At 43.4% G+C, this 288,358-nt stretch overlaps 1 protein-coding gene across 1 annotated transcript; it reads right to left on the reverse strand.

Moving 5' to 3' along the window:
* Positions 1–100,773: 100,773 nt before the first annotated feature.
* TDRP (testis development related protein) lies at positions 100,774–221,080 on the reverse strand. The gene is made up of 5 exons (XM_077487758.1): positions 220,957–221,080; positions 220,555–220,819; positions 169,389–169,448; positions 107,708–107,811; positions 100,774–103,992 (listed from the first exon to the last, which is right to left on the reverse strand). Exons 2-5 carry the CDS (start codon positions 220,630–220,632, stop codon positions 103,647–103,649), a joined length of 588 nt encoding a protein of 195 aa, XP_077343884.1. The 5' UTR covers positions 220,633–220,819; positions 220,957–221,080; the 3' UTR covers positions 100,774–103,646.
* Positions 221,081–288,358: the final 67,278 nt, after the last annotated feature.

Genomic DNA, 288,358 nt, shown 5'->3' on the forward strand with positions numbered 1-288,358 from the left:
GAACAAATGTCTAATGCACAGCACAATTTTCACTATCTACTTTTCTTTTGTTTATTGTTATTAATAATTTAATTACTGAAAATAATGTTGTAATATACAACAGGTTGGTGTTAAAACAAGTATATAGAATAGATGTCAAATACTCCAGGTATGCCATGTTCTTTATTATTTTATTTAAAACTTTGTACAGCTACCTGATCATGTTAATGTTTCATGAGCTGTAGGTGTAATTGTTTTTATCAGGGGTTCCCCAGGAACTTAAAATTATTTCAAGGGTTCCTTTCATCATCAGGGAGAGACCAGCACAGAGGCAGGTGAGTAAACACTGAGTGACAGTAAACTATCAATGTGGGGTAGGTTAGGAGTTAACAGCACTGCCAATAACTACCAGTCCACGAGGTTCACATCAAGCACTGCCATTTACCGTCAAAGCTTATAGGGGATTAAGGGGGTTACAGCATGTTCAGCATGGATTTAGCTGCTTGTAAATGCAGGCAAAACAGGAAAAGTACAAACAACCATCTGTGAAGATTTAAACTAAAATAATCTGGCCTGAGATTTCTACCACATAGAATTGAGTTTAAAGTATCAATGAGCCAAAAATTGACAATTGGGTTATGAGGATGTGAGGCTGGCCCACATAACCTTCTGTTATATTTCTCTTTTGGATAATAACAAAATCCAATCACATGAGTTTTTGGGCCTGCATAATAGGAGTGGATCCCAACCTTTTTGCAGATTCCTTATTAATCTATAATTCATCGTCATTTCGTCTTCTATGGGAGGACTTTGTCGAAAATCCCCCCTGCCGTTGGACAAGGCAAGAGTAAAAAAGTCCTTTACCTTAAGGCCTTTAGGAAAAGAGTTATGGAACCCTTTTCAAATGTTGGGCAATAGGGCCCTGTTTGGGGTTGTCCTTATTTTTGCTTTTATTGGTATTTCTTAGGCTGCACAGATTTTCACCAGTGCGGATAAGCAGCTGACATTTGGTCTTACCATGTACAGTTTTTTGCAGGGACATTCGAGGATTTATAAAATCCCTGCTGTGCTGCAATTAATAAATTGTTTTATCTGGTAAATCTTTTTACCATCTGCATTGGTGAAGTTATCTGTGGGCTCCACAAAGTGACACTAATGGCTGTTGCTCTTTCTATTCATGTCATCCTGGTGGTATCCAGACTACATATTGGTGTGTCCATGACTGCATGAGTCCGCTGCATTTGCATCCCCAAATGAATTACTTTACCTGATGTCGCTCCTCTACTACTGATAATATTTAAGCATTATCTTCACACTGGTTTACATCCTTGGACTTGTAACCCTTTTTGCCCCCCCCCCCCATTTGCCCTATGTCCATGGACATATTCCATTCCCTCTCTATATCTGTATATGCTTCAGGTGTCATTTAATGCTCACACTAGCCCCATCCACTGGTTATTCATGCTAGCCCTTTGGTGTGATTGTATGTATGCTTGAAAGCCCAGAATGGTTTTTACCCTATTCTCGACAACGTTGTCACTAATACTTTAATCATGGTATGGTGAAGGGTTTGATACATGTCATCTATGTGGTTTTTAGTGATTATGCTATTTTTGTATCAATACATTTTGCACCTATGCCGCAGAGTGTTTCCACACGGAGCCCCTTTGATAACTTTTGCTCTCCTGAGCTTACATTACTCTTCTTATATTTAACCACTTGCCGACCGCCGCACGACGATATACGTCGGCAGAATGGCACGGGCAGGCATATGGGCGTATATATAAGTCCCTGCCTGCCCGCGGGTGGGGGGCCCGATCGGGCCCCCCCCCGGTGCCTGCGGCGGTCGGCATTCCGTCGAGAGCGATCCGGGATGAGGGGGCGGCCATTCATTCATGGCCACCCCCTCGCGATCGCTCTCGACGAATGGAAATCCCCGGTGACATCACTTCCTCTCCTGTAATGTAAACACAGGAGAGGAAGTGATGTATTCTCTCCTCCGTGTCGGTATTTTTCGTTCCGACACGGAGGAGAGCGGATCGGTGAGTTGCACCAACACTCTACACACACAGTAGAACATGCCAGGCACACTCACACCCCCCCTTTACCCCCCGATCACCCCCCCAATTACCCCTGCCCCCCAGTCACAGTGACACCAATGTCATTTTTTTTTTTTTTTGCATTGGTGTCATTTGTGACTGTAATAACTGTTAGGGCAGTTAGAGTTAGCCCCCTTTAGTTCTAATGTGCCCCCCTAACCCCCCCCAATAAAGGTTTAACCCCGTGATCACCCCCCGTCGCCAGTGTCACTAAGGCTGGGTTCACATTGCAGCGGTTTATGAGAACGAATGTGATTCGCACCGCACTGCAGTGCAAATCACATCCGATCTCTGTGCGATTCGAGTTCAGCCATTCGCCGCACCCGCCGCACCCGCCGCACCCGCCGCAAATTCGCACGGGACCCTTTTTTTGTCCCGCAGCAGAATCGGATCGCATGGGTGTTCACACCATGCGATCCGAGTTTGCAGATCGCACTGCGATATGCGAACTGATCTGGGGGTGTCAGTAACATTTCACTGACACTCCCAGCAGTTCGCATAGGGCAGTGTGAACTGCCGCCGGGAGGCATGCGATGCGGGAACCCGCCGCGCATTCGTGGCGTTCCCGCATCGCTCCAGTGTGAACCCAGCCTAATAAGCGATCATTTTTCTGATCGCCGTATTAGTGTCACAGGTGACGCTAGTTAGGCAGGTAGGTATTTAGGTTCGCCGCAGCTTTTTATAGCGCCAGGGACCCCCATATACTACCGCATAAAGCCCCCTGATTGCCCCCTAGTTAACCCTTTCACCTGTGATCACCATATAACTGTTACAGGTGACGCTGGTTGGTTAGTTATTTTTTTATAGTTTCAGGGCACCCGCCATTTATTACCTAATAAAGGTTTAACCCCCTGATCACCCGGCGGGTGTCATTTGTGACTAATAACTGTTAGGGCAGTTAGGGTTAGCCCCCTTTAGTTCTAAGGTACCCCCCTAACCCCCCCAATAAAGGTTTAACCCCGTGATCACCCCCCGTCGCCAGTGTCACTAAGGCTGGGTTCACATTGCAGCGGTTTGAGAACGGATGTGATTCGCACCGCACTGCAGTGCAAATCACATCCGATCTCTGTGCGATTCGAGTTCAGCCATTCGCCGCACCCGCCGCACCCGCCGCAAATTCGCACGGGACCCTTTTTTTGGCCCGCAGCAGAATCGGATCGCATGGGTGTTCACACCATGCGATCCGAGTTTGCAGATCGCACTGCGATATGCGAACTGATCTGGGGGTGTCAGTAACATTTCACTGACACTCCCAGCAGTTCGCATAGGGCAGTGTGAACTGCCGCCGGGAGGCATGCGATGCGGGAACCCGCCGCGCATTCGTGGCGTTCCCGCATCGCTCCAGTGTGAACCCAGCCTAATAAGCGATCGTTTTTCTGATCGCTGTATTAGTGTCACAGGTGACGCTAGTTAGGCAGGTAGGTATTTAGGTTCGCCGCAGCTTTTTATAGCGCCAGGGACCCCCATATACTACCGCATAAAGCCCCCTGATTGCCCCCTAGTTAACCCTTTCACCAGTGATCACCATATAACTGTTACAGGTGACGCTGGTTGGTTAGTTATTTTTTTATAGTTTCAGGGCACCCGCCATTTATTACCTAGTCTCACTAGTGTACCCCTAAATTTAGGGGTGTCTACTTTCCAAAATGGGGTCATTTGGGGGGGGTTTGTGCCATCTTGGCATTTTATGGCCTTCAAAACTGTAACGCCCTTAGAAAGCCTGAAGGCGGTGCTTGGTTTTCGGGGCCCCGTACGCGGCTAGGCTCCCAAAAAGTCCCACATATGTGGTATCCCCGTACTCAGGAGAAGCAGCAGAATTTATTTTGGGGTGTCATTTCACATATGCCCATGGCATGCGTGAGCAATATATCATTTAGTGACAACTTTGTGAAAAAAAAAAAAAAAAGTTTGTAATTTTCCCGCAACTTGTGGCAAAATATAAAATATTCCATGGACTCAACATGCCTCTCAGCAAATAGCTTGGGGTGTCTACTTTCTAAAATGGGGTCATTTGTGGGGGTTTTGTGCCATCTTGGCATTTTATGGCCTTCAAAACTGTAATAGGTAGTGAGAAGTGAACTCAAAAATTTACGCCCTTAGAAAGCCTGAAGGCGGTGCTTGGTTTTCGGGGCCCCGTACGCGGCTAGGCTCCCAAAAAGTCCCACATATGTGGTATCCCCGTACTCAGGAGAAGCAGCAGAATTTATTTTGGGGTGTCATTTCACATATGCCCATGGCATGTGTGAGCAATATATCATTTAGTGACAACTTTGTGAAAAAAAAAAAAAAAAAAAAAAGTTTGTAATTTTCCCGCAACTTGTGGCAAAATATAAAATATTCCATGAACTCAACATGCCTCTCAGCAAATAGCTTGGGGTGTCTACTTTCTAAAATGGGGTCATTTGTGGGGGTTTTGTGCCATCTTGGCATTTTATGGCCTTCAAAACTGTGATAGGTAGTGAGAAGTGAACTCAAAAATTTACGCCCTTAGAAAGCCTGAAGGCGGTGCTTGGTTTTCGGGGCCCCGTACGCGGCTAGGCTCCCAAAAAGTCCCACATATGTGGTATCCCCGTACTCAGGAGAAGCAGCAGAATTTATTTTGGGGTGTCATTTCACATATGCCCATGGCATGTGTGAGCAATATATCATTTAGTGACAACTTTGTGAAAAAAAAAAAAAAAAAAAAAAGTTTGTAATTTTCCCGCAACTTGTGGCAAAATATAAAATATTCCATGAACTCAACATGCCTCTCAGCAAATAGCTTGGGGTGTCTACTTTCTAAAATGGGGTCATTTGTGGGGGTTTTGTGCCATCTTGGCATTTTATGGCCTTCAAAACTGTGATAGGTAGTGAGAAGTGAACTCAAAAATTTACGCCCTTAGAAAGCCTGAAGGCGGTGCTTGGTTTTCGGGGCCCCGTACGCGGCTAGGCTCCCAAAAAGTCCCACATATGTGGTATCCCCGTACTCAGGAGAAGCAGCAGAATTTATTTTGGGGTGTCATTTCACATACGCCCATAGCATGTGTGAGCAATATATCATTTAGTGACAACTTTGTGTAAAAAAAAAAATATATATATTTTTTTGTCATTATTCAATCGCTTGAGGCAAAAAAATAAAATATTCAATGGGCTCAACATGCCTCTTATCAATTTCCTTAGGGGGTCTACTTTCCAAAATGGGGTCATTTGGGGGGGTTTTGTACTGCCCTGCCATTTTAGCACCTCAAGAAATGAGATAGGCAGTCGTAAACTAAAAGCTGCGTAAATTCCAGAAAACGTACCTTAGTTTGTAGATGTGACAACTTTTGCGCAAACCAATAAATATACAATTATTGACTTTTTTTTTACCAAAGACATGTGGCTGAATACATTTTGGCCTAAATGTATGACTAAAATTGAGTTTATTGGATTTTTCTAATAACAAAAAGTAGAAAATATCATTTTTTTTCAAAATTTGCGGTCTTTTTACGTTTATATCGCAAAAAATAAAAATCGCAGAGGCAATCAAATACCATCAAAAGAAAGCTCTATTTGTGGGAAGAAAAGGACGCAAATTTTGTTTGGGTACAACATTGCATGACCGCGCAATTACCAGTTAAAGCAGCGCAGTGCCAAAGTGTAAAAAGACCTCTGGTCATTTACCAGCAAAATGGTCCGGTCTGAAAGTGGTTAAGGTTGCTTAGGCACCAGGCCATCATTTTTGGCATGAGGGTGTTGCTGCCATTTTCTGCCATGAAATATTCTCTGGTCTCCTAATATACATTGATACATAAATATCTCAGTCTTTTGCTAGATTTTTACTCAGCTGGGAGAGAAGATGGCTGAAAAGTTGGAGGGGCTTTTAAACTAGGTGATGGAGGGGAGGGTCCAGATGTAGAGATAGTCAGTGTGGAACAAGGTTCAGCAGGTAGTATTGGGGGCATTAGTGGTAGGGTGACTAGAATACCTAAACCCAAGGTAAGCTGACAATCCAAATTGTAGCCTCATAACCACCACTAATAAGGAGATAGTATGTGACCGAACAAAACTAGGAGGCTTGTACAGTAATGCTAGCTTTCTGGCCAACAAGATGGGAAAACTGGAGCTGCTGATGTACGAGGAGGATTTCGATTTTGTGGGAATTTCAGAGACTTGGTTTGACAGCTCTCATGATTGGCTGGCTACCACTCAGGGGTATTAGAAAAAGCTCACATAAAGGCTACTCCAAGTGGTACCCTTGAGCATTAATAATGATAGGGACTATTACAGTACCCAAAATTTGTAACACAGATAAAAAAATTATAAAGCATTTATTTAACACACATATTAGACAGTACAAAATAAACATCAGAACAATACAATAATTGTTAGAAAGATATTGGATATAAAATACTAGGGTTTACAGATTTACAATGAGCCCCGTAGGTATGTGGGGACATTAGACGTATTCCTCAACCGGTTTCGCGGCTTGTGCCGCTTCCTCAAGAGGCGTCACCCATAACATTTATAAAGAGATATAATCTTTAAAAACATTTTCCAAATTTTTGTTTTATCATAACAAAAAAAATGGTAATACAATGACTTGGAGTATTCATATAAAACCTATACGACTCACCAAAACAAAACCCTTTGTGGCAACAGGCGGCAGTAGTTGAGAAACCCTATAATAGGGTGACCCCCTGGGGGTGGACACGGGGGGCAAAAAAGGAAGTTGGATAGAGATAGAACATTACTAGATGGATCAGTTAGCTGGTGGGTATCAGAAATAAACACTGAAGAATTGTCCATGGATGGAAGATATGCTTAAGTGGAGTGAAGGGAGAGAGGGAAAGGGAAGCAGATGAAACAAGGGAAAAGGAAGACAGGGGAATGTGAAAACAAGGGAAAAGAAAAGGAGGGAAGGAAAGGGGGGGGGGAAGGGGGGAGAGAAAAGGGAGCAGAAGAACGGGGGTCAGGAATGGCAAATAGTAAGAGCACCCGGGCAACCAGGAAAAGCACCAACGTGATCCATGGGTCAAGTTAAAAAAAAATATATGAATTATGTACTGACTTAAAGATGTGTTAACATACCCTATATAAGCCTTGGAATTATTTAGCAACCAGGGTAGGCAGCATCCTCTGAGAGTAGGGGCCCACCAAAACCCACTGGCCATAGGCTAACAGGCCATCCGGGGGTATCTACAAATATAGATCTATAACAGAAGAAATAGTATGGATGGAGGCCAATACAGGTATAAAATTAGCTGAAGTACAAGCTCCCATAGAAACACCCTTAACAAGTGTCGATGGTAGGAAAAGTGTAGCCAATCTGGCACCAAAGGATCGAGGAATATGTCTAATCCCACACTGTGTCCCCACATACCTGCGGGGCTCATTGTAAATCTGTAAACCCTAGTATTTTATATCCAAGATCTTTCTAACAATTATTGTATTGTTCTGATGTTTATTTTGTACTGTCTAATATGTGTGTTAAATAAATTCTTTATACATTTTTTATCTGTGTTACTAATTTTGGGTACCGTAATAGTCCCTATCATTATTAATGCCCGAGGGTACCACTTGGAGTAGCCCTTATGTGAGCTTTTTCTAGTTCCCTTTATACAATTATGGGATGATGGTACCTACCCCTATGTATGTTTATGATCCTTTGAGGCAATACTGTCCAAATCACTCAAGGGTATTCCCTAGATCACAGAGATAGGGAGGGTGAAAAAGAGGGAGGGGTATGCCTGTATATCAAGAATTATGTGCAAGTAAATGTGAGGGATGATATGTTATTGTAATGCGTTAAAAAGGGTATTCACGCCGGAAATAAAACAATAATTCTCCCATTCTACAAGACTCTAGTCTGGTCGCATCTTGAGCATGCCATCCAGTTCTGGACACCAATCCTCAGGAGGGATGTGCTGAAACTGTAGAGAGTCCAGAGAAGAGCAACAAAGCTAATAATGGGACTGGAGGACCTCAACTATGGGGAAAGGCTGCAAGCATTGAATTTATTCTCTCTGGAGAGGAGATGCTTGAGTGGGTATATGATATCGATCTATAAATACCATACTGGTGACCCTAGCACAGGGAAAAAACTTTTCAGTGAAAGGGAATTTAAAAGGACACATGACCATTCACTAAAATTAGAAGAGAAGAAGCTTAACCTTAAACTGCTTTGAGGGTTCTTTACTGTCAGAGCGGTAAGGATATGGAATTCTCTTCCCTAAGCAGTGGTATCGGCATGTAGCATCGATAATTTCAAAAAATGGGTACCTTAACAACCACAAAATACAGGGATTTGCAATGTACTATTGACATAAATGCGCGCACACGCACGTTGAACTGGATAGACTTGGGTCTTTTTTCAATCTCACCAACTATGTAACTATGTAACTCATAAATCGGTAGGCAAATAAATTTTCCATACCTGAACACAGGTTTACTATTTTCTATAGATACACCCATATTTAAATAATATTTGCTCCTTATACTTTGGCATGATGAATAAAAGACTGGAAGTCAAAACAAGCAAGGAATATTTACCCATTTTGAAGATAAAGAGCATGACCAAATGTGTTAAAAAACCAACTATAGCAGAAAGAGGGGTTTCTGAAGTTGAAAATATCAATTTACTTATCAAAGATGCATTCCTACTGCAGCCTGATATACGATTTCTCCCTGAAGTCATTCATCCATGATGCTACAATAGAATTTGAAAACAGCCTGGGTTGAAGAGCACCAAACCGTGCACAGAGACTATATTACAAAAGGCACAACACACAACTAAACATCAGAAGTCACTGCGGCATGCAGAATAGAAATTCTTTGAAAAGCTGTAGCACAAATTATGATAAACTACTCTGCATAATAATATACATTAGCAGCGATCAGTCGAAGTATGCAAATTATTGTTACGGAATTCAAAGAAATCTGAGAAGGTATAGTTATGCATTAAGTAGGTATAGAAAGTAATGACCTAGCCCATAAGATTACATGTACAATATAACATGCTATGCTGTACTTTTTAACTGTGGCCTTATGAAGGATTGAAAAACACTACAAGTCTATGATTAGATATGTCATATCCTGTAGCTTCAGCGTTACGCTCCCAATAGCTGAAACAACCTTCTTGTGGATGCAACTGTATATATGTTTTATAAATTCATCCATCAGACCATTAATTTCATTATCAATCATTCAAAAGATTGTACAACCTCCATTTAAAAAAAGTTGGGACACTGTAAAATCTCCGTGAATCAACATAACAGAATGAAATGATTTACAAATCTCATAAACCTATGTTTTTATTCAGAATACATAATAGAAAACCTATCAAGTGTTTAAACTGAGAACATGCACCCTTTTATATTTCAATATTTTTATTGAAGTAACAAAATAATATCATATAAAGCACAATCTTTGTACAATAATTTAAACTGGTATTAAACCATACATAAGCACAGGAATATTGTCCCCTAAAATATTCATAGACCTAAAACTCACTTAAGCCCCATACACACTATCAGATTTTCTGCTGAGTTTTTCCTTCAGATTTACCAAAACCATATAATATGAGGTCAAACCTTAGGAGTTTCAATGTGTATGCAATCAGGCAGGCCCTTCTACTACATGGTTTTGGTAAATCTGAAGGAAAAACTCAGCAGAAAATCTGATAGTGTGTATGGGGCTTAATGTGAAACAGAGAGAACCCAACAATCAACATTCTCAGTTGGGATACCATTAGAGACAACAGAACAGTATATTCAATTTCAAATTAGTACCAATAGGGTCGAGGGATACATGTCCAATCCACTAGGGATTGACTTTGCGATATCCCATCAGACCATTGTGATATGTAAAACTGCTAAGGACTATGTCACAGGGAAAAAAGATAGGGGGCAGGGAAAAAAGAAAAAAAAAAGGGACCAAAAAAAAGGGGAACCCCCTGGCACCTTCCTGTGAGTATTATCAGCATAGAACTATGTGTTCTATCAGAAAATCTTGCAATTCTTGAAGAATTTAAACAAACTCAAAGGAAAAAATATAAGAAAAAAAGAACCAAAAGAGAATAGATCAAAAAAAGGAAAAGAAAAGAGAGAAAAAAAAAGAGAGGGCCAGCCATAAATTCATTAATTTACAGATAAGTATCGTATCCATGGATCCCATGTCGCATCAAATTTCTTAATAGAGTTTTGAAGAATGCAGGTAAGTCTATCATTAACCATGATCCAGTTAAGTTTTTTCTTCACGTATTCAAGGGGAATCATCGACTGCTTCAAATATTTAGCAATAGTTCATTGAATATATCAAATTAACTATTTGAATCCAAAATCTGGGGACTACAGGTCACTGCCACAATTTACCCATCTGGCCACAACGCCGAAAGAAAATGGGGGATGCAGATGGGTGCATCTTCGCAATTCTGGTCGGGACCAAATACCAACGTAGGATTGTTTTATAATTTGCTTCAATTAGTGTTGTGTTAATAGATACTTTAGATAAAGCATAGGCAATATCTTGCCAGTCAGACAATTCAAAAGTGGTAATCAAGTCCCTTTGAGTCATATAATGGAGCTTAGTAGTCGCGTCCGTAAAAGTGGCGTACACCAAAGATACTCGTCACCGTAGAAGGCCTTTCGTTTTGACAAGATAGTTCAAAATTTGTGAGTGTAAGGGGTCCCTCTAGCAAATTAAGTTTAGATCGTACAAAAGAGATAATCTGATTGTACAAAAAGGTTTCACTAGAGGGCATGTGCAACATATCCTTAAAATATTGCAGTGAGTATGATTGATTTCCGATGAGGTAGTCACCTATCCTACCTAAAAAGCCCCTTGTTAAGCCACCATAGGAATGGCATCGGAGTCAGTACAGGGAAAAACTCAGGGTTGTAGAACAATGGGACCAGTGGGGTATGTGGGGATGACAGGGGTTTTACTCCATTCCAAACCGCTAGTGAACAAGACAGAGTAGGACACAAAATTGGGGGGCGAAGATGGCTAGGAAGCCATATTAGAGAACCAATGGCAAGAGGGTGGTACGAGAGGGCTTCAATAGAGACCCAGAGGGGTGTAGATCCCTTGGCCTTTGTGTTTGAAAGTTGAGATATTTGAGCCGCTTGATAGTAGGCCTGCAAATTAGGAAGGCCATGCCCGAAACATATAATGTCAATTTATTCATTCTGGGTGTTTTATTACACCAAATAAAGTGAAGGACTTCTGATTGTAAATGCTGTAGATCTCCCCATGGTACAGCAATTGGTAAAGTTTTAAAATAGTAAAGTATCTTGGGTAGAAATGTCCTTTTAATGGAGTTGATTCTGACAAACCAAGATTAGGGATATACTGCCCATTGACAAAAATCTTCCTGAAGTCGACAAAAGAGTGGGGGGTAATTAGCCCGGTAATGAGTGTCAATCAAAGGTATCAATTGGATGCCTAAATATTGAAATGAGCGTAATGCCCATTGAAAACTATAAGAATTTCATAAGGTCTGTACCGTTGAGGGGGGTAAAGAAATATGAAGGGCCATTGTTTTTTGGGTATTCAAAGAAAGTCCTGGGAAAGCTGGGAAAATTGATGTAACACTGTAAGCAAATTAGGCAGGGTAATTTAAGGATTAGTAATATACATGAGGACATCAGCAGCAAAAAAAGTGCATTTATGCTCCTGCTGCCCACAACATATGCCATGTATACTAGAATGAGATTGAATTTCTATAGCGAAAGGTTTAATCACTAATACAAATAGTAATGGGGAAAGTAGACAGCCTTCTCTTGTTCCGCGTTGGATAGAAAATAACACCGACCTATAACCTTTAATGGAAACCTGGGTCGACGGATTGCTATAAAGCATAAGTGAAATAAAAGTAGAGCCAAATCCAAAGGCCTCCAAAGTGATAAATAAGTAGTCCCAATTCAAGCTATGCAAGGCCTTGTGAAGGTCCAATGAAAGAAGTAATAATTCCTTAGATACAGGGGTATGGAACATACCGCATAGATCAATGCTATAGACCAATGAATGTAATCCAATGTTTGGCGTTCAGTTATAAAGCCAGATTGGCCTTTATGGATATATTGAGCTAAAAATGTACCTAAATGCACGACTAGAAGTTGTTAGAATTTTGAGGTCGCAATTAATCAATGATATAGGATGGTAATTAAGCATGCCAGTGGAATCTTTGTTCGGTTTGGATATGACGCTAATGTTAGCCCTATTTTCATTAAAGTGGAGTTCCACCCCCCAAAAAAATAAAAATTTGTAATGTGCTTAAAAAAAAAAACACATTTGGAGAATTTTTTTTTTACTCACCTTTAAATGTCTGTTGCTAGGGGGTCCCTCGTAGTCTGCCTCCTTCGGCGCCTGGGCTCCTGATGTCACTTCCCTCAGCGCAGGAAGGGAGATTGCCTCTCCCCCTCCCTCTTGTCAGTCATCTGGGACACGTGACAGGTCCCAGATGATTGTGCGGCCAGTCACGGCACTCGGTGCGGCTCCAGCATGCGCAGTGGGTGTCAGGCTGTGAAGCCACAGCCAGGCACCCACAGTTAAAATGGGGGGGACAGGCTGGGCTTCTATCCTCCACATCGCTGGACCCTGGGATAGGTAAGTGTCTGTTTATTAAAAGTCAGCAGCTGCAGCATTTGTAGCTGCTGACTTAAAAAAAATATTTTTAAGAGGAACTTCTCCACCATCACGCAAAGAACTAAAATAGAGAGCCATAGGAGGAGCCAATTGTTCAAAAATGTTTTATAATAACTGTTGGGAAGCCCATCAGGACCAGGCGATTTATGCAAGGACAATGTCTTAATGTTGTTGTGAATTTCTTCACCTGTAAGCCCTTGTACACACGGTCGGACATTCCGATGGACAATGTCCGATAGGACCGTGTTGTCGGATAATCCGACAGTGTGTGGGTTCCATCGGACTGTTTCCGTCGGAGTATCCGACGGACCAAGTTTTCCAGCTATGCTATAAAGTTTTCCGACAACATGATCCGATCGGACTTTGTCTGATCATGTGTAGAGAATTCCGATCGGACAAAGTGCCACGCATGCTCAGATCAAATTCCTAGACCAAAGCTATTGGCTACTAGCCTGAACGTAGTCCCGTCCTAACTAAATAACGTCATCACATTAAGTACAATCGGATTTTCTGACGACTTTGTCCAACTGTGTGTATGCAACAGTTTCGGACAAAATCTGTCGGACAAAACCCGTCGGACAAAATCCGACATATTTGGTTGTCGGAATGTCCGACCGTGTGTACAAGGGCTAATAGGTTGGTCCATAAGTTCCCTAGGGGATTCAGTGAGAGATGGTAGAGATAAAGTATTCACGAAACAACTAATGGAAGAAGAAATAGGGCCCTGAGATGGGTTGTATAGTCTGGCATAGAATTCTAGAAATTCTTGAAGGATCTTTTGGGGATTTTGAGAGAGGGTGCCTCCTGAGAGTCTAATTTTTGGAATGGCTGTGTGCATATGTTTATGGGTGTGTTTATGTGCTAACAACGAACCCAGTCGATCACACCAGGTAAAAAATTTATGATTGGTCCAGCGTAAGCATTTCTCTGCCTTCCTAGTAAGGAAAATATTAAGTTCCGTGCGGGCTTGTTCGCGTTTGTGCAACAAGTCAGGATGTGGGGAACGCTTGTGTTAAGTAGCTAGGGCTTCATATTCAATAGTTTTGGCAGTGATCAAAATGTACCTTTTTTAAATGGAAACATAAGATCATTTTGAAATTGATTGCAGTAAAATGTCTAAAAAAAGAGTTGGGACAGGGCCACATTTAACACAGTGAAGTATCCCCTCATCTTTTAACAGCACTCTGTAAATGTCTGGGAACTGAGGGCATCAGTTGCTCGCCTTTTGGGAAAGGAATGTTGACCCATTCTTGCCGGATAAGGGATTCTAACTGCTCAACAGTCCTAGGTCTTCTTTGTCATATTTTCCGTTTCAAGATGCACCAAATATTTTCAATTGGTGAAAGGTCTGGACTACAGCCAGGCCAGTTAAGCACCCAGAGGAAGCCATATTTTTGTTGTAGATGCAGTATGCAGTTTAGCATTGTCCTGATGAAATATGCAAAGCCTTCTCTGAAAAAGATGTTGTTTGGATGGGAGCATATGCTGCTCCAAAACCTGGATATATTTTCCAACATTGATGGTGTCTTTCCATATGTGCAAGTTCTCCATTCCATTTGCACTAATGCACCCCCATACCATCAGAGATGTAAGCTTTTAAACTGAGCACTGATAACAAGCCAGAAGATCCCTCTTCCCTTTACTCCAGAGGATCCGGCACCTATGGTTGCCAAAAAAAAAACAGTTTTCCACTTTGCAACGGACTATTTTTTTTAATATAAATCTTTTTATTTGATTTCTCGATAGACAACTTAGGGTCAGAGATAGAAATACCGACCCACGGTTCTTATCAGTGAGTGGAAGATTGTGCCAAATTTAAGGTGTCAGTGGGAGGAAAGTTGTGCACCATCATTGGTGGCAGTGAGAGGAAAATTGTGCCCCATTGTTGGTGTCAATGGGTGGAAGGTTATGTATGATCATTGGTGTCAGTGAAAGGTAGGTAAATTCCCTCATTGGTGTCAGTGGACAGACAGTCTTTGCCTTTGATTGGTGTCAGTGGGAGAAAGATTGTGCCATGTTGTTGATGTTAGTGGAAGGAAGGTTGTGTCCCATTGGTTATAGTACCAGGAACACTGTCCTATTGTTGGAGTCATTGGGTGGAAGATTATGCTCCATTGTGGGTGCCAGTTGGAGAAAGAATGCATATTGGTGTTTAGTAGTTACATATCTAATTAATCACATAATTTGCCATGATGTTGCTCTGACAAGCTGAATGATCACTCTTTTGAATAGTGTCAAGTCAGGGCCTTTGCCAGGAGCTAGACCACCTTGCAATCCAGCTCCCAACACCAGTTGCTCTTCTGCTGACTGAGAGGGTGGTGGTCCTGGTCAATTGCACAGTTTGTCTACCCAAAAACAATCTAGGGACAGTTTCTTGAACAGGGGGTTGAAATGAGGTGAAGACAATTTTTAAATTAGCTACCAATCTTTATTAAATGGGTGTGGTTTTATAGTTGAGTACAGTATTTGCCGAGATAAACACCATTACAATAAACAGCAAGAAAGAATGTGCAGTTCTACCTCTGCAAATAACCTGTAAGATTGCATTGCTAATGGAAAAAAAGTATTATAGCATGGTTTACAAGGCTTTTGAATCTTTTTAAGAAATTTTCATGCTGCACAGATGTATTAAAAGCAACATTGTTAGTCATTTTGTACTACTAAAAGTAAAATTTCATATTTAAGGAAGATTGCCAAAGGGTGTCTGAGTGCAAATCTGGAGTTTTGACTTCATTCTTGCTTGTCTGTAAAAATTCTTAGTTTCACAAAGTGATGAAGCCAAGCAACTAGCATTTTCAGAAAACCAGCAATGACAGCCTTTGCATTTCTCTCTTGCAGGTTTACTTACAAGATCAAATGATTCGTATTTTCATTAATTCAATCTTAATCTACTGGCCTAACTTCTTTGAAAACAACAATACGGCTTCAGTTAATTGCTTTAATTTTATATCGGTAGTCTGCGCCACACAAATTTGTTGTATTAATCCACAGTGTCAAATTCCCTTTTAAGTCATCTTTATCTGTGTTCCTTTGATGTAAACAGACAGCCTGTAGCTATCTAGCTATTACATTGCAAGTAGAATTTTGATTAGGTTTGGTTCCACAGTATAAAGACATGCTAGTACATCTAGTACATGTAATTTTCTAGCATTCGCTTGGCCACAGACAATAGATGTATTTAGAGCAGGTCAATTTCAGACAGATTAGACAAGGATCACAAGTCTGTGAGGCACCTGCAAACACCATAAGCTTTATCAGGGAACAGTGATTGCACAGGCTGGAAAAAATTGTCTTATCACTACAGGTTTTCTCTTGACAAATTAGTCCTGGAGGTGTGTACGAATGGTCATCTGATGGGACTCTATTTAACAATGCACTGGCCCACATGGAGTGACTGAGATTGGATTTTTTTCTGTGCATGCAAGTGTCTGTGGTCAACTAAGGCCGGCCATACACAGTTCGAATCTCAGCTGGTTCAGTAGGAACTAAAAGAAAAAAAGGGAAAAAAACGCGCATTATTAGCTGCCTGCACAACGGAAAATCTGTGTAGTAGAAACAATTTAAAATAATAATCAAGTGCGCTGCTGATTATGAAATATATGTTAAGTACTACAATCAGTGACGACTGTATACAATAATAAGATGTCTAATTAAATGTATAGAGTAGTGATCAAAATAATAAAACTCAATCAACAATAATATATATTATACAAAAAATAAGTCCCATGTGTCCACAAAAAATCAAACAAATGTTGTAGAAACTGAAAAGCTAGGTGGTTAATCTGAAGATATCCACCGTATCAACAGCGATAGTGTGTATTATACAAAAAGATGAAGTCCCATAAGTCCGCAAAGAATCCAAAGAGTGCTGTAAATACTGGAAAAAAAGGTGATATTGTCTGAAGATATCCACCACATTATGGAATGAGGCTTACCGGAAGCGGTGGACCCAACTAGGCTTATGCCCACTGAGTCACTAAGGCTTGATGGTGTAATCACACCTGGGGATGTAGTACCTCCGAACTTCCATATACATCAAACGTTTAAATTGGATTCTTCCATATATTGATTGTGAAGGGGCCCAAAATATAGTGGCCAGGTATATACACTATGAATCATTCCAAGGTTACATATACCAAAAAAGGAGGAAATGGAGCCACATAGTGTATTACCGTTATTTAACCACTTGACCACTGGGCACTTAAACACCCTTAATAACCAGACCAATTTTCAGCTTTCGGTGCTCTCACATTTTGAATGACAATTACTCAGTCATGCAACACTGGACCTATATGAAATTTTTGTCCTTTTTTTCCACACAAATGGAGCTTTCTTTTGGTGGTATTTAATCACCGCTGGGTTTTTTATTTGTTGTGCTATAAAAGAAAAAATACAGAAAATTCTGTAAAAAAATGAATTTTTCTTTGTTTCTGTTATAAAATTTAGCAGATTAGTAATTTTTTCTTCATAAATTTTGGCCAAAATTTATACTACTACATATCTTTGGTAAAAATAAGTACAAATTGGTGGATATTATTTGGTCTTTGTGAAAGTTATTGAGTCCACAAGCTATGGTGCCAATATCTGAAAATTGATCACACCTGAAGTACTGACGGCCTATTTGAATTCTTGAGACCCTAACATGCCAGAAAAGTACAAATACCCCCCAAATGACCCCTTTTTGGAAAGAAGACATTCCAAGGTATTTAGTAAGAGGCATGATGAGTTTTTTGAAGTTGTCATTTTTTCCCACAATTCTTTGCAAAATCAAGATTTTTTTTACTTTTTTTTTTTTTTCACAAAATTGTCATAATATCAGTTTATTTCTCACACAGCATATGCATACCACAACTTACACCCCAAAACACATTCTGCTATTACTCCCGAGTACGGTGATACCATATGTGTGAGATTTTTACACAGTGTGGCCACATACAGAGGCCTAACATGCAGGGAGCACCATCAGGCGTTCTGGAGCACCCAGGACAATTCTGACATTTCTCTCCTACATGTAAAAATCATCATTTATTTGCTAGAAAATTACATAGAATCCCAAAACATTATATATGTTTTTTTAGAAAACACCCTGGAGAATACAATGGTGGTCGTTGCAACTTTTTATCTCGCACGGTATTTGCGCAGCAATTTTTGAATGCTTTTTTTTGGAAAAAAAACAGTTTTGTGCTTAAAAAAAAAAAAAACACAGAAAAGTTAGCCCAATTTTTGCATAATGTGAAAGATGAAGTTACACCGAGTAAATCGATAGCTAATATGTCACTCTTCAAAATTGCACAGGCTCGTGGAATGGCTCCAAACGTTGCTACTTAAAAATCCCCATGGGCGACGATTTAATTTTTTTTACTGGTTATATGTTTTGAGTTACAGATGAGGTCTAGGGCTAGAATTATTGCTCTCGTTCTAACGTTCGCAGCGATACCTCACATGTGTGGTTTGAACACCGTTTTCATATGTGGGCGGGACTTACGTATGCGTTCGCTTCTGCATGTGAGCACATGGGGACAGGGGCGCTTTAAAAAAAAAAAACATTTTATTGTTCATTTTACTTTATTTATTTTAGTTTAACATTTTTTTCCCCCAAAAATAAATTTTTTGATCACTTTTATTCCTATTACAAGGAATGTAAACATCCCTTGTAATAGGAATATGGCATGACAGGTCCTCTTTACAGTGAGATATGGGGTCAATAAGACCCCGCATCTCACCTCTAAGCTGGGAAGCCTGAAAAAAATAAAAAATAAAATAAAGATTCTGGATTTGATCGTATTGGCGAGTCGGTAGAAGCACCAGAGGGCGGCGGGAGGGGGGGTGTCTATGGCTGGGTATTGCAGGGTATCACCGACTATGGCTGGGTATGGCTGGGTATCTCAGAGTATGGCTGGGTATCTCAGAGTATGGCTGGGTATCTCAGAGTATGGTGTTGCAGAGTATTGCGTTGCAGAGCATTGCAGGATATTGAAGGGTGTTGCAGAGCATTGCAGAGTGTTGCAGGGTATTGGTGGGTGTTGCAGAGCATTGCAGAGTGTTGCAGAGCATTGCAGAGTGTTGCAGGGTATTGGCGGGTGTTGCAGAGCGTTGCAGGGTATTGCAGAGTGTTGCAGGGTATTGCAGAGTGTTGCAGAGTGTTGCAGGGTATTGCAGGGTATTGCAGAGTATTGCAGGGTATTGCAGGGTATTGCAGAGTATTGCAGGGTATTGCAGGGTATTGCAGAGTAATGCAGAGTATTGCAGTGTAATGCAGAGTAATGCAGAGTAATGCAGAGTAATGCAGACTAATGCAGACTAATGCAGTGTAATGCAGAGTGTTGCAGGGTATTGCAGGGTAATGCAGAGTATTGCAGAGTATTGCAGAGTATTGCAGAGTAATGCAGAGTAATGCAGGGTATTGCAGAGTGTTGCAGGGTATTGCAGAGTAATGGCAGGGTATTGCAGAGTAATGGCAGGGAATTGAGGGGTTAATTTTCGGTGAGCAGCGATGTGGGCACTGCAGATGCAGCCCACATCGCTGCTGACACCGATCTCTTCCCCCTCCGCTGTTCCGATCGGTACAGAGAGGGGGAGGGAGGAACCGGCGTCATAACATGACGCCGGTTTGTTTACAAGTGATCACTCCGTCATTTGACGGAGCGATCACGTGGTAAACGGCCGCTATGAGCAGCCGTTTGCCGTGATCCGTGATACGCCGGGTCCACAGGATGCTCTCGAGTGCGCGCCCCGGGGGCCGCGCGAGAGCGGAATTCTGGGAGGACGTCATATGACGGCCTCCCAGAGTTAAGAAACCGTCCTGTAGCCGTCATTCGGCTATAGGGCGGTTGTTAAGTGGATAAAAAACATTTATTAAATCAAAAATGGGTACTCACATGTGAGAAGACATAAAAGGCATGTACATTAAAAATCTGGCAACGCAGTGGGCAGGGTAAATGTACCAATGTGATCGATCAACTTGGATACAAACAGTGTGCTGTTTTCTCTTGCTATTATAGCTAGTGGCAGCTATAGCTGCCAGCAATAATCACATTCTACTCTTGTTCTTCTTACAATGGCCTGGCAGTGAAGAATGAGACCCCTCAGGGTGAAAGCAGCAGGTGCAGGCTCAGCATGTGGTAAGAATCTGGACAGCCTCACTCCGATACAAACGCCTTTAGTGTTTCATAAGCTATAATTAAGCACTACTGAGAGTGTGAAACGCGTCAACATTATTATCATGTACCCAGCTGCTGTAAGAACTTGTTATTTTACAAAATAAAGGCATTTGTATTGGAGTGTGGCTGTCCAGATTCTCCTTCTTCATTAACACATGCTGAGACTGCACTTGCTGCTTCCACCCTAGAGCGGTAATCTTTCTTCACAATGGCCTGGCAACCCGTGGTTGCAGGAAAGAAATTCGCTCTGTGTATGGTAGGCCTAAAAGTTTATTTCCACTTTTGTAGCCAAATTGAGATAACACCTACTTTACATGTTCCCATTGCCATAGCATAACTTAGATGTATTTTAAACAATAAGTCTACCTTTAAAACATATTTTTGCATGTAAAAAATGTGCGTATTATAATTTTTCTTACACTGGAGACTGTAAAGAATTGCACCCACGATGTGTGCCTGGCTCTGCTATGGGCCTAAAACTGTAGATACAGTACTTATATCTAATATAAAGTGTTTATCAGAAAAAAAAGTGCATTGTGATTTATATGCATATTTTTCTACCTGATCAAGTTTAATAATCTTGACAGTCAGTCAGTCACTTTATTATCAAAAACGATTACAAATCACGAATCAACTGGTAAAAGTCAAATTCATTTTCCAGTCATTCCCACCAGCAGCAAAAGATGTTATTTGTGAACAATAACACAAATGTGGGGGGATCTACTAAAACATCTGTGAACAAATCTTTAACACACAAATTACATATCATCATCACAATGACAGGCTATTTCCAAGAGAATCCTTTGATTTTCAAATAACAAATGTGAATTGAAATTTTGAGCATATATGTCATTTAGTCAAAGGGGACAACATTTCAGCATATCTATGGCCAGCCTTACTAGGTTTCAAACATTTATGAACAGGTATTTAATTACTTGTATAATTTAATGTTGATGAAGTACACTAAATCACGTGTACACAAAAAAAAAAAAACTAAAGAAGCCCAGTAAATATGAAGCTCAGAACTGAAGTCAAGCCTTGCTTTTAATTCTGTGCCATGAACCTTTTTTTCGATAACACAAGTTCCTTGCAGACACATTTATCAGTGTTGGCCACAAGGTGTAATACAGAGCTGCTTCAGCACAGCAGCGTAATAAGTTGAAAGACTCAGAGCAGGAACTGTTGGTGCAAGAATTCATTAATGTAATTCCACTGGTATTCTGAAATTTTTCAAGAGAGTTACTTTGCACTGCATTACAGTGATATGGAAAAAAAATAGCATAGCCGCCAAGTGGCCTAATTTCCCTAATAGACCAACATTTATTTTTCTTTCTTCATGTTTTTCAGAGAATTTTCTGCTAGTTGACTTTAATATTTGCCACCCATTTTTTTTTTGTGATTAAATGTTCATTCAAATGCGCAAGATTGAGTGCAGACAGTTAAAGAAAAAAGTTATGTATTCATGAAACATGGTTTTATTGAGTACTGTGCAAACAGTTTATGCAGGTGTGAATAATTTCTGTAAAGTTAGGATGCTTTCAAAAATATAGATTTTTTTTTTTTTGTTTTTATCAATTTACAAACTGCAAAGTGAGTGAACAGAAGAAAAATCTAAATCAAATCATTATTTGGTGTGATCACCCTTTGTCTTCAAGTCAGCATCGGTTCTTCTAGGTACACTTGCACACAGTTTTTGAAGGAACTTGGCAGGTAGGTTGTTCCAAACATCTTGGAGAACTAGTACACCTGCATAGTTACAATATATTTTAAAAATAAAAAAGACAAGCCATATTACAAAATTGTTATAATGAGAGTCATGCCATATACACTTTGGATCACAATTTTGTAATATGGCTTGTCTTTTTTGTTTTTAAAATTCTTTGCAACTAAGTAAGAAATTACTGTTTTTTTATGCGTAATTTTGAATTAAACCATGTTTTATATATAAAAGTCACTGCTGTGTCTCAAAAATTCCATCTTTAATGCTATATGTATGCAGGTGTACTGTGAAACGTTGGGGGGAGGGGGGCGGGGGGGCACTTGTTATTTTAATCTTAGGTTTTATCTTTGAGAACCAACCACAGATCTTTTTTGGGTGTAGGCTGCCTCATACCCTCCTGTCTCTTCATGTAATCTCAGACAGACTCAATGATGTTGAGATCAGGGCTCTGATTTCAACCATCACTTCCATGACTCCTTGTTCTTCTTGCGCTGAAGATAGAGCTTAACAACATTGTTGTATGTTTTGGGTCATTGTCCCCCTGCAGAATAAATTTGGGGCCAATCACACGCCTCCTTGATGTTATGGTATGATGGATAGCTATGTGCCTATATTTCTAAGCACTGAGGGAACAACTGATCGGGCAACTTTGAGGACCGTAGACACAGTAGTTGGCCAAAGAAACAACCCAACCATCAGGAAGGCATGTGATTAGCCACAAAATTTATTCTGCAGCAAACATACAGCCAATGTCATTAAGAACTATCTTAACATAAAGAAGAACAAGGAGTCCTGGAAGTGATGGTTTGGCCTCCACAGAGCCCTGATTTCAACATCGAGTCTGCCTGGGATTACAAGAGGAGACATAAGGATCTGAGGCAGCCTTCATAAACAGAAGATTTGTGGCTAATTCTCCAAGATGTTTGGAACAACCTACCTGTCAAGTTCCTTTAAAAACTGTGTGCAAGTGTACCTAGAGGAATTTATGCTATTTTGAAGGTAAAGGTGGTCACATCAAATTTTGATTTGGACTTCTCTTCTGCTCATTTACTTTCTATTTCCTCAAATGATAAAAAAATAAAATATTAACACTTCCCTTGTTGAAAGCATTCTTAATTGACAGCATTTTTTCACACCTGCCTAAACTACTGCAAAGTATTGTACATTTGTAAATTGAAATGTACCTATATCTGTCTTCATATCAGCTTCTTTTAATCCCTGCTGTGGTAGAACTCAGACTGGGAGCCAGTTGTCATTTATATGCACATACGGTGAGAAGGAATAGGCTGCCTCTTTATTATTATTCACAAGCTAGGGCATGTCGGTGACATGGAGTCAAACGAGCAGAATGCCACAAATGGCAAATGTGTAGACCTCAGGGTGGTGGAATGTCACCGGAATGAAATCCAAGAACACCAAACGCGACCTCAAGGGGATCTCCAATCAGACAAACATCAAAGACTGGATCCTGGTGATGGATTCAACCGGACAGTGGAGCCACTTGCTTCCAGATGATATGTGGAGAAAAAAATGGCTTCCACATAGTGTAGGGCAAAAAGGTATTTTATTTTATTAGAAATAAAATACATTTTTGACCTACACTTTGGGTTTGAGTCTGAGTCTGTCTAAATTGGATTATTTATTATTGGGTAGCGCTACATAACTTTTAGGTTTATATAAGAAAAAATATTGGCATGTCAAGTTAACCCAGGATGGAGTTTCCTTATCCTGTTGGAAGATGGGGCTGGGGAATGTTTCACAGAGACTTCCAGAGATTAAGCAAGAATGTGAGAGACTCTTATGAAAAACACTGGTAAACAGCAAGAAAGTGGATCAACCAGCTACAATTAACATTATTGACATTGATGATAATGGTAGGACTGATGATCAAAAAGTTATTCAATTTTACATATTAGAAGTCATCAGTAAAAGCTACAAGGCATGCAGATGAGTAAGTTTCCATTGTTTCCAGTAGAGAAAATCTCTGAAGTAAAGAGAGTGCTGGTTGAGGAAGATTTGAAGATTTAACCCTAGATGTAGTATAAAGCATATAGCCACACCAAGAGATGGAAAATGAATCCCTGGTTCTAGGCTCTAGAGATGGAGGACTAGAGAGTTGGAGAAGAATGTGTGAGGCCTCATGAATTTAACTATGAGACCAAAGGGTAAAGGCTGGTTTGTGGCTATAGATAGATGGGGTTTGAGCATCAGACACCCCACTTAGAGAACCAACTAAGTACCACAGGATGTAAATTGAGTGTGCGCTGGCTAACTGTAGCTGCCTGGATGCTTCCAGAGATAACACAGTGGTCTAAGCTCTACAGACTTTTGCACCTGTGGTGTGTCCTTCCAGGCTTGACAATGGATGTCTCACACTGTCAAATGAGTTCTACATGCTTGTCTGGAGTTCAGCTTTAAAAACACTACAGTAATGATATTTAGTGAAATAAACATCATGGGGACTATATGACATACTTTTATTCTAATATGCTTTTTTTCATATAATGGAGTAAATTTAAGGCCAGCAGTATATTGTCATTGTTTATATTTTTAAAATGCTGGCAACCATGCAGTTCCACTTTACAAGAGTTTAGCCTAAGCTAGCCATCCCAAAGCACATTCCAACTAGAAATCAGACATTAAAGTTGTTTATTATTAGGCATGGCATATTGCTTCAGTTGTCAGGAGAGCTCATTAACACACAGATAACCTTATTAACCTGCAATTTCCAAGGTCCTAAGTATAGTCATATTGTTTTTATTATTGTCACAATATATTCACACCTAGGACTGCATTCTATTATAATATGATGTATTTGAAACAAAGTAAACACTTTTACGTTTGACGTCATTTTATTTTCATATATTATACATGGATTCATGATCTTGCAGAAGGAAACAGATCCCTACTTAAAGACGTGCAGTGTACACTGATACCGATATGGCTCACATGTCATGGGTTGCCTCATGCTCCAGGGCTGAAGTGTTAACATGTATCTTCTCAGGATTGTGATTAGCAAGTAACTTTTATCGTAAAGAAAGCTTTTTAGGCAGATATACAGGAAGTTCTGAAGACACCTGGCACCCACACCTTTTCCACAGCATCCTACGTGGTTCAAATCACGGCTAAAGTAATTAAGGTTGCAGATAGTGGCCTTTTTATGGAAACCTGTACTAAGAGGAAAATAGTGTCTATGACTGCAGACATTTTTCTGAAAAGCCTAGTTGCTTGATGTTGCTTTTGCTTTAATACATTTAACTGGAACAAGTACGTTGAGAAGAAAGGTCTGAGTGAGGTCAGAAATCAAGGTCAGCGACTGAGAAGGTACTGAAATTGAATCAACATGACAATCTGAGATTTAGTATTTTCGGAAGAGGTAAGCGATGGTATCCTCAATACCATCTGAGGATAGGTTTCCATTAAAGGACATATAAAGATTAATACACATTTTTATCTAATAAAGGATGTCAGTGTAATGCCAGGTGTGGATAGTGCTGTGGGAGAAACAATAAATCAGTATTTAATGGAGGTCTGTGAAGGTTCCTGGTCATGTTATAGCTGTTTGTAGTTAGTCACTAGGAATGAGCCCGATGTTTGCGTCAAATGTAAGTTCGACTCGAACATCGGGTGTTTGCCCTTTCTCCGAATACCAAATATTATGGGGTGTTTGCAGCAAATTTGAGTGCCGTGGAATTCCCCATAATGCACTGCAAGATCACAGTGCATTAGCGTCCTATGATTGGTAAAAAGACCTGCATGCTTTGGCCAATCACAACGTGCTCTGCTGAGAGAGCCATCATTTTAAATGTCATGGGAGAATAGGGATGAGCTGAACACCTCCCGGTTCGGTTCGCACCAGAACTTTCGAACGGACCACAAATTTGTGTGAACTTTAGAACCCCATTGAAGTCTATGGGACTCGAACGTTCGAAATAAAAAGTGCTAATTTTAATGGCTAATATGCAAGATGTTGTCCTAAAAAGGGTTTGGGGACCGGGCTCCTGCCCCAGGGGACATGGGTCAATGCCTAAAACGTCCGTTTTTTCGGGAGCACTGATTTTAATGACGATTAAAGTGAAAAAAAGTGAAATATTCCTTTAAATATCGTGCCTGGGGGGTGTCTATAGTATGCCTGTGAAGTGCCACGTGTTTCCCGTGTTTAGAACAGTCCCTGCACAAAATGACATCTAACGGAAAAAAAGTCATTTAAAACTGCTTGCGGTTTTAATGTAATATCTGGTTCCAGCAATATGGATGAAAATCATTGAGAAAAATGGCATGGGTAGCCCCCCCCCCCTGCCTATTACTAGCCCCTTTGAGTCTTGTACGGATATTAAGGGGAACCCCGTACCCATATTAAAAAAAGGAAAGATGTAGTGCCCCCAGGCCCTATATACTCAGAACAGCAGTATACAGGCAGTGCAAACAAGACAGGGACTGTGTAGGTTTGTTGTGTTAAGTAGAATCTATTTGTAATTTTGAACTGGTACATTTTTAAAGTGTAGCTTCAGTCAAAAAATATATTTTTAAGCTTTTTGGAAAACATAGGGAAGGATTATCACCCCTGTATAATTTGTTTTGCCGTCCGTCTTTTTTCATCTCACTTCCTGTTTCCTTCCGTTTGCAAGTAGGAGACGTTTGTAAATTGGATGTTTGAAAGTAGGGGCCTGCCCTATATGTTCTGCAGAAATGGCAGAACAAGGTGTTGGTGTTGCCACAATATTGTAAGCCCTAAAAGTGACTCCTGGTGGACGCTGGAGCGCCCTGCTGTGAACGATTATATCAAGAATTGTAATTACATGCCATTGTTGAACAGTGGTAGAAAAATAGGGCCTTTGGTGGTTGTGGTGCTGGTGCCACAACACTATAAGTCCTCACAGTTACTCTCGGTGGGCACAGGAATGGGCCCTGCTGTGAAATATTATATCAAGAATTGTAATTACATGCCCTTGTTAAATAGGGGCTGAAAAATTGGGCCTTAGGCATTGGTGCTGGTGCCACGACACTGCAATCTCTCCCATATACTCTATTTGTAGTGCAGGAATAAGCTCTGCTGTAAAGCATTGCATCAAAAATTGTAATTAAACGCCCCTGTTAAACAGGGGCAGAAAAATTGGACTGGTGGCATCACCCAGAACCAAAAATATTCTTCCAAGATATCAGCGGAGGAGGAAGAGGATAGACAGTCAACATAACAGGACAGTCACTCAGCATCAGCATAGGCAGTCTTGAAGGGATGTGATATTTCCAAAAAAATTATTCGGTTACATCAGCTTCAGGTGCTTGGTAGCTGTGGGTGATCCAAGACTGATTCATCTTTATGAAGGTCAGTCGATCAACCGAGTCGGTGCACAGGCGCACCCTGTGATCGGTAACAAAGCCACCAGCAGCGCTGAAGGTGCGTTCCGAAAGAACGCTGGATGTAGGACAGACCAGTAGCTCAATTGCATACTGTGCAAGCTCTGGCCAGTGATCCATCCTCAAGACCCAGTAAGCCAGAGGATTTTCGGTGGAAAAGGTGTCCAAGTCTGACCTTGCCCCTAGGTATTCCTGCACCATATAAATCAGATGCTGGCGATGGTTGCTGGAACTGATCATACCTTGGGGCTGCGGACTAAAAAATTGTCTGAACGCATTGGTCAGACGGCCACCTTCTCCACCGCTCCTTCTGACTGATTCCTCAGCAACATGTTGTCCAGGACCATGAGTTTGTAACCTCCCAGTCTCTGGGAACGCATTGCATAGACCTTTCTGCAAGGCCTCCCGGAGATGTCTCATTCTCTGCTCCCTCTGCGACAGGTACAAGGTCCGCAACCTTACCCTTGTACCGTGGATCAAGGAGAGTGGCCAGCCAGTAATGGTCCCTCTTCTTGATCCGAAGAATACAAGGATCCTTCCGCAGGCTTTGCAGGATCAGGGAGGCCATGCAGCGTAGGTTAGCTGAGGCATTCGGTCCGGAGTCCTCTGGGTCACTAAGGACAACATGATCTACCTCCTCCCAGCCACGTACATATCCACGGGATTCTTGGGACTGTAAATCCTCCCTACAAGACTGTTGCTGCTGATGCTGAGTGCCAGCCTCCACCTCCATGCTGACACAATCATCCTCCTCCTCCTCCTCGTCCTCTTCCTGTGTGATGGGTGGGACAGCAGGAACACTGTCTGGATAAAGGGGGCCTTTGGAGGCAAGGAAGTCCTCCTCTTCCTGCCTCTGTTCTGCCTCAAGTGCCCTGTCCATTATTCCATGCAGCATATGCTCCAAGAGGTGGACAAGAGGTACAGTGTCACTGATGCATGCACTGCCACTGCTCCCCATCCTTGTGGCCTCCTCAAACGGTGACAGGACAGTGCATGCATCCCTGATCATGCCCCACTGGCGTGGTGAGAAAAAACCGAGCTCCCCTGACCCTGTCCTGGTGCCGTAGTCACACAGGTACTCATTGATGGCCCTCTGCTGCGTGTGCAGCCGCTGCACCATGACCAAAGTTGAGTTCCACCTGGTGGGCATGTCACATATAAGGCGGTTCAACTCCTTTTGGAGCTCAGCCAGCCGAGCACAGGCATTAAATGATCGGCAGAAATGCACACAGACTTTTCTGGCCTGCTTCAGGACATCCTGTAAGCCCGGGTACCTGCCCAAGAACCGCTGCACCGCCAGGTTAAGGACGTGAGCCACATAGGGCACATGGGTCAGATGTCCCTGTCGGAGGGTGGAGAGGAGGTTGGTGCCATTGTCGCAAACCACCAATCCTGGCTTAAGCTGGCGTGGCGTCAACCACCTCTCGGCCTGCCCCTGCAGAGCTGACAAAATATCTGCCCCAGTGTGTCTCCTGTCCTCCAAACAAACCAGCGCAAGCACGGCATGGCATCTTTTTGCCTGCATACTTGCATAGCCCCTTGAACGCCTACGGAGCGCTGGTTCCGAGGACAGAGCACTGGAAGAGACCATGGAGGAAGAAGAAGAGGAGGGGGTGGAGGAGAGAGGTGTGTCACAACCAGTAGTAGCATTTTGGAGGCGTGGTGGCGGAACAACCTCCAACACTACTGCACCTTGTCCTGCATCCTTCCCAGCTGCCAGAAGAGTGACCCAATGGGCCGTGAAAGACAGGTAACATCCCTGTCCGTGCCTGCTGGACCATGAGTCAGTGGTAATATGCACCTTACCACTGACCGCCCTGTCCAGCGAGGCAAGGACATTGCCTTCCACATGCCGGTAGAGAGCCGGAATCGGCTTCCGTGAGAAAAAGTGGCGTTTGGGGACCTACCACTGAGGAACCGCACATTGCACAAACTCATGGAAGGGGGCCGAGTCTACCAACTGAAAAGGCAGCAGTTGGAGTGCTAGCAATTTAGCCAAGCTAGCATTCAACTGCTGGGCATGTGGATGGCTGGGAGTGAACTTCTTTTGATGGTCCAGCAGCTGGGGCAGGGAAATTTGCCTGCTATAATCGGACGTGGGTGTACTGCTAGCAGAGTGCCCGCAAGCACTTGGCTGTGACACACCTAATTCTACACCTTCATTCCTCTCAGCGCAGGTTTCAGAGAGGACTGAAGGTCTAGTGGGGTTGGAGATCCCAGCTGATGAGGAGCAAGGAGAGGTCTGCTTTGTTCTTTGGTGTGGGTTTTTGAGGTACGCTTGCCAACGAGCTGCATGGCAGGTCAACATATGTCTGGTCAAGCATGTGGTGCCCAAGCGGCTGATGCTTTAGCCACGCGAGGTATGCTTGAGACAAATGTTGCAAATAGCAGTGGTGCGATCTGATGCACTCGTCTCAAAAAAGTCCCACACCAAAGAACTTTTAGAATAAAGCGCAGAGGCAGCGCCCTGCACAGGCGGAGCTCTGCGGTGTGATTCATTTGGTGTGCTGCCGCTAAACTGGCCCCCGGAGGGCATCCTGCCTTGTCCTCCTACCAGGCACCCACGTGGAGTGCCCTCATCATCCCCTCCCTCTTCATCGCTGGAGCAAACCTGGCAGTATGCTGCAGCTTGTGGAACATGACTGCCAGATTGCTGTCCTTCTTGAGCATCCCCTCTCTCTACGCTCACACTACTGCCTTCCTCTAGCTGAGTATCATCATCAGAGCCTACAAAACACTGGGCATCCTCCTGGAGCATGTACCCAGCACTGTGCTCAAAAAGTTCAGGGGACTCCTCAGGAGGACGTGGTGGGTCTAGGAAAGGAGTCACTGATGATGACATTGAGACGAGGGAAGACGATGCATTGGCAGTTGCTTTGCTAGTACCCTGAGCCTGGGTGAGAGAGGATGAGGAGGATGAAGAGGGTTTGGTCATCCACTCTACCAAGTCTTTGGCATGATGCAGCTCAACACGTCCAGCTGCTGAAAATAAGGACAAGCGTTTCCCATGGCCATGTGCTGATGACGATGCACCACGTCCACGACCGTCAGTGTTGTCTCTAGACACAGAACCTGCTTGCCCTCTTTTATAGGCTTGTGCCTGTCTGCCTCTCTTGTTGGCCTTCCAGACATGGTAATGGCCTGAAGGGAGATGGGAAAACCAGCAATTGGGTAGTGTATATTGTGCTGGAGGCACACAACACCCACTAACTCCTGCAGATGCCTTTATTATAGAACAACAGGAATTAAAGTGTAGATACCGGTGTATACTGTGCTGTGCTGGAGGCACCCAAGACCAACTAACTCCTGCAGATGGCAGATGGCTCAATTAGAGAAGAACAAAATAGGTAGATACAGGTGTATACTGTGCTCAGGGCACACAGCCAACACCCAGAAACTCCTGCATATGGCTGATAGCTCAATTACAGAAGAGCAATATAGCTATATAGGTGGATAATGGTGTATACTGCGCTCAGGGCACACAGACAACACCCACAAACTCCTGCAGCTGGCTGAAAGCTCAATTACAGAAGAGCAATATAGCTATATAGGTGGATAATGGTGTATACTGCACTCAGGGCACACAGACAACACCCACAAACTCCTGCAGATGGCTGATAGCTCAATTACAGAAGAGCAAGAATGCTAAATAGGTGGATAATGGTGTATACTGCGGTCAGGGCACACAGACAACACCCACAAACTCCTGCAGATGGCTGATAGCTCAATTACAGAAGAGCAAGAATGCTAAATAGGTGGATAATGGTGTATACTGCGGTCAGGGCACACAGACAACACCCACAAACTCCTGCAGATGGCTGAAAGCTCAATTACAGATGAGCAAGAACGCTAAATCGGTGGATAACGGACAGTGTATACTGCGTTGAAGGTACACAGAGAACACCCACTAACTCCTGCGGACGCCAACACACTACACAAGGCCGCCACGCTAGCGGCCTTATATAGTGTGGGGCGTGTACTACACAGCCTGAGGTATGATTGGCCACAGGCATCCTGCCTGTGGCCAATCAGGGCTCTCATCGCTGCCGGCGCTGTAATTGGCCAAGCAGTGCATGCTTGGCCAATCATGAGTCAGCAATGCACTGCGATGTCGCAGTGCATTGTGGGCCATGAGCGCCACACGAATTTGGCGTGAACGGCCCATAACGTTCGGTATTCGCCGAACGTGCGAACAGCCGATGTTCGAGTCGAACATACGTTCGACTCGAACACCAAGCTCATCCCTATGGCAGAGGCTTATTCCCAGCTTGGAGAGAAGTCAAGGTCCTTTCCACAACCAGATCTAGTTCTCCACAAAGACACGGGGACCAATCTTAAAACCAGCACTCGTACCTGCAAGTTCTGAAAGGTGCTGCATTTGTACACTCTTGTTACCTTAAGAACCTTTAGGCTGGGTCAGATTACCTTTAACCCTAATATAATTAAAGACATTTTTAAGGAACATTAGTCTTAACTATTTTAATATTGTGACTAAACGCATTCTGTTTTTTCCCCTTTGTTTTGTTTCTAAGCAAAAGTGAATTAACAAGCAGTTTTGCATGTATTTTCCTGAGCAAGGTTTAACTGAAATAAAAGATAATTATTCTCTTGTGGCTATGGTAGTGAAACTGAGCCAAATTTGAGACTTAGGTGGTCTGCTATTTTTTTTCCACATGATGTTTATTGTAGTAACATAGGAAAACATACGGTGTCAACATATAGAATTACATTCCATAAGATTTGACCACAGCTTTACCTATCTACCAAACATGAAATACTGCTATAAGTTTTTACGTTTTTCTATATTGTACAGTTTAAAAAAAAATTAAAACATTTAGGAAAATAAAAAATTACATAACAATAACTAATTAACTATATCAATAGTCAGAGCACAGAACAATGTTAGGCCGCGTACACACGGGCGGATTGTCTGCCCAACTAAGTTCGGCAGACAATCCGACAGACAGTCCGTTCAAAATTTGCATGAACGGACTTGACCACACACGATGAGCAGACAGTCCGCTGAAAGCGTGCGTGATGACGTGTACAGCACGTACGACGGGACTAGAAAAACGACGTCCTATACACTGCAATGCAACCTTCGGCCGCGTAAATCCTTTCTGAGCATGCGCCATACTTAGTCCGTCCAACTTGCCTACACACAAGCGGACTGTCCGTTGAAACCAAGTTTGGACGGACAAAACCCAGTTTGAACGGACTGTCTTACGGAAATTCCGTAAGACTTTGTTCGTCAGACTGTCCGCTGAAAAAGTCCGCTGAAGCCCACACACAAGCGGATTGTCCGCTGAAACACTGTTCAGCGGACTAAGTTGGACAGACAATCCGCCCGTGTGTACGCGGCCTTAGGATTGGGAACATAGACTTTAGACAAGGAAGCAAGTCAGACAGAAAAATGTAGTATTATATCTATTACATATATTACACAGACAAGGCCAAATATTTCATATAAGCTGGACAACATGGGGACTTATTCAGCATACAGTGTACAGATTCATATTACATACATATTTATACTGTCCTTTAGACTTAAATTGGTAATGGCATTTTACAACTAAAATAATAAACATGTTATACTTTCCTGCTCTGTGCAACATTTGTGCACAGATTGATCCCTTACCTTATCTTCTGGAATCCCCCGCCCCTGTCCACTCCTTCTCTTCACAAGTGCGCCTTCAGCAAGCCATGTGCTAAAGGGGCACTCATGCGACCTTACTCCTGTGATGTGCTGTGTGAGTCCATAGACACACACAGCACGGCTAGGCCATGCCCCCTTGCCCCCTCCTCACAGGATTTCACTGACAGCAGCAGGAGCCAATGGCTCCAACTGCTCTCAGAGCCTCCCTTGAATGCAGGAAAAGGGAGCAATGTTGCTGCAGATGGGCACAGTGCTGAATCAAGGGAGGAAACAAGTACATTTTTGGGGGGGGCTGGGGGAACTGTTATTGGAAGTTTTTTTTATCTTAATGCAGAGAATGCATTAGGATAAAAAGCCTTTTGCCTTTAGAACCACTTTAACAGTGCATTATGTTTTCCGTTTTGAATGCCACTTACCTCTTGACATAATTGACATACCTCTTTAGTTCCAGTCTGTCTGGACAGTATGGTCATCTGCTGACTTGGTACCATCCAAATTTGTGTCACTCAAAAATGGGTGTTACCACCCTAATAGAAATATTAATGTCAGTGAAAAACCGGAACAGTTTCGTCATGAACAGGACGTCGCCCTGTGACGACATCCTGTTGATGACGAAACACATAGGCAGGAGGAGCAACGTACTACTCAAGGCCGGCCCACTCGATTTTTTTGTTTATCTGTTTAAAAGTGTCCATTTGTCTTTTTTACTTGATTAAATGTGGAAGGTTTTACACTATGTGAGCCTTTGTTTTCTATGGGGATCCTCACATGCGGACCATCTTTGAGACTGAGGAGTTCATTGTCTGTCAGAGAGATCCCAGGCTGGGTAATAGCCATCTGCTCAGTGTGGTCCCCTGTAATAAGGGACAACCTTGTTCCGGTAAATGGCAGTGTTTGCTACAGTAGAGTTCTGTTCTAATTGTCACTTTCCCTGGGATATCCTGCAGTTTATCGCCACAGAAGAGTCACTAGTTCATTTGCACGGACTTCTGTTTAAAATGCATGTTGTGATCTATGACGGAGTTTATATGATCACTAATTTCTCATGTGGACTCTTATTTTAGGCTTACCTATAGGTCAAAGTGAAAGAAAAGGGTAAACAATCACTTTAAGCTGGCCATGGATGGTTCCAGTCTTGGCTGGTTCAGCAGAGACCGACCGAGATTCAAACCATGTATGGGCAGGCTGATTGTAACCAAGTTTATCCATCAATTGACTTCGGTACAATCAGCATGTTGGATTCTTAGAAAGCAGTTATTTCAAGTGGTTATAGTGACTAGCAATAATTACTGTGTTCTCCCAGCAGAGAGGACTCCTCTCCCACCACCCCCTGTGGGAGAACACAATAGCTCCACGAGAGGGATTCCCCAAACAACACTGACTGTGTTGATGGCAGAATAGTATCATCCATGGCCTGCCTTAGCCATAGCGAAAGAATCATCCAATGATGTGTAGGCAAGAATGCTGTTTTTTTATTCCCTTGAAAAATGAACAACCTACCGTTTTTTGATAACTTAACCACAGCCCTGTCACTTTAAGAGCATGAATATCAAAAATGATACACACAAAAAAAAATAGATGGATAATTATATATCTGTCTTGCAAAGTGTCATTGCGTTTAAAGTGCTCCAAAATATGACTTCATAAGGTGCTCCAATATAAAGTGCTTCTGTTCTGCTATTCCTGCTTCACAGTGCTGCATGCATTGCTCTGTGCCGTGTCACTCACCAGATTCTGTTGACTTTGTGCTTTTCAGCAACAAAGTCTTCCAGGCTTGTGGATTTTCCCCTACCGGGTCTTTGCAGTCTGATACACAGCACCTCTCCTTCACCACTCCACCAGCAATCTCCTCCCCTTTGCCTCTACTCATCATGCCACATCCCTACAACCTACAGTTTTTGCCTTTAGTAAATCAACCCGATTGCCTCTGTTACAAAGACAGGAATTGTACCCTCTACCAACAGCAACAGTGAAGAAAGGAGAAAAAAAAAAACTCTTATGCCCTGTACACACGATCAGAAATTCTGACGGAAAAGGTCCGATCAGATTATATCGTCAGAAAATTCGATCGTGTGTGGGCTCTATTGCACTTTTTCCGTCTGACTTTTTCCGTCGGAAATCCTCGGTTGCAAATCCTTTGCAGTCAACTACAGCCTGAAGTCTGGAACGTATTGACATCACCAGACGTTGGGTTTCATCCCTGGTGAAGCTCTGCCAGGCCTCTACTGCAACTGTCTTCATTTCCTGCTTCTTCTTGGGGCATTTTCCCTTCAGTTTTGTTTTCAGCAAGTGAAATGCATGCTCAATTGGATTCAGGTCAGGTGATTGACTTGGCCACTGCATAAAATTCCACTTCTTTCCCTTAAAAAAAACTCTTTGGTTGCTTTTGCAGTATGCTTCGAGTCATTGTCCATCTGCACTGTAAAGCGCCATCCAATGAGTTCTGAAGCATTTTGCTGAATATGAGCAGATAATATTGCCCGAAACACTTCTGAATTCATCCTGCTGCTTTTGTCAGCAGTCACATCATCAATAAATACAAGAGAACCAGTTCCATTGGCAGCCATACATGCCCACGCCATGACACTACCACCACCATGCTTCACTAATGAGGTGGTATGCTATGGATCATGAGCAGTTCCTTTCCTTCTCCATACTCTTCTCTTCCCATCACTCTGGTACAAGTTGATCTTGGTCTCATCTGTCTATAGGATGTTGTTCCAGAACTGTGAAGGCTTTTTTAGATGTTGTTTGGCAAGCTCTAATGTGGCCTTCCTGTTTTTGAGGCTCACCAATGGTTTACATCTTGTGGTGAACCCTCTGTGTTCACTCTGGTGAAGTCTTCTCTTGATTGTTGACTTTGACACACATACACCTACCTCCTGGAGAGTGTTCTTGATCTGGGCAACTGTTGTGAAGGGTGTTTTCATCACCAGGGAAAAAATTCTTTGGTCATCCAAAACAGTTGTTTTCCGTGGTCTTCCGGGTCTTTTGGTGTTGCTGAGCTCACTGGTGCGTTCTTTGTTTTTAAGGATGTTCCAAACAGTTGATTTGGCCACACCTAATGTTTTTGCTATCTCTCTGGTGGGTTTGTTTTGTTTTTTCAGCCTAATGATGGCTTGCTTCATCTCATATTGAGAGTTCACAGCAACAGATTCCAATTGCAAATAGCACACTGGAAATGAACTCTGGACCTTTTATCTGCTCCTTGTAAATGGGATAATGAGGGAATAACACACACCTGGTCATGGAACAGCTGAGCAGACAATTGTCCCTTTTGGTTCCTTAAAAAGTGGGAGGCACATATACAAACTGTTGTAATTCCTACACCGTTCACCTGATTTGGATGTAAATACCCTCAAATTAAAGCTGTAAGTCTGCAGTTAAAGCACATCTTGTTTGTTTCATTTCAAATCCATTGTGGTGGTGTATAGAGCTAAAAAGATTAGAATTTTGTTGATGTCCCAATAGTTATGGACCTGACTATATATATATATATATATGTATATGTAAGCAGACTCTTTATTTTATTAGCATTAACCATGCCGTCTTTCTTCTGTATTGAGCAGTGATTTAATTAATCTCTGTGTTTCCGTGAATTTCTGGTACTGTAATCTCCTAAAGTCTCATGAGATTCCAGTATCAGGGGCCATTCTCCACTGTTTGAAGCATTTAGAGATCGCTTCACTCCTCCATAGGAGAAGCGATCTACAAAGCTTCATAAACTGGCACCCAGAACGATCTCCTCTGAGAATGCCGGATAATGAAGCAGTGACATTTTTTCACTGGTTCATAAACGGACACCTCTGGCCCTTATATTGCCTTGTATTCCATTAAGCATTATTTTAACTTGGTCTGAGCTTTATTGTCACTCTTATGTTTCCTTTTTATTAAATTTTTTTTTAATTTTCTGTCAACTGATTATAGACACTTACACTTTTCAGGATGTTTGTTTTCCTTGGGCTCCATTATGTGTCTCTGCCCTGGGTCTGCCCCTCTATCGGCTCCCGGACAGCTTACTCTGAGGACATTATTCAATCTGGCTGTGATCCTTGACATTTTTGCACCATCAATGATATGTTTTAGTGCTTCTGTTTGAATTTTGTTGCTTAAGTATGCTTCTTATATGGATGAACCTTCATTGCCTAGGAGGGCTTCATTTACATATACAGAAATCCATTTTATGGACAGCTGATTGCCTTTACTTATGACATGGTCTTTCCACAGATATACACAAATCAAATTTTGCCTGTTCCCTGATGAAGTTGGTGCTGCTCCATGAAACGCATAGAGACTACAGTCCAAATTTGCATAAACTCAAGTGCTCTTGTAATTTTGTATATACGGAACTCTACAGAAATACATTTACATTGTGACTTTGTATTTTGACATACACAAAATTGAATACACCTTATTTTAACTTCAACATTAAATACATTTTGTATTTTTTTTAATTTACTGTATATTGGTATTCATTTTCATTTGGGACTCACAAGTCCCATGGGCAAAAGGAGACTTGATGCTTCTCATTGTACTTTGAACCCACTGTTGCCCATTTCTCTTGAATATTGTATGGTCATTTTGCTGCAACTGGGTTAAAACTGTGTGCACTGTGTGCAGTGTCTAAGTACCTAAGACCTACTAAATGTAGTTCTTCCCTTGCAATTTTAGGCTCAAGAAGGCAATTGCTTGGTTCCTAGGATTTCTGATTGTCTTTATTGGATAATTTAGGAAGACTTTTACAAGACAAGCTCAATAACCTCAACCTCCCATAAGTTTACCTATGGCTCCCTCTGCGACTATTTAGGGAAGGAATGGGAAGGGAAGGAAAGGAAAGGGAAGGAGATGAAAGGAATGGAATGGGATGTGGGGGGGGGGGGGGGGGAGCTAGTGAAATGTTTTAACTTAATGCAAGGAATGCATTAAAGTGGCATTAAAGCTTCGTTTTTTTTCTTCTTTAAATAACATACATGTTCATACACAGAACCGCGGCTCGACCCACCGCTCTCTTCTCATCGGCTTACTGGCTGTGATTGACAACGCTGCTGTCTTTGCAAATGAGGAGGGAGAGTCCCGGGACAGCTGAGGCTATTGTGAATGATGGGAGAGAGCTCAATTAAGGATTGGGGGGTAAAAAACTTTTAGCCTTTACCACTTTTAAGGGAAAAAAAGGCTTTGACTTTGAAATGACTTTAACTTTGTTTAGGCTTCATCTAGTGGCTAGAGCACACTATTTAAAAGTAGTATATAATCCTGTTTAAGCCATGTTTTTGAGCCTGCACCGCATCCTTCCTCACATGATTCCTCACTCTGGTTAAGACGAAAAAAGTGTACCTTTGAAAGCCCAGCTATTATCCTGAGGACTACATGTTAAAGTGGTTGTAAAGGCAGTAGGTTTATTGTCCCAATGCATTCTATGCATTAAGATAAAAAACTTTCTCTATGCAGCAGCCCCCCTAATACTTACCTGAGCCCATCTGGAACCAGCCATGTTGCACGAGAGACTCTGCTGTCCGGGACTCTCCCTCCGGATTGGCTGAGACAGCAGCAGAGAGCCATTGGCTCCTGCTGCTTTCAATCAAAGCAGTGACCCAATCAGTAGAGAGAGGGGTGGGGTTTAACTGCAGCTCCGTGTCTGAATGGATACAAGGAGCTACAACTTGGCTCAGGTGCCCCCACAGCAAGCTGCTTGCTGTGGGGGCACTTGGCAGAAGGGAGGGGCCAGGAGCGCCAAAGAGGGACCCAAGAAGAGGAGGATCTGGGCTGCTCTGTGCAAAACCATTACACAGAGCAGGTAAGTATGACATGTTTGTTATTTTTATACACAAAAAATAGACTTTACTATCACTTTAAGAACAGCATCCATGTTCCCTCTTTGTGGCAGCATCACTTGTTATACTTATACTGTGTACTTGTTAGTCTCCAGCAGCTCAGAGAGACTGTTTTATTGCAGAATTATATGCATTCTTTGTTTAGGTTTGTTTTGTCTTCCCTTTAATTTCACCCCACAATGTTATTCAATAAACTTTGAAGGCTTCTTCATACAGTCAGGTAGCAGCGAAGGTTTAGCTGAATATCGAGCTGTTCACGGGGTGCAGCGTAACATGTAGTGAGGACAGAACAGAATGGTTTGATGTGTTTCTAAACATGTGGTAGAATGCCAATCGAGGGCATCAGAAAGAATTATTTTCCCAACTAGGACAAATTAGGTTGCACTTTGAATTTGCTTGCCTTCTTCTAGGTCTTGTTGGCTCTGACTATGCAATTATATAACTGCAAATAAGAACTAAGGAAATTTGTTTTATACATTGTAAAAACAATGAACTAAGTCATAAGTATATTCTTAGCTGGATTTTTTTTTTACATTTTCATCATAGTACAGATTGCATCATTCAATGTTAAATGTGAACAATTTAAATAGCATACTGATATATATATATATATATATATATATATATATATATATATAAAAAAAAAAAATTAGATTCTGTATGGTATAATGATTCTTTTTCACCCTAAATTCAGTAAATGGGGAAACTCAGGTTTTCAAAGAAAAATACTTCAGAGGAATTATTTGTGATAGATTCACTGTTTGTTTTAAGGTCCAATTAAAGCATAACTTTACCTACAATACACGAGTCAAATCAGCCTTTAATGTTTTCTTTATTGCAGTAATTGAAGCCTTAAATCCTTTTTAAAGATCACATCAAACGAAACGTCTATAAAATGTATTTTAAATAGGTACAGGTGGATTACCTATGAGGAGCTATGAATCCAGATGTTTCACAAACTTCAATCAAATATAAATGGTTGGAGTCACACAATCTCATTGTCACATATAGACACGTACACCTGTATAACAGGTATTTAGTCATGAATAGGGGTGAGCGAATCTGCCCAGATTTGGTTCAAGTTGGGTTCAGAGAGAGTCTTTTCATGTGGCTTAAAGGGCAGCATTGAAAATAAACAAATCCTTTAAATAACATGTTTGAAAGCTGCATATGGTATTATAAAAAAAGAGTCCTTCAGAAAAAAAATATCAGTGTGGGTAGATTCTTATCCGGGCATGCAGGGTTGGTGGCCAGGAAAGGGAGAGCAGCAGACCACATGCCTTTCAGCACTGAGCGGTACCTAGCCAGGATAGGGGCATGCAAGGCAGTTAGATTCTTCTCCTCTCCCTCTTGCTGGTTTTTAGCTGCTGCAGGGGGGAGACACAAGTGGATCAGTTCCAGTAATTTCCCCTCTGCTGCACCCATTACCCTTCCTGTCCACAATCTGACTTCTCCCCCTTCCTACAGCTCCAGTCCCCTTGTGTGCCTCCTCCCCACAACCACAGCACCGCCAGCTTCTTCCTTTCCCTTATTCTGGGGCTCACCCTACCTGTAGGCACACAGGGGGATCCTTTCAGGATGGAGAGTGGGGAGCAGGGCTGCTGATAAGGCATGCAGCAAGCCCTCCTGTACTTGGCCCAGGCCCCATTAGTTCAAGAGGGGGGCCCATGCACCTGTTGAGATGGAAGGCTGGCTGTAGTGTCTTAGGCTGCTTTCACACTGGGGCGGTATTCAGGCGTTACAGCGCTAAAAATAGCGCCTGTGTAGCGCCTGAAAAAAACCAGCCCCTTTCACTCCAGTGTGAAAGCCGGAGGGCTTTCACACTGGAGCGATGCGCTGGCAGGACGGTGAAAAAAAGTCCTGCTAGCCGCATCTTTGGAGCGGTGAAGGAGCGGTGTATTCACCGCTCCTAAACCGCTCCTACCCATTGAAATCAATGGGACACCACGGCAATACCGCCGGCAAAGCGCCGCTGCAGCGGTGCTTTGCGGGCGGGTTTAACCCTTTTTTGGCCGCTAGCGGGGGTTAAAACCACCCCGCTAGTGCCCGCAGACCGCCGCTAAAACGACGGTAAATCGCCGCTAAAAATAGCGGCACTTTACCGCCGACGCCGCTCCCGCCCCAGTGTGAAAGCAGCCTTATTGCACACACCAATACTCTTCTGCTTCCTCCTGGAGTTCTGCCAGTTTCTCCTCCTCTTTCTGTCTCAGACTTCACTGCAGGGGGGGGGATTAGTCCTAGCCCATGTGCTCCTTCCATATGCTGTCTGGGCCCCCTGTGTGCCCCTTTCCCATGCAGAGTTTCCGGCTTCCCTCCACCGTTGCTGATGGTTATTATGGGCACATATAGGGATGTTACAGAATGGAGAGCAGGAATAGGGGCCAGTAAATATGTAATTTACTGGCCCCTTCCTTTCCTGAATGAACACAGTGAGCAATCGGTACCAATCACTCCTGTGTTCATTCACCATTGAAGCATAGTACACTGTGTTTACTATGCTTCAGTTTGAATGAGCAGGAAGCCTCAGAGCACTTCCTATTCATTAATCTGTGCAGCTGAGGCTGCAGAGAAAGGAACTGATAAATCTATGTCCTTGGTCACTTTTGGGCCTTGTGATTTCTAACAGCAACCCTGGTGGGGGGCAAATAAGTCATGTTTACTGGCCTTTTCCTTTCCTGAATGAGCATAGTGAATGTATTTTTTCACACACAAAAAACTGTGTTTATTATGCTTCAGTTTGTGAAGGAACAGGAAGCCTATGTACAGGATGCTTCCTGTTCAATCATTCTGCAGTAGAGCTAAGGTTACAGAGAAAGACATTGAGGAATCTGTGTCCCCAATCACTTAAAAAAATTGCAAAAAAATGTAAAAATATAATTACAAAACAAAAACAAAACATAATTGGGGGTCATTAGCACAGGTACTCTGGCTGCATGAATGAGTGGAGTGTTCATGCGGCTGGAGCCGCCTGTTACTCTATGGGGATGTAGTGGCTGTACGAACACAGCTGCAGGTCCGGATTTGATGGGTGTGCAGGTATGGGTGAGGGGCTCCAAATGCACACTGTCTGTGTTGGGGGCCTTATACCTGTACACAACACGTCTGTCAAATTAGGACCTATGGCTTTGTCAAACAACTGGTGTGTCCCCATTGCGTAATATAGGCTGCCTGCCACAGCTCGAGGCAGCTCCGGCCACACAAACAAATTGCTGATTCACACTATACAGGCCACAGTTCCAATGTGAATGAGCCTCAAGACCTAATAAACACACAGAACTTAATTTATTAATTCAACACAGTTTTATGTTTTATATTTAGCAGGAAGTTATGTTGCGTTTGTGTCTGGGGAGGGGCCTTGTTAGATAGGCTGCACGGGACCTCCTCCTCATTTCTAACAATGGCCCGGTTGCAAAATGACAGATGCCTTGTCAGGGGCTGCAGTAATGTAAACATACTGTTTTACTATTTTATTTTTCAGAACAGAATATACCCAATGAAATTCAGGAGTCTCCATTTTCACGGTCACACTATAATGCCAGATTTCACTAGTAAGAGCTTCTATAAGCAAGATCTATAACTGCGGCCTTCTATCCTAGGAAGTCCAAAGATATCACGATTACATCATAAAAACAAATAATTCAGGAGAGACAAGCTCAATTTGAATGGGCTGCCAATGAACAAAAATGGAACAAAAATAGACACGCAGTATTTTTTTCTGAGGCAGAACACGACAATGCACATTCATGCATTACCTTAGTGTATCGGGGTCACCAGCGGCACGCACTCACGCCCGATACCGGGAAGTGCAGTATCACGTATGTATACATGATTCTGTGCAGCACAGCCACCATGTAGCAGTAAGTGTGCTATGGGGCAGTTGGCAAGTGGTTAAAGAACTTTCACGTTAGAATATACAGTATGTATAGCCAAAACATATTTTTGGAAAGAGTAGGAAAGGATTAAGACCGCTTCAAGCTATTTCTTTTTTACTGTGTTTACTGTGGGGAAATTTTCTTTCACTTCCCTTCCCAGAGATGCAAGAGGATGTTAGTGGAAATATCCCAAAGTGAACGGAATTTCATTCTTAGACAGTTGTCATCTGGGGACAACTGTAAAATTTTGGATTTCACTCACTTTCACTTTCTATTAAAATGGTCACAAGTAGGGATGGCCGAACGGTTCGCCCGGCGATCAGTTCGCGGTGAATTTCGGCTGTTCGCGGCCCGCCCGATCGGCGGACTATTGCAGCTGTTCGCCCGGCGGACTTACGTGTTTACTGTGTAAAAGAACTTTGACCTATGATGACACATCCATCATGTTGTACAGGACAGCCAATTGAGACATTACAGCACATGGACACTTGGGCATTCCCCCTAACTTATAAATAGACCCGATCTGGTGGCCATTTTACATTCTTTCTACTGTCACTATAGGGAGAGGTTGCTGTGTGGAGCAGGGAGAGACTGCAGTGACCCAAATCGCTAGCTATTAGGTCCACAAAAGTTCTTTTAAGGACTGGTATGGTATAGGTGTAGTTCAGGATATAGGTTTGAGGCACTGCTATTCAAGTCATTGTTGCAGCAGCCTGTCTTTTGTCAGTGCAGAGAGGGACAGGACGCTGTGTGCAGCAGGGACAGTCAGTTTAATCATTAGCTGTTACTATTAGGTCCACAAAAGTCCTTTTCAGGACTGGTATGGTAAAGTAGTACAGGATACATTTTTGAGTGCTATTCAAGTTATTGTTGCAGCAGCCTGTGTTTTGTCAGTTTAAATAGGGACAGACAGGAAGCTGTGTGTGGCAGTGAGGGACAGTCAGTTTAATCAGTAGCTGTTACTATTAGGTCCACAAAGGTTCTTTTCAGGACTGGTATGGTAATAGGGTTGTACACGTATAATATTCTTTCTTCCACATATAGAAAGAATATTATACTTGACTGCTGCCCTTCTGCTGCAGTAGTCCTTTATGAGTATAGGGACTGAGGTGCAGTCTGCTAATCACAACCTACTAGTTCCACAAAGGTCCTTCTAAGGACTGGTAAAGTATAGCGTACTAGAGTATATAGGGTTGAGTGAGGTACAGTCTGCTAATCCTTAAGGACTGGTATAGGTCCACAATATATAGGGTTGAGGTGCACTACTGCTGACTGCTGCCCAATTCTGCAGCAGTCCTTTATGAGTATAGGGACTGAGGTACAGTCTGCCAATCACAACCTACTAGTTCCACAAAGGTCCTTCTAAGGACTGGTAAGGTATAGTGTACTACAGTATATAGGGTTGAGTGAGGTACAGTCTGCTAATCCTTAAGGACTGGTATAGGTCCACAATATATATAGGGTTGAGGTGCACTATTGCTGACTGCTGCCCAATTCTGCAGCAGTCCTTTATCAGTATAGGGACTGAGGTACAGTCTGCTAATCACAACCTACTAGTTCCACAAAGGTCCTTCTAAGGACTGGTAAGGTATAGCGTACTACAGTATATAGGGTTGAGTGAGGTACAGTCTGCTAATCACAACCTACTAGTTGCACAAAGATCCTTATAAGGACTGGTAAGGTATAGCGTACTACAGTATATAGGGTTGAGTGAGGTACAGTCTGCTAATCCTTAATGACTGGTATATCACGGTGCTGGTGTCAGTGCTCTCTATCACGGTGCTGGTGTCAGATCACTCTATCACGATGCAGGTGTCAGTGCTCTATATCACGGTGCTGGTGATGATCATAATCTCCTGCACCCTCTTCTTTGCCTACCCTGACCTTCCCTCGCCTCCATTGTCTCAAGAGTCCTGAATTTTCAGAATTTCACATATAAAAAAAGGATGCTTGTAGTTGTCGATCCCAGATTCACCTCATGCATGTGTTATGTCATTGGCCATGTGGTGGGACTATGTGTGCACAGCTAGTAATTATTTTGTGGCTGCAAATATGACCTGTAGGTTTGTAAAGTTCACCATCCCTGTGCTATGCTGACTTCCTCCTGGGGCTGCTTATTATGAGGGTCTCCCACCATCCTTGTGCTATGCTGATTTCCTCCTGGGGCTGCTTATTATGAGGGGCTCCCACCATCCCTGGGCTATGCTGACTTCCTCCTGGGGCTGCTTATTATGAGTGGCTCCCACCATCCCTGTGCTGTGCTGACTTCCTCCTGGGGCTGCTTACGGTGCAGGTGTCAGTGCTGTATATCACGGTGCTGGTGTCAGTGCTGTATGTCACGCTGCTGAGGTCAGTGCTCTCTATCACGGTCCTGGTGTCAGATCACTCTATCACGGTGCAGGTGTCATTGCTGTATGTCACGCTGCTAGTGTCAGTGCTCTCTAGAGGTCGACCGATATGGGTTTTTCTCTGGCCGATGCCGATATTTAGAAATCGTGGCGGCCGATGGCCGATATATGATGCCAATTTTTTTGGGCCAATATGTTAGGCTGATTTTTTATTTATTTTTTCCTCCCCCCCCTTCATCTCATAAAATCTAAGCTGGACACCTTTCACACTGGGGCGTTTTTCCAGGCGATTTTGGGCTAAAAATAGCACCTGTAAATTGCCTTCAAAACGGCTCCCCTGCTTTCACAATGAGGAGATGCGCTGGCAGGACGTTAAAAAAAAAAAAAAAATCCTGCAAGCAGCATCTTTGGAGTGGTTTAAACCGCTCCTCCACCACTCCTGCCCATTGAAATGAATGGTCACCACTGCTGAAGCACATGCAACGCAATTTTGCAGCAGTGCTTCACTGCCCCGCTAGCAGCCGAATAGCGGGGCTAAAATGACGGTAAATCGCTGCTAAAACTTGCAGCGTTTTACCGTCAACGCCTGCCCGATCCAGTGTGAAAGCAGCCTTAATAAGTGATGCAGAAAATTTTAGACATTTATTAAACAAAACAAACCTCCAATCAGTTCACTTGTATGTATAATTTAGATTTAAAAAAAAACTATTTATTAAATAAACAAAAACAGGTACTCAAAACTTTTGGACGAAAAAAAAAAGGGCTAACTTGCGTTTGAAAGACCTCTGCGCAAATACCGCATCACATAAAATATTGCAACAACCGCTATTTTATTCCCTATGGTCTCTGCTAAAAAAATATATATAATTTTTGGGGCTTCTGAGTGATTTTCTAGCAGAAAATACTGGATTTTTACTTGTAAGCAACAAGTGTCAGAAAAGATTTAGTCTTTAAATGGTTAAACTGAGAACTTCTACACAGGGAGTTCAGCCCATTGAAGAAGAAACATTGTATCACTTTGATCTTTTCTTGGCAGCCTGCCCAGAGAGGAGGAATGTCCTTCACTGATGTCTTCAGGCAACTTACATTGACTTCTATTACAGAAGTCTTTTGCAAGTTGTGCTGAACATGTAATCGGCTTTTTTATCAGCACAATCGCCCGATGCCAATTAAAAAATGCCAAATATCGGCTGATATATCGGTCGACCTCTAGTGCTCTCTATCACGGTGCTGGTGTCCGATCACTCTATCACGGTGCAGGTGTCATTGCTATATGTCACGCTGCTGATGTCAGTGCTCTCTATCATGGTGCTGGTGTCAGATCACTATCACGGTGCAGGTGTCATTACTGTATGTCACGCTGCTGATGTCAGTGCTCTCTATCACGGTGCTGGTGTCAGATCACTATCACGGTGCAGGTATCATTGCTGTATGTCACGCTGCTGATGTCAGTGCTCTCTATCACGGTGCTGGTGTCAGATCACTCTATCACGGTGCAGGTGTCATTGCTGTATGTAACGCTGCTGATGTCAGTGCTCTCTATCACGGTGCAGGTGTCATTGCTGTATGTCACACTGCTGATGTCAGTGCTCTCTATCACAGTGCGGTTGATCATCTCCTGCACCCTCTTCTTTGCCTACCCTGACCTTCCCTCTCCTCCATTGCCTTCATGCGCTCCACAGTCCTGAATTGTCACAATTTCACATATAAAAAAAGAATGCTTGTAGTTGTCGATCCCAGATTCACCTCATACATGTGTTATGTCATTGGCCATGTGGTGGGACTATGTGTGCACAGCTAGTAATTATTTTGTGGCTGAAAATTTGACCTGTAGGTTTGTAAAGTTCACCTCCCATTGAAGTCAATGGGGCCCGCCGCGAACGTTACGGTTCGCGAACTATCGGCCACGTTCGCGGTTCGTGTTCGTGAAACGTCCAGTCGGAAGTTCGTCCATCACTAGTCACCAGTGCAAATACAGAGATACATTTCCCCAATGGGAATATATACAGCAATCAAAGACTAGAGAGAGAGTCTAAACCAGGGATATGCAATTAGTGGACCTCCAGCTGTTGCAGAACTACAAGTCCCATGAGGTACAGAAAGACTGACAGCCACAAGCATGAAACTCAGAGGCAGAGGCATGATGGGACTTGTAGTTTTGCAACAGCTGGAGGTCCACTAATTGCATATCCCTGGTCTAAACCCTCACCACTCTATCCAAAGTTAAAAATTTGAATTTTCCTCCAGATACACTCAAATTTGTAGATACCCTACCTTACTATCTAGCAAGCATGAAAACCTTTGACACTCTACTGGGAAAATGAGTCAGAAAGTCAAACTTTATAAAAATAATAGAAAAAACTGAAACTATGATAACCAATGCGATCCATTCAAACACACCAATTCTGCTCATCACTGAAAGGGCATGTTTTTTCTTCTTTGAGTTTGTGAGTGTTGTCTTGCAAGACGAGCAGGACTCAAGCCTCTGGGGTGTGCAATACCGCATGTGGCCAGAGGTGCAGGGGAGCTGATGATGCTCGGGGACACTGGGAGCCACTTGAGGACACTCAGAAACACTCCGATCCCAAGTGTCTGAGCGTCTCCGGGTGTCCCCAGCACCCCCACCTCTGGCCACATGCGGTACTGCATACACTAGCAGTGACACTGGTACAATTATCTGAGTTTCCATCAATTCCTATGGGGAAACTCGTTTTGATATACAAGTGCTTTGGATTACAAGCATTCTTCTGGAACGGATTATGCTCATAACCCAAGGTACTACTGTATTTACTATAATCTTTAGCTCCATCTACTGGCCATAATGCAGTATTATCGTGATTCATGCTATTCTATAGGAACAAAAAAACATCCAGCCTGGAGAGAAACTAGCCTAACAACATTTGTTTTTGTCCCCATTCCTACAAAACAAATGTACACGCAGTTTCAGAACTCAAATAGCTCTGCAAATGTTTTAATAAATCCATCCCTACCAGCTGATGGTTCCAATATGTTATATCAATTTCTGAGTTCAGCTGCCAGGCTTATTTAATCAGCTTTTCAGTACATAGAGTACATTTCTTTGCCACAGGATACTCAGGCCTAGCATGTTATTATTACTTTCAAATCAGTTATCTGGAAAAAGATTGGATTCCATTCTACACTGTTCGTTTTACATACAAAAGCTAGTCAAGGTAAGCTATAGTATTTTCATTATATACATTACTGCAATAAAGCATGTACTGCATTTGGGATGTAATTGGTATAATCTAAATGCAGGAAAATAGCTTTTGCTGTGCTTTACAAAACATTGCAACATTGATTCCTTAAAAATGAAACTATGTATGTTATCACTTAGAAAGTAGTGGATATGGAAATCAATGTATTGTTAAAAAAAAGTCTTCACATTTCACTATGCCATTAATACTCCTTCAAAAAGCAGGTTTATTTCTATTCAAGAATAGTGGGTAGATACGTGATCATCATTCTTTTTTTGGTCCTTTGCCCAACTGTGCATCAGAAGGCCATGCTGATATTTAAAGTCCTTTACAGTATTTCAGGTAAATAGGTTTGCTTTTTATTTAGCAGCAACTCGCCATAACCTGGCTACTTGTCGAAAATTGAGTTATCACAATTGCTATATGCCATGTAATCTATCATATGCACTGCAGTTTTCACATAGTATTTGTCAAAAGGAATATGTGGCTTTGTAACATTTTCTCTTTTGGCTATTTTTCAATCACGTAAATATAAAATACAGCGCATGAATATTCCATATTTGCAGCTTGCAGCCAGCAGGTAGAACAGTATGCAAATGTGATGCTCCAAGATATCTCTTCCATACAGATGCTGTGCTGAAAATAGACCTAAAGCAGAACAACAATGCATCTGTATGCCACGAACCAAAAATGCTGTTTGATTCATTTTTAGTATTCAAAATAAACCCACCCATCTATCCATGTCTCTATGCTTTATTTTGTTTAGAATTCACCTTGAAAAAAAACCCCTAGCATTTTTGGCCGCAGCCATCTCAGGTAGGTGCAGATGATTCATGTAGCACAGGGGTGTCCAACCACTGGCCTGTAGCACCCTCTGATGTGGCCCACTACCTCCTGCTCTGGGATGGCGGGTCGGCAGGCCATCCCAGAACATCAGTGTGAAGAATGGAGCCAGCAGTAGAGTAAGCATGTGGATGTAGTAGAGAGCACAGCCGATGCTTTTTTTATAGCACCAGCTCCCGTTACAGGTGGAGTGATACCAAATGCACTCCGCCTGGGACAGGAGCAGCCAGCAATGCAGCGGACAGCAGCAGCCAGCCATACCTGTTGGGGGGACAGTAGCAGCCATCAGCCATACCCACCTGGGGGACAGCAGCAGGCAGCCAGCCATACCCACCTGGGGAACAGCAACAGGCAGCCAGGCTTACCCACTTTGGGGACATCAGCAGGCAGCCAGCCATACTAACCTGGGGGACAGCAGCAGGCAGCCAGCCATAGGCACCTGGGGGACAGCAGCAGCCAGCCATAGCTGCCTAGGGGACAGCAGCAGCCAGCCATAGCTGCCTAGGGGACAGCAGCAGCCAACCATACTTACCTGGGGGACAGCAGCAGCCAGCCATACCCACCTAGGGGAAAGCAGCAGCCAACCATACCTGCCTGGGGGACAGCAGCAGCCAGCCAGCCGTATACATTTGTGGACAGCAGCAGCCAACCTTACCTGCCTGGGGTGATAGAAGCAGTCAGCCAGCCATACCCGCCTGGGGAACAACAGCCACCAGCCATACCCGCCTGGGGGCCAAGCTGTTTGCTATGGGGGCAATCGCCAGGAAAATGGGGCCAGGAGTGCTGGTGGGGGACCCAAGAAGAAGATTGGGGCTGCTCTGTGCAAAATCACTGCACAGAGCTGGTGAGTATAACGTGTCTGTTATTTTTTTTAAGCTGCCTTTAATATCACTTTAAAGTAGTTTATTAAAGCGGTTCTCCACCCTAAAGGGGAAGTTCCGCTAATCTGATCCCTCCCCCCCTCCGGTGCCACAATCGGCACCTTTCAGGGGGGAGGGGGTGCAGTTACCTGGATAATCCAGGTATCTGCACCCACTTCCGGGACAGACCGCCGCAGATCCCTGCAGATGCCCCCCCCCCAGTTGTGTTCTGGGAAACACACAGTAGCCAGGACACAGTGGGGACCAGAAGAGATGCGCAGCGCGACTCGCGCATGCGCAGTAGGGAACCGGGCAGTGAAGCCGCAACGCTTCACCTCCCGATTCCCTGACAGAGGATGGCGGCGGGGGCAGCAGAGAGACGAGCGATCGCTCGTAATCTGCCGCCGACATCGCTGGACCCTGGGACAGGTAAGTGTGATTTTATTAAAAGTCAGCAGCTGCAATATTAGTAGCTGCTGGCTTTTAATTTTTTTTTTTTTTTCTTCTTTTTTTTTTTTTTTTTTTTTTAGGTGCAGAAACACTTTAAGTATTAAAGTAGTGCTGGGCTTTCTTTATCAGAAAGCCCAGCATGTTTTCAAGCATATTGTCATGGATGCACCATATAATATATGCAGGGGCGGACTGACCCATCGGTCATTCGGTCGCCGCCCGAGGGCCCGGAGCAATTAGGGGCCCGTGGCCGTCCCAACGAGAGGCCCCTTGAAGCGGCTGTAATAATACTGTTAACAGAGCGCTGCTCCCCGCCGGCTCCTCCTTCCCTCCCGTCCGTCGCCGGTGCTTGCACTGTACACTACATCACCTAGGACGGACGAGAAGGGAGGAGGGGCGGCGGGGAGCAGCGCGCGGTTAGCGGTATTGATTACAGGCATGGCCGGGGTGAGTGAAACTTTTTTTTACTACAGGGCCGCCATTGGAGGGAGGGGGTGACCACTACAAATGTATGGAGCCCGGGCCAGTCTTTAGTGTGCTCTCTCCCCTCTCCACACTAACCCCCTGTATGCTCACCCCCCACAGTGTTGCCCTGTGTGTCCCCCTCCCCAGTGTCCAAATGTGTCCCCCCCAATGTCCCCCAGTGTGTGTCCCCCCAGTGTGTGTCCCCTCCCCAGTGCCCCCCCCCCAGTATTCCCCTGTGTGTGTCCCCCTGTGTCCCCTCCCCAGTATTCCCCTGTGTGTGTCCCCTCCCCAGTATTCCCCTGTGTGTGTCCCCTCCCCAGTATTCCCCTGTGTGTGTCCCCTCCCCAGTATTCCCCTGTGTGTGTCCCCTCCCCAGTATTCCCCTGTGTGTGTGTCCCCTCCCCAGTGTCCCCCTGTGTGTCCCCTCCCCAGTGTCCCCCTGTGTGTCCCCTCCCCAGTGTCCCCTCCCCAGTATTCCCCTGTGTGTCCCCACCTGTGTGTGCTCCCCCCAGTGTCCCCCTGTGTGTGCTCCCCCCAGTGTCCCCCTGTGTGTGCTCCCCCCACAGGGTCCCCTGTGTGCTCCCCCCAGTATTCCCCTGTGTGCTCCCCCCAGTATTCCCCTGTGTGCTCCCCCCAGTATTCCCCTGTGTGCTCCCCCGCAGTGTCCCACTATGTGCCCCCCCCCCAGTGTTCCCTTGTGTGCTCTCCCTCCCAAAGTGTCCCACTGTGCTCCCCCCAGTGTTCCCCTGTGTGCTCCCCCCACAGTGTCTTCCTGTGTGCTCCCCCCCACAGTGTCTTCCTGTGTGCTCCCCCCCCACAGTGTCCTCCTGTGTGCTCCCCCCCCCCACAGTGTCCTCCTGTGTGCTCCCCTCCCCCCACAGTGTCCTCCTGTGTGCTCCCCTCCCCCCACAGTGTCCTCCTGTGTGCTCCCCTCCCCCCCACAGTGTCCTCCTGTGTGCTCCCCTCCCCCCACAGTGTCCTCCTGTGTGCTCCCCTCCCCCCACAGTGTCCTCCTGTGTGCTCCCCTCCCCCCACAGTGTCCTCCTGTGTGCTCCCCTCCCCCCACAGTGTCCTCCTGTGTGCTCCCCTCCCCCCACAGTGTCCTCCTGTGTGCTCCCCTCCCCCCACAGTGTCCTCCTGTGTGCTCCCCACCCCCCACAGTGTCCTCCTGTGTGCTCCCCACCCCCCACAGTGTCCTCCTGTGTGCTCCCCACCCCCCACAGTGTCCTCCTGTGTGCTCCCCACCCCCCACAGTGTCTTCCTGTGTGCTCCCCACCCCCCACAGTGTCTTCCTGTGTGCTCCCCCAGTGTCTCCCGTGTGATTTCCCCCCTCCCCAGGGTCCCCCTGTATGCTCTCCCCCCACAGTGTCCCTCTGTGTGCTCTCCCCAGTGACCCCGTTATCTCCCCAACCCTACAGTGTCCCCCGTGTGCTTTCCCCCTCCCCCAGTGCCCCCCTGTGCCCTCTCCCCTTCCCAGGGTCTCCCTGTGTGCTCCCTCCAGTGTGCCCCTGTGTGGTTCCCCCCTCCCCAGTGTCCCTCTACGTGCTTTCCCCCCCCCACAGTGTCCCCCATGTGCTCTCCAACCCCACAGGGTCCACCGTGTGCTCTCCCCCTGCCAGTGTTCCCCTGTGCACTCTCCCCCTCCCAGGGTCTCCCTGTGTGCTCCCCCCAGTGTCCCCCTGTGTGCTCCCCCCAAATGTCCCCCTGTCCAGGTGTGGCTTGGGACGCAGGGGGCCCCATGATCTTCTATTGCCCGGGGGCCCCATCAGTTGTCAGTCCGCCCCTGAATATATGTTTATATATACATAAAGTTTTTTTTAAAGTGTAAACCAAAAACAATTGACAAAAAACATTAAAGATTATTTTTTAACAACTCTGGATCTATTCTGTTCACCTAACACATCTGGCCATGCAGTGATTAAACAAAGTGGTCTGTTCACAGCTTCATGGTGTTAGTCATTTCAGTATTTAGTCTGGAATTCTGAGGATTAACAGGAAATCATGCTTTTAATTTAATCCTAGTACAGGCTTTGCTTCCAAGTAAATGTGAGGCAGAACACGTTCTTGAATTCTGAATTTCCTCAAACCCTTTGTTTTCTCTCTAATTAGCAGAAATGTCATTTATGCTAATTAAGAAAACAAAGATGTATATAAAGCTATTTGTTTTCATGCAATAGTTACAACACTTTGACAGTTTTAGATTTTTTCCCAGGATTTATAACATAATGGTTGTGGCTAATGACTCTCCTCTCCGTATTACACCAGTTTTTTTTCCCAGCTCTTTGTTGACCTCTTCAATTCTCAAGAGGACAACATTTTTTTAGTCTGGCAATCACATGTATTTTATAGTTTGTTGTGGCAATATTTCTTTTTCACTTGTAATTATGTATATCACATTATGTTTTTTCAGGCGGAACATGTGGTCTGAAGGAGCTATGAAGATAATAGAAGATAGTGGGATGCAATAACGTGCCTGCCTTGTAAGAACTTCCTTTTAATACACATCCACAAGTTATTCTTTTTATGACCAGAGATCAGGGAAGCCTACATGTCCAGGCCAAATTCAGCAGCGTAGGTTAGCTTAACTATTTATGACTAATTTTCTTGCCTCAATATTTTTAACATTTTAATTTTAATGACCTTTAAGACTCTTATTTTGGACATAAATGTGTTGCTATTGTTTTTTTTATCCGTGGGCTGAAAAATGGAAAAAAAAAAAAAAACTAGTGGACTTTAGGTTTTACCACATAGACACACACATCCTAAAAAAACTTCATCCAAATACATTGGATGTGTGTGGCAAGTCCTTCTCCTCTGCTGCAGCTCCCTGGATGCATTGACCTGCAAGCCCCAGCTGCCATTTTGACAGCCAGGACTTGTTATGTATCACAGGGGCAGCTTCTCCTATACAATATAAAATTAGGGCCGGTTCACACAGCGGGCGATGCGAGGCGACACGACTCGCCTCGCCTCGCTCCCGCAAGTCGCCCCCGTTCTGTACAATGGAACCGTTCTGAGAGGAGCGACTCGAGTCGCTCCGACTCAGAAAAAAGGTTCCTGTACTACTTCTGGGCGACTTCGGGGGCGACTTGCATTGACTTCTATACAGAAGTCCTCTGCAAGTCGCCGCTGAGGTCCCGGCAGGTCGCGGCGAGGCAAGTCGGAGACGCCTCGCCGCGCCTGCAGTGTGAACCGGCCCTAACACTCACAGAAAACTGGCTGCAGTGTCAATAAGAATTACAATGTAACCAAGGTGTTATTGCTACATTACTCTGCTTCCAAGAGATGACCTTTGATCTGTAAATGTGTTAAAAAAACAAAACAAAAGAAACATTGCAAGTTAAAATTAAATCAATCAATCATTATATTGTGTTCCTATTTAACCTAGGTAACCTAGCTCTGAGGAAACGCATCAACTATACACCCCTATGATGTAATTGCAGTATGTGTGTCTGCGCTGCATGGCATCTTGTGGTCCATTGTCCTTTACCAGTCATTACTTCGTGGGTATACATTTGTAGCAGTCTTTTATCACTAAATAAATGTTGGTAATGCACTAGGTGCATGCACCTTCTTGTCCATTTGTTTTTGTAGTTTGATTTTGGATTACCCTGTCTGAGGAGGGCTGCATCCGCCTAGCATTTGGAATTGCTGTTGTTTATCTTGCTTCTAACCACAGAGGACCCCATAGTGCTGGAAGTGATTGCTTGTTTGTGTCCGTCTAACCCCCTATTAAAGGGCGGAATAGGTGAAAACCTATGTTAAGTTAGCCATCGATGGTTTGAATACCTGCTGAGCCAGCCCAGATTTGAACCATGTATGGGCAGGCTGAATGTACCGAAGTTGGTCGATCAATCAACTTGGGTACAACCAGCCTGTCAGATTTTACATGTGATTATTGCTGGCAGCCAGGGGTCAAGTCCTGAGGAAAAAAGTGTGGGAACTCTCACCCAAGATCCACTCGCCCACCAAAAAAAAAAAAAAAAAATTATATGCTCCTATGCACGAACGCTTCAAACGTGGTATTTTTCATCCAATTTTCGTATTGTGTGTATGAAGCTTAACTGTTAGTACATAAAAAAAACAATCCTCAATAAACATAAATACGGTAATTCTCTGAATAATCAGCATTCATTCAATTGTGCTTCCATGCAAATGTGAAGATCATGTTCTGATCTTTATTGGGGAATTTTATTTTGTATATAGAATGTTTATGTGGTGAGTTTACACTTTTCATTGAACAGAGTTTGGATAACACAGGGTTAAACGGAAAGGTCATAAATGAACTGCACATTATCTGGACAGAATGCTTGGGGAGATAGTGATGTGTTCCTGCTTAGGAGATGTATGTTAGCTTGGGGCTGCAAACTCTGCAGGGCTCCAACACACACTCGCTGCTAGTCCAACCCTTCACATATTTTCACATAAACTTCCCTCCTGGCATTAAACTTTGCCAGGTATTGTGCTCAGCTTACCACCCCAAACTGATGTTCCTCCCTCAGCTCACCTCTCTCCCTGAATGTCCTGTGAGCAGAATAGCTGATCTACCCATCAGCTAGACTAGATTGACAGGGGGATCGAAGCGGAAGCTGTCATGGGGCCCCCTATTGGCAATGCCTGAATGGTCAGGTGTGCAGCACTTACTATTGCGAGCTGTGTCGGTGCCTGCTGGTGTAGCACCTGCCACACACCTTGCATACTTCAAAGTCTTGCAGGACGTGGCTGCTAATGGGAACTGAGTTCCTGTTGTGGAAAAAGTACAGGAACTCCGTTCCCATGCGTTCCCGCAGGACTTGAGCCCTGCTGGCAGCTATTGTAGCCTCAAGCAATCACTGAGCTCTGCCAGCAGAGACTTCCCCCTTACCCGACTGTCTGTGTTGATGGGGGAAAATCATCTATTTTCTTTCCTGCAACCCGTTGTTGCAGGAAAGATAAACGTTTCGTCTACGGCTGGCTTCAGGTTCTACTGCTATCCGGGGCTCCATTAGAGAGATTTCTCTCACTTCCTGTCCTGGTGAAACTTTTTTTTTTATTTATCAGACAGGAAGTGAGGAAAATTCTGCAACAGGGAAACAGACAGCAAAAAAAATGCTGATAGAGGTTCTAGCATTTCCCTATGTAAAGAAGAGTTCCAGTCTGTATTAAAACAATTAAAAATCATCAGCTACAAATACTATATCTGCTGACTTTTAATATAAGGACACTTACCAGGTCCAGATATCCTGCAACGTCGGCACCCCTAGCCGATTCATCCATTGGCTTTGAGTGCAGACACTAGCATCCTTACTAAAGGAAACAGGAAGTGAAGCCTGTTTCCAACTGCGCATGCACGAGCCATGCTGCACTTTTTGAATGTTCCGCTGTCTTCTAGGACCTGTGTGTCTCCCAGAAGGCAGAGAGGGGGAGGAGGGGCCGTAAATTCCTTAGATTGCCGCAATCGTATGGCGCACTTACCTGGAAGTGGGAGTAAGTACCTGGTTTTGACAGGTATACGCTCCCCCCCAAAAAGCGCCAAAGATGGCAGTGAAGGGGGGAGAGTGCGAACAAGTGGAGCTTTTACTTTTGGGTGGAGCTCCACTTTAACTAAAAACAGAAAACTATTTTACTTCTGTCTGTATTGTACACCAGAACAGGGAGTGGGGAGGGATCTCTCTAATATAATTAAATTTATATAAAATTATAAAACTTGAAAAGGGCGCTAACCTTACTCCCATTCTAGCCAAAACTAAAATAAATGGTTACAGATACACTTTTTAGTTAAACTCTACTCCCAAAGACCTAATTAGCTGGAAGACATATGCCGAGGTGGTACTTGTAGACTACTATGGGAAAACCAGAGTTTTAGAAATTCCAAAATGATACTAAGTTATAAAGATTGCAGTACACATATTGTGGTGCAATTTGTATCCATGATCTGATCAAACTGAACTGTATAATATCTGCTTTATTTTGTACAGAGCTACATGCTGAAAAAGGTGGCAAGAAATGATTTCTGAAATTAAATATTTTAATAATGAGCAAATTTAATTTTACAGGCAATTACTTTTTTTTAAACTGCACTTCAGGCAGACATAAAACACTTTCAAATTTACACATTTCTATCTTCATTAATACCTCATTTTATGCATTGTTTTTTATTGCAAGCAGTGTAAGTACCTGTATGTGACTTGGCATCAGCTACTTGCCATCCTTTTAGGCCTGATTCACACCTATGCAGGTTGCAGTTTGCATGTTCCAGGTGCATTTAGCATTTTTAAATACAAGCTTTTCATCCATTGAAATCTATGGAACCAAAAACTAAGAAAAAAGTCCCTGACCCTTTCAATAAAATGCACAGATGTGAACTACATCCATAGCAAACCATGTTAAATGGACTGTAGTGTGTTTTTGCAAAACTGAAATAGCGCTAAAAAAATGCATGGGTGTGAACTAGGCCTTATAGCAGATCTGAAACTGGGAGAGGGTAAAGGAACACAGGAAACCCTACTGCTGGCTTCTGTTGGACTGGCTGCCATACATATGGGCAAAATGTCAACCATTTTTTATTAAACTGACCAATGTCGCCTGGGTCTTTAGGAACATGCTAAGTGGAAGAGATAGACTAGAACTAGACAAGGGTGCACTTCCCTATGCAAAAGGCAGCTTAACTAAAATGTAATCTTTATTTTAACCACTTCCCTACTGGGCCAATGTCAAATGACATCCGCAAAAACACCCTGGCCTCAGGTTCTCACAGCTATCGGGGCAAACAGGGATCAGGCGTGTCCATCGGGGAAAAAGCCCCTCTCTGACCAGGGTAAAAAGCCAATGAAATGCAAAAGGAAGACACATGCCAATACAAGCTAGAGAGTGCTGCTCACCCCCAAAGTGTAAGGAAGAATTTGAAAATGCTCCCCCAGAAGTGGGATTTTTAGGCAGCAGAATTATGGGTCAAGTTGTAAATTTGTGAATAATACACAATTTATTATTAAAAACATGTAAACATAGTAGTTAAAAAAAAGAGCTCCAGCAGGACAGTAGTACTATAATACATGCGTCCATAGATATACAAAACAGACTGAAATGTCCATACAGACAGATAATAACAGTTGTCCACCATGTAGGAAAATAGCCCTAATGCGTTTCAACCCACACCAATTAGGTCTTCTTCAGAGGGACAGTCTGCTGGGTAAAACACATTGTAAATATATGTATCGGCTACTGAATGCACACAGTATATGTACAAACATGGCACAAATATTTCACATAGTTACCCCAGGATGTATATCCAAAGCGCCACTTGGTAAAAAGAAAATGGTTTCTTTTGTTTGTAGTCCCTCTATTTATAACCTAACCATCTAAAATGGCTGCCGCACATGCTCATTGCTGAGGGGAATCATATCACCATCTTGTGGATGAAAATCAGAACTACAAGGCAATCGCTTATTATTGATTTCTCCTATCCCATATATCATTGTCCTGTACATATATACAATTCCTTTTCAGTAAAAAGGGATATAAAATGAATGCAGATTCTTTCGCTTTTCTAAATACCAATATGATCCAAACAAATATTAATAATAGACAAGGCTATTAGACAATAAATCCAAAGATTTTGTCACGTACAAAAGGTTGAAATGTAAAGCCTTCATTAAGGCCACATGGGAATTCGAGAATTCAGTTGGAAAATCCATCTCGCGTCCAACTTCAAAGATATTTATCCAGTTCACCTTTCATTGGTCCCAATTTAAATTGCCTATGGCCCAAAATTTTAATACCTCAGCTTCACCACCATGTGTTTTAAGGCCAGGCCTAGCAATTGGTCTATCTCTTTTTTGTGCATTAACATTCTCCAATACTCTGCATCAGAATTGACTAATTGTTTTTCCCCACATACAAAAATGGGCATGGGCATCTCATAGCATAAATAATTCCCTCTATACTACAATTGAAAAATTATTGTATTTGAATAATTTCTCAATTTTATGGATTCTCAAAATGTTAACAGTGGGAATATAAGGGCATGCCTTACAGTGTCCACATCTGTGGCTATCTAATGGTTTTTCTGTCAGCGATGTGGGAATTACTTTTTTCAGACAGTTCCTAAATGACTATGCATTAGCATGTCTCTCAGATTTCTACCTCTTCTGTATGTGATCATGGGGCTTTTCGGTAAGGATTTTAGATAAATCTTTGTCATTGCGTAGCACATTTCATTATTTTTTAATGACATTAAAAATGTCACTAGATTGATTTGAATAAAAGGAAGGTCTGGTGTCATCAGTAACACACCTCCATCCCTAATAATACAATAGAAACAAGGATGTCGCCCTTGGCACTTTGAATGAGGTGTGCACAATTGGCCAATAAAATTGACAAATGTAAATACAGTAACACTTTACTGTATTTACATTTGTCAATTTTATGGGCCAATTGTACACACCTCATTCAAGGTCCCAAGGCGACATCGTTGTTTCTACCAGATTGATTTGAGTATGTCACTATAATACGCATGCCCGCATTATCATCAGTCTTAGTTCGTTTTTGTCCAAGTAAAGTATCCCTTGAGACAGTGCTCACCTGAAAGCCATATGACTTTAAGTCATTGAAATTATAACCACGTCTACTGAACCCCTCCACCAATTGAAGACTTACATTTTGAAAGGCTGCATCAGCAGAGCATTTTCTTTTAGCTCTCATAAATTGTCCAGTGGGAATGCTTTTTTAAGGGATGTAGGGTGTTGGCATTCCCAATGTAGCAAATTATTGCTGGGGATAGGTTTCCGGTAGATGGTTAAATTAATAGTACCATCCACATCTTTTACAATATGACTTGTGTCGCAATTGTATACTCTATACAATTTTTTCTTCATTTGCCAGTTTTCTTCCCCACAAAAGTGGGGTTATCCTTTAAGTAGGTTGTACACATATCAATTTCTTTTGTAGGCAAATAGTTTGAAACAGACTTACAAAAAGAAGACTACTTTTTGTACACAGATATAATACAGCATAGTGCTGAAATACACTTAAAAAAAGAACTATTGTTAAAATTATTTTAATATCATTTAACTCCACAGGGGAAGAACTACAGTTTTTATCAGCGTATAACACACATTTTTTTTCCCCTGAAAATCCCTGGTTCATGTTATACGCCGACAGAGTATCTCTGAGAAAAACCAAGATATTTGGGGGGCACACCCTAGAAAAAAAAAAAATGCATAAAGATGGTGTTGCCATAAGACCATACAACAGAACAAAAATATTACAGCACACACATGCAAAACTAACATTTACCTTCAGCAAGAGTTTTTAAAAACACCTAGACATTTTCAAAAAACATTATCAAAAAATATGGGGATTTGGTCACACTATATTGCTATACGGTGCTTAAGCCCACTTACTGCGACAAAGTACCCCATGATTAGTGGGTCCTACACAATCCATAGACTAGGAGATCCTGCTTCTCTGAACCATGGGAGCTATACTCCTCTATATGGGAGAACATGAGGTCTCCACCATGACACAGGTGGTCACTAATGAGAGGTACTTACTAAGGGAGTGGGGTGCTCCACCCAACAGGATTTGGTCAGAATCCATACAATAGACAAACAAGATATTTTGGAGGGCACACCCTAAAAAAAAAAAAATGCATAAAGATGGTTCTGCCATAAGACCATACAACAGAACAAAAATATTACAGCGCACACATGCAAAACTAACATTTACCTCCAGAGTATCTCGGAGGGGAACGAGTGTTGCCGGAAATCACCAAGCCATCATCTCCACTCGGCTCATCGCTCGGCTCGGCGCTCAGGTTAGCACTCGGCTTGGCATTCGGCTTGGCGCTTGCCATTTGGCTTCAGCTTGGCTCGGCACGCACCAAGATGACATCTGTACCCAAGGCAGTGGGAGCTGGCGGCTTCTTGCTGGATTGTGGAGCGGTGGAGTGGCTGAGAGGCAAGTCACACCTAAATGCTTGCAAACACTTGATGAGCATTCATAAGAGATTTCATTGGGGTGAGTTAAGAGCATAATAACATCACCAGCAAATAAATTGATGAATAGGAGAAGTAAATGGAAGGCTGCAGATGAGCACAGATCGGGCTGCACTGAAGCTGCGTGTTATACGTTTGTGCATGTTATATGCCGATAAATACTGTAATTATAGCACTTGGCGCTGTTCAAATTCGTACTTCAGTATCTACGCAGAGTGATCTGACAACCCACCCGCCCCCCCCCCCCGTCCAACAACGCGGCTAAAAAGAAGACGGATTTGTGATTGACAGCTCTGGTCTCTGCCTGCAAGGGCCACTCTATAGACCAGGGCTGCCTTCAGAAAAAAAAAAAGTCCCAGCCTGTGGTGGTATGTGTCTGTTTGCAGCTGAATCTAAACATACACAGCCTGGCCGACAGATCACAGTGCTGCAGCACTGAGTGATCTTTCAGTTTTATGAATGAGAGTGTCACGATCAGGGGTCAGGCTCGAAGACCAATTGCTATAGCAGTTGCAGGACTACCACTAACCAGCAGGATAGGAACACAGGCAGTCACCCTGGCAGATGACACAGGCTCACCTGAGGTGCGGAGTCTAAGTACTAACCGGTTTTCACCAGAGCTCCAGATGGTGGAGATGGATTTAGCTGTGTGTTAGTACCAGGTCGCGGTCCTCAGGATCGCCCCACCAGGAGGTGAGCAAGCCGGGGTTCAGTAGCGGATGAGCCGGTAAGGATCAAACAGAAGCGTGGTCAGTAAGCAAGCCAAAAGGTCGGTAACGAGTTGTTGCAGGTTGGGATCAAGCAGAAGCGTAGTCTTTGAACAAGCCAAGGGTCGATAACAAGCAGTAGCAAATATAAACGGCAGCAGGGAAGACAGGAGCAAGATACAGGCTGGAGATAGCACAATATTCTGGTAAGGAGGAAGTGCAGAGACATGACTTATATCAGGAAGTTCATGGGAGGAGCAAAGAGTTCAAGGTTCAGCTGAAATCAAGGTACAAGGCAGGGTTGTCTAAAGGATCTGGCAAGGCACTGTCCAGCATCTCAGATAGCTCAGAGAGAAGATTCATTGCCAGACACAGCTGTGGTCCCGGGTTCAAGTCCAGGTCCTGACAGTGCGATGAGTGCTGTCAGGCTGTGTTATACATGGCACTGGCTCCACATTGTTGAGTGTTCGTTCATTCAAGTGCAGCACTATGATCTATCAGCCAGGCTGTGTATGTGTTAAAGCAGCTGCTAATAAACAGAAAGCCACAGCTCTGAGCAATTTGTCACTATTATGAATGAAGATCGGTCCTGCTTGTTTATTTATAATAGTTAAAGATCACTCAGAGCTGCGGCTAATGCATCTGTACCTGCTTTACTTTACATTGGGCGGCGATGGTGAATTTATGGCACACGTGCCACAACTGGCACGCAGAACCTTCTCTGTGGGCACGTGAGCTAAGTCACTGGATCACTACCCAAACCTCGGAATTCTTTTATATGCCTTCATATCTCTGCACATCAATGTGTTCCTCCTTATGTATCAGTGCATAATGTCACACGATTTTCCTCTACATAGGCCGGGGGTTATTTTTCCTTTGCTTGGCTGGTTACCTGGTTTTCAAGGAATGTCTTTGCTGTGGCGCTGGATGGACTCTACCGGAAACATGTAGGGCCCATCAGGTGTCGTCCTTGGTGCCGGATAAAGCGTCCCTTCTGGGGGGTTCTGCCCGTAGACTGGTGGAGCCATGCGTCGCTGGACTTGGATTGCGGAGTGGCGCCATGCGCTCCAGGCTTGGTTGGTCCCGGAGCCACCTCCGCGCATACGCGGCAATCCCCTGAGCCGTGTGTGTGCATGCGTCCGGCACCATATTTATGTCCCCAGGCAGGTGGTATCCACAGTGCTTTGCCTTGGAGGACACCATTGGGACATCAGTAGAAACCACTTCTATTTACCAACACGATTAGAGCTGCACGATTAATCGTTAAGAATCGTTATCGCGATTTTTTTCCCCATTGCGATCTTGACAAAGTATTTCCTGATTATTTCTATGCAGAGACAGCCATCAAAAGAAAGGAAAAAAAAAAAAGTCAGTCCGCCAAGAATCACAACATTCTTTAGCAGTGTAACTTAAGTATAAAGATTGTAACGATTTGTCCTTTAGATCAAAGGAATACAATTTGGTGTGTAAATGAGGGAAGTTCAACCACTTAAATACTAAACCTTTTTCTAATGTGTTTTGGTTTCAAGTTAAAATATTTTTTTTGCTAGAAAATTACTTAGAACCCCTTAAAGATTTAGATTATATATATATATATATATATATATATATATATATATATATATATATATATATATATATTTTTTTTTTTTTTTAGTAGAGATCCTAGAGAATAAAATTATATTTTACGTCGCACTGTATTTGCGCAGCAGTCATTCAAATGCATTTTTTTGGGAAAAAAATTACACTTTAATGAATAATAAAAAAAAAATAACCAGTGAAGTTAGCCCAATTTTTTTTGTCTGATGTGAAAGATTTTACGCCTCGGGAATTGAGAGAGAATCTTGATCTTTTTATTCTAAGCAACAAAATTGTGATTCTCATTTTGGCCGGAATCATGCAGCTCTACCAAGAGGTAATTATTATTTCCATCTTGGATGTAGGGCCCCATGGTCCACATATATAGCATACTGATAGTGATAAAACGCACTAATGCTCATGATGAAGAACCCCATTACTGTCAATGGCCCCACCCACACCTGAGCATTCCGTAGTTTGAAAAAGCACAAAGGTTTTTTTTTCCGATCAGAATAGTACTTTCTTGGTCCCTTAGGGCTCATTCGGAGGGGTGATCAGTCCTATCCTCTGTACAGAGCCGCTGGCAGGTTTAATTCAGTGTTGGCATAAATAAGTTGGTTTTGTGTTGCAGTTTGGGCACTCGGACTACAAAAGGTTTGCCATCATTGACATAGGGCATTTGCAGATATTTTACACAGAACCAAAGCTCTGAGTGATCTTTACTGTTATGAATGAACATGAAGTGTTGATTGTTCATTTATAATAGAGACAGATCACTCATCTTAGAGAATGAGGGAGTTCTGTTCTAGCTGTCTCTCCCCCTGTTGGGAGACCACCCTGTTGGGCTTTGGAAGCAACAGAGACAAATACAAAAAGAAAAAAATAGTAAGAAATCCTTTGTTACAATAAAGCCACATTTATATTAACACAGCAGTACTAGAACACAAACACCTACATGTATTCTGAATTATAATAGTAGAATAACACTATACTAAACAGTTTTAAGTAGTGGGGAAAATGTAACCCCTGAAATCGTACGTAATTGAAGCAAAATATATTCTTCAAATCCTATTAGGTTTGTTGCCTCTCGGCTCTGGTAAAGCCTTGGGAGTTGGGAAATGGTCTCTTTAGCCAGTGAAATGGGTCACTGATCTTTTGAATGAGTACGTTTAATGAAAACCCCTTGTAGCTAGAAATTATATGACCTCTATAGGATAAAACACAGAACCTATTAAATATATGCCACAACCTTGCTGTTTCTGCTACAGAATGGATAAGACATATGTCTATGGCAGCAATATTTTGGGGTTTAAATACAAAACAAGAACTTATTTTTACAGATACATTATTTGATTTGTATGTTTGTGTTTTACTGTTATTTTTTTAAACGTATAAAATATTTTTACACTGGCAAGCTCAAAAAGAGAGAAGGTTGCATGGAGCCCAAAAAAAAATAAAAAAAATTAATGGCTGCTTTGAACAATATATATATACAGTTGATTTATTGCTCATAACTAAGGGGCCAATTTAGAGCGGACATCCCAGTGCTGCACCTTCTATTCTTTTGATTCACACCACTGTGCTTTATAAATATACTTTAAAAAGCAGTGGTAAGTCAATACTCCCACTTTATAAATTGGCCTGTAAGTTTTCCTGCCTGTAATGATCAACACTGTGCCATCGCAACTTAAAGGGATTGTAAAGTCAGAAGTTTGTTATCTTAATGCATTCTATGCATCAAGATAAAAAACTTTCTGTGTTCTGCAGCCCCCCTCATACTTACCTGAGCCCATCTCAATCCAGCAATGTTGCACGAGAGACTCAGCTGCCCCGGACTCTCCTTCCTCATTGGCTGATGGCAGCGCAGTACCATTGGCTCCAACTGCTATCAAAGTCAGTGAGCCAATGAGGGGTGGGGCGGGCCAGACCGTGGCTCAGTGTGTGAATGGAGAGCCAGGGGCTCGGGTGCCCCCATAGGAAGCTATTGGCTGTGGGGGCACTCAGCAGGGGGAGGGTCCAGAAGTGCCGACGAGGGACCCTAGAAGAGGAGGATCTGGACTGCTCCATACAAATGTAGTCACTTTAAGGATTAAGTTCACCTTTTTTTTTTCTAAATTTCAGCTTCCCTATTTAGTAATACAGCATTAATGTGCCTCTGTTGCAGAAAAAAAAGCTTCGTCTATCTTATAGATAAAGACATAGATATAGATAATTACTTCAACCTCATCTCCTATAGAAAACTCCTCCATTACTTCCTGCTACCCGCATGTGAAAAATGTTAATGAACTAAGGCAGCAGTTCAGCAGCACGCACCCTGTACCTGTCTTCCCCCTCCAGGAGTTTACTCCTGCCCACCTCTGCAATTTCACGCTTTTTCAACTCATGCAATGTCAGTGAGCACTGTTCTCCCTCTTTGCATTACCAATGTCTTTGTCTACTGATTTATCATTTTGTATGTTACCATCTTTCATAGATTGTTCATTTGCCAGAGTGTGCAGGAGCTGAGTGATCACATAACAGCCTATGTGTAGCAGAGCTGTAGTGTTAAAAACAAAACGTGTGTCCCTGGAAGCTTGTAAAACTCACCATACACTATACAATCTGATAGTATAATCTCCTTTAGAACTACCATCCACTATGTAGTGCAAGGGCCTGCCTGATTGGATACAGAGTGATTGGATAGATAGGTATGCCCTCCTATTATATAGTTTAACCAAGGAGATTGTACAGAGATTTTACAATCAGATTGTATGGTGTATAGCAACCATTATACACCTAAAATGAATTAATTGCACTTTCTGTGCCAGTGGCGAAACTAGATATTCTTTCACCCGGGGCAAGGACTCAGTTTGGCGCCCCCAACCAAGAGAAAAGGCCTACACAATCACTGCTTAGGTGAGGTTTGAGCAATTTCAAGCTTCTCTTTCAAAGCGGATTAGGAAGAAGAGTAATAATGTGGCGCACGTAGCATGCCGCAGTGAATAGTGAGTTCGGCCAAATTGTGTTAACAGTGGGAATGGCTTAAAGAGGCATGGTTAAAAAAAACAAATGCATTCTTGTACCCAAAAAATATGCTTAGCTTAACCACTTTCAGACTGGACCATTTTGCTGGTCAAAGACCAGATCACTTTTTGCGATTCGGCACTGCGTCGCTTTAACTGACAATTGCGCGGTCGTGCGACGTGGCTCCCAAACAAAATTGACGTCCCTTTTTTTCCCACAAATAGAGCTTTCTTTTGGTGGTATTTGATCACCCCTGCGGTTTTTTTTTGTGCTATAAACAAAAATAGAGCGACAATTTTGAAAAAAAACACATTATTTTTAACTTTTTGTTATAATAAATATCCCCCAAAAATATATAAAAAAACATTTTTTTCCCTCAGTTTAGGCCGATACGTATTCTTCTACATATTTTTGGTAAAAAAAAATCGCAATACGCGATTATTGATTGGTTTGCGCAAAAGTTATAGCGTTTACAAAATAGGGATAGTTTTATAGCATTTTTATTAATAATTTATTATTATTTTTTTTTTACTAGTAATGGCGGCGATCAGCGATTTTTATTGTGACTGCGACATTGTGGGGGACCCATCGGACATTTTTGACACATTTTTGGGACCATTGTCATTTATACAGTAATCACTGCTATATAAATGCAGTGATTCCTGTGTAAATGACACTGGCAGTGAAGGGGTTAACCAGTGGGTGGCAGTGTAGGGGTTAAGTGTTCCTAGGGGTGTGTTACTAACTGTGGGGGGGTTGGGCTTTCATTTAGTGAACACTGATCTCTGCTCCAATCACATGGAGCAGAGATCAGCGTCACTAGTTGCTAGGCAGAATGGAGAAATGCTGTTTACACGGCATTTCCTCCATTCAGCCGTCCCGTGAGACGATCGCGGGGATGCCCGCGGCGATCGAGTCCGCAGGTCCCACGACCGGACTCACGGGGGTCCCAACCGGCGCGCTCCCGATGGCAGGGCGGCATTGAAGATTGGACGTACATGTACGCCAATATGCCTGCCCGTGCCATTCTGTCGACGTACATCGTCGTGCGCTGGTCGGGAAGTGGTTAATAAAACAAACATCACAGTAAAAATATGACTTTGGCTTTCCTTAAACGTGGACTGCAGGGCTGGTACAAGGATTATTTTCTACCAAATTAAAAAGTAAATAGTGCAATTTGCTTCCCGCACCCTCTCCCCCTAATTTTTTCTTTACAAAGTATGACCCTGTGTGAATGAGCCCTGAGGCCCTATTAACACTTGAACATTCCCAGAAACGTGCAAAAAAAATTTGAAAAAATGTACATTGTGCTTCTGGTGCCATTACATCTTAATTGCATCCCAAAATGCAGCTAGCAGACATATGTTTTTTTCGAGTTACAAAGGTGTGAGAGCTTCTTTGGTGCATTTTTCACACATAGGGCAGCTTATTCAAGTGAAAGGGCTGCCCTATGTGCTTCATGCAAAAAAAATAAAATAAATGCGGGGTTGGATGGGGTGGGAATGTGTGTTTCCACTATGCCTAAAGCAGTTTGCTCTGAAGTTTTGATTTCTTATTAACCAGGGCAGTTTCCTGTCATTACTGACACACTCAGATCTATGACAGTCATTACTACACAGATATGACAGGTAGACTTAGTCCAGTGTGTGAGGCTCACGGGTTATGGAAGAGCTTTCATTGCAGCTGGAGAAACCGCATGTTTTTACCCTTGTTTGTGCAGATCCCTGGCCACCCCCCTGTTTACTTTCTTAATGGTGGAGTCAGGTGAGCTTCTGATGACTGAGGTCATCATGGAGCAGGACATGGTCACTGTCCTCTACTATAGGCAGGGCCATCTTAATATCATCTTGGGTCCCTGGGCAAAGTAATGCACTGGGGCCCCTACCAGCCTGCCCCAATTTATACACCTACTCTCACAAATTAAAGTATAAATAGCTGATAGAATTTAGCACCTACAGTATTTCCTTGTACTTTCAATAAAATCTATTTTAAACACTAAGAAAAGATGAGGGGTGGGGGGGGGGGGGGAGAGAATCAGGAGGGCACCATACTTGGATCAGAAGGGCACAGTGCAGGTTTTGGGATGCTACCCGGGACACAGCCATGCTGGAATAGCTTAGTAAAAACCTTGACTGTCCCAACAAATCCGTGACAGTTGGCCAATATGATGTAAAACAAGATTATCATGGGGCCCATGCATTAAGATGGCCCTGACTACAGGAGCTGGCAGTGGCTTCACTGACAAAATAGAAGAGCTGAAGAGATCTCGGATGGCCTGGGGGAGTGAGGTGGAGGAGAAAGAAACCACGGCACCCCTCTCAATGCGGTGACCTGGGCAGATGCCCCCCAGCTCCGGCCCTGTTCTGTGCCATAAATTGGTAATAGCACCCAAACGCAGAAGCAAATACACATTTTGTCGAGTGCAATTAGGTTGCCAATAATCAGTGAATGCTTTTTAGTAACTATTATTTATAGTGACATCATTCTCTTACTCCAAGGTTCCAAAGAACAGGTGTGGACAGTGTTGTCATTTATCGCAGGGTAAATTGATCTGTCTAAATTTCAAACTTAAATGTTTGCTTGTATAGTGTACCTTCACTTAACACATGCTAATAAATCAATGCTGCATACACAAACAACTTTGCTTTTGAGGTCATCAGAGTCCTAACATTTTAGTAAACCCGGTTTAAATGAAAATAAGAGAGGCTTACTTGTTCATACTTTAGTGAATTTGGCATACTGTATTTCTACTTTTCAGCTATGTAGGTTTACATTCTTACTACAAGCCATCTCTGTAAGATAGTGAGAAATTAGTTTTGAAACTTTCTGTGCATGCCAAATCCAAGAAGTTACATGAACGCTTAAAAAATGTAAAAAAACGTATTACACTGCATCATTTGACATACTGCCTCTAGGTGGAGCAGTTTGATCTTTTAAAGTATTAATTGCTCCAACTGTACTTGCAATTGTGATGGTTAAGAGCGTTACAACTTGGGGATCTGAGTAATACAAAGACAAATCCACTGACCTTTCATGGGGCCCCAAACTCCAAGTCTTATAAAGGAGCACAATTTACAATACGGATTTTTCTTGTTAAAAGTAATTATTTGTGTTATGTATCGTTCTCTGTAGTACTTCGCTATGTGCGCAAAGCTGGCAACTATAATCCAATTTTAAAATCAGAGGAATTAAAGAAGAGCCTCAGTTGGCTTTAACTTTTGCCCTAAGATACCCCACCCTGGCACCAAGTTCTATGTTACTGTATTGCATGCGCAGATTTGCTGAAGGGCTCTGCTTAGCCTTCGGGTCCAGGCAAAGCCCTGTGGCACATATGTGTACACATGGGGAAGGGGTATGCTGTACATGCATGGATACTGCAAGTTTGAGACTTGTATAAGTGATCCATCTTCATGTATATGTAGGAAACCCACTCGTGTGCAGATGTGCCAAAGGGCTCTTCCCAGACCTGAAGTCCTGCAGCGCATCTGTGTAAGTGCGGAAGCTGGGGGAATGCATAGCTCCCAACTGCCCCTGATTTCGAGGGACTGTCCCTGATTTGAAGCAAAGTCCCTAAAATGCACTTTTTATCTTTCAAAAAGTGTTTCCCAGTGCTAAACCTTTCATCCTATTTCCAAATGGCTGCAGCTGCATAAATAGCTAATATAAAGGAATAGTAGTGGTAAAAAAAAAACAGTTGTGGGTTTAAGTAAAATTATTATTTTTTGTTTAATTCTCCTTTAGGGGGGTGTGGGGGGGGGGGTGTCCTATGCCTACATACGTTTGCTAATAGGTGTCCCTCATTCCCATCTCAAAAAGTTATGCGAATGGAGAAAGGGAGGGAGTCGAAGGTCATTTAATCCTAGGCACAAAAACCCTATAAAATGAAGGGGGAAAAAATCCAAATGTGACAGCCTGAGGGGGAGAAGGCAGAGGAAAGTAAGTTTGTATTTAGGGTGAAGGTCGACTTTAGGTAATCACCAATATTAGGATGGAAGCAACATTTGCCCATTGCTGAAGTGTACCCTCTCATCTTATTCTAACCTCTGGGAAGTCATAAAGTAAGAAAATGTTGTATTACAAACATGTATGTTTGTGAGTCCAAGGACATTCGGTGGGTATCACTGTTTTCATGTGCAAGGGATGTCAGAATATGGACCTATACAATGCATTGGCTATGGTCACCAAACAAAAAACATTTTTCATCTATAATAGAAAGCATAATCTGATTGGCTACCATGGGTTAGTGCAGTTTGTACATCATATGCTCTCTTTGACCACCTTTCACTGATATTTATGGTTATTTGATGAAAGCAATGTAGATAATTGGTGACCAAATAAAGAAAAATAAAAGTAAAGTACATTCACTGTAAGTCTTGATATGACTTCTGAAAACTGCTGGGTTGGCATAATATATGAAACAAAGGCTTGTATCTCATCCTATGGCACTGTCTGAAATAATTCGTGGCAGAAGCACACATATAGAATATGAATGAATGACCGCTGGTACATGATGAGCACAGAGAAAAGTTATGGTCAAACCTTTCAAACTTAATTGTGCTGACACTGTGCTAAAACAACTCCTGCTAACGTTTTTGCTATAATAGAGTCCAAAGCAAGTCCATAGAAACATAAATGAAAAACTAATATTTAACCAGGCTTATGCTGTTGACAGATTTTTCAGCCTGGTATTGTGCTGTCTACTTCTAGGAACTTGCATCTTTCTGTGATTTTGAGGATAAGAGCCCAAAAGGGCTTATTTAATGTCTATAATGCAGTGAAACAAAGCAATCAGCAACTCTATTCTAAAAGCTCAAACTTGATAAAAGGAGAAAGCTCAATGGTTGTGTTAGCTTACTACTCCTTACTGCTCTCTGCTTTGGCCTAGTAAATATTGTATATAGGTATCTCTTAGATTGTAAGCTCTAACTAACAGGGCCCTCTGATTGCTCGTTTCAAATTATATTGTAACTGTAAAGTCTGCCTTAATTTTTTAAAGTGGTGCACAAACTGCTGATGCTTTACAAATTCTTTATAATAATATTAATATATAGGCTCACTGTAATACTAGATTCTAAGCGAATTTGCTGAAGTGCCTTAAGTGAAATAAAGTTCTGCTGACTTCCATAATCCAATCAAGTGCAAGCAACAATGCTGTTTTTTGCACATGATTGGGTATTCTTTGTAAAGTGAAATGTCACATTCATTAAAGCGGTAGTAAACCCATTTTTTTTTAAACTTGTACCTACAGGTAAGCTTATAATAAAGTGTTTAGGAAATATTCACACTGGATGCACTGGCACGTGCGCTCTGAAGAGCTCCACACCGAAGCCAAGGGCTCCTGCATGCATGTGCGGGAGTGAAGTCATTGTAATGTCATACATCCGGAGCCAGCAAACCCGAAAGGAAGACTGGGGGAAGATAGAAGCCCTGTCAGCGGTAGTAGTGCACCACTGGTGGGCCTCATTCTAAGTATTGTCTTGTAGGGGATTTTTTTTTTTTTCTAAATGCTGAAGTTTACTACGACTTTAAGCTTTGGAGCAAATTCTGTTGCAGCTTCCTTAGAAAACTGAACAGCCTATTCGCCTTTAATAAATCAACCCCTTTGTGTTCTAGTGACACCCCATGACATTAAGAAAAGAAACTAGGACCAGAGATCGCTGGAAAAGGAAGGCACAGTCAGCAATGAAAAAACTTACAAAAGTTTTAATCCCTTCCATTTCTACTAGAATTTCTGTTTTTGTTGAGGTTTCTGTCCATAGTGATTTATGACACTCTGACAGAAAGTGAAGGGAAATTCTGACCCTTCTGTATGCTACCTTAGATAAAAAGAAAGGTTTTAGTTGGACTTATGGTACTACACGGTGTGAGACATTTCTGAACAAGTAGATAGAATGCATACTGCCGGTATTACTCCAGAGGAGAAAACAGTCAGATGGCTCATTAGAAGGGTACAGGGGTTCATCCTTATGTCATACTAGCAGGTTAATGGTGAAGGAGGCTAAACCAAAAATTCGGACAGATTCCTCCATCCATCTTAGACAGTACAAATGGACGAATCCCCGTTGGGGCGGCTGTCAGAAACTGCAGCTGTTGTTCAGCTGTCAATTTTCTGCCTGGATGTCAGGTGGGAGGGGTTCGACAGGGCCACCCATAAAACAAATGTCACCCGGTTTATTAGGAACTGGACAAAATTCACACAATGTATGGCCAGCCCAAAAGGACCACTAGGTTGGATCAATTGAACTAAATTTTTACAGATAAAAATTTTCATATAATTTAGTTGCCTATCTCTATATACTGATTGTTTTGCAAATTTAGGTTTAACTGAAGACAATATCCGTTTGTTGTTTTTTATGTTTTGTTTCAATTTCTTAGATTTGTGATTACCTTCAATATATTAATTTCATTATATGTAGTTTGAATGGTCATATGCATGGTGGGTAATGGGAAAAGAGCAATCTTTTTTTTCATACTTTATGTCTAGTATCCTCTAGTGTGCTACTAGTGCGAGAGTAGGCAAAACATAGTCTCATTCATTGCTTGAGTTTAGGCTGGATGACTCATGCAGGCAAGTCTCTGGTGCCTCCCCCTGGGTCTGGAAGTTTGGAGAAACTTCTAGAGGTTAGAGGGTGGAGGCCAGGAGCATTGATCTGCATACTCAGGGGAATATTTGCCAATCTCCAGGCAGTGGGCCTGGCAGGGTGGTTGAGCCAGCCCTTAAGTATAGATGAGTCATCCTGGCAGGGGGAGTCCGGTGGAAGATGGAGATGGAGTGCTGAGGGGACTGTCAGTAGCCCTTGAGAAGAACCCCTGCTGGGGGGGGGCTCTACCTCAGGCTGGCTCAGGAGAATCCTGATAACAGAAGCAGTTTGGAGGGAATCTTTGCTGAGAGGCAGCGGGAGAAAGGAGGACAGTGTGAGTACTACAGAATGGACAGGGACTAACCAGCAGAGAACAGGTCACTCTGGAAGCTAGCAGTATGCTTAAATCTTTCTTAAACTTGTCCTGGGAGATCTCTTGAGCAGTCAGGCAGGCTGGTGGTTGAGACAGGCAGGTAGAATGGTGAAGAAGAAGCAAGGTGGGCTGGTATTTCCTGCAGTAGTAGAACTGGGACCAGTGTCTTCAGGGGAGTTGGAGGTACTCTGGAATGCAGTTCACAATACTTTGTGCTATTTTTTAGGAGCTGAGAGTTTTGCATCTTTCATTTATCAGAGACTGTTGGTACCTGAAAGGAGGACTGTTCTAAAGTGTGTATATATAGAGAGGATGTTTTCCCTGGCTTTATGCATGTCAAGTTGGGCATCCCATAATACCCATCCCCATCCAAGTTATTACACCTAATAAAATAACAAAAAAAACAAGCTCAAAGACTGTTCCTTGTGTCTCGAGGAAGTGTGAAAAAATGCTTGCTGCCTGGCTGTGCAGGAGTGGGAACCCAGTCATCTGCAACCCCTACGGGGTTAGCGGTACATATGTTTTCCATCACAGGGTTCCAGGGTTTCTTTTACACCAAGGACAATCTCTGGATTTGTTTGTTCTTATGGTATTTGATGGAGGTCTCCTCCCATAATCAAGAAGTGTACTCATATGTATCTGGTTATTTTGCTAATAACTAAAATGACCCCATTGTCTATGTGTGGGTGTAGAGGGCTTCTTCAACTGTAAGGTGCTTTTGGGGTTAGAGAAAGATGTGGATGGTTTATTATTACCTGTAGATTTCATAAATGTTAGTGTATATGTGTAGTTACAAAATGTATAAATATATACAGTATATGAAATGCAGAAGCACCTGTATATACGAGAATAAAACATGCAGGCCTCCTTCAGTCAGATCCCCTTGCAGTTACAGTTGACATCTCCTGGCCTCATTAAGCCTCTAGGACCTGACAGCAGCTGCAGCTTTGTCAATAAGGTCAACTCTCAATAATTTAAAACATATAGTTGATCCCTTGGGATGACAGTTCAGTATATGTTCTGTTCTTAGCCTTTGTAACAGACCAGAATTAAGCAACAAAAGAAATTCTTCACAGCTTTAAAATTAGACTTTTTGCTAGAGGGTCATTGCAAACATAGAAAACGAACTTCCTTACGCCTATGGTTACAGGAACAGGATGAACATTTTAATACAATCACCACTCACAGTTTCCTTTGGTACAGGAACACTAGTCATTTTAGGAATGTCAGCTTCAATTATTTTGCCATCTTCACACATTCCACTTGTTTAAGTTTAGAAGTAGTTACATTTCTCTAGTTCAATAATTAATGGGATTAACAAGGGCGTTCAAAAACAGCATGTGATGTTGGTGTCTGCAGTCTGATCTTTCATTCACCTCTGCATAAGAGCTTATTTTAGCATGGAGCATCATCTATCTGTGATTAAAGTTGGTTCAGGTTGCTAGCAAGTTTGGGACTTGCATTCCCCATGAATTTATGTGCAGATTTGCCCAAGATGACTTGTTGCACTGTGGCCAGCAGGCTTACAAGGGCTAATAATGACAGCTAACAATTGTGGTTTTCTTTCAGGGGGTGATATTTTGGGGTTTTCAATAATTTTAGGGGTGTATTGGATTGTAATGTTCCTTTTTTCTTTTTGAATATGTGCTTGTGCTTCATGCATGGTATTTTGGGTTTTTCTTCAAAGTATTTCACTCACATACACCACACTTCCCTACACCAATAGAAAAAAAGATAGGCATACATTGGTTAGTTATCCCTGAATAAAACTCTTCTGCTGCTGACCAATTTTGCACTTCTCTATCCTCTGCAGTAAAATACGCCTGTACTCTTTTCCTCAGTACTTTGCAGGACCACTGTCCTTGTCCTACTGCTGATTGCTTTTACACTACTGTATCATCTGTGGTCTATTCATTTTTATTGAAAGTTTGATAGATATTGGTAAGGGAAAGAACTGGTTTGTATCAGCAAGAACAAGAACAGCCTCAGCAAACTGCTAGCTACCTTCTATCTGCAGGTACGATATGTTACCATTTAACCTCCCTGGCGCTATTCCCGAGTCTGGCTCGGGGTGGAATTTCAGTACCATTAGCAGTAACCCTAATCCACACTCGGGATTGCATCACAGGATACAGAGGAAGTTACTTACCTTGTCCCCTGGATCCTGCGATGTCTCCCCGCTGGGTGTGCGAGCTGTCTCCTTGCTCAATTCACACAGCGATGCACGGGGACGGAGAACGGTGCCAAATTCAAAAAAGTAAAAACACAGTACGTATACAGTACACTGTAATTCTTAGTCTTACAGACTACAGTACTGTATAAAAAAAAATACACATGCCCTTTGTCCCTAGTGGTCTGTCCAGTGCCCTGCATGCACTTTTATATTATAAATACTGTTTTTTCTGCCTGGAATTTGGAGATTGTCCACGGCAACCAAAAAGTGTCCCTTTATGTCAAAAGTGGTTTTAGACCAGCTAGAAAACAGCGATAATAAATTACAATCACTTTCAGAATTGAGCGAAAGCGATTTGTGGGGAAATTCGTCATCAAACACTAAATCTAATGACAGCGACAATTCTGCAACTGAGCAAGTTTCATTGTTTTTTATTCGATTACATTATTGAATATATTTTATTATAATTTTTTATTATATTATAATTTATGATTAATTTTTTAAACTTTATCATACCCGGGATGTCTACTAGACTCTGGTTTGGACAGATTTAAGTGAGTTATTCCTAAGAATTACAGGCCTACAATATAAAACGCCAAATTTCCATGCAAAATAATTGTACCGCTTTCAGCACCAAAAATCTGAAATAATCATACCGCCAGGGAGGTTAAAAAAAAAGCATAGCTATTGCTTTTTTTTTCAAACTGAAATAAATCAGATTGAGGTGCAGCTACTGTATGTAATCAAAGCTAATTGAAGAAGGAAACAAAAACAAAAGAAAAACAATTCCACAGCCAGATATGTGCTTGCCAGTGTATGTAGTCCAATAAATCATACTTCCCCATAGCAACATGCACAGTTTAACGGTATCCCTAAGTATGTTATTCACTGGATTGTGTATTTTCCCTGTTGCCCTTGAAGCCATATTAAAAAGACCCTTTCTACAGTATTTTATTTTACATTGGTAATGGCATCCATTATATGCCCAGGCTCTCATGCCTCTATTGACAGTAGCTTGCCTTCAGTCATTAAAATGTCTAGTATTTAATAACTGGATTCAAACCCCATAGTTAAGCCGGCCATAGATGGTTTGAACCTTGGCCGGTTCAGCGGGACTGGCTGAGATTCAATACATGTATGGGCAGGCTGATTGCACCCAAGTCGATCCATCGATCGACTTGGGCACAACTAGCATGTCGAATTTCTAGCATGCGATTACTGCAATGTGTTCTCCTGGCCAAGACAGCTCCCTGTGCCCCCACTAGTAGAACACAATAACTCCATGGGAGGTATTCCCCACCATCAACACTGACTGTGTTGATGGGGAAATCTAGCAATTTTCATCATCTATAGCCTACCTTAGGTTCCCTGCCAAGTTCATGTTTGCCACATTTCAAACAGGATTTGTTGAACCCTTTGTGAACAAACCCAGATTCGCCCATCCCCACACACCAAGCAAATTTAGATTTAAATAATCCTTTAGCCAAGTTTTATATTGATTTAGTAAATATACTCAGTATATTACTTTACTATATATTATTACTTTACTATATTTCATCTATTTGCTATTATAATAACCTGAAGTATGTTTTTATTGGCTTTCGATAATGCCCTGTAGAAAAAAATGATTGGTTGAAAGTGGGATTGTTTGAGATATAAAACAATCAAGCTCCACACCCTTGCACAACATTAATATTCTAAGGTTCTAAGAAGATGTCTAGGCATGCTTACAAAAAGAGGGTAGGATGGACCTGGTGATAGTCATCACTATCGTTAAATCGGTCCTGCCGCTGAACAATTTTACAGGCATACCCTACTTTTAGTACACAATGGGGTTTATTTTCTAAAGCTGTAAAGTGCAAAATCAGGCTCACTTCTGCATAGAAACCAATGCGCTTCTAACCCCAGCTTGTTCTATTAAGTTTTGGTAATAAAACCTGGAAGCTCATTAGTTTCTATGCAAAAGTGACCCCGATTTCGCACTTTCCAGCTTTAGTAAATAAACCCCATTGTGTACTTAAAAGTGGGGTATGTCTGTAAATAGCTGTATCCTCTACTGTAACTTAAATTAATTCTATGCATTAAGATAAAAATCCTTCTGTGTGCAGCAGCCCCCATCAGCCCCCCTAATACTTACCTGAGTCCCATCTCTGTCCAGCGATTTTCAGGAGTGTCTCGGCCATCCAAGACTCTCCCCCTGATTGGCTGAGACACAGCAGCAGCACCATTGGCTCTCGCTGCTGTAAAAGTCAGACAGCCAATCAGGAAAGAGAGGGGGTGGGGCTGTGTTACGGCTCTGTGTCTGAATGGACACAGGAAGCTGCGACTCGGCTTGGGTGACCCCATAGCAAGCTTGGGGGCATTCGACAGGAGGGAGGGGCCAGGAACACAGAAGAGGGAGCCAAGAAGAGGAGGATCGGGGCTGCTCTGTGAAAATCCCCTACAACAAAAAAAAGAGAAAAAAAACAAGACTGTACAATCACTGCATTCACTATATCTGATCTCCCACAGTACACAGAACATGGAAATGCAATTATTTTAGGAAATATAAACTACTAAATACCTTTTCTCATCAGCAGTTAGAGCAGTCTTGTGACTTCTATCAGTGTGCATCCAAGCACTGGTTAAAGCTTGTAGGAGGAGTTTTCTGACTGTCCTACTAGACTGCAAGACCCCTGATCCTCTGTCCTGGACAGTGTTGATTGGCCCTGTGCTGATCACATGTACTCTCCCAAGGGAAAAAAAAAAAAACTCTCTAGCAATACACACCCAACTGAGCATGTGCAGCCTGACTCCATAGACTCTGTGTTCTAAGGAAATGATTAGTTGACAGTGGAAAGAGGGGAGGATCAGAGAAGCCAGGATCAAACGTCCTTTTTACACAAATCGGAGGACTAACCAATTAGGTTCCACAGTGAGTATAACAAGCATGCTTTATTCCATATACAGACTGAGTTTACTGTTGTAGGTTTAGTAACACTTGAATTCTTGTAGTAAAGCCCCAGTCTGTGCCTTATCTCTTCAACAAATAGGTCTAGCTGTACTATTTAAAGTTACCTTGTTGCTGGCCAAGACTGCTGTGCCATCTGCACTCTCCTAATTCGTGTAGTAGAACTCTTATCTTTGATCTTTGTCTGTAGTAAATTTGAACTCAAAGTTGTAATTAAAAATTATTCTGTTACTGGCCAGTTTTAGGTATAACTGAATGACCTCACCACCACACCCCGTTAAAAAACAAAAGAAATTGAATAGTGTGTGGAATTTTTTAGGTGTTCCTTTTCAAACCTCAGGAAAAAATATAGACAAAGTACATTTTACATTATTTTATTAAATAACATATCGTATTAAAAATAATGTAATCCTAGTATTAAAAGCTATTTGAAGGTGAACCATTTGCATTTAACACCTTATTCATCCTACCCATAATGTTGTATACATATATCCCATAAATGGTTCAAGCAGAAGACAAACATAAATGTAACTGGGTAGAGGATGCTGTATCCCATTGCGTTCCGCAGACTACGCTTCTTCAGGACATTTGAAGGTGCTAATGATAGAAGTCCTGCCCTTGTTTGCTTGAACAAGGCAGAGACAGCATTATGGGGCAAAAATAAAAACAAGATTAAGAATTACCAATAAGAATTATCTTAAAAGTTCATCTGTAAATAATGTAAAAACAATAAAAAATATAGTGGTGATACCTGGAAAATGGCTAGGTCTGGCCCAGGATTGGCTCTCAGCATTATCAAAGTTCATTCCTCTTTCTACTTCCATCTACAAGTGGGATTCCTTGAACCCATCAACTCTGTGAGGCCAATGTCTGAGCTAGCAGCCTTACATTTATTTTTGCATAGGGCCAAGTAGTGAGACACGGGACTCTCTTTTCCTGTAAAGAGTACCCAGTTTGCATTGGTGCCCCTGTCCATGTTTCCTTCATCAGAGCAAAGATGGAATTACAAGGAAAAACAATTAAAAATTGTAAATACAAAAATGTAGATAAAAATGAAAAAGTTTTGTAAATATGTGAATAATAAAACATGTAAAATGTTGTATACAGTATCTCACAAAAGTGAACACACCCCTCACATTTTTGTAAATATTTTATCATATCTTTTCATGTGACAACACTTTTCTACAATGTAAAGTAGTGAGTGTACAGCTTGTATAACAGTGTAAATTTGCTGTCCCCTCAAAATAACTCAACACACAGCCATTAATGTCTAAACCACTGCCAACAAAAGTGAGTACACTCCTAAGTGAAAATGTCTTAACCCTCTTGGGCATAGAGTTTACCAGAGCTTCTCAGCAGTGCCATCTTAAGAGCATTATAGGCCCCCGGGCAATACAGTGCACTGGGGGCCTATCTACACAATCACGCACAAGAATAAAAATGCAAATTATCAATAAGGCTATATTTATTAGTACTTCCAACAAAAACGGTGTTTAAACATTAACACCATGTTTGGACAATATAACACAATATAGCAAGAAATTGAAAAACAAGACATTACTCACTTGCTGGTTTCTGCCTGGCTCACCAGTGCCAACCCATGTTGACCACTAAACTGACCTACCAGACCCCTACACTACTGTTCCCCCCCCCCCCCCCGACACATACACTGATCCCCCTGACACCCACTTCCTTTCACAGTCCCCTCCTTTCTGCTATCATGGTCCCCTTTACAGCCATCTTCTTTCTTTGCAACAAACACAGTTCCCCTTTATGTACGTGCCCTCTCCCTTACCTTACACAGCAGGGAGAAGACAGAAAATGTGGCATGTCCGAGCAGAAGGCGGGAGCTGTTCAACTTTCCATGTAACAGACAGATGATTGGTTGCTAGGACCACCCCTAGCAACAAATCACAGGCTTTTTAACTTGAAAAGTTGGACAGCTCCAGCCTTCTGCTCGGACATTCTGCCTTCTAACTGCTTATTGTAAGGATGTAAGCGGGGGTGGGGGAAGGAGGAGTTAAATGGGAGAGAAGAGGACACCCAGGCAGGATGTTCAACAGGTTCACTGTTGTCACCCTGCACATGCACTCCACCCGCCATGCACCCCCTTCAGCAGTGATACTCTGCACTGGAACCGTGCACATGCAGTAGTTGCAATGGGTCCCGCCACCTTCCTCTCCAGCCAGCAGTCACAGTGTATCCCACCACCTTCCTCCCCAGCCAGCAGTCAGTGTATACAGGCGGTTTTCTATGTACTGGACGAAGGGGCCCCGCATATCGGTATCGGGGTGTGCGGCCGCAGTGAGAGTGGAGCTGTCAAATCTAAGCACTAAAGTCGGGGAAGGGACATCAGTGCTTAGATTTGACAGCTCCCCGCTCACTGCGGGCGCACGACCCGGCTTGCCCACCATTCACTGGGTGTTTACACTCGGGGCTAATAATTCTACATGAGAAATATGAGATCTGGTGCTTTTTGGGGACTCATTCCCTCACATTCCCCAAACATGTGAGGTGAGTTATTCCTAGAGACTCCCATCTAGGTCCCTGTTGAAGTTTAGCCAGTTCCTCATACGATTTATTCATCCAAATCAGGTTGTATATTGGTGTACCCTTTTACTTCCTGCAATTGTTTGGCCTTATTCCATACCTTTTGAAGAAGTGTATAAGTGGGAATTTGTTTATTGGGTCTTTGGAACAGCTGAGCCTCCACGCCCCCTGGAATGGATTCTGCCCTCGTGCCCAGAAGCATGAGCCTAGCTAACGAGCCGGCAGGACTGGAGGAAATTGCTCCAATGAAATGCTGAAGTTGTGAAGCCAGATAGTATAGCCAAGGGTTGGGGATCACTATTGATTCTGGGAGAACAAGTATTCCAGAGCAGCAGTCTAAATAGAGAGTTAACCACTAAGAATATCTTTAGTGGAATAACCACAAGTGTGGTATGGGGCACATACAGAAACTGGGGCATGAGGATCATCTGGATGAGGTTGGTTTTCCTTGCTAGGGACATTTTAAGTTTGCTCCATATGTTTATCGTATCCCTAAAACGGGTTGATAAAGGGTAAATGTTTAGGCTGTAGTAATCAGTAAGCATCGGGGATATTTGAATGCCCAAGTAACTAAAGGAGGTCACTATTGGGATAGGACAGGGAAGCACTGCCCACAGTCCAGGTGCATTATCCAAAAGCATCAGTGAGGATTTGGACCAATTGATGGTGAGGCCCGAATAGTGACAAAGTCTGTGATGTTTGACATAACCCTAGATAATGAGCATATCGTCAGTGTAGAGGATGATTTTCTCATGCAATTCACCATATCTGAATCCCATTACTTGTTACTAATTATGCACCTAGGCAGGGAGAGGCTCAATGGCAAGAGCAAAGAGCAGAGGGGACATCCCTGCCTAGTCCCCCTGCCCAGTGAAAAGACAGGGGGCATCCCATCAGACATTCGTTTGGCAGCTTGTGGAGAGCTATACAGTAAATGTGTTCAATCGATAAACCTGGGACCAAACCCAAATTTAGACAATACAGCCCAGAGATACATCCAGCTAACACTGTCAAATGTCTTATTGGCATCAAGAGACAAGCAGTGCCTTATGTCCAATATTGTCTGCTGGGGTCTGCATGTTCAAAAAAAAAAAAGCAAGCCTTACTAAGGTTAGTTGCAGTAGACTTGCGTGGCATAAAGCCTGCCTGGTCTGGGTGGACAATAGACAGGGCGACTCTGTTCAGTCTCAAGGCCAATATGTTTGCTAACATTTTTACATCACTTTGCAGGAATGAGATGGGTCTGTATAAGCTTGGATCTACTGGATTCTTTCCTGGCTTAAGCAACAGTATAATTTTTGCCCTAGACGTGGTAATAGGCAATGGTCTAATTTTCAAGGAGGCATTAAACACTTTCAGTAGTTTAGGTAGGATGACTTCCCCATATTGGGTATAGACCTCCATGGGAATCCCATCGCCCCTGAAGCCTTACAGGTAGGGAAAGAGTCTGCTGCTGCTTTCAGCTCATCCAATGTAAACAGCGTTCCTAATTCTAAGTGTGCCTGTCGGGTCAATGCCGGTAGGGATATACATTGCAAATAACTCTGCAGTGCCTCATCAGAGTAGTCATCACAGGGACGGTTTATTTTTACTGTTTAATCTGGCCAGTAACACATGTCCTGTCTTAGAGTGTGCACTGGAGGAGAAATGGAAAAGCCTTTGGACAGCAGCACTGTCAGCCCGGGGGGGGGGAATACTTTAAAATAAAGTGGTTGCCATTTGCCCTCGAGGAGTAGGAAAGGGTGCATTACCAGGGCTGTTAAAATAAAGTGGTTGCTCTGCATCCTTTAGGAGGAGAAGAACGTAATAGCCGTACTTTCAGGAAAGTAGCTGCTTTGCATCTGGGAGGAGTAAGAAGAAAAAGACGTGTTTCAGCCACTTTGTTACCTCCTGTGTGATTCACCACTGGAAAAAGAGGTAAAAAACAAACAAAAAACACAGCTTCCTAAAAGTCTCCACACTGCATATCTGATAGGTTTGCCATGGAAGTTTTGAGCATATAACTGTAGAAATCTGCTGCCCTCTGTCAGAAAGTTGGCAATGGGAATAAAGTTTACCTTCCAACATGACAATGACTTAAAGCACACAGCAAAAATGACCACACAGTGCTTGAAGGAGAAAAAGGTAAGTGTCCTCGCATGGCCTAATCAGAGCCCAGACTTAAACCCCATTGAATATCTGTGGAATGACTTGAAGACTGCAGTGCACAAATGGTCACCGTCAAAATTAACTGAACTTGAGCAGTTCTGCAAAGAAGAGTGGACAATTTGTAAATAGTAATATTATAAGTGAAGCGCACTACTCCCTTAGGAGCTGCTAGTAGTTCATACAGTACGGCTAGTTTAACCCCCGCGTCTTCCACCCCCGCTGTAGTAAAGCACAGACACATGTAGAACAGTTCAAAACGAACTTTATTTCAGGTTCCAGCAGGTACTTTCACATCAGTGATGCACAGATATACATTGCCTCTGGATTAAGATGTACAAACTTCAGCTTTATTCCAGATTCCGGCAGGTACTATCACCTCAGTGACACACAGAATAGGAGTTGCCTCTGGATTGAGATGTGTGAGTGATAGTCCCTCTCCTTTAGTGAGCTGACACGCATGCCCTCTGAAAAGCATGTGGTACTTTGAAACGCTAGCAGTCCCAGGCCTCAAGTGCCTTCTCCTCCTGACCTTTTCTTCCCAGTCCAGCTCAGGAAAGGTCCAGGCCAACCCTGGTTCACTCGGGTCGGTTTTCAGCTACTTCTTGCTTCTGAACATGTGAACATGGTGGAAACCTTCCACCTCTGGAGTCTCTGAACCTCCATCGCCTTCCGGCAAAGATCTGTGGCTTTCCAGCACTGGAATGTCTGAATTTCCAGACCTTCCAGCCCTTGGCCTTAACGTCACATTTTCCTGCCTATGTGGATTAGTTATCTTCCCATCTCCAACTCCCCAGGGAACATGTGACCCCAGAGTATATTTATGAGCCCCGCCCCTGACCAAGCAAATTAACAATTGGACAAGGGCCCATACACTCTGCCTGTTCCTCAGAGCCTGACCCGTCTCCTTTCCAGAAGATTCCTCTGGAGAGCAAGGGAGGGTTTTCCAGGGTGAGGAACAGGTGGTCACACCCCCCTCTAACCTATAACTCCTCCCTAACCCAAACAAACCTCCAGGCCTGCACAAAATACAGTAAGGCACTGGAAATTTAACCTAATGTCAAAACGAATAGCACCCACCTAAAGTGGTGGGTGCTACATAAGTCTAGTAGTAGAGACATATCCCAACAGACTAAAGGCTGTAATTAAAACAAAACAGTGGTTCAACAAAATACTGACACAAGGGGGGTGATCCTTTTTCCAACCCAGTGATTCTTTTTTTGAGTTTTTATTTTTTTTATGTTGGTAGTATATCCATCTTTCACTTGGATGTTACAAGTTGCACTGAGTAAATACAGCTGGACAGTATATAACAGGCTGCAAAGCAACAAAATGTGATTATTTTAAAGGGGGTGATTCTTTTCTACACCCACTGTATGTCAGAGGTGTGTCGCTTATCAGTCTATCATGTAACTTTTTATCATGCTTATTTGACAATAGGACTCAGATAGTCATTTGTACTGTGTACTGCTTAAACAGTATTTATACAAATTTCGGTCTGTAGAATACAAACAGCACAAACTCTGATTGATGCCACTTGGTTTGATATGCTGAAATCAGCAGGACAGCTTGTTTTTCCCCTGGAAATAAGACTAATGGCTAGGGGGTGAGAAACCTCTCCAGGCAATTTTCTGCATCAGCTGGGATGACAACGGGATTTCTTCCATTGGAACCTGCACAACTGCCATGACTAGGAAAGCTTTAATCTTCCTCCTTTCCCTTTTTCACAGTCCACTATGTGGAAACTCTCACTTGCTGAATAATTGTCCAACTAGTCCCCCTCAACTTGTGTATCAGACTAAACATTTCTCCATCAAAGTTTGTGAAACATATAGGCAACGCAGTATATTCTAATTACTTTGCTAATGATATAAAATGACTGGATCTTAGCTCAGGAATACAAAGACAGGAGAATTCACATTTACTTCAATTTGCATTTAGAGTGTTTTCTCCTTTAGACTAACCCAGTCCGTGCTGTTATTCATGATGAATGTGTAGTTTATAAATTACATTCTTGATACACTTGTGGATGAAATGTAATGTTCCAGTTCCAGTCAGATTATTTGGTGAATTTAAATAATGAAATGTGTATAGACGTTTGCTTTATTAATTAGTAATACAGTCTGAAGACCTGCTAATAGCTGCTTTTCAAAATCCTAGCAAAGCATAGAGCTAGCATAAAACACTGGGCACTTTTTCAGTACTGTCATTATGACAGAGGAAAATCTATGTATAAATAGCTAGACTGAGTTCAATAGCCACTCAAGGCAAAGAGCAAAACCTTGACTGCCTCACTGTTGTTTCCAAAGTTTGTGACGTGCTTTTAACTAGAGTAAAAATAAAGATACAAACAAATCTTAATAAAATATTAGACTCGTTCCATGCTTATAGATACAGTGCCTTGAAAAAGTATTCAAACCCCTTGAAATTGTCTATATTTTGCCAAGTTACAACCAAAAACGTAAATGTATTTTATTGGGATTTTATGTGATAGACCATTAAAAAGTGACACAAAATTGTGAAGTGGAAGGAAAATGATAAATGGCTTTCAAATTTTTTATATTTCAATATTTTTATTGAGATTTCTCAAAAAGAAATATGAGCAATACTTATGAGACAACAATGAAACTGTCTGCAATACAATCATATTGTAGTTAGGAAATTGCTGAAAAATGTAATATAGTAAGGCGTAAATAACCGAGAGTTGAATCACAAGTGCAGAGTTTGTAGTAATAATCTTACCATCTGAATTTTGTCCCCATCACCCACACACCCCAACAGAGCATACTGTGTCGAGTGGAGGGAGGCATCGCATCCAAAGATTAAGATGCTAACAATAAAAAAGAATATTGAGCAATATATGGTACATAAACAAACCCCGTATTATGAGACATAATATGAGTAACGGTGTGCAAAAAAAAAATAAGAGGGCGTTTGTTATCATTTAACATAACCTCTATGTGTTGGCCTTAAAATCCAAGGTCCAAATTATGCCTGAACTACGCTTGTTGTAGCGTCTTTAATAGAGATGGACGAACTTCTGTCGGGACGTTTCGCGAACCGCGAATACAGACGAAAGTTTGCGAACCGCAAAGTTCGTGGCGGGCCCCATTGACTTCAATGGCAGGCGAACTTTAAAAACCTATAGGTCATATTTCCAGCCACAAAATTATTGCTAGCTGTGCACATATAGTCCTACCACATGGCCACTGACATAACACGTATGAAGTGAATCTGGGATCGACAGCACCGTGATATATAGAGCACCGACACCAGCACCGTGATATATAGAGCACTGACACCAGCACCGTGATATAGAGCACTGACACCACACCAGCACTGTGATAGAGAGCACTGACACCAGCCCCATGATAGAGCACTGAGACCAGCACTGAGAGAGTGCACTGACACCAGCACTGTGATATAGAGCACTGACACCAGCACTGTGATATAGAGCACTGACACCAGCACCGTGATATAGAGCACTGACAGTAATCTACAGCAGTGCACCACAACCCTATATATTGTACACCTATACCAGTCCTTACAAGGACCTTTGTGGACCAAGTAGCAAGTGATTTGCAGACTGTACCTCAGTCCCTACACTGATAAAGGACTGCTGCAGAATAGGGCCGTAATCTGCAGCAGTGCACCACAACCCTCCAAATAGTACACCTATACCAGTCCTTACAAGGACCTTTGTGGACCAAGTAGCAAGTGATTTGCAGACTGTACCTCAGTCCCTACACTGATAAAGGACTGCTGCAGAATAGGGCAACAATCTGCAGCAGTGCACCACAACCCTTCAAATAGTACACCTATACCAGTCCTTACAAGGACCTTTGTGGACCAAGTAGCAAGTGATTTGCAGACTGTACCTCAGTCCCTACACTGATAAAGGACTGCTGCAGAATAGGGCCGTAATCTGCAGCAGTGCACCACAACCCTCCAAATAGTACACCTATACCAGTCCTTACAAGGACCTTTGTGGACCAAGTAGCAAGTGATTTGCAGACTGTACCTCAGTCCCTACACTGATAAAGGACTGCTTCAGAATAGGGCAGCAATCTGCAGCAGTGCATCACAACCCTCCAAATAGTACACCTATACCAGTCCTTACAAGGACCTTTGTGGACCAAGTAGCTAGTGATTTGCAGACTGTACCTCAGTCCCTACACTGATAAAGGACTGCTGCAGAATAGGGCAGCAATCTGCAGCAGTGCACCACAACCCTCCAAATAGTACACCTATACCAGTCCTTACAAGGACCTTTGTGGACCAAGTAGCTAGTGATTTGCAGACTGTACCTCAGTCCCTACACTGATAAAGGACTGCTGCAGAATAGGGCAGCAGCCAAGTATAATATTCTTTCTATATTTGGAAGAAAGTATATTATACGTGTACAACCCTATATACTGTACACCTATACCAGTCCTTAAAAGGACCTTTGTGGACCTTATAGTAATAGCTAGTTATTAAACTGACTGTCCCTGCTGCACACAGCGTCCTGTCCCTCCCTGCACTAACAAAAGACAGGCTGCTGCAATCACCAGCACAGCAGTGCACTCAACCCTATATACTCTACTACACCTATATCATAACAGTCCTTAAAAGGACTTTTGTGGACCTAATAGCTAGCGATTTGTGTCACTACAGTCTCTCCCTGCTCCACACAGCGTCCTGTCCCTACACTGAAATAAGACAGAATGTAAAATGGCCGCCAGATCAGGTCTATTTATAAGGTAGGGGGAATGTCCAATTGTCCATGTGCTGAAATGTCTCAATTGGCTGTCCTGTACCCCATGATGGATGTGTCATCATGGGTCAAAGTTCTTTCACACTGTAAACACATATGTCCGCCTGGCGAACAGCGGCAATAGTCTGCCGATCGGGAGAATCGCGAACACGCAAAATTCGCTGCGAAACGACCGCCGGGCGAACAGTTCAGCCATCCCTATTCTTTAACACACGGTCCCCTGGTATTTATATACCAGACCATGTAAGTAGAGTACCAGGGTACACGAAATAGAGTAGAAAAAGAGAAGGGAGAAAGGAAAGAGTGACTATGAGAAGATATGAAGGCATCAGAGCTACATAGATTTAGATTTGTTGTAATTGGCTACAAGGGCTGTGGGGGTTGTTGTATATAGGCCTTCCACGGTACCCAAACCATGTTGTATTTATCTGCAGTGGACTGGAGGATACTGACCGTCTTTTCTTGAACCATTACCCAGGATATTTTCCGTTTAGCAGCAGCAGCAAAGGAAACTGTAGGCTTTTTCCAGGCTTGGGCTATCTGATTTTAGTGCCCAGCAATATGAAATGAATGAGAATCCGGAGAGACTTGGAACATTCTACTGGGCATCCATTCAGTAAGGCAATCTCAGGTGTTTTTGGCACAGACATACAGGTCAGTTTGCGCAGCAAAGAGAAGATCCTGTTCCAGAACCCCTAAATAAGAGGACACTCCCACCATATGTGGAATAAAGTTCATCCCACAACCTCCAAGACATAGTGGAGATGTGCCTGGGAAAATCTGTGACAGGCGTAAAAGCACACTATACCATTGTGTAAGTAATACAGTATCTCAGAAAAGTTGAAAATATATATTTTATTATATCTTTTCATGTGACAACACTGAAGAAATTACACTTTGCTACAATGTAAAGTAGTGAATGTACAGCTTTTATAACAGTGTAAATTCCCTGTCCCCTCAAAATAACATAACATAAATAACATAAGTCATTAATGTCTAAAACGCAGGCAACAAAAGTGAGTACACCCCTAAGTAAAAATGCCCAAAATGGGCCCAAAGTGTCAATATTTTGTGTGGCTGCCATTATTTTCCAGCACCGCCTTAACCCTCTTGGGCATGGAGTTCACCAGAGCTTCACAGGTTGCCACTGGTGTCCTCTTCCATTCCTCCATGATGGCATCACGGAGCTGGTAGATGTTAGAGACCTTGTGCTCCTCCATCTTCCGTTTGAGGATGCCCTACAGATGCTCAATAGGGTTTAGGTCTGTAGACATGCTTGACCAGTCCATCACCTTTACCCTCAGCTTCTTTAGTAAGGCAGTGGTCGTCTTGGAGGTGTGTTTGGGGTCATTATGATGGAATACTGCCCTGCGGCCCAGCCTCCAAAATTGAGGGGATTATGCTCTGCTTCTGTATGTCAGTCAAAGTACATGTTAGCATTCATGGTCCCCTCAATGAACTGTAGCTCCCCAGTGCAGCAAGCACTCATGCAGCCCCAGACCATGACACTCCCACCACCATGCTTGACTGTAAGCAACACACGTTTGTCTTTGTACTCCTCACCTGGTAGCCACCACACACGTTTGACACCCTCTGAACCAAATAAGTTTATCTTGGTTTCATCAGACCACAGGACATGGTTCCAGTATTCCATGTCTTTAGTCTGCTTGTCTTCAGAAAACTGTTTACAGGCTTTCTTGTACATCATCTTTAGAAGAGGCTTCCTTCTGGGATGACAGCCATGCAGATACATTTGATGCAGTGTATGGTCTGAGCACCGACAGGCTGACCCCCCAATCCCATCAACCTCTGCAGCAATGCTGGCAGCACTCATGTCTATTTCCCAAAGACAACCTCTGGATCTGACGTGGAGCACATGCATTCAACTTCTTTGGTCGACCATGGGGAGGCCTATTCAGAGTGGAACCTGTCCTGTTAAACCGCTGTATGGTCTTGGCCACCGTGCAGCAGCTAAGTATCAAGGTCTTGGCAATCTTCTTATAGCCTAGGCCATCTTTATGTAGAGCAACAATTCTTTTTTTCAAATCCTCAGAGAGTTCTTTGCCATGAGGTGCCATGTTGAACTTTCAGTGGCCAGTATGAGAGAGTGAGAGCGATAACACCAAAATGTAACACACCTGCTCCCCATTCACACCTGAGACCTTGTAACACTAACGGGTCACATGACACCGAGATGGGAAAATGGCTAATTAGGCTCAATTTGGACATTTTCACTTAATGGTGTACTCCTTTGCCAGCGGTTTAGACATTAATAGCTGTGTGTTGAGTTATTTTAAGGGGACAGCAAATTTACACTGTTTTAGAAGCTGTACACTCACTACTTTACATTGTAGCAAAGTGTAATTTCTTCTGTGTTGTCACATGAAAAGATATAATAAAATATTTACAAAAATGTGAGAGGTGTACTCACTTTTGCAACATACAATGGGCAGAAAGTGTGTCAGCATGTCATAAATTCTACAGAACGCTATGGAATCACACACCAGGCACTTCCATAACTCAAAAACATTCAAGTGGGTTCCCATTGTCACCATCATGCTTGGATGTTTTTTTCTATCAGTACATCTGTGATTTGCAACCTCCTTTAACATACCAAGCCGTTTACAAAAAACAGTAAGAGGGTTGAGACAAACAATTTACCACTGACAGGGGTGCTTGCAATGATCAGCTTTTGCTCATTTTGCACAAAAGTTTGTACTGTCTTATAAAGTGTTAGCTGGAGTTAAGCTTTACACCATTAGTTACGTCCATGTAAATCTGCTACTGCATCTAACACTACCCTCACCGCAGATTGACAATACTGCTGTCCAAGGGTGGCTCTGTTTCCCCACTATCCAGAGTGGAGACATCCTCAGACAGAGAAAAAAAAAAAAGAAAACAAATGCAGTCACCACATTTAAGGATTGGCAAGTTGAAATATATTACGCTATTGTTTTTGGTTTAATACTGCTATACATAAATGAATTCTGCCATTCTCCTAACCGCCACACCCTTGGGACTAAGTGTTCTGTAGTACAAGGGAGGGAGGAAGGGTTGACCCCTTGTGATAACACGCAAAATGTGCATAGGACAATTCTGAACTTCTGACACAACCAATAGGTATTTTATGGCACCTAATGAACAGACACACTATATTGTCAAAAGTAATGGGGGGCCTGCCTTTACACGGAGTGTGTCTATGGGAATATTTGACCATTCTTCCAGAAGCGCATTTGTGAGGTCAGGCACAAATGTTGAAAGAGAAGGCTTGGCTCGCAGACTCCACTCAAATTCACTCTATCCGGTTGAGGACAGGACTCAAGTTCCTCCACCCCAAACTCACCCATTGATGTCTTTATGGATCTTGCTTTGTGCACTGGTGCGCAGTCCTGTTGGAATAGGAAAGGGCCATTCCCAAACTTGGGAGCATGAAATTATCCAAAATGCCTTAATATGCTGATGCCTTAAGAGTTCTCTTCACTGGAACCAAGGGGCCAAGCCCAACCCCTGAAAAACAACCCCACACCATAATCACCGCTACACCAAATGATCTGGACCCGTGCACGCCAACCAGAAGACCAGGTGAAGATGGAAGCCCTGTCAGCTCGCTGCTGGAGGGCTTAGTTTTAAGAGAAGTTTCACATAATGGTTTCCTCCCACACTCCAAAGACATGCTGGTAGGCTAATTGGATCCTGCCTAAATTGTCCCTAGTATGTTTGAATGTGAGTTAGGGACCTTAGATTGTAAGCTTCTTGAGGGTAGGGACTGATGTGAATCTACAATGTATATGTAAAGCGCTGCGTAAATTGATGGCGCTATATAAGTAACAAATAAATAAAAATAAAATAATGTGCTAGTATGTGAATCATACTAGCACATTATAACTTTGCCTGGCAGGGTTTTTTGTAAAAAGCCAGCGGTTTACTACCGTTTTAGGTATGTATAAAAGAGTACAGGCATGGCAGGTAAGTTGAGTAAGAAAATAAAACAAAAACTATACTTTAAAGGACACACCCAGTCACATGGGTTAGGAATAATTAATGCAAAAATAACAGATTTTTTATTTTTTCACAATTTTCTCTTTATACAAGCATTTGAAAATAAGTAATGGAAAAACTGCAATCTTCAAAAGTACACAAAAAAATAAAAAGGGCTAGCCAATCTCTAAGAATAATTTCTACAAAAATTAAGATATTTCCTTTTAAATTAAACTGCAATCCAAACCTGTCAAGCAGGATCCAGGAGGTACAGATAAAAGAAAAAGGCAATACTAGAAGTAAATACTAACCATATAGAGAAGTACTTCTGCTGCTCTAAGACCTGGCACAGATGTGGAATGCACCAAGTCTCAGCCAACGCTTTTGTTCTCATTTACAGCTGTCATACATCAGTTTATGACACCTGCAGTGCAATGGGAATGCTGCCACTGCCCATCTCACTTGGAACAGCTAAGTCTAACATTCTTGTCTGGACATTGGCAGAACATTACACCACCATAAATTTGGGTTTGTTATTGTAAACAGGGATGAAGTAGAATAAGATTTCAAAACAGTGTGGAGATTTGCAGGTTGTTCAACTTTCAAACGCAAAAGGCAGAGTTTTGTTATTGAATTTCAGGCATTTTAATCCTGTTCTTCTTGAAAGGGCACTATATTATATTATATATATATATATATATATATATATATATATATATATATATATATATATATATATATATATATATTTTTTTTTTTTTTTAACACAAATATGTTCCTAATCCTTGCAAACCTATATAGAAATGTGTACACAGGTTAAGTGGTGTGAAAACTGAATCAAAGCCATTATTACTTCTATCAAGGCACTTTGTCTCACAAGAACAATGTTATGCAATTATCCACAGCGTAACTTAGCTTTCTGAAAATCAGTAGGTTCAAATCTAATGCCGCGTACACATGACCGGACTTTGACGGACTTGGTCCGGCGGACAATTCGACGGACTTTGCAGTTGACGTCCGCCAGGACTTTTAAAACGAACGGACTTGGCCATACACGATAACTCCAAAAGTCGGATGGACTTGAACGTGATGACGTAGAATAAGGAAGTTCATAACCAGTAGCCAATAGCTGCTCTAGCGTCTGTTTTAGTCTGTCGGACTAGCACACAGACGACCAGATTTTTTGACCAGACGCGAGTCTGTCGGAAAGATTTGAAGCAAGTTTTATTTATAGGTCTGCCAGACTTTTGGCAAGAAAAAGTCCGCTGGAGCCCACACACGATCAAATTGTCTGACGGATTCCAGTCCGCCAGACCAAGTCCATTGCAAAGTCCAGTCGTGTGTACGCAGCAAAAGATGCTTTTTGGTTGGCTGATAAGAAATACCACAGCAGGGTACAAGCACCATCAGCTCAGTGTAGTACAAGCAACTGTTATGCTGTGACATCACCTATTACTCAAGTTTTGAACCTCTGCACACTTGGGGCCGGTTCACACCAGAGATGTTATGGTGTGATATATGGCGGATCCCATGCAACCACAATGAAAAAAAGGGGAGAAGAGGTAGGCTTTGTGATGGAATCTGCAGGACATGGTGTGAATGGGACTAAATTATGGATGAGCGTTGGGGAGAAAACAGTAGGACCACAAGGGGAACTAGGAAGCCAACAGGAGCAGATCACAGACTGAAGGAGGAAAAGCCAACTGGGAGTAAATCAGGTTTGGAACCTGGGAAAGCAGACATTGTAAGCAGTTCATAGATATGAGGGAGGAGGCAGCAGAACATGGTATATCTACAATGTTGGAGAAGGGACTGTGGAGAATGGACATAGGAGGGAGCAGCAATAGTGAGATAGGGGGAGAAGAGTTGATGGATGGTTTGAAGAACAAGAGCAGATCAGAAAAATAAATTCTATTTAAGGTGGTTAAGTGAAAAAACATAGGCAGAGCAGCAGACAAAACAGAAAAGAGCTCAGGGAGAAAGGGCTAAGAGGTGGGGTGTGCAATACAGAACAGCCCCATAGGAAGCCAGGAAATGTGGCCTGGGGCACTGAGGTGATAAGAGAGGAAGGTGATGCATGTTCCCTGAAGGTGTAAAGCTAAATATAGATAAAACTAATAAGACTTACAAAGAAAAGGAGCAAGTGCCCCCTCTCTATGTTATACAGGAAGACTGTGATTATTGCACATTTGTATACAACTTTTAAGATCTATGCCATAGTCAGGATTTATGTTACAATAAAGCTTCCTGAGTTTTACATAAAAAAGCACAGCATTGTCTAGAAAAAATGGCTAGGACAATAGGTCTGGCTTTACAGTAGCTTTAAATAAAAAAATGAAAGTAGTAGTGGCGGCCCAAAAATCAGACTAGAATGGACTGTGCTTGGCTTTTCCTTTTGTGTAACATAGGTGTAAGTGTAATCCACTAAAGACCTTTACAGCACTTTAAGGACATGCCAAAACTCACCTGTTCATTGAAAGAAATTCAGATGGATGCCAAGTACTTTCCAGACATAATGCAGGAAGAAAAACTGTGCTTAGCACAATAATGAATTAAAAATACAAGCATAGCATATCACATATTAGTGCAAAACAATCAAACAGCAGCAACCACTGACATCTGAATACAGCAATAACTCAAAAGTCAGTGGGAAATGTTGCGCAGTCCCTTGCAATGCCAAGTGTTGTGATGCTAAAATCTTAGAGCAAATAAACAATGAGAACAAATAATAATGATGAACATATTAAACATCTATGGCAAACTTGTTTGAAATTATGAGAAATACAGAAAAAGTGTTTATCAGCAGGTAAGTGTGAAAGATAATTGTAGCATCATCAACGCTGTGTTAATCTTCAATCCCAACCTTCACTGCTCCACCACCAAAGAACACACGATGGGGGAGATTTACTAAAACAGGTGCACTCAGAATCTGGTGCAGTTTTGCATAGTAACCAGCTTCTAGGTTTGTGGCTCTGTTTACATTGCCGTGAATTGGGCTCCGACTTGTGAGAGCAAGTCTCATGACATGTGAAATCCCATGTCAGTTAATGAGAGCCTTCTTAGCACTAATAAAGTCACTACAACTGTAGAAAAGGTGCCTGTACTACTCTAATGCGACTTTTTTTTATACAACTTGTGCCTACAGACTTTAATGGAAGTCACCTCTAAGTCAGATCCTCATCTATGAAAGTGAAAAAAACTCTGTGCCACGCTATATAATTAAACTCATTAAATACTGCTCCCCTCAAAGAGTGATGTGCTCCTATAATATGAAATTTAGACATAGGGGGCGGTGTGATAAATATCATTAACTAATGGTTCATCTCAAGATATATAAAAATCTAAAATAGCCATATTATATATGCCCCTTTGACAAAGTCGTAGTGACGAAACGGGTCAGGGATTGACTTAACGGTGACTGGAAGTGATGTTCTTGCACGCTGAGACCAGGATAAACACAACGATGGAATAGAAGCCCTACTACGAGCTTAAATATCAACCCAGGTATTTGCTTGATTAATGCAACAGACTATTCAAACGGAGTAGGGCTGGCGGTCATTATTGTATGCCATCTGGCTGAGAGATCTGCTATGGGATCAGCTGTGCTTGTCAACTTGAATTGTGAAACGGTATATTGGCTATGTTAAGTGCCTACTGCATCTGCCAAATAAGAAACTGTTTTTAATGTGAATAAACTGAAACAACATAAAAATATCTATCTCGATGTGGAGCTTATCTTTTTCTATGTGCTGCTGCTATTGCTGACCTATGGAGGTATAAATATGAAGTGAAAGCGTGCGTTTAACACACACAACTATAGTCTGTATATCACTGGAGGACAGAATCATATAATCAGAAGTGATTGTGCTGATATTTGGAGTAAGGCTCATTATAGATGAGTTTCTGGTCAGTTTAACCCCCTGTGGGAGTGTGGAGGAGTTTGTGTGAAGTGCACTTATTTTCCATCTATACTCACTGGAGTCACCCACTACGGCCCTTTTATGGACTAGTTTACCTTCTTAGTCTTTGCTATGTTACTGGAATTGCTTGATTAATTCTCTAGTAACAGCGATTGATCAATTTTGTTTATTCCTATCCATGTGAAAATATATATGAATCTACTATGTTAATATGTAGAACTGATGGGAGCGCTGCTTAGATTATTTTTGAATGAATTAATTTACTTGAGTAGATTGATAATCACTTTTAATCTATATATCTATACACACATACATACACACATACATACATAATAATATATATATATATCAAAAAATGTAATATATAAAGAGTCCCAACAAAATGACAAGTATATATCTAGTCCCAATGAAGTGACAAGTATATATATAAAAAAAAAACACAAATAAAATTGGTGAGAAAAGTTCTTCATAAAGAATATATAAAAGGTAACATCCGTCTTCCAACCAATGTCTCCTAACAAAAGAGGTGTGATCCTTCACCAAATTTAGGTAACCGTGAACACCCAAAGTGGAATGAATAAATTATCTGCTTACCAGATCAGTTTGACTTCCTTCCTAAGAAAGACAGTCAAACTGCGCTTTGCAAGATGGTGCCTGCTCACAGAGATGAGATATGGAAATTCTAAAGCTCTTCCTCCTCAGTGGTGCAGGCAGGATATACAAAGAAAGCAAACAGTATCCATAGCATAATACTGTTTTATTAAAATTTGAATAAAAAATAGGCCAAGTGGCTCCTTACATTAAAAAGTGCCTATCCTGGCACTGGGGCTGCTGGTATATCGAATGAATGGACTGCTGTGTGGAATCTGTATGCTGTATGGAGTCGCCTCTGTTTGCCTTTGTTCCCCCCTCCGTATAATGGTGTGCATTCCACCGATTCACACCGACAACCAGCCAGATCGGAAATTGCGTAGGCAAGTAAAAAACATGACCAGATACCGCCTCTATTAATTCTTTATGAAGAACTTTTTCACCGATTTATTTCTGTGGTTACTTGATATACTTGTCACTTCGTTGGGAATATATATATATATATATATATATATATATATATATATATATATATATATATATATATAAATAAACTATTTTAGATTTTTATATATCTTGAGGATCCTCATCTATATTAATTTGGAGATGAAATTACAGGAAGATTACCCAGGCATTCCCGAAAGTCACATCAAAGTAGTACTCAAGTTGCCAGCATATAGACAGGAAGTCTACTGGCAAAGTCACACCATAGGTCATGGCAGTGTGAACCAAGCCTTATTGTCAAAGCTTAATTAAACTAGCTGGAGTTAGAAGTTGATTGGTTACTATGCACAGCTGCACCAGTTTCTGTATGCATCAATTTTAGTAAATCTCCCACAAGAGCTGCTTACCAAAAATTAAGACCTCAGGGCATACAAGGTCTTAGAACACTTATTAGCTCAAAAGCACTCCACCAGTAACTAGAACTGTGTCTCAGCCACTCACAGCTCCAAACTCAAACCAGATGGCATTCACCATAGGGAATGGAACAGCAGAACTCCATAGTGTAGTATGATAAAAAAAAATTATTTAAGGCACTAACATATAGGAACAGTGAAAATGGCACATCAGCACCACAGAACGCTGCCGCTTGGCTCACCGGCATTCCTCTGTTCTTTTCTTTGGTTAATGCCATCTGACTTGAGTACATGCTGGTAGGATTCCATATAGACAAATGGAGTTCTACAGATAACGTTATTGTTTGACTATATATATGAAAAGTATAACAAAAAAAAAAAAAAAAGGGCAGACTATGGACTACTCTGTCTTTTTATGCCATCATTTTTCTGTGTTTTCCTGCAAAAAATTGCAGGCAATCCCCAAAAGAAAGCATGCTACCTGGAAAAGGTAAATGCAATATATAATAAATATCATACTACCAATATAACATCTAAACGGTGATTAGAAAATATATTGTATAGCTTTTCCCATGGAGAAGTATCCTATTATATAATGAGAAATAAAAACAAAAGGTGAAGGATAAAGATCTCGGGATTTGGATCTTGGCCCAAAAGGCCAGAAGGGTAGTTTCACTATCAAAAAGAAAGGTTTGATAATGTCAAGAAAGCAACTCATCTAATATTAATGCAGTTGGTGCTATGCCCAGAGTGTTGAGCCAATCACTCTATGCCCTTGTACAAACGGTCGGAGATTCCATCGGAATGTGTCCGATCGGATCGGTTTGTCGGATATTCCGACTGTGTGTGGTATGCATCGGACTGTTTCCGTCGGACCAAATTTTCCAACTTGCTGGAAATATTTTCAGACAAACTGCTCCGATCGGACATACTCCGATCATGTGCAGAGAATTCCAATCGGACAAAGTGCCCCGCATGCTCAGATCAAATTCCTACATCAAAGCTATTGGCTACTTGCCTGAACGTAGTCCCATCGTAACAAAATTACATCATCACGTTCTGAGAGATCGGATTTTCCGACAACTTTGTCCGACCGTGTGTATGCAACAGTTTCAGACAAGATCAGACGGACAAAATCCGACGGATTTGGTTGTCGGAATCTCCGACCGTGTGTACAAGGGCTATGATTGATCAAACATAGCTGCTCAGCCATGTCTTGAGTATGTCACTTTTTCGCTTATCAAAATATCAACTATTCTAATCAGGTTGAACAGTTAGGGGGTAATGTGGCAATCCAACTCTGAAGTATGTTTAGGAACCAGAGACATCTTTTTATTGGTACCTGTAATGTTAAAGGAACCACTTCCTCACCCAGTGGGCAGTGTTTAGGTTCTCATTGGAAAGAGGTATGAAAAGGAGCATTTATTGTATACAAGACTGCAGACCAGCGTCAGTGTCTATCCATTTGTATTGGAGGGATTTTTGACAGAAAATAAAGGGCTATAGATAGCTATATAAACCTGATAAGTGGTTCTTACTGTTCTCTGGTCTATTTTGCCACAAGTGAAACTTTTAATTTTATTTGCTATTCAACTGTCCATGTTGCACTTCATCAAGAGCCTTTCTGCAATATGCCACTCTCCTACTTGTGTTATTAGCATAAATGGCAACATTATTGGCTGCATTATCCATCAAACCATTAAAAGATTGCAAAATAAACTCTTGCTAATTTAAATCTTTGTGCAACACCATTGCTAGTTTTTTTTTTTTTTTTTATATTATAATTACACATTGCTTTCCACCGTCTAACATCAAATGTTTTTCAAATTCTAAATCTATCCGCTCAATAGCATTTGTCCATATTTCAACGTATCACCTCATGCAAAGTGATCATATTTATACAGATAGCCTGCGTTTTTTAAACATCTGAAACATGTGTTATTCTAGTTTTCTTAACTATTTATCTGTGCTTATCATCCCTTATCAATAGGCTCCAGAAAGGGGATGTTATTTGCCATAACAACCATTTTTTGCCATGTGACTTTTTTTTTTCTTTTTTTTAACTCCCATTGGCTCTTGATTTTTAAAAATTTTGTTTCATGAGGTTTTTCTAAATATTAGTTGATATGGGATAGGAATTATAATGTAATGACTTGAATCTAGCATTATAAAAAGTCAGACTTATAGGTCTAGCATCCTTGGTGTAAAAAATGTCAAAATGTCTCTAACCTCTATCTACCAGATTCATATTCACCTTAGATTTGTAAAAGTGATTTGTGATGCAGGAATCAGAGGGGAAATTAGACAAGAGAGATTTTAGTAGACAAACTCATACTGGGCTTGTGAGGTGGTCTATGTGTTGTGGCTTCATTGAATTACATAAAAATCAGCTTTAGCCCCCGTTCAACATCAGGCCAATTTGGCATGCCAAATCACCGCCTATTGCAAGCAGTAGCACCATCCGAATCAGTGTAAAGCCGACCTTGCGGCACCACATCGATTCCTAAAAGTAGTTCCGGCACCACTTTTGGTGACTTTGAGGGGCGATTTTAATAGACATCTGTGCATGAACTTGCAGAGAGGTCTTCCAAATCGTCCCCAAACTCGCACTGAAATTATTTCAAACCCACCCTCAGAGTGAACGAGGGCTAAAGCTGATGCTACTCCTATATATAGTGAAACCTTGGATTGCGAGCATAATTCATTCGGGAAACATGCTTGTAATCCAAAACACTTGTATATAAAAGTGAATTTCCCCATTAAAAAAAAAAAAGGAAACTCAGATGATTCATTCAACAACCATTTATTCATAAGTCCTTCGGTTTATAGCCCATATAATAAGATTATAGCAATGTGATAGGTTGTGTAACCCTAAAATGTCCATCCACAAATGGAAGCCTCCATAAGGGGATCAGAAGTAAAATCCAGCAGGAGCTACAGAGTATAAAAGAGAAAAGAGGTGCCTTTAAGTGTAGCAATATGGTTGCATTTAATGAAGGTACAACATTTAGAAACTCACATGGTTGATGATTAAAAAAGGCACATCTAAGTATGCAAGCACCTGGGGTAAAGCTGTCCACATAGGCCGTCCTCCGCACTCCCAGCTCTCACCACTGTCAGTCTGCAATCAAATTTGATTTGATTTGAAAGTGAGGCCTGAAGTGCTCATGGAAGGGATGAGGTCAGTGGCGGTGTGGAGGATGGTCTATGTCAGAGGTGCCCAAACAGTGGCCCGGGGGCCACATGTGGCAAGCGACCTCCTGCTCTGGGATGGCGGGTTGGCAAGCCCAGATTGTGGGTTGCCAACCCACCATTCCAGAGCATCAGTGTTGTGAATAAATCCACTTTTAGAGCTTCTGTTAAATAAAATAAAAAAAAGCCACTGGTAGAGGAATCAAGCAGCTGCAGAGCCGCATAAGCCGATACTTCCTGTATAGCACCAACTCCTATCACAGGTGGAGTGACACCAAATGCGATCTGCCTGGGACAACAGCCAGCGATACCTGTATTTAAAACGGTTATTAAAGGTAAGTTTATTACTTAAATCACAGTGTATATATGGGCATATCTGTTCTGCGGTGGTTACTGGGCTGCTTTCAAACTGATCCGCAGGTGCAGCGCAGACCACTTGCGAGTTATCTACACTGAGGCATAGACTTGTGTTATTACCTGTAAGTTTAATGCACTTTCTGTAAGTTCACCACACCCGCAGGATATAATAGAAGTCTGTGGCAAGCCACAGGTGAACTTGTCTGCACCCTCTGTGTGGGTAAACCACAGTGCATCAGTGTGAAAACAGCCTTAGGCCCCATTGACACCATCGGTCTGACCCTCCGTTCACCTCTATCGAGCCGCAGTGTACAGGGTATCGGCACAAAATCCATTTCTTTTGCTAGAAGTCTGAAATCAAACTATAGAACATCCACCGTCATAGGAGTTTCATTTTAGGCAAAATAATTCCAGTATGGCTAGGCATTGTAACAGATTTCCGCCAACTGCACCAACCTTTGAAATTTAAAGGTATTAATACAAAAAACAATACATTTTCTAAAATAACAATTAACATTGAAGAAGGCAATGGTCTACGTATATTTCTGTTTAAAAAAGGTACTCGATATCTAAACCAGTATTCACCGCCCATATTACAAGCAATGTTACACACAAAAAATGTAACTGTTCTTGGTGCAACTGGATTCTTTATTTAAGATGAAAGGAAAAAAAAATACAAAGAACATTTCTTTCAGTTACTTAAACAATGACTAACAAAACTGTTCATTAAACATACAGAATGAATGCTACAATGCATGGACTTACTGACTGAACATGTCAGCCGAATTGATTTCACCTTGGTAAAGTCTCAGTCACTTACCATGCGTATCAACAACTAGCAATCTTGACAAGCATGAATAATAGTACTCTTTCTTCATTTTAATAAAAAGATGCTTTATCATTCTATATATACAAAAAAATCATCTAAAGAAAAGGAGTCTCACATGAAGGAAAAATAAAACTTCATTCTCTTACATAATATGAGACAAAAACACAATAAAAATCCTCCGACATTTTTTGGTCTACAGCAGAGGTAGACATTTATTGGCTCCCTGGTATTTCTAGAACTATCACATTCTGGTATTTTGAATGCACATTGCAGGAAAGGCCATTTCTTCAATGTGCCATGGTGACAATCTTCTTAGAATCACTTTAAAACTTATAAGCTTATTCAGTGAGGCAGCACAGACAACTGTAACAATTTCCAATTTTTAATAACCTACAGCAACCATGTAAGTGTACTGTAGTCTGATCAATGAGACAAGATTTTCAATTGGTCACTACAGAGACTGAACTTATGTAAATGAATACCATCTGCCATACTGAGGGAGCCTGCGAGTGCATACGTCATGGTGGTGACAGCACCAATGATCTTATTGCTCCTGTATACACTTTGTAACAGATGCAGAACCAGCACATCTATATACATTAATCACATGAATACAGGAGTTTTAGTTGATCACAGACTTAAAGTGTAGCTGTGTCCACACTATAGACATTAAAGTATTTATGTGTTAACAAAATGTAAAAGAGCTTTAAAACAAGCTCTCATCGACCTCTCCAGCTGCTTCTAAAGCCAGCCATAGACTATTTAAATCTCGGCCGCTTCAGTAGGGTCCGGCTGTGATTCAAACCATGTATGGGTACAACCAGCCAGTCGTATTTTACATGCGTTTAATGCTAGCAGCTATAATCGCTGTGTTCTCCCAGCGGTGACGGCACCCCTGGAAAACACAACGGCTCAGCGGGAGGGATTCCCCCATCAACACTGTGTTGGTAGGGGAATTAATTTTCTTTCCCTCTGGTATTAGGGGGGCTGTGGAGGGAGCAGCATACAGAAAGTTTTTTTTTTACCATCATGCATTACAAGCACTTTAAAGTTAAATAAATCCTCCTCAAAGATCAAAAAAAAAAATACTAAAGCCTGATTTCAGTTTCTAATTAGCTTAAAGACAGTCACCATGTTTTTACATTAGAGGGCTGGCAGGCTGCCAAAATTCTACACCCCATAGGAAATAATTAAAGCATTTGTTACCCCAACATGTCATATTCCTGATATACCATTTACTTGTATGAAAAAGTCTCCTGTTCTCTTTGTATTGCTTCCTTTATGTGAAATCCCTGGTGTTCCTGCCAGCCCCCTTGCTTTCCTATTCAAAACTGACCACACTAAGCAGTAAAGCACACCATGGTAAGTTCTCGAGCTAGGCTGAGAAATCAGTGTACTCTAGACTTGTGCCCCCACTGCACAGCCATTCACTGGCAAGCTCAGTGTCCTGCTGTTGCCCCCCCAGCTCTTATGCAGCTGAGAACAGAGGGAATGCGATCACGTATAAAAAAGGTATTTCTATATATTTTTTTATATCTATACAAAAATGTTTTGCCTTTCATTTCTATTTTAAACTGAATGTTTTACAGGGTGATCATTTACAAACTTTAAAATGTATTTTGCCTATAGCCACAGAGATGAATTATGTCTTGTTTTAAAATGCTTGTTTAAACTGCTTTTTTTTTTTTTTAACATATGTAAGTACTTGCTAAATTCTTGTTTAACATATGTAAATACTTTAATGTGAATATTTCTGGCTCAGGTTCACTTTAAGACAGTCTTCCCGCTCTGGGGGCATTAAGAAGTATAATGCTTTTGACCACCAGATGGCAAAGAATGGTAAGGCAGTTTGTCTACGGCTACCAGATACATGCATGCATTTTTTTCACAAATGGTATTTGTTAGAACTGTAGCATTAGAATGATTGCAATAGACAACACATTTTCTATTACATTTTTTTTTTTTTTTTTATAAAATAGCCCAACTGAGCCTTATTGTTTCAAGACACCTGGAAGCAAAGGTTGTCAAAACCTGAATTACAGGGTCAGTTTAATACAATTATGCAAGTAGGCATAACACAATAGTCTAATGTGAAGTACACTGTGTACTGTACTGGCTGGAGAAATTAGGTTCAGACAGCTTGAAATAAAATTCTACACAAAACACATACTTTAAAAGTTCATTCTTCGAAAAGGCTAGCTTTTAAAAACAATATTTTCATAAAAGCAACAGAAACAGGTAAAATTAACTTATCAATAAATTAAGCTGTGCATCACAAATACATTATCAAGGTGAAATACAGGCACTTGACAGGTTAATGTGCAAGGCAAATTTTACCCTTTACTGGTAACAGTATAAGGCAGTCTATGTTATAGCCAGTGTATACATTCACTAAGGAATTACTGTTTCTGGTGAAACCAATTATAGCCAGGTTTCTGACTGTCATGTAGGCACAAGTAATGCCACCGTAACTTTTCTCAGAGAGAAATATTTTTGACTTCTAATTTAAAAATAAAGAACACGAGTGCAAATTTAGTGTAGGACTCCAATAAATCTAAAAGTACATAGCTATTCAATACTTGAGTGTTTTGGTAAAAAAATGACAGCATAGAACTTCTGAAACCTGCTACCCTCGTTGAAGATATTGCATATTGTGAAACTGCAAATGCTGTCATTCTAGCTCTTCCCAGGTTTCGGTCAGGTTACCTTTGCTCCGCCTTCTAATACTAACTAGTTTGCCAGCTGACTTAATGCTCCACCTAGACGTAGTCCCTGGACTATTCAGATTTGTGTACTTAGATGAACCTTTTGTTTCATCTTCCCAACCTGGCCAGGAGTGGTTATCATCTAGAGGGTCTTCTGTAAATGTTGGGTCCTCTTCCACCATGATCTGGGGGGGCTCCCAGCCCTCAATCTCATCTGCTTTCTTTGGTTGAACATTCTGTTTTATTGCCAAACTATCCCAAAACCCGGATTTTTTCTCTGTCTTTGCTTCCTCTTTTGTCTTCAAGGAAACTCTGTAAATAATGAGGATAAACACTGGTTACAAAAGTTACAGAGAGGCCATAACAATATATAACCTAATTGTATTCCTATTGACAAGAGTAAACTTGTTACTGTAGAGTAGGCAGTCGGGTGCAGAGTAACAACGGGAAACATTTGCCCCTTGGGAAAACCCTTGGACAGTTTACATTACAACAACATGCATTTTTAGACTTGGATTGTAGTTTACAATCAGAAAGCTACATATAAATAAAGTGGTTGTAAACCTTGGACATGAAAAATTAACACATTGTGTCCTTCCATAGTGTGTTCAACAAAATACTGACACAAGGGGGCGCTCCTTTTTCCAAATCAGCGATTCTGTTTTTGATTTTTTTTTTCCTGACATGTTGGTGTTCTATCTTTCATATGGATGTTAAAAGTTGCACTACTAAATGCAGCTAGATAAAACAAAAACTGTGTGTCTTCATATCAGGCTGCAAAACCACAAAATGTGATTTTAGAAAGTGGGCGATTCTTCCCACCCGGCCTCGTACCAATACAGGCAGGAGATTGTTCTACTAGTGTCATGCACCTGGGGCGTGCAGTGGCATGATCTCTGACCGCTGTGTCAACCAGACACAGTGGAACTGATTGATTGGCCCAAGTGCCATGTGATCGCTGTGACCAATCACAGCGATCACATGCTAAGTAAATAATAAATCCTGATCACCTTCCCAGAGTAGTATTGCACTACTCTAGTGATATGTAACAAAAAAAAACTAAAACTTATTTATTTTTTTTACACATTGTCACTAGGTTAGTATCCCTAATCACTGCCACCCAATCAGTGTCCCTAATCACCGCCGAACCAGTTAGGCCTCTTGGTTGGTGTGGCCACTGGATTTTTGCGGCAAGAATCTACAAATGTGGTCACCAGTGCCTGCTCAGCCCTTTTAGGTTGGGTTCACACCAGTCCGGTGCAAATTCCAGCTCCATTTTCTATGTGAAGAGTAAAAGCAGCTGTTCAGCAGTGGCTCCTCCATTCTATCTGCGGATCAGCTGAGCAGGGAGAGGGGTGAGGTGCAGCGAAGAGAAGGAGAGAATGCCTGTTCACAATGGAATGCATCAGCGAATCAGATGTGTTCTCATAGAAGAATATGTGCCTTCAATTCGCACGCACACTTTTTTTGGGCAATGCGGAGTTCGAATGCAACACACGTGAACCAGATGCATTCAAACGAATAGATTTTAAAATGTTATGCGAATTGGATGCAGTGTAAGCTGCATCCAATTCGCATAGGTGTAAACCGGGCCTTAATCTAATGGCAGGCCAACAGCTGCTGCTGTTCACATTTAGCTGCACACAGAATGGAGGCTACACCAACCCATTATTATGGCTGCTCTGTGTCCCGTGATGTACGATAAAGAAATTTATTTACGTGTTTTATGAACTTTTTGGGTGTAATAAAAGTATAATAGAAGAATTTAAAAAATCCAACGAAAAAGTAATATTTTATTTGTTTTATTTCCAACTGTTCCTGTCACACACTTTTGGGTATTCCCATTTACACTTAATTGTTCCAGTGTCTTCTGATGCATTTCAATTATGGCTAAGAAATAAAAAAAATTACATGGAAGGTCCTTCTAATGGCCACAGAAGGTAAGCAGACCCAGGAACTGAGGGATCTCACCAACAAAGTGTCCAAAAGGAGTGTCAGAAGGTTTAAATCTGCAGCATTGACTAAAACCTAAGGTATCAATTTTGGGTGGGCCAATATTTGGAAATAACAGGCAAAGAGCAGTAAACCCAAGAAGAAACCAATCAGATTTCAGTAATCTTTAGTTAAAGCAGTTAATAGATTTCATGATTGGTCAGGGGTCACAATATGGGGGTGCGGACCACACCCGAGTGACACCCACCAGAGGGGTGGCACCATGGCTGGATCTAGAGGAGGGTGCTGATTTTAGCTGTGCTCCCGCCAGGCTGCTGTACTGCTACTTCTAGGAAGCGACCTATAGCGTTAAATCCAAAAAGAGTACATATGGGAAACATGAATAACAAAGAACTTGTGTCCTTCCTGCACTCCATGATTCCACCAACCCTGGATACAGGACCATACATATCTTCATACCGCAACTTTCCCCACCGGGCTTCCACCAGTCCCAACACGGCCTAGGGTACCCCCTCTCCGTGTTTTACCAGCAAGCCTTTTGGATTCTGTTAACCCTTCTCCATCCAGAAGTCACTAGTGGTACTGTTTGCTTTTTTAAAATTTTTCATTTTTATCCTTGTCATATACTTTGACCATTGCAGTCTTTTTAAAGCGGTAGTAAACCCGCTGACATGTTTTTGTTTTTTCTGACCTGCAAGGGAAAAGTCATAATGAGCTAGTATGCACCGCATACTAACTCATTATGAAATACTTACCTTAGAACGAGGCCCCGATATCTCCGACGATCCACACAGAGGGAGCTGACATGTTCCCTCTGCGTGTCTTCCGGATATTTCTTCCGGTAGATTTCTTTCCGGCAGGGTCCGGCGTCTGCCGGACTTTCAGCCGAGAATCCCCTGTGCGCATGCGACGCTGCAGTCAATGGCGCATTGCGAGGGGAATATCTCCTAAACCATGCGGGTTTATGAGATTTTTTTTTACATACAGGTAAGCCTTATTATAGGCTTACCTGTAGGTTAAACATATAAAAAAAAAAAAAAAAAAGACTATACAACCACTTTAAGTTCAAGCCTCATTGTAGTCCTTGTTTGATTGGCCTACAGTGCAATAAACAAGTTGTTTATTATTCATGTTTCCAATATGTACTCTTTGGATTTAAATCATAGAGCACCTCCTAGAAGTAGTCTATTTTTGCATACTCATTTTTCCAGTGGTTGGCGGCTGCACTGGGTTCTAGTCCATCAAACCTTGTTGGGTTATGACATTTCCACATGACTTACAGCTTTAGCGCTTAAGGAATTTATTGTTGTTCCCTCTATCCCTGCACTCACAGCTGGGACTAGGGGAGAGCAGCCTGGAGCAATGTCCACAAAAGAGAAATGAGAGAGGAGAGAGCTGGGAAATGTGGGCTGTACACTCCACCTCCTGTCAACAGAGTGATCCTCCTTAAAGCATATGACACAGGATCGCTCTTACATCTGCATTTTCATTCCCTGCTGCCGGGAGATCAAACTGTGTACAGTCCAATCCTGTGTCATCTACTGTACGGAGGATCGCAGCTGACACATGTGAGAGAACACAGAACAACCTGAACCTCTACCTGGTTTCCCAGGGGGAGAAGGGGAATTGTGCTAGGAGAAGGAATGGGGGTATATGTGCTAGGGAGGGAGGTGGTAGTGGTGGTGGGGGTAGGGGAATTGGTGCTAAAAGGATGGATTTGGGTGGGGGAGGGGATTGTGGTATGAGAGGGGATGGGGGATTTGTGCTATGAGAGGGGATTGGCTGGGTTTGTGTGAGGAGGGGGTATTTGTGCTATGAAAGGGGATTGGGGGGGGGTTTGTGCAAGGAGGGGGGGATTTGTGCTAGGAGAGGTGATAGGGAGGGTTTGTGCTTGTGCTAGGAGGGGGAATCTGCAGCAGGAGCAGTGGGGGGGGGTTACGCCATGTTTTACCACACCAGGTGACACCACCCTCAGTGATGGCACTGTGATTGGTCGCAGCGAATTACCAGACCTATTTGTATTGCTCTATTTAGTGAATAAAACCAGCATGCATCTGTTACTGTTTGTTCTTACGCTTTAGATTTAGGAGATTTGGATCCTTTTAACAGCTGCTGTTCATCATCTTTGTTGAATATGGAAGTCACATCTTTCCAGCCCCGAAAACTGGCACCTTGAACCTGGAAAAAATGAAAAAGGACTTTATTTATATAATGTGGACTTGTACACATAAAGGAGTTATGTGATTTGGTGCCACTCAAGAGTAAGGGACAAAGTTATTTAATTTATACTTTAAGTATGTGGGATACAGCCTATTTCCAGAATCAACACTCAGTCAAACAGTACGTGCTTTATTCTGCAGCCTGGAAAATGACCATCCTCAAAAGTTGGAACCTTTATAGCATCTTGGAAAAAAATAAGCATTTTGAAAAGACAACAATAACAGCCTTGCTGAATTAGAAAAAATGTCTAAAGTGTGGTACAGTTGGTTGAGCAATGTAGACACCGTAGACTGAAAACTATACCTCTTCTACAGACAGCAAAGGAATAAAGGTTCATTTGTTCTGCTCTCCTCTCACATGTACTTCCAGTTACACTGGGAAGATAAACCCATGGAGAGGAGGCACCTCTTTGAAGCGCAAGACAAAAAGTGCAGATCTGGGCAAAAAACAAAAACTTCAGTAAATCTCTGCTTTACACTTACATTTCAACAGGCCTCTTCAAAAACAGAGGATGTAAAGAAAAGTTGAGAAAATGGCTGTTGATCTAATAGAAATCAAGTAATCGTCTAGTTTCCTGTGATGGGAATACGGCCATTGCTGCACTAAAATCCCAAGTAGTTATCAGGCCTGTCTGACTTCTCCTCCCATTGGACTACAGAACACCTCCCCCAAAAGTTGTGGAAATCAGCAACACCTTTTTTTAGACTAAATCAGGAGACCAGCTTGGGGGTAACAATACTGCTACTCAATAGACAAAGCACAATGAGCAAGTATCTAGCTAGGCCAAAAGTGTGTCACTGGGAGCAGGGCTGCTGTTAGAAATCATCGGGCCCCATACTACCTACCTGACAGGGCCCAGCTGCCCCCACCCCTAGAAAATAACAAATTTTATTTTTGCTAAAAACACAATAAAATCATTATTGCATGAGATATTTAAATGCTCCCCTCACTCTCCATACTTAAACAACCCTTTGTGTGCCCGCAGCAGCTGCCAGAGCAAGAGCAGAGGAGGGAAGCCGGCAATGCAGCAGGTAAAAAGTGCACGGGGGGGGGGGGGGGGGCTGGAAAGCAGGAGGAATGGAGGAGTAGATGCTAGAAGTGATCCCCCTGCAGCACAACTGGAGGGAGGGAGGGAGGGAGGGAGTGGAGAAGCTGGCAGCGCAGCAGGGGGACAAAAGGGTGAACCTTCCAGGTGGTGTACTGAAGAAAACGCCCTCCTCAAAGTGGAAGCCATGTGCAGGCTCAGCAGGAGCAATATTGAAGAAATGGATTCTGGACAGCCGCACTCTGATTAAAGCCTTTGTTGTAATCAATAGTTAACGTTCATGTGAGAACAGAAGCAGGACAAACCACTGTCTTCAACAGTGCTGCAGGGGGAGGCAGAAGAGGATCGGTGTCTGTCAGCAGCAAGGCAGTACAGGTGGCTAGCCTGCTCAGCAGGTGCCTGGGCCTCCCTTTTGAACTGATGGGGCCTGGGCCCAGTCCAGAAGCGCTGGCTGTACTGCCTTATTAGTGGCCCTGACTGGGCGGTTCACGAGAGGAAAATAAAAAAAAAGCAAGCCTAAATAAAAGGTGGTTAATTCAGCCACCATAATCAAAAAACAAATGTTCTTAGGTTTAGGTACAGCTAAAGGATTCAGTTTTTATTTAAAATGTGCTTTCTTTTATGATAAAACATTTTCCCTATAGCACAAAATACAATACATTTTTGCCATGGTAAGTATTCATCCCGAAGAATAATATTCTACTGTGATAATAATGTAAGTTATTATTTCTCATTTTCTATAGCCGATAAGGTTATGGGAAGGAGACACTAAATGGAAATTCGTTTACTAGCTAATTAGTTGTTAGTACCAATAGAACCCATTGTTCTTCTTCGGGTTAGTAAATGTCGGCTATGTGAGTTAGCTTTCAGAATGGATGGCTCATCAACAAACCAAAGTTTTTATTTTATTCTTTTGTTTATAGGTCTTTACATACATTTACATCAGTCCTCTTGCATTTGCTCATGTGTTAACTGATATAACTTGTTGCAATGTCTTTACTGCTAAAATAAGTATGAATTTGCGAACAATGTGACAGTTTCGTGCATTAACATTACTTATTTTAGTACACTGTGCATTAACGCACCTAAGCCCTTGTACACACGGTCGGACATTCTGACAACCAAATCCTTTGGATTTTGTCCGAAACTGTTGCATACACACGGTTGGACAAAGTTGTCGGAAAATCCGATTGTACATAACGCGATGACGATAGGAATTTGATCTGAGCATGCATGGCAATTTGTCCGTAGGAGTAGGCTACACATGATCGGAGTATGTCCGATCGCAGCAGTTTGTCGGAAAATTTTACGGACAAGTTGGAAAACTTAGTCGGTCGGATACTCCGACGGAAACAGTCCGATGGAGACCACACACAGTCGGATTATCCGACAAAACGGTCCGATAGGATACATTCCGTCGGAATCTCTGACCGTGTGTACAAGGGCTTAGAGCTGTTGGTATGAATGAAGCCCAAAGCAGTTCTCCTGTGTATTGATATGTTCAATCTGTTGACAAGAACAAACTCACGTACTAGATATAATGAGATTCTAAAGTCAAAAGGTTTTTTTTTTTTTTTTTGTTAAACTTAACCACTTGACCTTTAGAAGATTTACCCCCTTCATGACCAGGCCATTATTTGTGATATGACATTGTGTTACTTTGACTGACAACTGCGCAGTCGTGCAACACTGTACCCAAATAAAATGTATGTAATTTTTTTCCCCCACAAACAGCTTTCTGTTGGTGGTATTTGTTCACCACTGTGTCTTTTTGTTGTGCTATAAACAAAAAAAAAAACAATTTTTTTTTCGGGGGGGTTGGACAAAACTTTTTTTTTTACTTTCTGCTATAAAACATCCAATAAAAAAAAATTTCTTCATCAGTTTAGACCAATATGTATTCTGCGACATATATTTTTGGTAAAAAAAATTTAAAATCTCAATAAGCAAATATTCATTGGTTTACGTAAAAGTTATAGTGTCTACAATCTATGATATAGTATATATGCTGGATTTTTTTTTATACTAGTAAATGGTGGTGATTAACGACTTCTAGCGAGACTGCGATATTGCAGCGAACAGTCAAACACTAACTGACACTTTGTGGAAACCAATTACACTAATACAGTGATCAGTGCTAAAAATATGCACCGACCTTGGGTGGGAGGGGGTTAAACATCTAGGGTGATCAAAGGGGTAAATGTGTACCTAGCCAGTGTTTTTGGGTACTATGTGCTGCTTTTACTCAGGGAAGTGATGGATTTTATTCATTTTTTTTCAAACGCTTCTAAATGCAAACGCGGCATGTAAACACAGCAAAACATACGTTTTAAATGTGGGCTACTATCTGTCAAGTTAAATAGTTCAGGAGAGGTTGTAAAAACGTCCCGTGTACATTAAGCCTAATGCTGCAGCTGTGAGCCTCTCACTTTCACAACCCACAGAATGTAATTCATGCAATATGCTCTATCATGGCTTTACGGTATTTACCGTAACCAAAATAGTTCTCATTAATGATTGTCATCTCTATTTCAATTTTGTATTTAGCGGTTTGCCTAGAGTTGTACCTCATTTACAGCTGCATACCACCTTCTCCCTACACTGGTAATGAAAGACATTTTGCATGACATTTTGTATAGCACAAAGAAGCATTTGTTTTCCTCCTACCTGCTGTCTGAGACTCCAGTAGGCTTACTGGAAAAGAACAAACTACACATAATTTGATTAAACGAACAAGTAATATCTTATAAAGGCATAAATATTTTGTACCGGGGGGCCTTAGGCTTTTTACTTCCAGCACTGCACATCTTATTCTGTAGTTGCCTCTAGCAATGCCCATCACAAAGGCATTTTTAGCACAGGTGCTAGGATGTAAAGCAAGCTGCAATACTCTGTATGAAATGCAAAGACCCTTCCAATAAAAAGAAACTAAATACATAAGGTCAGATTACAGTCAGCAGCACAGTGATATGAAAGCTAATCTATAACACTACAGTACATTTCTGCACCTCTTACAGAATACATCTGAATTAGAACCTATTGTGGGTTGTGGCGTGGCTGACATAGCGGAGCTGCTCCCTTTGCTATATGTACACTCAGGATGCTTCCTTCCTTTACTTCCTGCAAGCAGCGGAAAATTGACAATACTTCAACTATACAGAATAACCCTCTCCTGAGCTCATTCATGCTGTGAAGATGCTGGTCTCTACATCTTCTGCCAAGTGTCCGATTATTGCATGCTGTGAAAAACAGCACCCACAATGGCCTGGAAGGAAGAAAGGACAAGGAGGGATGAAAACCTCCAGATCTCTTTCCAGGAATTCGCTGACAGCCATCACGTTTTGATGTGTATTATGGGATGTGACAGATCATTAAAGCATAACTCCAGGCAAACGAAGAAAAAAAAAATCTACTTCGAAATAGTGCTAGCAAAGCTTCCCGATATATCTCATGACAAACCCCCGCAAGCAGAGATCACATTGAGATGGAAAGATTATGCAACATGAACTGATCAGGTATTATTGGATTGCCTAGTTCTACCATGTAGCATTTTCAAGTGAATGGATATGGCAATAGTAAACTTAAGAGAGATGAGAGCCTTGTAACAATGGGCAGGTAGGTGACAAAGCAGTGGCAGCAGCAGCATGTAGTGAGGTCATTCTGGTTATGAAGGGTAACAACTGTGTGTATATCACAGGTGTGGCTGAGCAGAATCGCAACTATACAGGCAGTTCACCTATATCAGGGGTCTCCAAACTTTAGAAAGGGCCAATTTAATGCTCTTCAAACTTTAGGGGGGGCCGGACTGTGACCAGTGGGAGTTAATAAAGCCATAGACTTGGTGGTCAGTGGGAGTTAAAAAAAAAAAATGACATCATTGGTGTCAGTGGGAGGAATAGTGGCCCATCATTAGTGCCAGTGGGTTAATTTGTTCCCCATCTATGGTGTCAGTGAGAGGAACAGTTCTCTGTCTTTTTTTTGTGCCAGTGGAAGGAATAGTACCTTGTATCAGTGGAATAAAATAGTTAGGGCTAGATAAAGGCAAGCAAAGGGCCAAATCCAGCCCTCGGGCCGCAGTTTGGAGACCTCTGACCTATAAATAACACCTGTCTGGTTGGAGTTCAGCTTTAAATACTTGACAATATGTTAAAGCTATGCAAATTTGCTGAAAACAACTCATATAAAAAGTGTCATGCCTACATAATTTTCCTGTCAATGTATTTGGGAAAGTCACCTTGTAAAGCAATTCTTGGCAGCACTCAAATCATATAGATACATTTTTTAATTCTTACATTTTTGACCATCAAAAACGCAACTTTGGACACAGATTCTTTGTTTTGGATAGAGTAAGGACGTGAAAGTCTGTCAGGATGTTACTGTCTTCACAGGAGAAGGAGAACAGTGGAAATCCCACTAAGGATTCATGTACACTAGCAGCTTCTAAACTTGAGTTTAGGAGCTTTTCCCATTTTTTTCCAATGCTCCTAAATTCAACTTCATAAACACCTGTGTTCATGTACACATAGGCTTTTAGCAGAGTTTAGGAGCTTCCGCTATCAGGTGAGCTTCAATCATCCACTCCTGAATCCGGAAGAATCGCATTCAGGATAGGGACGTTTTGACAGCCGGACACAGAAAAACCAGTCCCCATCCCTCTGGTGGATCGAATGGCAGTAAGGTATAAATGGTCAGGTGGTCCCTTTACATCCGACCACCCATAGAGGAGAGCGAGCTGTGTCTGCCCTGCATAAGTGGAGCGGACACGGACCAACCATTCGCCTGCTCAGCAGGGATCAGTGGATAGATTCCCTGCTGAGCAAGTAGACTCCAATGGAGCACGCCCTGTGCGGAAGGGGTCTAATTTGAATTGCTCTTCTGAAACTTTTTTTTTTTTTAAGTCGTGACTGGCATGGACCCAATCAGGGCTGGCCAGACACAGACTCATACGGCAGAGAGCTTACATTATTAGCCACTTCCGGACTACCGCACGCTGATATACGTCCTTACTTTGACAGGGGGATATCGTCGTCATAACAGCAGCTAGCTGCCCTAACCCCGGTATCCTCTTGTTGGGCTGGCAGTCCGGTTTCTGATAAGAGTGGTCTCTGCGGTGGATTCGCTGCAAGATCACTTTTAATCGGCAGCAGGAGAGGGCCCCCCCTTCTCGCCGTGCCCCGGTGCCCTATGTCACTTACCGGATCCATCGGCAGCGGCTGAGGCGATCATATCTTCACCCTGGCTGGGCATGGAGGTAAGTGTGGGGAAGATGCCCCCCAACCGTCTCCATAACAATGCAGGGCGTCACTTCCGCCCACAGCTCTTAAAGGGCCTTCTTTTTTTATATCAGCGTAACATTATCTTTTACAATATAAAAAAAAAAAAAAAAAAAAAATGGGATAATTTTGTCTTATTTAATTAAAAAAAAGTGTGCTTGTAAGACCGCTGTGCAAATACAGTGTGGCAGAAAGTATTGCAACACCTGCCATTTTATTCTCTAGGGTGTTAGAAAAAAAATGTATAACGTTTGAGGGTTCTAAGTAATTTTCTAGCAAAAAAAACACTGTTTTTAACCTGTAAACACATCTCAAAAAGAGGCTTGGTCCTTAAGTGGTTAGAGTAATAGAAGCCCCTTCCAAGGATCGTTCCCTGCAGATGCCAAAGAACCGGGAAAGATCATGTGATCACACAACAGCACTGCAGGAATAAGGTACCCACTTTAATAGAAAACAAAATCCAGTGGCATGATATACATGATTTATGTGAATGAATTATGGCAATTAACACTTCTCTTTTTAGGATCACATTAAGGTAAAGAAAGGCAAGGTGCAGCACATTAATTCCGTGAAGTCTATAGTTTTACAGAATAGCTATATAAATATAAAGAATGAGGTACCATTTTGGGTTCTGACTGGATTGGGAAGAATAGCCAACATAGTCACTGTGCCAACCAAGCAGGATATCACTCAGAAGGTAGAATCATCTTGTTCAGATGTCTCTAAATGCATGAGTGCTTGCATACAGTCTGCATTTCTGTAGCAAGGGTGTAAAACCCAAGCCATTAAACTATAGGCTTCTGTTGTCAATCCTTGTGGGAAACCCAGATCCAGCTTGCTGTTACACTGGAAGGTAATCAGATCTACAAAGACAACAGCAGTAAGTCTGTTATATCATGTATTCTCCAGAACACACACCAAAGACTGCAGCCAAGATGCAGGGTGTCATGTCAATGCAATGTAGGTGCACTCAGTAAATCAATGCTTAAGTTGCTATATCAGGTATGTTTTATTACATTTTAAATTCAGATGTTTAACAGTGGTAAAGCAGCATACTTTTCATTCCCCAAGGCAGACAAATCTTTCATATAACATATGATGTGAAAAAGTCTTAGTTTAGAAGTTTAAAGCTTGGCTTTCCAACACCATATATAGTTTACATAAGGAAAAACATCAAAGCCACATTTTGTCATGAGAACACACATTTTTCGTACTTTGAAATACGACTGATATTTGATGAAGGATCATTCCCTGAGAAGAGTTAATTTATATCAAGTTCCCAGCAAAAGGGACCGCCCTGGGCAGCAAATTTACAAGCTAGCTATAATATATACAACAAAATGACACACCTCGACATATCGCACGCTAGTATCCTTTATGTTGCACTTTAAAGTGGAGCTCCAGGCAGATATTAAAAATGTAATTTATGCAGGTATGTGTTCATTAAAAATGAATCGCCTTGTTAACTGCAAATAGTGTACATACTCATACTTTACTTTCATCAGCCTCCTGTATTTCCCTGTACAGCCAAGCTCACTCTTATAGAGGGGCAGCAAAGGGAGCCCATCATGTGTGCTTCAGTTCTCATAAGCTTACATGGACCCAAAGGGCCTGGTATGGAGTGTGTGTGTGTGTGTGTGTGTGTGTGTGTGTGTGTGTGTGTGTGTGTGTGTGTGTGTGTGTGTGTAGGGGGGGGGGGGTGTCGGGGGACCCCATGCAGTAATTTTCTCATTTTGTTATTGTTTTGTTCACATTCAGCTGTCATCTGCTGTTAAGGACGCGGCAGCTGACTTGCTCCTTAAGGTGGCGCTCCACTAGTTTTTGGGTTTATTAAAAGTCAGCAGCTACACTTAATAAAACACAAACTTACCTGTCACACGGTCCATTGATGCGGCTGCCTGAACCCTCTCTCCTCTCCTTTGCCGCTCTGCAGTGCTGACATCACTACAGTGGGCACCTGGCTGTGACCGCTTGATTGGCTGGAAAACCTTCTGGGATTTGTGATGTGTCCCAGAAGATTGCTAGGAGGGAGGGGTAGAGGAGAGGTCAACTAGACAGCCCGGAGCAGAAGTGGGAACTGGGTACCTGTGAAAACTAGGTACCTGATCCCCCCCCCCCAAAAAATAAAAAACAAAAAAAGACATGCCAGTCTGTCAGGACTCAAAGCAGAAGTTCCAATTTTGGGTGGAACTCCACTTTAACAACCAGCTATTCAATGGTTGTCAAGGACACCAGCGGCCTCCACTTAGAAATAAGTGGGTTTTTTCTTCCACAATACTCTCCTAAAAGCCTATGTGTGCATAGGATAACATGCTAAGGAGTTTAGAGGCAGTTAAATATATAAATATATTTTTTTCTACTTCATGGATAATGAATTACCCCTTTCAGTTATTTGAACACGAAACTGAGGCCACAATTTGTCCACACTATATAGTAATAGGAAGGCAATGCTATTCCTAGCCTTATCTTCTGGGCCATCAGATCCATTTCTGTTAACGCACACACACAGACACGTTTCTTTGCCAGTGGAAAGCCTAACAAGGTAGGAAAAAAAAACAAAAAAAAAACGGAGTACTTATTATAAAACACCAACACCCAAAGTGTTTACATTGGCTTCAACATTAATGGCTACTTAAAATTTGGAAGAGCTGCAAAACCCAAATACAATACACACAACTTCATCTAAACAGGCAGGGTAACTACGGATACAGACAATAACTATGCATAATAGACTCTTCCAAAATGTGCTCAATAAAAATATTCCATGAGATACTCATCTAATGTAGATATTTACTGCTATATGTCATTTAGTTTGCTAAAGCACTGTATATTAACAGCTTTCATTTTTTATGGTTCATTAAATATATTTTCTTATTTTTTCATCCTCTATTAAATTAGTGCTTCCAATATCCTGAAGGCTGTTTGCAGCCACTTCCTATCTACATCCATGTACGTTAGCATGGCATTTCTCAAAGCAGGCTTCATGATGGTGACAACAATAGGTCATGCCTGTATAATATGTATTGGAGACAACTGTTGCACTCAAGAGAGCTGGCCACAGATGGGTCAGTTTAGACTTTACCTGCCGGCTGAATACATGGGTCAGCGCTGGCACATATAGCTAGCTATAAACAGCAACACTGATTGGGTCACATTTATTCCACATCCTAGTTGTACAGATGGACCCAGGATATTACATTCTGTTGAAGCCCAAAGCAGACAAATCGTTTTTGAGACAGGGGGTCAAAAAAGGAAGTGTCATTTTCTTCAGTTAAATATGTACATTTCCTGCATTAATTTCAAATCTTGGCTCAGTTAAAGAGGAAGGCTCACAGAAGCTTTATAGTGCTAAAGTTCACAGATCCGCCAATGAGGGATACAGGATCAGGGTAAGAATACACTATCCTTATAACTTTAATGCTTTTATGTTCTCCTGGCAGCAAAGTTTGTCCTGTCACCTATCCTGCTTTTCTTTTCTCTCTCCCCAATGTGTTCCTCCACACAGTCTGTTATTTATGTTGCTTTTTCTTCCCCCTTCAGCTACAATAAATCTTAAACCAGGCAGCTGATCAGCCTCTATTGGGTCTGATTTTAGACACAGTGCAGAGAAAAGGAACAACTGAGCATGTGCAGAGCAGAGCGAGACAGTGCATTACTGGATTTTAAACAGTATAGGCACTTATTTTTAATGTTTTACCTGCAAACTGGATCAGCTTGAAGTGATCTAGCAGGACTTAATTTTCTTTATTTTTAAGCAGTTTATATCAGCACACATCTAAAAAAGACTATATAGAGTATATTTCTTTATAAAACAAAGCTAGCTCTCAAATTCATCACCTCATGTGTCTTACATTCCTTTAACTCCCCTAGCGGTAATCCCGAGCCAGACTCGGGATCGCTTCGCTGGATGCAGGGAGGACACAGTGAGACTTCCTTACCTTGTCCCCTGGATCCAGCGATGTCCTCCGCGCTGTGTGATCGAGCTGTCCTCCGCTCGATTCACAGTGCCGAATGCCGCCGAGCTCCGTTCACTGCGACGTTACGGCGCACGGGAGCGGAGAATGGCAGCAAATTCAAAAAAGTAAAAAGACACAAAACACACACAGCACTATAATCTTACAGATTACAGTACTGTATTAAAAAATACACACCCCCTTTGTCCCTAGTGGTCTGTGCAATGCCCTGCATGCACTTTTATATTATAAATACTGTTTTTTTCTGCCTGAAATTTGGAGATTGTCCATAGCAACCAAAACGTGTACCTTTTTCAGTGTTTTAGGATTTTATTACATTATTGAATAATTTTGATTATTTATTATAAACTTTATCATACCCGGGATGTCTGCTAGATTTTGGTTTGAAGAGATGTAAGAGCGTTATTCCTAAGAATTACAGGACTACAAAATAAAACGCCAGATTTCCATGCAAAATAATTGTACCGCTTTCAGCACCTAATTCCAGACTGAATCATACCGCCAGGGAGGTTAATGTTTAATGAGACTGGATGATTTATTACAAAATGCATTAATTCCATAATTCAGTTCATTTGATTGCATAATTGATTCCTTCCATGTGTCCTAATGGTATCAGACATACAGTGCCTTGCAAAAAGTATTCACCCCCTTGACTTTTTACCTATTTTGTTAAATTATAGCCTTTAGTTCAATGTTTTTTAATATGAATTATATGTGATGGATCAGAACACAATAGTCTAAGTTGAAGTAAAATTAGATAAATATATACATAAAACTATTTTTCAGAAATAAAAAACTGATAACTGGCATGTGTGTATGTATTCACCCCCTTTGTTATGAAGCCCATAAAAAGCTCTGGTGCAACCAATTACCTTCAGAGGTCACATAATTAGTGAAATTATGTCCACCTGTGTGCAATCTAAGGGTCACATGATTTGTCATTACATATACACACCTTTTTGAAAGGCCCCAGAGGCTGCAACACCTAAGCAAGAGGCACCACTATCCAAACACTGCAATGAAGACCAAGGAACTCTCCAAACAAGTAAGGGACAATGTTGTTGAGAAGTACAAGTCAGGGTTAGGTTAGAAAAAAAAAAAATATCCACATTTTTTGATGATCCCTCGGAGCGCCATCATAACCATCATATCAAACCAAATAACCATCATATCATAACCAAATGGAAAGAACATGCCACAACAGCAAACCTGGCAAGAGACAGCCGAACGCCAAAACTCACGGACCGGGCAATGGGTACTTTTGGAAAAAAACAAATTGGCACATTTTGAGTTTGCGAGAAGGCATGTGTGAGACTCCCAAAATCTATGGAGGAAGGTGTTCTGGTCTGAGGAGACTAAAATTGAACTTTCTGGCCAAAGAAAATGCTATGTCTGGCGCAAACCCATCACATCACCCAAAGAACGCCATCCCCACAGTGAAAAATTGTGGTGGCAGCAACATACTGTGGGGATGTTTTTCAGCAGTTGAGACTGGGAAACTGGTCAGGGTTGGGGGAAAGATGGATGGTGCTAAATACAGGGACATTCTTGAGCAAAACCTGTACCACTCTGTGTGAAATTTGAGGCTAGGACGGAGGATCACCTTCCAGTAGGACAATGACCCCAAACACACTGATAAAGCAACATTTGAGTGGTTTAAAAGGGAAACATGTAAATGTGTTGGAATGGCCTAGTCAAAGCCCAGACCTCAATCCAATAGAAAATCTGTGGTCAGACTTAAAGATTGCTGTTCACAAGCACAAACCATCCGACTTGAAGGAGCTGGAGCAGTTTTGCAAGGAGGAACGGGTAAAAAAAAAATCCCAGTGGTAAGATGTGGCAAGCTCATATAGACTTATCCAAAGTATTGACTTTGGGGGTGAATAGTTATGCTCATTGACATTTTCTGTTATTTTGTCATATTTGTTGTTTGTTTCACAATAAAAAAAAAAAATTCAAAGTTGTGGGTATGTTCAGTAATTAAGTGCTGCAAATCCTCAAACAATCCATGTTAATTCCAGGTTCCACATTTTCATTCGTTTACTAGAGAAGATCATTGTCGTGCCATGTCAGACAACTGCTGAGGTGCCAAATTGGCTTACAAGGTACAGACTCAAGAGTTATGTAACAAATGGAAATTGGAGACATGGAGGCACAGGAGCCAGAGGTAGGTAGCGGGGTGACAACTAGAAGAAGGTGTAGAGGAAAGAGCGCTAGGGAGGCTAGCCCTGAGTTCATACATCCCAACAAAAATGCCAGGTTTCATGATGCTGGGGATATACAGTAGCTCACAAAAGTGAGTACACCTCTCACATTTTTTGTAAATTTTTTTTATATCTTTTCATGTGACAACACTGAAGAAATGACACTTTGCTACAATGTAAAGTAGTGAATGTACAGCTTGTATAATAGTCAAAATAACTCAACACAGCCATTATTGTCTAAACCGCTAGCTACAAAAGTGAGTATACCCCTAAGGGAAAATGTCCAAATTGGGCCCAAAGTGTCAATATTTTGTGTGCCCACCATTATTTTCCAGCACTGCCTTAACTCTCTTGGGCATGGAGTTCACCAGAGCTTCACAGGTTGCCACTGGAGTCATCTTCCACTCCTCCATGATGACATCACGAAGCTGGTGGATGTTAGAGACCTTGCGCTCCTCCACCTTCTGTTTGAGGATGCCCCAGAGATGCTAAATAGGGTTTAGGTCTGGAGACATGCTTGGCCAGTCCATTACCTTTACCCTCAGCTTCTTTAACGAGGCAGTGGTCGGTCGTCTTGGAGGTGTTTGGGGTTGTTATGTTGGAATAGTGCCCTTCGGGCAGTCTCTGAAGGGAGGGGATCATGCTCTGCTCCAGTATGTTTTGGCATTCACGGTTCCCTCAATGGACCTGTAGCTCCCCAGTGCCGGCAGCACTAATGCAGCCCCATATCATGACACCCCACCACCATGCTCGACTGTAGGCAAGACACACTTGTTTTTGTACTCTTCAGCTGGTTTCCACCAAACATGCTCGACACCATCTGAACCAAATAAGTTTATCTCGGTCTCATCAGACAACAGGACATTCCAGTAATCCATGTCCTTAGTCTACTTGTCTTCAGCAAACTGTTTGTGGGCTTTCTTGTGCATCATCTTTAGAAGAGGCTTCCTTCTTGGACGACAGCAATGCAGACCAATTTTATGCAGTGTGCGGCGTATGGTTCGAGCACCAACAAGCTGACCTTCAACCTTTGCAGCAATGCTGGCAGCACGCATATGTATACTTCCCAAAGTCAACCTCTGGATATGACCCTGAGCATGTGCACTGAACTTCTTTGGTCGACCATGGCGAGGCCTGTTCCGAGTGGAAACTGTCCTGTTAAACCGCTGGACGGTCTTGGCCAACGTGCTGCAGCTCAGGATTTTATCAATCTTCTTATAGCCTAGGCCTTCTTTATGTAGCGCAATCATTCTTTTTTTTTTCAGATCCTCAGAGTTCTTTACCATGACATGCCTTGTTGAACTTCCAGTGACCAGTATGACAGAGTGAGAGCAATAACACCAAATGTAACACACCTGCTCCCCATTCACACCTGAGACCTTGTAACACTAACGAGTCACAAGACATCAAGGAGGGGAAATGGCTAATTGGGCCAAATTTGGACATTTTCACTTAGGGGTTTACTCCCTTTTGTCGCCAGTGGTGTAGATATTAATGGCTGTGTGTTGAGTTATTTTGAGGGAACAGAAAATTTACACTTATGGAAGCTATACACTCACTACTGTACATTGTAGCCAAGTGTAATTTCTTCAGTGTTGTCACATGAAAAGATATAATAAAATATTTACAAAAGTGTGAGGGGTGTACACACTTGTGAGATACTGTAAGCTCAGCACTGCCACTGGAGTAGGAGCCCTCCCCTAGCTGCCAGGGAAGTGATGGCTCCGGTGGGGGGGGGGGGGGGGGTAGGGGCTAGGGAAGGTTAGAAAGGCACTAGTAGTAGGGGACTCTATTAGGAGGACAGAGAGGGCAATCTGCCATAAAGACCATGGTCAAACAGTGCGTTATTTACCGGGCGCTCGGGTTTAGCACATCATGGAGCGTGTGGACAGATTATTGGGTGGGGCTGGGGAAAACCCAGCTGTCATGGTACACATTGGCACCAATGACAAAGTGAGAGGAAGTTGGAGAGTCCTAAAAAATTATTTCATTGATCAGACTTAGGAAAGGGACCTCCAAGGTGGTTTTCTCTGAATTACGACCTGTGCCTCGAGGCACACCAGAGAGGCAGGAGCTTAGAGAACTGAACAAGTGGCTGAGGAACTGGTGTAGGAGAGAGGGGTTCAGGTTCCTGCAGAACTGGGCTGGATTCTCAGTTTGTTACCGGCTCTTTAGCAAGGACGGACTGCACCTTAATGGGGACAATACAGCTCTATAGGGAAGAAAGATGGCTGCAAAGTTGGAGGATGTTTTATACTAGGGGTTGGGGGGGGGGGGGGGGGTTTAGAGGTAGTGATAACTGACAGCAAGCATAGGACAGAGGGGATTAGTGGAGACACTAGTGATATCATATCCATAAATATCAAATCCCGGGTGGAAGTCAGCGGGAAATTACTAAGGGGGGGTTACGTTACAGGCCCCCTAACCTGAGGGAAGAGGTGGAGTTGGATCTCCTTTCAGTTAGAAATAGCAGCCAGACAGGGAAATGTCAACATAATAGGGGACTTCAACTATCCCGACATTGGCTGGGCGGAAGGGACAGCCCACTCATTAAAGGCCCGTCATTTCTTAAATGTTATAAAGGACAGTCAAGTCCCAATTGGTGGAATCCCCTGACTAGCAGTAGCGCATTGCTAGATCTAGCAATTACAAATGCTACAGATCTGATTACAGATGTGGAAAAAATGGGACAATTTGGGAACTAGCAACCACAGAATTATTATTTCACATAAATCATAGGAAAGGGAGGCACGAGGGGAGTACAAGAACACTAAATTTTAAAAGAGCCATCCTTTCTAAACTGCCCTCAATGCTGCAGGATATTAAGTGGGACCAAATCCTTGAAACACTGAACATGGGGGAAAAATGGGAATGCTTTAGGAATATATTAAATAAAAGTTGTTACCAAGTGCATTCCAAGGGGTAATAAATATACAAGAACAAAGGTTTAACCTCGGTCGCTGAACCAAAATGTAAAATGTCATATTAAGGACAAAAAAATGGCCTTTAAAAAAAAGGCACAAATCGGTGGTGTCATTGTCAGCATTCCAACAATACAGCGTATGCAATGTGAGGTGTAAGAACGCAATCAGGGTGGCTAAAAATAGGACTATGAAAGACATAGCGGAGGAGAGTAAAAATAATCCCAAGAAGTTTTTAAAATATATTAAACAGTAAAAAAGCGAGGTCCAAACACATAGGCCCCATAAAGGACAAGGATGGGAAGATGGTTACAGACGACAAGGAGAAGGCAGTTGTACTAAATGGTTTCTTCTCCTCGGTCTTCACACAGAAAAAGAAGGGGTACAACGACTACGACTATTATTAGTCACAGGATCTACCCTGGTGGCTTACAGAGGCCAGAAAGGATTAAAGAAACTAAACAAATAAATTGCCACGACCAAATGGCTTACACTCGAGAGTCCTTAACCACTTCAATACAGGGCACTTTCACCCCCTTCTTGCCCAGGCAAATTTTCAGCTTTCAGCACTGTCACACTTTGAATGACAATTGCGCGATCATGCAAAACCGTACACAAATTTTTAGCATTTTCTTCACAAATATCAAGCTTTCTTTTACTGACATTTAATCACTGCTCAGTTTTCTCTTTTTTCTTGTAAAAAAAAAAAAAGACTGAAAATTTTGAAAAAAACACCCAAAAGTTTGTTTCTGTCAGTAAAATTTGTAAATAAGTAATTTTTCTCCTTCACTGATGAGCGCTGATGAGGTGGCACTTATGGGCACTGAGGAGACATTAATATGGTGTACTGGTAGGTGGAACGGACAGGCACCACTGATGGGCACTGAGAGGTGGAACGGATAGGCACCACTGATGGGAATTGATGGGCAGCCCTGATGGACACTGAAAGGCAACAATGACTAGCATCACTAATGGGCACAGATTGGTTTCATTGATGGGCACTGATTGGTGGCATTGGGGCCTTACTATAATCCGGGCACTGATGATCAGTGCCCCGATTACATTTGTATGTTTCCTGCGAGGAGATGCTGCTGATCTGCTCTCCTCGCCGCACACACTGGCAATGTGAGGTGATGAGAGACGATCATTCTGTGTTTACATGTGACCAGCTACGATTGGATACAGCCGATCACATGGTTAAAGAGCCTCATGATTGGCTCTTTACAGAGATCAGGGTTGCGCCATGTCCCATCAACACGTCACAGCTGTGATTGGCGCACTGTGTGCCGTCAAATGATGTCCACCCACGAGAGCCGCACGGTCCCTCTGTCATTTGAAGATGGGCGGGCAGCAAGCGGTTAAAGAACTCAGTCAGGTTATAGCCAGACCGCTATGCCTAATCTTCATGGACAGCATACTGACAGAATTTGTACCAGCTGTATGGTAAAAAGCCCACATGGTGCCAATATTCAAAAAAAGGGCAGAGAACTATAGACCTGTCAGTCTAACGTCGGTAGTAAACAATTTGAGGGGGATGATAAAGGATTACATCCAAGAATTTGTTGACGAAAACAATATCATTAACAGTAATCAGCACGTGTTTACGAAAGGTCGCTTTTGCCAAACAACCTATTAACATTCTACCAGGAAGTGAGCTGCCATCTGGACAAAGGTATGCCGATGGATGTGGTGTATCTAGATTTTGTAAAAGCATTGGACACAGTCTCCCCAGAAATGCTTCAGCTACAAGCGGAGGCCTGATGTCATGGACCATAAAGTTTGTTCTTGGATTGATAACTGGCTGTGGAGTGGTGTCCAAAGGGTTGTAATAAATAAACGTGTACTAACATGGTCTAGAGTAGTTAGTGGGGTACCCCAAGGCTCTGTCCTGGGGCCGACTCTGTTTAATTTATTTACAAATGAGATAGCGAGATAAGTAGCTTGATCTCAGTTTTTGCTGATGACACAAAAAATATGCAGGGCAATGACACAGCAGGATATAGAAACCTTACAGGACAACCTGAATAAATTAATGGAGTGGGCTACTGCATAACAAATGAAGTTTAACATTGAAAAATGTAAGGTAATGCACTTGGGGGGTAAAAATATAAATGCAATTTACTTATAAGGGGAAAAACTCCTAGGGGCTTCCAGGATGGGGAAGGACCTAGGGGTCCTAGTAGAAGACAGACTGAGCAATAGCATGCAGTGTCAAGTTGCGGCTACCAAAGCCAGCAGAATATTAGCATGCAATAAAAAGGTAATTTACTCCAGGAGATAAAAATGATTCTGCTGCTTTATAAAACTCTTGTTCGGCCACATCTGGAGTATTCTGTCCAGGGAAGTGCTGGAGCGAGTCCAGAGAAGGGCAACTAAATTAATATGGGGGCTGGAGGACCTCAATTATGCGGAATGTCTACAAGTGCTAAATGTATTCTCCCTGGAGATGAGATGCTTGAGAGGAGATATGATAGGGATATACAAATCTCTCAACAGTGTTCCCAATGTAAGCAAGAACCTTTTCAGTCCCAGGGAATGTAAGAGGACATGGGGCCACACGAGGAGACTGGAAGAGAAGCAGTTTAACAGTAAGCTGCGTAGGGGGTTTTTCACGGTCAGTGCGGTAAGGATGTGAAACTCCCTTTCACAATCGGTGGCGTTGGCAGGAAGTATGGATAGTTTTAAAAGACTCTTGGATGGGCATCTTAGCGAAACCAATATACGGGGATATGGGAAGTGATTTTTCCACACACTTTCTACTGGATGAACTGTTGTCTTTATTCAACTTTACCAACTATACAATTATGAATGGTGCTTACAGAAAAATAAAAATAAAAAAAAGCTTTGGATGAATATCAATGAAAAAATTGTATTTTGCGCTTAGCCTGGGTACCTACTGTACATATGGTGTTGGTTGGCAGTTTGCTCAGTGGACCAGCTTAAAACTGCAGAAGAAAGATACAATACACATGCAGGCAGTTGTCTAGAGGCATGTTTTTAGGTGATCATTTAACACTTCTGACACCCTTCTTGAGTTGCTCATAAATAAGGGCCCTTACTCAAAACGTCCCAAAACTGAATAATGGGAGATTATTGCTAGCGATTAACAGGCGAGTGTTAGATGAACTAGCAGCCCACACTTCAGTTGCACAAGCAGTTACAGTTTTTTCCTTTTGGGATAAATGTTTTACATGAATAAAAAAAAAAGCTAATTATTGTAAGCACACCTGTCAGTGATAAATATTTTGTCTCATCCCTCCAAACCATTACATTTGCATGAGAGCTTATTCTGTTGAAAAACAGACTTACTGGCTGGATGATCAGATGAAAATAAAGGACAAAAAGCTTAAAAAGAGCCTTCAGCCAACACATCTAAGGATTGGTAAGCTGCAATAAAATAAATGGTTGCCTTGAGTTTAAAGTGTTACTAAACCCACAACAGAAAAATCAGTCTGTATATGCAGTAAAGCATGCTTGTTATACTCACCGTGAAACCTAAATCCTGCACATTATGTAAAAAGACTGTTTGAGCCTGTCTTTTCTGATCCTCGCCTTCTTTCACAGTCCCCAATCCATCGCCTGATGGTACAGAGGCACTCTGCACATGCTCAGTTTGGTGTGCATTTCTAGAGAGGTTTTTTTTTTTTTTCTTGGGAAGGTGCATGCGATCAGCACAGGGCCAATTGGCACTGTCAAGACAGAGGGTCAAGAGTCCTGCAGCCTCATAGGACAGTCAGAAGAGAAGCAAATCTCCTCCTACAAGCTGTAACCAGTGCTCAGCCAGATAAAAGTCACAAGACTACTATGTACTGCTGATGAGGAAAGGTATTTAGTAGTTTAGATTTACTAAAATAATTGCATCTCTATGTTCTGTGTACTGTGGGAGACCAGATATAGTGAATGTAGGGTCCTGGGTTTAGTGACACTAATACTGCTTTAAAATAAAGCAGGTATCACAAGTAGATCAGAGTTCCTTCATATTAGTGTCAATCTTAAAGAGCCCCGTTTTATCAGCTACCCCACCAGACAAAAAAAATAATTTTTTAGCTGGCTCCTAAATTCAAAGCAACTTTGTCAAGCCCGATTTTATGTTCGTTTTTAAACGTATAAATAAGATTACAACACTATAGTATCTTTCTGGTATGCCTGATGGTGTGACTGTTCCCATGGCAATGACTGGAGGAAAGTTTGGGATCCTAGAGCAGTGATTCTCAACCAGGGTTCCTCCAGAGGTTGCTAGGGGTTCCTTCCACATTGGGCAATTTCTGCCTCTCAGATAAGTTCCCACTGACACCATTAATCATTTTAGCTATCTGTAAGGAGGTAATTCTTCCCAATGACCACAAGTGTAAAGACCATTCCTCTCACTGACCATCACACTAATGTATCATGAGTTGTAGAGTTCTCATTTTTAGCAGGGGTTCCTCGAGACTGGAGAACTATTTCAAGGGTTCCTCTGTATTGAAAAGGTTGAGAAAGGCTGTCCTAGAGGCATCACTGAAGATTGAAACGACCAGCTTGGATGATGCCCCTGGTTTATTATACAGCGCTTGTTGACCTTTATTAACTTAGAGGCCAATTGGTTAGTGGTGAGTGCACATTTATTACTGTGGTGGTGATGACCGGCCTTGCACTATTTGCAGACCCACAGAGCACAGGAGATGTATTCCACATGGCGCGGGGACCATTTTACATGATTACGGACATTTAGAATATTTGGACTTATTTTATTGTTTTGATTGTCGTAGCAACTTTGTTCTAGGCTTAATTTAGGTTTCGTGTTCCTATGATTGGAACAAATCATAAAGCCTGGTTAAACTTCCTTTGCTCTTCCACAAAACTGAACTTCTGACCAGGTCCGTAGCCCTTTCAATTACAAAATTGAGTAATCATGCGTCACAATAAAGCCCTTTGAAGTGTGTACGTGACATTACCTTGTGCTTCCAATTCACTGTTCCAGCGTCATGCCAGCTCTGGATGTATTCCCCAAGCAACGCTCATACTTTTCCAAGGTGGAGAGTTTTAACCAACAACTTTTCTCCTGTTTATTGCCAAGTTTATATTTTTATATTTCCACTTATGTAAAATGTCCAACTGTGAAGGTAATTATGCAGTACACAAGATGCTGCTTTCATTTTGGATACAATTATCCTAGGTAGCTTTCAGACTCTAAGGTTACTGTAATGTGTTTTCAATATTGTCAGTCCTGAAAGTGGAGTAACTTAGCAACATCCATTTGTGTTTATATTCTTTATCACATCCAACTAAAGCTTCCCCAGCTATTTGCTCCTGCTGTGTTATGGATCAGCCTTTTGAAAGCACCCATGGCATCTGTTGAGCTGTGTATATCCAGGCTGTCATTGTAATGAGACTGTATCATTATCTGATGAGAAGCTACTGAAAGGCATGAGAGGAGTGGTTAGAGAATGTCACTAACTAGAACGTAACAATATAGGGGCAATTTAACTTTGTACCGTAGATGGTCGACGATGCAAATCAATTATAGGATTTAGAAAACATGTTGGTAAGGCCAGTCACACACTTTTACTGTACATTTCTTTCCTTCATTCATTCGCCCTGCATTCTGAACAAGAGAAAATCTAATCATTTCAATTTAATTTCTCCCATCAATAATAAACAGGGTGAATCTACACTGACAGCTATTACATTTAGACAGCCATAGCACCCATGTCTAAATATACCCAAACACACCCAGTCTGGCTTTATGTAGTCACTGCCTGGCCAACAATTTTCCATCGGATTTTAAAATCAACTTTTGTCAAGAATGCCAACAAGGTCACCCACGGTACAAACTTCAGCAGATAATTGGATACATTTCAAGCCATGTATGCAGTGGTGGCTGGCAAACCCCCCTATTAGCCCGTTGTCTGTCGGTTGGCCCACCGGCACGTACCCATGTAGCAAAGATGAGGTGGGTATAAATCTTGCCACCTATTGGTGATAGATATGTCCATCCATATATACCCCATGGTTGCATGTAATGAAAGTGGTTGTAGGGGGGAGCCTGGTGGCCCTCTGCCTGAATCACATAAGTAGCTATACAGTTGTAGCGCTGGCTCCTGACGAGCATGCACTATATGTGTTTTTGAAAATCAATATTCCTGAAACCACAGTTGGGTTTTTAGGGCTGATTTTACTAAAATTATGATTTCTGTACCAGTCCAGCTGGTTTGCACTGGGTTCTCCTTGGCCGCAGGTGTCGCTGTCACTGCTGGCAATTGGTAGAACGCAGTTTAGCTGGGTGTATAGAGTATCATGTTTTCTTGGAACCAGCCGAGTGGGAGTGTTCTCCTGCTGTGCATTCTGGGAGGTGGTATTTAAGGTGCTGAGATCACGTGTTACAGGGTTCTGTGCCAGAGGATTTTCTGTCTATTTGGTTCTGGTCCTCCTGGCCTAGGGTGCGGTTCCATGCATTTCCAAGTCTCGAGGCTGGATAGCCCGAGGTGAAGCAACTGCAGGGACAGGCCTGAATGGATGTCGAGGCCTGGTGATTAAAGGGTGGTCCGGTGCCATCTCATCTAAGGAGAGGCCCAGCAACTGGAGAAGCATCCAGGGGAGGACCCTTCAGGAGAAGGCTATGCACAAGGCTGGCTTCTCTGAAGGAGCCTGTAGGCTCAGTTGAAAGGACACTTCATGGATCCACACTAATACAGTACCACCAGACCGGCTGAGAGATACTGTATGATAGCTCTATAAATTTGTCTATGTCCCTCAGTTACGCTCAAGTCTGTGGCAGAGACTTTACTTTACCCTCTATGGGCTGCTAGGCCTAGTGAGAGGAGGTCTATGCAGGGGCTGTGAAAATCCAGCTGTGAAACAGTTATTCTATGGATTCCTTCTATAAAGATTTTCCATTTTTGACAGTCCAAAGTACCTGAACTTCCTCCTAACCCTCTACCTTAAACTGAGAGATCTTGTTTCGATTTCAAATTAATAACCCAAAATAAGATACAGTGTCAGTTTCTGCATTTCTTTGGTCCATCTACCACGGGAAACCCTAGACAGAGACGAAGTCAAGAAGGTAACGGTAATAAATAAAACCAGCAGCGCTTTCGGGGGTCAGTGCTATACAGTAATAAAGTGATACATAAATTATTATACATGGCAGTGTTTGTATGCTGGAATATTCTAGTAAAGTGGACCATCAAGGTGGTTTTCTTTGGTAATATCGCCTTCAAAACTTGCTGTTTTCCCAATATAGCACACGTGCAAAATTATCTACGCACTACTCATTTCTACTAGGTGTATAACTTAATAAAGGGTCCAAGTTATAAAGCAGGGATATGGTCTTTATAAAGCCTGTTAACAGCATTGTTCAGAACTCTGAAGCAAGTAAAAGTATTTTTAGTAAAGGAGAAAAAAGTGCCAGGAGAGAGAGAGCATGGCCATATGAGCTGTCAAGACTGAGCTCCGCTCCAGCTATTAGGACCCATTCACACCATCATGTTAAAAAATGCACATAATGTATTTTAGCATGCTTTGATTGTGTTGTGTTAAAATGTAATGCAACACAATGTATTTTACATGCATTTTTCTTCATGCAGGCAGAAGGAAAATATGGACAGGTCACTTTAAAAACACACATACACACAAAACACACATTGCACTTTTAAAGTATTTTCTGCACGCTGCCATTGACTATACTCAAATGCACCTTTTTAACAAACACAATAGAAGCAGCAGCCATCTATTTGGAGACCCAATAGTCAACAAACTGCAGACTAGGGGCCTAATTCTGCCTGCTTTTATCTGGCCCTTGGGACATTATTCCTACCACCGACACCAATGATGGGGCACCATTACTTCCACTGACACCAATGATGGGGCACCATTCCTGCCACAAACACCAATGATAGGATGCTATACCTCCCATTGATACCAATGATGGGGCACAATTATTCCTCCCAATACCAATGATGGGGCATTTTTTGCTCCCACTGATGCCAGGAATTTTTCTTCTCCAGCTGGCCACAGCCTGCCTCCCCTAAAAGGACAGTAAACTGGCCCATTGTTTAAAAAGTTTGGAGACCCCTGCTCTAACAAAACACACTAAATGTGAAGAGCTTTATAAATTTGAATCGTAACTCATTTTCATATGCTTTAAGCCAGGGGTGGTCAAAGAGTGGCCCGCGTAGCCCTCTAATGTGGCCCGTGACCTCCTGCTCTGGAATGGCAGGTTAGCAAGACCAGATCACAGGTTGCCGACCAGTCATACCACAGCATCAGTGTTGTGAATGAAGCTGGTGGTAGAGGAAGAAAGTGGCTGCAGAGCAGAGTCCCATAAGCCGATGCTTACTTTACAGCACCGGCTTTTGCCACAGGCAGAGTCTATGGCAAAGTTCAGTTAACCCACAGAATAGACACAGGTGGACTACGCTGCACCCACGGTGTAGGTGAACCACAGCACATCAGTGTGAAAGCAGTTTAGGCCCTTTTCACACGATCAGCCCTACCCAATCGGACCCTCGATTCACCGCTACAGAGCGGCAGATGTAAACGGGCTTTTGTCAGTTTACTCCCGCCTGTCTCCAATCCGGTCCTAAAAATCTGATAAAAAAAAAAAAAAAATAGAAGGGAATTCGTCTCCTTTCATCAGGGTGGATCGGCCTATAGAGTAGCCATGACCTGTCATCCACCCGCTCTGCTCATTGTGGCCCACGACTGATTACCAAGTTGCTTAAATGGCCCTCGCTCTTAAAAAGGTTGAGCACCCCTGCTTTAAGCGCACTGCGATGCCGTATTGTAGCACACATAAATCAGAAGCGTGTGAACAGTCTGTGGTGTTATGTGGAGAACACTTTGATGGACACTGAGTGCACCTGATGTCCTGTGGAGAAATCCTAGTCATATCCATGCTCCATCATTTATAGAGCCCTAAGTTTTTCTCACAGAAGTCAACCTCATTTTTGCCTCATTTTTTTGAATCACTCCTAACAGGCATTACTGTATGTAAGGGTGACCTAGGCCAAAAAAAAAAGGCCAGTTTCTGAGCCTGCCTAGGACTTGAAAGGATTAAAATGTTTCAGTTTGTGCACACCAGATTAATGAGATCTGATACAAAGCAAAAATGTTGCATACCTATACTTACGTAAAGAAAAAGATTAATAAATAAGCTATGGGGATTTATTTATAAAACTGTCTCAGTAGACTCTAACAAATTAATAAGACTCCAACTGTTATTTGTCATGCTGTTTCTTCCAGGGCAGGATGGAAACTGTTTGGTTGCTATGGGTTGCAGCTTTCCCTCAGATGGTATTATAAGCAAGGCCCAAGGTGTCATTTACTATAAATGACCAGGTAACAAGACTGCAAACCATTTTATTATTGGGCTCGTTTTGTGCTGTCAAATAGTCTACTGTTTATTGTAATGGGGTAACAGAGAAAGTCTATAAAGATTAGATCAAGTAAAAGTGAGCAGCTTGCCCCTGAAATTCCTAATCCAAAGTATTACACATGCAGAGCAGTAGAGCTGCTTTATATTAAAACTGAACAAAGATTACTACAATATAAACAGACAAAATGGAATGTGAGATTATTGGGAGATATTCTTGGAAGTATTTAAACATTGTATAGCTTCCATAGAGTTTCTTCAGAACTGTATATAAAGCAGATGCCAGAATTGTGAACCATCACAGAACTTATCTGGTAGCATGAAACAGAGCTGTGGGCTGCTTACTAGTTGCTTAGCTATGTCAAGCAATGGAATAGCATGAGGCCATAAGCATGGGATAATAATGAGCATAAAAAAACTGAACAGTAACAGACCTTCAGTGGTGAATCTTAAAGAGACCCTGTCATGACAGAAATATGGATCTGCCATTCCTATCCATGCTTTCTTACTCAGCAAGTCACAATGGTAGGGTTGCCCCTGTATTCCATCCGCCTGACACAAAGTTACATGGACGGCACTGTGCAAGCCAAAAGCAGTGATATTGTCGTGTTGAGGCATACTGGAAAACAATATAAAGATAAATTCAGGTATTTATGCTAGCTGCATGTTAAAAATAGGATTTTTAGAACAGCTTACCTGTAAAATCTTTTTCATGGAGTACATCATGGGACACAGTGCCTAAGTTAAGAACTTAATGGGTATATAGGCACCGTCAATAGTAAGTTCACGCCCTATATAACCATTCCTCCTTCCAGGAGCAAATCAGTTTTTGTAGCAAAGCAATATACTTAACCTCTGTGTCCCATAATGTACTCCAAGAAAAGGATTTTACAGGTAAGCATTTATAAAAATCCTATTTTATTTATCGTACATCATGGGACACAGAGTCTAAAATAATAACTTAATGGGACGTCCCATAGCAATGCTATTTAAGGGGAGGGAGACACAACCTGCAGGGTACCCCCCAGACATGAGGACTTATACTGCTGCCTGCAGCACACTGCACCCAAAGGTGATATCCTCATACCTTCTTATAGCCACTTGATAAAACTTGGTCAATGTATGCACTGAAGACCAAGTTGCGGCCTTATAGATATGAGCCATGGAGGCCTGGTGACGCACTGCCAAAGAAGCACTAACCACCTGCCATTTGACTTGAAAAGGGGGAATCTTACCCCTTAAAATTATAACTTGTGGAATCCAATTAGCAACAGTGGATTTTGATGCTGCCTGTCCTTTCTTAGGACCCTCTGAACCTAATTTGAGCAGTTGTCTTTAAATAGATTTTCACTGTTCTCACCACATCAAGCCAATGTAGCGACTTCTCTTCCCTGGAACATGGTTTTGGAAAAAACAATGGCAGGAAAATATCTTGGTTCAGGTGAAAACCTGAAACCACTTTTGCCAAAAAGTCTGGACGAGGGCATAACACCACTCTGTCCTCATGAATAATCAAGTATGGCTCTTTACATGAAAGAGCAGCAAATTCTGAAACCCTCCTTGCTGAAGATATAGCAACCAAGAACATCAGCTTCCTTGTCAGAAGGACTAAAGGAATATTCTGTATTGGTTCAAATGGCTGTTTTTGTAACGCTGACAAAAATAAATTTAAGTCCGAAGGGTTCAAAAGAAGGTTTGACTGGCAGATAAAGCTGCATCACCCCTTGCATAAAACCCTGGAATAAAGAATGTGTAGCAAGCGGTCTTTGAAATAAGACTGATAAAACTGAGACTTGGCCCTTAATAGTTCTCAAGGCCAACTTCATCTCTACCCCTAATTGTGGAAAGGCAAGAATTCTACCTATGATGTATCTCAGAGGGTGTCAACCCTTGGATTCACACCAGGAAACATAAGCCTTCCAGACTCTATAATATATAGTTATGGAAGCTGGCTTCCTTGCATTAATCAGGGTAGAGATAACTGACTCGGAAAGCCTATCTTTCTTCAGAATGTGGGTTTCAATAGCCAAGCCATAAAATTTAGAGACCGTAAGGTTGGATGGAATATTGGGCCCTGTGAGAGTAGGTCTGGCTGTAGTGGGAGGGACCAGGGACCCTCCACTGCCATCTTTACAATTTCTGCATACCATGACCTTCTGGGCCATACTGGTGCTACCAGAATTACTGGCTTTCTTTCCAGCTTGATCCTGCAAAGAAGTCGAGGCAGAAATTGAATAGGGGGAAATGCATAGATCAGCGAGAACTGATCCCATGGGGTCACCAACACATCTGTTCCGCATGCGAGTAGATCCCTTGTCCTGGACACAAAGTTAACGAACTTCATGTTGAATCTGGATGCTAGAAGATCTACGTCCGGAGTCCCCCATCTTTGGCAAACAGCCCGAAAAATGGTCGGGGTGAAGAGACCATTCCCCTGTGAATAACTGCTGGCGACTCAAGTAGTCCACCTGCCAATTCTCTACTCCAAGAATGAAGACTTTCAATAAGCACAGAACATTCCTTTCTGTTTTTTGCGCTATAAACAAAAAAAAAAAAAAAGCAAGAATTTTGAAAAAAAAATAACGCATTCTTTTTTACTTTTTACTATAATATCCCCAAAAAAATATATAAAAACAAACCTTTTTTTCCTCAGTTTAGGCCAATACGTATTATTCTACATATTTTTGGTTAAAAAAAAAAAAAATTGCAATAAGCGTTTATTGACACATTTGACACATTTTTGGGACCATTGGCATTAATACAGCGATTAGTGCGATTAAAATTGCATTGATTACTGTAAAAATGTCACTGGCAGTGAAGGGGTTAACACTAGGGGGCAATGAAGGTGTTAATGTGTCTCCTAGGAAGTGTTCTCTAACTGAAGGGGGATGGGGACTGTGTAGAGAAACTAACAGATCGCTGTTCATACGATCTGTCAGTTCACTCCTCAGAGAACCGGAAACTATGTGTTTACACACACACAGCTCCCGGTTCTCTGTGTGACCCGATCGATCGTGGGAGCCCGGCGGTGATTGAGACCACCGGGCACTCGCATCAGCTTGGGGAGCCGGCGGGCAGTGCCCCCTAGTGGGCGTTTGTGTTACCGACGTAACATAGCGGCGATTCGCACAGCCGAGCCACGTTGCTGCAGTACAACTGCGGCAGCTGGTTGGCTAGTGGTCCTTTTTTTCCTTCTCTCTACTGATATATTACTTTGTATATTACCTTGTAGTATGTCAATATTACAGTGTCTGAGGTGTAAAAAGGATGAACCCCAACAGCCTCTGAAGGAGTGCGGTAAACAAACCGACATACAAAACAAAGAACCACAATGGACTAAAACTGGCCATAGATGGATCAAATCTCGACCAGTTCAGCAAGGAATGGCTGAAATTCAGTCCATCTATGGATAGGCTGATTGAACTGAACTCAAGCCATCAATTGACTTCAATACAACCAGCCTTTCAGATTTTTTTTCATGTGACCACTGCTGGCAGCTATAAATGTTAGAAGTGATCATTGTGTTCTGCCAGCAGGGAACGCTCACCACCAGCAGGACACAATAGCGCTGCGGGAGAGATTCCTTCCATCAACACTGACTGCATTGATGGGGAAATTGAGCAATTTCCTTTCCTTCCACTGATGGTGGAAGGAAAGAAAATTGTATAATCATTGGCTTTCCTTTGTGTTTGGACAGAAACTACTAAAAATATGCTAAGAGGTCCTAGTAGGCCAAAAATAAAGTATCAGAGTACTTGGCCTTCACACCTTACTACTGCACTAAAGGACACAGTGAACGTGTGATGGTATCAAACAGGACATGGACTTCTGGATACTACAGTAGATACTCTCCAAGTTGATACCATGTGTTGCTCATAAAATCAGTAGTTGGAGATAGGGGCCATTACTTTACAGAATACTTCACTTCATTTTCAGTAATCAGCAAAGTATTTAAGGTCCTGCACACATAATCACGACAATTCCATGACCAAAGAAGTTAATGAAAAGCATGAATAACTTTCATCTAACTAAATGGACACATGGTCTACAATAAAAAGGAAAATGGCATGCAGAACATGAAGCATGAAAAGATCTTAACACGGTGAATTCTTGAAAACAATGCCCCATATACTGACTGTTTAATTCTTCATAACGTTTCTTTCTTTTAACAAGAATGTTTTCCAGACACCATGTTCAACACTTTTACCTTTATACTTTGTGTCAAAACAGTGGGCTAAACTCAGCAGTGAAGCAAAAATTGTTTACATCATTTTGCTTGAATGTGTGCTGGTATTTCATAAAGATAAAATTCCTTTCTAGTTTGTTCATTGGGTCAGAGGAAAACCATGGAGCTAGAATGTGCTTTTCACTTTTTATCTTTAAGCTTCACTTCAGGCACATATTAAAACTATAACATAAAAAAAAATAAAAAAAAAATCATTAAATGTTTAAAAGGTAGCATAAATACCAGGTTTAGACTATTTTAGCCTCCAGTTCAGACCTGTACAATGTAATGTAGACTGGGAGAGGGAGGGGCAGCGCACTGAGCCAATTAGATGTCCTGAGCGCACATGTGCTGACAAGGAACTTGCTGAGAGGAGAGAGCTGCTTCACTGTTATCCAAACACAGTCTGGAGACAGGAAGGTGACCTAGTTGTGTCATCTAAAGCAATAATAAACCCAAAACTGAAACATTTAATCTACTGCAGCTTATGATTAATAAAATAATATAATTAGAAAAATAAAAAATGAAAACAGATGGAAGACGGCCTAAAAACTGATATAAATACCAATACAGCCATCACATCTAAGAATTGGTAAGCTGTAAAAATAATAAAATGTTTGCTTTTGGGTTTAATGCCACTTTAACTGCAGCGGGAGAAGTAAGGCCACCTGGCTGGCTGTGTAAATCCCAGGAATGAATGGGCACAGATAATTTGGGAGGAAAAACAAATCCCATATGTGTATTTCAACTGTCTATTTAGCAATTTGCCTGGAGTTCAGGTTCTGAAGTAATTCATTTTATGGAATTTAATGCTATCCATCTTTCATTGACTCAGTTGGTCCAGCCTGATCTATTATTTTAAGGCCTCCTTCACACACTAATTAGGTATACGCACTGAATATCAGCAGATTGACATTGGGATGACAGATAAAATGTGAACAATGGTTGCCGCTCAGCCTGTACAAAGTAATGACAGGCCGAGAGGAGCGGTCACTGTTCGCATTTATCTGCATATGCTGTAGTTACCTGCTGTTAGGGAGAGATGTCCAAGCCTGGATACATCTTTCTGCGCCCTGCAACATTCATCTGTCCCGTACTACAGGTAAATGGCTGCCTCCATCAGCTTGTCAATCATTCACATGGGCAGAACAGCTGCAGCTAAATGTAAATACAGATGATTTTGCAGACTGGCCCTAACCATCTGTGTGAATGAGGCCTAAATCTGTTTGTGACCATGGTCATTACTCATTTATACCATGTGTGTTCAGACTTTTGGATCTCTGACTTGCTTGAAATTACATTTCTTCTGAACAATGAATACAAAAAGATCAAAAAAAGTGGTATGCTTCATTTAAATTCTCTTATGAGTCACTTCCAATGCTCGGTACTGTCAGGGGCTCTCTGCCCTTCCCCCCTCATGCTGGGCTGGGAGCTGAGGGGCTCTCTGCCCTCCCCCCCTCATGCTGGGCTGGGAGCTGGCGGCTCATGCTCTCAGTGGCTCGCCGAGAGGCTAAGCTGGGTGCAGGTCCAGGGATCTGGGCATATCCCAACTCGATGGTCATGATGACGCCTGAGCCTGGAATGACTCTGAAGTCAGCAGAGAGCAGACTTCAGCATGCAAACAGTTTGAATAAGTATTTGTCCAGCCTACAAAGCTGCTGGAACTCCGTAATAAAACAAAGCAAAGGGTAAAGAACTAGTCATTAATTGCCAATGAGCTCTCTGCACCTGATTTTTTTTACCCCCATACCAATTTCACATTCCTTGTTGGGCATTGTCAATGTGGAGGAAGCCATTGTGGTTGAGGAACAGTGTCCTTCTCATATTGGGGCTGCCCCTTGAGTAGCAATATGATTACTGGTGGGTGAATATTAAAGAAGCAACAAAAGAAACACAGGAAGCAAAAAATGAATTAGGCATAAGCATGGAGATCAAGGAGAACAGTGAAGAGCACTGCAGCGACAGGCCTTATGCACACTGGACATTTTTAAGCTGCGTTTTTTGGCTTCAGGCAGTTTTTTTTCTGCAGCTAGTAAACCCCCCAGCATGTTATTTTATGTGTCCATGCATTAGCGTTTTTTGGCAGGGGTGTTTTCTAGCTGGAAAAAAAAAAAAAAAAAGAACAGAACTAGTGGGTTTGAAGAGGAGTTTTTCAGCTGTAAAAATGTTGCTGTTCGGCCAAACGAAAGGGACCTGAGGGACTCAGAAGACATGGATGGCCAGCCGTCTGCTACCAAAAAGTGTAAGGCCTGATACTGACCAGAGTCAAGCAAAGTTTGAAAAGTCCTATCCTGGAGACCTGGTGAAAATTGCGAATTTGCCAGAACTGGGAAAAGTGTAGAGTCTTGGGAGGAAAGAGAGGCTTTGGTAAATAGTTGTGATCATGGGATCTGGCAACATCTTGTAACACCACGATGCTCTAGAAAGATGGATAGCACTTTGGGCTTGTTCGAATTGAGGCCAGCGCTTGATGTTATGGGGAGGACACCAATAAGTCTACCCAAATGGGTCACTTGATAGTATTTATGTACATTGGGGACAGCCAAACTACAATATTGTTTGGGGAATGAGAGTTGACATCGGTGAAATCTAGGGCGCTTATGGGCCCAGATGAAGTCAAATAAAGAATCAAAAGTTGTATTTTGTCTTATAGTGCATTGATTCACATATAGCTATTGTTAAAGGCTGCAGTAATCTCATTGACTCATCCCCCTCAAAGCAGGCAAGTTCTTGAATGTTTCCAGTGAGCATTCTTTTTTTTAAAGCAATCAAATAATTAAGGTTCAATGTGTTTTTAGTTTGAAGAGTTCATCTTAATCCATATCCTAGCTCTTATATAAAGTTGGTAATGTCATGGTCCCCTCCTATCCAAGCCAATCTTCTAGGGACCAACAACAGTAAGCTCCTATTAGAAAATTCTGGTTGTGCCTTAACTGCTAAATTACTGAAGTGGAGAAGGATGAGTGCTAGAGCTTCGGGACTAGGTCATATTGCTCTGTGTGCACATGCGCCCCCCCCTGCAGTGCTTTAATTAAATCAAGCCCTCAGTAAACCACATCTATTTTCATACTCCATACATATAAATAGTATTGTGGCCTGGTGAATTATGGCCCAGAAAAGCAATACTTTAAAACCCCAAATAATAAGAATTTAAAAAGCTGCACATTTCCTCTGAGAATATAATCATGCTTTGAAAATTAGTCTGCAGAACAAGTAAAGCTGCAATTGTTCTATGAATTAGATTATTTATATGGAAGCCATCTACTCATCGAAAGCAGTCAATTAACTTCTGGTACTAATGTCCTGCTGTTTACACCACCAAAAAAAAGTGTAATATAAGATTTTGAGACATCTGCTTAAGTCAGGTAAGGTTAATCATCTTATCACATAATCTGATCTCCTCAAGCAAATTGATCTGACTGGATCATTTGGTCCAGGTACAGATCTTTGAAAGAAAATCTGAAGTTGGATATGGGATAAACCGATCTGTGAAGACACTTGAGTTAATCCTTAAAGGAGGCAGAGCAGTGAACCTTAAACTAAATGGGACATTTATAAAAGTCCAACACATCGTTTTGTGTGCATTTGCTGTTTGTTCACTAGTTTCTTATCCTTTATTAGCAGCACATTTATATTCACAAAGCCAACCACAATACAGTGCTCTGCTCCCATGTTCTAGGATACCAGTACCCATGCAGAGTTCAAGTCCTGGTTTTAACCACTTGCTTACTGGGCACTTAAACCCCCCTCAGTCCCAGACCAATTTTCAGCTTTCAGCGCTGATGCACTTTGAATGACAATTGCGCAGGCATACAACACTGTACCCAAATGAAATTTTTATCATTTTTTTTCCCGCAAATAGAGCTTTCTTTTGGTGGTATTTGTTTAGCAAAAAATAAAACTCCGAGCTGTAACTAAACAAAAAAATAATGCAAAAAAAAAAAATCATGTTTTAATAGTTTGTTATAAAATTTTGCAAACGAGTCATTTTTCTCCTTCATTGAAGTGCGCCGATTAGGCGGCACTGATAAGCTGCATTGGTGGGCACTCATGGGCTGCATTGGTGGGCACTCATGGGCTGCATTGGTGGGCACTCATGGGCTGCATTGGTGGGCACTCATGGGCTGCACTGGTGGGCACTGATAGGCATAGTTAAGGCAGCACTAATAGGCACAGATAAGGCGGCACCGATGGGCACAGATAAGGCGGCACTGATGGGCAAAGATGGGCGCAGATAAGATGGCACGGATGGGCACTGATGGGTACCACTGATAGATGGGACTGATGGGCACTGATGGGTGGCACTGCTGGGCACTGCTGGGCGGCACTGCTGGGCACTGCTGGGCGGCACTGCTGGGCACTGCGGTGCAGCACCTTTGAGGCAGATTGTGGGCACTGTGGGTGGCACTGCTGGGTGACACTGTGGGCACTGCTGGGTGGCACTGTGGGCACTGCTGGGTGGCACTGACGGGGGGCACTTTTTATTAGGGTGGCACTGCAGGGGGCAGGTGGGCACTGGCAGGGGGCAGGTGGGCGCTTGCATTGCTGGCCGTGATCGGGACTGATGTCCCGATCATGGCCGCCGGTGATCGGCTTTTTTTTTCTCCTCGCGCTGTCAGCGCGAGGAGGAATACTAGCCGATTACCGGCTCCGTTACATCACCTGATCAGCTGTCATTGGCTGACAGCTGATCACGTGATAAGGGGTCGGGATCGACCCCTTGCACGGATCGGTGATCAGGCGAGTCTCATGGACTCGCCGATCACAGGGGGCGTGCAGGCCGCTCGTACAGGGGACTACGTCAATAGACGTAGTCCCGGAGAAAGGAGATCCGCGCTGTAGCCGTCATTTGGCTATAGCGCGGATCTCAAGTGGTTAAAGTGAAATCATTTATATGGGCAGTTTAAAATGTGAAAATGCATATGGAATGGTCCTTAAATTTATACTAAACACACTGTTTAATTTACATCGTCTCATCTATTTCTGTATGTGGATGATCGCACTGTAATTAATTTAATAAAAAAAGTTTAAAAAAAATCCAAGTACCTTTTTCCTAATCGATATACAGCTGTCACATGACCAAGATCTTTCCCAGCCTGTCTGCAGGGAAACATAATCAGGAGGAGCTTCTAGTCCTCTGCTGCTGCTCACACGTTCAAAATAAACAAAAACAGCCTTTGGAATACAGCGTTAAAATAAATAATACCAATAAATGGTTCTAAAATGTCATACAAATATATATTTGAAATATATTTGAAATAAAGTCATAATTATTTTGTGGCAACATGGTGTGGGCGGTACTCTGACAGTCACAGGCTGTGTGAATAAGAGGGAGGTAAATACTCAATCTACATGTAATATCCCACCCCTGTTGTGTTAAGCTGGTTAGTGGGCACGCAGGAAGAGGGAGTTGGCTGTAATTTTCCACTGTGTATACACCCACCTGTTTGACTCTATATTTACATGGGTTGCTCAGATGTGATAGGGAGGCAATTCTCAGCATAGAAACTCTCTGAAAACTGAGCATGTGCAGAGTCACCACCACAGCTGCAAAATCCCTGTCTGAATTGGGGACTCTGACAGAAGGGGAAGATAGGGAGCAGCAGGATCACCTAGGTTTTTTGCAGAATACTGAAAACAAATCTCATGGTGACCGAGTAGGAACAACATGTAATACAGCATTTATTGAACGTTTTTTTATGATGTGGGTTTAATGAGACTTTAAAGGATTGACATTGGCAAAATATAGGTTGGAATGTCAGTCATTCACTGATGGGAAAAGTTAGAAAAACAAAACAGTTTTCTGGCTAAACTGACTGTCAAATTATACGTGACCCATGAATACCTAACCCCCACCTACCCATCCTTTTACTAGTACATTTGTGCTCAGTCTTTACTAAAAATCAATGTGTTTTCTGATAGAGATGATCATTGCAGTTCCAGTGACCAGAGGCAGTAGCAAAATACCTGCTCAAGTCAGTGGAAAGATCTCAATTATTTTCACATATTTAATGAAATGCCTTCACACTATAACTACCATTGGACATTACCGACATGAAGATGTCCCATACTATTGATGTGATTCTTATGTTATGGCTATGAGAGAATTATTTTTGAAACATCCAGTGTGTTATGACTGAGCTCAGCAGACAAAGACTTGGTAAACAGTGCTCCTGCAGTACACAGGCCTAGAACTACACATGAACATTTCTGGACATGTCCCAAGTTGCAGCAATGCGGCTTTCTAGGTACAAAAATGATCACGGACAGATAAAATGGAAGAGGAGTCAAAACTGTATAGCTGGAATAGGCTAACAAGGGCAACCCTTCTCTCCTTTTCGTTAACAAGAATGCTCATGCAACCACAATGTTCCGGTTAAAAAAGTAACTGAAAAAACATGAAACAGACAGATTGTACATGCATCAATCCACTCACAGATAGTCATTTTTAGAGTACAGGGTATCAGCCTACGAAACATCTCCTACTGTTCAGTCAGAATGGTCGGAAACAATGCCAAGATTATGCGAAGACCATAAATGTGGCATAAAAATCACAGAATAAGTTGCTATCACATGCAATAACACTCAACTTTAAAGGGTATTTCCACTTCTGCAGTCAGATTTGAGATAACCCATGTTTGTTATGTGGTCCCATTCACATGGCATGCCTAAAAAATTTTTAATATCTCTTACCTTTTAGATATTTCTCAGGAGATGTCACAGCAAGGGCTGTCTTAATGAGAGGGCACACCTGGGCACCACCCAGGGGACCCAGCTGCATGGGGGGCCCCTGCACTTTCCCCAAAGAAGCTGCTCCCAGAGCCCACACTGACTGGAAATTGGGGAGCCTGTGATGGCACTGAGAGTTATGGATACAGAGGGGAGACAGGCTGGCAGCGATGTGCCATGCAGAACAATACCCATTTTACAGCCACCAGGGAGTGGAGGGGTGGGGCTGGAGCACCAGTGATGCTCTGACCCCGCCCAAATTGCTGCTTGAATGCTTGGGACTCGGAGGCCACAGGGTAGGCACTAGAGTGGGAGCTGCCAAGTCGGCATCACAGATAGCCCGCCTGCGGAAGTGCCATTGTGGATGGCGTCATGGTGAGCCCAGCACTGTTTGCACCGAAGGGCTTGGAATGCCTGGAGGGATGCTCCCTCCTCCTGCCTCCATGACGTGACTAGTATAGGTGAGTCCTTGTCCTAGTGCTGGAGGTGGCCAAAAGTTCACATGCACTGTATCTCCACTGGAAAAAGGGGTACTACATGGATGGAATAATGGTGCTAGGGGATATCAAGGGTGCATGGGGGAAAACTATGCTGAGGGGGGAGCAATGGTTGGGGTATCTTGGGTGGCTATAGTGCTAGAGGTATCAGGGATGTAGAGAGGCCACAGTGTAAGGGGGATCGGGGATGTAGTGGCGTCACAATACAAGGGGTATCTTATGGTATATGGCAACAGTGCTGGGGGAATATCTAGGGTGTAGAGGGGTCAGAGTGCTGGGGGATATGTGGGGTGCAGAGAGGGATCAGGGTGCTGGGGGGATATCTGGGGTACAGAGAGGGATGAGTGCTGGGGCGATATCTGAGGTACAAAGAGGGATGAGTGCTGGGGGGATATCTGGGGTGTAGAGGGGTCAGAATGCTGGGGGGATATCTGGGGTGTAGAGGGATCAGAGTGCTGGGGGAAGATCTAGGATGTAGATGTAGAGGGGTCATAGTGCTGGGGGGGGATGTATCTGGGATGTAGAGGGGGTCACAGTGCTGGGGGGATATATGGGGTGTAGAGGGATCAGAGTCCTGGGGGAATATCTAGGGTGTAGAGGGGTCAGAGTGCTGGGGGGATATCTAGGGTGTAGAGGGGTCAGAGTGCTGGGGGGATATCTAGGGTGTAGAGGGGTCAGAGTGCTGGGGGGATATCTAGGGTGTAGAGGGGTCAGAGTGCTGGGGGGATATCTAGGGTGTAGAGGGGTCAGAGTGCTAGGGGAGGGGGGGATATCTGGTGTGTAGAGGGATCAGAGGGGTGTGCTGGGGAGTTATTAATTTGGGGTTGAGAATCCAGGGGTTGTGGAGGTGGTAATGGGATAACAATGGTAGGGGGAAATCTGGTGTGTGTGAGCTTCGTTTGTCTGCCTCCTTCCTACTTGATGTCTGTTTACCTGCACTGTCTCCATTGTAGGGGCCCCAGTGCATTACTTTGCCCAGGGGCCCATGATGCTATTTAGATGGCCCTAGTCACAGCTGAATGCAAGTTTTTTTTTTATCATCATAAGGCAGGGTACACATGGGCTGAATATCAACAGAAATCAGCCAGTACAGTAGAAACCGGTCAACTTTTAGCCTGTATGTACAGCTCACGACCGGCTTCTGTTGAACAAGCATGCTGGAAAGCCAACATCCAACCAGCATCTGATCAGTGCTCGCAGCCAATAGCTGCATACGCTGACCACTGTGTTCTGGCAGGGGGAAGGAGGACCCCCTGTAAGAACACAAAAGCACAGCTGCAGAGATCGCTGCACTAACATCGCTTGTGTTAGTAAAGCGATCTGTCGTTTTTTCATTCAGCCCGCTGGGTTAAACAAAAGAAAAATGTAGAGTGTACCAGGCTTTAAAGTGAGCTTGACCCAAGTCTGTCCTCATTAATGCACGAAGCCCAGCCTCTAAACCTTTAAACCTTTGGTAGAGCAGACAGTGCTCAAATCTAGTTACAACTAATAATTAAAAGGTGCACGTAGCCCAGCACAATACAGACAGGGTTAACAATGGCAAAAAAAGCTGCCCAGCCCCCTTTCCCTTGCTAGATGGTCCAGAATTCCAATTTGCCTGCAAAAGTCGAAATATACTTTAGGCAAATATAAAATAGACACAAATGAAAGTGTATAGAACCCCGAGACATGTTTTACTGCGATCCAGGGCTGCATTGGAGAAATTTCTCCTTGCTTTCTGTTCTAGGGAAAAATTTTCACCACACAGGAAGTGGGGGCCCTTTCAGACTTGTGATACCCTCTGAAGAATGATTCACTTACTTCTATCTTTGTGTGGGTTCAGCAGCGAGCACTACAGGTACAGGGGTTGGACAAAATTATGGAAACAAGCATGGTAAAAGAACAAAATATGGTGTTGGACCACTTTTGCCATTCAAGACGGCCTGAACTCTCATGGGAATTGACAAATAGAAGACTTGGATGGTACCTGCAAGGTAAAGGCATAATGTGCATCGCATATTAGCACATTATGAAATACACACATTAGAACAAAGCTCTCCAGCAGCATGGTCACCGCTGAGAGGGTTTCAATATTCATCCGGTCTGCTTTCTGGGTTCAAGTGCTCAGGCTGTTTGACTGGCCGAGCCGTGATGTCACTCCTGTGCATGCGAGTCACTGACAATGGGTATGCCGTTCCTTCACGGCGCATGTGCCAGTGACATCACTGGTTGCATGCAGTGTGAATATAGGCTTACCTGTAGGTACATCTCAAAAATAAGAGTTTACTTCCACTTTAAGACAAGTCATCCATGACCTCTCTAGCTGCATATAATGTGAAGTAATTCACTTTCAAAGCACCTCAGAATTCACAATAGAAGCATCCATTAAGCTATCAACTTTAGAAACACCTGCTGTTTGACATTAGCACAGCGATCTCCCTCCACTGAGTTAGTGTTCTGACATGCCCTCCCCCACCAGAACACTCCGGTCAGCGCTCTTTGCCATTGGCTGAGAGCACTGATCGGGAGTCGGTTGGCTGCTGGTTTTCCAGCATGCTCATCTGACAGAAAACGGCCAAACAGCCAGCTTCTGCCAGACCAGCTGACACACACAAGCCAAATGTCAGACAGTTTTTATTGAACCAACCGGTGTCTCCTGACATTCGGCCCGTGTGTACTAGGCACTAGTTGTTTACTCAGAGATTACTGCACCACCACATTTCATTATTTACTTATGTCAGCATGTAAAAAAATAAATAAAAAATAAAAATAAAATAAATAAATTCTCTTTGAACAGATCCAATAAATCACAGATATGTATCCCATTCACTTTAAAATAAATATTGCATTCATTTGGACACGATAGTTGTGTAAAAAAAATGAACAGATGATTAATCTTTTTCCTTGACGCCTCTTCCGCTGCCTATAGACCTATGATGGCAGCTGGATGTGAATGTACAATCTAATCTTCTGTTTGGCAGAACATTCTTGTTTTTGTAGATAGAGAAGGTAGGGAGAAGAAAAGGCCCAGTGCTGGCAGAAGATACTACATATCTGCAGAAGGTAGAATTAGAATAGCAACGGCACAAAAATTTCTAACTAGCCCAATTAAAGTGGTTGTAATGGTATTATTTATTATTTTTTTATTATTTTATTATTATATATTTTTTTTTTTTTTTTTTAAACATGTCACATTTACTTGCTCTGTGCAGTGGTTTTGCACACAGCAGCCCTCCTCTTTCTGGGGTCCCCTGCCAGCTCTCCAGGCTTCCCCCCCCCCCCGCCAAGTGTCCCCACAGCAAGTCACCTGGTATGGGGGCACTCATGCGGGCTTGATCCCGAGCTCTGCATGTGTTTACATGGAAACAAGCAGAGTGGTTCGGCCCTGCCCCTTGCTCACTGGCTGCGATTGACAGCACCAGGAGGCAATGGCCCCTGCTGCTGCCTCCATGTCCAGAGAGTGGAGAGAGAGAGCTGTTGCTCTAAGGTACAGCACTGGATCCAGATTGGGCTCAGGTAAGTATACCGGGGAATGAGGCTGTGCACACAGATGGTTTTTATTTTAATGCAGAGCATGCATTAGGGTAAAAAAAACCCTACCTTTACAACTAAAGTGTCATTAAACCTACTTCATGAAAAACTATCAATAAATTCTGTATTACATGCTGTTCATACTCACTCACTGAGACCAACCTGGTTGATCCCGCTGCCTGTGGAAGGTAATTCCACATTTTTGCCGCTTTTACAGTAAAGAACCCTCTCTGTAGTTTAAGGTTAAACCTCTTTTCTTCCAATTTTAGTGAGTGGCCACGTGCCTTGTTAAACTCCCTTCCGCAAAAAAGATTTATTCCTACTGTGGGGTCACCAGTACGGCATTTATAAATTGAAATCATATCCCCTCTCAAGCGTCTCCAGAGAGAATAAGTTCAGTGCTCACAACCTTTCCGCATAACTAATATCCTCCAGACCCTTTATTAGCTTTGTTGCCCTTCTTTGTACTCGCTCCATTTCCAGCACATCCTTCCTGAGGACTGGTGCCCAGAACTGGACAGCATACTCCAGGTGCAGCCGGACCAGAGTCTTGTAGAGTGGGAAAATTATCGTTTTACCTCTGGAGCTGGTCCCCTTTTTAATGCATGCCAATATTCTGTTTGCTTTGTTAGCAGCAGCTTGGCCCCAGAGGTTTTCCCCCCAGTGTATAGATTGCCTTCATATTTTTGCCACCCAAATGCTTTATTTTACATTTTTCTACATTAAACCTCATTTGCCATGTAGTTGCAAGGTTTCCACATCCTGTGGACAAATTATTGCCCTGCTTAGCTTAGTATCATCCACAATTACAGAGATTGAACTGCTTACCCCATCCTCCAGGTCTTTATGAACAAAATAAATAGGATTGGTCCCAGCACATAACTATAGTCACACATATGGGTGTATACACAGTGGTAAATGACAGCCCACTCCCTCCCTCCTCCTTCATGCCCACTAACCAGCCAAATACAATGGGGGCAGTAAATTACATGCAGATTGATGTATGCTACACCTCCCGGTTATTCTAAGACACAGGTGTTATTGCCAAAAAAATAAAAAAATTAATGATTTGAACATATACATAATATATATATACACACATATACACACACACACACACACACACACACACACACACAGTATATATAGATATATAACAATTAAAAAAAAAAAAAAAGTGTTTATTGATGTTATTTTTACTCTGTATTCCAAAGGCTTACTATTTCGAACATGTGACCAGCAGAAGAGGACTAGAAGCTCCTCCTGCCAGTGTTTTCCCTGCAGACAGGCTGGGAAAGCGCTGGGTCATGTGACAGCTGTAAACCGATTAGGAAAAACTTACTTGGGTGTTTGTTTTTTTATTAGAGAATGAGATAATGTAAATTAACCACTTGGGATCCGCGCTATTGCAAAATGACGGCAACAGCGCGGACCCACATTTCCGGGACTACGTCTATTGACGTGGTCCCGGTTACGAGCGGCCTGCGCGCCCCCTGAGGGGCGCGCGCGGCGCGCTCTGTGATCGGCGAGTCCGTGAGACTCGCCTGATCACCGATCCGTGTAAGGGGTCGATCCCGACCCCTTATCACGTGATCAGCTGTCAGCCAATGACAGCTGATCATGTGATAAAACGGAGCCGGTAACCGGCTAGTATTCCTCCTCGCGCTGACAGCGCGAGGAGAAAAAAAAAAAGCCGATCGCCGGCGGCCGTGTTCGGGACATCAGTCCCGATCACGGCCAGCAATTTAAACGGACACCTGCCCCCTGCCAGTGCCCACCTGCCACCCGCAGTGCCATCCTGAAATAAAGTAAGTGCCCCCCTGTCAGTGCCACCCAGCAGTGCCCATAGTGCCCACAGTGCCACCCAGCAGTGCCCACAGTGCCACCCAGCAGTGCCCACAGTGCCACCCAGCAGTGCCACCCACAGTGCCACCCAAAATCTGCCTCAAAGGTGCTGCACCCCAGTGCCGCCCATCAGTGCCCAGCAGTGCCGCCCATCAGTGCCCAGCAGTGCCGCCCATCAGTGCCACCTATCAGAGCCACCTATCAGTGCCACCTATCAGTGCCACCTATCTGTGGTACCTATCAGTGCCCATCCGTGCCACCCATCCGTGCCACTTATCCGTGCCACCCATCCGTGCCATCTTATCTGTGCCCATCTTTGCCCATCAGTGCCGCCTTATCTGTGCCTATTAGTGCCGCCTTAACTATGCCTATCAGTGCCCACCAGTGCAGCCTATCAGTGCCCACCAATGCAGCCCATCAGTGCCCACCAATGCAGCCCATCAGTGCCCACCAATGCAGCCCATCAGTGCCCACCAATGCAGCCTATCAGTGCCGCCTAATCAGCGCACTTCAATGAAGGAGAAAAATGACCCGTTTGCAAAATTTTATAACAAACTATTAAAACATGATTTTTTTTTTTTTTGCATCTTTTTTTGTTTGTTTAGCAAAAAATAAAACTCCGAGCTGTAACTAAATACCACCAAAAGAAAGCTCTATTTGTGGGAAAAAAATGATAAAAATTTCATTTGGGTACAGTGTTGTATGACCGCGTAATTGTCACTCAAAGTGCATCAGCGCTGAAAGCTGAAAATTGGTCTGGGACTGAGGGGGGTTTAAGTGCCCAGTAAGCAAGTGGTTAAACAGTGCATGTTTAGTATCACTTTAAAGTTTCCTTGAATAGTTGACAGTAGGGATGGGCTCGGGCGTGTTCGCACACTCCATGTGCAGAGCCCGCCAGGAAGTCAGCACGGCGCTGCACTAATCACAGGCAGTGAGACATTTCCCGATCTCTGCAGCCGCACATCGGGAAAATGTCTCACTGCCTGTGATTAGCGCAGTGCTGACTTCCTGGTGGGCTCTGCACATAGAGTGTGCGAACACGCCTGAGCCCATCCCTAGTAGACAGCTAGACAAGGTTGAGGGCTCCTTATTAGATCACAAAAAAATAGCCAAATCAGGAACCTTTAATTTTTTTGTCTATGGATACCTTTTCAAAGCTTACAATGTAAAATAATGCTTAGCAATGGTGTGAATCTGGGTCACATTTCAAGCAAACCTTCTAAGACATTCTAGGTACAGTGGCCAGCTGATAAAAGTCATGTGTTAAAGTGGAACTAAACCCTCCTATACTTTACAGCCAAGAAAGCTGCCATCTTTGTCTCTGATCTGCAGTTGAATTGGAGCTGCCCATGTGATCTGTTATAATACCAGCCATTTTACATTTGGCTAGACAGTTTGGTTGAAGCACAAGCCAACGTTGCAGTTATCATTCATGGCCTTAAAGGAGAACTAAAACCTTTTTATCCATTCCCAAAAGAGCAACATTTAATGCGTGAATAACAACTCTCAGTTGCTTGTGCTCCTAGCTAAACTGTCAAGCCATCAAATGGCTGGTGCCATAACTGATCACATGTGCAGCACCATGGCAACTTTAATGGGCATCCCATCCCATAGGCCGCCAATCCATAATTTTATCCAGTCAAACATTTCATAAATGTTCCACAAACCTAGGTATGGTTAACATTCCACCCTTGGATATTTTTACTTCATTAAAAAGGGCCGGAAAATTATGACGTATTTCATTGTTGGCCAAGGATTGCTGGGCATACACTGAAATACGGTAACTGGGCAGTCACAAGGCAACTGCAACAGCAAGACAGGTAAAAAGAGAATGTGTGTTTTTTGTTTGTTTTTTAATATAACCTGCCAGTATTTATTTTGCAGAGAAGCTTGAAATATTAATATATCCTACTTTCAACATAAAACACTGGTTGGACTAATTTGTGCACGATGAAACACACAACAAAGGATACATTTCATAATGTAATCTTTTCAACAGTCAAATCAATCATTTTAAAAATGTTTTAGTATGCTAAGTGGTAGTACAGTTCTTATAAAAGTGCCCTCCCCCTACTAACTATCCTGCATTTAAAAACATATGAAACCTATCTTCTTAATCCGGTCTTGTCATGCGATTCCCTGACTTCGGCTCCCCTGGGTAAGGGAGCGCTCAACAACTGCGGCGAATTCCGGAAGCTGTGACTTTACCAATAGCCCAGCCATTGTTGCTGTTCCCTATTCTCCCCTGCAGCAGGGTCTCACTGATACAGGGAAGCTGCAGCTGCAGGAACAGGTAAACAGACCAGAGTGGATTAAAACTAGCTAAATAAACATTTTTCTTTTTTTAATACGGGCTAGAATTAGGCATTTCTTCCACTTAAAATTTGAAAAATATTTTGAACACAGCACTGTCCATAGGCAATTCTGCTGCTTAAGACAGGATTCTAAAATATGCATCCCCGAAGCACCATGCATATACCCCCTTAAAGGCGAATTAACCAAAACATTTTTTTTTATTAAATCCACAAGGGCTTTTTATACCACTAATATTCCTTTATATTGGCTTTTAAAATATACAAATACAGCAATCTAGAAATTGGATGAAAGGTTTAGCACTGGGAAACACTTTTTGAAAGATAAATAGTGCATTTTTTCATACAACTATATAGATCAGACCAAAATGAGATACAAATGAGGAGGAATGAGGGACAGAGGGACTTTGCTTCAAATTAGGGACAGTCCCTCGAAACTAGGAACAGTTGGGAGGTATTCTACTCTGGTATACACTCACCGGCCACTTTATTAGGTACACCTGTTCAATTTCTTGGTAACACAAATTGCTAATCAGCCAATCACATGGCAGCAACTCAATGCATTTATGTATGCATCTATATATGGTGAAGATGACTTGCTAAAGTTCAAACTGAGCATCAGAATGGGGAAGAAAGGGGATTTAAGTGACGTGAATATGGCATGGTTGTTGGTGCCAGATGGGTAGGTCTGAGTAGTTCAAAAACGGATCTACTGGAATTTGAATGCACAACCATCTAGGTTTACAAAGAATGGTCCGAAAAAGAGAAAATATCCAGTGAGCGTCAGTGTGGACTAAAATGCCTTCTTGAGGTCAGAGCAGAATGGGCAGACTGGTTCAAAGATGACAGAAAGGCAACAATAACTCAAATAACCACTTACAGCCAAGGTATGCAGAATACCATCTCTGAATGCACAACACATCCAACCTTGAAGCAGATGGACTACAGCAGAAGTCCACACCGGGTGTCACACCTGTCAGAAAACAGGACAAGAAACTGAAACTACAATTCGCACACACTCGCCAAAATTGGAAAAATGTTGCCTGGTCTGATTAGTCTTGTTTTCAGCTGTGACATTCAGATAATAGGGTCAGAATTTGGCGTAAACATGAAAGCATGGATCCATCCTGCCTTGTATCAATGGTTCATGCTGGTGATATAATGGTGTGGGGGATATTTTCTTGGCAAACGTCGGGCCCCTTAATACCAGTTGAGCATCGTTAAAATGCCCCAGCCTACCCGAGTATTGTTGCTAACCATGTCCATCCCTTTATCACTACAGACTACAGTATCTTCTGATGGCTCCTTCAAGCAGAATAATGCACCATGTCACAAAGCTCAAATCATCTCATCACTGGTTTCTATAACGTGACAAGGAGTTCACTGTACACCAATGGCCTCCACAGTTACCAGATCGCAATCCAAGAGAGAACTTTTGGAATGTGGTGGAACAGGAGATTTGAATCATGGATGTGCAGCAACAGCGTGATGCCATCATGTCAATATGGACCAAAATCTCAGAGGAATGTTTCCAACACCTTGTTGAATCTATCCCACAAAGAATTGAGGCAGTTCTGAAGGCAAAAGGGGGGGGGGGGGGCAACCTGGTACTAGCAAGGTGTACCTAATAAAGTGGCTGGTGAGGGTATGTTGCCATAGTTGGTAAAAGCAGGAAAAAAAAAAAGATGCAAAAGGTTTGTTAGCTGACAACACTACTGGAGTATATCCACTGCACCAGAGGGTCACAAGGGTTATGAGATGTGTACATCATCTCAGCAAGTGCAGTGATAGTGTCACTTTACCAGAGAGTGCTATGAGAATTATACAACACTTAAAAGAGTGCCAACACTGGCATATTCTAAAAGAAATCTATGAGAAAAGAATCCTACCAGAAACAGTAATAGTATGAGGTTGGAAGATTACCCAAGAGACTATTATGAAAGCTACATGATACCTAAAAGTACCATGGGAACTGCACATGAGTGCCATCAGAGCTGTTCACTACTAACGAAACGTTGTATAAGAGTCTCATTTTCCCAAAAGAGATCCATGCAATCCTTAACAGCTTTATGTTACCAAAGAAACTGTCAGGGAGCAGATTTATGAAGCTCTCGCCACCTAATGGCTGATTGATATCCAGTCTGGAAGTGACCTCATGTATCACAAGACAGTGTATATGCAGCCTGTGTACAGCCTATGAATAATATTATTATTATTATAATACAGGATTTAAATAGAGCCAACAGTTTGCACAGCGCTTTACAACATGAGGGCAGACAGTACAGTTATAATACAATTCAATACAGGAGGAATCCGATGGCCCTGCTAGTTAGAGTTTACGATCTAGAAGGGAGGGTCAAGTGAAACAAAAAAGGTAATAACTGGGGGATTAACTGATGGAGAAAATGAAATGAAAGTACAGGTGTTAGGTGTGGGTAGGATAGGCTTCTCTGAAGAGGAGAGAGTTTTCAGGGACCGTTTAAAATCGAATAGAGTAGGAGATTATCAGACAGATAGGGATAAGGAGTTCCATAGGATTGGAGAGGCTCTGGAAAAGTCCTGGAGGCAAGCAAAGGAGGAGGTGACAAGGGAGCTAGAGAGCACAGTTCTTGAGAGGAACGAAGAGAACGATTAGATTGGTATTTTGAGACTAGGCTTGTGATGTAGCTGGGGGCTAAAGTGTGGATGGCGTTGCAAGTTCTTGTTAGTATTTTGAATTTAATTAGTTGGGTGAGCAGAAGCCAGTGGAGGGATTGACAGAGAGGAGTAGCAGGCACAGAGCGATTGGTAAGGTGGAGGAGTCTGGCACCAGCATTCATGATGGATTGAAGAGGTGATAGACTATGTAGAGGTAAGCCAAGGAGTAGGGAGTTGCAGTAATCAAGACGAGAGATGACCAGGGAGTAAATTAAGAGCTTTGTTGTGTCATTTGTTAGATGTTGTGAAGGTTGAGGTGGCAAGATTTGCACAGTGATTGGACATGGGGCTTAAAGGAAAGTTTAGAGTCTAGGACTACACCTTAGCATGTGGGGGTGAGCGGATAGTTGTGCCATCAATTTTGACAAAGATCAGGGGAAGGTTTTGGATAGATTGAATTTGTGTGACATCCAGAGTACAGAATAGTGTCCATTAGTTTTGGCTGTTAGTAGATCGTTTGTCAGTTTTAGGAGAGCAGTTTCTGTGGAGTGTTGAGGACAAAATTCCGACTGAAGGGGATCAAGGCGGCTATTCTCGGCAAGGTGGTTGCCCAGTTGGTTGTAGACCAGACGTTCAAGGAGTTTGGATAAAAAGGGCAGCAAGAAGATGGGGCATAGGTTGTTAAAACTGGTTGGGTCCAGTGAATCGGTTTCCTATGCAGAGCTACAGAACTATGACTAGTGAGCAGTGGTAATGTAATTTCTCCATGCCACCAACTAGACCCCTTGCACACACCCTCCCAACATTTAAGGGGATAGAGATTATCCCTCTCAGGCACACAAACACCAGGAGAGACTAACTTCTATTGGGGGGGCTTTGTGTAAGGGATCTAATGCCTAGTACACAAGATGAGAAAAATCGGACTAAATATCTCCCTCTCGCAGCATTATTGAAATCTATACAGGGAGATCGGTGCTTGCAATGGCCCCCACCACCGCACTGATTGCCCCTGACTGTCCCGTGCCCTCCTCCTCTGTGCTCCTAAAGTCCCCCGCCATGTCCTCCTCTGCTCGCCCTCCATGTCCCCCATGCCCCAGATCTGTCAGGATGTAGAGCGGAAGAAAGAGCTGGTAAATCTCATTGTGAACACTGGATCAGTCTATTCATAACTGAGCATCTTAAACTATGTTTAAGATGCTCAGTTTATGAATGAACATGAGCCTCTGTCTCTTGTCCATTCATCTTTAGTGCAGCTGAGGCTGCTGAGAAAGGGACCGGGGAATCTGTGTCCTCAGTCCCTTTCTCTGCATCAAAGGGGAGATGTCAGGGGTCTATATCTACACCTGATATCTCACCAAAGCCCACCCCAACAGGGCTGATAAAAAAAAAATTAAAAAAAAAATTAAGAGTAACATTCTAAAAATTATATATATAAAAAAAAAAAAAAAAAAAAAAAAAAAAAAAGAACACCGACAACCCCCCCCCCCCCCCAAAACTAAAAACTAAAATAAAAATAAAACAATGATATAAAAATTGTAATAAAAAAAAATCATTGTAAAAACAAAAGCAAAAAAAAGAAAAAAAACAAACAAACACACGACTGACGCACCACATCAGTGCCCCGCCTATCACTGCCTGTGAATGCTGCATATTAGTGCTACTGTCACGTGACATAAAAAATAAAGTAGTAATCGGTAATCACTATCGGCGAGTACTTGAAAAAAAAAAAAAAAAAAAAAAAGTATCTGTGCTTGTACTCAATCGTAAAAAAGTGGTATCGATGCAACCCTACCCCACACCTTTCATCATTTTTGCTAGCAGTCTTTGGACTCATCCTATTTTATCAATATCTTTGTGTAAGCAAGGTCTCCAGAACTGGACACAGTATTTAAATGAGGTCTCACTAAAGATCTATACAATCCTTTGCTACAAATTTGTATAAAGACGGCTGCTCTTCATAACACCCCAATGTTCTAAAGCTGACCTTCTCTGGACCTGAATATTCTTGACTAATTAAAACTAATGTTGAATACTTATCTGGCACTTCCACTAATAACAGAAATCCATTAAGGAGGAAAATTCACTAAATAGCTTGGAGCCATGTTCATAGTTAAGACCTAGTACACACAGGCCGAATGTCAGGCGGCATCGGCCAGTTCAATAGAAACAGACATTCGGCCCGTGTGCACGACAGCCAGTCTGACAGAAGCTGGCTGTTTTGTCAAAGGGTCATGACCGAAAAAGGTCTGCTGACCAGCCATCAGAGCATTTGGGGGGGATCCCCCTATCAGAGCACAATAGCAAAGCAGAGAATATTGCTGTACTACTATCGGATTGTTAGTACAGTGGCTCCGAACTGAGCTGTCAGCTTTTTTTCACCCAGCGGGGTGGACGAAAAAAAAAAAAAAAAAACACGACTGTAGTAGTGTGTACAAGGCTTAACATATCTACTAGCTTTCAGGTATACTGATGGGTTTAAGACCATCTGCAGTTTTTCAGCATCAATCTTATACACTTTGGGGGGAATTTATTCAACTGGGACAGAATCTGGAGCAGCTGTGCAAAGCAATCGATCGGCTTCTAGCTACCTTCGAGCTTGTTCAGTTAAGATTTGAAAATAAAATATAGAAGTTGATTGGCTATCATGCACTGCTGCTTCATTTTTGATCAATTCTCCTATATGTATATTCTAAAATGATATATCCATTTTAACATGCAGTCAATGTGCATATATAAAATAAAAAGTATGAAAAAATAAAAAAATAAAAAAGAAAGAAGGAGAAAAACCCAGCTGCCAGTTTTCTGTAAGAAAATGCAGGCTGATATGCAACTAGTTGCTACTGACAACAACTTTACCTTTTTATTTACAGCTTTAACGCAGCCATATACCAAAATTCAATTATACAAGATGGATGTGAAATGCAAAGGAATACTGAGCAGCTAGGGGTAAATAGTCTGATTTTGTGCCAACAAACAAAAGATCGGACCGACCGATTTATATGTGTGTCACACAGCTAAGGCAGGACATAACTAGCAAACCGCAACAAGTGCATTTACAAGAGTCAGCCCTATAGTCTTTTTGTAAAAACAAAAAATAATCAAAGTGGACTTGAAGGTAAAAATTGTTATTACATTGATCTCTAAATTACAGCTGCACAGGCAAGAGGGAGGAATTCAAGTCAGACACTTTTTTATTATTGTAAATAAGGTAATGAAAGCAAAGACAGCTCAATTACTTGAAGGTAATGAATACTCTGAAGACGCGATTCTTCCTCCTGTCACATGAGCTTCTGTTGCCCCATAATGCTATGCAAGTTCACCATGCATCTGCAGTGCTGGACGATGGTAAAAGGATTTTAACTTTTTTTTTTGTTTTTTATCGGTTCTGAAGGTTAACTGGCGTTTTGTGAGAGTGAAGTTAAAATAAAACTATGGCCAAACTATAGAATCACATATGTAATACAGACTGCCCGTACCAGCAAGGTGTCTGGGCCAGTACCATGTAAGATTTGGTGTTCCTATGTGAGCAGCCCAGGTGCTGTATACAGCCTGCCATAGATGTGAATGGTTGTGCCCATGTATATTTGGAGTATTGTAAAAATAGGAGTATAGCATACAGGCAAATGCAAAAAGTATGCTGTACTAAAGTGGGAGGGGGGGGTGGATGCCAGAATTCACATATATAGACACATATGTGCAAGAGGCCTAAAGGAAAGCCTATCAGGCAAATGATCAGCTGCTTTTTTTGCATGCTAGTCTCATATTGAAATTGAAGAAGAGGTTACTAAAGTTATAAAAATTCTCATACGACACAATACAACTTTGGAAGTGATGTAATGTATTCTTTTTCCAAGCATGCATGGTCTTGGTCTTCCATTTTTTGTTTTTCAAACAAATATTGTACTGATTAAATTAAATCACTCGTTCTGGCGTCATACAAGAAGATTATTCGGGTCTGTCCCTTCAGATATTTTTGCATGAATGGTCGTGATCAGCGCTGAAAAGCTGTGCACCAATGATCAGGTTATCCGAAAGCGTCATTTTTCATCTTATTTTTTGATGGTGTGCACTAGGCATAAGACTGGACTTTCTGCTTTTCAAGGTACCCTCTAGAACATTTTGTGAATACCTGCATTGGAAACCTTGCACAAGCACTTCCTTTGATGCGGTAACAACACTCTCCATTTAAGTAACATGACCGCAGGGACTTTATTCACTGCTGCTGTGCTGGTTAGACACTGGCACTATTCGATCCTGGTAAGGCAAGAATACATGCCTAGGGAGTGGCTTATGTGGAGACACCCTTTACCATGTATGAGTAAAATGACAAACTTTTTAAGATAAAAAAAATCATAAATGCACATTTTTTTTTCCTATTTTTTCTTTTTGGAGCCTGGAAAGCATTGCATCAGTGATCAGCAGATCACTGATGCCATGCAGGTCTCCTGTAGACTATGTGAGCTATCTAGCCGTACATCGTATAAGCAGTTTCACACGGGCAGGAAGAATCAATAAATTACCAGAGTGCTCAACAGCACCATGGTAGTTCATTGAGAACTACAAGCAGACAGCCACAAAGGCTGATGGGACTTGTAGTTTCTCCATTCACAGAATACTGTGGATGAATGACAGGGCCAGGCAGGTGTTTTTTCACATTGTGACAGATAGCAGGGGAAGAAGATCCCCCGCTAGCTGTCAAAATCGGGTATAAGGGGGATACCGTAGACAATACAGTCTTTGTATCCAGAAATATAAAGCATCATGGGCTCAAAATGGATAGAAATAAATTGGTAGTTCTGCCCTGGCAAATTCCCGCTTCCATTTTACAGTTAAAAAAAAAAAAGTTTTCTTGGTCAAAAACACATATGCTTTGCTTTTTCTCCTGTATGCAAGTTCCTTGTTAACAGTGCTCCAAGGACCAATTCAGGTGCACTCGTGTCAGACAGCAACCAATCAGAAGTGGTGCATTAGAAACTAAAATGGAATGTGACCGTCACAGACAAAAATTCCACATTGAGTAGCCTCTATTTCTGCAGAAAACTCCACAAGAATATTATGTGGCAGACCTTTTCCCATCATATTCTTCTTGCTTTGCCAACATTTGTTTGTCTTGCTCTTTTCAATGGACAGAGAAGGACAAAAACAAAAAAACAAAAACCATGTTCACTACAGTGGATGTGTTCTTTAAGGTCAATGGACTAATGGGATAATCAAGTAATTAGCAGGAAAGGAAACAAAATAAAATTAACGTCTTAAGTAAACATAATAAATCAGGATAAAACAAGCACTTGGCTAGTAAAAGAATACAAAGCATTAAAGCTTCCATGATGAATACATCTTAGAACAGGGCGTTTACGCATAAAGTTTCCTCTACAGTTGATTTCCCCTATCAGGAAACACTTGTCTTATTTCTGGTGCAGAATAAACTAACAAGTTAGGAAAGAGGCGGATTGCTTAGTCATCTCTATTCAGATCTAAATTAAATTCACACAATAGAACACATATACACACAGTACTAAAAATACTAAAAGGATACCGAACCCAACTGACCCATATGCCACCCCTGGAAGCAGGTTTAGATTTACAAAACAAAAAAACAGGATTAGGAAATGTGGTAGCCAATAGAATAATGCACATTTAGAAGTTAAAGCAGGGAGTATGCTCCGCTTGTTTGCTTCCTCCTCCCCTCTGCTGCCACATTTGGCACCTTTCAGACAGGTACCCGCTCCCACTTTGCCGCGGCGAAGTCTCTCGGGAGTTGGGCCCCCCTCCTCCTTCCCCCACTGCTTGGCCATTCACAAAAGCGTGGCTTCACTGCCGGTTGCCCTTACAAGTGATGGTGGCAGCAGCATCCAAGAGCCGATTGAAAAAATTGGTTGGGGTGGCGACATCACTGAATCCCTGGACAGGTAAGTGTAGCTGCTGTCTTTAATTAGGACAGTAGCTGTGTGATGGCTGGACTTTTGTAGTGACAAAAGACAATATGGCCTTTTTAGAATGTGGATTTGGTGAAGAGCGTTCACATAAAGATTTTTTATAAATTAAGTGAATAAAGCATCGATCTTTACATTTTTGTTCAATTTACTGTGTACAGGCCATGGAGGCCCCATTGTGGTGGTTGCTTTAGTTCCAGGTGGATATGCCTTGATTTTGTGTTGTTTTGAACAGGTTTATGACCACCAGGGCACAACTTATTTTTATCAAGTTGGCATACAGTATTGTGTTAAATCCCTTTACGGTGTCTATTTTTGTGGTTTGGTTTACAAAACCACTGGGACAAAGAATGTCTATTTTAGTACCATTGTCACCCAAAGGGTTTAAACATTCACTGACAAATGAAGCAGCATTTCAGAGTCAACCAGGTAAATGTAGAACAGTGAAAAACCAAAAATGGTTATGACAGAAATAGAGAAGGGGGTTGGGCTGCCCCTGCAAACCTCTTGAATGCCCCCATTTTTGGGGTCTCTAGCTTAAGTACTTTCTTAGTCACTAACCTGTAAAAAGTATGCAGCATGCAAAATCAGAACCCCTAATCAGCATTAATTTAAAGGGAAACTACAATGGGTTTTCAATTTATTTTTCTCTGTTACTAGCAAAAGTGTGTCCTCCTCAGAACAGGGTGAGGGGAATATCAGGCACAATGTTAAACAAGTGCTTTATCAGGAAGCACGTACAGAAGAGGAAGGGTGCCATAGGTTGGGACACTGGACAAGATGTGTAGGAGAGGAGTATGAAGGTTAGGATACTGGGCAGTATGTGTGAGGCACTAGAGTCGGATATTATGACACTAGGCAGTATGTGAAGGAAGAGGTGTGTGGAAGTTATGACACTGGGCAGTATACGAAGGAAAAAAGGTGTGTGGAAGGTTATGCCACTGGGCAGTATGTGTGAGAGTTGTGTTGGAAGTTAGGATACTGGTTATTATGTGTAGTACAGGAGCGTGTAGGGTAAAGCACTGGGCAGTATGTACATGAGAGTAGTACTGGAGGTTATGACGCTGAACAGTATGTGTAGAAGAGGAGTGAGGAGGGTATGACAGTGGGCAATATGTGCATGAGAGTAGTGCTAGAGGTTATGACACTGGGCAGTATGTGAAGGAAGAGTTGTGTGGAGGGTATGGCACTGGGCAGTATGTACCTGAGCAGTATGTGTAGGAGAGGAGGGTACGACAGTGGGCAGTATGTACATGAGAGTAGTGCTAGAAGTTATGACACTGGGCAGGGGAGAAGTGTGGAGGGTATGATAGCAGGCAGTATATGCAGAAGAGGCCTACCAGAGGTTATAGTAGGCAGTATGAGCAGGAGAGGAGGCCTCATGCGCAGGGGCAGAGTAAGGAGGCTATTACACTGGACAGTATGTGTAGGAGAGGAGGAGGAGTAAGGAGGCTATTACACTGGACAGTATGTGTAGGAGAGGAGTATGGTGAATACGACATGGCAGTATGTGAAGGAGAGGAGTGTGGTAAATACGACATGGCAGTATGTGTAGAAGAGGAGTGTGGTGAATACGACACGGGGCAGTATCTGCAGAAAAGGACTGCTAAAATCAGTTTAATGGAGACAGAATTACAGAGCAAATTCAAAATAGTGTATTTTTCACGGGCAGAGTTAACCTTTATTTCAGTAAAGTAGAAGAAAAATTAACTAACTTTTTACAAGGCAATCATCAGTCTGGTAGAAAATGTCAGCACATAGCAGTACAGAGAGCTCAATCTGTCCATGTAAGAGTTAATTTACACTTGCTACTGCTTCAGCACATTAACAGATAGTTTACACTTGCTTCAAAACATGGCTTCGGACACACTTTGTTAGCGCTCTCAACGCTAGTCAAAGCTCCTGTCACTAAATAAAATGGTTAGCTTACAGGCCCATTTACACCTTGCTTTGGCATGGCTTCTGGTATTAGTTTTAGAAGGAGACTCCATGCCTTTTTTTTTTTACATTTTGGCGTGAGGGTGTAGGGGAGACCCTCACGCCAAAATGTAGAGAGAGAAAAAAAAAAGTGTGGGGTCAAAGAATTTACCAGACCAAAGCTGATATGCAGGGGCCATATCAGCTTTGGTCTGGTATGGTCTTTGGGGGAAGACCCCGCGCCGTTTTTTTCCGTGAATTTTTATAGGGAGCAATTTTATTTTTCATTCAGCTGTCAGCGGGGGAAGCGCGTTGATAGCTGATGACTCATCGGTTGCTAATAACGCAGAGGCTGGCATCCCGACCTGCTCCTTAGCAACCAGCTATATACAGTGAAAAAAAAAAAACCTACACAGATCACAAAATCGCGGCAAAAATCTATGTAAAATCGGGGGAAAAAAACACAGATGCAGAAAGCACAGCAAAAAGCACTGCATAAATGCTCAAAAGCAACAGGCATAGATGTGAATCGAGCCTAAAAGCGACAGACTTATCAATAAATGTGCATTTTAAAACCCTACTTTGTGTATATTTTATATGAATATAATATTGGTATATGCAAACACCCATATTTTCTTATTATATATGGAGTGTATAGCCCTCAGTGTCTATACTTCAGCACTCCTCTTAGTCCCCATTCACACCTGAGAATTTTATTGTGCAATTCAAACAACACAACAATGCTCATGATGAAAAATCTCATTCTAAAAATGGGCTTGTTAACACCCGAGTATGGTTTCAGTTGTTGCATAAAGCTCCAAAAAAGTACACAAGTTTCTTTGGGGTAGGAACGCATTTCTAGTCCCATAGACTTTAATGGAAGTGCTTAAAAAACATGTTACACATTCTTTAGGTGCTCACACTTCAGTCTATGTGGCCAATAATGTGCAATTCTGCACCTGTACTACACGTCTTATGGAAAACGGGATTAAAAAAAGGTATTAAAAAATAAAAATAAGTCGCCAAGTGTAAATAGGGTCTAAGGCATCATTGAAATGGGCAGCTGAGGGGTCCAAAAGGGTGTACCAAGTTAAACAGCTCAAAACACGCTTCTGCATTTGTCACGAATTACTTTGCACCTACCTGAACACTGTTTGAATCTTTTAGGTGTGGTCCACACTAGCTCGACTCCAAAGTCACGCAACTTTCAGTACAACTTTTATGTGATTTTTCACACATTGTAGCATTGAAATCATATGAAAGTCAGACCAAAGTAGTGCAGGAACCTTTTCTAAAGTCAGACAGACTTGTGTACAGGCAGTCCCCGGGTCACAAACAAGATAGGGTCTAAAGGTTTGTTCTTAAAGCCGAGTTCCACCCAAAAGTGGGACTTCCGCTTGTTGTACTCCCCCCCCCCCCCCCTCTCCCATCTCACAATTGGCACCTTTCAGGGGGAGGGGGACAGGATACCTGCCTTTCACAGGTAAGCTGTCCCCACTTCCGGGAGCCTCAGCCGCCAATATTTAGGTCATCGCTGGGGCTCCTCCTTCCCCAGCCGCCGGGCCAGTGGGAGAGGTGAGCTCAGCCTCGTGCATGCGCAGTAGGGTTCCTGGCGTGAAGCCAAAAGACTACACTGCCGGGTTTCCTTACTTGCAATGGAGGCTTCATGCACCCAAAAGATGATGGAAACATCAGCTGCGGTGCCGACATCGCTGGACTCCAGGACAGGTAAGTTTCCAATTATTAAAAGTCAGCAGCTGCAGTATGTGCAGCTGCTGGTTTTAATGTTTGCAGCGATGGGCGGACGGTCGCTTTAAGTTGAGTAACGTTTGTAAGAACAGGTACATTTTTTTAAGCTTTTTGGATAGTATAGGGAAGGGTTAACACCCCTGTAACGTTTGTTTTGCTGTCTGTGCTCCTGTTCAGAAGATTTCACCTCACGTTCTGTCCCAATGACAATTGTATTTTGAAAACTTTGGGTTGTTGCGAAAACAAAAAATTGGTGAAAAAACATCGTAAAAATCAATGTGAATGAGAGCCGTCTTAATGCACACTACTTAAGTCGCTCCGACTTCACATTAGGTTCTTGTACTACTTCAATCCGACTTCTAGACGACTTGTACCCATTGATTTCAATAGAAGTCCCCTCCAAGTCGGATCTCCATCTTTATTGAAGCGACAATGTCGCCTCTCTCACAGAAAAATCATCTCTCGAGGGGGAACTCCACGCCAAATTTTAAATAAAAAACGGTATGGGTTCCCCCTCCGGGAGCATACCAGGCCCTTATGTCTGGTATGGATTTTAAGGGGAACCCCCCCTACACCAAAAAAAACGGCATGGGTGTCCCCCCCAAAATCCATATCAGACCCTTATCCGAGCATGCAACTTGGCCGGTCAGGAAAGGGGGTGGGGGAAGAGCGAGCGCCCCACCCCCCCCGAACCGTACCACGCCGCATGCCCTTAACATGGGGGGGGTGCTTTGGGGAAGGGGGGCACCTTGCCCCCATGTTGATGAGGACAAGGGCCTCTTCCCGACAACCCTGATCGTTGGTTTTCGGGGGGCTGCGGGCGGGGGGCTTATCAGAATCTGGGAGCCCCCTTTAATAAGGGGGCCCCCAGATCCTGGCCTCCTACCCTATGTGAATGATTAAGGGGTACATCGTACCCCTACCCATTCACCTGGGGGGAAAAAAAAAAAAAAAAAAGTATAAACACACACACACACACACACACACACACACACACACACACACACAAGTTTTTAAAGTAATTAATCTTCGGATGTTGACACAACGCTCTCTCCTGCTGAAATGTGGTGTGCAACGTGCGCGGAGATTTATATAGGTATGGGGCGTGGTCACCGGGGATGTCACACGGTGACCCCGCCCCTTATGACGTCAAGTCCCAGGGCATGCTGGGACTGTGACGTCATAAGGGCGACATCCCCCGGTGACCACGCCCCATGCCTATATAAGTCGCCGCGCACGTCGCACAAGCCATTACAGCAGAAGAGAGCGTTGTGTCAACATCGGGAGAAGAGAGAAGAGGGCATTAGGACGGAGGAGACCGGGCTCCTCTGCTAGTAAAAGAGCTGCAAGAAGATAGCGGAGGAGCCCGGGAGAAGACGCTGGAGATCGGGAGACAACACTAGAGTGCTGGAGAAGAGGCGGGAGAAGAGGCCGGACACCGAAAGAAGAGGGCGAACAGAGTGGAGAAGTCGGAAGAAGACCCCCGAAGTTGGAAGAACCCCGGAGCCGATTAATAAATTACTTTAAAAACCTGTTTTTTATTGACACTTTTTCGACAGGTGAACTGGTAGGAGTACTTACTCATTCACATAGGGTGGGGGGGCCGGGATCTGGGGGACCCCTTATTAAAGGGGGCTCCCGGATTCTGATAAGCCCCCTGCCCGCAAACCCCGACAACATACGGTCAGGGTTGTCGGGAAGAGGTGCTTTGGGGTGGGGGGCGCAGGGTGCCCCCCTTCCCCAAAGCACCCACCCCCCCCCCCCCCCCCCCCCATGTTGAGGGCATGCAGCCTGGTACGGTTCAGGAGGGGGGGCGCTCACTCGCCCCACCCCCTTTCCTGACCAGCCAGGTCTGGTATGGATTTTGGGGGGACCCCACACAGTTTTTTTTTTTTAAATCCATACCAGACCTAAGGGTCTGGTATGCTCCCGGAGGGGGAACCCATGCCTGTTTTTATTTAAAATTTGGCGTGGAGTTCCCCCTCGAGAGCGGATTATTCTCGGATTGGACATGGCCAAAGTCGCCTGGCCTGGGTGGACTTAAAGTCGTGTTGCAAGTCGCCCCAAGTCGTGTCCAAGTTGCCTCTAAAAGTCACACTGGAAGTCGCGTTGCCCCTGTGTGAATGGACTCTTAGTGAAGATACCTTTTTCCCTATAATAACTCTTACAAGTGTGAATTTCCTTTCCTAAGGGTAGGTTTCCTCTCACTTTCTGTTTCCCTCCATTTGTAAGTGGTTTGCAAGTCAGATGTTTGTAAATAGGGTAATGTCAGCTAAGACAGCTGCTATAGGAAAACATTGAATTTCACATCTCATCCAACTTGGTGTCTCACAAATTGGATCACATGTTACACCAGTGTGAACTGAACCTCAGGCCACACTAGCCATTTACTTCAGTATTTTCAACCTGTCAATCCTTCTACTAGGAAGGCCATTGCAGTGCGGGCCAAAGCAACATGCTCTTTTGCATCAAGCCCTTAGTGAACTTAGCCTAGCCGATTTCTTAGAAATAGATCTGCCCTAACTAAAAATAATAAAACTATTTATAACACTAAATGTGGCAACAGGAGCAGGCTTGGGAATTAAATTCTCTTATATACAGATGTCCGTTTAGGGCAACATTTACAAACCTGTATATGAAAGGCAATCATTAATATAGGGAAGCTTAAGCAAGTAAAACAACAAAACACCACACACACACACACACACACACACACACACACACACACACACACACACACACACAACATAGTTTACCTTTAGGCCTCATGCACTCAGGATGTCTTGGAAACCCTTCTAAAAGCAGCAATTTACCAGAAAAGAACACCCAACGCTTGTATAAATGTGTGTAATGTGTTAAGGCGCATTTTCAGGCATCAAAAGCTTAGGCGTTAATTTCATTGGCAAGAATATTAATTTATTCTGGCCACTGAAATGAATTAACGCTCAAGCTCTAAACGCACCTAGCATTAGCAAGTGTTTAGATGTGTTAACATGCATTTACAAACATCAAGCATTTTTTCTGCCAAAACTCTGCTGCTCCTCGACGCACTGGCATAGATAGTTCCAGAAGAATTCTGGAACACGTTGTTTTGGATAGATGAGCCACAGATAAAGCATTACTAAACTGATAAAAGAAGCAAAGAAATAACTAGAGAAGGCAATACACGGATCACAATTTAGCTGGTTAAGCAGGGACCAGCCAAATTCTGATCCATGTATAGAAAGGCTGGTTGTACACAAGTCAATCTACTGATCAGCTTGCGTACAACCAGCCTGTTGGCATATTTTCTTTCAATCATCGCCACTGGCTATAGCATTTTGAGGATTGGAAAGTCTTCATGCTGTCAGAAAGAATACAAAGGCTCAGCAGTCGGAATCAAGTCATTTGCTTATTTGAAGAACACAGTGGTGGCGATGGGACCATGATCATTTTTAGGATGTCAATGAGCACAGGGTGTTTTCACAACTTTCACACTGCCAGTAATGCCAGTGGCAATCAACATATAATTTGATATATTATGACACCAGGGGAGATGCTGATGTTATTTAAACATGGCCCAGACCCAGTGGCATCTGAAACAATCCTCTCCTGGGTAGACATGTACCTAGAGCATTTGGCACCAAGAGCAGATCCTATATCTGGCACCCCCTCCTCCCCCCCGGGGGCAGGTAGCGCACCACATGTCAACCTCAAGTGATGTTACGGTAGTATATAGAGCCAGGTCAGGATGATTTATAGAGACCGGATAGGTCTGCATGTAGTGACAATGTGCACTGCTCAGTCACTTACAGCATGTCAGAAGATTCCCGAGCTGCTGTGGTCTCTTCTTCTATTCCTTCTTTAGCTGCGGGTGAGGGTCAGCAGGAGGCAGCCACACCCTGACCCTACCCACCACCTCCAGCTGCCTGGGGAGATAATGAATATCCCCGAGACAGCCTAACTTGATGAGATGACAGGGGGGGAATGACAGACAGCTTCCCCCACACCACTGGGCTTTCTGCTGATCGGATCAACTATTTACAAAACTGTAATGACAGATGTAGAAGCGAACTTAAACCAATTTTTTTTACATTGTGTTTACATTGGGAGTGTAGTGATGTTACAGCATTTCTTGTCAATGCAGAGACTCCAGCAGATTTGTTCTGATCAGCCGTTGCCTACAGCAGTAGATCACTGCTATAATGATCTATTGCTGGCTGATTACAGTTAGCAATAAATCACAATTTAAAGAGATTGCTGTCATGCTAATTTGGGCCCTCATCAATATGCCCTAACCTTATCCAAGCGTTACGCTAACAATGAACACAACTGTTTTTTTTTCCCCCCTCATAGGTGCAAGTGGCATAGAAAGGGGAATAACGCTCTCTCCTAAAGTAAATCACATTATTTGAGCTTTACCATTCCGCTATGTCACATAAATTTAATCATTGGACTTTGATGATTATATTTTGCTGTACGATAGGTTCTCTTTAGGGAGACTTCAGAGGTTTATTAGACCCATAATGTCTCCAAGAGACTCCAATCAAGCTAATCATGCACAGATCATGCTATATCAGTTTTTTCCCCAGCTACATCAGCCTGGGAATGGCAGCTCTGAAAATGGATGAAAAGCTTGCAACTCCTTGCTTCATTCAGTTAAGAGATGATCAACAAACAGCTGTTTTCTGACAGCCACCATGGTCTTTCTGGTCGCCCATAATGGGCAGCATGGTCCAGGGTACATGGCCAAGGATGCGAAATTGCCCCATCATAGAAGTGATTAGAATTACTTCCCCAAGAAAGTTGAAAAGCTGAAAAATGTCACACACACTGCCCATGCTACAGCAGCCAGGAGCGTGTGTAAAAGCTTTATATTGGTGCCTAAGCATTTTTGCTCTGCAGTCCAGCTACTATAAATCTTCGGAAAGATATCATCAAAGGCTCTGAGTGCTACTCACAAGACCTGGAGAGATATGTGTCATTGTTACCATTGTGCTGTTACCTGTTCTTCCTAGTGGGAAGTTGTACCACATCCAATGATTTGCCTGCTTCTGCTATATTCATTCTGTGGATCTGTGATTTTTGTTTCTAAATCATAACCTACCAGTCATCAAATCACCAGTCATCCGGGGGAAAGCTCTGAGATAAGTAAGCAAAGTCTTGCCTATACCAGGATGCCTGCCCACACACAGACATGAAATGGACCATGGCAGGTATTGCTGGAGATGCAAATTTACAGGGAATTTTGAGTAATCGGATTCAACAAAGAAAAAAAAAAAAAAAAAAAGAGAGGAATTGCAACCAACCTTAAAGAGAAAAGCAATTGCATCATCACTCACACAAAGCAAACAAACAATGGAAAAAATAGGTAGAGTGGAGCCTTTAAAAAAGGAACACAATGTTAAGTAGAATTAATCCAGCGAGACATACCTTTGTAGCAAGCTGTGACACAGGAGACTGCAGGTCAGCTTGGAGCAGCTGGTCTTTACTCTAAAAAGAGAAAAGTGATTTAGCACTTATCCAATTTGGAAAGCATTTTTTCAAACACTGTGCTTTAGGTCATGCTGTTAAACCTTTTCTGGCCAACAGCTTTAGTGATTAACGTTACCAGCTTATACACATGGAAAACACTGCAGTAGTGCAAGCAAGGAAAACTTAGTAATGCTCCGGAGTTTAAAGTGTACCTGACACTTGTCATTAAAAGGGAAACGTATCTTAAAGCAAATTTGTGAAGAGAGAAAAAAAAAAAATGGAAGCTGCCATTGCTGACTTTTTAAAAATATCCAGGCTCCTAGGCTCTAATGCAGATTTCAGCTTCACTACCTAGTAAAAATGTTGACCTGGAATAAACAGGCAGCTGGGAAAGGTATGAGCTCTTGTTCTGTATGCTTGTGCCAAATTATGCCAAGATCTAGAGCAATGGTTCTCAACCCAGTCCTCAAGTACCCCCAACAGGCCATGTTTTAGGAATTTCTCTTGGATAAAAGAGCTGTCCAAAATGCCAAGCCATTGACTGATTTAAAGCACCTGTGCAAGATAAAGGAAAACCTGCAAACGTGGCCTGTTGTGGGTACTTGAGGACAGGGTTGAGAACCACTGATCTAGAGGACTACCCTGTACATTAAAGATTCCCACCTTTATTTCTATCCTTACATGTCCCTTTAAATTTAACCACTTGCCGACGGCTGGACGTCCTGGGCTTTGTGGTGGTATATCTGAATGATGCTTAAAACTACAGGCATCATTCAGATATCAGCGTTTTTTAGCCAAAGATTTCATACACCATAAGAATTATCATAGCTAGATCGTTCTTTCGGGCAGCCCCCCCCCCCCCCCCCCCTCTGGTGCTCCTACTGATTCACCTGTGTGATTGGTGAGACTGTGAATGGATCCGCCGGCCCCGGATGTCCACCATAGAGATTTCCAGCGGACCAGATGGTCGCTGGAGTCTCTATGATCGTCGGAGGCCGGGTGAGATGTTATGACGTCACGCCCGGCGCCTCTGCGCTAAAAAAAAAAAATGGCGCTGCCTCGGCTGGGAAGCCATGATAGGTTTTTATTTTTTTTATTTTACGCTTCCCAGCCTAGAGGTGACATGTGGGGTCTTAATGACCCCATATTTCACTGTAAATTGGAATATGACATGACAGGACCTACTACAAGGGATGTTTACATACCTTGTAATAGGAATAAAAGTGATCAAAACTTTTTTTATTTTTTTTAAGTGTCTAGAAAATTAAGTAACATTAACAATATTTTTTTTAAAGTGCCCATGTCCCTGTGTGCTCGCAAGCAGAAGCGAACGCATACGCAAGTCCCGCCCACATAAGAAACCGGTGTTGAAACCACACATGTGAGGTGTCATCTTGAACGTTAGAGCGAGCGCAATAATTCTAGCCCTAGACCTCTATAACTCAAAACATGTAACCAGTAAAAAAAATTTAAGCGTCGCCTATGGGGATTTTTAAGTACCGAAGTTTGGTGCCATTCCACAAGTGTGTGCAATTTTGAAGCATGACATGTTAGGTATCTATTTACTTGGTGTAACTTCATCTTTCAGATTAAGCAAAAAATTTGGGCTAACTTTACCATTTATTTTATGTAACCACTTGCCGACCGCCGCACGACGATGTACGTCGACAGAATGGCACGGGCAGGCATATGGACGCCTGCGGCGGTCAGTATTCGTTCGGGAGCGATCCGGGATGAGGGGGCGGCCATTCATTCATGGCCAACCCCTCGCGATCGCTCCCGACGAATGGAAATCCTTCGTGACATCACTTCCTCTCCTGTAATGTAAACACAGGAGAGGAAGTGATGTAATCTCTCCTCCGTGTCGGTATTTTTCGTTCCGGCACCGAGGAGAGAGGATCGGCGAGTTGCACCAACACGACACTTCACAGTAGAACATGCCAGGCACACTCACACCCCCCCTTTACCCCCCGATCACCCCCCCAATTACCCCTGCCCCCCCCAGTCACAGTGACACCAATGCATTTATTTTTTTTTTTTTTGCATTGGTGTCATTTGTGACTGTAATAACTGTTAGGGCAGTTAGGGTTAGACCCCTTTAGTTCTAATGTACCCCCCTAACCCCCCCAATAAAAGGTTTAACCCCGTGATCACCCCCCGTCGCCAGTGTCACTAAGGCTGGGTTCACATTGCAGCGGTTTATGAGAACGGATGTGATTCGCACCGAACTGCAGTGCAAATCACATCCGATCTCTGCGATTCGAGTTCAGCCATTCGCCGCACCCGCCGCAAATTCGCACGGGACCCTTTTTTTGGTCTGCAGCAGAATCGGATCGCATGGGTGTTCACACCATGCGATCCGAGTTTGCAGATCGCACTGCGATATGCGAACTGATCTGGGGGTGTCATTAACAATTCACTGACACTCCCAGCAGTTCGCATAGGGTAGTGTGAACTGCCGCCGGGAGGCATGCGATGCGGGAACCCGCCGCGGATTCGTGGCGTTCCCGCATCGCTCCAGTGTGAACCCAGCCTAATAAGCGATCGTTTTTCTGATCGCTGTATTAGTGTCACAGTTGACGCTACTTAGGCAGGTAGGTATTTAGGTTCGCCGCAGCTTTTTATAGCACCAGGGACCCCCATATACTACCGCATAAAGCCCCCTGATTGCCCCCTAGTTAACCCTTTCACCAGTGATCACCATATAACTGTTACAGGTGACGCTGGTTGGTTAGTTATTTTTTTATAGTTTCAGGGCACCCGCCATTTATTACCTAGTCTCACTAGTGTACCCCTAAATTTAGGGGTGTCTACTTTCCAAAATGGGGTCATTTGGGGGGGGGGGTTTGTGCCATCTTGGCATTTTATGGCCTACAAAACTGTAACGCCCTTAGAAAGCCTGAAGGCGGTGCTTGGTTTTCGGGGCCCCGTACGCGGCTAGGCTCCCAAAAAGTCCCACATATGTGGTATCCTCGTACTCAGGAGAAGCAGCAGAATTTATTTTGGGGTGTCATTTCACATATGCCCATGGCATGCGTGAGCAATATATCATTTAGTGACAACTTTGTGAAAAAATAAATAAAATAAAAAAGTTTGTAATTTTCCCGCAACTTGTGGCAAAATATAAAATATTCCATGGACTCAACATGCCTCTCAGCAAATAGCTTGGGGTGTCTACTTTCTAAAATGGGGTCATTTGTGGGGGTTTTGTGCCATCTTGGCATTTTATGGCCTTCAAAACTGTAATAGGTAGTGAGGAGTGAAGTCAAATATTTACGCCCTTAGAAAACCTGAAGGCGGTGCTTGGTTTTCGGGGCCCCGTACGCGGCTAGGCTCCCAAAAAGTCCCACATATGTGGTATCCCCGTACTCAGGAGAAGCAGCAGAATTTATTTTGGGGTGTCATTTCACATATGCCCATAGCATGTGTGAGCAATATATCATTTAGTGACAACTTTGTGTAAAAAAAAAAAAAAAAAATGTTTTTTTTGTCATTATTCAATCGCTTGAGGCAAAAAAATAAAATATTCAATGGGCTCAACATGCCACTTATCAATTTCCTTAGGGGGTCTACTTTCCAAAATGGGGTCATTTGGGGGGGTTTTGTACTGCTCTGCCATTTTAGCACCTGAAGAAATGAGATAGGCAGTCGTAAACTAAAAGCTGCGTAAATTCCAGAAAACGTACCTTAGTTTGTAGATGTGACAACTTTTGCGCAAACCAATAAATATACAGTTATTGACTTTTTTTTTACCAAAGACATGTGGCTGAATACATTTTGGCCTAAATGTATGACTAAAATTGAGTTTATTGGATTTTTCTAATAACAAAAAGTAGAAAATTTTTTTTTTCAAAATTTGCGGTCTTTTTACGTTTATATCGCAAAAAATAAAAATCGCAGAGTCAGTCAAATACCTTTAAAAGAAAGCTCTATTTGTGGGAAGAAAAGGACGCAAATTTCGTTTGCGCGGTCATGCAATGTTGTACCCAATTACCAGTTAAAGCAGCGCAGTGCCAAAGTGTAAAAAGACCTCTGGTCATTTACCAGCAAAATGGTCCGGTCTGAAAGTGGTTAAAGCATTGAAAAATTGCTGCACAAGTACCATGTGAGGTAAAAAGTTGCAATGACCGCCATTGTATTCTCTAGGGTCTCTGCTCAAAAAAAACATATATAATGTTTGGGGGTTCTATGCAATTTCCTAGCAAAAAAAAAAAAAAAAAGATGATTTTTAAATGTAGGAGAGAAATATCAGAATTGGACTGGTGGGCAAGTGGTTAAAATGTTAGATAAAATTGTAGCAATGTCAGAGTAAGCAAGTTTTTCACAAGGCCTCTACACATGTAAAGTTTTTTTTATTTTCATTCAACCCAGCGGGCTGAACAAAAGAAAAACCTGAGAGATTGCCATACCAACAAATGCAAGGTTAGGGCACTTTCACACTGGGAAGGGGGGGGATGGGGGGGGGGCATTATCGGTAAAGCGCCACAAATTTTTGCTCCGATTTACCACTGTAAAAAGCACCTGAAACATGCCCCAGTGTGAAGGGGGTCTTAGTGCAGTGATCTTCCCCACACACTGTGCCTTTAAATTCTCACATGGGGACTGCCCCTCCACCAGAACACAATGATCAGCACTCACAGCCATGGTCTGTAAGTGCAGATAAGATGCTGGTTTTCCAGCATGTCGCTTCGGCGAAAGCTGGCCCTTACACCGGTTTATGTCAGAAAGACAGCTGTATGCACAGACCGAAGGTTGGCTGGTTTCTGTTAAACCGGACGATATCCGACCCATTTGTACCCAGCCTTATGCCTCGTACACACGTTCCGATTATCGGACCACAAAAGTCGCTTTCGGACAGATCGTGCGATAATCTGATCGTTAGTACGCAGCTTTCGACAGCCGATCGCGACAGTCCGTCCAACCAAATCCGAAGGGACAAACAGGAAAACTTTGCTCGGATGACAGCCCATCGTACGACAATCGTATAGCCAGTACAGTATGCGTCCGATAAATGTAATTCGACAAACACCACGCATGATCGGAAGCACGAAAATAAACCAGAAGGACACACAGGTCACACGTATTTGACATCATTTAAAATACGTAGCTACGCACGACGGAAGATTGTTCCAGAATCGTACGACAAAAATCTTACACACATTTTGCACTGTTGTATTCGATCTTAGTTGTATGCAACAAAATGTGAACGATCAGTCTTACGATAATCGGAACGTGTGTACGAGGCATAAGGCAGCACTTTGGTCTCTATGCAATTATTATTAACTCTGTACAACTGAACTTTCCTCCCTCAGAACTTATTTTATTGCTAGTCTTGCTTCCTTCTGCCTGCAGCAGGAGAATGACATCTGTTTAATAAAATTCCCTGCCTGGAGTACAAGGACTGCCTTTTAGTGACAAAAAGATACTTTTTTTTATGGAAGATTATACTGCTGGTGATGTGTATTGTGACATTTAGGCCCCTTTTACACTGGGGCGGTTTTCAGGCACTACAGCGCTAAAAATAGCTCCTGAAAAAAAAACGGCCCCTTTCACTCCAGTGTGAAAGCCCTCGGGCTTTCACACTGGATCGGTGCGCTAGCAGGATGGTGAAAAAAGTCCTGCTAGTCACATCTTTGGAGCGGTGATCGGTTGAAATCAATGGGACAGTGCGGCTATACCACAGGCAAAGCGCCGATGCAGCAGCGCTTTGCAGGCGGTTTTAACCCTTTTTCAGCCGCTAGCGGGGGTTAACACCACCCCGCTAGTGGCCGCAGACCACCGCTAAAATGACGGTAAAGTGCCACTAAAAAAAGCGGCGCTTTACCGCCGATGGCCGCACCGCCCCAGTGTGAAAGGGGCCTTAAGGAATTTATTTATAAATGCAGACTTGTAAAGTTACCAAAAGGTCCACTTTAAAGCATATTCAAAAGAAATGTACTATTCCTGATCTTCGTGGTTTTATGTCATTTCACATGATCATTGATTTTCTCCATATCATTCTGCATAGAGTTTAACAAATGACCACTAAGCCTTCTTTACTGTAGAGATGAGCTACCTCCCCCTAAGCTCCTTGTGCTAATCATGTGCAATGGAAAAAGAAACCATGATGAACAAGTCATAATTATCTATTATGTGCCCAAGGAAGAGAGACACAACCTCACACAAGTTAGATTTCATTCTGAGCTCCTAAGCCAGTAGTTAGAGACAGGAGGGGGGAAATACAATCTGGAGAAGCCACAAAATTATTTCTGCTGCACAAAGTGTTATTCCCTGTCCGATCGTGTGTGGGCTCTATCGGACTTTTTCCGTCGGAAATGCAGATGGAAAAAATTTGAGAGCAGGATCTAAAATTTTCAGACAAAAAAATCTGATCTGACTTTTTCAAATCATTTGTAGAGAATTCCGACGGACAAAGTGCCACACATGCTCAGATCAAAATTACGAGACCAAAGCTATTGGTTACTAGCCTCTACATAGTCCCGTTGTATGCAACGAACGTCACCACGTTCCGAACGATCGGATTTTGCAACAACTTTGTCTGACCGTGCGTTTGCAACACCAGTTTCGGAAAAAATCTGATGGATTTTGTGGTCGGAATGTCCAGCCGTGTGTACAAGGCATAAATGTAACATGTCTGCTAACATTTAAAAGTTATAGAAAAAAGGCATATAAAACCCAGAACACCCTTTTTGTGCAACTGATTAGTCTCAGCCAATCAGAAATAGTCTTGTTTTCACTGAAAAAAACAACTTAAGCAGGACCCAGTAGATGACAGCCATCAATGTATGTAGCATGGGATACATTGGTTTTCAGCACCCCCAACAGCCCCCCAGATGGAAGATATGGATACTTCCATTGTACAAAGCTGAACCAATGTAAGATAGCAATAAAGATACTTCCTGGAGTTTTACTTGAATCATCTGTGATGTATATATGAATTAAACATGCAATCAAGGACTTCTGACTCATACAAACATGTTCAAGATTTGTGACTCAAGCTCTATTGAACCCAATTGGTGCATATACTAGCCAGATAACTAGCATCTTCAGAACAGTCACAATTTTGAACTCCACAAATTTGGAGGTATCAGATTTAAAATTGCTCACCATTTCCCTATAAGATTTCCACTCATGCCTTTTCACCACAAGTTGCCACTTGGGACAGAAGTGTGGGAAAAATTTCCCCCAACAGAGACACAAGCAATCAAAACCTGAGACGGACTTACCCCCTTCCATTCAATCTAAAAACAAACAAAAAAAGTTTTGGATACACTTCTACTTTAATCTGCTACACTGCACAAATGAAGAAGGATTTAGCTCACTCGGGGCTGTAATAAAAGGCCTTTTTTGTTAAAGCGGCATTCTACCCAAAAGTGGAAGCTCCATTTATTTGCTTCCTCCACATTTGGCACCTTTCAGAGAGGAGTGGTGTAACGGGCACCTATTTTTGACAGGTAACTGTCACCACTTCCGGGAGACTGCGCCACATCGACATCCCTCGGAAGTTGGGCCCTCATTCCTTGGCCACCGGCCCAGGTAGAAAGTGCAGTGCAGTAGGGAATCAGCTGTGAATCTGAAAGGATTCACTGCAGGTTTCCCTTACCGTGAATGGTGGTAGCTGCACCCAAGAGCTGATCTTGGGGGGGTGGGTGGAACTCCGTTTTATGTTTTCATCATATAGTAACTGGATTTAGTACCCGGACTATCAAACAGTAAACCTTTAGATGTACATTACCTGCAGCTAAGCATCCAGAGGAATTGAGGGCTTGTTTACATACAGTGCATCCGGAAAGTATTTACTAAGTATAAACAGTGTTTACGGTAATATTTCCCACATTTTGTTGCTATGTTACAGCCTTATTACAAAAAGGATTAAATTCCTTATTTTCCTAAATATTCTACAATCAATACCCCATAATGACAACGTGAAAGATGTCGGTTTGAAATCTTTGCAAATGTATTAAAAAAAAAAAAAAACCCATGCACATAAATATTCACAGGCTTTGCGCAATACTTTGTTGAAGCACCTTTGGCACCAATTACAGCCTCAAGTTTTTTTAAATATGATTCTACAAGCTTGGAACACCTATTTATGGGCAGTTTCTTCCATTGTTCTTTGCAGGACTTCTCAAGATCCATCAGGTTGGATGGGGAGTGTTGGTGTACAGCCATTTTCAGATCTCTGCAGAGATGTTCAATCAAGTCTGGGCTCTGGCTGGGCCACTCAAGGACATTCACTGAGTTGTCCCGTAGCCACTCCTTTGATACCTTAGCTGTGTGCTTATGGACGTTGTCCTGTTGGAAGATGAACCTTCACCCCAGTGCGAGATCCGGAGTGCGCTGAAGCAGGTTTTCATAAAGGATGTCTCTGTAAACTGCTGCATTTATATTACCCTCAATCATGACTAGTCTCCCAGTTCCTGCCACTGAAAAACATCCCCACAGCATGATGTAGTCACCACCATGCTTCACTGTAGGGATGGGTTTGGTGAGCGGTGCCTTGTTTCCTTCAGACATGGCACTTGCCATTCAGGCCAATGAGTTCAATCTTTGTTTCATGAGGTCAGAGAACTTTGTTTCTTATGAGTTGAGAGTCCTTCAGGTGCCTTTTTGGCAAACTTCAGGTGGGCTGTCATGTGCCCTTTATTGAGAAGTGGCTTCCATCTGGCCACTCTACCATACAGATCTGATTGGTGGAGTACTGCAGAGATGATTGCTCTTCTGGAAGGTTCTCCTCTCTCCAGAGAAATGCTGGAGCTCTGTAAGAGTGACCATCGGGTTCTTGGTCACCTCCCTGACCAAGGCCCTTCTCCCCCGTTTGCTCAGTTTGGCCGGGGCGGCCCGCTCTAGGAAGAGTCCTGGTGGTTCCAAATTTCTTCCATTTATGGATGATGGAGGCCAGTGTGCTCATTGGGACCTTCAATGCTGCAAAAATGTTTTGTTTTTTTACCCTTCCCCAGATTTGTGCCTCCATACAATCCTGTCTCGTAAGTCTATAGATAATTCCTTGGACTTCATGGCTTGGTTTGTGCTCTGGCATGCACTGTTAACTGTGGGACCTTATATAGACAGGTGTGTGCCTTTCCAAATCATATCCAATCAACTGAGTTTACCACAAGTGGACTCCAATCAAGTTGTATAATCTTCTCCAGGATGTCAATGGAAACAGGATACACCTGAGCTCAATTTTGAGTGTCAAGGCTAAGGCTGTGAATACTTATGTACATGGGATATTTTTTGTTTTTTATTTTGTATAAATTTGCATAGATTTCAAAACAAACTTCTTTCATGTTGTCATTATGGAGTATTGTTTGTAGAATTTTGAGAAAAATAAATTCATTTAATCCATTTTGGAAATGGCTATAATATAACAAAATGTGGAAAAAGTGAAGCGCTGTGAATACTTTCCTGCCAGTCCCTTTGCTTTCCTAGTAAAATCTGACCACACTAAGGAGAACACACTGTGGTCAGTTCTCTAGCTATGCTGGGTACTCAGACTGCTCTCCTCCAATGATCAGACTTATCCTGATAAACCCCGCACAGCCATTCACTGGGAAGATTAGTGTACAGTTGCTTCTCCTCCCCCCTGCTATTATGCAGCTGAGAACAGAGGGAATGTGATCATTTTTTTTTCCTTTTTTATAAAAAAGGTATTTATAATTTATTTTTTACATTTAATCAAAAACGTTTTGCCTTTGATTTCTATTTAAAACTGAATGGGTCGTTTTACAGGGTGAGCATTGACAATCACTTTATATGTGGGGGGGCATTGGTGGAAATTAAAACTGTGCCTCAACTGCGTGTTTTAGCTGCCCCCAACCAAGTATAAACTAGCCCAAAAAGCCAGAAAGCTTTAAACGCCCGTTCACACCACATGTGTTGGGTTGCACTGAGCAGCCTTGCCCAACACAGACAAGACAATTTGTGTGGTAATTGGTATGCAACCCATAGCAGTGAATAAAGATGTCACTCTAACATTTTAATAAAACTTTCAATACATCATAAACAGGAGTATAACAAAATAGACACTCTAGAGGTCATCAATGCAAATGGGTCTGGAGCGGGGGCATCTTGTCATCCCCCCTTTCCCCTATTCAGACCCAATGGAGCTGTGAGGGTGGGAACACAGATTTAGGGCCTGTACTGACAGCCTATTGCTTGCATCAGAGCTGCGTCTCCCCACAAAAGTGAATGGGAATGCAAAAGCAGCATGAAGCAGGTTGATACAGCTTAGGAGTTCAAATGCATCTGTCATGAACCCCAAAAAAAAAAATCTCAGAAGCATCTCAAACAGATCTCAAACATAGGGGTTGGAATGCAACTGAAGGCATACTGCATTTGCCCATCAAGGAGAGTCCTTATGCTTAAAGGGGTTGTAAAGGTAAATGTTTTTTCACCTTAAAGCGGAGGTCCACCCTAAAATGGACCTCCGCTCATCGGAATCCCCCCCCCCCTCCGGCGCCACAATCGGCACCTTTCAGGGGGGAGGGGGGTGCAGTTACCTGGATAATCCAGGTAACTGCACCCACTTCCGGGCTAGCTCTCTGCGGAAAGGGGCGTACGTTACGCCCCTTTCCGCAAGCGCCCGCCCCCTTCAGCAAGTGCCCCGCTGCCTGCTGGGAAACACACAGCTCCCAGAGGCAGCGGGGATCGTCCGGATTGAGCCGCGCGGCTCGCGCATGCGCAGTAGGGAACCGGGAAATTAAGCCGAAAGGCTCCATTTCCTGATTCCCATACCCAAGATGGCGGCGGCAGGACCCGCCAGACGAGCGAGCGATCGGCTTCGGGTGCCGACATCGCGGGCGCGCTAGACAGGTAAGTGTCACTATTTAAAAGTCAGCAGCTGCAGTATTTGTAGCTGCTGGCTTTTAAAAAAAAAAAAAAATAAAAAAAAAAATAAAAAAAAAAAAAACGCGGAGTCCCGGTGGACTCCCGCTTTAATGCATTCTATCCATTAAGGTGAAAAAACATCTCAGTGTCGGTGCCCCCAGTTCCCCCGTTTTACTTACCCGACCCCTCAAAAGTCCCGTGCTCACCCCCGACGTCCTCTTCGCCGCTCAGCCTGGCTGCTGATTGGCTGGAGTGGATGGATTGAAAGCAGCGCAGCCATTCGCTCGCACTGCTGTCAATAACATCCAATGACACGGCGCGCCAGGGGGCGGGGCCGTGTGATACAGTGAGCGACTATAGCCGCCGGCTGTATCACGGGACCACGCCCGCAGATGCTTCTCACCATGCGAGGGAGCTCGCATGAACGTGAGAAGTACCTGCGGGAGGAAGCAGAGACAGCCGCCGAGGGACCCCAGAAGAGCAGGTTTAGGGGCCACTCTGTGCAAAATGACCTGCACAGCGGAGGTAAGCACTATATGTTTTTTTGTTTTGTTTTTTAAAGCGGGAGTCCGCCGGGACTCCGCGTTTTTTTTTTTTTTTTTTTTTTTTTTTTTTTTAAAGCCAGCAGCTATACTGCAATACTGCAGCTGCTGACTTTTAAAATAGTGACACTTACCTGTCCAGCGCGCCCGCGATGTCGCCACCAGAAGCCGATCTCTAGATCGTCTCTCGGGTGCTGCCGCCGCCATCTTGGGTATGGGAATCAGGAAATGGAGCCTTTCTGCTTCATTTCCCGGTTCCCTACTGCGCATGCGCGAGTCGCGCTGCGCAATAAGGACGGTCCCCGCTGCCTCTGGGATCTGTGTGTTTCCCCAGCAGGCAGCGGGGCACTTGCGGAAAGGGGCGAGCACTTGCGGAAAGGGGCGTAATCTACGCCCCTTTCCGCAGAGAGCTATCCCGGAGTGGGTGCAGATACCTGTACCGTACAGGTATCTGCACCCCCCTCCCCCCCTGAAAGGTGCCAATTGTGGCGCCGGAGGGGGGGAGGGTTCCGATGAGCGGAAGGTCCACTTTAGGGTGGACCTCCGCTTTAAATAACAAAGGACTTTGCAATCCTTTTAACTCGCTGTTGAAGGGCACTGTCTCCTCCTCGTCCTAGCTGTGATTACAATCAAAAGAAACCTTCGGGAGACAAGGGATTCCGTTTCCCATTTCCTACATCCAAATTTGATGAAAGGCAACAAGCAAGTATTTTTCATGCATGTTTATTACACAAATCTTCAAGAAGAGTAGGGAGATTTCCAGTTATTAATGTAAGACAAGCCAGGATTGTTTAGGGGGTCCGTTAATCCACAACCTTCCCAGCTCCATAATGATCAACAGAAAATATTTAGAAAGCTATAATACGCAGATATAAACATTAACTATAGATATGTATTCTTTAAAATTCAACAAGTCATTTTTCTCTGGAAATGTTGCAGAATAAGAGCCTAAATGAACCTCAGGCTAGGAAAAACACTCCACTATACTCCCACTCACATAATGTATAGAAAGTTTAACTGGGCAGACTTTATAATAAACATTGCAGACTGGAAGCCATTACAAAGGCAGATAGAGATAAAAATGTATACCCCATTTACAGCAATTCTCTAAATATACAGCTGCAATAGTCTACTTTACATGCAAGTACTGGAACTTCCAAATTGGAACTACTACTGACAACTACATTTTTTAATGTTCTCTCTGTGCCTGCGCGGGTTTCCTCTGGGTACTCCGATTTCCTGCCACACTTTAAAAAGACATGCTTGTAGGTTAACTGGATCCTGTCTAAATTGGCCCTAGCATGTATGAATGCGAGTTGGGGACCTTAGATTGTAAGCTGCTCGAGGGCGCTCATGTGACTGTATAATATATACAGTGGGAAAAAATTATTTGACCCCCTGCAGATTTTGTACGTTTGCCCTTAATGAAGAAATGAAGGGTCTATAATTTTTTTTTATCATATTTTAAATGATAGAGGCAGAATATCAACCAAAAAATCCAGAACAAACATGATACAAATGTTACAAATTGAGTTGCGGTTCAGTGAATAAAATAAGTATTTGATCCACTGCCAACAATAATTCTGTCTCCCACAGACTGCAATTATTCTCAAATGGAAGAAATATAAAAAAAAAAAAAAAAAAAAACATCAATCGCCCATGCAAGGTTTTGCCTCATGGGGTAAGGCCTCATGTACACTGCTGCTGGTAAACGGGCGTTCAGAGGCAGATGGATGCATTTTTTTTTAGCTGCCTTTAAACTCATCCAATGTTATCTTATGTGTACATGTACACAGGTCCGTTTTTAGGCAGTTGAGTTTAGAGGCCTTTTTTGGAAAGCAAAAAAATGAGTTCAGACGCCGAGTTTAGAGGCATTTCAAGCACTAAAAGCTCCTAAATGCACTAACTCGCTCTCCGTTTACATGTGTTTTTTTTCGCAAAAAAAAAATAAAAAATTAAAATGCTTCTAAAAGCAAACGCGCCTAAACATGACATGTAAACGCATCAAAACTGACGTTTTAAACGTGGGTTACTATCGGTCAAGTTAAATAGTTCAGAAGAGGTTGTAAAAATGTCTTGTGTACATTAAGCTGAAAAGATGATCATGAGAAAAGTGAGGGATCAGCCCAGAACTACATGAGAGGAGCTTGTGAATGATCTCAAGGCACGTGGGACCACAGACGCTAAACAAACCATTGGTAACACAATATTCCGCCAAAGACTGAAATCCTGCAGCGCCTGCAAGATCGTCGTCCTCCTCAAGAAGGCACATGTACAGGCCTGTCTGAAGTTTTTTTTCAATGAACATCTAAATGTTTCAGAGGATTGAGAGAAAGTGCTGTGGTCAGATGAGACCAAAATTTAGCTCTTTGGCATTAACTCTACACACTGTGTTTAGAGGGGGGAAAAAAATGCTGACTATGACCCGAAGAACACCATCCCTACAGTCAAGCACAGAGGCCAAGGCAACAAAGGAAAGGCTCAAGAAAAAGCACATTAAAGTGGTTGTTAAGCCACTCTAACCTGTATACATCATCAGCACTGCCTCCTATTGTAGTATCCCCTCTGTGTGCGATTTATAAAATTAAATGCTGTAAAAACGTAATTTTACAGCCGAGACTGCAATCACATGACCAGCCAGGTTTCTCCTTTCCTCCTCTGAGAGATGCAGCGGGTGGGGCTGAGTGACACCAGCAGAAGAATGTCTGGAGCAGAGGTGGAGAGAGCTGGCTGGTCATGTGATCACAATATTGGCTGTGAAATTAGGTATTTACAGCATTTATATGCATAAATCATTCACAGAGGGGGGCACTGCAATAGGAGGCAGTGCTGATGGTGTATACAGGTCAGTGTTATGACCTTGGGGGGGGGGGGTCAAACACAAACAGAAGGGGGGCGGGGGAAGGACACAGGAGCAGAGAGGAGAGCAAATAGCAGGCTGCTGATGACAGAGGCACGTAAACTGACCATGGTGTCTGGTCTCAGCAGCCATCATACACCATGGCCAGTTTACAGAGGGGTGGGGAGAAACTGGCAAGATCAGCCAGGTATTTTAGATGTGACAGAGGCCAAATGACACAGAACAAGCACTGTGTCATATAACATGCTTTAACCACTTGACCACTGGGCACGTAAACACCCTTCCTAACCAGACCAATTTTGAGCTTTCGGTGCTCTCACACTTTGAATGACAATTACTCAGCCATGCAACACTGTATCCATATGAAATGTTTGTCCTTTTTTTTCACACAAATAGAGCTTTCTTTTAGTGGTATTTAATCACCGCTGTTGTTTTTGCACTATAAATCAAAAAAGACTGAAAATCCAGTAAAAAAAATAAAAATAAAAAAATAAAACACAATTCTCTGTTAAAATTTATTGCAGATTATTGGCAGAATATTGGCAGAGTATTTCAGTGTTGCAAAGTATTGCACAGTATGAGCAGAGTACTGTCACTGAGAAGCTCTGTGGGCACTAGCACCACAGCACTGCTGCCATTTCTCCCCCTCTACCCTCGCACTGTACCGAGCGGTACAGACAGGGGAGGGAGGATGCAACGCCATTTTGTTTACAAGTGATCGCTCCATCATTTGACGGAGCGATCACGTGGTAAACGGCCGTCTACCCAAAAAAGCACAACCGCGCTGTAGCCGTCTTTTGGCTATGGCCCGGTCGGAAAGTGGTTAAAAGCAGCAGGATCCATTTTTTTTAGGTTAACAAATGCTTTAACCACTTGCTTACTGGGCACTTACTTAAAAGATTACCGGCTCTGTTTTTATCACATGATCAGCTGTCATTGGCTGACAGCTGATCATGTGGTAAGGGGGTCGGGATACTTACTTGCTTATTAAATTAACATCCAGAGTAACAAGACACCAGAAGTGTCGCCACCGGCCTCTCTGGACTCGTGTCACAGGTCACGTGACTTTCCCTTGAGAAAGTCAAAATGACCTTTGAAGCAACGCGTCGGGACGAGCCGGAAACAACACTTCCGGTGTCTCATTACTCTGGATGTGTAGTGAGGAGGAGAGCTGTCCCAATGCTAAACTGATCGTTCAATACGTTTTTATCACTGCGCAAATGCAATTGCATATAAAATTATTAATTAAAAGCAAGTAATTTTATGCAATCTTGCGCAATGATGATGACGATTTATTTGCTTTGAGAAATTGAACTTGGAGAAATGAATGGTTTGTGGAGAAGTCCTGGTAATCCTAGAGCCAGTAGCTGAAACCCTTGTATGATTGAGCTGATCCTTGTGTGGATTATTACTGAAAGTGCCAATAGACCCAAAGGGGTCTTTATTTGGGGTGAGCAGGCATTGCACACAGAGGTGGTGATGATCTGTCAGCACATATTCCCTGCAGAGACTGTCACAGAACACGGATTGATTCCATTCTCATCTTTTCATCATTCAAGAGTTTCATATAATTATATATTGTGCATGCAAACTTCTTTGTATATATTTTTTAAGATCAACCCCAGTAACAAGGGTTCTCCTCCTCACACACCGATCATGTACGAGGAGGAGATTGCGGTAACCGCTAGGTACCAATCACAGTGTACACCAATACACACCGATTGCCCCAATAATAAAGAGTGCCGGTCTCCAGCCCATCAGAGTACCCGAGTGCCGGTCTCCAGCCCATCAGAGTACCCGAGTGCCGGTCTCCAGCCCATCAGAGTACCCGAGTGCCGGTCTCCAGCCCATCAGAGTACCCGAGTGCCGGTCTCCAGCCCATCAGAGTACCAGAGTGCCGGTCTCCAGCCCATCAGAGTACCAGAGTGCCGGTCTCCAGCCCATCAGAGTACCAGAGTGCCGGTCTCCAGCCCATCAGAGTACCAGAGTGCCGGTCTCCAGCCCATCAGAGTACCAGAGTGCCGGTCTCCAGCCCATCAGAGTACCAGAGTGCCGGTCTCCAGCCCATCAGAGTACCAGAGTGCCGGTCTCCAGCCCATCAGAGTACCAGAGTGCCGGTCTCCAGCCCATCAGAGTACCAGAGTGCCGGTCTCCAGCCCATCAGAGTACCAGAGTGCCGGTCTCCAGCCCATCAGAGTACCAGAGTGCCGGTCTCCAGCCCATCAGAGTACCAGAGTGCCGGTCTCCAGCCCATCAGAGTACCAGAGTGCCGGTCTCCAGCCCATCAGAGTACCAGAGTGCCGGTCTCCAGCCCATCAGAGTACCAGAGTGCCGGTCTCCAGCCCATCAGAGTACCAGAGTGCCGGTCTCCAGCCCATCAGAGTACCAGAGTGCCGGTCTCCAGCCCATCAGAGTACCAGAGTGCCGGTCTCCAGCCCATCAGAGTACCAGAGTGCCGGTCTCCAGCCCATCAGAGTACCAGAGTGCCGGTCTCCAGCCCATCAGAGTACCAGAGTGCCGGTCTCCAGCCCATCAGAGTACCAGAGTGCCGGTCTCCAGCCCATCAGAGTACCAGAGTGCCGGTCTCCAGCCCATCAGAGTACCAGAGTGCCGGTCTCCAGCCCATCAGAGTACCAGAGTGCCGGTCTCCAGCCCATCAGAGTACCAGAGTGCCGGTCTCCAGCCCATCAGAGTACCAGAGTGCCGGTCTCCAGCCCATCAGAGTACCAGAGTGCCGGTCTCCAGCCCATCAGAGTATCCGAGTACCAGTCTCCGGATCATCAGAGTATCGGTCTCCAGCCCATCAGAGTATCGGTCTCCAGCCCATCAGAGTACTTGAAAAGCTATCTGCAGCCCATGCCTCTTAGAATATATGTTGGGGTGTTGGGTTTCCAAAACGGGGTCATTTTGTGTGCAATTCCATTGTCCTGGTGCTGCAGGGCCTTCAAAAGTGTGATAGCTCATCAGGAAATTAGATGTTTCGTTTATGCTCCTAGAATGCCTGATGGTGTTCTTTGCATGTTGGGCCTCTGTATGTGGCCAGGCTGTGAAAAAGTCACACACATGTGGTATCGCCATACTCAGCAGTAGCAGAATGTGAATAAATGCCTCTCACCAAATACCTTTTTCAAAAAGGGGTCATTTCCGGGATATTATTACTGTTCTGACATTTCAGGGCCTCAAGAAATGATATTTTTCAGGAGGGATTAAGACCAAAATGATTTTTTTCATAGTACTGCTAAAAAGGTACAATTAACAGGACATTCCCTATAACATATCAAAACAATCACCTTATGGATTCAAGCACATATTTGTAGGCATTTTGTGTAGTAAATTTTCCAGTGTTTTCATGCGCATGTAAAGCAGCTCAGGTCACGTACAACCTGGCATACTTGTAAATGGCAAACTGTTTTTGCATCAGTAGCTACCCTCGCATGTGCTTCTGTTGTATGTTCCAAACACGTGGGCAAGTGCCAATGCAAAACAAGTATATTGGTTTCCATGTCTACATACATTGGGCATGCATGCAGGGTAATTGCTGATGTAAAGAAGAAGTGGCATTTACAAGAGTATGGCCTCATACAGCCTGTACACTGCATGAGCGGCTTCCCCAGGCAAAGGAAACTGCAGGGAAATTTACACTAGGTGCAAAGAATGCTGCACATATCTATGCGTTTGAACCCTTAAAGTCCTGTTTCACTTTAAAATATCTGAAAATTATTATTCGTAACCAGCAGAGGTCTCTCTACACAAATGACAGTTCTCTACAAAATATTCTTCACTTAGTTATTTCCCCATTTTGATAAAACATAAAAGTATATATATATATATATATATATATAAAACCCAAGAACAATCTAATGCAGACACATCATCTACAGACTAGTAAGCTGCAATATATTCAGTTTTTGGTTTAGCTATGCTTTAAATGGGCGTAGAAATTGGATAAAGGCACTTTACAAGCATGTAAAATTATATTTTAGTTTAAAATATTAAAAAAAAAAAAAAAAAAAAAAAAACACACACCACACACCCTTCAAAATTCTCTATGCCAGCCTAGAGAAGCCCCTTAGTGTAGATATACTAAGGTAGGCCTGTTTGAGTGGTTGCGATGGGTTATTGCACAATGCTCAAAATTTTCTGTTATGTAAAATGACCAATGTACACACTTCCCACAGCAATTCCAAGTAAAACAGCATTACTGTAGAACTTTGTAGAATCAATTTGTAGTTCTATGCTGTCTAAATGAACAGTAATAAAAGGCAATATGTAAGGAATTCTAAATATTTTAAGCATGTTGCGAAATAATCTGTCAGGAAGAAAGATTAGCGGGAACTGCTTGGACACATGCTGGAGGGCATTATAAACATGAGGTCAAGTCAGGCATTCTGTATTGTCGACCACCACTGTGATATTTTTTCATTATGAACATAGAAGCTACTCCACAGACTGGCAATAATGTGTACCTTGTGATCTTACCATTTTCCGTCCAAACCGGTGGATGATGTCTAAACGTAGAGCATACCTACACTGACCGCCTCTTGATGAATAAGGTCAACCAGAGAACTCATTCGACTTGTCAATCTGGTCATCAACATTGATTTGCAGCTTAGCATGCATATTAAGAGCCAGTGTACAGTGCACAGAAGGAATCTCAGTCTATTAAAAACAGGCAGCAGAGACAGTCTTCATGCCCAAACGTCAGGCCACATACCTATGCACACACATACCTGTTGGACCAGGGCAATTTTTAAATTTCCCCAATGGGCCTGTTTATTTAGTGATCTATTTTTCATTACTTAAAATGAAACAATGCATGCATTTTTTTGGGCAAAGTAAGGGTGTTTAAGATGAGAGGCATCCATTATGATCAGGAAGGGATCCACAAATGGATAACTTTCCAAACCTGAGCAGAACTGATGTCACTTCTGTGACATTCATTTCTATTCAGTTTTCCTCTGCATATTGTGAGGGAAACATTAGGTCTATGGGCATGCAGATGTAAACAGACAGAAATCCGTCCATATCCTTTTATCTCCAATCCATGCAAGTCCAAAAAACAGAAAAGGATGCAAACCTTTTAATTTTTCCTTGGACCTAGACAGACTCTGATGTAAATGTTGTGTGTCCATATACATCTGCCTGCTTATAGGGTAACAAAGCTTCCGTTCAGATCCTTCTGGAAAATTAACAGGTGGATCTGATCAAAACGCTCATGTGAATGTAGCTTAATAAATCCATTAGTTGTCACTCTTTTTATGCACCAGTGAAAAGGAAAAAAAAAAAAAAAACCCCATTTGTAATAGCAGAAACTTTATGGAAGATTTTTTTTTTTTTCTTTTTTAATGCATCATTTAAAAAAAAATTGTAGAGAACAAAAAGCAGAAAAATAATAAAAGGAAATGAAAAAAAGTGTATTGTGGGACTTTAAAAAATAATAGCTAAGGGGAGGAAGGCACAGTCTAGGGCTGAATAGTAACCTAGTGTTAAAAAGGGGCTAAATAAGAATAAATGTCTTTACATTATGTAGATAACATGTCTTACCTATGACATAGCTCCCAACTGTCCCTGATTGAGAACAACGTCCTTAATTTTGGTCTGATCTATATAGTTGTAAATAAAATGCACTATTTATTTTTTTCAAACAGTGTTTTACAGTGCTAACCCATTCATCCAGTTTTTAAATTGTTGCATTTGTAAATTTCAAGAGTGAGTATAAAGTTCTTGTAGTGATAAAAAAAAAAAAAAAAAAAGTAAAAGTAAAAAGTACTTGTGGGTTTAACTAAGTGTGTGTGTGTGTGTGTGTGTGTGTGTGTGTGTGTGTGTGTGTGTGTGTGTGTGTGTGTGTGTGTGTGTATACACACACACTTTTGCTAAATGGTGTCCCTCATTCCCATCTCAAAAAGTATGCCTTTGATTTACATACAAATGAAGCACAAAACATTGTATTACTCAATGACACTTCCAGACTATCTGCAAGTTGCATTTTGGACAGGAGCAGCTGCATTTGACAGCCATTTCTGCTATGCAATTCATAGCAATTCCCATCTGTCATTTCAACAGCTAGTAATTGCCAATAATAGTGGTGGAGAGTGTAGAGACAGGGGAAGAAAAAGCTGAATGTAGGTGATATATGCACAAAGTTTCTTGTAACCACCTCAAGTGGTTCAACAAATCCAACCAAAATTCTCTCCAAATCCTACTATATTTAATGTATCCACTTCTGTCAGCCCAAAACTGATTTGGAAGCATACCTCCACACAAAAGCCTGGTACACACTATCAGTTTTGTTTTTTGGTTGAAAAGCTTGGGAGGACATCCTATACTAATTATCCGACGTTAGTACTGCTATAACTCCTGCTGAGCTATTGTGTTCTGACAGGGGGATGTTCCCCCCCGCCCCCCACATCCAGAACACACCGGTCAGTGCTCATAGCCATTGGCAGACCTTTTTTGGTCATGCCACTTCTAAAGCCGCCGGCTGTCAGACCAGCCTTCATACAAACGGGCCGAATGTTGACTGGTTTCTATTGAACCAGCCGATACAGTCTGATATTCAGCCCTTTAGATTGCTAGCTCACTAGCCTCACTCTGTACAAATGTCAGGAAAATGGTGTTAACTTTTACCATAATCGTATACAAAATAGCACTGTGACCTTGCAATACTGAGGTGAATGGTAAACGTGCCACATGTTCTGTGGACTATGTCAGTGCTATAAGAATGAATCCAAGGTAAACCTATTGAAAATTAAATCTTACTGAACTGTGGGTGAACAAGAGGTTTTACACATCTTAAATCATCCTGCAGGGAGGATAGTCTTTATCTGTCCCCGAAGGTCACATTTTTCCGTTAGTCTGCTGCAACTAAATGACACTTTCATGTATGCATTAACAAGAGAAAGCATATAACTGCAGGGCCCTAGAGGGGAAAGCACAGCCCCCTTCCATCCTTAAAACATTAGTCAAAACAGTAGCTCAGTACACAAACACCCCAGCTGAAAGGAAGTTTCATGTATGCATACAGCCTGTTTTTGAAGAAGACAAGAGCATGTCAGTACATCTCTACATGTCTCAACACTTCCTTTATAACTAAGCACAAAGCTGGCCAGATCAAAGTAAAGACTCTCAAACTGCTGGCTTAGCAAGAGGCGCGCTCGTGCCAGATCCTACAGAAGTGAAACGAAGACTGTTTTTTTTTTACTTTTATGACATTTATCACATTGTATTTTTTGATGTGTCTTCATTCTTGTTATTTTTAACACTTTCAATTTAACATTTATTTCCTGTGCAGAATTCAGTCTACACTCTACTACAATAGATTCTCAAGCCAGAATTTCCACACACACTAAATATTATAATAAACTATATATACACACATACACACACACATTTTAGCAATTGGATTTACGTATACTTTAAAACTTTCCCCAATGTGACCAAACGGTATCACTGTGCAAACTATGCTAGATAGACAAGAAATAGTGACAGTGACAATCAAAAACAAATATCTTTATATCAGTGCAGATCCAAACTCTCAGTTCTTATTAGAAAGTGGATAATTGTGGCTAGGCAAACTGTGCAATTAACTCTGGTAGCCTAAACAAGCCTAAGTATTGTGCTACATATTTTGTGATGACAAGCAACTGCATACTATATAGAATGTAAAGCATCAGTTTTTGACCTCAAAGTCAGAAAGATGCTGCAAAGTATCTGTTGGCGATCTCCGATTTTTCCCATTTTACTGTAGGAATTGGAGAGAATTTCGATAGTCTCCCGTGAAAAGTTTCACAAATGATTATGAAAGGTAGCAGAGTCAGTAGCAGAGTCAGATGGCTACTGAAGAATAGGCAAACCTCAAGCACAGAGCCAAACTGATGGTTATAGACTATAGATTTAATTTTCTTGATTCCCCATTAACACAGTAATGATGCGGGAATTCCTCCTGCCGGAGAAGACAGCGATAATCGCAAGAGAATCCTGCAGGCTAGTGGTACCCAAGTTCATCATTTGATCAACTTAGTACATTCAACTTGCCCATTAATGGCTTAAATCTTGTCCATAGTTTCATAGTTAGTAAGGTTGAATAAAGACACCAGTCCATCCAGTTCAACTTGAGTGAGTGTCTACCCCTATCCCTGTACACTCACATTGGTTCCTACCCTCAAGGAGCCCACAATCTAAGGTCCCCATTCATCTACTAGGGCCAATTTTGGACAGAAGCCAATTAACCTACCTGCATGTCTTTGGAGTGTGGGAGGAAACCGGAGTACCCGGCGGAAACCCACGCAAGCACAGGGAGAACATGCAAACTCCAAGCAGGTAGTGTCATGGTTGGGATTTGAACCAGTGACCCTTTTTACTGCTAGGTGAGAGTGCTAACCACTATGCCACCCAGTTTCTTACTGAACCATGTGTGGCTGGCCTTAAGCCCCATACACGTTTTTTCTTTTCCTTCAACCCAGCAGCGCTGAATGAAAAAAAAAATAAAAAATTTGACAACTCAGGAAGAGCCGCTGTAATAACTATCCAACGTTAGTACAGCGATATCCCCTGTCGTTCTATTGTGTTGTGACAAGGGGGCGGCCCCCCACTGGCTGACAAGGAGATGGTCGGCAGACCCTTTTCGTCATGCCCCTTCAACAGAAGCCAGCTCCAGTACACACAGTTAGAACGTCGGCCATTTTTTATTGAACTGGTCGATGCCGCCCAACATTCGGCCCCTGTGTACTACAATTTAGGATCAAGTCAACATGTTATTTGTCGTTATTTTGTGGCTGACATTTTCTACCGTGATTTGTGGTCACTGCTGAAAATGCCACCCATTATAGCAAATAACAATTGTTATATCTTTGTGAATTACACCTCAAAATTAAAAATGGGGTATATGTAACCAATGCAAGGCTAATGAATTGTATCTCCTTAGCCACTGGTAGACTGGATGGCAGTAAAATTATTAATACAGGGATAGTGAATAAGAAACAGGTAGCAGATAAATAACATTTCATCGACCTTATTATCCTTTATAGATAAGCTAGTTCTTTGCTCCTTATCGTTATTCCAGCATTTATTACCGTCATCGCTCATTTCCTGCTCAGTGTTTCACATTTCTCTTCTGTTTGTACTGGACCAATTGTACACCTTGCAGTAAACATTGTCCCTGCAGTTAAAGGGGTTGTACACCCTCGTGTTTTTTCATCTTAATGCATCAAGGTGAAAAGACTTCTGGCATTGACCAGCCCCCCAGCTCCCCCCCCCCCGTTTTACTTACCTGAGCCCCCTCATTCACTCGGGGGAGACGTGCTTTCCCTGTTTGCATGGAGTTCCGGCTCTTGATTGGATAGATTGATAGCAGCACAGCCATTGGCTCATGCTGCGGTCAATCAAATCCAATGATGCGGGCGCCGGGCCAGAGTCTGGCATTCGTGTATTGCAGGGATATGCAATTAGCGGACCTCCAGCTGTTGCAGAACTACAAGTCCCATGAGGCATAGCAAGACTGACAGCCACAAGCATGACACCCAGAGGCAGAGCATGATGGGACTTGTAGTTTTGCAACAGCTGGAGGTCCGCTAATTGCATATCCCTGGTGTATATGGACACAAATGCTGGACACAGGAGCGTGCCCGCAAGGTAACCCCCCCCCCCCCCCGGGAGAGTGCTTCTCCAAGGGGATCATCTGAAAAGAGGGAGGAGCTGCGAGAGCCATGAGGGACCCCAGAAGGGGAGGAGGGGGCCACTCTGTGCAAAACGAGCTGCACAGTGGAGGTATGTAGGCATTTTTTTTTTTTTTTTTTTTTTTATATAACAAAGGGGTGAAGCCTTACAATCACTTTAATGACAGCGTTATGAAGGTGTCTTGTTTATTGAATGATAAGACTTTACCTAAACAGACCGGGATTTATTGACTGATCAGATAGCGGAGTTGAATGTATGCTGTCATGCCAATCCACCTGAGGAGGCCTCTGGAGCATCATTTTTTTCTTTTACTTTATAATTTTTACAGATATAAAAATTGAATAAAAAAAATATATGTTCATGGTGTACTTCTCTGATATTTATTCTATAGTGAGCACAACTTCCTCCCTTACATCCGCCATTCAATTCCTCCGTGCCTCCCCCCACCTCCCTGTTCCAACCTTTCAATCCTATTGATCACTCAGTCACCTCTGCCTCCCTACTTCACACCTTGCACTCTCAATCCCACTTCTCTCTCATTTCAGTAAGTCACATCCTATTTTTGTTATCCTTATTCTCCACCTTTTTTTTGATATTAACACCTCTATCCCTGCCATCTCATCTTCCCTCCTAATCCTTTCTTTCTTTATAAAGATAGTTCCGAATTCATTTTATCTTGCACCTTTCTCTAAGGGGTGGGTATCCCTTCGCATTCCACCAGGGTTTCCAAATCTCTTTGCCTGACAAACAGACTTTCCCTTCCATATTGTCTCGTTCATGCCACTCTCCCACTCTCTACTAGATGGTAGTAGGACCGATTGCAATCTCTGTGCTATCAAGTTCCTTGCCTGGAATAAACATCTAAGAATTGCAACCTGGGTGCATCCAGGGTTTCCCTCCCCCTTAAAGCCCAGTACACATAGCCTTACATCCCAGTCTAGGGGGCCTCCAAATACCTGACCCTGTCCTGAATGTCCTCCCCTCCTATATGGTTTGTCTCCCATGCTGCTGCTTGACCATGGCCTTTTATCACTGTTGAGGCCCCAGACTGCGACTTGGTTTGTGCTTGCAGGTTCTGTTGCCCTCCTTTTATGGGTTGCACCCAGAATATAAGAAAATTTCTCTAATTTGGCCGCTGCCTGATTCCCCTTCATAGATCGTAGTGGCCGTGTACGGGAACTAGCACTGTCCTGTTGCACTAGTTCTCCCCCCCCCCTCCTCCACGTCATGGCAGGGTATTATGATGGGCCAGCACCTCCTCCCCTACTTAGGGCAGGACAGCACTCGTACCTCAAAGAGAGGAAGGGGGGGGGGGGGGGACAGAAACAGCACCAAGAGATGCACCTACAGCAGTCCTAGACTCTGGGAGGACAACCACAAATCATCAAGCAACTCTTAGGGACTTACCATTGGTTACTCTGTGCTAACTGCCAGGGCCTTAATGACAGTCCCCCAAATGGGGATCTCTGCCATACTTATGATATAGTAGTTCTCCATATTATGTTCCCCCAGATGCCGATTTGTCCTTTTGAGTTTGGAGATCTTTCTATTTATCTGACACTTAAGTTAAAGTATCTCAGGTTCAATAAACTTGCACTTTCGATACCTTGATGATCTATAATCGCAATTTATGAAAATTTATCTTTATTGCTAGTTTGGATGCCGATTCTGCCGCTTGGCGGTTGATTCTTTTACTATATATCAGGATTTGTTATGACTGAATCCAGCTTCACTAGTGGTTCATAGCTTTTCGGGTTATGTATTTGCATCGCTTTGACATATACTTATATTAGATTGGAGGCTCTGGCTACGTTTCTCTAGTCTTGTGGGTTGCCCCTATACCCCTGGATACAGGTTCACCAGCGCCTACCCAGTATCTGTCCCGAGGAAGCTAATATCTAGCGAAATGCATCGACAAGCAAACCTGCTCTATTAGACATACTACCAAGTCAATTTTTTCTAATTTAGATCCAGCCTTCATAACTGAATTCTTATTGGGTAACTGTGTCCATATAGGGTGTTGGTTGTATGTTTTCTAATCATGTTGGAATAAAATTCATAATTTAACTAGTTCTTCTCTCATTATGTGCCTACACATAATGAGACCGGGTGTGATGGGGAGGGGGTCCAGTGTAAGTTCACCTTTCAGAGAAGATCTGTAAAGAGTGGCCCAAAATCCCTCCTGAGATGTGTGCAAACCTGGTCACCAACTACAAGAAAAGTCTCACCTCTGTGCTTGCCAACAAGGGGTTCTCAACTAAGTACTAAACCATGTTTTGCTTGGGGATCAAATACTTATTTTACTCACTGAACTGCAACTTATTTTAGAATGTTTTTTTTCTGAATTTTTGCTCGATATTCTGTCTCTATCATTTAAAATACACCTATGATAAAAATTATAAACCCTTCATTTTTGTGGGCAAACTTACAAAATCTGCAGGGGATCAAATAATTATTTTTTCTCACTGTACAGTAAGATGCATTTTGAAATGCATGCCCGCTGCATATAGACAGTCCAAAAGTCAATGTTAGCTGAGACTCTGGGAACATAAACAACTTTGCCCCCTGCCCTTCCCTATGCCAGAAAGCAAAAAAGCACAAGTGGAAATGCAGGAAATTGCATCTTCTGGTGGTAATGGGTCCTTAATGTGAGTAGCATTTATATTTGAAGAAAGCCCCAGAGACTATGAGGTTGATTTACTAAAGGCTAATCCACTTTGCACTACAAGTGCAGTCGCTGTAGATATGAGGGGAAGCTCTGAAATGAGGTGAAGCTCTGCTGATTTTGTCATCCAATCATGTGCAAGCTAAAATTCTGTTATTTTCCTTGCATGTCCCCCTCAGATCTACAGGGACTTTACATCCAAGTGCACTTTCAAGTGCAAAGTGGATTTGCCTTTAGTAAATAACCCCCAATGTGTTCGTTTTGCATCCTCAGACTGATGTTAAAAATATAGTATTACCAAGCAAGCAATTGTTGATTCTTCAGTGATACTAATTTGAACAGACCACCACACTTTATACCAGATGAGTATTTATGACATCTGTTTTGTGTCTGGAAAGCCCCTTCCTTTTCCGTATGTCACCAGACCTGAAGTCCTTGCACGTCGGAAAACCTTTCTTGCTAAGCCTGGCAACTATTGGCTTGAGGGAGAGAAGAAACAAAGTGGCCAAACATATGCCAGCCCTAAACTGTCTGTATATGTAATGGAAAGATAGCAGATGCATGCAAGTACTACATTACAGTAGATTGGTACGTCCTATTCATGCTGCAGTTGAAGATCCCAAATCAGATATAGCCTCTTAAGTAATATTAGAACCATCAGAAACTATATTTAGGCCATTAGGCCAAAACGCATTTGATTTCCCAGGGACTAAATAGAATGGTTTTATCGCAGTACAGTCATGAATGAAAGCCAATTGGCGTGGAGACAAAAAGCATAAAGCAACCCCAATGCCAGATGGAACTGAAAGATTAAAGTATCCATAGACATTAGATAATCATGACCCGATTCCTGACAGTTTAGTCCAGACTGTTACAACAACGTCTAAAGCTGGCCATAGATGGATCAAAATTCAATCGGTCTCTGCTGAACCCGGACAAATTTTGATGCATCTTCAGCTGTTCCTGTTCAATAGGCTTCTCTTAAACTGGCTTGTTGAAAAGTTTTCCTTCAATCATTGGTGACGTCGCTGTAGCGCTGATCAGTGTATTTTGACAGTGGAGGAGTCCCCACTGTCAGAATACAAAAAACACAATGGGGAGGGGATTCCTGCATTCACTTTGCTTGTTCGATCAAAAAAAAAAAAAAAAAAAGGTCCATGTATGGCCACCTTAAGTGTATAAGACAATATCAGAAGAGAGTCCCACCTTACATTTTCAATAGTAAAACGTTTAACATTTTCAATACATTCTGTATTTACTAAAATGCTTTTATACTTCGATTTAGGTATTTTTAACAAAACACATTTTAAAAAATGTAGGCTGTTTGACAGCATACACAGCAGAGAAAAAGTCCAAAGGCTTCCGAAAACTTTAGATCTATCTCATTGATCCAGCTGGAACTTGTGATTTGAAGCAGGGATAAAGTAGACATTAAGTAGTGAGTGTCCCATGGTCTCTGTCCCTCTATATGGTGTGGGTCAAAAGATCCACATTAAGCACAGAGAATGAACTACAACATGTTAAAAAAATAAAATAAAAAAAACCCACAGTAACCTTTGGCTTTCCTTTATTGTTGAAGTAGTCTTTCCAGGCACCTGCCTTAGAATGTAGTAAGCATTACACCAGTTTTACAGTACGTAATTGGACAATTTGATATTGAAAATAACTACCTTAAACACCTGGAGTTGCTGTAAGGCAATATCCAGCTTGCAGGCTTTTCCCCTGTTGGCTATTGCACCTTTTAGCAGGTTCAATAAATCATTTTAACTTCTACCATCATGTCACATTGAAGAGATGCTGAAGGTAAGGGGCACCAATCATCAAGTATAACCCACAGAGCCACCAAGTTTTCACTTTATCGACACCAAAATGTGAAACAAGACACAACAAAAAACAGGAGATTACCAGCAGACTGCCCATTTTTAGAGCATTCATGCATAGTCCAAGCTTTGAAAGAACATCTGACCAAGGGAATGGAATTGGTCAAGATTGGGCTGTGTAGGAGTTCTTTCCTAAATGTTCCATAACATTTAGTAGAAGGATTCCCGCATGAAATCCATATTATTTCACTAGGACTTTCACTGCACAACATTCACCAAGTACACTGGAACAGCCAAAATATTGAAGCATTTTTTAGGTGACCAATGTGCTGGTAAACAGGGAGATAATCAATTATTCATCAATGCAGAGCGGAATCAACAAGAATTCTCCAAATTAAGTTCACATAGTAGCTTTTTGTGTATTTTATTAATAATTTAAACTAACATGTCATAAATAATTGATTAATGGAATTGAGCAAATGTAACATTATGAATGAGATAAGCTCATGAGGGATCAGCACAGGGCTTTTTTTTTACAAGCGAGATGATATCACTTCTTTGCTATGTGTGCCCCAGACTGCACAATGAAGAATCTTCAAATGGCATTCTACGTGTTCAAAATGAAAACAATGCCATTTGTCAGAATGAAGACATTTCACATGTTTGTAAAAGGAAATAAAACAACAATAAGCTTTAGAAACACTTTAGCAGTTTGCCAACTCGGTATAAAACATACTAATGGTAAATAGACAAACAATGTGGTTTTGGGGGAATTACTCTTGAACATGTTTGTTTGAGATTAAAAGTAGTTCCTGCGTTTACAGATAGTTTACGCAAGGGTCAATTTGCTAGAATGCATACATTAAAGTGTCTGTAAACCCTTGAAAAAAAAGACTGATCTGATCATGTTTCCTGTCACTTTTAAAGCGGAGGTCCACCCTAAAATGGACCTTCCGCTCATCGGATTCCTCCCCCCCTCCGGCGCCACAATTGGCACCTTTCAGGGGGGAGGGGGGGTGCAGTTACCTGGATAATCCAGGTAACTGCACCCACTTCCGGGCTAGCTCTCTGCGGAAAGGGGCGTACATTACGCTCCTTTCCGCAAGTGCCTGCCCCCTTCCGCAAGTGCCCCGCTGCCTGCTGGGAAACACACAGATCCCAGAGGCAGCGGGGACCGTCCTCATTGCGCAGCGCGGCTCGCGCATGCGCAGTAGGGAACCAGGAAATGAAGCCGAAAGGCTCCATTTCCTGATTCCCATACCCAAGATGGCGGCGGCAGCACTCGAGTGTCGATCTAGAGATCGGCTTCGGGTGCCGACATCGCGGGCGCGCTGGACAGGTAAGTGTCACTATTTTAAAAGTCAGCAGCTGCAGTATTTGTAGCTGCTGACTTAAAAAAAAAAAAAAAAAAAAAAAACGCGGAGTCCCGGCGAACTCCCGCTTTAAATAGTTCATTTTGACCAAGCTGCTCCTAATGAACTATTTCCTTCACTAAGCGCTGCACTGGCTCTTAAGCCTCGTACACACGATCGGATTTTCCACCAAGAAAACCATGGACTTTTGTCCGGAGGGCATTGGCCCCAAACTTGTCTTGTGTACAAACGGCACACAATTGTTGGCCAACAAACACGAACGTATTGACGTACTACATAAATTTTCTGCTCCTTAGTGCCACCCTTTGGGCTCCTTCTGCTAATTTTGTGTTAGTAGAAGTTTGCCGATTAGCGCTTTTCATATTTCGCTTTTCATTTTGTTTCTGAATGGCCGTTCGTCAACTAGCAATGTTGTGGAATTGGAGATAATGTGTTATTTATTATTGGCGTTGGAGTTATTGCTTTGACACAAGTCTAGTCCTGGAACAGGAGGATTTCTTGGACCAAAAATCGGTTGCTTTATTATGCGTGACCAATTAGGTCATATGCCTTTGCTGCGGGAGCTCCAGGAGAATAAGAGATGTTTTTCGGAATTATCTCCAGATGACAGCCCCCTGCTTTCACCAACTCTTGGCATGGTTGACCCCCTATATCAAGAAGCAGGACACATGTATGAAGCTTTTATTTTATTTTTTGGTTGAATAATGATTTCATTTGGTATATTTTCTATATTTTTGGATGCATAGATTGAACTTTTTGATTAAGTTCTATTGGCAGATAGCAGGTCTAATTTTATTTATTTATTTTCTTTTTTTAATGCACAATAAAATTGTGGAGAATACTACTTGGCTATGTGTTTTACTTCAAATGACAGTTTGTATTTTTTTAAATGGAACTACCTACTCCCAATGTAAAATTAACAAGGGACACCAACATAGTTGTATCTTTGGTCTTAAAAACTACGTCATAATAATGTTGTGGTAACTTGCACCAAAAAAAGCCAAAAAAACCCCCAAAAGCATAATATTATTCTTGATAGCGCTAGAAAAAAAATAAAAAAATCCTTTGAAAACTAGTTTGCAATAACTCCATCAGTATCACCAGCAAAGTAGCTTCATTATCATCCCATTAAAGTAGAAGAGAATGTGCTCTACATATAAAGTGATGCGCAAACTGTTGGCGCTAATGGGAAGGTCTGATTTCATACTCCTAATTTTATTGTTTTTAGAGAAAATCAAAATGGCATATTAAATAAATACATATTAAACAGAACTATGTTAAAAATTAAACCTATTCTTATACTTAATAGGCTTCCTAAGAAGAGGTATACATCAAATGAATTAATGAGCTTCTTCTGGAAGAATGTTACTATTTGGTAATGTTTGTAAGGAGCTCATGCTAATGCATGTCCTATGGGGAAAATGAGGTATAGTCTGGACAGTTATTCAACTCATAGCATACACATTCACCAACGTGCATGTTATATGCCACGCATGACATCATTTTACTTCAGTAAAGCCACGATGAGCTCAATGCCCACCGCTATTATAAATTCCAGTTCTCTAGTCTGTTGATTTTGATTATTAGATTTTTAGCTTCACGCTGCAGCAAAAATGTGTGTCTTTATTAGAATAGTAATATGCTTGGGAAAAAAGAACCAGCATACAGTAGATTTATTATAGCTGTTAAAGTTACAAGAGTGCTTACACTATATAACCAAAAGTATTGGTGCGCCTGCCTTGACACGCACATGAACTTTAATGGCATCCCATTCTTAGTCCGTAGGTTTCAATATGGGAAAATTTGAGCATTCTTCCAGAAGTGCATTCGAGGTCAGGTACTGATAAATGGATGAGGAGGCCTGGCTTGGTATGCTGATGTCCTACAAGTTCCCTTCACTATAACTAAGGGACCAAGCCCAACCCCTGAAAAACAACCCCACACCATAATCTCCCCTCCAACCAAGTGATTTGGACCAGTGCACAAAGCAGGGTCTATGAAGACCTGGATGAGCGAGTTTGGGGTGGAGGAACTTGACTGCCCTGCGCAGAGTCGTGACCTGAACCTGATAGAACCAATTTGGGATGAATTAGAGTGGAGACTGCAAGCCAGGCCTTCTGGTCCAACATCAGTGCCTGACCTCACAAAATGTGCTTCTGGAGGAATGGTCAAACATTCCCATAAACACACTCCTAAACATTGTGGACAGCCTTCCCAGAAGAGTTGAAGCTGTTATAGCTGCAAAGGGTGAGCCAACTCAGTATTGAAACCCACGGACTAAGACTGGGATGCCAATAAAGTTCATGTGTGTGTGTAAAGGCAGGCGCCCCAATACTCTTGGTAATTTAGTGCATGTTCGCTCTCAACTGAACTTTCATGCAAAGGAAATGACTAGTCCCATGCCATGCAACTTCAGCTCAAACAGAGGCCAAGATGTCAGCTTCCTTGTCTGTAATAGGTTGGCGGGTTTAATCCAGATGGCAGTGGGCGGATATTCCAGCGTAGTCCCACCGTAAATTAAGGCTAAATGCTTTGTCACCTATGTGTCCAGTTTAAACCACTGCACACTACAATAGTTATTTATATATATATATATATATATATATATATATATATATATATATATATATATATATATATATATATATATATATATATATATATATATATATATATATATATATATATATATATATATATATATTATACATACACACACACACACACACACACTTCTGGACAAAGTAGCTGGTCAGATTTTCCTGAGACTGGCAGAGACTGCCCAAACCATGTTGTCTCCACAAAATAATAAAGACTTATTTTAAAATATACAGTATATTTGTATGCCCATTTAAAACATTGATAATATTTATTTTTACTCAAAGGCCTTTTGTTTGTTTGTTTTTTGAACACGTCACCAGCAGCAGAGGACTAGAAGCTCCTCCTAAAGCTGCTTACGTTTCCCTGCACACAGACTGGGAGAGAACTGGGTCATGTGACAGCTGTATATCGATTAGGCCAGCCATTCTCAACCAGGGTTCCGTGGAACCCTGGGCTTCCTCCAGAGGTTGCAAAGGGTTCCTTAACTGTGGCTGATGAACCACCTATTTGATGATGCCTACAGAGTTGAAGGTTCAGCACTACTTAGCAAAGCCAGCAACATGACACCAAATATTGTTTTAGCTGTCTTTAAGGGTAGCATTCTGAGCACCACTTTAAGGGGGGCAGTCTTACTATTGACCACCAATATAAGGGGCATTATTCCTATTGAGTCCTGATAAAATTGGTTTTAGTAAGGGTTCCTCAAGAAATTTAAATTATTTTTGGGGTTCCTCTAGGGTTAACAGGCTGAGAAAGCCTGGATTAGGCATTTATTAAAACAATTATAGTGCATTATCCACATACAGAAATAGAAAGGATAATATAATGTAAATGAAACCGTGTGCGTTTAGTATCCCTTTAAATGTATAGTTTTCTCTGGTCTTTAAAAATGTATCAAGCTGTGGGAAAGAAGTATGGACTGTAATTTAGAAAGCACTGATCTGTACAGGGGTTGTAACAGCAATGGTCTCTGGTTTTGTAGTTACTTATGATGTTGCTGGTGATGCAGGAGAGGTTCTAGCATGATCTTCCCAGTACATATTTTACCCATTAACGTCCTTGCGAATCGGTCTTGTGCAGACTCAGCCAGGTCCAGGTCACAATGTAGGTGGCTTAAAGGTTTGCACAATTTTATACTGAGAAAGCCAACGTTTAAACAAATGTTTATTCACTGCACTTGTGTATTTTTAATATATTAAATTTAAACTGAATGCGTGAGCCATTTTATACTTTTGAAAAGTAAAACTCCTGTCGAAAAGAGATCACAGTGTATCCACCATTATAAAATCAGAAATGCCTCCTGTGTGGCTCTCTGCTTTATTTTCATTTTGTAACTAGGAGCCTAAGCTGACCTCTGAACAACAGAAACCAACAAAAGTACTTACCTGCAGCCCCATCATTCAGAGGAAGGAGCAGTAGGAGAATGGAACTTCCTCCTCCTGACCACCTCCTAGCTTGCCTCTAGTTGCCAAGAATGGACCCTAATGTAATGGGGGAAGCAAACTTTGGGTATCTTGATGGCCCATAGATTGTACTTAAGAAATTAAAGTAGAACTAAAAGGCAATTTTTTATTTTTTAAATTGGATGAACTAAAGGGGTGGGTTATAACCCGTCAGTTTTTTTTCCCTCATCTATGCCTCATTGGGGAGATTTTCCCTTACTTCCTGTCCAGGAAGTGAGAGGTTATCCCTCCAAAGTGCGGAAATCCCTGGTGGTCACCAGAGCTACTATATCTGTGAAAAAATTAGCCCCACTTTTGCTGTTCTGGGGACAACCCAAAATTTGTGATTTTCTTTCACTTTCAATGAGTATAGTAAACAGTACAAATAGAAAGAGTGAATCCCCCAACAGTGGCACAGGCAGCAAGAAAAACCTGACAGCACTATAAACATATTTTAACATCTCACTAGAAGGATCAATTCTGGACCACAAGTACTGATCCAACAGAATGATAATCCTCAAAAATCATGCAATATCACAATTGACATCACTGGAGTGTCCCTGTGACACATACTGCCTGCCACACACAATAGGACTCAACTCACAAAGCTTAACCCCCTCAATGGGTGAATGTAAAACAAAATCTTAACAGCTGAACCCAGTTTTGCAACTTTGGCATGAGTTAGTAAAACTGTGCATACAGCATCTTTGCTACTACTTTGTGTATTCAGATAAATTATAGTCAAAGGAGTAAAGGTTCTGCCTTGCCGAAGGAGGCATGGCAAGTCAGTAATAAGGTCAACTGCAGAGAGACCTCAGCTGCACCATATTTTGCACTCCAGTTTTAGTCAGTCAATCAACTCCATTGTGTTCTCCCAGAGAGGGGGGAGCCAAGGCCAGGAGAATACAGTTATTACTGCTAGCGACTATGATGGCCACGTGCAATTAATCGCATACAAAGTCAGACAGGTTGATTGTACCCAAGTTCAATTTCAGCCTGCCCATACTTGGTTTGAATCTCGGCCGGTCCCTGACAGCTTTAGAATCTTGAAAAGAGAAGTATTTTTATTTATTTTTTCTCCCTGAATCATACTTACCTTGGTGGATGCAGCATCTGTCCCCCCAGCGCCTCTACATTGAGAGCCGAGTGATCGAATACTGCCAATCACTCGGTTCTCACAGCTGCATGAGTAGAGAGCTGCTGACGGTCAGTCACAGCTCTCTGCTCTACTCCCTACACGCTCATTGGAGCGCTGGACTGTAGAGGGGTGGGGCATCCGGCTCAGGATCTGATGGATCCCGACTCTGTGGTAATGACGAGGTCATGACGACGCGGAGCCTGGACCAACTTCTGTGATGTTAGAGAGCAGACTTGAGCCTGCTCTCTGCTGGAAAATAGTGGCAGGAGTGCAAAACTAACTGTACGCCTGTGATCCATAGCTGAAGTACAGCCAAACGAGCTTAGGCAATACCTCTCCTTTAAGCCTTTCGCCGCCAGGTCCATACGTCATATGGGGTATTGCACACAATGTGGTGGCTGCGTTGGGGCGCCTACACGTAAAAACGTTGACTGCAATACACATTACATATTGCTGCGTATGCCAGAGTGAGCAATAATTCTAGCACCAGACCTCCTTTGTAACTGTAAACTGATATCTATAGGCCTTTAAAGCTTCACCTATAGAAAATATAGGGTACTGAAGTTTGACACCATTTTACGGGCGCAAAAAAAAAAAAAAGTTTGGCATGTTGGGCATCTATTTACTTGGTGCAACCCTGTAGACCTTTGCGGTAATATCATGTGACATAAAAAATTGGAACTACCGCTATTTTATTCTCTATGGTGTCTCCTTTCAGAAAATATAAGTTTGGGGTTCTGTGTAAACTTCAGGCCTAAAATGATTTTTTAAACATGTGTGCACAAAACGCAAAAAAGGCTCTGGCAGCAATAGGGTTAAGTGACTTTATTATGCTCATCAAGCACTCTGTTGCCTGGGTATAAAGGATGTATTAAACTGAATGGCCCCAAATCATGAATGCCTAGCCAAAAAGTCTTGTGTTGTATTATGGCAAGCAAAAGAATGTAAGGAGAGGCAAGCTGGATTTCTTTTTGGTAAGAAACAAAACTACGAATGACCCGTTGTGGATAAAAACCATTTGTGCCACCATAGGTACACGTTATCCTGCTCTACTGAATCCCCACAAAATCTGACTGCTGTGGCTTTGCTTATTCTTTTACGATGTGTGTCTCATCACACCTGTCAAAAATAACATAAGGCGTTTTAAAAGCTTGCATTTAAATTCATGGGTTTCACCCATAAATGGCAACACCGTTTCACAATTCTGCTTTTTTTTTCTAGCTTATCAGAGGACGTCAAAACAAATGAGAGTCAAAAAGGCGTAAAATGTGTCTAATTAGAAAGGGAGCCAAACGCTGAAACAAAAAGCTACCCAATCTGCACATCTGGAACTGGAGGGGAAAAGTTTTCATGCAAAGACACTTCAAAATCTGTTTATTATACACAGGTCATGCAGAAATGCTGGAATTTAATGTATAAAAATATATATAGCTGGCAGAGCCTCAGGCTTAGAGGATGGTCTCATAACATTCAAAGAACTGTTATGTTTTACATGGTCTGTTACCCTTCCCGGGGAGGAAAAAAAAAAAAAAGTGTCTAGAAAGCGTATGATCACATTGACAGCTTATAACTGGAAGGTAACTATGTAACATCTGAATTGTCATGTAGCTGGAGCGAAAAAAAAAAAAAAGTTTAATAGGTACTAGAGGATAGAGAAATACAGTGGGGTTGATGTATTACTAAAGAAATAGAATATGTTCACTTTGTAAAGTGTCACTCACACTGAACTTGGACTGGTTACAGACAGCTTCCAGTGCAGTTTTCTCGTGGATATATTTTGTTTAGTGACACAAACCTGCTATGGGCACTGTTCTGCCTCTCCAATCTAAGCATTGAAAGTGTGCGCTCCGTAACTTAGTTGTGTTGAGAGGTCCATAACCCCAATCTTATTTGGATAAACAGACAGTGACTCGATCCAGACAACACCTTGTTGATCTTGTGAAGTTTAATCCATAAACTGTGAGGATCTTACAACAATGAACATCGGATAGGTCAAAAGATCATAATGTGATCCAGTCCACATGTGTGCAGAAATGCATTACTGGGAGAAGGGTGGGGCTAACTATACAGAATAAGCTGAGATACAGGAAGGAGGAACCAGGGACAGAATAATACAGATAACATTTAAAGGCATATGAAACATGACAGGCACAAAGTCATTAGTCATGAGCAATTTGGTCCTGATGAAGAATTGAACCCGATTGAAGAATTGGCTTGGGGTGCCAACATCGCTGGATCCCTTGACAGGCAAGTGTCCTTATATTAAAATCAGCAGCATCTCCAGTATTAAAAATTTTACCTAGACTGGAGCTCCTCTTTAAAGCTCAATTCTGGGATGGGACTTTAATTGTAAAATGATGCATTAACCCCCTCCTGTCGGCTAGAATCATATATGTGGCAGCACCGACTAAGGCTTCATGCACACTAGCAATTTTTTTTACACTTAAAAATGCTGGCAAAAAGCACCGATTAAAAAATGCTGATAATAGCTCTTTGTAGTAGCGTTTGAGCATTTTTGCAGTTAAAGGAAAAAAAAGGCTAAAAAAAAAACGTTAGTAGTGTTTAGGGGCGTTTCTACTGGAAAAAAGCTCCAAAAATATATTTTTTTCTGCTACTAGATGCTGAAGCTCAAAAAAATGGTAATAGCCTAAAGTAGTGTACATAGAATAAACACAATTTAGCTTCTAGGAGCAGAGAAAAAAAAAAACAGGCTTCTAGGTGCTTAGGAGCAGAAGCATTATGCTGTGCAGCCACATATATGCATACCTTGTGCTGGCACCAGTCTCGATCTCATGCCGCCAGCATGGAGAACAAGCTTTCTCTGACAGCCCTTGGTCTCAGAGTAGGGATAAGGAGCCCTAGGAACTGATAACACCATCAATGATAGCCAACTACAGTTACCACTAGTAAGATAAACCTCCCCTGTATGGGTCCTTTCACATGAGCCCTGTCCAGTTTTTTCAGCAGGGGATCCGTGAACAGATGTCCCCTGCTAGATCAGAGCACAACTTTGGTGACATCTGTGCCTGTTCAGTTTTTTTTTCTGCATTTTGACAACGGAACTTTGCTGACCTGTTTTCAAATTATGGGCATCTGTTTCCATTAGACGACCTCCAATATACACAATGTGGTCTGGAAAAATGGAAAAGGATGCAGTTCTTTTCCATTTTCTTTTCTTTTTGGATGCACATCTGGTTACATCCACCACCCCGTAGACGTAGCTCACCACACACTACAATCCGACAGCACAATCTCCTTTAGTTCAAGCAACAAGTATGTAATAAAAGGGCTGCTGATTGGATACAAAATTGTTTGGATAGTTTAAACAGGTTATCGTATTTCATAGTAATGGAAGATCTAATGTTGGTTGTATAGAGATTGTACAATCAGATTTTAATGTGTATAATGAATGACCTTTAAGCCTGGCATACATGGATCGAAGTTTGGCCTGTTCAGCAGAGACCAGCCAATGTTCAATCTTTGTAAGGGCAAGGAGGTTGTACAGAAGTTGATCTACTGACTTCTGTACAACTGCCCTGTCAGATTTTACACACTCAAGCATCACTGCAGGCTATATAGCTGATCAGTGTATTCTGATGGCAAGGAGGTCTCCCTGCTGTCAGAATACAATAGCACAGCAGGGAGGATTCCCCCATCCACATTGAGTGTAGATGGGGAATACAGTAATTTTTTTTGCATTTAAAAAAAAAAAAAAAAAAAAAAAAAAAAAAATGCGCAAACTTTTGCCGCTATATTAATATGAAAGTGCCCACAGCATGTTAATAAAAGCTGCTCTCCATCACGTTTCAAATTTGACAGTTTTAATACCATCCATAAATGTATCAAATGCCTTCACCCTAGGTTCACACTGATGCGATGCGGGAACCAGCGAGAATACACGCTGGTTGCCGCATCACTCCTCTCCCGCAGGTCTTTCACACTGCCTCGTGCGAACCGCTGCAGGTGTCATTAACAAAGTTAATGACACCCCCAGTTTAGTTTACAGATTGCAGTGCGAACTGTGAACTCGCACAGCAATCGGATCGCTAGAATCGGATCGCACCCATGCGATCTGATTCTGGTGCGGTGAAAAACAAGTCTCTGCACTATTTTCAACGCAAGGTTTCAGCCAAACAATTGTATGGCTGAACTCGCATTGCTCAGAGATCGCATGTGATCGGCACCTGTAGTGTGGGTGCGAATCAAATGCGATCTCTGAAATCGCAGCAGTGTGAACCCAGGCTCATAGATTAACAAAGATGTTAATAATTGTCTTATTAATCACAACACCAGCCAAATATCTAATATCATTTGACCCAGTTTGGCTTCATTAATCTATGTTTAGTTTCTTATATCATTCCCTATACTATTTGTTGATTTTAAATGAATGAAAATGTATATATATATATATATATATATATATATATATATATATATATATATATATATATATATATATATATATATTACATATACATATACATATACATATACACACACACCCAGAATCTTGTGCATGACAGCCACTTGCAGGTTCACTGGCTATGCTGCTCTCAGATGTTACAAGCTCCAGCAAAACTTCATAAGTTTTTACTCATGTTGTGCAATAAATGGATACATGCTTTTATTAACACGTGCGCTGTGGCTACTTTCATGTTTTCTGCATACCCACGAGGATCTTCCCGCATCTGATGAACACTGCTGCACTGAAATTCAAGCTCCGACTCACCTTTCTACCCATAGCGCTGCTCAGCCATCCTGCTCTCCTAGTTGATAAGGCTGCTGGCTATTTCAATAAAGCTCGTTCCATCCAGCTGAATTCTTGACCTTTCAGCTGCATTAGTCCTCGAGTCTCTTCCCCTCCATTACCAAATACGGTTTCAGATATATTTTCAGTTTGCACACATACCACTATCATCATCATCGTTATCTATAAGAAATCATTTCTGATGTGTCAGATCTCATGAGCGCAGAGAGATTACTTTTTCTTATTAACCACTTCCTGCCCAACGACATCATACGTCATCGTCAACTTTGAGTGGGGATATCTGAATGATCCCTGCAGTTACAGACATCGCTCAGTCATCTATTAGAGCTGGCGATTCCGCGCACCATAAGAACAATCATAGCAGTTGCTCAGCTACTTGATCATTCTCACAGGCAGAGGGGACGTCCTCCCGCCTCCCTCCAGTGCTTATCCCGGCTTGCCCATACGATCAGCGAGAGGTAGAAGGAACCGACCGGCGCCAGAAGTTTACCATAGAGAATATGGTGGGCCAGATGGCCCCTGGACGCCTCAATGATCTTTCAGAGGCCGGGCACCATGTTATGACGTCATGCCCAGCCTCTGTATTTGAAAAAAGCTGTCGCCTTTTTTCGTTTTGTTTTTCAGGCTTCCCAGCCTAGAGACGAGATCTGGGGACTTATCGACCCCGGATTTCACTGTAAAAAAGGAGGACCTGCCATGCACTATTCCTATTACAAGGGATGTTTACATTCTTTGTAATAGGAATAAAAGTAATAAAAAAAAAAAAAAAAAAAAAAAAAAAAAAAGTTAAAAGAAACTGTCAAAATAGAAAAAATAAATAAATTTAAAGCGCCCCTGTTCCCGTGTGCAGAAGCGAACGCATACGTAGGTTGCACCCACATATGTAAATGACGGTCAAACCACACTTGAGGTATCGCCACAAACGTTAGAGCGAGAGCAATAATTCTAGCGCTAGACCTCTAACAATAAACAAATAACCTGTAAAAATTTAAAGCATCACCTATGGGGATTTTTAACCACTTACTGACCGTCGCACACAGATACGTTGGCAGAACGGCACAGGCAGGCAAATGGGTGTACCTGTACATCCCTTTGAATTTGCCACATATCGGGCACGGTGGTCCCAAAAACTGTTTACCGGCGGCCCGCGATTGCGCCGGGGAGATGCCTATATAAACAAACCATTTCCCTGTTCTGCCTAGCAACATGACAAGGACCTACTTCTCCTGGTCATCAGGAGCAGTGATCTCTGTCATGTAATGTGAGCCCATTCCCCCCCACCCCCCCCCCCAGCAATTAGAATCACTCCCTAGAACACACTTAACCCCTTAAAAAAAAAAATTAAGAATAAAAAATGGCATAAATCTATCCCCCCTGTTTTGTAGATACTAACTTTTGCACAAACCAATCAATATATACTTATTGTGTTTTTTTTTTTTTTTACCAAAAATATGTAGAAGAATACATATCGGCATACACAGGAAGAAATTTGTTTTTGTTTTTTGTATATTTTTAGGGGATTTTTAATTATAAAAAAAATTATTTTTTTACAAAATTGTCGCCTTTTTTTGTTTATAGCACAAAAAATAAAAACCACAGGAGGTGATCAAATACCACCAAAATAAAGCTCTATTTGTAGGGGAAAAAAAAGGACGTGGTTAAGTACCGAAGTTTTGCACCATTCCACGAGTGTGCGCAATTTCAAAGCGTATATGTTAGGTATCTATTTACTTGGTGTAACATCATCTTTCACATTATGGAAAATAAAATTGGGCTAACATTGCGTTTTTTTTTTTTTTTTTTTTTTTATGCATGAAACCATCCCCCCCCCCCCCCCCCAAAAAAACAAAAAAACAAAAAAAACACGTTGAAAAAAGATTGCCGCGTAAATACCGTGCGAGATAAAAAAGTTGCAACAACCAACATTTTATTCCCTGGGTCTTTGCTAAAAATAAATAAAAATAACAACAATAATAATATTTGGGGGTTCTGAGTAATTTTCTAGCAAAAAAAAAAAAAAAAAAAAAAAAAGATGATTTTTACATGTAGGATAAAAGTGTCAGAATTGGCCTAGGTAGCAAGTGGTTAATAATAACTCATATATGGGCTTCCTCAAAGGAGTTGTAAAGTTATACTTTTTTTTTATCTTAATGCAAAAAAAAAACTTGTGTGCAACAGCCTCCCCAGCACCCAATTTCTCTCCAGCGATGTCCACGAGTGTCTTAGCCATCTGGGACACTCCTCCCGATTGACTGAGACACATCAGCGGTGCCATTGGCTCCCGCGGCAGTCAAAGTCAGTTATCCAATCAGGGAAGAGAAGGGGCGGGGCTCCGTATCTGAATGGACACATGAAGCTGTGACTAGGCTTGTGTGCCCCCATAGCACGCTCCTTGCTGTGGGGGCACTCTACAGGAGGGAGGGGCCAGGAGCAGCGAAGAGGGACCCGAGAACAGGAGGATCCAGGCTGATCTATGCAAAACCAACTGCAACAGAGCAGGCAAGTATAACATGCTTGGTTTTTTTTGTTTTTAAATGAGACTTTACAATAACTTTAAAGTGGAGTTCCACCCAAAAGTGGAACTTCTGCTCATTTGTTTCCTCCCCCCCTCCAGTGCCACAATTGGCGCCTTTACGATTGGGGGGGGGGGGGGGGGAATAGGATACCTTTGACAAGTATCCTGTTCCCACTTCCAGGAGCCACAGCCGTGAATATTGACATGACCGCTTGGCTCCCCCCTCCTCCCCGTCGTGCCCGTGTGGAGCCTCGCGCATGCGCAGTAGGGTTCCCACTGCCATGTTCCCTAACTCGCAATGGCAGTGCCATGCACCCGACAGCTATTGAAAAAAAAAATAATAATCAGCTGTGGTGCCGACATGGCTGGACTCCAGGACAGGCAAGTGTCCTATTATTAAAAGCCAACAGCTGCAGTATTTGTAGATGCTGGCTTTTAATTTTTGCAGCGGTGGGTGGACCTCCGCTTTAAGCTGTTTCTCCCCCCCATTCATTCAACCAACACAAGGGATGTTGTAGCAATCTTCCCACTGAGACATTGTATTCTGACAGGGGGGTGGGGACAGGGACAGGGACAGGGACGGGGACGGGGACAGGGACGGGGACAGGGACGGGGACAGGGACGGGGACGGGGACAGGGACGGGGACAGGGACGGGGACAGGGACGGGGACAGGGACGGGGACAGGGACGGGGACAGGGACGGGGACAGGGACGGGGACAGGGACGGGGACAGGGACGGGGACGGGGACGGGGACAGGGACGGGGACGGGGACAGGGACGGGGACGGGGACAGGGACGGGGACGGGGACAGGGACGGGGACAGGGACGGGGACGGGGACGGGGACGGGGACTGCCCCCCCCCCCCCCACCCCACCAGAATACACTGATCAAATGCTGGTTTCCAGCATGCCTGTTTGGACAGAAGCCATTGATAATCCATCTTCTCTAGTAGAACAGATAGCTGTACACACAGACCAAAATTTTGTGTACTGGGCCTTACACAGAACTTTTGATCAGGCCTGCCTAAAAAAAAACTGACAGGCAGACATGATTAGAAAGCTTATGTGAAAGGACCCCATCTTTTCCGCTTTGTTTTTTTTTGTTTTTTTTTCCAAAAAGGATACAATGAATCATTACAGTGACTTTGTAGAATAGAAAAAAAATTTTAGTTTATCGATTGACTTCTGTACAACCAGCCAGCCCACATGGATGGGATTTGGCTGGTCCCTGCTAAATTGGCTGAATTTTAATTCATGTATGGCTGCTATTAGTGTCAGGGTTAATGTGGATGTAAACCCCATTCATTAAATCTGACCTGGGCACATACATCTGTAGTGTTTACCTCCTTCTCTCCAAAGCCCCAAGTCCTGTGTCTTTCTGCTGCTTCGCTCCTCGTCATCAGTATAATATCTGACACGTTCTCAGACACGGTGCTATAAGCAGAGAGCTTGTCTATTCACAGAATAGCTCTGCAAGTTTCTTCGCTCCTCTGCCTATGTGGAGGGGAAATGGGAAGAAAACAATGTGTACTTTCTAAAGAATATAGAAAGTTGAAGGACAGCAGATAGAGATATAAAACTTATGTAGGGAGATTTGCTTCATCTCTGTATTATATGAGGCTGTTCATATCCACTTTAATGTGTTTTAGGTAGATGAATAAAAAAACAAAACAAAAAAAACATTTTTTGTTTTGTTTTTTTTAGTCTCGGCAAGTTTTAGGATAAAAAAAAAAAAAAATAGGTAATTTCATATTAGCATGCAGCGTGAAATCACATAAAATCACCCTTGGAATTCCACGACAACATTACCTTCAGGGAGCTCTTGTAGTATTATCATACTGTGCATACGCAAGATGACGCATATGGGATCACATCTTTACCTTAAGACCCCTTTAACACTGAGGCATTTTAGTGATAAAAAAAAAAAAAAGCACCTGTAAAGCGCCTGAAAACTGCCTCTCATGCCTCCCCAGTGTAAAAGCCTTAGTGCTTTCACACTGGGGCGGTGCACTTGTAGGACGGGAAAAAAGTCCCGCAAGCAGCATCTTTGGGGTGGTGTATACAGTGCTCCCACACTGCCCCTGCCCATTGGAATGAATGGCCACTGCCTCCGAAGCACCAGAAAAGCATTTCGGTTGCACTGCATCATGGGTGCTTTTATCTCTTTTAACCCCTTCTTGGTTGTTAAAAGCCCCCTGCTACCTCCAGAAAAGTGGCACCAAAGCACCACTATAACAGCAGCAACACACCACTGAAACGAGCAGCGCTTTACCGTCAACGACAACAGTGTAAAAAGTACCCTTAGATCATAAGCTGCATGAGCAGGGCGCTCCTATCTCTTCTGTATTGAACTGTATTGTAATCGTACTGTCCCTTTTTACATTGTAAAGTGCTGCCATATAAATCCTGTATATTAATAATCACTACTATGCCAGTCTTCATTTTTAGGTCCCAGCGTGTTCTCTTTAAGATTGAAAGTCTAGAACAAGACAGTGAAAAAGCAAACAATTACTATGAAGCACCTCCTGCCTCCACAAAAAAAAAATACCAATATTTATAATTGTGTTTTCCAGAAGAAAAATACGACTGCTAAACTTGCTGGGTGTGTTTACAAAGATTATCTCCACAACAATAGATTGTATAGCAATACAGCCATGTGGTGTGGATCTCCTGAGTATTGCTGAGACTGATATACAGGCGATAACACATTAGCTACCAATCCAAGATAAGGGACCCTGGGAAAGTCATGTCCCTCGCTGCCTGGGGCACCAAAGCATGTTCTGTGTTGTACTCTGAGCTAACTAAATACTGTACACAAGTCTGCTTACACTGTAAACTGTGCAACAACAAAGATCATTCAGAGCTTTGCCTTCTGCGTGACAAGTAGGTTAGCCACAGCACAGCTTGCCTCTTTATGTGACATCACAACAATTATTGCATGAAACCACTAAATTAGAATGTGTGACAAACCATGGGAAACTTTACCAGCAGAATATCATGGTTGTCACTGGCAACATATCCATTTCCAGGAACACTACCAGTCAGTTGAGCAGGGGCAACTAAGTAATTCATGAGCCATGCTACTGTAATGCCTGGCTGGTACACACAGGCAGGTTTTCTTCTTTCTTCACTCAAACCAGCAGGCTGAACGAAAAAAAAAAAAAAAGGATGTGTGTGTGTGTGTGTGTGTGTGTGTGTGTGTGTGTGTGTGTGTGTGTGTGTGTGTGTGTATATATATATACACACACACACACACACATACAATAAGCGCAGTAACCTCCCCGCTGAGCTATTGTGTCCTGACCAGAGGACCAATCCTCCCACCAGAACACACTGGTTAGCGCTCGCAGCCATTGTCTGCAAGTGCTGATCAGATGATGATGATCAGCTGTTCGACAGAATCTGGACTTCTGTCCAACAGGCTACTGCACACACTAGCCGAATGTTGGCTGGTTTCTACTAAAACTAGCCAATACCAGCATAAAAAAAAACAAACGAAAAAAAAAAACCTCATAAGTCTCAAGTGGTGCATACAGCACACAGCCAGCAACCTGTCAAAAGCAATGACAGGCCAAAATATACAGCAGCTGTACATATATCTAGGAAGTACTCACGCACAGGGTCATATGCGCCAAATGCAGAAAGTTCACATTCAAGCATACGCCTCTATACGCATGTGGCTCTGTACACGAGTACTGCTCGGATATACACACAGCCACTGTATATTTCAGCCTGTCAATGTTGACATTCTTCTGGCAGCGAGCCGTATGCATCACCTGTATGTCCCAGGTATTTAAAAACTACCAACAGCAATGATATTCTCCTGCGTGTGATAGTCCAAGTCAAAAGTAGATTTTACTTTAGAACCTTGCTGCCCTCTAGGACTAGGGTTGTCCTCAGAATGCTGTGAAAAATAGATTTAAAATAAATAAAATAGAGGGCACTCTGGGCTAGTGCATTAACCAATGACAATTTTAAAAAGATAAAATATAGCTACTCACAAACATAGGTAGTGAAAACACTCATTCAGCCACTACATGTGGCTACAAACCTCCAGCTATGGCGAAGCCTCTAGCTCAAGGAGGACGTCACCAGGGTCACAGCCAATTAAAAAATGCCCATTTAGGCAAATGCATCCGTGTGCATGAGCTCTATTTCAAAGACAGCTTGTAAATCAATATTTAGACTGCCCACAAAGCAAGAACACCTTGTAGTGAATAGAACAAGCAGAGAAAAGTTTTACTGTGCAGGCAAATTAGTGCTTTTAAAAAAAAACGGGACATTTCTATTAGCAATTTGTTACTATTATGCCGGCCATACACAAAACAGTACTGGCCATCATAACCTGTAGAGAAGAGGGGCTCCAGGTATGTGAAAGGGACAGACAGCCCTACACTGTGACAAACAGACAGAGACCTGAGCTGAGGCTGGGTTCCATTTGTTAATTTAAAAGCAGCAGTTCCGTTTGGGATCACATCTGAAGTCTGCAGTAGCCCTGGAATTCCCAGACAAAGCCATATGAAAAAGGCTGGGAGTTGTAGTTTAGGGGCTCATGCACATGGCCACAGAAAAAAAACAGAGCTTTTATCGGTACCTAAACACAATTCTATAGGTCCATGCACTCTGCGCCTGAAGATCAGTAAACCTGCATTGCAAATCAAATCCATAAAATCAAACAGTAAAATCTGCATTCTTGGTCAGTATAAATACACATCTATTCATACAAGCATGTATAAAACACATGTATTATGTGCGCTTATGCATGTCAATTTATTGCAATGGAAGTAGAATTTTACGCATCTAAGCGGCGTACAGGTGTGTACATGGAAGCACTTTACATAACGTTTCATACACCTTTTTTATGCAGCATCTTTCTACCAGCCTGATCCTGTGAATATATCAGTAGTGTCATAGCTGTGTGCATGTACCCCAATATTTGCTGCGTGCAGCTATTGGAGCACCAAAACTTCTAACAATATATATGCTGTGTGCTTCTATTGGTTGGTTGAGGTTCCTGGTTCATTACTTGCTGTGTTCTGCTATCGGAATGTTGGTACTTGTAGTTCTATACTGGCTGTTATCGAACTCTCAGACTTTAGTTCTAACCATGGAGTGCGGTGTTCAGCCCTTTGCCCACCTTTGTCATCACTTTGATTCCCTGCTGGTTCCCAATTACCAGGTGGTACTCAAACCAAATGGTCTTTTCTAGTGTGAGTGTACCCAATCATACTCATGAGACATCACTGAATGACTGTGTAAGCCCCCCCAACAGCCATTTGACCCCAACTTGTGGACAGCACAGTGGCTTAGTGGTCACCACGTCGGTCTTGCAGCACTGGGGTCCTCTGACCAAATCCCAACCACGACACCTGCACAGAGTTTTCATGTTCTCCCTATGCTTGTGCGAGTTTCCTGTGGCTACTCTGGTTTCTTCCCACACACCAAAAGACATGCTGGTAGGTTAGCTGTCTCCTGTGTAAATTGCAACAAGTATGTATATATGTGAAATAGGTGCCTTAGATTGTATGCTCCTTCAGGGAAAAAAACAGATTTTAATGTACAGTATTAAACGTGTTACACCCCAACCAAAGTGTACTGAGATAACTTTAAAAAAATGCACTACACATTGAAAACTTTGGATTGGTCCCAGTGTGCTCCTAGTTTGTCATACAACTAAATTTCATTTTTGCTTTATTAAAATAGATGGATACCGTAAATGGATCACGCAACCAACCACCAACCCTGCTATAAAGACATTATGGGGAGAAATTACTTAGAGCCCATTCACATCTAACTCAGTGAGAGGCATTTCTGAGTGCACTCCAACTGCATATATAGTCCAATATAAAGGCAATCCTATGGGCATCATGTATGTTGCATTTTTCTGCACCACAAAATGTGCAGAAAAACACACTGCAACACATTACAGTGCATATAGAAGCCTAGGGAAAAAAAGAAGTGAACTCACAGGACAAATGCAGATAGAAGAATTAGGATCAACTGCATGTAGATTCACATAACGCACATCAAATGCATGCATATGTGCAAGGGAAAAAAATAAACCACAGTAGATGTGCAGTTTCTATAAGAATGGACCCTAAAGGCTGTACACACAATCCGAAAATTGGACAACAGATCAGCAGACTTTTTTCGCTTTCTAGTCACAAGTAGAAATTAAATAGGTTACTAAAGTCATGAAAAGTCTCGTACCACAGAAAAAAATGAAAGATAAATCGGAAGTTAAGTCATGCGTTGTGGTGTATTGGGGTTGTATTTTCAGATGACAACTGAACGGACTAAACGAAAATTGCACGATCTGGTATTGTATGAGATACAATTTTCATGCTTGTCCCATCTAATAATAATCGGATAAACTGTCGGGATCGACTATTGAAAGCTGTGTACTAACAATCAGATTATCGTACGATCGCTTAGAAAGTAGTATTTTTCGTACGATTTTCGGAACGTATGTACGGGCCTATAGGCTGGGTTCATATACATGTGAATTGGATAGGGGTTTCCCGTATCCAGTTCGCATGACATGTGAGTGCGAGCGGCTCTCAACAGAGCCGATTCACATGTCCAGGCAGCCGCGGTCCGGTTTGAAAAACGGTTCAGGTGCAAATTCAGGCAAAAATTCAGCCCTTGAATCGCACCTGAACCAGTGAGCAGGCAAGGACCCGTAGGCCCGCACATATGAACCCAGCCTTAAATTGGAGCAGGCAGAATCTAGAGCAGCTGTGCCTGGCAACCAATCAGCTTCTAGCTTTCATTTACACAGCTAACGCTAGAAGCGGATTGGTTGCTATGCACAGCTGCTCCAGATTCTGACGGGTCTAGTTTTAAATAAATTCCTCCCATTTGTTTTATACAGATTGCTTTGATCCAGGTCATTGATTTGTAATTAAATACTAGAAAAAAAAACAAAAAACAGCAGAATATTGCCATCTGTATGACCACCATTGGAGTAGACCTTTAAAGTCTATCTCAGGTGACAGCTATGGCATTTGAAGAATGATAATCGAAAATAAAAAATAAAAATATAAAAACACTCTTTACATCAGCCAGTCTCAACCAGGATTCCCCTAGTTTGCTTGGTTTTCCTTGAAGCGGTATTAAACCCAAAACCATGAATGTAATATATTGCAGCTTACCAATCAGACAGGATGGCTGCATTTGTTTTATTTTTTAGGCTTTATTGACATGTTTACCAGGTGATCTGGCCAGTAACACACCACCTGTATTAGCGAGACAACTCTGGAGGAGCGAAAATAGGAGGCACAGCAGCATTGACAGTCAGGGAGGAGGGTAGTGTTATCTGTACTAGCAGATTTAACTACACTAACAAATTGCAGCTGACCTCCAGTTGGCACTTAAATATTAAGTTACAGCATTTTTTTTCTCCTCTTACAATACAGGTTTTATGTAAATTAAAGCTGATAATTGTAAGCAACCCTGCCAGTGTTAAATGGTTTGTCTGCAGGAGTACTTGTCCTGTTGAAAAAGAACAGACTTACTGGCCAGATCACCAGATGAAATAAGAAGACTAAAAAGGAAAGGTAATGCGACCATCTCGAGAAATGTGTATGCTGCAAGATAATAAAATGTTTGCTTTTGGGTTTAGGGGCCCATTCACACCACATGCAGTGTTTTTATTCCTGCATCCAAAATGCATGCAAAGTAGGTTCAAATGGCATAGTTCACCTCAGTGTATTCCAGAAAAAAAATAAAAATAAATACAACATGCTGATTTTTACCTGCACAGAACTGGAACGCGGTAAAAATGCATAAAGTTTTTTTTTTTTTTTTTTTTTTTTTTTTTTTAAGTACCGGACCCCAGTACAGGAGGAAGAAAAAAACAAAAACACACAGCATCTTGAATGCATAAAAAAAATGCAAACAAACACGAACTGGAGCACATTAAAAACGTGCATGCAGAAACGCAACCAGAATGGATCTGGAGGACTTTTTTTGGTGTGAATGGGCAAAACACAGTGTTTTGTGAATGTGTGTAAAATTGTGTGACTTTACGCTCATAAAACATGAAAAAAAAAAAAAAAAATTGCCTGTTGTATTGTATTATCATTCATTGTTGATGGCACCCCAAACACAACAAAAAGGACGCGCATTTGTCATGCAAAAAGATGCGTATAAAAAAAAAAAAAAATTATATATACACAAAGCTCGATATTCAAAAAAGTTGCACAAGCAACTTCGCTATGTTTGTCATGCAAAGGGTAGCCTGTTGATTTTCATGCGTGTAGCGCAAAAACGTGGTGAACTTTTTACACACATTCACAAAACACTGTAAATGCAGCCTCAGCTGTGGCCGACTGGCCTCCCATTTAAATTTGACCGCATAGTTCTGGAGCCAACGCCACTTAGAGCCAGCAACATGACACTGATGACCTGTAAGATGCCATTCTGTGCACCACTGGGGAATGGGCATGCTCCTTGTTGGCTACCAACGTGAGGGGCATTTTCCCCACTGATCTCTAGTTAATTGATTTTAGGGGGGGGTGGGTTCTTGAGACCTGACACTTCAAGGGTTCCTCTGGGATAACAGGGTTACTTTAGATTGTAAGCTCCCAGGCACAGGACCCTCCTGTATTGAAACTGGCTTTAGATTGTAAGCTCCTAGGAGCAGGACCTTCCTGTATGGAAACTGGCATTAGATTGTAAGCTTCTAGGAGCAGGACCCTTCTGTATTGAAATTAGTTTTAGATTGTAAGCTCCCAAGGAGCAGGACCCTCCTGTATTGAGACTGTCCCGCCTCTCTTATTTGGTGGTGTGCAGGTGGTGGTGGTGGTAGTAGTGGTAGTAGCAGAGGGCAGACATGCAGAGAGGATGGTAGGAAAGATTGTAGAGTAGTGAGGAGGTATGAGGGGGTGATTACCTGAAGCTCAGGCTGAGTGTGGTTCTCCTCATCAGGTGAATCCTCTATGAGAACTTTGCTCTTGTTCATCTTCCACATGGTGCAGACTCCCAGGCTGGCCTGTGTACTGGGAGGACTGGTGAGGTGCAGGGGGCACACACGGGACTCTTACACTTTATACAGGGCACAGCAGTAACTCCATCCTGGAAACCAGAGACCTGCTTCACCGCTCACTCCACTTCTCTTGGAAGTAATCATCATCATCGTCCTGGGGAGGAGGGGCGAGCTAGGAGAGGAGGGGGAGGAGGAGAGAAGAGGAGGAGAGATGAGAACATGATAACAGAGCACGACATACAAGAACAATGCGTGGAATGGGGGTCCCCGGTGACGTCATGGCCGGGGGGGTCAGAGCTCAACACTCACCTCATCTACATGCTGTGTCCGGGAAGATGGCGATCTGAGGAGAAACAAATAGGAGGTCATGTAAACAGATCCTAGAGGAGGAGGAGGGGAGATTGGACGGAGAGCGGAGGTGTCCTGTTTCCCTTCTATCTCTCTCTATACTCACACTCCATGGGTGGTGTACACCAGGGCTTCTCAGACTTGTACAGTCATCTGCCCCTGCAGGTCCAATACCATTCCTAAAGTACCCCGGTCTGGGGGAAGTCATGTCTATTGTTTGGGTGTGTGTGTAATGACAGTATGTGTTTGTGATGGTTTTTGTTAGTGTGCAAGCTGCAATGACAGATACTCACAAATCCCAAACTAACACACTTGGAGAAACACAAATACCCACAAAATGCCAAATGAACACATTGTCAGACACATATCCAATCAGAGCTAAACCTCCAAATTGAATCCCAAATGAACACACTTGGAAGCATACACATACAATCCCAAATGAACACACTTGGAAGCATACACATACAATCCCAAATGAACACACTTGGAAGCATACACATACAATCCCAAATGAACACACTTGGAAGCATACACATACAATCCCAAATTAACACACTTGGAAGCATACACACACAATCCCAAATTAACACACTTGGAAGCATACACACACACACACACACAATCCCAAATGAACACACTTGGAAGCACACACACGCAATGCCAAATTAACACACTTGGAAGCATATACACACACAATCCCAAATTAGCGCACACACAATCCCACATTAGCACACTTGGAAGCATACACACACAATCCCAAATTAACACACTTGGAAGTACACACACACAATGCCAAATTAACACACTTGGAAGCATACACACACACACATAATCCCAAATTAGCACACACACAATCCCAAATTAATACACTTGGTAGCATACACACACACACAATCCCAAATTAACATACTTGGAAGCATACACACAATCCAAAATTAACACACTTGGAAGCATACACACAATCCCAAATTAATACACTTTGAAGCATACACACATACAATCCCAAATGAACACACTTGCAGACATGCTCATAATTCAAAATGAACACACAGGTAGACACATGCTCACACATGCTGCCTCCAAGTTCAGTGCCCACTAAATGCAGAGTACAGGATTGGGTAGTGCCAGAGTGCACTACCCACCCCTAACCTCTGAACTCTGTACATTACCCACCCCTGACTCCTGCACTCTGTACATTACCCACCCCTAACCTCTGCACTCTGTACATTACCCACTCCTGACCCCTGCACTCTGTACATTACCCACCCCTAACCTCTGTACATTACCCACCCCTGACCCATGCACTCTGTACATTACCCACTGTTGACCCCTGCACTCTGTACATTACCAACTCCTGAATCCTGCACATTTCAGGCTCCTGATCTATGCACTCTTTGCATTACCCATTAATGCACTCTATACATTACCCACTCCTGACCCTGTGCATTACCCATTCCTGACCCCTGCAATCTGTTCATTACCCACTCCTGAACCCTGCACTCTGTGCATTATCAATCTCCTGACCTCTGCACTCTGTGCATTACCCATCTCTGACCCCTGCACTTACATTACCCACTCCTGACCTCTGCATTCTGTACATTGCCCTCTCCTGACCCCTGCACTGTACACATTACTCATTCCTGTACTCTGTACATTACCCATTTCTGACCCCTGCACTCTACTTTACTTATCCTTGACGCATGCACTCTGTGCATTACAAAGTTCTGCACTCTTATCCACTCCTGATCCCTGCTCTCTGCATTACTCATCCCTGACCTTTGCACATTACCCACTCCTGACCCCTGCAATCTGTTCATTACCTTCTCCTGATCCCTACACTCTGTGCATTATCCATCTCCTGACCTCTGCACTTTTTGCATTACCCATGCCTGACCCTGGCACACTTTGCATTACCCATTAATACACTCTGTACATTACCCATTCCTGACCCCTATACTCTGTGCATTACCCATTCCTGACTCCTGTACTCTTTGCATTACCCACTCCTGACCTATGCACTCTGTACGTTACCCACTCCTGACCCCTGTACTCTTTGCATTACCCACACCTGACCCCTGTGCATTACCCACACCTGACCCCTGTGCATTACCCACACCTGACCCCTGTGCATTACCCACTCCTGACCCTCTGTGCATTACCCACTCCTGACCCTCTGTGCATTACCCACTCCTGACCCTCTGTGCATTACCCACTCCTGACCCTCTGTGCATTACCCACTCCTGACCCTCTGTGCATTACCCACTCCTGACCCTCTGTGCATTACCCACTCCTGACCCTCTGTGCATTACCCACTCCTGACCCTCTGTGCATTACCCACTCCTGATCCTCTGTGCATTACCCACTCCTGACCCATGTAATCTTTACATTACCCATTCCTCTTGTTTTGCAAAACATGTTGAGCCTGTAGAGTAAATATATATGTCAAGACTGATAAACATATTATTAAACATATTATAGTGTTGCTGACAGGACGAAAAAATACAGTGAGATTACAAAAATAAAAAAAAGTCTCCTGATTATGATTTATCCCACAGACATGTCACCAGGTCTAATTAAATTACATGGTGGGGACATTTTTGTTGGAAAGAATATGTGCACAAAGTCTGAAATCACTGGATCAAAGAGGAAGGTAAGTATAAAAGCTGATTTGCTGCACTCAGGGGATGGGGAGAGAGATTAAAGCTGGACTCTGAAGTAAACATTCTTCTCTGTAGTGAAGCTGCCCTCTAGCAGTTGGATGTCTTCTGACATCATCATGTGCAATGAAATGGCATAGCGGATGCTGAATAACAGTCTACTGTCAGAGCATAGGGGAGCACTCTCTGCTGGGGAAGCAAAGGATTGCATAGTTCTATTGTCTAAATCTATGCAATAACTTCCTTCCATGTTGATTAAACTGTTCAGCAAATGTGACAGAAAAAGCTTAAAGGGTGTCTAAACAGTCACAATAGGAGTATATTTTAGACTTTTAAAGTGGACCTTTATTGCAGTCTTTTGCCTGACCGTTTGCCATCCTCTGCAGAATATAAACAGCGCTGTGCATGTGCTGCACTATTCACAATTCCAGCACAGTTGCAGTCTGATAGTGTAAGGGACTCCCAGGCACGTGCGTGTGAGAGTAATGTCCTCCTGCACTGGCCAATCAAGACAGCCGAAGGCCCGCACCGGAAAGCCGGGTAGAAGATGCCAATGTCAGCGAGAACTAAGGCTGGGTACACAGGAGACAAATATCAGTTGGTTCAACAGAAACCTGCTGACATTTGGTCAATGTGCACAGCTGTCTTTCTAACAAAAGCTGGTCTAACCACCGACTTTTGTCTAAGGCAGCCCTCAAATATCCACTCGCATTTGGCGAGTGAAATTTAGCGGAGGGTTTAATTGGGCTTACCGTTACCTTCTCCACCTCGATTTGCATCTAAGGGTTTCCCTGTGGTAGATGGCCCAGAAACTTTAGAGACTGGCGACAGATCCACTTAAAGGGATTTTTATTTGCAAAAACGTAGTTAACGTAGTCTCTTAGTATGGGATCAGAGGGTTAGGAGGAAAGGTTCAGGTACTCTTAGTGTCAAAGTCAATAATAAAGAACTTGCTTACTTCGACTAAATCCAGAGAATAGCCATTCACAGCTGGATGTTCGCTCAAGTTGGATAGTCCCTCTCTCACAAGGCCTAGCAGCCAACAAGGTGATTAAATCAGGAATAAGTCTCTGCTACAGACTTTGTCGTAGAACACGTAGAAATAAGTCTCTGCCACAGACGTTATTGTAGAACATGTAGGAAACTAGAACTTGTAGAACACTCGTGTGATACCTGGATCTTTTAGCCAGTTTGGCGATACCCACAAGATTGGATTCACTTAGCTACTTCAGCCCTACCAGGCTCTTGCTAAGAAGCCAACCCGCTCCTGGCCTTCTGAAGAGTCTGGATAGCTACGAAGTTGCTGGGCCTCTCCACGACTGGAGACGGCACCGGACCACCTCGGAATCCTTTCTTTAATTTCCTTGCCTCGGACTAGCCAGCCCAGAGACATAAAGTCGGGTGGATCCGCACCCCAGGCCATAGCCTTCCTGGGGGCTGGTCAGGAGGACCAGGACCATTGAGTCAGAACATACTTCTGGACCGGAGACCCCAAACCACGTGACATCCGCATCTTAAGTACCCTCTCCCAGAAAGCACAGCAAGATTGACACTGCCACTGGGCGGGCTCTGAGAGAAAGTAACCTTAAAGCACCCAACCAGACTGTGCTTCCATGCCTGCCAGAAGAGACAGTGCCCCCTATGGCCAGGCTGAACACCCTATAGTCCAGTCAGACTGATGCTGAGGTCAAAATTTGGAATAATTATACCCAAACCAAACTGTAGTTCAGGTGTAACCTTAAATTTCAAAAACATAGCGTGTGCTCTTCAGGAGCCGGCGCTACATTATTTTTGTTAAAAGTGTGGATAATATTGATTATTAGAACTAAATTCTGTAGGAAACATTTAACAGTGTAATTTCATTAGATAATTTATGAGGGCATGTTTAGGGGTGGACTTGGGGGCGGGACAGGTTTGAGGTTGGGTAGGGTAACTGGTGGCGAGATACTTTCAAGGCCTAGCTAGTGGCTCAGGACTTGAAATCTTGAGCCCTGGTCTAAGGGACATACTGGAAAACCAGCATCCGATCAACGCTGGCAGCCAATGACTGATTAGTGTTCTGGCAGATGGGCAGCCCCCCTGTCAGAACACAAAGGCACAGTGGGGGGAGATCGCTGCACTAACATCGCTTAGTATGGCAGTCTCTCAGTTTTTTAATGTACAGCCTGCTGGCTTGAACAAAAAAAAAAATGTTAGTGTTTACCCGGCTTAAGGTAAGTATTGCTGCTTTTAGTTACACTTCAACACACCTAATTTTTAGGGTAGCCCATTCACGTTGAATGGGTCTTTAACAAGCCCTAATGTATGGAAAAGTGTGCCAGAATTTCTTTTAGCTAACCTAACGCATCGCAGGTCATGTATAATCACATCAATGCATTGTGGTCTGCTGAAGTGCAGGTGCGTTGGTTAATACTGCATTGTGTGTTGGGGTGCCATTGAGAGCAAAGAAGAATTGTGAGTGCGGCCATCCTTATTAAAAATCTCTATATATATATTAATTTAGCTCTCTGGCTTTATTACAAAGATATTGACCCAATACAAGCGTGCAGATCAGTAATGTCAGAAGTCCTTATCTACATTTAGAGCCAGTTCACACAGGGGCGACTTGTCAGGCGAATTGGCCTCCTGACAAGTCATGCTCCATTTTGTACAATGGAACTGTTCTAATAGGAGCGACTCAAGTCCCTCCGACTTAGGAAAAGGTTCCTGTACTACTTTGGGACAACTTGCATTGAGTTCTATACAGAAGTCGTTTTGCAAGCCGCCACTGAAGTCGTGTGCAGATCACCTTGCAAGGTTGTGCTGTAAGTTGGGTTGCCCCTGGGTGAACCGGCTGGGTGAACCGGCTCTTAATGGACAACTGTAGCTTTGATAACCACTTCCCAACCGGCAGGCATACTGGCGTACAGGTATGTCCAGTTTTAAATGCCGCCTTGCCAACGCGCCGCCGGCGGCGCGCTTGCGTGCAGGTCGGGACCCCCGTGAGTCTGGTCGCGGGTCCCGCAGACTCAATCGCCGCGGGGATACCCGCAATCGTCTCACGGGGTGGCTGAACGAGGAGATGCCATTGTAAACAGCATCTCCCCGTTCTGCCTAGCAACAAGTGACACTGATCTCTGCTCCATGTGATTGGAGCAGAGATCAGTGTTCACTAAAACAAAGCCCAGCCCCCCACAGTTAGTAACACACCCCTAGGAACACTTAACCCCTACACTGCCACCCACTGGTTAACCCCTTCACTGCCAGTGTCATTTACACAGGAATCACTGCATTTGTATAGCATTGATTGCTGTATAAATGACAATGGTCCCAAAAATGTCCGATGTGTCATAATGTTGCAGTCACAATAAAAATCGCTGATCGCCGCCATTACTAGTAAAAAAAGAAATATTAATAAAAAGGCCATATAACTATCCCCTATTTTGTAAATATAATATAATATAACTTATTTTGTAAATATAATATAACTTTTGCACAAACCATTTTTTTTTTTTTTTTTACCAAAAATATGTAGAAGAATATGTATCGGCCTAAACTGAGGGAAAAAAATGTTTTTTTATATATTTTTGGGGATATTTATTATAACAAAAAGCAAAAAATAATGCGTTTTTTTTCAAAATTGTTGCTCTATTTTTCTTTATAGTGCAAAAAATAAAAAATGCACGGTTGATCAAATACCACCAAAAGAAAGCTCTATTTGTGGGGAAAAAAAGGACATCAATTTTGTTTTGGGAGCCGCATTGCACGACCGCGCAATTGTCAGCTAAAGCGACGCAGTGCCGAATCGCAAAAAGTGGTCTGGTCTTAAGCCAGCAAAATGGTCCGGTCTGAAATTGGTTAAAGCCTAACTCTGGAAAAAGTCAATCCTTGCTTGCAGGGGGGGTGGGGGGGGGCTGGCAGTGCAAGGGTTCAATACTTATTTAGCTCTAGTGGATGGGAAAACATTTTTTCAGTACTGTGATCTTTCAACTTTTCATGGAAAGGATCACAAATAGATATGGGGAGTTGGAAAAAAAATACAACATTCTCAGCTATAGGCCTAAAGTATTTGAGGACTGATTACATAATAAAAAGTGGTGAATGGCTGGATTGGTGTACTATGTAATCAATCTTGCTATTATAGTACCGTACAGGATCCTGAACTGAGAGCAGAGGAAGGGTGGATTCAGTTGAACAGGGTAGTGTTTTAAAAGCCATATCAAATGATTAAACACAGGACATGAGGTAATACGGAGCATGGATATTTACTGGATACAGTTAGCATTGTTTACTATGTAGGTATTCTATTTTTAGCATGCAGCATTTTGCAGGGTTCGTTCATACAGTATAAGTATTCATTTGCTCATACAGCAATGTTTGTAACTCCAAAGCTGGCAGTGCACTCTGCATTATCTGAAAGCAATATGAAATGCCTCACACATCTACTCTGTATATGTTTAACAGAATAGGTAATCGTCCAAATGACCAGACAAGGAGTACCTGTAACTTGCAGTTTAGTAAACCAGTTCAAAGATAGAAGCAATAATGTGAAACCGGATGACAAGGAGCATGCATACACTACCCCCAAAAGTAGTTGGGAGAAGGGGCATGCTATTAGGCTGTAGTCCCACTGTCCGCGTACCAGTTCTGACAGTGGAGAGCTATTTCCCTGGCTGCAGATCACTTGCTCAGCTACCTCTGCCTCATCAGTAGTGGCCTGAACTGCTGAAGGAGGGAAGCTGAGTATTTTTTATTCCCTAGGCATGTACAGGAACCTGGGGAGTTGTGGAAAAAGAAGTTATGGGGGTCTGCATCTTCATCTGAGCATGGTGAGTAAATGGGCAATCCTTTACATATGTAAAATTGTGTGACTGATCTGCATCACAGTCCAATCAAGGAGAACTTTTACTATGCTAAAAAAAACGATTTCTTTCATTTTCTATAACAAAGAGAGTGGCCCTTTGTGCATAATTTTGTACAAGTTTAATTTAATGGTAACGACATCTAGCAGTCACAGGTAATTGATTCAAGAACAAATAAACAAAGATTGCTGGCTACAAAATCAGTTTGATGGAAATGTACTGGCCATCTTCAGTTCATCATTTGCTGCAAATGTTGCCACAGGCTTATTTTCTATCTGGAGTAAACTTGGATTTTGATGCAAACACGATGGGAGCTGAAGCTGAATTCCAGGAATTATTTGTATTGTATAGTTACATTGGTCCAGCTTGACACAATGTTGGTATGCATTACTCGCACCTGATGGACCACTGCGGAAGCTGGAAATCACTGTAGTAGGCACTCTTACAAATGATAACCGCAATCTTCCAGGTCCTGCCTAAAGAGTGTCCGTCGGAGACTCTTTACCGAGATCATAGTTGCAGGGTGTCAGACTGACACCCCGCAACAACGATCGCCGCAATGCACACCCCCAAATCCTGATCACGTCATATGACGTTCGGTCAAGATTTTGAAACTACTTTGCCGCCGTGTTTCTGCTATAGGGCGGGCGGCAAGTGGTTAAATACCATCTCCCAGAATGCAGAGCAGGAGAACACTCTCCCTGGGCTGGTTCTGAGAGAACAGTGGCATTTAATGCACCCAGCTAGACTGCATTTCTACTCTTGCTGGCGGTGACAGCGACACCTGTGTTGAAGGAAAACCCAGTGCAACCCAGCTGGACTGGTACTGAAACCAGAAATTTAGAAAAATAGTCCTGAAACCCAACTGTGGTTTCAGGCAAATTAACTTTTCAAAAAAAAAAACACGCCTGCTTGTCAAGTGTCAGCGCTACAAGTATAATGAATATCATCACTCTACGAATAATAACAAATTATCCGAAAACGAATGAACGTAACATAACAAATATAACAGAACAAAATTATGTATTTTATGAATGACAACGAAACAAAATTAAATTTCCCGTTGAGCACAAGTCTACTGATAAGCACTGGTGGGCATTGCTGATGGGGCTGTAATGATTATCAGTGCAGATCCCCCTTGTCACGAAAGCGACTGGCAGTATGAGTAGAGGAATGCCGATAACCGGCACTACCTAGTTACGATGTGATTAGACACAGGCAAAGTGAAGTAAACAGAGTTACTAATCCAGCTCTTCGGTCTACATGAGAGTTAATCACTCTTAATAGAATTAGCAAAAATTTGCAGCAGCTATATTAATACAATGCATCATAATCTATAAACCATAGAGTTAATTTTGAAAAAAGTCCTTAAGGCAAAGCATCTCTTTCAAATGATCAATTGTACACCGTTAAGTATCAGTATAATAAAAAACACCCAGTGAAACAAATGCAATTAAAGTGGACAATTTGTCAGGTGTATGGAGCATCCACCTTCACCACACCACGTGATTCCACTTCCCTGAGAAATGCACTTACCAGAATATTGTCAAAACATGCTTTGGATATATTATGCCCAGACGATAACGTCAACGGGTTGTCCTCCACAGTAGATCAAATAGTTCACCGGGGCAATGGATTGGTGCCTCCAATTCACATTATTCTCACTCATGTGTCCACAAGCAATTCCATAGGCTCAAACATAAAGGAAAACGATTCTCATAGGGTTAGTGCCCGTTCACACTACCGCGACTTAGTCGCCTGACAAGTCGTGCTCCGTTCTGTACTATGGAACTGTTCTAATAGGAGCGACTCAAGTCGCTCCGACTTAGAAAAAGGTTCCTGTACTATTTTTGGGGCGACTTGCATTGACTTCTATACAGTCGTCGTTTTGCAAGTCGCTGCTGAAGTCGTGTGCAGGTCGCGTCTGTGAGTCGCGCTGTAAGTCGTGTCGCCCCTGTGTGAACGGGCACTAACTCTGTTAAAATGTTATATAACAGCTCCCCCCTTAAAATGTTATATAACAGCTCCCCCCTTAACTGTAGGCACTTACAAAAAACATGGTTAAAAGAAAGCATTTCAACAAAACATAGCACTGTAAACCATCACACGATACTCTCTCACCACTCATATGAGAATTGTTTTCCTTCATGTTTGAGCGTATGGAACCTATGTCACATGGTAAAGAGCTTATGTCATATTCTCTTTACCGTGATTGGAGATGCCCAGGGGCATGCACGAGCAGCATGTTCTGAAGGACTTCATATGACATCCAGTCAGAACAGGAAAGCCACCGCCCCACCGCCAACTTTCTTTAGGCCAGGCAGGATGTGGTTAAAATGAAAACTAGGCATTCTCTGAATTGACAAGGTGGGGATTGTGACATCCCCCCCCCCCCCCCCCCTCCATCTTGCCCATTCAGAGAACACTTTATATTCACTGAAAGAAATACAAGGAGTTCTATGAATGATGGTGGTGCCAAGGAAGTGCCCCCCTGTGGTGAGGGTGTAGTGGGGCAGCCGTGTGCATAGAACCTGGAGAGGACCCAGATCGCAACTTTTACTGTAATTTGTAGAGATTTCTAAATAAAACCTTTACTGAGGAAGTATGGTGAGTACCTTTGCCCTTTAAAAATACTAGATCTCTAGCTGTTATGCTGATGCTGTGAATTCAGTAATTGACCTGGAAAAGTATGTTGATTAGGAATTCTGCTTTACTCTAATTCCCCTGATCTGCAAGCAAACTAAACCACACAGTCAGACAACCAGCAAAGAGGTTAGCAATGGCAGTCTCTGTTTTTCTCTCAGTACTGGTTTATTTTAGGACTCGTTCACAGCAGGTTACATAGTTAGTCTGGCTGAAAAAAAGTTCATGCAATAAAAGGAAAAAAATGTTTATATATATATATATATATATATATATATATATATATATATATATATATATATATATACAGTATCTCACAAAAGTGAGTACACCCCTCACATTTTTGTCACTATTCTATTATATCTTTTCATGTGACAACACTGAAGAAATTACACTTTGCTACAATGTAAAGTAGTGAGTGTACAGTTTGTATAACAGTGTACATTTGCTGTCCCCTCAAAATATCTCAACACACAGCCATTAATGTCTAAACTGCTGGCAACAAAAGTGAGTACACCCCTAGGTGAAAATGTCCAAATTAGCCCCAATTAGCCATTTTTCCTCCCCGGTGTCATGTGACTTGTTAGGCCGCGTACACACGGGCGGACTGTTCGCCCAACTTAGTTTGTCAAACAATCCGACAAACAGTCCGCTCAAAATTAGCATGAGCGGACTTGACCACACACGATGAACGAACAGTCCGCTGAAACCGTGCGCGATGACGTGAACGGCACGTACGACGGGACAAAAAAAAACGACGTCCAATACACTGCAATGCAACCTTCGCCGTGTAAATCCTTTCTGAGCATGCGCGACACTTAGTTTGTCGAACAAGCCTACACACGAGGGGACTGTCCGCTCAAACCAAGTTTCAGCGGACTGTCTTACGGGAATTCCGAAAAACTTTGTTCGTCAGACTGTCCGCTGAAACTGTCCGCTGAAGCCCACACACGAGCGGACTGTCCGCTGAAACACTGTTCAGCGGACAAAGTTGGGCGAACAGTCCGCCCGTGTGTACGCGGCCTCAGTGTTACAAGGTGTGAATGGAGAGCAGGTGTGTTAAATTTGCTGTTATCGATCTCACTCTCTCATACTGGCCACTGAAAGTTCAACATGGCACCTCATGGCAAAGAACTCTGAGGGATCTGGAAAAAAAGAATTGTTGCTCTACATAAAGATGGCCTAGGCAAGTGATGGCAAACCTTGGCACCCCAGTTGTTTTGGAATTACTTTTCCCATGATGCTCAACTACACTGCAGAGTGCATGAGCATCATGGGAAATGTAGTTCCAAAACATCTGCTGTGCCAAGGTTCACCATCACTGGCCTAGGCTATAAGAAGATTGCCAAAACCCTGAAACTGAGGTGCAGCACGGTGGCCAAGACCATACAGTAGTTTATCAGGACAGGTTCCACTCAGAACAGGCCTCGCCATGTATGATCAAAGAAGTTGAGTGCACGTGCTCGGCGTCATATCCAGAGGTTGTCTTTGGGAAATAGACATATGAGTGCTTTCAGAATTGCTGCAGAGGTTGAAGGGGTGGGGGGGGTCAGCCTGTCAGTGCTCAGATTATACGCTGCACACTGCATCAAATTGGTCTGCATGGCTGTCATCCCAGAAGGAAACCTCTTCTAAAGATGATGCACAAGAAAGCCCACAGTTTGCTGAAGACAAGCAGACTAAGGACATGGATTACTGGAACCATGTCCTGTGGTCTGATGAGACCAAGATAAACTTATTTGGTTCAGATGGTGTCAAGCGTGTGTGGCAGCAACCAGGAGAGGAGGAGTACAAAGACAAGTGTGTCTTGCCTACAGTCAAGCATGGTGATGGGAGTGTCATGGTCTGGGTCTGCATGAGTGCTGCCGACACGGAGGAGCTACAGTTCATTGAGGGAACTATGAATGCCAAGAAGTACTGTGACATACTGAAGCAGAGCATGATCCCTCCCTTCGGAGACTGGGCCGCAGGGCAGTATTTCAACATGATAACACCACTAAACACACCTTCAAGATGACCACTGCCTTGCTAAAGAAGCTGAGGGTAAAGGTGATAACTGGCCAAGCATATCTCCAGACCAAAACCCTATTGAGCATCTGTGGCGTATCCTCAAACGAAAGGTGGAGGAGCGCAAGGTCTCTAACATCCACCAGCTCCATGGTGTCATCATTGAGGAGTGGAAGAGGATTCCAGTGGCAACCTGTGAAGCTCTGGTGAACTCCATGCCCAAGAGGCTTAAGGCAGTGCTGGAAAATAATGGAGGCCACACAACATTGACATTTGGGCCCAATTTGGAATTTTTCACTTAGGGGTGCACTAACTTTGGTGGCCAGCATTTAGACATTAATGGCTGTGTGTTGGGATATTTTGAGAGGACAGCAAATTTACACAAAGTTACACAAGCTGTACACTCACTACTTTAAATTGTAGCAAAATGAAATGTCTTCAGTGTTGTTACACGAAATATTTTCAAAAATGTGAGGGGTGTACTTACTTTTGTGAGATACTGTGTATATGTATGCATATATACATACACGCACGCACACACACATACATAGTCCTTTATATACAATCCTATAATCACAGTTGATCCAGAGGAATGCAAAAAAAAAAACACACACACAGCAAAGCATGATCCAATTTGCTACAGGAGGGGGGGGGGGGGATTCCTTTCTGATCCCCCAAGAGATCATTTGGATATTCCCTGGATCAGCTTTACCTAGGAAAGAGTCCAAGCCTTTCTTAAAACAGTCTACTGAGCTGCCCAGAACCAGCTCTTGGGGAGATCTAATCCACATTTTCACAGCTCTGTAAAGAAGGCTTTCCATATCTGGAGATGTAAGACGTAAAGAGTGCCCCCCTGTACCCTGATGACCTTAAAGTGAATAACTCAACACTATATGGACCATTTAGGTCATTGTTCATGTTGATCATACCATCCTCTTAATCTCCTCTTCTCCAGAGTGAATAAATAGAGTTCAGCTATTCTTCCCTCATAGCTGAGCTCCTCAATGCCTCTTATCAGTTTGGTTGCTCTTCTCTGTACTTTCTCCAGTTCCCTGATATCCTTTTTATGAACTGGTGCCAAAAACTGAGATGTATATTCCAGATGAGGTCTTGCTAATGATTTGTACAGGGGAAAAATTACCTCTCCTTTCTGGAGTCCGTACCTCTCTTAATACGAGACAGGACTTTGCTTGCTTTGGAAACCGCAACTTGCATTGCATGCCATTGTAACGGAACGTTCCACACTCCGCTTGAGTGCTTCTGTCATATATCACTTCCTCCAGTCTGAATATAAATATTGGATATTAGAGCCGCATATTACAACCAAAAACTAGGCAGGGCTCGTTTGGCTGCAAAGCTGGAACATGAACTATTAATTTGAACAAAGGCACACAGATGCAGTATTAGCACTTTAAGAAGGCTGGTAACAACTATAGCATTTGTAATTCATATGTAGTATGCATTTTATGCACTGTTACAGGAGAGCGCCATAGCTACCACCTTAATATTCACAGATTTCGATCAGTGTGTGGTCACCCTCTGCTTGACAGAAGTTGATAGTTTGATCGACTTCTATAGAAGGGACATGTTGGAAACCTTTTCCTGATGGCTCCATGTCAACACAGCTGGGTATAGGCTCTACCTCCCCATGCCTCCAGGACTTAACTCATATTAATTTGAGCCCACCTACAGCCTCGGTGTTCTTCTTTTTTCCTCCTATGCGCAGGACTTAGGTGTGCTCCTCTACCTGGCTGGTCTAAAGGCCTGGCTGTCCGTCCATTCGTGTGGATTAAGCTGGTCCCTGGTATCTCGGCTAAATGACCCATAATCCAGGGAGCCCTGCTGATGGTCCTCAGGAGGCTTTTATCAGGGCTAACAGCCTTGTCTGGGGTCCGCTGGGTCCATGTAAAGCAGGCAGCGGTGTTGGCAGAGTCTCCGCTATGCATGCACAACCAGGCTGTGTCGGTGTTTACAGTCAGATGACGGAGGATGGGTGAGCTAAATTTGAAAAATGCTTTGTATTCAAATGAATGCTGCATTGTTGGGTATTGTTGTGCCTTGCTCCCTTCAGCCACTAAGCATAGCCTGAGCTTCTCCACAGGGAGTACTCTGCATAACAGGTACACAAAGTAATACTTTATCTTTTCACACATGTCAATAACCTGATGGTGGCCTGTTGAGGTATGAGATATCCTTTTATATTTCTATTTACTCTCCAGTTCATCAAAAAAAAAAGGGGGGGGGGGGGGGGGAAGCATGTGTATGAGGTTTACAATTGCCTTGGTTTGTGTACATTGCATAATATTAGTGTAATTCTGTTGCAAATGCCTACCTTTTTGTTGCTGTTCTGAACAAAATTGTTCATTATGTCTTGATTCCTAAGTGGGCAAGGTTTAGCTCATTAACCACCTGGTGAATCAAGGCTGTAGATGGAGGCTTCAGTCTCCCTCTAGCAGTGGTTAACCCAGGGGCGGACTGACAACTGATGGGGCCCCCGGGCAATAGAAGATCATGGGGCCCCCTGCATCCCAAGCCACACCTGGACAGGGGGACATTTGGGGGGAGCACAGCACACAGGGGGACACTGTGGGGGGGGGAGAGCACACAGGGGGACACTGGGGGAGCACACAGGGAGACCCTGGGAGGGGAGAGGGCACAGGGGGACACTGGCGGAGGGGGAGAGCACACGGTGGACCCTGTGGGGTTGGAGAGCACATGGGGGACACTGTGGGGAGCACACAGGGAGACCCTGGGAGGGGAGAGGGCACAGGGGAACACTGGCGGAGGGGGAGAGCACACAGTGGACCCTGTGGGGTTGGAGAGCACATGAGGGACACTGTGGGGGGGAAGCACATAGAGGGACACTGTGGGGGGGGAACCACACAGGGGGACACTGGAGGGAGCACACAGGGAGACCCTGGGAAGGGGAGAGGGCATAGGGGGGCACTGGGGAGGGGTAAAGCACACGGGGGACACTGTGGGGATGGAGAGCACACAGGGCGACACTGGGGGGAGCAAACGGGGTCACTGGGGGAGAGCATACAGAGGGACACTGTGGGGGGAGAGCATACAGAGGGACACTGTGGGGGAAGAGCATACAGAGGGACACTGTGGGGGAAGAGCATACAGGGAGACCCTGGGGAGGGGGAGAGGGCATGGGGGGACACTGGGGAGGGGGGGAAAATCACACAGGGGGACACTGGGGGAGCACACAGGGAGACCCTGAGGGGGTGGGGAGCACACAGGAAGACACTGTGGGGAGCACACAGGAAGACACTGTGGGGGGTGGGGATCACACAGGAAGACACTGGGGGGGTGGGGAGCACACAGGGGGACACTGTGGAGGGTGGGGAGCACACAGGAAGACACCGTGGAGGGTGGGGAGCACACAGGAAGACACCGTGGGGGGTGGGGAGCACACAGGAAGACACCGTGGGGGGTGGGGAGCACACAGGAAGACACCGTGGGGGGTGGGGAGCACACAGGAAGACACCGTGGGGGGTGGGGAGCACACAGGAGGACACCGTGGGGGGTGGGGAGCACACAGGAGGACACCGTGGGGGTTGGGGAGCACACAGGAGGACACTGTGGGGGTTGGGGAGCACACAGGAGGACACTGTGGGGGTTGGGGAGCACACAGGAGGACACTGGGGGAGCACACAGGGAGACCCTGGGAGGGGTAGGCACACAGGGGGACACTGGGGGGGTGGGGAGCACATAGGAGGACATTGTGGGGGGTGGGGAGCACACAGGAAGACACTGTGGGGTTGGAGAGCACATGGGGACACTGTGGGGGGTAAGCACATAGAGGGACACTGTGGGGGGGGGAACCACACATGGGGACACTGGAGGGAGCACACAGGGAGACCCTGGGAAGGGGAGAGGGCATAGGGGGGCACTGGGGAGGGGGAAAGCACACGGGGGACACTGTGGGGATGGAGAGCACACAGGGCAACACTGGGGGGAGCAAACGGGGTCACTGGGGGAGAGCATACAGAGGGACACTGTGGGGGGAGAGCATACAGAGGGACACTGTGGGGGGAGAGCATACAGAGGGACACTGTGGGGGGAGAGCATACAGGGAGACCCTGGGGAGGGGGAGAGGGCACAGGGGGACACTGGGGGAGCACACAGGGAGACCCTGAGGGGGTGTGGAGCACACAGGGGGACACAGTGGGGGTGGGGAGCACACAGGGGGACACTGTGGGGGTGGGGAGCACACAGGGGGACACTGTGGGGGTGGGGAGCACACAGGGGGATACTGTGGGGGGTGGGGAGCACACAGGAAGACACTGTGGGGGGTGGGGAGCACGCAGGAAGACACTGTGGGGGGTGGGGAGCACACAGGGGGGCCCTGGGAGGGGGGGCACAGGGGGACACTGGGGAGGGGGCACACAGGGTGGACACTGTGGGAGGTGGGGAGCACACAGGAAGAAAGTGTGGGGGGTGGGGAGCACACAGGGGGCCCTGGGAGGGGGGGCACAGGGGGACACTGGGGATGGGGGCACACAGGGTGTACACTGTGGGGGTGGGGAGCACACAGGGGGACACTGGAGGGGGTCACACACAAGGAGGCACTGTGGGGGTCACACAGGGGAACACTGGGGGGGGTCACACAGGGGAACACGGGGGGGGGGGTCACACGGGGGGAGAACACAGGAGAACACTGGGGGGAGAACACAGGAGAACACTGGGGGGAGCACACAGGAGGACACTGGGGGGAGCACACAGGAGGACACTGGGGGGAGCACACAGGAGGACACTGTGGAGAGCACACAGGAGGACACTGGGGGGAGCACACAGGGGAACACTGGGGGGAGCACAGTGGGACACTTTGGGAGGGAGAGCACACAGGGGGACACTGGGGGGAGCACATAGTGGGACACTGCGGGGGGAGCACACAGGGAACACTGGGAGGGGTAGGCACACAGGGGTATACTGGGGGGACACGGGGGACCCTGTGGGGGGAGCACACAGGGGAACACTGGGTGGGGGGAGAAAACACAGGGGGACACTGGGGGGGAGTACACAGGACACTGGGGGGGACATACAGGGGAACACCGGGGGGGGGACACAGGGGAATACTGGTGAGGGGACACACAGGGGGACACTGGGGAGGGGACACTGGGGGGGACACACAGGGGGACACACACAGGGGAATACAGTTACAGGACATTGGGGAGGGGACACGGGGAAGACACTGGGGGGACACACACAGGGGGACATGGGGAGGACAAACAGGGGGACACATTTGGACACTGGGGAGGGGGACACACAGGGCAACACTGTGGGGGGAGAGCATACAGGGGGTTAGTGTGGAGAGGGGAGAGAGCACACTGAAGACTGCCCGGGCCCCATAAATCTGTACTGGTCACCCCCTCCCTCCGATGGCGGCCCTCCAGTAAAAAAAAAGTTTCACTCGCCCCGGTCATGCCTGTAATCAATACCGCTAAGAGCGCGCTGCTCCCCGCTGGCCCCTCCTCCCTTCTCGTCCGTCCTAGGTGATGTAGTGTACAGTGCAAGCACCGGCGACGGACGGGAGGGAGGGAGGAGCTGGCGGGGAGCAGTGTGCTGTTAGCAGTATTATTACAGCCGCTTCAAGGGGCCTCTCGTTGGGACGGCCACGGGTCCCTAATGGCTCCGGGCCCTCGGACGGCGACCGAATGACCGATGGGTCAGTCCGCCCCTGGTTAACCCCTTAAGGTTTGTTTCTAAGCAAACTATTTCACTGCATGCAATTCTTTTTATCAGCTGGTTTGTTAATTGGCACACAAAACCCTGTGGAAAGGTTATCTATTGGAAATTACCAGTCTCAGAACAAACAGCCCCCTTTAGGCTCTTCAATAAAGACGTGGATGAACATAACTGTGTGAATCTTTCTTTGATTAAGAAGCTGGAGATTAGGATGATACCTAAGAGGTTGTCTTATTTATTAAACAAGCGCCCAATACACTCAAATGAGTTATTCCCACTTACCCTGTGAAGGGGTTAAATTCTTTGGCAAGGAGCAGTCTCATAGCTTTCCCAAGCAAATATCCCTCTTCAGACTCTAGAAGAGGAACACACGGATGGGTATGACAGTATGTATCCCACTGGCTCAAGCAGCCAGGGATAAGGTGACACCTAATAGGATGTCACATTCAATAAACACATTGTCAATACACTCTAAAGGAGTGGTTTCTGCTCACCCTTTGAAAGGGTTATCTGCTTTGGCAATGAGAAGCTGCTTAGCCATACCAGGCGAAAAAGCCAATTTTCCGAATTTCTGAATGGACATGACTGCGTAAATTCTGCTTTGTTCAAGCAACCAAGGATAAAGATGATGACACCTAACAGGTTGTCACAGTCATTAAGCCTGTGGTCAATACACTCTAAGGTTGTGTTTTCACTCACCCCGTGAAAGAGATACAGAGCAGTCTCCAAGCCTTCCCAGGCAAACAATATGCTTCAGATTCTTCCAAAGAGAAGACAGGCGAACAGGATTGGAAGAATGTTACCTTGTTCAAGCAACCTAGGATAAAGATGACAACAATACCTAACCGGTTGTCACATTTATTAAGCATGTGGTCAATACACTCTAAAGGAGTCTTTTCCACTCACTCTGTGAAGGAATCATATATGGTGCCAATGAGTAGTCTCAGAACCGCCTCAGGCAAATTAACCCTTGTCAGATTCTTCCCAAGTAGAGGTGAATAAACATGCGATTCCTACTTTGTTCAGGCAGATTAAGATGATGGTGACCAAGTTGTCTTAATTAAGCATATGGTCAAGACACTCTAAAGGAATTGCCGAATTAATCTTCTGCAAGGGCCATCTATTCTGGCAATGTCCATTCTTCTATTCAGGGCCTTCTCAAGCAAATCAATCCTCTTCAGTCTCTTCTGAACAAACATGAGGATGACCTTTGTCCAGATTGGTAAGGTTGGCAAAATGCTTTTGAGTAGAAGTGAAGCTTTGGAAATATTTTAAGTACCTCCAGAAGACAGTCTTGTCAATGTCCTTATGTTGGATGGATCAAGTGCTTGTTCCACAAGATTGGAGTATGTTGTCATAGCAGGATGCCAAAGTTATGTCATTTTAAACAGAAAGATGTCCAGGGGTTGGGATCACTCTGATGGTCAGTGTGTGTCCCTTGTGGGATTGGCCATATAAATGACCTCACCATCAGAAGATGTTGTGGCCTTCAAGGACAAACGCTATCACTGCATTTTTCTTGATTATAGAAGGTCAAGCCTAAATTTAATAGTGGTCAGTTTGGCTTCCTGCCTCAAGATGAATGTCTGCCGAGTTAAAGGAGACCAAAAAACTAGAGAGTCAGTTTTCACACTCGCTCTCGCTCTCACTCCAGAGAGCTTGGCTTCCCAGTTTTTCCTGGACTTCCAGCCAGAAATGCAGAAGCTAACGCATAAACCAAAAAGTTAGTAAAGAGTTCCACGTCAGGATGCTTTCTGTTACTTTGGGATTGTGCCACCCATACATGCCTTATGGGCACTATGTGGCTCCTCTGTGGACATAGGTACGGCTTTGGTCATTGACACATGGTCCATTAAGGCAAGAATTTTAGGCCATATTTGGAGATCTTTTGTCCTTCACGTCTCAGATTGAGCCATAGAAATTGCCTCGCTCCAGCAGCTCAGGTAGGCTCAGTTTAACTCTCGCTCCCATTCAAGTTGGGTTTCTGGACCAGTGACCTAAACTTATGGTTGAAGAAACTAAATCGTCTGCAATGTTCCAGGGTAAGCCTGTCCTGGTAAAGTTCAACAGCGCAACAACTGTGGCCTACATCTGGAAACGAGGCTCAGTCTCTCCCTTTTTAAAGGAGGTTTCTCTAATTCTAGAATCTGTCAATCTTCTGCAGCTATCTGCGGCCTATGTGGCTGGTCAGAAGAATCTTCAGGAAAGCTATTTGTCCAACACAAGTCTGGACAACAAAGAATGGTCCAGACTACTGTGAGTCTTTTGAGAACCAACAGAGCTTACTATTTTTCTTCCAGAGGTAGACCGCTCACATCCCCAGGAAACTCCAAGTTGCTGAAGTTCCATTCCAGCGCCCAGAATCCAGGGTAGAAGTGCTGACTGCAGAGTGGATCTCCAAGACAGCTTATCCCTTTCTGCTGCTCATTCTGATTCTCAGCGTCTAGCTGAGGCTGTAGCACGGGAAAGTGACAGTTCTGGTGATGATCCCAGATTGGTCGAAGGGGCTTTGGTACCCTTTGCTCATCCTTATAAGTGTCAAAGATTGACTCCCTCTGTATGCAAGATCAAATCTTCTCCAAAGTCCCATTCATCCAGCATCTGACAGGCTCAGGCTGATGGCTTGGGTCTAGAGAGGCAGAGACTAATGGATTTGAATACTCTGTGAAGATTGTAAATACTCTTACGGAAACAAGAAAGGACTGCGCTAACCGTGCCTATAGTAGAATATGGCATAAATTCCCAGTATTTTTGCTGATCAAGATTTTAAGCTGGATTCTTCAGACGTCTGTTCTGAAATGCCTGCAGGCGTGGCTTGGTTTGAGTCTATGTGTAAGTATGCTATAGGCACACGTTTCGGCTATCTCTGCCTTTACTGGCATACAGTGGGCATCCAACACCTAATTATACTGTTTTTAAAGATGCAATGTGGTTGAAACCTTGAATTGTTTCCCAAAATCGGATCTCCCATTGCTGTTGGACATTATTGCATCAGATGCCTTCAATCACCCTGTGGTATCTCAAACTGAAAACTGCTTTACTGGTGCCCATGACAACAGCCAGAAGAGAGTCAGAATTGGTGGCCTTGGGGTTTAAGGAACCCATACTTGCGTACTTTCCAGACAGGGTGGTACTCATGTCTGCTTGAATTTTGTGCCTGAACTGTTAAAAAAGAAAAAAAAAAAAAAAGAATCCTTTTTTTTTCTATTCTAGGATCGCCATTAAGGAATTTGGAAATCACTATAATATCCCCTCGCAAGTGTCTTTTCTCCAGCAAGAAAAAAATCGAATGTTTGTAGTCTCAACTCAACAATGTCAAAAAAGAATGTTCTGAGGGACAATTTTTCTACAGACTGTACATGATTAACACAACACAAAAAAGTTTCCCTTGGTACAAAGGCAGGAAGGAAATATTTTGAACCAGAGTCATAAATGGGCTTCTGGGGCCTGGTAGTGGGTGCTTTTTCTGCGGGTCCTGTTGTCACACCATTAGTTGGTATTTGAAATCATGTTTCTAAGGTCTGTTTAGACTGCGCGTTTACAACTCAACCATGAATTTTGCAACTTCTGCGTCTCTGTAGTAGAATCTCTTTTCATGCGTAAGAATCCCATCAGATAAAAGAATCAATTCCTAATTTCCTTCCTGTCCTTTATCTCTCAATATCATCTGTTTTAGCCACAGCACAGAGTGACACCCATTTGCTGCTCTCCGAGGACAAAGGCAGAGCAAGTTGGATCAACCCAGCCACACATAGCCTGAAGGGGTTAGCAGGGAGTGTTTCTTTAATGCTGCCTTCAACACTGGACCTTTTTATTATTGTTTTTTTTAATCAGTTTGCTTTGGAAAGGCCTCCTGGAAAGGACTGCAGCAAAACCACTTAAGGCTTAACATTCCATTGACCCATACTTGACACAGGCAAACATTACAGCACAGAACGAAAGGAAATATATACAAATTTCATTTTATATGAATTCTTTAGCATCTATTTACATTGAGGTTAACATCTTTCTTCTTAGGGGTAAACATATTTTCCTTTTAAGAGAACACACATTAGAAACCTGAATGTATGCCTGCCTCTCCTATCTGTTGGGGTTTACCTACACTGGCAGTTTTAACTGTACCTGGGCATGGTTCACCCCCTTGGCTCTGGTTCATTTGTGTAGTGTGAGTGCATGTCTGGGAAAACTTAGAAGAGGTGGTGAGGGGCACAGTTCACATAGAATCTGGTACGGTTGGCTTCAGCGCAAATTGTGCCTGAGCACAGAACTCTTCATAGATCACTGAGCACAGAAGCAGGGATCACTGTGGTCAGTCTGGCAGAGGTGATGACGTAAGCATGCCTGGGAACGCTTCCCTATAGCACAGTATGAGCGTAAACCAGTGGGGGAGTGGGAACAGGCGAACTCGGTTCAACCATGCCCAGTGTGAATACACCCTAAGCCAGAAATATCAAAGCTAAAAAGTTTAGTGCAATTTCTTTCTTTGGTGAAACAGCACCTGGGACTATATTTATCATAAAGGAAGAAGGAAGAGTGTCCCCTGCAGTACAGACTGGGACAAATAAAAAATAAAGGAACTGTGTTTTCAGGGGGCGACAGGATAGTTACAGAGTTGGTCTTCTGCTCTGTAATGTAAAGGGAGCACTGTGATATAAAGGGGACCACACTATAATGATTATAGTGCCCCTTTACCGTGCAGTCACTGTTATATCACAGTGCTCTTTTACAATACCCCTAGCAATCACAGCCCCCCATCATAGTGCCCCTTGCAGTCATGTCTCCCCCCCCTTTCTCTCTAATTACAGTGCCCCCTTATAAGCTCCCCTGCAAAGTCCTACTTTCAGCAGGGCAGAGGCAGGATTCAGCCTGTATGTCCTCTCCAGGATCTCCCACCCAACTGATGATTACCCACTTGTTAATATGAAAAGACTGCTTTGTGGATCTACAGCTCTTCCCGCCCCCCACTCTGCTGATAGGATGACATTGCTGGCGGTGGAGAGCCAGCGGAGGAGACACAGGCATTGCCACATAGCATCGACCACAGTCTGTGTTAGCCTGCCTGTACATCTCATTGTCCGGCCTGGTCATCAACAGGCCACACATCAGTACCGGTCTGCTGTCTGAGGGTTGGGCATACCTGCATTAGTCGACTCTTGTTATGCAGCTCTGGCCTTCCAGGCAAATGCCCAGTGTACCCTATGGCCAGTCCGGGTCTGGTCCCCTGTGCCAGTGGCTCCTGTGTTCAAATGAAATCTAAAGTTCCCTGCCCTGGATACCCCCACAATAGTGATCTGCTGGTGCTGCAGGGGTTAATATGAGCGGCTGCACCTGTGGCTGCCACTCTTCAAGTGCCAAATATGTAAACCTTTTCCACCCTCATACTCCATTCAGAGAAGCCATATTATTGGTTCCCACAATGAAAAGCATTCTGTGACTAGAGGAGACAGACCTTTCATTTATCCATCCGTCCTCCATTCACAGAGTGCTTTTCATTGGGGAACTAATAGTGCAGTTTCTTTAAATTGAGCAAGGGGAAGAAAGAGCGGACATAGTTGGCACTTGACAAGTGCCTGTCGCAGGTGCAGCTCAAATTAACCACTTCAGCCCCGGAAGGATTTTTGCACTTTTTGCGATACGGCACTGTGTCTATTTAACTGACAATTGCGCAGTCGTACAACGTTGCACCCAAACAAAATTGATGTCCTTTTTTTCCAACAAATAGAGCTTTCTTTTGGTGGTATTTGATCACCTCTGCGTTTTTTATTTTTTGCGCTATAAACAAAAAAAGAGCGACAATTCTGAAAAAAAGCAATATTTACTTTTTGCTTTTTTTTATAAATATCCCCCAAAAATATATATAAAAAAATTGAATTTCTTTCTTAGTTTAGGCCGATATGTGTTTTTCAAAATATTTTTTTTCCAAAAATATCGCAATAAGCGTATATTGATTGGTTTGCTCAAAAGTTATAGCGTCTACAATAAAGGGGATAGATTTATGGTATTTTTATTATTATTCATTTTTTATTTTATTTATTAGTAATGACGGCGATCTGCAATTTTTAATCGTGACTGCAACATTATGGCAGATACATCGGACACTTTTGACACTATTTTGGGACCATTGTCATTTATACAGCGATCAGTGTTATAAAAATGCACTGATTACTGTGTAAATGACACTGTCAGGGAAGGGGTTAAACATTTTGAGGAGATCAAGGGGTTAAGTGTGTCCTAGGGAGTTATTCTAACTGGAGGGGAGGGGGGGCATGGGCTACCACTGACATGACAGCGATCACTGCTCCCAATGACAGGGAGCAGTAGATCCCTGTCGTGTCACTAGGCAGAACAGGAAAATGCCTTGTTTACATAGGCATCTCCCCGTTTTGCTGCTCCATGACACGATCGCAGGCCCCCGGCAGACAGAGTCAATGGGACCCATGGGCACGGTCACGGAGTACGCGGCGGGTGCAAGCTCACAATGCCATGATTTAAAGGGGACATACCTGAATGCCCATTTGCCCAGCCTTGCCATTGTGCCGACATACATCGTCTTGTGCTGGTCGACATGTGGTTAACCACTTCGGGACTGCCCCATAGCAGTTTTACTGCTACAGGTCGGCACCTGTGCACCAGATCATGGTCATTATACACAGCAGAAGCTGATTGGCGGGTGTCAGGTACTCAATGTCTGCCTGCATCCGCTGATTGTCAGAGAGACAGAGCTTTGATCTACCTATGCAAACAAAGCAGATTGCCATTCTGACAAGGGGGAAGGGGTGGGGTTTGTGTCCCTGCAAAGCAGATAATAAATTCCATCTCTTCCCCTAGTAAAAGCACCTCATGCAGTATAGTAAAACACTGGCTAGGCATACAGTTAACCCTCTGATCACCCCTAATGTTTATCCCCTTCCCAGCCAGTGTCATTAGTACAGTGACAGTGCATATTTTTAGCACTGATCAGGGTATTAATATCCCTGGTTCCTATAAAGTGTCAGAATGTCTGCCGCAATATCACAGTCCCACGATATATATGATCGCCACCATTACTAGTAATAAAAATATCCTATAGTTTGTAGACGCTATAACTTTTGTGCAAACCAATCAATATATGCTTATTGGGATTTTGTTTACCAAAACGACGTATTAGAATACATATTGGCCTAAATTTATGAAGAAATAAAACGTAACATTTTTTTATTGGCTATTTTTATAGCAGAAAGTAAAAAATAATGTTTTTTGTTTTCAAAATGTCGTTTTTTTTATATATAGCACAATAAAATTTGCAGAGGTGATCAAATACCACCAAAAGAAAGCTCTATTTGTGGGGGGACAAAAAGGGACATAAATATTATTTGAGTACAGTGTCACACGACCACGCAATTGTCAGTTAAATTAACGCAGCGCCGTATCGCAAAAAATGGTCTGGCCATGAAGGGGGTAAACCTTCCAGAGGTCGAGTGATTAGCCTCCACAGCAAGGGCTGCTGTTAGAAATCACAGGAGCCCCGTACAGAAATAGGCCACCCAGCTATGCCACAGCTGGGACTCCAAAGATATAATAGACTGCTTCGGTTATGCATGGACATAGGCATGATTGGTACCGATCAGTCACTGTGTTAATTTACTAAAGGAAGGGGCTGGTCAATTACACGAACTATGTCCTGTGTGTCTCTTCCTGCAGCAGCTGAAAACTCATGGGAAGGAGAGGGGGAGAAACTGGCTTTCAGTTGCAGTAGAAAGCCGCACAGGTTATCATTCCTATAATTGCCCCTCCCCCCACTGCACCAATCTCCCTCTTTGTCCTGCTCACATATAATTGCCCCTGCTGTGTGCACCCCCCTGGGTACCTGGACCCCCTACAGAAGGACCAGTGGTTTCCTCTTATCAGAAGCACCAGAAGATAACCACTACAGGGATATCCGGGGGCAGAGGACTTCTGATTTTAACCAAGCACAGCAGCCACCAGCATACAGGACACTCTTCATTCATGGTAAGTTCCATCCCTGAAGTTTTTTTTTTATATATTCACTAAACTTCAGCTTTAAAACACAGATGGTAAAAGATAACAATTGAAATGAATCGGTAAAGTGCAGTTGCTCCCCAGGATTTTCAGTCCACTCAAGTAATGGCTCAAGCTTTTACGTGTGCCTTTTAGAGTGACTTGTGCTACAATAACGTGCATTTCTGTGATACCTTTGCTGTACATTTTGCCTTTCTGTCTTTATGAGAAGCAGCATAGAGCCTACAAAGGCCTAGGTTGACAGTACCTGATTTCCTATTTCCCAGTCTTGGCAACTGCTATTCCCAAGACCCAAAGCAGTAAACCTGTGCATTTCCTATACAGGGGAAAAAAAAATATTTGTGTAACGCCATTCCCGCAGGGGCCGCTGAGTGTAACCAGTTATTTCCCAAAACAGTGCAGAGACAGGCAGACACACAAGAACAGTCTATACATTCTGGCTCAATAAAAAGTCTAGGAGATGTCTTGCTTTTTGTATTTATTGCCGAATAAACTTGGAGGGTATAGGTTGGTATGAAATAATTCAGGAGCATTATGTAAGAGGACACACTATGCCAGTGGCGGCTGGTGCTCAAAATTTTTTTTTGGGGGGGGGCGCAAACTGAAAGATTCTGAAAAAAAAACCCCATCAATTGCAGTCTTACTGTACCATCAATCACACCCACTGTGCCCATCAAACGCAGCCACTGTGCCCTTCAATTGCAGCCACTGTGCCCATCAAACGCAGCCATTGTGCCCATCAAATGCAGCCATGCTCGCATCGTGCATTCCATGGAGCTGCCGACGTCACTTCTGGGTTCCCTGAAACAGGGAAACCAGAAGAAACTTCTTCACTTGAATAGCAAAGCTCCTGCCCAGCGCCCAAACCCAGTGCACTTAAAGGACATTTTTACTCTCTCCCTGCGCTTATGTAACAGTGCTGGGTGACTTAGCTCCAAATCCTCAAACACCAGTGCTGTCACCCAAAAGGTGGAAGGGTAAAGAATCGCATGTTCCCCATTCCCAAATGTACCCAATATTTCTGTTTATGTCCAGCTGCTAAATGAGAACAGTATCTGCAGATGGGGTGGGTGGCAGTTAAGTGAACCTATTGCTTTCCAAGTATAATCAAACCACAAGCTAATTTTTATAGCAAATAATTGATATGTGTACCTTCAGCTTGGAAACCATGGGCAAGAAGGCTATAGTTACGGCTCAAGTCTTAGTTTTTGATTCATTTAAAAAAAAAATTGAATGTATTAATTTCTTTTCTAACAAGAAAATCTGTTAGAAAGGATGTCTCCTTCACTATGTCAGATAGAACAGTTATTACCGATTGTAATGGACATGTGGCAGCATGGTCTGTTTAAGGCCTCTTTCACATGGACTATCCGTTCAGGTCCGCCTGAACGGACGCTCCATAGACCACTTTAAATCACATACAAAGTACTAAGTACTAAAAAGTGTAATTATTTTTTCTTGATCTTTGTCATGTATTCCTGCAGAGAAATAAAGTATTTAAAAAAAAAAAAAAAGTACATAAATAGTACATATAGTACATAAATAGTAGAAACGGTCAGTTCAAATAATCTTTGGACACTTTAGCTTTAATTGAATCCAATAGCCACTGCCAGCAGCAAGGATTTCTCCATCCATGCTGTTTTGCGTTGGATAGGGGAATTGATTTGCGTTCTCTCTTTTAGACATGTATGGCTAGCAGAAGGCTCCTTATAAATCTTCTCTAGTGATTGAAACAATTTAGGCAAATATGTAAATTGATTCAAAAGCCCCCCCCATTTCTTCTATTCACCGTTTCAGAAAGTGCATTACCATTAATGTGAATGTGTTTGATCATCTGAATTCCACCCATGACAAAAAAAAAATGTGCTCCTGAAAATATTGATATCTTGTATTTGTACACCTGGATATAATATTATTATAATAAACATGAATGACAGCTGTTTTACCGACATTTACTGGTATGACATTGACTGCATCCTCTTCAGGATGACACAAGCCTTAATGGAGGTATAATCTTTCTTCAAATGATCTAAACTACCTAATGAATAATAGCTACAGAGGAGCACTAACAAGAGCAGAACAAGTCTAAACTGCCCCAATCATTGTTTGGAAACAGAACGGAATTATACAGTCTGTTTTGTATACTTCCATGAACAATACAAAGTACCCATATACACTAATAACACAAAATAATAGTAATAACTGCTTGCCACATCCATAACACTCCTGCTTTAACACATTATTTTATGTATCACACCACATGCAGACTTAAAAACTATGACAAAAAAGCAAAAAAATAATGGCTGGAAAAACATACAATGTGATCTGACTAATAAAAAATACTGCCTTTCCTTATATACTGGTCTTACTGACCACAACGTAAATAAATGATTTGACCAGAGCAGGCTATTCGGAGTGGTTACCCGGGACCCGCCGTGGAAGCTGAGGCAGTATTCGACCAAACGCGCTCAGGACTGCGGTGAGACCACCTCGCTATCGCTGCAAGTGACATTTTAAATGTGACATTTTGCTGTGCACATTGTGTACGTATGATTTTAAGCGCATGAGTGTTTCTAATGAATAAAGCTGTGTTGCACTATGGAATCTATATTTTATTGTTTTCTATATGTGGATCTGGGGCTGTGAATGAGAATTAAGTGAACTCTTATCGGTGAGAGAGCAGGGAGCCCGAGAGAGAGGAACCTATGGTGTTATGATAAGACGATTTTCCGGAGGGACACTAGTGGGACTACTTCTACAGTCGTAGTGAAGTGCCTGTTAACCCTTTGGGTTCTGGTGAGTGAATTACCATAAGGGGTGTCACCGGCCGTCAGACCCTTCGCACACTGGTGTTTTCTTCTTCGGAGATGGATCTTCTTTTCTGAACTTTTTTCCAAAGTGTGATAGCTCAATTGAATATTGAGTCATATATGGTTGGAGATATTATGGACATTTGCTAGTGACTTTTTCTAGACACTGAGTTATTATCCTCCATATATTTATTATATTTTATCCTCTATATATTTATTATATTTTATTTATTTTTTGATTATTTCCCCTTTTTTGTTTTAGCGCTGTCAATATAGTATATGCGGGGTAATTAGGGTACGGATACGGTATACTATATATTTTTGTAAATAAATGATTGTTTACTTGTATGTTCAACATCTTGAACCCCTTTTCAGTGCCAGGACAAGGTCATCCAGCACCCAGGGCAAAGATGCCAAACTGCGCCCCCTTTCCCTTTGGCTTAGGGTCAGGGTGCCCCCTACCCCTGCAATAAACCATTGCGCCAGGGGCAGCCGTCCCTCCTGCCCACCCCTTGTCTCGGCCCTGCCCTTTATGAAATACAAAGTGTTTGAAAAAAACATAGAAATACGTGGCGTAAATTTAAGAAGCACACCCTACTTGTTTACTATTTTAGTTTTTCATTCAAGCATTGCTGCTAAATCACCAGTCTGCCCCCCCACTTTTTTCCAGTAACTTGGAAATCGGAAACCCCTGTTTGTAAATGCAACACTGCCATTCCCAAACCGATCCAAACCACATGTCAATACGTAGAAGTCTCCCACAATCTCAAACCACCTGTATAAGTTTGAATGAGGCTAGTGATGCAATGGGGTTGATTTACTAAAGGTAAATAGACTATGCATTTTGCAAAGTGCAGTTGCACTCTGCAAGAGCAGTTGCTCCAGAGCTTAGTAAATAAGCAAAAGCTCTGCTGACTTCCATATAAACAGAAAAAAAAGAGGAGCTGGTGTGAGGTAGGTGAAGGTAATGCACTCAGTCCCAATTAGTATGCACACAACAACAAAAAATATTTAGCCCATGGGACTTTTGAGTCACGCCTTAAACATGATATATAGGGGGGTGTGGAGGAGTGAGTACACACATCTCTTGAGCTCCCAGTCCGTGACCCCTCCGCAGCCCTACCGCATAGTCTAGCCGCACATTTTGGCACCTTCGGCCTCACAGCGCATCGGCGGTGCACAGACAGTCCGGCGGGGATAAACTCCGGTGGAATGGACAAGTACCTGGTCCCGCTCCAGCCTCCGGCCTCCACTCCTGACCCTGCCAAGATGGCGCCCGCTACTTCCTGCGCTCCCGGATTAGATCCTCCAGAGGAAGGTGAGAGGAGAGCTGCACAGGACATGACATGCCATGCCTCCGTTCTCCCCGCTTAGCGACCTATCTCTGTGCCTCCCCCGCTCATTATCCCTGGCTTCCCTGGGCAACCCGGAGCTTAGCGGCCTGCCACGCTGGTTCCCTCACAGCTCCCAACTGTCACAGGGGCCCTCCCGCAGCGGATCCCTCACTCCAGAGCAGTCAGCCAGCACTTGCCCCAGGCACACAGAGAGAGACGCCACTGTTCCACCCAACTACACTTATGGGGGACAGAACCGTGTGGGCCCTACTCCAAAACCTCCCCACCAAAGAGGATTTTAGCTGCATGGCGGCCAGGATTGAAGCGACCCTTAGAAATGAGATAGCGGGGGTCAAAAAGGAGGTCTTGGCCACGACTGCACGGATGGCTACCTTAGTGACTGATGTGACTTCTCTGAACACTGATCTTGCAGGCCTAAAAGACACACAAGACACCCTTACAGACAGAGTTGCACAGCTGCAATTATTAGTGGACGACCTTGAAAATCGCAACCGCAGGCACAACATTAGGATCAGGGACTTGCCCGAAGCTACTGGTCAGGCTGACCTTAAAGCAACAGTCACAGCCATTTTCAACACTTGTCTGGACTGCCCTTCTGACATAGAGATTACCATTGACAGAGTCCACAGGACAATGGGACCTAGAGGCCCCACTGAGGGCAGGCCACGTGACATTCTGTGCTGTCTTCACAGCTACACAGTGAAGGAGGATGTCCTACAAGCAGCATGGCGCAAAGGCAGCATAGACTTCGACGGAGCCCAGATCACCCTACTGCCAGATGTCTCTCGGAGGACCCTCCAGATGTGACGCTACCTGCGGCCTCTTCTGGAGAAACTGAATGAACTGAGGATCCCCTACAATTGGGGTCACCCATTTCACCTCATCGTGCACATAAATGGTAGGCCCTATGCACTACGACACCCCTCGGAGGTTCCATCTTTCTTGGAAGCATTGGGACTGCCTCCGGTCACTATCCCTAACTGGTTGGCGTTTGTTGTTCCCCAAAATGCCGTAGTCTCTGCGACCAACCCACCGGCCAGGCCCCAGAGGTCGAGGCGAAACCGCCGATCCCAACACCGGCGATCGCAAGCTCCTCAGGACCACGAACCCTGAGTAAGTAGAGCTCCATCACACATCTTGCCACCTGGAGTTTATTGACTTTTGTTAATCGTTATACCTGAGAGACACCCAGAGCTACTCCTAACAGAGTCCACCATTCCTGGTCCCGGGGGGGAGGGGGGACGGGGGCTGCGAGCCTGAACTAATCAACACTTGGGTGAGGGCCTGGGCTGGAGAAGGTTGTGAGTTACTGCCTACAAACAGGCCCCCTAGGGCACCCACAGTGGGTCAGAAATCATCATGGACAAACTTGCCACGCTGTCTGGCCGCCCCTCCGGAGACATGCCCCCCCCCTTTTTTGTCACCTAGAGACCTGAGCACCGTAGGTTGGTCTGCCTCCCGGAGACCTCTGTGGGAGACGGGATACCAATCTGGGTAGTCACGGGACCTGGGGATCTGCTGCATGCCACCAATTTGTGTGGGAGGATTCCCCCCCCTTTTTTTTTTACCTGCTCCCTCCTCTTGGAGAGGAGAGGCTCGGGGAGGGGGGCGGAGGTTTGGTACCTGGGTGGTCAAAGGGTACATACACTCTGGGCTGAAAGGTTTAATATAGTTGTCTATTCTTACATTTTTTTAATGTTATTAACTGCTTTCCGCAGACTGAAGTGAAGTTATGTAATGTGATTGATTTGCTGTTGAGGCGCCGAAGAAACCCTCTGCAGGCCCGTTTGAGGCTGCATTGACCCTGGGCTGCTGGGGGGGGGGGGGGTACTGCACCGACGAGTTCCTCCCTCTGAAGTGCCCTACCTCTTCCCCCACTAGGCCCCACTGCCTTAACCGGCAGGTTTTCTCCGATAGAGCTTAGAATTTCCCCGACCCATCCTTCCCCCCACCCTCGCCCCTTTTTCCACTACTTCTCCCAGCCCTCCCCTACCCTTCCCTTCTGACTTACCTTTTCTTTGTCCTTGGGCTCTTCCCTCCTTTCTGGCTCTAGTGGTGACCACCAGTCCAGTACAGCGGTCGCCATGGCCCTGAAGCTTGTTTCCTGGAAAGTAAAAGGGCTGAATATACCTGAAAAAAGGTCCAGCTGCTTAGCGGAGCTGTGGCGCATGAGGCCGCAAGTAGTCTTTCTCCAGGAGACCCATTTCAGGGCAGACCAAATACCGCGGCAGTACAGTAAACACTTCCCTATGGCCTACCATAGCACCTCCACTATTTCAAAATCGAAGGGAGTGTGTATCCTCCTTGCTAAAAACTTACCGTGGCGGCTGATGGACATCCAGACTGATAGTGAAGGGAGGTACCTCTTTCTTAAGGGTACGCTCCACTCGCAAACCTTTACTCTTGCAAACCTATACATGCCGATTGTGGACCAACTGCCGGCCCTGGATGCGTGTCTTGATGCCCTGGCTGCATTCTCGGAAGGTACCTTGATTGTTGGGGGGGACTTTAACCTTACCTTTGATCCCCACAGAGACTCGTTTGAGAGGCACTTCTGCCCTGACTATAAGAACGCGTACCCAAATAAGAGAATTTTCCACTCCCACCGACTGATAGACGTATGGCGTACCCTCCATCCGCAGGAGAGGGACTATACGTTCTTCTCTGCCGTTCATGGCTCCTACTTGCATATAGACCTGTTCTTGGTTGCACACAACGCCCTACCACTAGTTTCTGATGCTCAGATCGGACATATAGCTTTTTCCGATCATGCCCCGATTTATTTGGCGCTGAAGCTACAACAGGAATCGCGCGGCCAGACATGGTGGCGACTGAATGAGTCTCTCCTGAAAGACACGGAGACACACTCCGATTTACTTCGGGAAATAGAAGGTTTCTTTGAGAACAATTGGGACTCAGTCCCCAACCCCCTCACGGTCTGGGCTGCTCATGTTACATTAGGGGCATTCTTATCAAGCATGAACACAGACTTAAAGTTGCTAGAACTGAGGCTCTCTCCTACCTCATCTCCAAATTACATGCGTGTGAACAGCGGCACAAGTCTACTGAATTGCGACCTTAAACTGTTTACCAAAATACTGGCGGAACGGATGGCACCTATTCTTCAACGCCTGATACCTTTGCATCAGGTGGGGTTTATTCGTAACAGGAAAGCCAGAGACAGCACCACAAGGACTGTGAATGTCATTAGAACGGGCCAGGCGCCTTAAAGTACCGATTATGTTGCTATCTGTAGACGCTGAAAAGGCATTTGACAGGGTGAGCTGGTCTTTCCTACTAGCCACCCTGCGACGCCTGGGAGTGCCTCCTCCCATGCTCTTATGGATAATGGCCCTCTACTTGTCACCAACGGCGGTGGTTAGGGTCAATGGGATCGCCTCGTCTCGTTTCAATATTGGCAATGGAACGAGGCAGGGATGACCCTTGTCCCCCCTTCTGTTTGTGCTCTCTATCGAGCTCTTACTCCATCATATCAGACTTAACGCTGACATTAAGGGGCTGGAAACCTTGTTGTATCACCACAAAGTCGCTGCCTTTGCAGATGACCTTCTGTTGTATGTCTCAGAGCCACACACCACGTTACCGAATCTCTTATCGGAAATAAGACGATATGGAGCATTGTCGGATTTCAAAATTAATTTACAGAAGTCGGAGGCGCTTAACATCTCCTTGTCTTCCAGCGCTCAGGCACGTATAAGCTATAATTTCCCCTTTCGCTGGGCATCCCACGTCATAAAATACCTGGGTACCAAGATTCCCCCAGACCCACACCTTGTTTTCCAACTGAATTTCCAGCCCCTCCTGAAAACCTTCGCTTTGGACCTAGAGAGATGGTCAAATTTGGCGACCTCCTGGTTCGGAAGGTGTAATGTGCTCAAAATGAATGTAATGCCGAGGCTTCTATACCTTTTGCAAGCCTTGCCGGTAAGGATTCCCCAATCCTTCTTTAAGGCACTGCGATCCATCTTTGTCAGATACGTATGACTGGGCAAGCTGCCGAGGCTCGGCCGAGCCTTGCTGCTTAGACCTAAGTAAAGGGGTGGGGTTGGACTCCCGGACCCGGCATGGTACTATACGGCTGTCCACATGAACAGAACGGTTGACTGGTGCAGGCACTTGGGGGATAAGCTGTGGGTCCGTCTTGAGCGAGAGTCAATCCCATTCCCTATTGAGGGTTTACCCTGGAGTGGGCCTGGCTGTACAGGGGTAAAGCTAGCGCACCCCCTTATTGAGCCTATGATACGAGAACTAGATACTTCACTCTGGCGGGCGTACCCAGCTTTCCCTCGCCCATGACCCCTATTATTGGGCACCCGCACTCTGAGCCCGGTACGGCAGATAAGTCCTTTCGCCTCCATCAAGACCAAGACCTGATAAGAGCCTCTCACTTTCTAGACTCGAGGGCATGGAAGAATGTCCCGACTATGTATGGGACACTGGGGAACACAACCATGGGCAAATGGAAACTGGCCCAACTCTCTCACTTCCTAAAATCTTTGCCAAACAGTGATTGTTTCCGCAGACCCTTGACACCGTTCGAGGAATTGTGTTTGGGAGAGGGGCCGATCCGTGGGTCTCTTTCCCACTCATATCACATTCTGCTGGACCACCTATCTCAGGGAGACCCATCGTTCATCGGAAAGTGGGAGAGGGACCTCAATGTCAAGTTCTCAGCAGATCAAAAGACTCGTGCACTTCTCTTTGCGCACAAGTCATCTTTGTGCAGCAAATACCAGGAAATCACGTATAAGATTTTGACCCGCTGGTACAGGACTCCCATGGTCCTGGCAGCCATGTTTCCTGGGCACAGCCCAATGTGCTGGAGATGCGGTGAGCAAGCAGGTACACTGCTACATATCTTTTGGGAGTGCCCACAACTGACCCATTTTTGGGGGGCAAGTCCTCAAGATTATACATGACCTCACGCCCATTGACGTTAGGGATAATCCATCAGCGATCTTCCTCAACCTGATCCCACTTGCGGGTAAGAAGTACCATAAGTCTCTCTTAAAACACCTCTTGAATGCAGCCAGGGCATGTATACCTAGCATGTGGAAGCAGAAGTCCGCCCCGGCAGTGTCTCAATGGTTTGTGAAAGTTTGCGACATCTATCGCATGGAACAGCTTATGTCATCGTTGGGTGATGGGGAGGAGGAATACACCACTCGATGGATGTCTTGGAGCCTGTTCAGGTTTTCTGATGAATACAGAACTTATTTGTGAGCTTTGGTGAGAGAGCAGAGGGAAAGACCCGATCCTGGGAAACCACTAGAGTCATCTTTGTCTCTCTCTCCTCCTATGGACCACACTAGTCCACTCTATTCTCTTTGAACCCCTTCTGCCTTCTGGCCCTGCTTTCCCCCCCTTTTTTCTTTTTACCCTCCTTTCCCCCTACCCCCCAATTCCAATAAAAATAGTTGGTGATTGTCAGGGCTTTATCATGCTATTTTCTCAATTTCCCTGCCAAGGATTGTCAGCGCTTGGAGTGGCTCCGGCCGGGCTTTATGTTATAAGAAATATGGTCAGCCATTGACGGAGACCGTTCTGGGTTGTCCTGGAGGAGGGTCACCTTGAGGGTTGCCTTAGCAAATAAGAGATTACTGGGCGGACAACTCAAAGAAGAGAGTTGGTGTTATGGCCTCAGTATATTTAGGGGTGATACCGCTGTAATATAAGTCATAATCTGTCCCCCACACTGTACTAAATGTATATTTCGATGCTATGGAAAGTTGAGTAACTTGTTTTTTGTACAGTCTGTTTCTGTATTACCTGCAATCTGTAAATAAAGAATAAAAGAAACAAAACAAAAAAAACATGATATATAAAAATGTATTAACAGACATTTAAAAACAGAACATAATACAAAAATATAATGAGCATCAATGTATATAAATAGTATTCAACTGAGCTCAACAAAGAAACCTTTCCATAGAACCCATGTAGTCCATAAAAATGACCACCATCAATCTGAAATAGCTGTGCTACTTTTAGACGTGTTTCACAAGGAAAAAAAATCTTGCTTCTTCAGGAGAGGCACAGGAAAGTATCTGGAGATAAAGAACACATGAATATGCAAACGAAAAAAAAATCATGTGTTCTTTATCTCCAGATACTTTCCTGTACCTAGACAAAAAAGGTCCTATGCGCTGCACATCACTGCAAGACCCTGTGGATATGTGAAACGACAGCCTCAGTCTGGGCTCCAGGAAAGCCACGCCCCCAATGTGTTTTGTTTCACCCCCAAAGCTTTTTCATGATTACGTTTTGGGGCGAAGTGAAACACATTGGGGGCGTGGCTTGGCTAGCACCCGGGTGGAGGTTGTCATTTCGCATATCTACAGAGTCTTGCAGTAATGTGCGCCGCATAGGACCTTTTTTGTCGGTTGGATCTTTGGAGCTGGAATGAGCTTTGTCCTTGCCAGCACTCCCAATAGTGTATTACAGGAGAGGACCTAGCTGGAGCCTTGGGTGGCACCCTCTATGTGTTGTCTGGTCACAATTAGCAGTAGAAAACTGAACCAAGTTAGCCAACAACAAAAGGAGAAGTTTTGGATTTTGGGTTATACCTAAAACGTTCCTTAAAAACTTTTAATGCAGTCTCTTTAGTAAACCAATAAATCACATCACCATAAATCTATACTTCTCATACGTAGCATTAGTAGCTCACTAATTAGTTTAATTTGTTGCCTGGTATTTCTCTTTAAACTCCAATGATGAATCATCTGGGTGGTAGCTGTGGACCTTTAGTGGTAAGGTGATCCAAACCCTTCACACTTAAAATCGTTGAGGCTTGGAGTATATTTCTACTAACTTTCTGAAAGGTTCATATGCTGGGAACAGTTTAACAATAAGTATTTTTTAGAAAGTTAGTAGAAATATACTCCAAGCCTCAAGGATTTTACCCATGTCAAGCAACACCATTCTCATGGTATGCTTGGATCCTATGATGCCAGCAGCCTAAATTTAGCTGCAGAAGTGTGGTAAATTACACTTATACAATAGGAAAAATAATTTGTTTCTCCTCTTCTTTGTGGTTAGCCTTCTTGTCTTATAGCCCTAGGCTCCTGATTTTTCACATTCTCTACATACTTGCATGTGCTTTCTCTAGGCACTCTATTTTCCCCCCACGACCCTAAAGTATATTCAGAGTCTAATTAGCTTCCACCCATAATTAACCTAGAGTGTGTTGACCTCTATGAATGTATTAAGCACAGTAAACTGTAATGTGCATTGGAGAGAGGGGTTAAATGTAAATGGCTGGGCAGATTTTATACTTTCTGTACCTCTAGACCGGCTGTATTGCACTCTCTTTCACCTGATTTATCCATATTCTTTTTTCATTCAATATTTGAAGCAAACGAATGATACAAAAATAACTCACAAAAACGAATGATACAAAAAATGACTCACAATGTGCAACGACGATAGGCATAAGGTTATATACTTAATGAAAGTTAAGAATATATGAGGACCATATAAACAGCATGAGTAAATATAAAATACCATTAGTCTGATTGCCTAATCACTTAAAATACTGGATGAACCCTCTGCACACTGCTATACCCTTTCAAGCTAACTTTACAATAAAAAAAAAAAATATAGATATTTAATTCACATTTAGCACTGACTCCCGAAGGAGCAGCTGGTTTTAATGGGCTTACCGTTACCTTTTTATTTGCAAAAAACTTAGTTAACAAACAGTCTCTCAGTATAGGATCAGAGGGTTTAGGTGAAAAGTACTCTTAATGTCAAAGACAATATAGGAGAACTCTCTTACTTTGGATAAATCCAGAGAATAGCCATTCACAGCTGGATCTTCACCCTAATTGGATAGTCATTCTCTCACCAGGCCTAGCAGCCAACAGGGTGCTTGAGTCAGGAACAAGTCTCTGCCACAGACTTTATTATAGAACACTTGAAAACTTGTAGAATGCTCGTGTTGTACCAGTATCTTGCAGGCAGTCTGGCAATACCACACAAGATTGGATTGGATTCGCTTAGGTCCTTCAGCTTTATCAGGCTCTTGTTGAGAAGCCAACCCTTGCGTGGCCTTCTCCCAAAGAGTCCCCCCCTGGATAACTTCAAAGTTGCTGGGCCTCTCCACAACCTGAGACGGCACCGGACCACCTCCGAATCCTTCCTTTAGTTTCCTCGCCTCGGGCTAGCCAGCCCCGAGACGTAAAGTCGGGTGGATCCATACCCCAGGCCATGGAAGTCCTGGGGGCTGGTCAGGAGGACCAGGACCATGCACTCAGAACATACTTCTGGACCGAAACCCCGAAAACACGTGACATCCGCATCTTAAGTACCCTCTTGCAGAAGGCACAGCAAGAGTGACACTCCCACTGGGCTGACTCTGAGAGAAAGTAACCTTAAAGCACCCAACCAGACTGTGTTACCATGCCTCCCAGAAGTGACAGTGCCCCCCATGGCAAGACAGAACACCTTGTAGTCTAGTTAGACTGATGCTGAGGTAAAAGATTGGAGCAATCAAACCCAAACCAAACTGCGGTTTAGATTTAACATTAAATTTCAAAAACACATAGTGCGTGCTCTTCAGGAGCCGGCGCTACACATACATATTGCAATACATGGGGCAAAAGGGCACAAAATGGGGGAGAGCTACACAATTTACTGTAGGTCTGGGCACTGACCTGCAGTACAGTAGAAACAAGATACTGTATACTGTACCCAGATCTCAATAGCTTGTCCATGCATAAAATCTACCAGGTGCTAAAGGGGTGTGACCACATATTAACACTAATACTGGATGAACCCTCTACATATTGCTATACCCTTTCAAGCAAACTTTGCAATAAAAATTTAAGGATATTTTGTTTGTTTTTTCCCCATGTTGGCATAGTGTTCTCAGTGGCATCTGCAGTGACAAAGCAGAGTAGGACTGGCTACAGAGGGATTACTTTGATGCAGTTGGTCAGCTTAACCACTTCCCGACCGGCGCAAGAAGATGTACGTAGGCAGAATGGCACGGGCAGGCAAATTGGCGTACAGGTACGTCCATTTGAAATTGCCGCCCTGCCATCGCATGTGTGCCGCTGGCGGCGCAAGCACGTGCTGGTCGGGACCCCCGGGAGTCCGGTCACGGGTCCCGCGATCGTCTCACAGGGAGGCTGAACGGAGTGATGCCGCTGTAAACAGCATCTACCCGTTCTGCCTAGCAACAAGTGACACTGATCTCTGCTCCCTGTGATTGTAGCAGAGATCAGTGTTCACTAACACACAGCCCAGCCCCCCACAGTTAGCAGCAGGCCCCTAGGAACACTTAACCCCTACACTGCCACCCCCGGTTAACCCCTTCACTGCCAGTGTCATTTACACTTTATACACTCATTTGTATTGCACTGATTGCTGTATAAATGACAATGGTCCCAAAAAGGTGTCAAAAATGTCCGCCATAATGTCACAGTCACAATAAAAATTGCTGATCGCCGCCATTACTAGGAAAAAAAAATTATTAATAAAAATGCCATAAAACTATCCCCTATTTTGTAAACGCTATACATTTTGCAAAAACCAATCAATAATCGCTTATTGCTTTTTTTTTTTACCAAAAATATGTAGAATATGTATCGGCCTAAACTGAGGAAAAAAAATGTTTATATATTTTTGGGGGATATTTATTATAGCAAAAAGTAATGCGTTTTTTTTTAAATTGTCGCTCTCTTTTTGTTTATAGCGCAAAAAATAAAACCCGCAGGGGTGATCAAATACCACCAAAAGAAAGCTCTATTTGTAGGAAAAATAGGACGTCAATTTTGTTTGGGAGCCACATCGCAGGACCACGCAATTGTCAGTTAAAGCGACGCAGTGCCGAATCGCAAAAAGTGGTCTTGTCTTAAGCCAGCAAAATGGTCGGGTCTGAAAGTGATTAACCACTTGCTTACTGGGCACTTAAACCCCCCTCAGTCCCAGACCAATTTTCAGCTTTCAGCGCTGATGCACTTTGAATGACAATTGCGCGGTCATACAACACTGTACCCAAATGACATTTTTATCATTTTTTTCCCACACATAGAGCTTTCTTTTGGTGGTATTTAGTTACAGCTCGGAGTTTTATTTTTTGCTAAACAAACAAAAAAAGATGCAAAAAAAAAAAAAATCATGTTTTAATAGTTTGTTATAAAATTTTGCAAACGGGTCATTTTTCTCCTTCATTGAAGTGCGCTGATTAGGCGGCACTGATAGGCTGCATTGGTGGGCACTGATGGGCTGCATTGGTGGGCACTGATGGGCTGCATTGGTGGGCACTGATAGGCTGCATTGGTGGGCACTAATAGGCTGCACTGGTGGGCACTGATAGGCATAGTTAAGGCGGCACTAATAGGCACAGATAAGGCGGCACCGATGGGCACAGATAAGGCGGCACTGATGGGCAAAGATGGGCACAGATAAGATGGCACGGATAAGTGGCACGGATGAGTGGCACGGATGGGCACTGATAGGTACCACTGATAGATGGGACTGATGGGCACTGATAGGTGGCTCTGATATGTGGCACTGCTGGGCACTGATGGGCGGCACTGCTGGGCACTGATGGGCGGCACTGGGGTGCAGCACCTTTGAGGCAGATTGTGGGCACTGTGGGTGGCACTGCTGGGTGGCACTGTGGGTGGCACTGTGGGCACTGCTGGGTGGCACTGACAGGGGGCACTTACTTTTATTCAGGATGGCACTGCAGGGGGCAGGTGGGCACTGGCAGGGGGCAGGTGGTCGCTTGTATTGCTGGCCGTGATCGGGACTGATGTCCCGATCACGGGCGCCGGTGATCGGCTTTTTTTTTTCTCCTCGCGCTGAGGAATAATAGCCGATTACCGGCTCCATTCTATCACATGATCAGCTGTCATTGGCTGACAGCTGATCACGTGATAAGGGGTCGGGATCGACCCCTTGCACGGATCGGTGATCAGGCGAGTCTCATGGACAGGCCGCTCGTGCACGGGACGACGTCAATAGACGTAGTCCCGGAAAAGTATGTCCGCGCTAATGCCGTCATTTGGCAATAGCGCGGATCCCAAGTGGTTAAACATGTATTGCAATATGTGTGAACTAAATATCCCTATTTTTTATGGAAAAGTTTGCTTGAAAAGATATAGCAGTGTGCAGAGGGTTCATCCAGTATTTTTAGTGTTAATATGTGGTCACACCCCTTTAGCACCTGGTAGATTATATCCGTGGACAAGCTATTGGGATCTGATTGCCTGATCAGACAGCAGAGCAAGCAGGTAAATCCTTCAGGTCATAAGAAGGTAACCGTTGTTTTAACTTGTCAGGCCCTCATCTATTTTTTTTTTAAGAAAACCTTAACAGCATGTGTGCTGTTGAATTGCTGGTATTTTCCTGTATATGCTAGCAACCACAAATGACTATTTTAGGCTTAAAATCCTTATTTGCAGCATGAGCTGACTGTTTGTGCAGCAGGCAGTGTGAACAAGTACAGCTGGTCCCCCATAGTAGTAAATGGGTGGAGTGTCAATAAGTGATTTTCCCTCTCAAGGCTAATGATGGGGAATGTCCCATAGTTACATAGTTAGTAAGGTTGAATAAAGACACCAGTCCATCCAGTTCAACCTGAGTGAGTTTGTACAATTGCCCCTATCCCTATACATTGCACACTCACATCAGTCCCTACCCTCAAGAAACCCACAATCCAAGATTATTACTGCAGAGTACGTATGCTTTCTTTCTGTAGAATGATTGTAGCCTGGTAGAGAGATCTTCAAAAATTAAGGTTTACAAAGAGGAGCACATTTTCAACAAACCACATATCAAATTTAGGGATTATATGTATAGCGAGGTGCTTGGCTAAGCTTGGAGAATGGGAGAAACACTGGATACAGCTGCTTTATGTAGCTGCATCCCTGCAGTGCTGAGCAGGATAACCGCTATATCAGCAAGAGGAAGGAGCTGCTGAGCAGGAAGAGTTCCATAGATTCAGGCAGCACTGCATTGTGTAGTGCAGTAGAGAGAGAGAGACTCTTCTGTAATCAAGAGATTTTGAACTGCACTTTCCAGAGGGACATTGCAATGGGGGGGGGGACTGAATTTTCTCAGGCTGTATAGGACACAGATTCCTCTTGCAATGAGGGGGACCAGAGAGTGCACATCACTATCCATCGCTGCTGCATATTGGTAGCCTGAGTGGGTTCCGGAGCACTGAATATGGGGGTGATGACAGCTAGTGTCACCTGGGTGCAGCGCAGAGAGTGGATTCATCTCTGTTTATGACAAAATAGAGACCTGCAGTATTGTTGGGACTGGTGAGCTGCTGCTGCTGTGGGGATTCACTATTTGCTGCTAGAGAGACTGAGGAACTGATCATGCTGCTAACTAGTAGTCTTATTGCTGCCTGCAATCTTGACTTGTACTATTATCATGTGCACCAAAGTATGACTGGGCCCCAACGCTAGGTACCTCACATGGAACATTGTACCATTTCCTAACCATTCTCTAAAGCCCCATGCACACGATCAGAACTTCTGCCAGCAAAAGTCGGATGTGAGCTTTTGGTCAGAAATTCCGACCATGTGTATGCTCCATCGGACTTTTGCTGGCAGAACTCCAGCCAGCAAAAGATTGAGAGCGGGTTCTCTATTTTCCGGTCGGAAAAAGTTCTGATAGAAAATTCAGATCGTCTGTACAAATTCCGACATGCAAAATTCCTATGCATGCTCTGAAACAATTTGACACATGCTCGAAAGCAGTGGACTTCATTTTCTCTGCTCGTCATAGTGTTGTATGTCACTGCGTTCTTGACGGTCGAAAGTTCAGAGAACTATTGTATGACCGTATCTACGCAAGCCAAGCTTAAACGGAATTCGGTTGGAAAAACCATCCAAGTTTTTTCCGATGGAAAATCCACTCGTGTGTGCGGGGCATTAGAGTACACTACTTATAGTATTATTATTCACATTGAGGTTAAAAAGACATTAAAGCTTAGTTTTTGGGATGGCCCCTTCCTGTTCCAACTTGACATGGATGAACGCATTTGGGGTGGAGGATCCTGACTGGCCTGCACAGAGTCCTGACCTCCAGGCACACCAGGTCTTCCCATCCAACATAGGTGCCAGACTTCACAAATGCACTTCAGAAAGAATGGTCAAACATTCTCGTAGACACACTCCTAAACCTTGTGGACAGGCTTCCCAGAAAAATGTAAGCTGTTATAGATGCAAAGGGTGGGCCAACTCAATATTGAACCCTACGGACTAAGACTGGGATGCCATTAAAGTTCATGTACATGTAAAGGCAGGCATCCCAATTTTTTTGACAATATGGTATATACACATATTGTAACCTGGGGGACAGGTAGCAGGTACAAAGCTCCCTGGGATGAGCAGTCTTTCAGGCACAGATACCAAATCCAGTGAGGTAGTGACAAACAGTACAGTGTTTATTTGTGACATATACAAGTCTATATACAGGTGCCGTACAGTGTTCCAGAAAACAAATAGGAACAAAAATAGCTAAACAAAAAACCTAGCTGTGTCTCCGCACTAACTTTACAATATTTACAGGTCCCAACTACCAGGCTGAGCAAGCCTACAGCTTTATAGTTTTTACCAAACTTTTGCTCTCCTAGATGAAAGTTGTCTGAGTTTCCCAGGCCAAGAACACTGGCTGTCTGTCCCCGGTGAGTTTAAATTGGCCTGGGGAGAGGACCAAGACCTGAACTGGACCATGGATCAGAGATCGCTGAATGTGTATGAGAGGAGTCTGGAAGAGGTATAAACCTCAAACAGGGCTTGTCCTGGCACTCTCTGGGAAGCTCTGATACAATATATATACATATACAGTATCTCACAAAAGTGAGTACACCCCTCACATTTTTGTAAAAATTTTATTATATCTTTTCATGTGACAACACTGAATAAATTAAACGTCAATGTAAAGTAGCGAGTGTGCAGCTTGTATAACAGTGTAAAATTGTCCCTTCAAAATAACTCAACACACAGCCATTAATGTCTAAACCGCTGGCAACAGAAGTAAGTACACCCCGAAGTGAACATTTCTAAATTGGGCCCAAAGTGTCAATATTTTTTGTGACCACCATTATTTTCCAGCACTGCCTTAACCCTCTTGGGCATGGAGTTCACCGAAGCTTCACAGGTTACCACTGGAGTCCTCTTCCACACTGCCATAACGACATCACGGAGCTGGTGGATGTTAAAGACCTTGCGCTCCTCCACCTTCTGTTGGAGCATGCCCCACAGATGCTCAATAGGGTTTAGGTCTTGAAACATGCTTGGACAGTCCATCACCTTACCCTCAGCTTCTTTAGCAAGGCCGTGGTCGTCTTAGAGGTGTGTTTGGGGTTGTCACAATGTTGGAATACTGCCTTGTGGCCCAGTCTCTGAAAGGGAGGGGATTATGCTCTGCTTCAGTATGTCACAGTACATGTTGGCATTTATAGTTCCCACAATGAACTGTAGCTCCCCAGTGCCAGCAGCACTCATAGAGCCTCAGCCCATGACACTCCCACCACCATGCTTGACTGTAGGCAAGACACACTGGTCTTTGTACTCCTCACCTGGTTGCCGTCACACATGCTTGACACCATCTGAACCAAATAAGTTTATCTTGGTCTCATCAGACCACAGGACATGGTTCCAGTAATCCATGTCCTTAGTCTGCTTGTCTTCAGAAAACTGCAGACTTTCTTGTGTATCACCTTTAGAAGAGTCTTCCTTCTGGGACGCCAGCCATGCAGGCCAATTTGATGCAGTGTGTGGTCTCAGCACTAACAGGCTGACCCCCCACCCCTTCAACCTCTGCAGCAATGCTGACAGCACTCATATGTCTATTTTCCAAAGACAACCTCTGGATATGACGCTGAGTACGTGCATTCAACTTCTTTGGTCGACCATGGCGAGGCCTGTTCTGAATGGAACCTGTCTTGTTAAACCGCTGTATGATCTTTGATAAAAAGAATAGTGGTGTGCTATACACATAAGTAAAGTAATTGAGATGTACAGAATTCTAGTGGGCAGGTATTAGAAGTGCGTGCTGTCAATAATCGAACTGCTAGACAGCGTAATAATAGCTAATCATAAATGGATAATGGTGACAATAAGCAAAACATAAAAAGATAAAAGTGAGCAATAGCTACATATCCAATGCATGGGATAAAAACATATGTCCCAAAAAAGTATCAGATTTTGTCTGACGAATTTTGTCCAAAACTGTTGCATACACACGGTCAGACAAAGTTGTCGGAAAATCCGATTGTACATAACGTGATGACTAGGGATGAGCTTCGTGTTCGAGTCGAACATACGTTCGCCTCGAACATCGGCTGTTCGCCCGTTCGGCGAATTCCGAACGTTATGGGCCGTTCGCGCCAAATTTGTGTGGCGCTCACGGCCCACAATACACTGCGATGGTGCAGTGCATTGCTGGCTCATGATTGGCCAAGCATGCACTGTTACCCCGCATGCTTGGCCAATCACAGCGCCGGCAGCGAGGAGAGCCATGATTGGCCACAGGCAGGATGCCTGTGGCCAATCATAGCTCAGGCTGTGTAGTACACGCCCCACACTATATAAGGCCGCCAGTGCGGCGGCCTTGTGTAGTGTGTTGGTATCTGAAGCAGTTAGTGGGTGTTCTGTGTACCTTCAACACAGTATACACCGATCGTTATCGGCCGATTTTTCAATCTTGCTCTTCTGTAGTGGTTGTTGTCTGCGTGCCCTGACCGCAGTATACACCGCTATATTCACCTATATAGCTAGCGATATATCTATCTTTTATAATAGAGCTTGCAGTCAGTGTTAGGAGCTTGTGCGTGCTGTCTGCGTGCTCTGTACCCAGTACACACCGCTATATCCACCTACATAGCTCTTCTCTATTTAAGCCATCTGCCATCTGCAGGAGTTATTGGAAGTTGGGTGTGCCTCCAGCACAGTATACATCTGTATTTACCCTTTATTGCTGGTGTTCTATAATAAAGGCATCTGCAGGAGTTAGTGGGTGTTGTGTGCCTCCAGCACAATATACACCTGTATCTACCCTTTATTGCTGTTCTCTAATAGAGCCATCTGCAGGGCTTAGTGGGTGTTGTGTGCCTCCAGTACAGTATACCCCTTTATCTACCCTTTATTGCTGGTGTTCTATAATAAAGGCATCTGCAGGAGTTAGTGGGTGTTGTGTGCCTCCAGCACAATATACACCTGCATCTACCCTTTATTCCTGTTCTCTAATAGAGCCATCTGCAGGGCTTAGTGGGTGTTGTGTGCCTCCAGTACAGTATACCCCTTTATCTACCCTTTATTGCTAGGGTGTTCTATAATAAAGGCATCTGCAGGAGTTAGTGGGTGTTGTGTGCCTCCAGCACAATATACACTACCCAATTGCTGTTTTACCCAACTCCCTTCAGGCCATTACCATGTCTGGAAGGCCAGCAAGGAGAGGCAGACAGGCGCGAGCCGATAAAAGAGGGCAAGCAGGCTCTCTGTCTACAGACAACAGTGCTGGTCGTGGACGCGGTGCATCGTCATCATCAGCACGTGGCCAAGGGACACGCTTGTCCTTCTTTTCGGCAGCTGGACATGTTGAGCCGCAACATGCCAGCGACTTGGTAGAGTGGATGACCAAGCCCTCTTCATCCTCCTCATTCTCTCTCACCCAGTCTCAGGGTACTAGCAAAGCAGCTGCCAACACATCGTCTTCCCTCGTCTCAATGTCATCATCAGTGACTCCTTCCCTAGACCCACCACGTCCTCCTGAGTAGTCTCCTGAACTCTTTGAGCACAGTGTTGGGTACATGCTCCAGGAGGATGCCCAGTGTTTTGTAGGCTCTGATGATGATACTCAGCTAGAGGAAGGCAGTAGCGTGAATGCAGAGAGAGGGGATGCTCAAGAAGGACAGCAATCTGGCAGTCATGTTCCACAAGCTGCAGCATACTGCCAGGTTTGCTACAGCGATGAAGAGGGAGGGGATGATGAGGGCACTGACTCCACGTGGGTGCCTGGTAGGAGAGAGGAGGAGGAGGCACATGTCCAACGAGGCAGGATGCCCTCCGGGGGCCAGCTTAGGGGCAGCATACCGACTGAATCACACCGCAGAGCTCCGCCTGTGCAGGGCGCTGCCTCTGTGCGTTATTCTAAAAGTTCTTTGGTGTGGGCTTTTTTTGAGACGAGTGCATCAGATTGCACCGCTGCTATTTGCAACATATGTCTCAAGCGTATCTCGTGTGGCCAAAACATCAGCCGCTTGGGCACCACATGCTTGACCAGACATATGTTGACCTGCCATGCAGCTCGTTGGCAAGCGTACCTCAAAGACCCACACCAAAGAACAAAGCGGACCTCTCCTTGCTCCTCATCAGCTGGCATCTCCAACCCCACTAGACCTTCAGTCCTCTCTGAAACCTGCTCTGAGAGGAATGAAGGTGTAGAATTAGGTGTGTCACAGCCAAGTGCTTCCGGGCACTCTGCTAGCAGTACACCCACGTCCGATTATAGCAGGAAAATGTCCCTGCCCCAGCTGCTGGACCGGCAAAAGAAGTTCACTCCCAGCCATCCACATGCCCAGCGGTTGAATGCTAGCTTGGCTAAATTGCTAGCACTTCAACTGCTGCCTTTTCCGTTGGTAGACTCGGCCCTCTTCCGTGAGTTTGTACAATGTGCGGTTCCTCAGTGGCAGGTCCCCAAACGCCACTTTTTCTCACGGAAGGCGATTCCGGCTCTCTACCGGCATGTGGAAGGCAATGTCCTTGCCTCGCTGGACAGGGCTGTCAGCGGTAAGGTGCATATTACCGCTGACTCATGGTCCAGCAGGCATGGACAGGGACGTTACCTGTCTTTCACGGCCCATTGGGTCACTCTTCTGGCAGCTGGGAAGGATGCAGGACAAGGTGCAGTAGTGTTGGAGGTTGTTCCGCCACCACGCCTCCAAAATGCTACTATTGGTTGTGACACACCTCTCTCCTCCACCCCCTCTTCTTCTTCCTCCATGGCCTCTTCCAGTGCTCTGTCCTCAGAACCAGCGGTGCTCCGTAGGCGTTCCAGGGGCTACGCAAGTACGCAGGCAAAACAATGCCATGCCGTGCTTGCGCTGGTTTGTTTGGGGGACAGGAGCCACACTGGGGCAGATGTTTTGTCAGCTCTGCAGGGGCAGGCCGAGAGGTGATTGATGCCACGCCAGCTTAAGCCAGGAATGGTGGTTTGTGACAATGGCACCAACCTCCTCTCCGCCCTCCGACAGGGACAACTGACCCATGTGCCCTGTGTAGCTCACGTCCTTAACTTGGTGGTGCAGCGGTTCTTGGGCAGGTACCCGGGCTTACAGGATGTCCTGAAGCAGGCCAGGAAAGTCTGTGTGCATTTCCGCCGATCATTTAATGCCTGTGCTCGGCTGACTGAGCTCCAAAAGGAGTTGAACCTGCCCAAGAACCGCCTTATATGTGACATGCCCACCAGGTGGAACTCAACGTTGGCCATGCTGCAGTGGCTGCACACGCAGCAGAGGGTCATCAATGAGTACCTGTGCGACTACGGCACCAGGACAGGGTCAGGGGAGCTCGGTTTTTTCTCACCACGCCATTGGGGCATGATCAAGGATGCATGCACTGTCCTGTCACCGTTTGAGGAGGCCACAAGGATGGTGAGCAGTGACAGTGCATGCATCAGTGACACTGTACCTCTTGTCCACCTCTTGGAGCATACGCTGCGTGGAATAATGGACAGGGCACTTAAGGCAGAACAGAGGCAGGAAGAGGAGGACTTCCTTGCCTCTCAAGGCCCCCTTTATCCAGACAGTGTTCCTGCTGTGCCACCCATCACACAGGAAGAGGATGAGGAGGAGGATGATTGTGTCAGCATGGAGGTGGAGGCTGGCACTCGTCATCAGCAGCAGCAGCAGCAGTCTTGTAGGGATGATTTACAGTCCCAAGAAACCCGTGGACTTGTACGTGGCTGGGAGGAGGTAGTTGCGGATCATGTTGTCCTTAGTGACCCAGAGGACTCCAGACCGAATGCCTCAGCTAACCTACGCTGCATGGCCTCCCTGATCCTGCAAAGCCTGTGGAAGGATCCTCGTATTCTTCGGATCAAGGAGAGGGACCATTACTGGCTGGCCACTCTCCTTGATCCACGGTACAAGGGTAAGGTTGCCGACCTTATCTTGCCATCGCAGAGGGAGCAGAGGATGAGACTTCTCCGGGAGGCCTTGCAAAAAGGTCTGTGCAACGCGTTCCTAGAGACTGGGAGGTTACAAACTCCTGGTCCTGGACAAAGTGTTGCTGAGGCATCAGTCAGAAGGAGCGGTGGAGAAGGTGGCCGTCTGATGCTTTCAGACAATTTTTTAGTCCGCAACCCCAAGGTATGATCGTTCCAGCAACCATCTCCAGCGTCTGATTTACATGGTGCAGGAATACCTAGGGGCAAGGTCAGACTTGGACACCTTTCCCACCGAAAATCCTCTGGTTTACTGGGTCTTGAGGATGGATCACTGGCCAGAGCTTGCACAGTATGCAATTGAGCTACTGGCCTGTCCTGCATCCAGCGTTCTTTCGGAACGCACCTTCAGTGCTGCTGGTGGCTTTGTTACCGATCACAGGGTGCGCCTGTCCACCGAATCAGTTGATCGACTGACCTTCATCAAGATGAATCAGTCTTGGATAACCCACAGCTACCAAGCACCTGAAGCTGATGTAACCGAATAATTTTTTTTGAAATATCACATCCCTTCAAGACTGCCTATGCTGATGCTGAGTGACTGTCCTGTTATGTTGACTGTCTATCCTCTTCCTCCTCCGCTGATATGTTGGAAGAACATTTCTGGTTCTGGGTGATGCCATCAGCCCAATTTTTCTGTCCCTGTTTAACAGGGGCGTTTACTTATAATTTTTGATGCAATGCTTTGCAGCAGGGCTAATTCCTGCAATAAAACTAGAGTATATGGGAGAGGTTGCAGTGTGGTGGCACCAGCACCGGTGCCTAAGGCCCAATTTTTCTGCCCCTGTTTAACAGGGGCGTTTAATTACAATTTTTGATGCAATGCTTTGCAGCAGGGCTAATTCCTGCAATAAAACTAGAGTATATGGGAGAGGTTGCAGTGTGGTGGCACCAGCACCAGTGCCTAAGGCTCAATTTTTCTGTCCCTGTTTAACAGGGGCGTTTAATTACAATTTTTGATGCAATGCTTTGCAGCAGGGCTAATTCCTGCAATAAAACTAGAGTATATGGGAGAGGTTGCAGTGTCGTGGCACCAGCACCAGTGCCTAAGGCCCAATTTTTCTGCCCCTGTTTAACAGGGGCATTTAATTACAATTTTTGATGCAATGCTTTGCAGCAGGGCTAATTCCTGCAATAAAACTAGAGTATATGGGAGAGGTTGCAGTGTGGTGCTACCAGCACCAGTGCCTAAGGCTCAAATTTTCTGCCCCTGTTTAACAATAATTACAATTCTTGATATAATATTTCACAGGAGGGCCCGTTCCTGTGCCCACCCAGAGTAACTGTGAGGACTTATAGTGTTGTGGCACCAGCACCACAACCACCAAAGGTCAATTTTTCTACCACTGTTCAACAATGGCATGTAGTTACAATTCTTGATATAATCGTTCACAGCAGGGCGCTCCAGCACCCACCAAGAGTCACTTTGAGGGCTTACAATGTTGTGGCAAAACCAACACCTTGTTCTGCCATTTCTGCAGAGCATATAGGGCAGGCCCCTACTTTCAAACATCCAACTTACAAACATCTCCTACTTGCAAACGGAAGGAGACAACAGCAAGTGAGATGAAAAAAGATGGACGACAAAACAAATTATACAGGGGTGATAACCCTTCCCTATATTTTCCAAAAAGCTTAAAAATAGTTTTTTTGACTGGAGCTACACTTTAAAAATGTACCAGTTGAAAATTACAAACAGATTCAACTTAACACAACAAACCTACACAGTCCCTGTCTTGTTTGCACCGCCTGTATACTGCTGTTCTCAGTATATAGGGCCTGGGGGCCACACGCATTTCCTTTTTTTAATATGGGTCTGGGTTTCCCTTAATATGCGTACAAGACCCAAAGGGGCTGGTAATGGGCAGGGAGGGCTACCCATGCCATTTTTCTCAATGATTTTCAACCATATTGCAGGAACCAGATATAACATTAAAACCGCAAGCAGTTTTAAATGATGTTATTTCCGTTAAATGTCATTTTGTGCAGGGACTGTTCTAAACACGGGAAACATGTGGCACTTCACAGGCATACTACAGACACCCCCCGGGCACGATATTTAAAGGAATATTTCACTTTTTTTTTTCACTTTAATCGTCATTAAAATCAGTGCTCACGCCAAAACGGACATTTTTAAAAACATTTTAGGCATTGACCCATGTCCCCTGGGGCAGGAGCCAGGTCCCCAAACCCTTTTTAGGACAGCATCTTGCATATTAGCCGTTAAAATTAGCACTTTTAATTTCGAACGTTCGAGTCCCATAGACTTCAATGGGGTTCTAAAGTTCGTACGAATTTGGGGTCTGTTCGAAAGTTCTGGTGCGAACCGAACCGGGGGGTGTTCGGCTCATCCCTAGTGATGACGCTATTTTGTTACGACTGGACTACGTTCAGGCTAGTAGCCAATAGCGTTGGTCTAGGAATTTGATCTGAGCATGCGTGGCACTTTGTCCATCGGAGTAGGCTACACATGATTGGAGCATTTTGTAGAAAAATTTTACGGACAAGTTGGAAAACTTGGTCCGTCTGATATTCCGACGGAAACAGTCCGATGGAGACCACACACAGTTGGATTATCCGACAAAACGGTATGATAGGACACATTCCATCGGAATCTCCCACTGTGTGTACAAGGGTTAAAACTTTAGGGTCCTTGGTAGCGGTCTTAGTATGGGATGGTAACCCCAGGCTCTTGATGTCCTGCCTATAATTGGAGTCAGTGTCCCCTTTAAATAGTGATCTTTAGGAGGTCCGGGGTGGGAGGGTCTCATCAATGAGCCATATGCAGAGATTAAGCACAGGAAGAATGCTCCATAGTGTAGTATATTAACAAAGTAATTTATTCATGAAAGATAACACAAGACAGGTACCCATATAAAAATGTCTAAACGACAGGTAGTGTAAAAACGAGCGGCGAGCTCGATGGCGTCACTTCCGGTGTCACAGTGCCCGACGCGTGTTTTCGTCACGAATTACGTGACTTAATTAGGGGCTAACTAGTGCTATCAGAAGTGTCCTTTTATAACTGCATTAATTATGTCTTTGCCAGCATCCTGCAGCTCGGTTTCAGGGTCTTGGCAATTTTTTTTATAGCCTAGGCCATCTTTATGTAAAGCAACAATTCTTTTTTTCAGATCCTCAGAGTTCTTTGCCATGAGGTACCATCTTCCAGTGACCAGCATGAGAGAGTGAGAGCGATAACGCCAAATTTAACACACCTGCTCTCCATTCACACCTGAAACCTTGTAACACTAACAATTCACATGACACTGGGGAGGGAAAATGGCTATTTGGGCCCAATTTGGACATTTTCACTTAGGAGTGTAATCACTTTTGTTGCCAGTGGTTTAGACATTAATGGCTGTGTGTTGAGTTATTTTAAGGGGACAGCAAATTTACACCATTATACAAGCTGCACACTCACTACTTTACATTGTAACAAAGTGTAATTTCTTCAGTGTTGTCACATGAAAATATATAATAAATTATTTACAAAAATTTGAGGGTACTGTCTTTTTTGGACTTACAAACTAGATGAACAAGCTCCCGAAATGGAACTCATTCGTAAGTAGGGGACTTACTGTCACCAGGTTGATTTAACAGTGGAAATGAGGCAATAGGCAGATAAATAAACTGGGTTCATGAACAAATCATATAAACAGATGAGTGTATGTGTGTGCAAATGAGGTTGATTTAAAAGATTTAAGTGTAAAAATAGTACAGTGGGGATGGTTTGATAGATTTGAGGATGGAAGTTGTAATGTTATTCAAACATATTAAATGGCTATGCATCATCAGAATTTCAAGAATGTCAGGAATTTCAGCCTGTGCTCATTCGACCACAGTGCTTAAAAATATCAGGTTATTTACAGCTGACCTTCAAAAGATGGTCCATGGTCAATTCATTTTTTAGTAAATTACCCTCATAATCTATACTATAAACATAAGAAGTTAACGGCAATATACACAGAATAAGACATTAGAATTAGAATTCCCTAAAAAAATTACAATGGGGACATGTATGTTTGTATATATTACACGAGCATGAACTCCATTCCAGTTGTGCCAGTAGGATATACTGTGAACTGTAAGAATCCATCAAAGTCAGTGATGGACAAAAACATCCCATGTCAAAATGTGCCAAAAATGGGTGAGAATCAAATAAATTCCAGGCAAGGGACTTAAAGTGACCCTATAGATACAGCATCTCACAAAAGTGAGTATATCCCTCACATTTTTGTAAATATTTTATTATATCTTTTCATGTGACAACGCTAATGAAAGACACTTTGCTACAATGTAAAGTAGTGAGTGTACAGCTTGTATAACAGTGTAAATTTGCTGTTACCTCAAAATAACTGAACACACAGCCAGTAATGTCTAAACCACTGGCAACAAAAATGAGTACACCTCTAAGTGAAAATGTCCAAATTGGTCCCTTAAGTGTCAATATTTTGTGTGGCCACCATTATTTTCCAGCACTGCCTTAATCCTCTTGGGCATGGAGTTCACCAGAGGTTGCCACTGGAGTCCTCTATCACTCCTCCATGGTGACATCACGGAACTGGTGAATGTTAGAGACTTTGTGCTCCTCCACCTTCCGTTTGAGGATGCCCCACAGATGCTCAATAGGGTTTAGGTCTGGCGATATGCTTGGCCAGTCCTTTACCTTTACCCTCACCTTTAACAATGCAGTGGTCATCTTGGAAGTGTGTTTGGGGTCATTGTCATGTTGGAATACTGAACTGTGGCCCAGTCTCGGAAGGGAGGGGAATACGTATTGCCATTCATGGTTCCCTCAATGAAATGTAGTTCCCCAGTGCTGGCAGCACTCGTGCAGCCCGAGACCATGACACTCCCACCAACATGCTTGACTGTAGGCAAGACACACTGGTCTTTGTACTCCTCACCTGGTTGTGGCCACACACGCTTGGCACCATCTGAATCAAATAAGTTTATTTGGTCTCATTGGACCACAGGACATGGTTCCAGTATTCCATGTCCTTAGTCTGCTTGTCATCAGCAACTGTTTGCGGGCTTTCTTGTGCATCATCTTTAGAAGAGGCTTCCTTCTGGGATGACAGCCACGCAGACTAATTTGATGCAGTGTGCGGCATATAGTCTGAGAACTGACAAGCTGACCCCCCCCCACCTTCAACCTCTGCAGCAATGCTGGCAGCACTCATACGTCTATTTCCCAAAGACAACCTCTGGTTATGACGCTGAGCATGTGCATTCAACATCTTTGGTTGACCATGGCAAGGCCTGTTCTGAGTGGAACCTGATCTGTTAACCGCTGTACGATCTTGGCCACCGTGCTGCAGCTCAGTTTCAGAGTTTCTTGGCAATCGTCTTATAGCCTAGGCCATCTTTATGTAGAGCAACAATTCTTTTTTTTAGATCCTCAGAGAGTTCTTTGCCATGAGGTGCCATGTTGAACTTCCAATGACCAGTATGAGAGAGTGAGAGAAATAACACCAAATTTAACACACCTGCTCCCCATTCACACCTGAGACCTTGTAACACTAACGAATCCCATGACATCTGGGAGGGAAAATGGCTAATTGGGCCCAATTTGGACATTTTCAATTTTCACTACTTTACATTGTAGCAGTGTGTCATTTCTGCAGTGTTGTCACATGAAAAGATATAATAAAATATTTACAAAAATGTGAGAAATGTACTCACTTTTGTGAGATATTGTATCCTTATTCTCACAAAATACTCCTAACACAATCACTTTTTAATGGCCCTGTAATGTATTTTTCATGAAATTGTTTCTTAATTTGTTTTTCTGCCTCCAGTAATGTCCTTTGTGAGCTATAAACCTTTCCTTTTCCCCTTCACTTCCTCCTCAGTGGGACCGTGGAAAACAAGCATAACCACCCGCTAACAGGAAGTTGCATCAAAACAAAAAAAAGAAAAAGAAAAAAGGAATTTGGAGATTTGGAGGAGGCTGGGAGCAATAAAGGCATACATAGAACTTTTTTTTAACACAGGTTTAAGAATTTAGTGTCAAAGATGTCAGAAAGCAGGGGTAACCACCCTAGATCAACTATATGAGAATGGCCATCTTTAAAACTATGAGCAGTTGAGGACAGAATACCCCCTACAGCCTAGGTGGTTTTACGAGTTCTTTCAGTTGCATCATGCGTTACGCGCTCAGTTTTCCTCAACAAAGTTATCCCTTTCCCCTCCCCCTGCTTTGGATAGAATTGTGCAAGCGAGTTGTCTAGGGGTCTCATCTCTGTAACATACAGTATATGGTCCTTTTGGATAAGTTCTTATTGAGGTTCCCTATTCACTGCAAGGCACGATGGGAACGAGACATTGGCTCTATAGCTGAGGAGGTGTGGGAGGAGACTCTCCGGTCCCTTCCTCTCGCCTCTCTTTCTCCTTCACATAGATTGACTCCGATTTTTATTTTATCCAGGGTATATAGAACTCTGGAATTTTTTTACTCTATAGGCTTGAGAACTGATCCAGCATGGGGATCTCTTGACACTACTTGCAAGTGGTGTAATGTGGAGGCTTAATTTCCAATATCAGTGATCCATCACTGACTTAATCTATCTGACATATGTAGCTTTGGATATGTTAATTTTGGACTCTCTCTATCACTCACCTATTCACTGGGTGCTCCTTTATTGTATATATGATATGCTTCATTCCAGAGCGCCACTGTTTACCTACTATACCCATTACTGCTTTCTGGTAAATCTGTGATTATTTTTGATTTTTTTAAAGTGGCAGCTGGACGCTTATTAAAAAAGTGTAAATAAGAGACCTACAGTACACTGCTCAGTGCCAAATTGTCCCAGCAATTCTGAGTTATCTGCTAAAATATATGCAGGTAGAAATAAAAACAAAAGTTAATACCAGTGATAATATCCCAGTATAGGGTTTGGTCTAATACAGACCAGATAGCAGCTACTTGAAGTCTAGTAAAGGCTCAATACTCTTACCATATAGTAATACAAGCTATTAAAAATATAACATAAAATATAACGTCTGATTAATAAACAGCCCAATGTTAAAGCAGCTCTGATAATGGATAAGTGTCCAACTACACAAACACATGATAAATACACTATGATGATGTATCAAGCAGAGTCTATGAAAGTGGATGATCCTAGGCAGTGGATTGTATGTGCACCTTACACCAACTCCCTGTTTTCACCACGTGCAGCACTCTTCACCTCAATGGGGTTCAAACTCACTGAACAGATGAAAAGGTTAAGCCTTAATAACAGCTTTTTCTTTCAGACTCCCATCATCAAGTCAGAGGGCAGATAAAGGTGAACTCCAAAGGGTTCATAAAAACACAGGAATGCAGAAACATAGTGTAATCCTGCTTTATTAAAGCGGAGGTCCACCCTAAAGTGGAGCTTCCGCTCATTGGATCCCTCCCCCCCTCCGGCGCCACTATTGGCACCTTTCAGGGGGGTGCAGGTACCTGTACAGTACAGGTATCTGCACCCACTTCCAGCGTAGATTCTGCAGAAGCTACGCCCCTTTCCGCAGAATCTACGCCCCTTTCCGAAGGTCCCCCGCTGTCTGCTGGGAAACACACGGATCCCAGAGACAGCGGGGACCATCCTTATTGCGCAGCGCGACTTGCGCATGCGCAGTAGGGAACCGGGAAATGAAGCCGCAAGGCTCCACTTCCTGATTCCCATACCCAAGATGGCGGCGGCAGCACCCGAGAGACGATCGAGAGATCGGCTTCGGGTGCCGACATCGCGGGCGCGCTGGGCGGGTAAGTGTCATTATTTTAAAAGTCAGCAGCTGCAGTATTTGTGGCTGCTGGCTTTAAAAAAAAAAAAAACGGCGGACTCCCGCATTAAGGAATCCCCCAAATACAACCCACCCCACTCACATTACACATACATTAGAGTATTTATTAGTAGATCATTAATAATGAGTGTCTAATTACCGCTTAGCCTGGTCCTCGGAACCGCCTGAACTCTTATTATGTTTTTTTCATTTTATGAATTTTAAACTGTATTTTATGGCATAGAGGTAGGGTCAAAAGTGGGCATATTGGGTTTAGATCCTGTTGATTTAATCCCTGAGAGGCCTGTGTGAAGAACTGATGTTTAGGCCTGGCATGCAACATGACGCTGGAGTGCATGCCTGGAAGGAACTAGACTGCAGAGAGAATCTGCTGAAGAGTGTCATAGAGTAGCTGGGTAGACATTTGGATGTTGTAAGAAGGAGGCTCAGGTATTTTTGTCTGTTTACAGAGTGACATAATTTAAATTCAGGAGCAATAATGGTGGCAGCTTTGCAAGAGTCACAGATTCATCTGGCTATTCTTGGTACATCAGCATCTATTTGTAAAGGTCACTCTTATATTACCTACTGCTGAATTAGTATGTCTGTCCTCCTATTTTGTGTTTTTAGGGTATCTTGCACCCCTAAGTACTCTCACCAGTTTGAGTACTGCAATCTGTGGTAAAAAAGACTGAAACCAGATTATAGTCAGCGTTTTGTGGGTGAGCTGTTGGGTAGGCAAGGGTGTAATTTATGCATGTGGGGGCATTGTCTGGAATTGGCATAGTTTGCATAGTTTATGCCGCCCTTGCCAAGAGCAACTGACAGAAAATTGTGGATTTTAAGTGTTTCTGTGGACCTTTTTTTTGAAAAACACAAGAAAGGATGTCACAGAATTGTATTTTCCATGAGGTGACCTGACCTATTTTGTCATGAGAGAAAGATTGTTGGCATTTGTCTCTGTGACTGGCATGCCATGGGATCAAAGGCTTTCTGGAGGGAAGTTTTGGTGCCGGAACTGTGAAGAAGGTGCTATTTGCTTTTTAAACATATGAGCAATCTGCTGGGGAAGACAACCCACACTGTACCAGAGAAAGAGACAAGAAGGTGTACTATCATCTCTTTGGGCATACATTAGTGGCAGGATATAGACCCAACACCTCCAAGTCTGTTGACCAGGTGGCTGTTTGTTGGACTTACTATCTAATAACTTCCTGCCCAGTATTTTAAGCGTGGACCACCACACCAGGTACTCTGCTGATGCTTTGGAGGGTACAGGACCCACTGCTGAGAGACTGGAGGTTTGGGTCACTTCAAGTGGATCTGTTGAGGCCGGCAGCAGCAATAGTTCATTAACCTTTGGTCTGAGTATGGTCAGCTACTCCCACAACCACAGTAGAGGGACCTAGACCAGAAAGCCAAAAAACAAATGGAAAGACGGTTAGCTCCATTCCGCTCTGCCAGAAAGTAGAACCTCTGGGATTCTGAGTAGTGGCGGTGGGATGTTAGGATCGCCCCAGCCCAAGCCAGAGGAAGACCAGCATTGCAGTTGGAAAGAAACATTGAGGGAGAGGGAGACCTTAGAAATGTACTGCTCTGAGAGGTCATGGCAAATCAATGACAGGCTGCAGCTGAATGCTGGTAACTGCATATCTGGGCGTTTTTCTATGTACGAGGACAGATGTGCAGCCCTGGCTTCACATCTATCCCTGTACCCAAGTAAATTGTTGGGTATGTAGTTACCAATGTACAGCCAACTTGTCCTTCATTTGCACAGGCAGGTGTATGCAAACATTTGTTACTCCTGGGTGCAGAAGTATGTTTGTTTCTTATAGTGTATGGCTCTTTGCATCTGCTGCATTGATTTGATTCTGCCTGGGAGGCTCCAGGAAGCAGTCTGGGAGAGGTAACCCCCGCGGTTATGATTTTTTTCTGACCCAGTCATTCCCTGAGGATCTACACTCAGAATTATGGCTTAGGGAGATCATAAATGTTTCAGAACATCTTTCCTGGACTCTCTACTCCCTGTGGCTTCTCCTTGGGTGAAGGCCTGAGTAAAAGAATTGCTGTTTGGGTCTGGCCTCAGAATGTTCATCAGCATCTAATTTTAGAGGTCGCTCTCATAGGAACTACTGCTGATTTAGTATCTGTCTTCCTTTTGGTATCATGCACCCCCAATCCTCTCTCTAGTTTCAGTACTGCAATAATTATTAAAAGATCAGAGTGACTGCTGCCTGAGTATTGCCAGAGGTTTGTCAGTGGGCTGTTGGGTTCAGATATAGATCAGAAAACCACGGGACCAGTAGAACCCAATTATTTTCAGTGGCTCTATAGTGAGTCATAGACAAAACTTTTTTTTTGGATAGAGTAGGGAAAGGTTAAAGCCTCTGTCACTTTATTTTTGCTGTCTGTGTTCTGTTTGGGATATTTCCTTCACTTTGTGTTTAGCGATGCAACAGTATGTTGGAGGAAATCTCTAAAAAGCGAGGGGAATTCCTCTCTTAAGCCTGGTACACACTCGTGGGTTTTTTTTTCAGCAGGGCTGAATGAAAAAAAACCTGACAGCCCAGGCCATAGCGTCTGTACTAACAATCCAACGTTAGTATAGCAATCTCCCCTGCTGTTCTATTGTGTTCTGACAGGGGGGCGGCCGCCCGCCAGAACACTCCAGTTATTGCTCTCAGCCATTGGCTGAGAGCGCTGATCGAGTTCTGAACAGCCAGCTTATTTCAGACTGACTGCAGTACACACGGGCTGACATTCAAGGTTTTTCAAAAGTTTTGGTCTTTTTTAATTTATAGAGCAAAAAATAAAAAACCCAGAGGTGATCACATACCCCCAAAAGAAAGTTATATTTGTATGAAAAAAAAGGACAAACAATTCATTTGCGTACAGTATTACATGACTGAGTAATTGTCATTCAAAGTGTGAGAGCACTAAGCTGAAAATTGGTCTGGACAGGAGGGTGGTTTAAGTGCCCAGTAGGCACTAGGCAAGTGCTTAAATAAAAAAGCAAGTGGTGTGTGCTTCCAGTCACCAGAAAAATTTAACTGTAGAAATAAATACAGAAATATTAAATTGAGACCCGATGTACCTGGAGATCAGTGCCTTTCTTCCATAAAGGTGCAGCAACATGCAAGGTTCATATTAATCCAAGCAACTAATACATTAAACAGATGTAAGAGCGTTAGCACCTCAGTGCTAACAGGTTAGATACACAATGGGAAGGGCCATTAATGATACAAAAAAATTCCCTTGGCACTCATCCTTGATAGCCAACAAAAGAATCCCAATTAAAACCTGTTTCTAATATTTGTAATATATGTTATTCTTTCATGTGAATAAAAATAGGGTGTTTCCATTTGGTGGTTACATGTGCAGGTAGGATTTGACCACCAAAGGAATTTTCTTACAAAATATCATCCTATAAATTAAGGTTTCCTGAGAGTGCATATTTATTTCCATGGAGGGGGAAGGTAAAACACTGCCAAACACAAGAGAGAGTCTGCCAACAGATGATATGATTGTTTCCCATCCCAGCCATAACTGCTTTCATCAGGAAGCAATCATCACTTTTATCTATGGGCATCTTTACAGTGAAGAGCCCTTTACAAATGATTGCTTCTTATTGAGGATGTATATAACTTGCTCTCTGATTGTCAAAGACCCTTTCATATTAGTATTGTGGAAGTTTGGATTTAGGGTGATATCACTTATTGGATAACTAAATCGATTGTAGTGCAAGCTTTTGAACCACGCTGATCTTTTCTATCATTTAGTTAGCAAATAAATGGTATCACTCTAAATCCAAACTTCCACTTATGTCAATGGCTAAGGCAGGACAACATTCTCCTACTGGTATAATATTATTAAGCAATGCTGTCTGTCAGGGAAATCCTGTAATGGAAGCTTGTCCTGTGGCCCATATGCTAAAAATTCACTGTGTAGCAGAACTCCTGGTGGCGATCTTATTCAACTCCTTAGGCTGGTCAAATAGCAGGCCCCCATGCTGACCTCTAGCTACTGCAAGACAGAGAAATTACATAGAAGTCATCAATGGGAACCAAATCAGTCAGCCAGAGACACTTCTTTCACAGACCAAGAGGTATGGGATATTATTGGCACAGGAGCTCTGCTACAGAGCAAAGTTTTGGCAAACCATAAATATATATATATATAGAGCTATATAAAACTATAAAGCTACTTTCATTACAGCGTTCTGCAATTGTAATTTTTTAACCACCTAATTTGCAAATATGACTATTAAAGTGAAACTAAAGCAATCGATTTAACGGTTTAAAAAAACAATTGCATTCCCAACATGCCGTGAATGCCAATTGGCATATTTAGCATGTGCTCTCAACCAAACTGTCAAATCATCAAATGGCTGGTGTCATAACTAATTGCATGTGCAGCATCATAGCATCAACAGAGGGTTTATTTCTGCTGTAGGAGAAGGCATGTGAGTGATTGAGAGTGAGCAAAAACAACAACAAGGAAAACCCCATTAATGCATGACAAGGATGATCCATATACCATGCCTCTAAGTCAGGGGTGCCCACCCTCTGATGTGGCTTGCCACCTCCTGCTCTGAAATGTGGGTCGGCAAGCCTTGACCGTGGGTTCCTGACCAACCATCAGTGTGAAAAATGGAGCTGGTGCTAGAGAAAGCATGAGGCTGCAGTAGAGAGCAGAGCCGATGCTTCCGGTATATAGTGCTGGCTCTTGTCCACATTCACTTCCCTGGGACAGCATCTGCCAGCGATACCCGCCAGCAGTCCCCAATAGCAGTACCTGCCAGCAGTACCCGTCAGCAGTATCCACCGTGGGGGACAGCCAGTAGCAGCCGCCAGCCATACCCATCCTGGGGGACAACCAGTGGCAGACACCAGCCATACCCTCCCTGGGGACACCAGCAGCCAACAGCCATAGTCACCCTCGAGGACAGCAGCAGCCGCCAGCCATACCTGCTCTGGGAGACAGTAGCAGCCGCCAGCCATACCTGCTCTGGGAGACAGTAGCAGCCGCCAGCCATACCTGCTCTGGGAGACAGTAGCACCCACCAGCCATACCTGCTCTGGGAGACAGTAGCAGCCGCCAGCCATGCCTGCTCTGGGAGACAGTAGCAGCTGCCAGCCATACCTGCCTGGGGGACAACAGCAGCCAACATTACCTACAGGAATCCTGAGGAAGACCACCACACCTGCAAGATGTAATAGAATTCTATGGCAAAGTGCAGCTAACCCACAGTAAAGTCACATGTGCCATGCGCTGCACCCACAGTGCAGCTAAAAAACACAGTGCATCACTGTGAAAGCAGCCTTATGTCCCTTTCACGCGATCAGTCCGATCAAATTAAAATCCCTAGTAGACCAGGCATATAGAGATAAGTCATCAATTCAGGAGAACATCAATTCTTGTATAAGGAACTTTATAAACATCCATATTGCAATCACCTGCCAAAGGTGCACAAGGATCCCATTTGTCCACTTGGGAGGCCAATCATTGCAGCTATGGATAGCATTACGAACGGTCTGTCCCAATATGTAGATTGCTTTTTGCAACCTATAGTTCAGTCTCTACCATCCTTTGTCCGCGATTACTCCCATTTGTTGGATTCCCTGTCGCACTACACATGGGAGAGCTCCTACACTTGGCTCTCTCTCGATGCAACTTCCTTGTTGTACACATCAATCCTGCATGAAGTTGGACTCATGGCATTAGGGCATTTTTTAGCACAGGAACCTAACCTACATCATCTACAGGCCCAGTTCATCTTGGATTGTACGTTATATGCAATTCTGCTTGGAACACAACTACTTTAACCACCTCAATACAGTGCACTTACACCCCCTTCCCGACCAGACCAATTTTCAGCTTTCAACGCTCTCACAGTTTGAATGGCAATTACTCAGACATGCAACACTGTACCCATATGAAACTTGCGTCCTTTTTTCTACACAAATAGAGCTTTCTTTTGGTGGTATTTAATCACTAGTGGGTTTTTTATTTTTTGTGCTATAAATAAAAAAATACTTACATTTTGTGAAAAAAAATTCCTTTTTCTTTGTTTCTGTCATAAAATTTTGTTAATTAGTAATTTTTCTTCATAAATGTTGCCCAAAATTTATACTGCTACATATCTTTGGTAAAAATAACACACATTAGTGTATATTATTTGACCTTGTGAAAGTTATAGTGTCTACAAACTATGGTGCCAATCGCTGAAAATTGATCACATCTGATCAGGCCTTCAGTACATCAGGTGTATCTCGTTTCTTGAGACACTAACAAGTCAGTAAACTACAAATACCCCCCAAAATGACCCCTTTTTAGAAAGTAGACATTCCAAGGTATTAAGTAGGTAGCATGGTGAGTAGGGATGAGCCGAACACCCCCCAGCTCGGTTCGCACCAGAACTTTCGAACGGACCTTAAATTCGTACGAACGTTAGAACCCTATTGAAGTCTATGGGACTCGAACGTTCGAAATTAAAAGTGCTAATTTTAATGGCTAATATGCAAGATACTGTCCTAAAAAGGGTTTGGGGACATGGCTTCTGCCCCAGGGGATATGGGTCAATGCAAAAAAAAGTTTTAAAAATGTCCGTTTTGGCGAGAGCACTGATTTTAATGACGATTAAAGTGAAAAAAAAGTGAAATATTCCTTTAAATATCGTGGCTGGGGGGTGTCTATAGTATGCCTGTGAAGTGCCACGTGTTTCCCGTGTTTCCCGTGTTTAGAACAGTCCCTGCACAAAATGACATTTAACGGAAATAACGTCATTTCAAACTGCTTGCGGTTTTAATGTTATATCTGGTTCCTGCAATATGGTTGAAAATCATTGAGAAAAATGGCATGGGTAGCCCTCCCTGCCCATTACCAGCCCCTTTGGGTCTTGTACGGATATTAAGGGGAACCCCGTACCCATATTAAAAAAAGGAAATACGTGTGGCCCCCAGGCCCTATATACTCAGAACAGCAGTATACAGGTGGTGCAAACAAGACAGGGACTGTGTAGATTTGTTGTGTTAAGTTGAATCTGTTTGTAATTTTCAACTGGTACATTTTTAAAGTGTAGCTCCAGTCAAAAAAACTATTTTTAAGCTTTTTGGAAAACATAGGGAAGGGTTATCACCCCTGTATAATTTGTTTTGCCGTCCGTCTTTTTTCATCTCACTTGCTGTTGTCTCCTTCCGTTTGCAGTAGGAGATGTTTGTAAGTTGGATGTTTGAAAGTAGGGGCCTGCCCTATATGCTCTGCAGAAATGGCGGAACAAGGTGTTGGTTTTGCCACAACATTGTAAGTCCTCAAAGTGACTCTTGGTGGGCGCTGGAGCGCCCTGCTGTGAATGATTATATCAAGAATTGTAATTACATGCCATTGTTGAACAGTGGTAGAAAAATTGACCTTTGGTGGTTGTGGTGCTGGTGCCACAAAACTAAAAGTCCTCACAGTTACTCTGGGTGGGCACATCAAGAATTGTAATTACATGTCCCTGTTAAACAGGGGCTGAAAAATTGGGCCTTAGGCACTGGTGCTGGTGCCACGACACTGCAACCTCTCCCATATACTCCATATACTCTAGTTTTAGTGCAGGAATTAGCCTACCACTGACTGCAAGCTCTATTTAAAATGAGCAAGATAGTTAGCTATATAGGTGGATATAGCGGTGTATACTGGGTTCAGAGCACGCAGACAGCACGCACAATCTCCTAACACTGACTGCAAGCTCTATTTAAAACAAGCAAGATATTTAGCTATATAGGTGGATATAGCGGTGTATACTGGGTTCAGAGCACGCAGACAGCACGCACAATCTCCTAACACTGACTGCAAGCTCTATTTAAAATGAGCAAGATAGTTAGCTATATAGGTGGATATAGTGGTGTATACTGGGTTCAGAGCAGGCAGACAGCACGCACAATCTCCTAACACTGACTGCAAGCTCTATTAAAAAGAGAAATCTAGCTAGCTATATAGGTGAATATAGCGGTGTATACTGCGGCCAGGGCATGCAGACAACAACCACTACAGGAGAGCAAGAACGAAAAATCAGCCGATAACGATCGGTGTATACTGTGTTGAAGGTACACAGAACACCCACTAACTGCTACAGACGCCAACACACTACACAAGGCCGCCGCGCTGGCGGCTTTATATAGTGTGGGGCGTGTACTACACAGCCTGAGCTATGTTCGGCCACAGGCATCCTGCCTGTGGCCAATCATGGCTCTCCTCGCTGAGGGCGCTGTGATTGGCCAAGCATGCGGGGTCACAGTGCATGCTTGGCCAATCATGAGCCAGAAATGCACTGCGCCATCGCAGTGCATTGTGGGCCATGAGCGCCACATGAATTTGGCGCGAACGGCCCATAACGTTCGGAATTCGCCGAACGGGCGAACAGCCGATGTTTGAGTCGAACACGAAGCTCATCCCTAATGGTGAGTTTTTTTAAGTTGTCATTTTTTCCCACAATTCTTTGCAATATGATGATTTTTTTGATTTTTTGATTTTTTTTTTTTTTTTTTTACAAAATTGTCATATTATCAGGTTATTTCTCACACACAGCATATGCATACAACAAATTACACCCCAAAATACATTCTGCTACTCTTCCCGAGTATGGCGATACCACACGTGTGATGCCGCGTACACACGATCAAACAATCCGGTGGAAAAGTCCGGCAAACTCAAGTCCGCCAAACAATCCCCCCGTGTGTAGCCTCCGGCATACTTTTTTGACCCGACAGTACGGCGGACTTAGAATTTAGTGTTGCACATCAATCTGCCCGCCGTACTCGCTTTTCGGCGGACAATCCGGCCGTGTGTATGCCAGTCCGCCGTACTTTTGAAATGAGCGGACTTTTCCCACCCGGAGAAAAGTCCGCTCATTTCGAGCGGGTCTCCAGGTAGGCGGGGCCCGCGAAGGAGACGTCGCTGGCCCTGCCGCCTGGTATGGACTTAAAGGGGAACCCCCAACGCCGAAAAAAATCGGCGCGGGGTCCCCCCAAGTCCACAACAGACCCTTGTCCGAGCACGCTACCCGGCCGGCAAGGAAAGGGGGGCGAGCGAGCGCCCCCCCCCCCTGAGCCGTACCAGGCCGCGCGGCCCCCCCACCCCAAAGCACCTTGTTCCCATGTTGATGAGGACAAGGTCCTCCTCCTCCTCCCTCCTCCCTCTTCTCCCTCTTCTCCCTCTTCTCTCTCTTCTCCCTCCTCCTCCTCCTCCTCCTCCTCCTCCTCCTCCTCCTCCTCCTCCCCTCCTCCCGGATTCCGATAAGCCCGCAGACCCCAACGGCCAGGGTTGTCGGGAAGAGGCCCTTGTCCTCATCAACATGGGGACAAGGTGCTTTGGGGTGGGGGGGCCGCGCGGCCCCCCCTTCCCCAAGGCACCCCCCATGTTGAGGGCACGCGGCCTGATACGGCTCAGGAGGGGGGGGGGGCGCTCGCTCGTCCTCCTTTCCTGGCCGGCCGGGTAGCGTGCTCGGACAAGGGTCTGTTGTGGACTTGGGGGGGACCCCCACACCGATTTTTTTCGGCGTTGGGGGTTCCCCTTTAAGTCCATACCAGGCGGCGGGGCCAGTGACGTCTCCTTCGCGGGCCCAGCCTACCTGGAGACGCGCTCGAAATGAGCGGACTTTCCTCCGCGTGTGTGGGCGAGTCCGTTCATTTCGAAAGTACGGCGGAATTAGTACGGCGGACTTAGTATGCCGTATTAGTCCGCTGAAAAAGTGCCGTGTGTGGGCAAGTAGCCGTTCGAAAATTCCGACGGACAGTTTGGCCGACGTCCGCCAGACTAAGTACGTCGGACAGACGGCTACGTGTGTACGCGGCTTGAGACTTTTACACAGCCTGGCCACATACAGAGCACCAACATTGAAGTGGCACTTTCAGACGTTCTACGAGCATAAATGACAAATCTCATTTCACAACCACCTATTACACTTTTGAAGGCCCTGGAGTACCAGGACAATGTAATTGCCCACAAAATTACCCCATTTTGGAAAGCAAACACCCCAATGTATAATCTGTGAGGCATAATGAGTCTTTTGAACGGTTCATTTTTTTCCAGAAGTTTTTGGAAAATGTGGAAAAAAATGAAAACGCATTTTTATTTTTTTACACAAAGTTGTCAATTTATAAGATATTTCTAACACATAGCATGTATATAGCAACAATTACATCCCAAAACACATCCTGCTACTCCTTCCGAGTATGTCGACACCACATGTGTAGGACTTTTACACAGACTGGTCACATAGAGAGGTCGAACATTGAAGTAGTACCTTCAGGCGTTCTAGGAGCATAAATGACACATCCCATTTCATTCCTACCCATCACACT

Source organism: Lithobates pipiens, unplaced genomic scaffold (assembly GCF_037356315.1).
Source record: "Lithobates pipiens isolate NorthernLeopardFrog02 unplaced genomic scaffold, aLitPip1_a1.2 Scaffold_18, whole genome shotgun sequence".
Taxonomy (NCBI): Eukaryota; Metazoa; Chordata; class Amphibia; order Anura; family Ranidae; genus Lithobates; species Lithobates pipiens.

Coding starts and splice junctions, on each gene's coding strand:
- TDRP (XM_077487758.1), bottom strand. CDS start 220,632: ATGTGGAAGATGAACAAGAGCAAAGTTCTCATAGAGGATTCACCTGAT. Junction 107,812..169,388: donor TGTCACAGCTTGCTACAAAG/GTATGTCTCGCT, acceptor CATTTTTTCCAG/GTTCAAGGTGCCAGTTTTCG. Junction 103,993..107,707: donor AAATCTCCTAAATCTAAAGC/GTAAGAACAAAC, acceptor CATTATTTACAG/AGTTTCCTTGAAGACAAAAG.